Raw genomic sequence first — 288,358 nt, forward strand, 5'->3', positions numbered from 1 at the left:
GCGTTAAAAGGAGGCACACCATTATTTATAATGGGCCTCAATGTGCTTTGCAGGGTTAGCTTCAACATTTTTTATGCTAATCTTGCAAAGTGCCAAACTAACGTCAAAACTTTTGAGGCTAGCTCCCTAACTACCGCCATGGTGCGCTGTATATTAAATATAGTGCACATATGGTGGCATTAGGGGGGCGCTATAGGGTGCAAGAAAAGTGGTGCTGCAGTGGATGCAGCACCACTTTTCGTAAATCAGGCCCTTAAAGTGCAATAAATGTTCTGCAAAAGTGCTTATAATATGAAAAAAAAAATTCGGCACTTTAAATTTCTCCCACTCAAAATGACGGCTGTATTTTTCAATTATAAATATGGCACAGAGTCAAACAGCCATTAGGAGAAAGATGTCTGCTGTGTGTGAAGGAGACACTTTGAAATGGGAGGAATCTAAACCGAAAAGTTAACTTTATGTGTATATGGATTCATAAAACTCATCATTTAAATGTTCTCCCATTTCCAAGTGTCATACTTGCAAACAGAAGGCATCTCATTCCCAGTGGCCTGTAGTCACGGTGCCACATTCTAAACTGAAAAATACAGCCATTTGTTTAAATGGGAGGAATTTAAAGTGAAGAAACATGCTTCATAACAAAATTAAGACATAATTGGCTTAATTGAAAGTGGAGAAAGACATTAAGACTTAGGCCCGTATTTATACTCTTTTTAGCGCCGCATTTGCGCCGCTTTTTGACACAAAATGGCGCAAACCTACAAAATACAATGGCATTTTGCAAGTTTGCGCCATTTTTGCGTCAAAAAACGACGCAAATGCGGCGCAAAAAAAGTATAAATACGGGCCTTAATGTTTCATAGAACTATTTTTCTTCACTTTACACGTATCACATAAAAAATATACTATATTTTTCAGTTATAAATAAGGCACAGTGTCTAAGGGTCACTGGGTGCAAGAGACCTGATATTTCTAAATGTGACACTTTAAAATGGGAGACAATTAAAAAGAAGAGTTCACTTAATCATTAATGTAACTTTTCATTTTAATTTTTTCCCACCTAAAAACATTCAGAAACATCATTTTGTTCTCAAGCTCTAATATTGAGTTGACAAGGACTTTTAAGAGTTAAATACCTCAGTGCCTCAGTTCCTCACCTCTGTGCCCGAGCCTGAGTCATAATTCTGACTGAGCACTGCTCATTACCAGCCCCTGCTATCTGCAGCCTGATGATAATAATGTAAAATAAACACAGAAAGGTAGCACCACGTTTGTGCCATTTAGTTTGATGCAAAAGTGTCGCTAACTTAATGACATATTCAGATTTTGACGCTAGAGCAGTCTAGCATCAACATTTTTGACTTAGAGTCATTTTTTGGGATTGCCACCTCACCTTGCGTCGTTTAATGACAATGATATGCAAGGTAGGTGTTCCCTCCTAAAAAATGACACCAGGCCGCTAGTGGCAAATTTATAACCTGACAGAAAAATGACGCAGGCAAAGGACCGGGTCCAAAAAATTACACTAAGTCTGATTAGCGTCAAAATGTTAATGCCTTGTCAGACCAGGTGTTAAAATTAGACCCACACACTACTACATGCGGTAAACACACAGAAGGAGCATTGGAAAGCAACAAGACACCATGGAAGTGTTAATCCTACAGCTTGGCACCCATAGAAGGCAACAGCAATGATGCCAAATGGTACCAGCACCACTGCAGCAGCCACAGACACCACCACAGCAGCCACAAACACAGCGTAGAGGACGGGAGAGTATCTTTCACTCAGCATCCTGGCCCTCAGGGGGAAGAGGTGATCAGACTCTACCGTCTGAGGCGAGAGTCCTTTGTATGCCTGCTCTACCACATAGCGGCAGACATCACAGCAAGAGTGTGGAGTCACAAAGCAATTATACACCTGACCAAACTCCTGGCTGTCCTTCACTTGTTGGCATTAGGTTAATTCCAGACAACTGCCGCACAAGTGGGTGAGGTCTCACAACCATCCCTCTCTGTCTTCCTTTCAGAGGTTCTGGACATCATTGTCAGACTCACACCCCTCCACATCTGCTTCCCCAACACACAGGAACTGCAGCAGGAGACCAAGCAAGGTTTCTATCACATTGCTGGCCCTCCTGCAGCAACTGAAAACCTCTACAGGAACCGCTAACATACCCACTCCCTCAATGTGCAGGCAATCGTGGACCACCGTAGAATAATTACAAACACCCTTGCCAAATATCCCATAAGCGTCCATGATGCTTACATCTTCAGGCACTCCACTATAAACCAACAATTTCAGGATGGACAATATGGCAATGGCCTACTTATAGGTAAGGTACCATACAAATCATTACACACACAACACAACAAACTTGTAGAACAAATAATACAAACATAACATCAAACATACATGGATAGGGAAACCCAGATGTATAGACCACAACACATAAGCCACATGCCACACTAAACTACATTCAATGCACATCACCCTCACAAACGTCCATATCTACAAGTCCCTGGCACCACGTGACTGACACATCACTGGACGGACAGGTGGAGAAATGTCCAGTATGAATACAAAAACTTGACTCAAACAAATACATGTGTCCACAGGTTCACAACAAAACACAGAGCCTACCCGCATAATACACTTATCAATTAATCACTCTGCTACGTGATTTGCACTGGGCATTCAAACGTGAAACAACAGACATATTAACTATGCTGTAGAAGCCTCAAGCAGCACTGATATCTATTACCACCAAGTGGTCACATCAGCGTCTACTTATCACCTAAATATGATAGGTATACTCCTTGTGTACAACTTTCCCTTGTGAGGTGTGTAGTGTAGCACACGTTGAAATACAACATCACCATCAATGAAAGATCATGTGCAGGAATGGACGTCTCACAGCACACCAACAAACAGACCAGTAAATCCCACACCTCCATTCCATGATACAAGGGTACCAACAATGGGCTGTGCCAGATGTACGACTGACAATGTACAGGGAGAGACCAAAAATGCACATGAATGAGGATACATGGAACTTAGCAGGGATGGATGCCTGATGTAATGCAGTGCTGAAAAGCACAGCATGCCCTGTCCTGTCCCACAGCTGTCTGATAAGTCATACATACATCACAATACATCCCATATAACTGTCCCACACTGGGCATATGAACCTCATGCACATACGTATGCCAGCCAGCAATTGCCAACAACACGTGAAAGGGAGGTATTCCTAGGGCAAAGGGGTAGGATTCACATGCAACACACAGGGCCCTACACCTGTTACATGGCACACAACACACAAAATAGGAACATATGTCTACTATATCACTCTTCTGCAAGTCTAAAGTGAAGGCACTAAGGGCCACATGTCTGAAAAAATAGACAGCATCTAAAGCAGTGCTACTTCTCTTGGGCACCTTAGCGCCCCCCCCTACACCCTACGTGTGTGCTGTAGTCAATATATGGTGCGGCATGGCGCATAATAGGTGCAATAGAGTCAACATGATGTATGCCATGGATGGACTGTGTAGGATAAATGTCAAATGTATGGTGCAAATCCTGCACAGTACATGGGCCCACATGTAAAGCAATGGTGTAATGGTGTGTCCCATTCTTATTCTTGCTCTGTGCAGGCATCAAAAATACCAGATAAAATATATTAATTGGAACCTCTTTTATACCTCTGCACCATTTTAGCTTTATCCCAGTGGGGGAACATACCCAGTGCATACATGATGCTTTGCACAGGTATGGCCACCAGAGCGTCACTTTTTGTGAAGCTCTGGTGGCACTATGTCCTGCACAATATTCACCTTGAAAATACTGCCCCTTCACACGCAGCACTTTGCATGGAAGGTCCGTGCAATGGGTGTTGCTCTGAGCGTGCCACAGCAACACCCATTGCATTTTGATGCTGCCCCAGATTTTCGTGTTTTTGTAAACCTGAGGCAGCGCCAAAATCTAACACCACCCCAGGGGTGTCGTTAGCAGTGCGCAACAAGAAGAAATTCTTTTATTTCTCCTCGTTTTTTGCTCTTTCTATGCTTGCCGCATTCTGCAGCATGAATAGAAGGAGCAAATTGTCTTTGAAGATTGTTTTTTTGTAGGAAGGTGTCCCTTCCTGCATAAAAATAATCTCCCCATTAACGCAGCCATCCTTGCACCATGGCGCAAGGGTGGCTGCGTCGGTGCTCAGCTGCAAATTTAGCGCCGGCTCAGGGGACAAGACAGGGGTGGGCCGTATTCAATTAAATATGGCGCATCCCTGCATTGTGAAAATGACGGAGCGCAACACTGCCAATTTTAGCGCAGCGTCACGCTCCGTCATCTTCCCTTAAATACGGGCTAAGTGTTGCACAGCATGGGTAGTGGCACTTTCTAAACATGGCACTGTGATTATTTGCCTAGTTTTTTTAATTTTTATTTATTTATTCATTTATGTTAGCAACATACAACAAACGAACAAGGGTGCCCCTTCAGCCCCACAGCAGTGAAACGAATGCATTTACCGCCATGTTGAACCATAAGGTCTCCCCAGGCACTAATTGTACTATATGTCTCTGAAGGTCCTTTAGATTCTGGCATACAAGGTCCAGCAGTAATATCAAATGTCCAGGAACATACAGCCTGCAGCCGCACCAGCCTCAGCAAGCCGTTGAGCCCAAGGGGTGAACCCAAAGAAAAACATGCACCAGCAGAAGGGAAAAACAAAGATACAAAATAAAAGATAAAAGAGAAGGCCGGTAGGAAACAGTCAGCACCATCAGCAATCATCGCAATCCACAGCAATACACAGGAGCAAGGACACAACCCAATGTATCAGGATGCCAGTCCGCAAAAAAGGCACCTCAAACAGACGCAGACTCAAGATAGGATCGGAGGGGCGCCCAAATATTGCGTGGTCTGGAGCCTTCCGGCGTCAGTTCCCAATAAATTGTTAATTGTTCCTAGCAAAACACAGCATCGTGCAGCCAATCTGAAAGTCGAGGAGGGCGGTCTCGGCCCCAACAAATTGCCACCCTGCGCTTCGCCAACATTGGCAGCATACTGACTAAACGCCGCACCGTCAACTGCATCCCGCTCACCTTACCCAAAAACGCCATTACAGGAGACGGAGTCATCTCCAAGCCAGTCATCAAGGCAAGCACATGAAAAACCTCCCTCCAGAAGGCATATACTTCCGCACAGTGCCACGCCAAATGGAGAAAATCAGCCGCCGGGGCCCGGCATCTTACACAAGCATCCTCCGCTCGCAGCCCCATAGCACACAAGCTTCGAGGAGTATAATACAAGCAGTGCAGAAACTTGAAATGAATAAGGTGCAGCCTATAGTTGGGCGATAGCTCCTTCATATGCGCACAGCATGCCCTCCAATCATCATCGGAAATGTCCTCCCCCACATCTTCCGCCCACTTCGCCCTAGCAGCCAGCCCCAACCCTCCCCCCCCTGCTCCTGTACACAGCCATACAATTTAGTAATAAGCTGCTTCGGCGACTGTACACTCCACAACACCTCCAACGCGCGGCAGGTCGGCGGAATCTCAGGAAGACTAGGATACCGTGCATGTAACATAGTGCAGATCCGCAACACAAACAAGCGATGTAGCGCATTAGCAGGCCCATCCCCCAGGAGCTCCCCCAGGGGCATCAACCTTCCATCGACAAACCAGTCCTCCAAGGATACCAAATCAGAAGTCCGGAGGAAATTCCGCAGCTGCAAATCATGGAACATCGCCTCATCCCCCACAGCCGCCACGGACATAGACGGCGCGAAAGGCGCACCCACCCCAGATCTCTTCAGCAGGACCGACCAGGCCCTAACGGTACAAGCCACCGTATCCACGCCCTGAGGTCGAACCATCGCTAGGCTTCCCAGCACTCGCTCAAGGCCGTCCGGCCACACAGCATCACGGAGACAGAGGGCACCCGTATCTGGTTCCGCGCGCCACCGCAAAGGGCTCCGACACACATCCATTCATCCGTAGGCGAGCCACCGGCTTTGAGTATAACAATCGTATCCAGTTCACGAAGAGCACGCTCAGTCCCACTCTCTCAAGAAGCACGAACAGATATTGCCATAACAATGAATCAAACGCCTTTGTAGCGCCCAGAAACACCGCCACAGCCTCGTCATCAATGGCGACTGAACCAGCAATGGCAAAGAACGTGCGCAAATTATGCTGATCCGGCAGCACCCGCTTCGTTATAAGCGGCTGCAGCTGTGCCGCTATAATTTTTGCCAATATTTTGTTGTCTATGTTAATCATAGAGAGCGGGCAATACGAATCGCAACTATATGCATCCTTCCCAGGCTTAAGAATCGTAACAATGAGCGCCTCGCGCAAAGAAGCCGGAAGAAATCCATTATGTAGGGCCTCTGCATACACCTCTAGCAAATGGGGCGCCACAATGTCAGCATATTCTTTGTAAAATGCTGGGGTCAGCCCATCTAACCCAGGGGCCTTATCACCAGGTAGACTGCGAATCGCAGCCTTAACCTCTTCCTCAGTAAAAGGAGCATCAAAATATTCCCTGTGCGCTCTATCAAACCAAAGGAGACTAATCTCGGAAAAGTAGCCCTGGACCACCTCCTCAGATAATACAGTAGGAGCAGAGTACAGGTCTTGGAAAAATGTGGTAAATACCTTTAGGACTTCAACCGTACCCACTACCCGCTCCCCTCCTGAGTTATTCATTTCAGTCACATAACTGCTGGCCCACGGCCTGCGGAGTAAATTCGCCAGGGTGCGTCCAGCTCTATCACCCTCGCCATAGCGCTGAGCCCATGCAAATTTCCCTTAAATGTAACTCCCTTAGAGATGCCTCTTCATACAAGGATACTGCAGCCCGCAAGGCCGCCAATGTATCACCAGACCAGTCCTGCACCAACCGAGCCTCCAGTTCTGCTATCCGAGTCTCAATCTCAGCCAACTCACGTCGTAGCGCACGCAACACACCATGTTGCTTCGAAATACATAGCCCGCGAACGACCACCTTGAAGCCTTCCCACAGCGTGCCCGCCGACTGCACCGTACCAACATTTTGTTCAAAGTATAAAACAATATCACAACGGATCTCCTCATGAAACAGCTCATCCCGGAGTGCCCCTTGAGGCAACCTCCACATAAAGGCCTGCGCAGGCCCGCCAGGTATCTCCAGCTCCAATCGAACTGGTGAATGATCCGACAGCGTGCGAGCCAAATGATCAGCCGATCGGGTCCACAAAGCCACATCCCGCGAATCCAGCCAGCGGTCAAGACGTGACCAACTATTATGCACATAATTAACGCAGGTACCCTCTCTCTCAACATCGTGCTTCATCCGCTACAAGTCCACCAACGATGCGTCCTCCATAATCGCATATAGAACACGGGCGGCCGACGGATGCTGCACCCGAGCCACACTCTCTCTATCCAGGATGGGGTCAAGCGTCACATTAAAATCCCTCCACCCAAAGCACAGCCCCTCCCCACAACGACTCGGTCAGTCGCCAGACCTCACTGGAAAACTGTGAATCATCTGAATTAGGTCCATACACCGACACGAGACGACACGGCCTGTCCAGCAGCATTCCGCTAAGCAAAACATAACGCCCCTCAGGGTCAACAATGGTCCTACGAGTACGCCACTGCAGCCCCCTACGTATCAGAATCGCTACTCCTCTAGCATAGGGCGAGTAAACAGAGCCATGACATTCCCCAATCCACCCTGCCTTTAAATAATGCAGAGTAGCCTCCACTAGGTGCGTCTCTTGTAGCATGCATATATCTATATTCTGCTGCTTAACATATGCCGACATAAGTCGCACCTTTCGTCTGTCATTCAAGCCTCGCACATTCCAAGTAAGACAATGGATCAAATCCGCTCCCACCTGTGTCATCCTCCTAACACGTAGTGCAGTACTGCCACTTCTCCATCCCGGCCAACCTCACTCAACCACAAAACACAATAGAGAGAACGCAGAAAAACATAGAACAGCAAATCCAAAAAAACAAACAACCACCACCCACGCAGACCCCCCAACCGGGTCAAGTCAAAAGCCCTCCCCCCATGAAACACAGATACCCAAATAATTAGAGGAACAGGACTCACCCAAAGGGCGAGAAGCTAGCCACCCAACCCGTCCTCCTAGCCAGGACAGGGAAGGGCGGGCCTGGGGCCCAACTATAAGGAGCATCATCAGGACGAAAAGCACAAAAAATTCCACAACAGGATGCAAGCGGCACACTCAAATGTCCCGAAACCAGGTGATACCCATGCCAGTCAATCGTTGTCACTTAGGGACTCCTGCTCCTCAGCACGATCGTCCGGGGGCTCCGCCTCAGACTTCAGAGGAAAAGACTTGGCATACTTCGCCACTAGCTTCGGATCCGTAAAAAATTTAAGGGTCCCACCATGCTGCACTTTCAATTTCGCCGGGTAGATGAGAGAGAACCTAGCATCCATTTGGGCCAGAGAGCGCTTCACCGGCAAGAATGCCCTACGCGCAGCCTGCACGCCGGGGGTATAATCCGGAAAAAAACTCAATTCAGTATTCTTATAGATTACCGGCCGGCGCTCCCTAGCCAGTCGTAGAATCGCATCCCGATCAGGGTAATTCAGAAGCTGAATAATGATGGGGCGCGGAGGAGTCCCAGGGGGAGGCCGTGGCCCCAGCGATCGATGCGCTCTCTCCACCACCAACAGACGGGACAGCTGGCCGGGGAAAATGTCAGAAACCATTCCCTCCACAAAATCCTCCATTCTGCCCATATCTGTGGACTTCGGAAGACCAACCAGTCTAAGATTGTTACGACGCGATCGAGCCTCCAAATCTTCGTTTTTAGCCCAGATGACCTCCAGCACCCTCTCCATGCGCAGCAAATGTTCACGCTCGTCTCGTCGCGTATCCTCCAGCCGAGAAGTACGCATCTCTAACTGATCAAGACGGGAATCGTGATCGTCCACCCGGGCTCTGATTCGATCAAGCTGCTACGTCAAATGATCAAGCTTCTCATCTATTCCAGCCAGGCTTGTCTTCAAGTCCAAAAACATAGCCTTGACCGACCCATCCGAAGGCCCCTCTCCCATCACCAGCTCCTCAGACTGAGCAGAAGATGTGCCCCCCTTCCTCCGGCCCCCCTCAAAGGAGAGCTTCGCTTGTTTCTGCTCCGCCTTCCCCATCACGCAATTGGCAGTCCGTCACCAGGCACACGCCACCAATATCCGTAGGTAACTGGACAATACAGATCAGCAATACCGTCCACCTCCACAGACTCCACCAGGTTCCACACCAACACCCGCCTCCGACACCAGCAGCGTCGACCAACTTCCAATATGATCCGCTCCAGACCAAGCCACCTCGTCAAGTGCAGGAAGCCGGAGCCCTACTGCACCATCCTCCGGTCCCCGCTTCAATGGCCCGTGCAGTCAGTCCGCCTCTCCCACAGCGGGCAGCCTGTCCCGCTGCCGCCTCACGAATACAGGCCCTCGTCACAATCCTCCTCCTCCTGTTGCTCACCTGGCATCAACCGCTTCGTCCAGAGCACCCAGTAGGCTCCACTACACGCGAAGCCCAGTGGCAGCCGCAGCAGGGAGTCACCGCACCACCAGTGTCCCCAGCTTCCAGGCCCAGGGGTTCCAAGGGCCAAAGTGTCCCCCTGCAGGGCCATTGCACCCTGGCCCATGCAGGGGGCCCCAAGCTGGGCCCCCAATGGCACTTTAATTAAAAAACAAATACTTACCTATACTTACCCTACTTACCTGGGATAGTGTCCCCCATCCTCCGGTGTCCCTGTGGTGTGGGTCGGGGTGTTCCTGGGGCTTGAGGAGGGCACCTGTGGACCCATTCCATGGTGTTTAACCATGGAAATGGGTCCACAGGTCCCCAAACACTTTGCACCATTATTTAGCCCCTCCTCACACCCGTGCGTCATTTTCACAAGGGGGATAAATATGGGACTATGGAGTTAGCACCATTTTTTAGATGGGAACGCCTACCTGCCTACCTTGCATCTCATTGATGCAAGGTAGGTTCACGCATGTAAAAAATGGTGCAAACTCCAATATTTTGACGTTAGACAGGTCTAACGTCAAAATATAAATATGGAGTTCGTTTTGTACTGAATTTGCCATGGGCCTCTTTGTGGACGATCTCATCCTGAAACAGATGCAAACACGTGGACTCCCAAACATCTTTTAGGTGGAGGGAGCCCACTGCATCCCAGGTGCACCATGAAAGCCTGGAACACACCCTTGGCCTATCATAGCAAGACTCATAAACGTCCGTTATTGGGACGTGATTCACCAAGCAGCTCGCTATCCCTCTCCATTTCATATAGGTAAAGCTTGGGTTACCTTTGTCCACAATTTCTGTCTTTGGGCCCACAGGCTGCGACGCAGTGTCATCTAGGTGAAGAAGGCTCTGAGGGAACGGGATCACAATTATACAATGACTTTTCCGGCACAGCTTACATTAGTCACAGCATGCACAACTCACTTTTTAGCAAGCCCAGAAGTCATGATTGGCTGGACTGAATGTCAGCTGGCAGGAGGGTCAAAACTCTGCAACCGCTGGAAGAGGCACCGGGGTGGCGGCATGGCAAAGGAGTATAGTGAAACACTTGAAGTGGAGGTGCGGGCCAAAACATATAACGCCTAGCCTGGGGCATTCCTCCAGATCATCCAAACGGATCTTGAGACCCATGGGGAGACGAGATGGGTTTGTGGAATCATAAATGTGGCACTGGATATGCACCCAAACCGTCTTGTGGGTAGTCTCCTAAAATGGAAATTGTCAGCAAGATCGAAACAGAGGATATGAGACACCAACTTGGTAGAGACATTCCAGTCAGGAGCTGAGTGGAGGCCAGAAGGCGGTAGTGACACATACTAGTTAGCAGTATGTTTGTTTGGGCCAACAGGCGCTATGCACAGTTGGGGAGGTGGGCAGTTAGGAATCTGCAGCGCAGTGTAGCAGGAACGGTGGAGTGATGATTGCAGAGGGTTGATTGGATAGTTGATGTAGTTGATGTTCAAGCAAGATACATACAGCCAGTCGACATAGCTGAGGCACACAGGATAATAACTCTTACAGTCTGAACCCCAAACACCTTAGGGCCGGCAGTCCCCGTGTGTGGTCCTTTAACCAGACAGTGGGATGTAAAAAGTTTGGGTCATATTTAAGAAAAGTGGCGCTGCACACAGTACAGCTCCACTTTTCTTGCTTCCCTTAGTGCCCCTCCAACTCCACCATGTGTGTGCATATTTAAAATACAGCTCACCATGGCGGTAGTTAGGGGACTATCGTCAGATTTTTTTACACTAATCTGGTGCTTTGCAGGACTAGCATCAAACATTCTGACGCTAATCCTGCAAAGTACCAAGAGGCCCATTGTAACCAATGGAAGACTCCTTCTGAGCAGGCGTTAAAGTGCCAGAAAAAATGGCGCAAGGAAATCTCTTAGATTTCCTTGCATCATTTTTTTGGCCCCCCCTAATGGGGGAACGCCCCTTTGCATACATTATGCATTGAGCAGGCATAATGTAGCGCAAAGGGTTACAAAGTGGTTTTAATGCATGTATTGCGCCACTTTGAAAATATGGCACAGCATTTTGGGCTTTCTAACACCACATTAGCGTAACAAAATGATACTAATGTGGTGTTTGAATGGCGCTACGGGCTCTTAAATATGCCCCTTAGTACGTTAACCCTAAGGATAATATCCTGGAATGTCAATGGCCTACCTGACAATGTCAAACGTGAAGTGGTGCCCCAGTACATCATACCAGATTCCCCTGAGATGGTTCTCCTACAAGAGACTCACCTCCTAGGCCATATGTGTAATGCCCTTCACCAATGGGGAAATAATAAGGCTGCTAATGTGGGCCATACCACTTCCTCTAAAGGTGTAGTATTGTTTGTGAGAAGAACGCTGCCCCTAGTCATTTGGCAAATATGGCCTGATCCGCTCGGCCCCTATGTGGTGCTGTCTGGGACATGGGAGGGGGGCATCTTAAACATACCTTCAGTAGATATCACAACATGACTTCACGACTCCGTCCTAACAGCCCTGACCACTCTGCTACACAGTCTTCCAGATGGGGAAGTGATAATTTAAGGGGACCTCAATGCAACGCCGAGGGATAGCTGTTAGAAATTGGGTCTTTGGTTGGCGGTCAGGTTACCCCCGGTCCAAGCAAAGACCCTCACTCTAGTCATTGTAATGGAGAAACACACTTAGATAACCCGTGCTTACCCACTTGGTAGCTTTGCACAAGCAGTCAGGCTTATCTCAGAAGCAATGTGTAAAGTATTTGTACCAACACACACAGTAATACAGTGAAAACACTACAAAAGGGACACCAAACCAGTTTAGAAAAATAGGTAATATTTATCTAAATCAAACAAGACCAAAACGACAAAAAATCCAACATACACAAGTTAAAATATGAATATTCAAAAGAATAAGAGTCTTACTCCACAGAAAACAATGGAAACGATGATTTTGCACAAAGTACCTGGTTAGCATAAATAATAAAGCTGCATGGGCAAGCGTGCGTCGGAAAAGGCAACAATGCATTGATTCCTTTCTCACAAGGGAGGCCGTGTGTCGTTTCTTCTCCGGTCGGGTCGGCAATGTGTAATTTTTCTCCCTCGCAAGACAGCGATGCGTTGATTTCCGGATGGGGCACCGCAGACCCGTGTCGGGTTGACTTTGACGCCCAGGGACGATGCATGGAAAATCCTGTCACACGGTGTTAGAACACTGCACTGCATGGGGTGTGCGTCGTTATCAGCAGCCGCAAGCGGGTGTTGCGCGTCGTTTCTCCAGCTGCAATGCGACAATCTCCCAGCTGCGATGCAGGTGGCGCGTCAATTTTAGCCACCAAGCTGGCGGCACGTCATTTATCAGCAGGGTTGCAGATTGTGCGTCGTAAATTTCCCCGCACGACGGTCTGCGCGTGGATTTTCAGCTCTTGTCTGCCAACTTCACCTTTGAAGGGCCCAGGGACTGGGTAGGACACCACTTGGCAGGGCAGGAGTCTCAGCAGAGAGTCCAGGTGTTAGCAGAGGAAGTCGTTGATGCCCCTGAGACTTCAAAACAGGAGGCAAGCTCAACTCAAGCACTTGGAGATTCTTCACAAGCAGGAATGCACCACAAAGTCCAGTCTTTGTCCCCTTTCACAGGCAGAAGCAGCAACTGCAGGATAGCCCAGCTCTTCAGCTCTTCTCCTTGACAGAGGTTCCTCTTGGTTCCAGAAGTGATCTAATCTTCAGGGGTTTTGGGTCCAATACTTACACCCCTTTCTGCCTTGGAAGTAGGCCTACTTCAAAGGAAAGTCCCTGTTGTTCACAAGATCCTGCCTTGCCCAGGCCAGGCCCCAGACACACACCAGGGGGTTGGAGACTGCATTGTGAGAGGGCAGGCACAGCCCATTCAGGTGTACATGACCACTCCTCCCTCCACTCTAGCACAGATGGCTCATCAGGATATGCAGGCTACACCCCAGCTCCCTTTGTCTCACTGTCTAGAGGGGATTCACAAACATCCCAAGTATCAAACTGACCCAGACAGGCAATGCACAAACAGGCAGAGTCACAGAATACTTTAAGCAAGAAAATGCCTACTTTCTAAAAGTGGCATTTTCAAACTAAGAATCTAAAAACCAACTTTACTAAAAGATATAATTTTAAATTGTGAGTTCACAGACCCTAAAATCCACATTTCTATCTGCTCTCAAAGGGAATCTGCACTTTAAAGTTATTTAAAGGAAGCCCCCAGGTTAACCTATGAGAGAGATAGGCCTTGCAACAGTGAAGATTGAATTTAGCAGTATTTCACTGTTAGGACATGTAACACACAGCAGTACATGTCCCTTCGTTAACATACACTGCACCCTGTCCATGGGGCTACCTAGGGCCTACCTTAGAGGTGCCTTACAGGTATGAAAAGGGAAGGTTTAGGCCTGGCAAGTAGATACACTTGCCAAGTTGAATTGGCAGTTTAAAACTGCACATACAGACACTGCAGTGGCAGGTCTGAGCCATGTTTACAGGGCTATTTGTGTGGGTGGCATAACCAGTGCAACAGGCCAACTAGGAGCATTTGGTGTACAGGCCCTGGGCACCTCTAATGCACTTTACTAGAGACATACTAGTAAATCAAATATGCCAATCATTGATATGCCAATTTACACATACATTTTACATAGCAGCACTTGCACTTTAGCACTGGTTAGCAGTGGTAAAGTGCCCAGAGTATCAAAAACAGCAAAAACAGAATCCTGCACACAGCAGCAACCTGGGAAGCAGAGGCAAAAAGTTAGAGGAGACCACTACAAGGATGCCAAGTCTAACACGTGTCCCCCCCAGCTGAAAGTGGGGAGCAACTACCCAACCTCATGGGGGTTCTAATCACTAGGATGGAATAATCTGGACAGACCATCAGCATTGGCGTGTTCTGTGCCAGGGCAGTGTTCCACCGTAAAGTCCATCCCCTGTAGGGAAATGGACCACCTCAACAGTTTTGGATTCTCAACCCTCATCTGCATTAACTATCTGAGGGGCCTGTGGTCAATCTGAACCCGGAAGTGAGTCTGAAACAAGTAGGGTCTCAGCTTCTTCAGCATCCCAGACCACAGCAAAAGCTTCATGCACTATTGTACTCCACCTACGTTCCCTGGGAAGTAACCTCCTGCTAATGAAGGCTCCAGGTGGATCTAGGCCCACTTCATTTAGCTGTGATAACACTGCTCCTATACCATGCTCTGAAGCATCAGTTTGCACAACAAACTCCTTGGAGAAATCAGGTGCCTTCAGCACAGGTGCTGTGCACATGGCTGCCTTCAGGGCATCAAAAGCAGTCTGGCAAGACTCTGTCCATATCGCCTTCCTTGGTTGCTTCTTAGAAGTCAGCCAGAATGGTGTAAATATTTGGCTCTAGGGGTGCCACCTGGCCACTCCCTACCTGGTGTCCCAAATACTCCACTGCACCCTGTCCTATCTGGCACTTACTGGCCTTAATAGTGCGTCCTGCCTTTTGCAGGGCCTCCAACACTCTACAGAGGTGCTGCAAGTGTTCTTCCCAAGTGGGACTGAACACCGCAATGCCGTCAAGGTAGGCTGCACTGATATCATCCAGTCCAGCCAACACCTGGTTGACCAACCTCTGAAAGGTGGCATGGGCATTTTTCATCCCAAATGGCATCACTTTAAACTGGAAGTGCCCATCTGGGGCAGAAAATGCTGACCTCTCCTTGGCCCCCTCAGTTAAGGCAATCTTCCAATACCCAGACGTCAACTAAAAGGTGCTAAGGTATTTGGCAGCCCCCAACCGATCGATGAGCTCATCAGCTCGGGAGATGGTGTGTGTGTCAGTCTTAATGACCACATTGAGACCCTGGTAGTCCACACAGAACCGGCGTTCTGGTGTGGCACCAGGAGCAGCAGCCTTTGGGACCAAGACTACAGGGCTGGCCCAAGGACTACTAGAAAACTCAATTACTCCTAGAGTTAACATATTTGATACTTCATCTTTGATGCTAGCCCTGACCTTATCAGTCACCCTGTAAACTTTCTGTTTAATCGGAGGACTGTTCCCAGTGTCCACATCATGTGTACACAAGAGCAGGCGTTAAAAGGGGGCTTCAAATCTTTATAATTGGGCCCTATGTACTCTGCAGGAGTAACACCAATATTTTGGCGCTACTCCTGCATAGTACATCAATAGTGTCATGAAATATGACGCTATTGCCCCCTACCCTGTGCCATGGTGTGCCATATTTTAAATGCGGCGCACACATGGTGGTGGTAGGGGGTGCTAAGGGGCGCAGGGAAAATGGCGCTGCACTCGGTGCAGCGCCACTTTCCATAAATCTGCCCCTCTTTCTTTTGAATAGTCATATTTTAACGTGTGCATGCTGGATTTTTTGTCGTTTTGGTCTTGTTTGATTTAGATAAATATTACCTATCTTTCTAAACTGGTGTGGTGTCTATTTTGGAGTGTTTTCACTGTATTACTGTGTGTGTTGGTACAAATACTTTACACATTGCTTCTGATATAAGCCTGACTGCTTGTGTCAAGCTATCAAGTGGGCAATCAGGGGCTATCTAAGTGTGTTTCTCCATTACCCTGACTAGAGCGAGGGTTCTTGCTTGGACAGGGGGTAACCTGACTGTCAGCCTAAGACCCCATTTCTAACATTGGTAATCACCGGTGAGGATTTGGACTTGACATACAGTGATTAAGTGTACACTACTGTTTTCACTGCAGACCATTACATAAGCACATACTACTTGTTTTTACTTTTGCTCTTTTTGAACTTGTTTTTTTACATCTATATTTTTGGTGATCTTTTCATTGATTCTTGAACTTTTCATTGGGAACTCTGTTTTCTGCCGTGGAACTTTGCACTTTTTGATTTACCATCATGTCTCAATCTGGAGATGCACCAGCTGTAGCTGCTTTTGAATTAGGGAAACTGGAAAGTTACACAGTTGCTCAATTGAAACAGTTCTGTAAGAATCCTGCCTGTCTCATTTGGGCTCCAACAGGAAGGAGGAGCCGCAAAAGGCACTGAGGGCCTGGGTGACAGCCAAGAAGGATGAGGGGCACACAAAGGAGGATGAGAATGAGGAGGTGCCAAGTATACACAATGGTACAGTGGCTGGACCTCTAATGCCTAGGGGGGTGGGAGTTTCTCCAGGGCAGATAGCAGTGTGTCATCCAAGCATCTGAATCCTGAAAAGTTACAGGACAGATAGGCCGAGAGGGTTCGCCAGTTGAAGTTGGAGAAGCTTAGGATGAAAATGGAGACGGAGATGGGAGAGAGGAGACTGGCCATTGAAGAGAAAAAGTTACTGCTGGCTCATGATCTCAGCTTGAGGGAGCTGGATCAGAGGAGCCAGTCCAGTAGGGATGGTGGCAGCAGTACCTCAGTGCAGTCTGAGAGCAGGGTACACATTGCAAAGAATTTAGTGAATAACTATAAAAGGGAGGATGACGTATACTTGTGGTTCAAGGGGTATGAGTCTGCTCTCCATATGAATCTGGTCCCTGAGGCACATTGGGGGTGGATCTGTGGAAGCACTTTGAGGTAGAGGGGAGGGATACTCTGACATCCTTAGGGGATCCTCAGGGACTCACCTACACCATAGTGAAAGACACTCTACTCACAAGATATGATGTGACCCCTGAACAGTATAAGGACAAGTCTAGGTCCTACAAAAAGAAAGAGCCCCAAACTTGGTTGGAGTGTGTAGATTCATTTTGCAGGTCCCTGGATGGTTGGGTGAAGGGCAGTAAGGTAAGAACGTATGAGGGTATTTACAATTTGATTGCTTGGGAGCACTTGTACAGTTTTCCAGAGCTGCGCCAGCACCTGATTGACAGCAAGCTGACTGACCACAGGAAGCATGCACAGGAAGCGGACCATTGGGAGAGCACCAGGGTCCAAAAAAGGTATGGGAGAGACCCTGCCAAGGGCGGGTAGGGTCCCTCTCAGAAGAAGGGGGGGGTAAGGGTAAACAGGGGGAGTTATCTAAAGGGCCCCAACCTAGTTCCCAGGGTAAGGATTCCCAGCCCCCCAGTGAGAATAAACCATGGTTATCCAAAGGGAAACCTACAGAGGTGGGGCCCTGCAAGTGCTTTGCATGTGACAAGGTAAGTCATGTGAGGGGGGCCCCAAGTGTCCCAAGAGTACACCGGCACCCACTGGTGCTCAGTCCCAGGGTTTGGCCAGTGTAGCGTTTAGGGAGGTGTTGGTTCCAGGTGGGTGGGAGCCAGCTGAGATGACCCGTGTCTCACTAGGGGACAGTGAGATGGTCCAGAGAACCCTAGTGCCTGAGGACACTAAGAAGTACAGGCAGTGGGTGACCATTAATGGACATAGGGTGGAGGCTCTGAGAGACACCCAAGCCAGTGTGACTACAATGAGGAGTCATCTGGTGTCTGAAGAGCAGATAGATCCCCATGTACTTCACCAAGTAGTTGCAGTTGACAACTCAGAGCGCCTGTGCAGAGTGGCGCATGTTCCCTTTGAATGGGGGGCAGGTCTCCGGTTCCTTGAAAGTAGCTGTGAGTCCAACCATGCCTGTGGATTGTTTGCTTGACAATGCCCTGGAGGATTCCCCTTGGACGGAGGTGGAACACAGGTCATACTTGGAGATGTTGGGTCTGCCTGGGTGGGTATGCATATCTACCCGGTCAATGGCAGCCCGTGAGGGTGGTCAGCAGCCACTGGAACCTGAAACAGTGGCCCAGGTGTCCACCCGTAGGAGGAAGTACAAGGGGCATGGGAAACCAGTCCCAGAAGTTCCCACGGTCCGGGAGTAGGCTGAACCTGACGCCCTGGAGCCTACAGGGAAACAGGTGGCTGAGCTGGGGGAGGTCCCTGAGCTGTCACAGTGGCATTAAGGAAGGGGGTCCCACCAGGGAGGCATTTTGTGAGGCACAGAGAGTATACCCTACTCTGGAGGGTCTGCGACAGCAGGCTGCAGACCAGGCGGCTGGCAAGGAGACAGGTTCACACCTGATCTATTGGGAGGATGGCCTCCTATATAGTGAGCCTAAGGCTGCTGAGCCTGGGTCAGCCCATGTGCTGGTGGTACCCCAGAGTTTCAGAGCCTTCCTACTGGTCTGGCTCATGATGTGCCTTTAGCTGGACATTTGGGGCGGGACAAGACCTTTGAACAGCTTGTCACCCACTTTCACTGGCCCCTGATGCGCATGCACTCAAATGCCCATTGCAGGCCATGCCAACCTTGTCAGGTAAGTGGCAAGAGTTGGGGGAAATGCAAGGCTCCCCTCCAACCTTTTCCTGTGGTTAGTACCCCCTTTGACAGGGTTGGTATTGACATTGTGGGGCCTCTGGATCCCAAGACAGCCATGGGCAACAGGTTTATCCTGGCCTTGGTGGACCATGCCACTCGGCACCCAGAAGCCATTCATCTGAGTTCATTCACCTCCCCTGTGGTGGGACGTGCGTTGATGGGGGATTTTACCCACATGGGGTTCCCCAAGGAAGTGGTATCTGATAGGGGTACCAACTTCATATCTACTTATATGTCTCTGTGGCAGGAGTGTGGGGTAACGTATTAGTTCACCACTCTTTACCACCCCCAAAGCAATGGTCTGGTTGAAAGATTCAACTGCACCTTAAAAGGCATGATCATGGGCCTGTCAAAGCCCTTGAGGCATAAGTGGGACGTTCTCTTGCCATGCCTTCTGTTCGCCTACAGGGAGGTGCATCAAAAAGGGCTTGGATTTAGTCCTTTTGAGTGACTGAATGGCCACCCTGTCAGGGGACCCTTGAGTCTGGTGAAGGAGGGCTTAGAGAAAGCCCCCAGTAAACCTCCCCAGGGTGTATTTAGTTACATGCTGGCTATTAGAAACCAGACTGCCCGCTTCAGAGCTCTTGCACAAGAGAACCTAGAGGCAAACCAGGAAGACATGAAACGGTGGTATAACCAGAATGCCACTCTGGTCGAGTTTCAACCTGGACAAAAAGTGTGGGTGAGGGCACCAGTGGAGCCTAGGGCACTCCAGGATAAGTGGACTGGGCTATTTGAGGTCGCGGAACGCAAGAGCGAAGTCACCTACCTGGTGAGCTTGCGCACTCCCAGGAACCCCTTGAGGTTCCTGCATGTGAACCGCCTCAAGCCACACTTTGAGCAGACTGAATTGTCCATGCTCCTAGCAACAGATGACGGGGTGGAGGAAGAGAGTGAGCCTCTGCCTGGCCTCCTGTCTGCTGGAGAGAAGGATGGGTCTATGGAGAGAGTGAACCTCTTCCCCTCCCTGACCTTTTAACGCCTGCTCTTGAGCAGGCGTTAAAAGTGCCGTAAAAAATGGCGCATGGAAATCTCATAGGTTTCCTTACGCCATTTTTCCGGCACCCCTAGTGGGGTAACGCCCCCTTTGCATACAATATGTCTGATGCAGGCATAATATAGTGCAAAGGGTTATAGAGTGGCGCAATGCATGCATTGTGCCACCCTGTAAATAAGGCCCGGGGATTTTGGCCTTGTTGGGCCACATTAACATAACAAATAATGACGTTAATGTGGTGCAAGGTGGCGCTAGGGCATTATAAATATGCCCTTAAGAGTCTTACTCCATAGAAAACAATTGAAACAATGATTTTGCACAAAGTACCTGGTTAGCGTAAAAAATAAAGCCGCTCAGGCGAGCGTGCATCGGAAAAGGTAGTGATGCATCAATTCCTTCCTTGCAAGGCAGGCCGTGCATCGTTTCTTCTCCGGTCGGGTCGGCAATGTGTCATTTTTCTCTCCCGCAAGAGAGCGATGCATTGATTTCCGGACGGGGTCGCACAGTGTTAGAAAATCGAGCTGCATGGGGTTTGTGTCATTATCAGCAGCCGCAAGCAGGTGTTGCGTGTCGTTTCTCCAGCCGCGATGCATGGATTTCCCAGCCGCAATGCAGGTGGAGCGTCGATTTTAGCCGTGAAGCCGGCGGCACATCGTCTATCAGCCGCGTTGCGGATAGTGCGTTGTAAATTTCCCCGCACAGCGTTCTGTGTGGGGATTTTCACCACGTAGCTGGGCAGGAGTCTCAGTAGAGAGTCCAGGTATTATCAGAGGAAGTCTTTGATAGCCCTGAGACTTCAAAACAGGAGGCAAGCTCAACTCAAACCCTTGGAGATTCTTCACAAGAGGGAATGCACCACAATGCCCAGGCTTTGTCCCCTATCACAGGCAGAAGCAGTAACTGCAGGATACCCCAACATAGCACAGTCACAGGTAGTGGCAGCACTTCTCCTGAGCTCATTTCCTTGGCAGAGGTTCCTCTTGGTTCCAGAAGTGATCTAATTTTCAGGGAGTTTGGATCCAATACTTAAACCCCTTTCTGCCTTTGAAGTAGGCCTACTTCAAAGGAAAGTCTCTGTTGTTCACAAGATCCTGCCTTGCCCAGGCCAGGCCACGGACACATACCAGGGGGTTAGATACTGCATAGTGAGAAGGCAGGCACAGCCCATTCAGGTGTAAGTGAACACTCCTCCCTCCACTCTTACACAGTTGGCTCATCAGGATATGCAGGCTACACCCCAGCTCTCTTTGTCTCACTGTCTAGAGGAGAGTCACAAACAGCACAACTGTCAAACTGACCCAGACAGGCAATCCACAAACAGCCAGAGTCACAGAATGGTTTATGCAAGAAAATGCCTACTTTCTAAAAGTGGCATTTTCAAACCAACAATATAAAAAACAACTTTACTAAAAAATGTATTTTTAAATTGTGAGTTCAGAGACCACAAACTATATATTTCTATCTGCTCTCAAGGGGAATCTGCACTTTAAAGTTATTTAAAGGCAGCCCCCATGTTAACATATGAGAGGGATAGGCCTCACAACAGTGAAGACTGAATTTAGCAGTATTTCACTGTTAGGACATGTACTAACCAGCAGTACATGTCCCACCTTTAAGATACACTGCACCCTGACCATAGGGGTACTTAGGGCCTACTTTAGGGGTGCTTTACAGGTATGAAAAGGGAAGGTTTAGGCCTGGCAAGTGAGTACACTTGCCAAGTCGAATCGGCAGTTTAAAACTGCACACACACACACTGCAGTGGCAGGTCTGAGCCATGTCTACAGGGCTACTAGTGTGGGTGGCACAACCAGTGCTGCAGGCCCACTAGTAGCATCTGATTTATAGGCCCTAGGTGTCGTGACAGGCCACTCACCTGAAAAGCAGGATGTCTGCAGGGGCGATGGTATACCCCCTGACCTCCTGGAACACCTCTCGGCACTTCCTGGTGGACACAGAAACCCTGGCAGGTGTCCCAAAAGGAAAGGGGGAGTAGAAGAGAAAGAGACAAAACACTGCCACGTCTTGTCAGTCCAGCCAGGCACCCTGTATCTTCGGAGGCAGGTCGTTATTGACAGAGTGATAGTAGAGTTAGTGCACTCAACTTCCTTGAAACTGAATCTCTCTTTCTGATATGGGCACAGGAGCGGTAGAAGAACACCGGGATGCTCCAGCACTTTTCTTGGATAATAATAACTGTTGGCACAATTATTAACACTGCATTTCCAAAAACCCAAACTGAGTACCATAACAATAAGTACTGCGTCACTAGGGCTGGCTTCACAGAGATTCACTGTTGCACACTACAATTAGAACTGTGGCTCCACTTATCATGCACAAGAAAGACAAACAAGGGCATTAATTATATCACATATAACTTTCCTGCATGCATAGGGTTAAACTAAAAGGAACAAAAACAATTCAAGAAATACAAATGTCCACTCTGGGTTTAAACAGTTAGGGTGGCACATTTTGGTTTGGTTTCACTGTGTGTGTGAAAAACCCTTCAAAAGCAAATTCCTCAAACCTGAAACACAGGCATGAATGACACAATTTAAATCCAAGAGTTATGCTATTAGAGAAAGAAAAGTCACGTAAATGCTCTTTTAAAATTGCACTGTCACTTTTTGTAGTACTTGAGCTCAAGCAGATTTCCTGAAGCACATTTAGGCAAGTAACTACAATAATAATATAGAATGTTCAGAAATGCATTTGTCTCTTCAAGATAAGCACCCTGCCAAAATACGAGGTCTGAAATACACTAGCTGTTCTAGGAAAGCACAGCGCTCAAAAAACAAACTCCCTGGAGAATACTAGTCACTTATCTGCAGTCTTTTCCGGAGTGCTGGAGGAATGCCTGATGTCAGCTGTTACAGGAATGAAGAAAAGAATTGCCTCAAAAGTCCTGAATACGAGGATGACGGCAGGGGCTGGGCTGCCAAATCAGATGCTGAGATCAGGAAGCAAAACAAAGCCAAGCAGGGAGGCATGATTCACTCTGCTATTTATAGCCAATCAGGAAAGCAGTTGAGTTTCCACATATAGATGAGTCACCACACCCAATTAGAAGCACATATCTACACCACACCCAATTAGAAACACATGTCTACACCTGCTCACATTAGCAAACAAGCATTGGAAAAACAAGCATTGATAAAACCAATTGTGTAACACAGTACATTATGTTTACTTAGAAACATGAAGGTTTAACCACGAACAGAGATATGATTTAACCCTAATCCCTGGGGCGGCTGACAGATAACGCAGGAGGCTCCTTGGGGATTCCTGACACTAGGCACTTCTCTAGTGCACTTTACTAGGGTCTTACTAGTAAATCAAATATGCCAATCATGGATAAGCCAATTTACACATACATTTTACATAGGAGCACTTGGACTTTAGCACTGGTTAGAAGTGGTAAAGTGTGCAGAGTATCAAAAAAAGCAAAAATAGAGTCCAGCACATCAACAACCTGGGAAGCAGAGGTGCAAAGTTAGGAGAGACCATGCCAAGGATGCCAAGACAAACAATAGCATATACCTATATCCCCCAGGTTCCTGGACTCAGTCAGACGACCATTAGCAGACTTCCTCACTGCCCAAGGACTGGCATATGTATGGCGTACCCTTAATTCAGCAAGCCAGCACTTCATCCTTTTTCTTGGGGGTGCATCATAGTCTTTCCTGAATTGATCACCTTTTCATGCCGACTCACCAGCTGTTAAAAGTCAGTGAGGCCACTAACTTAACCAGAGGTATTTCTGACTATTCTCCCTGTGGCTGGTGTAGGGTGGGCCCAAGAGGACAAACACTACCCGCATCATATTGAGGCCTTGGTGCCTTAATCAGCCAAAAAGTTGAGAATGGATGTTAGATGCAAAAGACAATCATTTACAGGGAAACAGTACATCAGTTGAGACTCCACTCACGTTGTTGGTGGCATATGAGACAGTAGTCAAGGGGGTGGGTCTCACTATGATTACGCAAGGGAACCAACTAAAAAGTGACAAATTGAAGGCTCCTGAACGTGAGTTGTTGTCCCTTGAGGCTGGCAAACCTGATGAGGAGGGATCAGAGGGAGCCCACATCCTAGCCCTGAAGCAAAATCAGTTCTGAGACGTGGCCCAGGAAACTGCAAATATGCACCACAAGCCAACACAGCACTACACCAATATAATGGGGAACACAACAGGAAAAATATTGGCCTGGCTGGACATTTATGAGGCAGCAGATAGATGGGTACCTGGGATCCAGAAGGAGTCAGGGGAACTTGCTAGTAGTGGACAAACCATAGCCCAAATGTCTGGCCTCTACTGTGGGAAAATCGATCATGCAAGGTATTTCACCACAAAAAACGAAGCAAGCAAGCTCCTGGGAGACATGCCCCACCCAAGCCTCACTACAGAGGATAGGGAAGCTTTACAAGATGCACTTTCCCTGGAGGAAATTGTAAGAGGCATCAGGTATGTGAAGCCCCTGAAAGCATCAGGGCCCAACAGGATAACAATGGAACCATATAAGTTGACAGCCACTTAGTTTGAAGCAGATGTGTGAGAAGAGGCAGAAGGGGTGAGTACTCCCGTTAGACCAGTGCCAGGCTTCCATAGTGGCCATCCACAAAGAAGGAAAGCCCAGAGAGGAAAGTATCTGTACCCTGGGTCTAAAGTAAAAAAAAATATCAATGACCTAACCAAGCATCTAAGGAATAACCACACCGATTCTTGGCAAATCAGGTGAAACAATGGGAACTGATGAGACGTCCTACACAAACAAGCTGCCATTCCCCAGTAAGTGATAGGGCAAGCCTGACATCAAGTCCCTCAAAGGCAACATACTTGGCCATGGATACACAAATGTGCATGTGTATGTCTGCAGGGGACTGTGCATTGCAGTGCAGATGATCCATCATGAGGATGTGAGATCACCAACCAACGCCCCCTCAAAATCTTGAGAAGGCTACATTGATCCTTGACACAGTCAGGGGCCTGCTGATTGCACACAGTGAACTGAGCTGAGGTGACCACAGTCAACCGATGTTCATACATGCACAATGGCCCTATATGGCTATTCAAATTGCAAATTGATGACTAGGGTGCCATCACTGCATGAGAGCACCCCTGCCGTACAGATTGTATTCAATTTCATCAATCTGCCAATAACATATATGTTTGATTAATTGAACTTAGAAAATGTGTGTTGTTATCACAACATACCTAAATATATCCACACATGTCCCAGCTAGGTGGACCAGGCTTGTTACTGTCAATTTGCAGATGGACAAGTGTGTATTATTAAGATCATTTAATGTGTACGTGTCACATGATTACTTACAACTGATCATGACCAGTACAAATGTCCCCCCATTGTGAAACATGTGTTACACAGATATGAGTACACAGCTTTGGGACAATGGCCTACATATAAGATAGCTGTATTCGAGATTTGGTATGTGTCGAATCCCTAAACACACCACTGTATCATGCAGCACTTATCAGACATGATACATATATTTTCACACAAAAAACATGTCACATATATACCTACAATCACACGTCAGCACAACATCTCCAACATTTTGCACACATGGGGAACCATAAGTTACATGTGTTGCACTGCATCATTAACTCTGCTCCTTACAACACACCTGATTAAGCACATATGTGCACTCACATTAAAATGGCTGACAGGATCTTATGCCGGCCTTAGTCAACAGCAACCTTTGAGAAAGATTTGTTAAGGGTATGATATGTCAGAACATGTATTGCACACAAATTGTATGTGGCTAAGAGTCTTCATACACAGGCACATTTGCAAACTGTATCAGTCCTCACTTGCATCACACACACATACATATAGTAACCCATTCCTATGTTACCAGTATACAATAAAATGCGAATGCACCCATATGTAGCCATACCATACAAAATATATAGATGCATAGCCCCTGTAACAAGGAAAGTGAATGTGGGTACACTGTCAGCCTTTCCACCTAAATCCACGCATGGACGTTATGCGTCTAAAATTTTGATGCATATGTTACATCTCCACACAGCACAAATAACTAAAATGACACCTGCACCATTTGCGTCTGAACTGTCTTCCTGTCTGAGCCTTCCCTCAAAAAATCGACGCATGCCCGGAATGCATCAAAACATTTGACGCATACCATTGTCCTACAAACATCGCAAATTCCAAAAATGACGCCTGGCTTATGCGCGTCAATTGCACGTCGAGAGGCCTTGTCAGCCTTCATGGTAAAAATGCATGCTTGGCCATCATGCGTCAAAAAAAAGACGCATATCAGGAAACGGGACACATACACCCAGGAAGTGATATAACAGGACTTCCTTGCTGCATACATGGTAAAATTAATTTACTTTCATTTTTACTTTACAGTCTATTCTGTCTGTGGTTGAGAGAGGTTGTGTGGAGCTGGTGCTGGTTGAGGAATGGTGGTTAGTAAGAGTTTTGTGCTGTGTCCTGTTGCTGTTCAGTCCTTTTTGTTGCATTTGTGAGTTTTGTGTAGTGTATTGTCGGTGTTTGTCTTGGGGTAGTGTAGTTTATTGGGGTATTTGGGGTTAGGTGGGCTTCTTTTTTTAAAATTTTTGGGTCATTGGTTGCCGTGGAGGCAGACAGCAGGATGTCTGGCAATGAAGGGCCCAGCACATGAGTCCAGATTAACTGGGGGGTTCATTTGGTTAGAGTGCCACTACCTTCCCAACAAGTTGAGAATAGGTAGCCGTGTGATCAGAGGCTACCCTACAGTGGCCATTAATGCTTTCTGCAACTTTTCCTGATCTATTTGCCTTAACCGGGCAGGGGGTTATGTTTAGGGGTATATGTACAAAGATTAAAAAAAGAATAAAGAAATAAAAAAAAATGTAAAAAATACAAAACATATATATTTGTTTAGAACATAGGACTAGTTAGTGTGACTGTAGTTTAGTTCATGTTGTCCTACACGTCTATTTTCTAATATGGGGGACAATTTTTATTGAGTGGCATTATGTGTATAAGTTAAGTTTAGAATAGGATAGATAGTTGTGGGGTTAAGCTAAGTTAGTGTAGGTTAGCTTAGTGTAGGTTAATGAGTAGGTTAGGTTTTTGATAGCTTGTGTTTTTAGGTAACAAAAAAAACCTGGTATATTTAGGACAATTAGGTGTCCATGATGATTGACTGTCTGTGAGTTCCCATGTCTGCACTAGCCAAGTTGGGGAAATGCTTCAGGGTCTTCATTCAGTATTGATTTACATGTATGACTATGTGTATCCCCAATGTCCAAGGAGCTGTCTGATTGGTAGCACTATGACAACAGCTACTCAAGACAGTTTTCAGCGCTATGCCTGACATTGAGGGGCATATTTATACTCCGTTTGCGCCGAATGTGCGTCAAAATATTTGACGCACAATCAGCGCAAACGTTGCCCCATATTTAAACCCTGACGCCCGAGCCCGCGGACGATAAAAATCCACAGTGTGCGTCATTTTCTGGATGCGGCAACCCGCCCTGCGTTAATGATATGCATGGTAGGCGTTCCCATCCAAAAAACGACGCACACGGCCGTGCGTCATATTTATGCTTCCAGGCAAAAATGACTCTCGGCCGGGAGGCGGAGCAAAAAAATGACGCAAAGCCCGATGTGCGTCAAAATTTAACGCCTGGGTCAGGGCAGGCGTTAAAATGGGGCAAACACACCTGTATTTAATCAGAACACACAGAACAAACAACAGAGCAGCAGAGCAGCAGAGCAGCAACAGGGAGACATGGAGGTGATTTTTATCCAGAGTGCACGTAGACGCAGAGCCCTGCAGCAACAACAGCAGCTACAACAACAACAGCAGGGACCCCAAAGGCAGCGCAGAAGGCAGGAGAGGATATTCCGCCCAAGAACAACCCTGTATGGCCTCAGGGAACACGACATCATACAGAGGTACCGGTTGAACTGGCAGGCCATTCAGCAGCTGCTGAGAAACATTGAACAGCAGTTGGCCCCCACTTTAGTGACACCCCGCACCATCCCAACAGAAACAAAGCTGCTTGCCGTACTTCACCTGCTGGCAAGTGGCTCGTTTCAAACAACTGGTGCCCTGGTTGGCGGAATATCACAACCATCATTCTCCGCATTTCTGCCAAAAGTACTGGATGCCATCATTCGACTGACACCCCTCCACATCTGCTTCCCTAACACACTGCAGAAGCAGCAGGAAACTAAACAGGGATTCTACGCCATCAGTGGCTTCCCACATGTCCTTGGTGCAATCGACTGCACACACGTACGCCTTGTGCCACCTGCTGCAACAGAACACCTCTACCGCAACAGGAAGCACACACATTCCATCAACGTGCAGGCCATAGTGGATCACCAGGGATTAATCACCAACATCGTGGCTAAATATCCTGGGAGTGTCCATGACTCCTTCATCTTCCGTCACAGCACCATCAACCAACACCTCCAGGATGGACGGTATGGCAATGGAATACTTGTTGGTAAGTACAGAAACCTACTTATATACACACTGCACAGCAACCCTCTAGGACACACAACACATACACCACAACAGCAACATGTGAACAGGAAGACACAGAGGTCCTCACATCACTAGCCATGTTTCTTAACTCAGCATTGAACCTGTCACACATTGGAATTTACTGTACAGCTTAATGTGAAGACATTAATGAGTGTGGTTGCATAAATGTCACCTTGCAAATTGTAAGTGTCACAATAACCTGTACATTAATACATTGCATAAGTCAAAAGGTATGGGATGTCCAGGGTACTTTCATATTAACGTGTTAACAACACTTTCAATTTTAACTCTGCATGGAACTATCATGTCACCCCCAGTGAAGACACACGGACACCTGTATCACAAGTCACAATGCTAGGGAGGACACACTCTATTGCAATTCCCAAAACATAGTGCTGACAAACGGTTAGCTGACAAACACTTGCTCAGCCAAGGAAAAAACACAAAGCAAAAGTTATAGCCTACAAGTATAGGTTGTCACATTAGTACACAAAAGAGTCATAGACAACACAAGACTACTACTGCCATTAAAGGTCTTTACAAGAGTGCCTGCCACATCTACATGATCCCATTCTGTGTTTTTCTTTCAGCTGATCAGGGGTATGGCATCCAGCCGTGGCTAATGACACCATTTGGGAACCCGACTACTGCTGCAGAGCGGGCATACAATGACGCCCATAAGAGGACACGCAGCATTATCGAGCGGACCTTTGGGATCCTAAAGTCAAGGTTCCGCTGCCTTGACATCACTGACGGTAGCCTACTATATTCCCCAGAGATGGTCTGTAGGATCATACTCACTTGTGCCATATTGCACAACATTTGTGTAAAAAGGAACATTCCCCTCCTGGAACCAGACCCATACATGCCTGAAGACGACGAAGAGGAGGATGCTGGCCTGCAACAGGAGGGGGAACAACCAAACACGGCTGCTGGAGTGCGTAGGTGCCAACAGATTGTAAATAATTTCTTTTCATAATTTTTTCTATCACCACTTAATGCACAATTGTAAATAAACACAGATAACAAACACCACATCATGGTTTGGCCTATTCATTTCTGCCCACCTTTAGTATGAAATTGCTGAAGAAGAATGTCGTCTCATTGAGCAATAATGACATAACACTCATCACACAAAAAATATACACAACAAATGTAATGGCCACCATACAATGGTCAAATACACACACCATGTAAATGACAGACATCCTGTACAGTTCACCTTTGAAGGGCAATAGCTGAGGACCACACATATGACTCACATACATGTAGGAAACATGGATCATCGCAGCAGATGGCACACAACTAAAACACCATCACTCAACTAGGGGAAAACAGGCCTCATACATCAGCCAGTTCACATGCTAATGCTTCAGGAACAGGAAAGTAGTACTAGACTCTTGCCAACAGTAATTCCAACTACTTACTATCATTGCAATGACTATCTGTCACTAGAGTTATACATAAGCAGAACATACACAGCACAAGTGCTACACCTATGACAAGCATCCAGCACATCACATCCCATCTACATGTCAGCCCTTTTCTAAAAACTATACACACACTTGCAGCTGCTCACACCCCACCTGTCTGAAGAGGTCCCTGGAATGCCAATTTGTGTACACTCAGATTCCCTCATCAACACACACACACTCACAAGAGTCATCCAGTGTGCCACACCCTTTACTATGCCGACCATTTTCATACTACCATCTCACTGCATGGAACCCAGCTCATATAATACACTGCCTTGGAGTTTATAAGGCCTGGTATCACCTGTAGATTGATTCTTCTGTGAAAGGTACTGTAGGCTATTTATCAGCTAATCCCATCTGACAGGACTAGTGAGACAGAGATGGAGGCCACACCTGTGATCCCCTCCATGCACACCACCCAAATGTACATGCTCTGTCCCTGCAGATGCCTCCTACTGCATACATGTTTGAATGTGAGCCATTACATCATTAAGCTTTGACACTAATGTTGCCGTGTAACACTTTATCAGGGTTCATGTGTCACCTTCAAAGCAACACAGGACATACACAGTGTGACATCTCAACTGTCGAATGCACCCTCTGACCAGTCCTAGTCAGAACACGTGATCATGTAATTACTGAAAGAGCGTGCACCTGATTGACCCAGCATCCTGTCAGCCTGACTGGCACCTGTCCGTGGGTCACTCTACAGATACCTGGGGTCCACCTATGGACCACACATGCTGTCCAATACCTTTTGTACCTCAGACAATCATTTGTCATTAGCCTCATCAATGTATACTCAAATACATAGTAGTGCATCATCTGACTGTCATTTGCATCAGATTTGTGACAGTACCCATGAATAGGCAAATCTTGGCCCTTCCGTTGTCTGACCTTCATTATTGCCTAAACTTTAAAGTGTGACAGTGGACCAGGACCATAGTGTATGATGGTGTAAATGGCCTCCATCAAAGCCAGCAACCTCAGATAATGTCCATGAAAAGTCAACACATATGAGGACCCTGACTGTTCAAAACGCTGAGTAACATTTTTTTTCAAATGCTAAAGATGAGTTGTGTGTTGAATACCAGCCATTTACGTCTGCACAGAGGCTATGATGTTTCATGATACATTACCATCCACAGAGGCCAACAGGAGTACAAATGTGGCAATGACACATGCCTGATCCAGACACCTGAGACATTCTCTCACTCAGCACAAAAATGTAGCTCATTTGAAAGTCTCATTACACGTGTTCAGTGACAGGGTGGGACCATCCATGTGTAGGTGACCATGTCCTCAATGGCTTCTCTCCATTTTTGCTACAAACAATGCCCAATTGGAACAAGATTAGCTGCCACTAATTCATGAGGAGACCTGGAAGTTACAGTGACAACATACACCCAGACAGTTGATAGTGGATCTACATTGGACCACACATATAAACATGTGCCATCCAATCAACCAAATATTTGCAAGCAGCCGATCACAGTAGTGTCCCAGTTGGAACCTAGCAGGAAGAATGAAACATGCCACAAAACCAGGTAATGCATAAAGGGCCACATACATCAACAACCTATTTGTCATCAGCACATGAGGAACGCTGAGATTTAGCAAATAATTTCAATGCAAAATGGTATGTCAGATTGCTCCAAATAATCAATAGGGCAAACGTCAAATGGGCAAATGGGATTATTGAATGGCAAACAGTGAATCATACCCTATGGCGTTCCATGAGCCTGCTGCTGCAGGTTTAGCATTACTGAATAAATGAAACCCTTGGATAAATTAGCAAATCTGGAAGGGCAAACCCTAGGGTGCTGGGGGCCTAAGTCCACCTCTACCGCCCCCCAAATATACATGAAATATGCACATGTGAAGTACACACATGCATAAGGCGCATGTGTGGCCTACATGTCAAAAGTAAAACACATATAAGATACACAAATTCATAATTAGGACATGGTTACCCCCATAAAAAGTGTAAGTGACAATTGCACTACCTGTTTGGACTATAGATAATTGGATTACCGTGATAAATGTGGACACATTGTTGCTAAGGAATACATCCTGGTATCCCATTCATCATTTGAAATTAGCCATCAGCAATTACCCAAAATATGTGTACAATTATGGGTAATAACCATTTTGAGCAATCATTACTATTACACTGTGAATGCCTTCTATACATCCTATAAGGGACATGTGTCATAGCTAACCCCAAATGTGCATCACTTAGCACCGTTTGGTCATGACAAAATTCCTTTCACAATTTGACAAAATAAAGACATATTTGTCAAAATGCGTCATATTTCCACGCATACAGCTTGGGCGTCATAAATTTTGACGCACAGGAGTGCACATAATGCAGAGTCAAAAAATATCCTTTTAAAATTTATATATTAATAAGCAGCATTACATGGCCACCATATTTTCTATGATGCGTCATATTTCCACGCATACAGCTTGGGCGTCATAATTTTTTGACGTACAGGAGTGCACATAATGCAGAGTCAAAAAATATCCTTTTAAAATGAATATATTAATAAGCAGCATTACATGGCCACCATATTTTCTATGATGCGTCATATTTCCACGAATACAGCTTGGGCGTCATAATTTTTTGACGTACAGGAGTGCACATAATGCAGAGTCAAAAAATATCCTTTTAAAATTAATATATTAATAAGCAGCATTACATGGCCAAAATTAATTTTCATATCTGGTCATCATATTTGCCAGCGGCTTAAATTTCAACTCTAGAACTGTAAAATAAGCCTCACACAAATATAAGGGAACAATGTCCCAAAAAAATTTGACTCTGCATTATGTGCACTGTTATGCGTCAAAAAATATGACGCACAATCTGTATGCGTGAAAATATGACGCATAACGGAAAAATAAAAACGGCGGCCATTTTATGCAGGATGTGATGTAATAGGATATCCTGTTTACAGATTCTGTACTGTGGGTGTACTTTCACTTTGCAGTCTCAGATTATTCTAGACTGTGTGGCTGTGTGGAAAGTGTTGTCCTGTGTTTTAGTGCTTTTGTGTCCAGTGTACCTTCTCTATTGTGCTTTTGTGATCATTGTCTTGTTGTTTAATACTGTCCGAGTCTTTTTTGTATACTTTTGTCAAGTCCAGTGTTTCTTTTATTGTCTGTGGGAGTCTGTTCTGGGTAGTGTAAATTTGGGGTTAGTTGGGCTCTTATTCTTAAGTTTCCTTTTTTTTTTCACTACTCTACCTTTCCCCATTTCCCCCTTTTCCTTTTTGTCCAACTTTTTCACCTTTGTAAGTGCAGAGATGTCAGGTAGGCCACGGCTTGCCAGGATGGGTGAGGAGGAATTGGGGGGATTTATATGGCTTGTTTGCCATTTCCTCCCACTCATGCTGGAGGCTGGGGGCCGTGTGATACAGGGGTATCAAAGGGAGGCACATAAAGTCCGGTGGGGGAAGGTGCGCCATCACTTGGTCCGTGTCTACGGTAGCCTGAGGAATGACCATCAACTCAAGCACCGCTGGGCTGATCTGATATCCAGGGAGCAGGATCTGCTGGACCACCTGGGAATCAGGATTGGTGGCCATGTTGGTGAGTACAAATCAATTACATGTGAATAATTGAAAGCTGTGTGGGGACATGTGATGATTGTTACCCAATCTGCTAGATAAGTAGCTGACTGTGTGTAATGCTAGGGAAACCTACTGGGTAATTGTTGCACAATGTGTAGGAAGACAAATGCTAGCAGTCAGATAGCTCATGTTTCGTACACATACCGGATGCCTGTAGCTGTATGTAATGTAGTGTTGCCTTTGTGTCAGACAAGCGACACATTAATGCCTCTATTTGAACTCTACAGGTCATAATAGCCAGTGAAAAATGGATGTTGAAACATCATACCTACATATGTAGACACCATAGCTAGACAGAAATTTGTAAACCCAATATGATGCTATAAATGAGTGGTGCCTTCACGTCAATTGAAGTTAGCTATGTTGTCCACACATATGTCACATGTGTGTCTGGTTGGTGGGTGTTGAAAATGACCACATAGGCTGTTTGAGTTTGAGGGGTCATGCAGTCCTCAAGTAACCAGCTTTTGGATGTCTCTCTGCGATGCACATGATGAGATGAATGCACCCCGATATTGTTGGGGCATACTAATGGAGGTGTATCTTTGACACCACATGACTGTCCTGGCCACTGCATGTGTGTAGTAGGGTGTGTAACTGTAGGAGGAGACTTATCCAATGTAAATGTTGATTAAGAATTCTTCCATGCAGTATGAGCATGTGTGAAAGTGTTTCATTACGCATGTCATATTCTCACATTGTCTTTGTAAGTGCAATTGTTTGTCAGTGCACGGAGTCTGAGTATATTCTTCCTTCCATGCTTTACAGGTGGACCTGCACCGTACACCGTGGGAGAGGTGGCTCATTTTGAGGACCCCGACACCTACAGTGAGTGTGGCACGAGTACTATTTTTATTGTTTGCTAGTGATGCATGATGGACTACTGTGTGTTCAACAGAATTCAAGGTTTGATGCGCTGCCCATTCATTGGTATTGTTGCATTAGTGGGATTTCAAATATCACTTCAGTTTCAATAGACCAATGCTTATCCATCTCTCAGATTTAGGGGCTGTAGGTCATTCCAGTCGGTCCCGCTATGGGGAATGGGATGAGTCATGTGGAATACACTGGTTAATGTAAGAGTTGCTCTGGGACTTGGCTTGGACTGAGTCTGCATTTCAGACTGACATTCTCCCAGATAGCTTCTGCAAAAGGCTTGTCTTAAATATGCAGCTTCCCTAGTTGAGGATGGACTGAGTACACTGTAGGTTGGATCTTCCGGGGGCATGTACTTCCACAAGTTGAACTAGGAGTGTGTGGGACTAGAGTGCAATGGCCTAGGTGTTCATTCTACTAATTATCATGGGTGTTCTTGCTCCTCTGTGTGTGTGTTAAAATATGCCTCACTGGTAGTATGTGATGTTGGCCTAAGTCAGTGCATTTTGACATGTGTGGACCTTGGATAGGACAAGGTTTGGCTGACTCCAATTTGTTGCTAGCCCTTAATTGGTGTTGTGTGTGGAGGCAAATACTTGTTGAGCTTTCTATACACTCCTGGGTGTGCATTGAATCTGGGATTGTTGGTTGTTCTTCCCACCCCACCCTCAAAGACTGCCATGTGATTGGGAATAGGGTACCTAGGACTGTAGCAACCAGTATGTTACACATACTTGTGACCTTTTGCAACTTTGTTTAGAACCTAGTGTACACATTCGGTTATGGCACATGAGTTCAGTATTTGCAAAAAACATTTACAAAGGGCATTGATTGAGGGTTGTGATAGTTATCACATAGAGTGACATATGTAGTGAAGTCAGTATGCGGAAGAGGTTCAGCCATAATGTCAGCTGCATTACCCATTATTTGGATGAGAAGTTTAGGCTGATGTCACCCATCATGTTGAGACATGGATATGCTAGGTGTGAGATGCCCTTTTGTATGCAGGCTTCACATGTACTTCCTCTGAGACTTTCAATGAACTATGTTGTGAAAATCGCTGTAACAAATACAGTACAAGTAATGTGCAATTGACCCATTGTGCTATTCCACCCAATGCATTTCCTATGGTAAATAGTTGCCATATCTCTTCACAGCTGCAAACATGAGTGCCGCACAGAGACATCAGTTCGAAAGGCGTGCAATGAGATACCGGCACATCCTGCAGGTGCAGTCGGGGTTCAGGAGGATGGCCCGAAAATACCAAGCCGATCGTGCCTCCGGGGCATGGTGGGCCTCACCACAGGGGGGCCCTACATTGCCCACAACAGCCACCACCACCACATCCACCAGATCTCCCCAAGTGGCCCCAGCAACGGCGGGGACAGTTCACCCTGCCACGTCAGCACGACCTGGACCCAGCAATTTCCAAGCTGCGGGACAGTCCAGTGGGCAAACAACTACTGCCACACCGTGCACCTCGGCCAGCACACAGACTGCAGCAGCCCCTCCTATTGACCCAGCGGCATTCCTGGCATTAAACTGGAAAATGGACAAATTTATTTCAAAGGTGGACAAGCTAAGCCAGGATGTGGCATATATTAAGAAAAGGGTTCGGTCCATCAGGTGGACCCTACGGAGGGCCAACCTCTAAGACTTTATTGCATTTTTTACATTTACCCCTCCCCTCTCTCCTCCTTCCTTTTTGTACTGATAGTTGGGTTTTGGGGATTAGTGTTAGGTTAGTGTAGGTTGTTAGCTTAGTTAGTGTTAGGGAGGAGGGCGGGGGGTCCTTATTCTTTCTATTTTTCATTTTTGTGTGGGTGGGTGGGGGTCAATGTTGGGATTCCTGTTTGTTTATAAAAAAAATAAAAATATTCTAAAAATTAAAAAAAGAAATTACAAAAAAATATATGATTGTTTAGGATAGTATAGTATGTGTGTAGGTTAGTATGTGTTGTCCTGCATGTGTCCTGTCTCATAATGGTGGGTGGGGGGTTGATGTTTAGATCGATTTGTTATATGTGTAGAGTAGGTTTAGCTTAGGTTAGTTAGGGACAGTTGTGGGTTAGGAGTAGTCAGGTTAGATTAGTGTAGGTATGACTTTTCCCTTAGTTGCCTCTGGTGTGAATACATAGGAATAAACATATAGTTAACCCTTTGCATCATGCGTTAACTGCTACTTGATCATGGCCTTGACATCAGTGTAGGTGAATGTTTTTCTATGACATTTGTGTCCTATGCTACACACCACAGAACATGGAGCTTTAACATGGCAGCTACCCGTGTGCTAACTTGGTAAGTATCCACCATTTGGTAGACCCACCATTGGTAGTTTACATCAATCACCAAGGATTTGTGTTGATGAGTAGGTATTCTACATCACAAAGTGTGCTTCCAGACTTGGTATTGTGGGTAATTTATTAGGTCGGACTGCAGTGTGATGTTCAGGGAGATCTTTGTAGATGAGGTGTTGTTAACACTCTTGTCTTGTTGCCTTCATTGCTGACATAGATCATGTGTGTAAAAATTCTGCATGACTTCCCTTCATGGAAGTATACTCAGAAAGGGTGATTGATGCAGTGTTTAGTTGTGTTTGCTTAGATTATGCTGCATAATTTCATGTTTTAGTATTGCATGGTGCCTACATTTATCAGCCACCATTATTTGACTTGAATTGCTATAGATGGAGCATTATTCTGTCCAACACAGCATGACTGTGTGTGGTTTGTCCCTTCATCAGTTATTCTCCTCAGGATGGTCAGGCTATGATGCAATCCTGGCCACTGCACAGATGTATCAGACTACATGATGTCAGGACAGTTGTATTGACAAGCTACATGGTTGTCACACAGGCACTTTAGAGTTATCTACTGCACAGTTTATGTGTCAAATAACACAGAGACATATTAGGTGTGCAAGTGCTATTTATTGATAGGTGCTGTAGTGCAAAATGTCCATTGTCCATGTTTGCTGAGTCCGTTCTGGTGCATTCTTACATGGTGATCCTACAGAAGGGGTGTGGATGATGCTCCTGACATGCTGGGGTGATGTAACAGACAGTGCAGAGGGACAGGATTTGCCAAATAGTAGGAGAGAGACATTCACTGGCAATGGTGACAAGTCATACAGTGGTTAGCAGAACAGTCATTGAGTGTAGTTGTAGTGAGACTGGCATTTGACAAAACGTAGGACCTTGGTCAAAGTAGGCCATGGTGCAGGGACTAGTGCTTCCGGGTACTCTTCCGTGAGAATGTGATCTGTTCCATGTCTTCTTCTTCTGATGTGTGTGTTGCCTGGTTTGTCCTTGTTGTTGTTGGTTGTGAAGGGGCAACACACACCTCAGTGTTAGAAGACGTGGAGTCAGACATCCCGGGGGCTGCTCCCTGTGAAGTTCTTAAGGACAGTACTGCTTCAAGGAGGGCCTGCTGGTTTTTGAGAATAGCAGCCACATCACGATGGTAGGCAGCCAGGTCAGCCCTGAGGGAGTCATGATTGCATTCGTGCATGCAGTGGAAAGTTTGGGGTGCGAGGTGTTGTGGCAACTCTCTTACTGCAGTGGTGAATTCCTTTATGGTTTCTTGTAGTCCTTGCAGTATGGATATTAGGGCTTGCATAGCTGCTGCCTGATCTGCAGATGACAACATGCACGAGCGCACCCCCTCAAGGCTGGCTGCCATATTTTGCATCCCCACCGCACCTCCTTGGCCAGCTCCCGCTGTACACCAACTACAGTTCTTTCAAAGCTGGTGCCAGTGTCGTCAGAGTCCTCAGCTGTATTGGAGCTAGCAGGTCTTAGAATTGGGGTGGTGGGTGCTTCTTCTGTGATGGCTGCTTGTTCTGTGCTCCTCCTTGTGACTAAAGGTGGGGTCTGGAGGGTTTCAAGGACATTTTGGATGGTCTCCTGGGAAATTTTTATGGGCTCGTCATCCATGTCATCAGGGAAATCAGGGACAGGCATTTGGGCAGGAGATCCATGTTCCTCTGCAATGAAACAGGGTACAATTAGTGTGTCTGTGTTGTGACAGTTTTGACGTAACATGCAAGCCTTTTGATGACTTTACTTTGTGATCTTGTTTGGTATTGGTATCTGCTGTCCTTCATATGGGCATTATTATAGGCCTATGGCCCACCTGTGTGTCACATGTATGATATAGAGTTAACAGACTTGTCTGCCTAATCGCCTCTAGGTGTTGCTGTGTACCAATTAGGGAATAGCCATCTTTTTGTCCTACTCGACCCTTCGTGTATATCTATTCTTATGGTGAGACCTTTCACTGGCTGTGGGTGTTGTGATTGTCCGGGCAGCACACTTGCCTCTCAGGACCTGCCCCAAAATCTGTTTGTTCACATTGACCTAATTGTAATTGTTATGTGGCATATCCTATGTATGGCAATGTTACGATGTGATATGGATGTAGACATTGTTGATGTTTCCAGCTGATGTTGGGTAATGTGTGTTTAATTGGATTGCCCTGCTTATCGTATCAATGTCCTATTTGGTCCTCTGACTGTGCTGGTGTGTGTCAGTGACCAGTTGCATGTGTCCCCTCCTCAATGTTGTTGTCTGAGCAGTATGACATTAGTGATGTTGCCTTGTTAGCCAGGCACGTGAGGGACCCTGACGTATGCAGCATGTGTGTGTCCTTAGTGCTGTGTGGCTCCTATTGCTATTTACTTTGGCTGATGTATGTGTCAACTATGGGCATTGACATTTGAGTGTACTGATGCCTTTGTCTTATTTCTGGAGATTGTTGCAGATGTCATCCTCACCCCCTAATTTGGGTATGGATGTTCCATGGGGAGGTTACTGCCATCGGCTACTATAGCTGCACAGAGATCAGAGGTGTTAGTGTCAACTGTTGTTGCAGTTACATTGCAGTTGTTGTTTTGGCTACTGGATTACTGATAGGGACCTAGTTGATGTAGGATCTATTTTGACTGACGAGTGCCAGGATGTAAGTTTGACGTAGTGGCCTTCCCACCTGTCGCGGCTTTCCCTTAGCTCCATTGTTGTCATGACAGAATGCCCCCATGGGACAGTTGTTGGTGCTGTGTTATGTCGTGCCCCAGCTTCTGTCTGTGCTGGGCATGCCCCCCTGCGGTGCCCCTTTACCCATGCCACTCCATATATATGCTGACTTACATGCATTGTGTAGTAGGTATTCCCCCCCGGTTGCTGTTAACATTATTGCATTTTAATTCCCCCTGCGACTTACCCTGCATGTGCATTGTCTCGTGGTAGTCTGCGCTGTCCTGTCCTTGAATCCCTGTGACGATCTCCTCAGGGATGACGGCTGCGACCATCTCCTCCATGTGGTCCATGGCCTCTTGGTGTGCTGGACTCCCACCTCCAGTCTGCAGTGCTGCCTTCCTGTTCCTGGCCATTTTTTCCTTTGTCCTACGTTTGCAGTCATGCCAGCGTTTCTTACACTCTGTGACTGTCCTGCGTACTTCAGCCACACTGTTGATCTTGTCAACAATTTGTTGCCATATGGCCTCTCTCCTGCTGATTGGCAACTTAGAGGTGATGAACAGTTGGTGCTGGTGTTCCGTCACCTCTTTAACCAGGATTTCCTGCTCCTCTGCACTGAAGCGACACTTTCTTTTTTTTCTATATGTCTTGGTTCCTGTATGGATCATCCTGGCTGGTTCCTGGTCTGCTGTCATCTTCCTGGGGTCTGTTGTGGCATCTGGGATCCATTTTGGCTCTCCTCTGCTGAAAGGGCAGTGTTCGCGGGTAAATTTGACGCTATTGCGTAAAAAAAAACGGCGCTTTCCGGGTTGCGCTGTCGTAAATCGACCCACAGTCATTTACGTCGCGTTAACGTTGTTTTCCTTTACGAACTGACGCTGCTGTGTGCGTAAAAAAAAAATGACTCCCACCTGTTGGTTGCGCCGCCGTGCGTCAAAGTATAAATTTGACGCCCGCATGGCGCATCGAAATGGCGTTAGCCGGCGGTAATTTTTTTGACGCAAAACTGCGCCGGCGCAGCTTTGCGTCAAAAAGTATAAATATGGCCCTAAGTGTATGGATACAATATATTTGACATGTAATGATGCTACATCAATTGTCATTGCTAAGATCTGTCACAATCTTTTTAGAAAGGTTTGGCACATTATACTCCACATTATTTGGGGAATGGGAACTGGCAAACTGACAGCTGCCTGACACAGTTTTGAATATGCTCTTCAGTTCCTCACATATTTATTGTATTGGTACATCTCTCAGGGAAATTTCCTGACACTTGAAATCTGAACCATTCATGCCATATGTCAACTTGCATGGCAATATGTTCAATACATGTTTGTGAGGCTCAGTAATAGTAAAAGTCCACAATACCACAATACCATTGGCCACCTTTATCATGTTTGAGTCCTAGTGTGTGCCTTTGAGTCGGACAGTAAGCCACTCATGTCATTTGGTTTTGTTCTCATTGACATTGCTCCACACAATGCAGACATTTATATGAGCTGATTAAACACTGAAAACTGTGCATGATACGTGTGATTATGGTGATTTATTTACATGTGCAAGTTTATTTTCCAGTGCAGTAGAATGTCCAGTCCACACTGACTCCATTAGAAATCCTGAGCCATTTGATGTACATTCAGAGTCCAAGGGTGGGGGACATGTCATGAAACATGGGTAGGAGACGTGCATTAGTGAGGATGTGTCCAAATTGACAATAGGTAGGAATTGAGACAATGGCAGTCCATAGCAGATAAGTCAACAGTGGTTGAGTGAAGAGGGCACATTGCCAGCTGTCACAACACTGGCATGATCTTATGCACAGAACTAAGGAGGTACTGTCCATGTGGCACAGACTGGTGCTACTGGGTGGTTTTACATGTGAATGTTGTTCCTTCCACATCTTCATCCTCTGATGTGTGTGGTGCCTCCTGTGCCATGGGTGGCTCTGTTGTTGAAGTTGAGGAGGGCCACACACACATCAGGGGATAGATATGTGGAATCAAAGGTCCCGGCAGCTGCCATTTGTGGGAACACATAAGGCATCACTGCTGCAAGGAGGAACTGCTGATTTCTCAACACCGCAGCTACATCACAGCGGTATGCAGCCATGTTTTCCCTGAGGGAGGCCACTTCCCGCTCTATGGACACCAGGGCATTTTGTATCACCCCCAGCCCATTATCTATCATGCTGCAGCCACTTTTGGAGGGCAGTTGTTCAAGCCTATGCCTCATGACAGCAGCTATGTCAGCCAGGGACTGCTGGAGTCCACGTAGCAGGGAGTGGGTGCCTCTGATGGCAGCTGAGTTGTCCTTATTGGTCTGAGGCACCTCTGCACTCCCTCTAGGCTGCCTGCCATGGTTTCCATCCCCACCCGCACCTGCTTGGGCAGCTCCCGCTGGACTCCTACCACTATCCTCTGAAAGGTGATGTCTGGGTCCTCTGAGTCCAGGACTGGTTGGTGGTGTTTGTTGGTAGTAGTGTGGTTCATGTGGAGACCCCGCAATGCTGTGTGTCCTCCCTGCGACAGGAGGTGGTGTCTGGAAAGAACCTAGGACATCCTGGAGAGTCTCTTCATTGATGGTCAGCAGCTGGTCATCCTTGTCATCTGTAAAATCCAGGACAGGCAGCTCGGTAGGAGGTAAGGCATCATCCTCTGCAATGGGATAGTGAAATGTCAATCTTTGAATGTAGTGGCTGTTGACATGGGTCATCATTTACTTGCTACTCCAGGTTGTAGTTGTTTATTATGTGGTGCAGTGTGCATCACACATGGGGCAAACTTTTAAGGTATTTTGTGCATTGATCCCCCACAACCGTATTCCTTGCAAGCCCCTTGCCTCAGCCACTGACGCCATGGCAGCATGTCATTTATATTCGTATTCACCATGGTGGGCATTCCCACAGTAGTGTAATGAGTGTTGTCACTATTTTGGTGCTTTACTGCATTGGCACCATGAATGATGGCACAGGCACAAGTGCAGCAAAGCACAGGGAGGTCCATTGCTTACAATGATTGTGTAACTTAGTCATCTGCCTTTAGCAGGCCCCATAAATGTGGTAATTGGATGGCACAGTGCAAGCTTTATGGATTGTCAGCCCCATTAGTTCGTCCTTCCCTACATTAGGGACATTTCCTTGCATACAGCATATTTGCCTCAGGCATATGTTGGTGTAAGGATGTACAAGGTGGATCAATGCATACATTTTGAGAGTTTGTTAATGTGGTACAAGGGGAATGGGTAGCTTGGATCCACATTGCCAACTATTTGTATGATAGTACTGTTGCATTTCAGGCTAGTGACATTGTGCCTTTAGTGCAACATTGATACCACTTGTCCCTGTTCTTATGCATGAAGGTGTCCCTTAATGCACAATACCAACCATTCCCACAACACAGGCAACCTTGTTACATGGTGAAATTGAAGCTACTTGTACAACAGCACAAATGATCACAGACATGCCCCATATATTGTATATGTTCACTTTTGTGCACATTCCCAAATTGTGCATTGAGGTGCGTGAGAGTTCTTGTTGGGCTACCCTGTGCAAGTAGCGTAGGACATGTTGCACACTGAGGGCCTGATTTATACTTTTTTAATGCCGCATTTGTGTCATTTCTTTATGCAAAAACAGGAAAAAACTTACAAAATTACATTATATTTTGTAAGTTTGCGCCACTTTTGCATCAAAAAATGATGCAAATGCAGCACTAAAAAAGTATAAATCAGGCCCTCAGTCCTTGATTTTTAATAAAGTGGCACAGCTTGGTGCAGTGGCAAAAATAGCTGCACCATGCTGCACCACTTTTGAAATGCAGGGATGCACCGTTTTTCAAGGAAAACGGTGCACCCCTGCACAGATTTAAGCTTTCTGCACCAATGCAGGCATCCTTTCACTGTTGTGCAAGGATGCCTGCGTTTAAGGGATAGATTGTTTATATGCAGGAAGGTGTCTCTTCCTGCACATAAACAATCTATTATGGAGATTTGGCATGTCTATGATGCAGGATGGAGCACACATAAGAAGGGCAATGACACAAGGAGGAAGGAAAGCATTTTGCCTTGTTGCGCAATCCTAACGCTACCCCTGGGGTGGTATTGAATTTAGTCACAACCTCAAGTTAACATGTAGTCTTGGATCTGGGACAACATCAATATGCAATTGGTGTTGTTGTGACACAGCCACACTAATTGCATGCCACTTCCAGGCAAAGTGTTGCGTGTGTAGGGGCCACATTTACAAGATGGTGTTAAGCCACAGCAAGTGGCTTAACACCATGTTGTGTATATGTCAGAGTGCATAGTGCCACCAGAGCGTCACTAAAAGTGAGGCTCCGGTGGCGATGGGACCTTTTGATTCCGGCCCTATGTGTCCCGATGTGACCCTTTTGCATGCATTCAGTGTTTCCTATGTGCCACCTCGTTCTGCCATTTGTAATATTCCAGGTAGCACCCCCTCAACTTACCATGCATTTGTGGTTGTTCTTGTTAGTCTGCGCTGTCCTGGCCTGTGATTACAGTGACCAGCTTCTCCGGATGACCTCTGCCACCACCTCCTCCAGCTCATCCAGGACCTCCTGGGGTGAAGGACTTCCACCTCCAGTCTGCAGTGCTGACTTTCGGTTCCTGGCCAGTTTCTCCTTAGTTCTGTGCTTGCAATTGTGCCAGCGCTTCTTACAATCAGTGACAGTCCTTTTCACCTCTGCCATGCTGTTGACTTTATCTACTGTTGCCTGCCATAAAACCTCTCTCCTACCTATTGGCAATTTGGAGGTGACGAAGAGCTGTTGTTGGTGCTCTGGTACCTCTCTGATCAAGATGTCATTCTCCTCATCACTAAAGCAACACTTCCACTTTCTCTTCTCCTTCGCCTGGGACTTTTGCTGGTCCCTCCTGGCTGGTATTGGGCTGATTGGGATCTCTCTGGGGTCTCTCCTGGCCTGCATTCTCTATCTTGTCTCCTTATTTTTTTCCTTGCTTACACATTTTTTTTTTTTACGCTAATGCTGTTAAATATGGCGCTAACACGTTTAGGCTCAAAAAACGTGATGCAAAATGTTCTGACGCCAATTTTACAGCATTAGCATCATTTTTCTTTCTGGCATGTTGCAGTGGTTAGCATAATTTTTTTACGCTAACATTTCCGTAGCGTCATGGTGCGTCGTTTTTTAAATAAGGTGGATGGATGGTGCTAATGAATGGCGTTAGCCCATTTTTCTTAAATCAGGGCCAGATTCCCTTTAACTTTCAAAGGAAAATGTGACCCTGTGCTTATTTAAAAATGAACTCAAGGATGCATGGTATTCTGAAGGTGTCTACTGACTACTGGTAACTCTTGATCGACTTGTTGGAGGCCCCTGGTATACATGGTGCTATACTGCTCTCTCTTGCTCACACAACACAGTACAGGGCAGAAACTTTACTTGTTGCACTGTGTTATGTGAATTGTACGTAAATCTTGGCCCCAGTGTGAATGTACACATGTGCACCATTGGTGTGCCGCACACTGTCCACTTAAACCCACTAGCTGATGTTCTGTGCATGTGTAAGGGTATGGAGAATGGACACACAAGTCTGCCCTACTCCTCCATGACTCTTTTAAGGGGAGGGAGGATAAGCTTCGACCAGAGTGCTGGTCTGGTTCTTTCCAGACTGCACCCATGCTCTAGAGGAGCTTCTGCACTCCACTTAGGAGGGTCAACACACAAGATGCCCATTTGAATGTTATGTTATTATGTTGTTAAGGTGTTGTTTTGTGTTGCGTTATGTTATGTTACATTACGCTTTTTAGAAGTCCCCATAGACGCTGCTGATTATGAAGGCTGCCAAATGCCAAGGCTGCTTAGTTTTGGATGCACCTCATGCTGCTGTCTTTCTGAAGCCTGCACTTAATGTCTCTGTATCTCATTCCTAAGGGTTCTTTGTCATCCCTGCCACTGTTTTAATATATTTCTCTTCCTCCTTCTTTCTCCCTTTGAAGACTCTCTCCCTTGCTTTGGCCTAAAGCCTGATGATGAAAGATTTTGCCATGGTGCCTGAGTTGTAAGAAGGATTGTTTTGAGCCTTTCTGTACAAAACAATACCCTGAGGCATGTTCCTCTTTCTATGTGTGCAGCAGAATGCAGCACACAGAAAGAGGAAAGATCGGGGAGCAATAAGCATATTTCTCCTCGTTGTGCCTGACCTGGTGAGTCGTAGCAGTTTTGGCGCATTTTCAGGTCTACCACTTATGCTAAATCTGGGAGTGCATCACAATCCATGGGACTTGCGTGGGAACACCCATGCATCACCCATGGAATGCCTCCCTGGGGCAGAGTAACACAACACAGCAATTTGCACTGCATTGTGTTACTCTGGGTTTATTAAGACACTCAGGCCCATGCAAAGTGGCCTTGCATGTCTTGATAAATTGCATTTAGTAGCTGCGATGTGCTTGCACCCCCTTGCTTGATGCAAAAGCAATACAACTACTACATAAATAGGGCCCTATGGATGCTTTGATAGACCAGTGATAGGGCCCCTGGAAGGCAAATGGCAGCTTGCATTTTTGCACATGGACTAGTTCGTCTGTAATTTAGCTTCAATTGTGAAAATGGTTTAACCCCAGGTGGTGGCAAGGGGGCAAAGCCGTCCACACAGTTTGCAGGTGGCATTTTAAAGGTAACAGCCAACCCCTAGATGGCACACATGTTGGGATCCAGCTCACTAAAAAAACCACCCCCTGAGGCACTATTTAATCCTCGTCAGTCCAGAATTCAGGAGACTTTTATCCAAGTACAGTTTTGTGTATAGAAAGTGTCTGATTTCAGTGTAGCAGGAGAGTAACCACTGCGTAAGTGAGGTGAGTAAACCTGGAACTCTTTGGGAGGTTGTTTATTCAATGGAAATCTGTAAATAGGGTGACCAAATGATGCATCGGCCACTTCAACTTTCAAATAATTTGGTAAAAAGGTAAACTTTTTCACGGATTTTCTGGATTGTAGCTCACCAAGCAAACTCATCAAGGGTTGTATGTTAAGGCTAACCTTCCTCAGAGATGTTGATAGTCACTTCATTCAAAAAATTATAAAAGGGACCACATTGTAAATTCTGAAGAACCGTTTTCAAATAAAGTGGCTAAACGCTATTGCCTTTACAGACAGTTGTGAAGGGGCACTAATAAAATAGTCAGAAATTCCTATGGTGTCGAAGAAAAGGCTTATCCATCCCAGGGATATTGGGACGGGAATGGAGGTTATCGCCCAATTCACATTTCCTTTTTTTCCACCTTTGTCTCCCATTTCTTTCATACTTTGTTCCATGTCTTTTCTTTTTTCTGTTTTCTTTTATTTTTAATCACTCTTCACTTCCATCTTTTTTTCCGGTTTCAATCATTGATTCCTTTTTGCCTCTTTCTTTTTTACGTCTTTCCTTTCATCTTTCATTCTCTCTTTCATAATTTACTTCCGTTATAAGTGCTTGTTTCCACTTGCAATCTTTCTTTATGTCCATATAAAAACAATGTCCATATTTTTCTTCTTTACTTCATTTCTCCTTAGCAGTTACTTCACGTACCTATTGCAGCAGTTGCGTAGCGAGGATGCCGAGGGCCTTAGTGTAAGCAAAACAAAGCATCCTCTGCTTTGGTAGTAAAAGAACACAGCTGAAGTTGCGGTGGAGTGGCCTAATATCTAAGGCCCTTGGTGCTGCGGAACCTACTGCACTATTGATAGATACGCCACTGGCTAAAATTAGAAGGTGTAAGGTGGGTGGCAGCAGAGGAATGACGCATCGCGCTGGGTCGGGATCCTGCGTTAATGCGCTGCCAGGAATGTTCCATTCACCCTCCATTGCAGGGGCGCAGGTCATTTCATGCCCTGGTGTCAAGATCCATTGCTCTGACTCATCTCTTCGATAAATATCCACCTCTCGAAAAGCAAACTCTAAACTTTCGAAAGGTTGGTGTGTAACTGCATGAGCAGGAGGGCTGGCAAAGAAAAGGGCAGAAACCAAGCCTCCAAAACAAGCATTATAAAATTTTATTTAAATACTCTGGGGCAGATTAATCAACGAGTTGTGCCGCCCTTGCGCCATGCAATGGGGTGCAAAGGCGACACAACTACTAAGTCAGATTTATCAAGCCACGCAAGACCACCTTGTGTGCCCCAGGGCCAGCTTTAGCGCTGGTGGTGCCCTGTGCGACAGTCTGTTTTTTGGCACCCCACCCCATGAGAACATCCTCGAATTCACTCACTACCACCAGGCAAATGTAATTGTAATTGTAATCGCATTTATATAGCACTTACTACCCCTGACGAGGCATCAAACGCTTTTCGGTGAGTAGAACGCTACTCCGGAACCCAAGAGGAATCAGTGGTGGATTAGTATAGGGTAATAGGAGTACAGTTTTAGTATTATTATGAGTTAATTTGAGCAGAGGATATGTGAGTTTGTAAGCTGGCTTGACTAGAGTAATGGAGGGGTAGAGGAGGGAAGAATCCAGAAGTGGGAGTTTATAGTAATAGGAGGAGGCTTGGGATGAGTAAAGGAGAGATGGAGGAGGGAAGAGTCTGTGGAAAGGGTTAGGGAGATCAAAGTAGCAGGAGGGGTTTTGGATGAGTCAAAGGTGAGATAAACGAGGGAGAATTTAGTAGTATTGTTTGGGGGATCCTGGTAGTAAACTGAGGTTTGGGGTGAGCTAGATGCGCTAGAGGAGGGAAAAGCTTAGGCAGGGTTATTTTGGAGATGAAAGTAGTGGAACGGGTTTTGGATGAGTGAGCGTGGAGATGGAGGATAAATTGATAGAGACATAAGAGTGTAAATGTATATTATTTTTATTTATTTATTATTTTATATATATATATATATATATATATATATATATATATATATATATATATATATATATATACATTTTTATTTTTTATTTATCCATTATTATTTTTAATTTAATTATTTATAATGCAAATTTTATCAATATATTTTATTTTATTTTTATTTAATTTTTCTCTAGTACAGTAGGACTAGAGTAATAAATAGATATGTAAATACATAGTAAGGGAATATATGTGCAAGGAATATAATAATGGGTATAATAATATGAGAAGAAAAGTAGTATTGTATAAACAGACTTTCAAGATTTGTAATATTTGAAGTTAATTAATAAGTGTACTTTTCTAACATTTATCTTTCCTCAATTTTTGAATAGGGAAATGCTTATGATAATAAAACATATGATCATTGCGATATAAAAACGAAAGCAGGGATTCATAAGTATCTAATATAACAACTTATCTAGGAGCTATGCAATGACCTATGAACATGTTAAGCATAGAATAATATACACATATATATGTATATACACACACATATACATACACACATACACACACACATATACATATATATAAAACCGTGAATAAATATACATTTGTTAAAACAGGCTTAAAGAGTACGTGTATAATTTATTATTATGAAATAGTAACAATACATATTTCTTAAAGAACTATACATATCTAGAATATACACATAATCAGATTATAAATATTTATCAACACAGCCATCTGTAGTCCATTGCTGTTTGAATATGGTGGTTATGAAGGAAAGAGCCAAATCTTGAGTAGTCTTCTGAAGGCAAGATAATTATCAGTGGATCTTATATTTGGGTGTAATGAATTCCATAGTTTGGCTGCTTGAACGGAGAAGGATGTACCACCTATAGTCTTTTTCTTGTATGGTGGTGTTCTAAGGCAGGGTGCCAATCTTGAATGGAGATTTCTTTGTTGAATGTATTTGGTTATTTTGTTTCTGATAAAAAGCGGTTCTGTTCAATGTATAGCTTTGTGGGTGATAAAAAGCAGCTTGAAGGTGGATCTTCTGGCAACGGGAAACCAGTGTAGTGCTCTTAAGGCAGGGGAGATGTGGGCTTGTGGCTTTACATGTAATAGTAGCCTGGCAGCTGAGTTCTGAATCCCTTGTAGTTTTTTCATAATAGATAGAGATGATACATGGTAGAGGCCATTGGCAAAATCCAGTTTGGATAGTACAAGAGAGACAGTACCATGCACCTTGTGTGGAAATCTGAGGTGGGGAAGATGCATCGCAGAGTCTTCAAGGTGATGAAGCTTGATCATGCTAATTTGTCCACTTAGGCATTCATTGTTAACTTGGAGTCCATGGTATTTCCAAGGTTTTTAACTTCCTTGGATACTTGAGGAGGTGGTCCGAGATAGTCAGGCCAGGTGCACAGTGGGTCATCATTTTTTCAGTCGCCTCATGTGAGTTTTTACGTTTTGGAAGCATTTAGTTTGAGATGGCACCAAGTCAACCACTGATCAACGGCTCTGAGGCAACTGAAGATTTGTGAGTTTTCAATGTCTTTGGGGCATTCCAATTTAAGTAATGTTTGTGTGCCATCTGCATAGTTGTAGCATGTGAGTTGAAAATCATTGATCAATTCTGGTAATGACATCATGTAGATGTTGAAAAGCATAGGCAAGATGATTGATCCTTGGGAGACCCTTGCTTTTGTGAGGTAGGGGTTGGACGACAAGGGGTGAGAATAGATAGTATTAGTTCTGTTTTGAATGTAGGTTGTAATCCCTTCTATGCCGGCTTCGTGGAGTCTTTGAATTAGGGTGTCATGGTCAACAGTATCAAAGGCAGCCGAGAGAGCCAAGAGAAGTAGTGTAATAACTCCAATGTGGTTGACTGTTTTTAAGATCATTCCAGATTGCTATGAGTGCTGATTCAGTGCCTCTTCCTGGGCTGAATCCAGTTTGGTAGTCTGAAAGTATGGAATTGTCATCAATGCATTGTGACATCTGGGCGAATGCTGCTCTTTCTATCAGTTTGCCCAGGAAAGGTCCATTTGTGATTGGTCTGTTGTTGTTGGGGTCCTGTGGGTCTAAGTTTGTTTTCTTTAATAACGGACGTATGTATGCCTTTTTCAGGTCTTCAGGAAAAGTTCCTGTAGTTAAAGAGTTATTGATGATTCATCTTACAGGTGTGGCAGCAGAAGTAGGTAAAAGAATGTTCTTGCAGATGTGTGGTGGACAAGGGTCAGAAGGGCAACCGGAAGGCCTGCTTGCTTTGACCAAATCCATAAATTCACCTTGGGATATTTGTTTGAAGGAGTGCAGAGGCTGAGTTGGTTTATTCTTGGAGGGGATTTTAGGAAAGGGATTGGTGCTGATGGTTTTCTTCTGTTTTAAATGGGAGTCCAATTTGTCTGCCTTGCTTGTGTAATGAGTTGCTACAGTTTGTTTGTGAAATCTTGAGTAGTGGGATGACTTCCTTCCATGCATTTAGGTTTTCGAAATTCATTAAGAATGTTATAAAATTATTTGGTTGCAGATTTAGCATTTTGAATTCTGTCTGAGTAGTACCTTTTTTTAGCTTTTTGGATTGATGATTTGTATATTCTGTAAAGTTTGTGTAGCTGAAGTTTGTCTTGAATGTAGTTTGTTTTGAGCCAAGTCTGTTGCAACCTTCTGATTTGTTGTTTTATCTTTTTAAGTTCTGTGTTCCTTCAAGGTGTTGGTTTTCTTTTGTCCTGTTTAGTTTTTCTGAATTGTATTAGGATATCAAAAGCTTCCTGTAGCCACTCAAAATTTTGGAACAGAATTAATTGTATCTAGATCTCTGATGGCTGTTAGTTGTGTTTCTAAGTCTAAGAGTTTGCTCCATGGCCGATAGATGCATGTATGTAAGTTGCCTAGGGGGTGTATTGATTTGTGGTGTTTTATGTCAGAAAGTTATCGAATGGTGGTCTGACCATGCGATTGGTGTGATGCTATTAATGGTAACTAGTTCAGGCTTTGAAAAAATTACATTTAGGATGTGTCCAGCGATGTGTGTGGGATTGTGTACAATCTGATGTAGGTTCAATATGACTAGGCCAGTGGTGATAGCTTTTTGGATGGGGCATATATTGGGTTGGTCAAACCAAATGTTTAGGTCCCCAAGAATGCATAGGTTTGAGTATAACGTTATAAGGTTTTAGACTGTATCTAGAAAAGTATCTGGGAATGTTGAGTTGTTAGTTGGAGGTCTATAAAGGAGGAGAAAGATACAAGAGGAAGTTGGAGTAGGGTTGCATTTGGTGAGGAGGGCCTCACAACCTTCTATGGAAATGTTGTCTGTTTTACTGAGATTTATTGCTTGTTTGAATTCAATAACCAGTCCACCTCCTCTCTTGCCTATTGTTTTTGTGTGATGGTTTGATAGCCCAGAGGAAAGGCTTCATGCAACACTGGGGCCATGTCATCTCCCAATCATGATTCCGTTGCGAATAGTAAGTCAGGTTGTGTGTCCGTGAGCAGGTCGTAGATGTGGTGTTTTTTTAGAGTGATCGAGCATTTATGAGCAGGCAGTTTAGAAAATGTGTGTTTGTGGCAGCGTTGTTTTGGAGGAGGGTGATCTATATTTTGAGCTTGCAGCAGGTGCGTTGGTAGCTGTGATAACTGTGTGAGGGTCACATTAGTCCTGTTTTCAATATAGTGGGGGTCATTCCAACCCTGGCGGTCGGTGTAAAAGCGGCGGCCAACCCGCAAACAGGCAGGCGGCCAAAAAAATGGAATTCCGACCCTGGCGGGAACAGCCAACACAGCCCGCCACTTTACCACTCTGACCGCCACGGCGGTACAGACAAGCAGCGCGGCGGTCACCGCCAACAGACAGGCGGCAGACAATGTACCGCCCACCCTATCACAACTCACCAATCCGCCACCTTTTCCGGGGCGGGAGCCCCGCCGATAAAAACACGACGGAAACAGACTTCGAACGGGAACACGCTCACCTCCATACACCCCACGAGGAATCTGGACAGCATGGAACCCGAACTACACATCCTACCAGCTATTGTCTACCTGCTCCTCTACCAGGAGCACGAACGCCGGCGCAGAAGACAACAGTGAGTACTGCACCTACGACACAGGGGAGGGGGGAGGCAAAAAATTACGGGGACACACATACGCCACACACCCACCCCCACCCTCACCCACTACAACACACACATCAATGCAGAGCAACAAGTCAGAGTGACACCCCCCAGCTTCCCCGGAAGAATGCAAAGACAAAATAAAATGATCATTAAAAATGAAGTATATTATAGCATAATTGAAGTTAAGTGAAATATGAAAATATAAATAAAATATATTACATCATGAACAATATATACATAGGTCAAAAGTCCGGCCCATATTGGCTATCATCCATTGTTCGTGGGCCAATGGGCCTAAACACATGGGCAAAGCCCACACACGAGACCCGATTCCATTGGAGAGAACACTGCAGGGGCATCAGATAGTAAAACTACAGGCACCTCAGGGGGAAGGGAAGGGGGGCACCTCAGCCAGTTGAGTCCACGACGCCAGATCCACGAGGGGCCTCCATGGCCACTGTACCATCCTGGGGAGTGCAAAGCCACAGTCTCACAAGTCTATACAGTGGGTGGGTTGCCAACTGTACCATCCTGGGGAGTGCAAAGCCACAGTCCATCAAGTGGATTACAGACTCCACTGGTTCTGGAGGAGGCATGGTGCCCAGAGTGCTTCGTGAAGCCCTGGCCGACACAGATCCGGCCCTGCCAATGGGCCAGCGGTGCTTGAGATGAAGGGCCCAGCGGAGCGGTGCTTGACAGGAAGGGCACAGCGGAGCGGTGCTTGTCACGGCGGGGCCTAGTTCAGCGGTGCTTGACAGGAAGGGCCCAGCGGAGCGGTGCTTGAGATGAAGGGCCCAGCGGAGCGGTGCTTGACAGGAAGGGCACAGCGGAGCGGTGCTTGTCACGGCGGGCCCAGTTCAGCGGTGCTTGACAGGAAGGGCCCAGCGGAGCGGTGCTTGACAGGAAGGGCCCAGCGGAGCGGTGCTTGACAGGAAGGGCCCAGCGGAGCGGTGCTTGAGATGAAGGGCCCAGCGGAGCGGTGCTTGACAGGAAGGGCCCAGCGGAGCGGTGCTTGAGATGAAGGGCCCAGCGGAGCGGTGCTTGACAGGAAGGGCCCAGCGGAGCGGTGCTTGACAGGAAGGGCCCAGCGGAGCGGTGCTTGACAGGAAGGGCCCAGCGGAGCGGTGCTTGACAGGAAGGGCACAGCGGAGCGGTGCTTGACAGGAAGGGCCCAGCGGAGCGATGCTTGACAGGAAGGGCACAGCGGAGCGGTGCTTGACAGGAAGGGTCCAGCGGAGCGGTGCTTGACAGGAAGGGCCCAGCAGAGCGGTGCTTGAGATGAAGGGCCCAGCGGAGCGGTGCTTGACAGGAAGGGCCCAGCGGAGCGGTGCTTGAGATGAAGGGCCCAGCGGAGCGGTGCTTGACAGGAAGGGCCCAGCGGAGCGGTGCTTGACAGGAAGGGCACAGCGGAGCGGTGCTTGTCACGGCGGGGCCCTGTTCAGCGGTGCTTGTCACGGCGGGGCCCTGTTCAGCGGTGCTTGTCACGGCGGGGCCCTGTTCAGCGGTGCTTGTCACGGCAGGGCCCAGTTCGGCGGTGCTTGCCACGGCGGGTGCCCTGTTCAGCGGTGCTTGACATGTGTTCCCAGGGAACCAGATCGGGCCAATATTTTCCGCTCAGTCGCCATCCGACCTTTCGCTTGCGGGGCCCTCCTGTGCTGGAGTCCTGGGCCCGTGGGTGTCCTCCTTCACACCCGAAATGGGGCTGGTGGGGCCCTCCTGGGCAGCTCGCCTGCTGCCGGAAATGTCCGCCCTGCTGCCCTTGCCCTCCTTCGCCAATTCTCTGGGGCCCTTGCCTCCCTTTGTGGATGTGCCAGGTGACGGTGCCAGGGTATTGCCTTTGGGGGCTGCTGTCTCTGGCCTCTCGCACCGGCCCTTCCCTTTTTTAGTTTTTTTCCCAGGGGGTGGGCTGGCTGTCCCCTTGCTGCTGGCCGATGTTGCTGCCCTAGAAGCTGGTGGACTCCAATAGCCCTGGACTATGGTCCTTGTAGGTGCAGGGCTTGTGGTGGCTGAGGTGCTGTTTGGACTCTTACGAGATGAAGGGGGTGGGTCAGGTGATGCAAAGAGGTTAATTTTGGAGAGGAAAAACTTTTTAGGAGCAGTGGGAAGGGTAGGTGCAGTGGGTATGGGAGTGGAGGAAGAGGATGTGGTTGTAGGAGAGTCAAGTGTGCTGTCTTTGGGTGCAGGTGCTTGTGACGGAGGCTGTCGTGAGGTGGATGGCTGTTGGGTGGGTGGCTGCCTGCGTTTGTGTGGTTTGGAAGAGGGGGTGACAGACACATTGGGAGAGGACACAGGTGACGTGTAAATGGCAGTGGGGGTGGTGACTGCACGTGTGCGGAGTGTTCTGGTGGGTGTGCTGGTGATGGACGTACTGGCTGATGGTGGTGTGCATGCAGGTGTGAGTGGAGACGTCACAGGGAGGGAGGAGGGAGACGAGGAGGAGGGGGACACAGAGGAGGCAGTGGCTGTTGGCATGTCTGCATGTGGATGTTGCATGTGTGAATGCTTGTGTGATCTGTGGTGCTTATGTCTGGATGAGCTGCCCTTGGGTGTTGATGTGTGTGCAGGCTGGTCTGTAGGTGTGGCTAGGATAGGCAGAGGAACAGGGGAGTGGGACTGGGATGAGGAAATTGGAGGGGGGAGGCAGGAGACAGGGACAATGGCTGCCGTCAGTGCTGAGGCCAGAGCGTTGAACGATCGCTGATGGGCAGCCTGACCCGAATGAATGCCCTCCAGGTATGCATTGCTCCGGTGCACCTCCCTTTCTACACCCTGGATGGCATTCAAAAGGGTAGACTACCCAACAATGAGCGTCTGGAGGAGGTCAATGAACTCCTCACTGAGGGCAGCAGGGGTAACTGGGGCAGGGCCTGAGGTGCCTGGGGCGAAGGAGATGCCCGCCTTTCTGGCCGAGCGGGCACGGGGCGAACGCTGAGGGGCTGCTTGGAGGGCGGAGCTGGTGCGCGGGGTGGCGGCTGTACCTGTTGTAGCGGTGGGCACGGATGTTGCCGCCACCACAAGGGAGCTCCCTTCCGAGGACGGGTCTGTGTCGCTGAAGTCTCCACGGGTCCCCGTTGTGGAGCTCCCCTCGCCCTCCGTCTCACTGGTGAACTCAGAGTCGGTTGCATGGCCCTCCGGGGCCATGTGAGATGCAGCTCCCTCGTGCTCCGATGCCACTTCTCCTCCGCCTGATGATGCTAATGCACACATGAACAGGAAGACCACAAAAAAGGGGGGGGAGAAAAAATGACATGTTGAGTGCATGCATTGGCGACACCGTTGGCGGAGAGGACAGACACAGAAGCCCCCTGCACTACGCCGCGCACTTGGTGTACACTACTCAATTATTGTGACTTGGCCTACAAGCCTATGGACGACAACTGCACACATAGGTGACCCAGGGCCATGGATAGCTGTACTTAGCACCCTACAGAGGTGGGGGGCGGGGGCACAGGGCCATGCCTTATGGAGGGGACCAGCCTACAGAAGTCGCCCTGGCCTAGAGATATCCAGAGCCCTCCTCCCCCACTCAGACACCTCCACTGTGCGCTAACATAGCAGAATGTGCTGGTACTCACCCCCTTGTGTCTGCTGTGATGTCCTCACGCGCCCATCCAAATCGGGGTAGGCCACCGCCAGGATCCGGGACATCAGGGGGGTCAATTGACGGGAGCCACCCCTCCTACGTTGGGAGGCCATCCCCAGCAGAGCCTCCGCGGTCTTCCTGCTCCTGCGGCGGATGTCCTCCCACCTCTTGCGGCAGTGGGTGCCCCGTCTGTTGTGGACCCCCAGGGTCTGGACGTCCTTGGCGATGGCACGCCAAATGTCGATCTTCTGATGGGCGCTGACCTATGTGACATGGACAGGGTGGGAAAAAAAATATCATCATTTTCTGCATGGTCGATGTGAGTGGCCCCCCCTCCCCAACCTTGCCATATGGCACATGCTCTCATCTGTCGTCCGATGCATGCCTCATTCGCTCCCCTCCCCACCATCTTTCATCCACCCCACTCAACACAGGCATTGCCCACAAAGCATGGTCCCAGTGTACTTACCTGTTGGTCTGGAGGACCGTAGAGTAGCGCATACTGGGGGAGGACCCCATCAACAAGTTTCTCCAATTCCTCAGATGTGAAGGCAGGGGCCCTTTCCCCAGTCGCAGCAGCCATTGTATCTTCCAGACCGAGGTCACAGCAGCACTTGCAGTATAGGTCCTCTCCTGTGGATGATCAGGTCTCGAGTGATTAAGCAGATAGAAGATGGCGGTCACGCCCGTGGCGGTGCGTACCGCGACCGCTGGCGCACATCGTCATTGGCTCCTGAGACCCATAGGGTTCAATGTTAACCAATGCTGCTTTGCGCCGCGGTCTTCGACCGCCTACCGCCACGGTGTGCCATGCCAGCGCATTGACCTCATATCCCATTGTCACACTTCACAGGTCAGGCAGCCGCCATTTCAAGGGCCCACATGGCTTAATTTGTACTGCGTCACACAAGCCTAGGCCTTGCATTGCCACTCATACAAGCCATTCAATGCATAGCGAATCGTGTTCTGTGCAAGCTGTGGTTACGTACCTGTGGGTTGCTTGACTCTGTGCTCCATGTTGTCCTTCCTAGGCACCGTCCGCTGGGACTTGCGAGGAGATGGAGGAATGTTCCCGTGTACAGACCGGTGGTGGACCTGTCGACAATGGAAGAAAGACATGTCATACTGACATACAGACTTGACCGAGCCACTATACAGGAAATGTGTGCCCAGCTGGAGCCAGACCTGATGTCCCCCATTCGCCAACCCACAGGGATTCCCCCTCTGGTGCAGGTTCTGTCAGTACTCCATTTTTTGGCAAGTGGATCATTCCAAACAACAGTGGCCATATCATCAGGGATGTCTCAGCCTATGTTTTCTAAGGTTTTGTCCAGAGTGTTGTCTGCCCTGATGAAATACATGCAGAGCTACATTGTTTTCCCTGAGGTGGGCGATTTGGCTACAGTGAAGGGTGATTTCTATGCCCTTGGCCATATCCCCAACGTCATTGGTGCCATTGATGGGACCCATGTGGCTTTGGTTCCCCCCAGTGAAAGTGAGAAGGTGTACAGGAACAGAAAAAGTTATCATTCGATGAATGTCCAGGTGGTCTGTTTGGCTGACCAGTACATCTCCCATGTAAATGCCAAGTTCCCTGGGTGAGTGCATGACGCGTACATCATGCGAAATAGCAGCGTCCCTTACGTGATGGAACAGCTACAGAGACACCGTGTGTGGCTAATTGGTGACTCTGGTTACCCCAACCTGTCGTGGCTACTGACCCCAGTGAGGAATCCCAGGACAAGGGCAGAGGAACGGTACAATGAGGCCCATGGGCATACTAGGAGGGTGATCGAGCGGACCTTCGGCCTCCTGAAGGCCAGGTTTAGGTGCCTGCATATGACAGGTGGATCCCTAATGTACTCACCAAAGAAGGTGTGCCAGATCATCGTGGCCTGCTGTATGCTTCACAACCTGGCTTTGCGACGCCAGGTGCCTTTCCTGCAGGAGGATGGTCCAGATGGTGGTGTTGTAGCAGCTGTGGAGCCTGTGGAGAGTGAAGAGGAGGAAGACGATGGGGACGACACAGACAACAGGGACACAGTGATACAACAGTATTTTCAGTAGCACACAGGTACGAATCAACCCCGCCATTTTACATTTACTTAAAGTCTCCTTCCTCTCTACTGTCTGTGTTTCCCCCCAGTTCCTGTTAACTGAGTTTGACTTTCCCTTCCGTTTTCAGAGCTGTGGGCCCCACTGCGTGACCTCTGCTTTGTTTGCCCATGGACTACAGCTGTGTGACAGTGGTATGTTGTCATCACAATGTAACTGAACATTTTGGCAACGTTATGTCGCAGACTCCAGATTTTTTAAGTGCAATAAGTGATTTTATTAAAGTGCTAAATTTAGGGACATGATTGTAAAACGGTGATGGGTGATGGTGGAGTAATGTCCATGGCAGAGTCCAGTTTTCAGTCTCACAGGTGCATTGTCCATATGCCTGTGGAAGGATGGAGCAGGGGCAGTTTAAGTTTGGACAGGGTGACAATGTGGGACAGTGGGATGACATCAGGGGGTATTGTTTGCTGGAGGGGTCTTGGCATCCTACTCTGTCTTCTTGTGAGATCTCAGGTACCGCTTGCGGGGTGGTTCTTCTTCTGCAGGAGGTGGGGTTCTGGTGGCCTGTCGTTGTGTGGGGGCCTCCTGTCCACTAGTGCCGGCGGAGGTGGTAGGCTGTTCCTGGTCCATGCTAGTGACAGGGGCCCTTTGTAGTGCCACATGGTCCCTCAATGTGGTGACTATCTGGTTAAGGGCCACGACGATGGTCCCCATTGCGGAACTAATGTTTCTCAGTTCCTCTCTGAACCCCATGTACTGTTCCTCCTGCAGTACCTGGATCTCCTGGAACCTGGCCAGTACCGTAGCCATCGTCTCCTGGGAGTGGTGGTATGCTCCCATGATGGAGGAGAGGGCCTCTTGGAGAGTCGGTTCCCTGGGCCTGTCCCCCCCCCGTCGCACAGCAGCCCTCCCAGTTCCCCTGTTTCCCTGGGCCTCTGTCCCCTGGACCATGTGCCCACTACCACTGCCCCCAGGTCCCTGTTGTTGTTGGGGTGGTGGGTCAACCTGGGTGCCCTGTAGTGGTGGACACACCGCTGATTGACGTGTCCTGGAGACAGAGGCATGGGCCCGCTGGGTGGGAGCTGTGCTGGTGTTCCCAGAGGGGGTTAGGTCTGCTGTAGCCTGTGGCTGTCTGTGGGGAACCGACTGTCCTGAGGTCCCCGATGGGCCAGGCTGGTCATCTGAGTCCAGGGAGACAGAGCTGCTGGGGGCCTCTTCTGGGGGTGGGATGGACATCTCTGGACCCTCCTGGGCGGTGTGGTGGCGTTCGGGTCCTGCAGGGGTATAAGAGTATGGTTATTGCTTCTGTGTGTGCCATTTCGTGTAATGGGTGGGTGGCCGTGTACCCCAGTGCTGGCATTCCCTTGTGGGGGCTTTTGTGACGGTGGCTTGTGGGGGAGATGGGTATGTGCAGTGGGCATGCTTTGGTGATGGGTGTCCATGCTTTGGGGAGGCATGCAGGGCTAGGTTTTGGGATGGGTAGGTTGTGATGGTGAGCGATTTGCAAGGAGTTGGTGTGATGGGGGTGGGGGTGAGGGTGGGGGTATGATTTGGCATGCAGGTGGGGTGGGGGGAATGAAGTAGTGAAGATTTGACTTACCAGAGTCCATTCCTCCGCCTACTCCTGCGAGGCCCTCAGTATGCAGGATGTGCAAGACTTCCTCCTCCCATGCTGTGAATTCTGGGGGAGTAGGTGGGGGTCCGCCGCCAGTCCGCTGTACCGCGATGTTGTGCCTTGATACCATGGAACGCACCTTCCCCCGTAGGTCGTTCCACCGCTTCCTGATGTCGTCCCGATTTCGTGGATGCTGTCCCACAGCATTGACCCTGTCCACTATTCTGCTCCATAGTTCCATCTTCCTGGCAATGGTGGTGTGCTGCACCTGTGCCCCGAAGAGCTGGGGCTCTACCTGAACTATTTCCTCCACCATGACCCTGAGTTCAGCGTCAGAGAACCTGGGGTGTCTTTGGGGTGCCATGGGGTGGTGTGGATGGGGTGAGGGGTGGTGTATGTGTTGTAGAGTGTGGTGAGTGTGGTGGTGTATGGTGTTTTGTGCGTGGAAATTGTGTGGGTGATGTTGTGATTTGCCTCTGTGTGATGGTCTACTCTATGCTGTGCTGTCTCTCTCTGTCCTTCAGTCGCAATTGTGGTCGTAAGGGTTTGTGGGTGATGTGGGTGTGTGTTTTATATTTAATTGGGTGTGTGGGAGTGGTGTGTGTATGTGTCTCAGGTGTGTGTATTTTGAATTGTCCAATGTGGTAGTGTTTTGTAAAGGTGTGTGTATTTTGACCGCGGCGGTGTGTACCGCCAATGGAATACCGCGGTTGAAAGACCCCTGCAGGGATTTGTGGGTCGGAATGGCATGGGCGTATTTCTGTTGGCGTGACGGTGGAGGTTTGGTCATCGCCAGTTTTTCGCTGGCCGTTGCTGTGGCGGACTTTTGTTGATGTCGGGTTTTTGGCGGTTTGCCAGTTGCGGGTCAGAATGATCGTGGCGGTTTACCGCGACCGCTGCGGTGTTATGGCGGTCTTCTGACCGGCGGTAAGCACCTTTTACCGCCAAGGTCAGAATGACCACCAGTGTGTCTCTCTTCCAGCAGGGTTAGGAGGCATTTTGTTGGATCTGTGTGTGTTGGTGGTGGACTTGGTGGCTGAGAGAGACATGAAGATTGTATTTTTTGTGTAGAGTAGCCTTATTATGTAATAGACAAGGGGATGCGAAGTTGTTAAGAATGGCATGTTGTTTATTTTGTTTGCATCTGTTTACTGTGGTAGGAGTATGGGTTAAGGGTGGTGGAGGACCATGTGGATCATAAGGGAAGGCTCTAAATTGTGAAATGGATGAGAGGCGGGTGAATGAATGTTGATGTATTGGGGTGCTTGTTGTAGATGTTTGTGAAGAGTGAGAATGTAGGAGTAAAGATTGGTCAGGATTTGTATTTTGTGTAGTCATGAAGGTGCGAGTGGGTGTGAAGGAAAGTATTATGAAAGTGTATTATTTTGATGTGCTGATGGGTGTGGTTTGTTTTGTTTTTGTGCACTAGTAAGAGAAAATATTGAAGTAGTGGTTTTCTGTGAAGGATTTGTATGTGAGTTAGTGCTGGTGAGTGGTATTAGAATATTACAGGGGTGTTGTGTTTTGGAGAAGAGTGTATGAGGTGTATAAGAAGGGGTAGATGTGGCTCAGGAGTGTTTGTTAGTTTTATTCACTGAAAGAGGTAATATGTGTGGTGAAGTGGAGTGTAAGGATTGTTTAGTTGTGTGTAATCGGTGAAGAGAGGGGGAGGGTGTTTGTAGATGGTGTGCTGGAAGGCTGGGTTTAGGTATTGTCATGATAAAAGGGGGTCTGGCAGGAGCAAATAGAGGATAGTGCTGTTGGTTTGTATGAACAGGGAGTGTGTATCTGGATGGCGGCTGAAAGTAATTTATAATGTGGCTGATGGCAGGTTGTGTTAGTGGGAATGGACAGAGTAGTGTTTGCTGTGAGAATGAAGGTGCGTTACATTTGTAGGTGTGGTGGATATGTGTATAGGTGTGGTATGTGGGGTTTGTGTTGGTTGATGACCAATCTGTATTAGGTGAGTCTGTGATGCAAGAGTTAGATGTCTTTGCTGATAATGTGTTTTCATGTTGATGGATGTGTAGGGAATAAGGTCCTTTCTGGTAAATGGAAAATTGGGCAGCATTTCTGGCCCTGGGCTCGACCCGAACAGGCCCAAACAGGCAAATGTCCATGTCCTCTCTGCCCTTGGCTGAGATGCCCTGAGCCCTAGGCTTAAATAACCCTATCGGCCAATAGAAACCTAGTCCTAACCCTAACCAATCAGATTTGTAACCCTAAACCCCACAACCAATGGGAGACCGAGCCCTATTCACCAATCGTACCCCTAGTCCTGACAACCAATCACAACACTAACCCTAAAATCATGAACCAATAGGAATCCCAACCCTAGTACCAATCACAACCCGAACCTTAAAAACATGAACCAATAGGAATCTCAACCCTAGTACCAATCACAACCCAATCCCTAATCCTTAAGACAATAGAAATACTAATCCCAACAACCAAACAACATATGCAACAACCAATAGAAACTTATATAAGGGCCACGTTAACTGAAACCCAAGCCCCTGTGGGAAGGGTGGAGTGAGCTGCTGCTCTATTGGATACAGGCAGGCTGAATACACACTTTCAAGCTGGCAGTCTGGGGCTCCTTACCTAGGCCTTCTAAAATTCCTTGATCACTGGGCTGTGTTAGGGTGCAGGGAAAAAGCTGGGCTCACAAAACATGTTTGCCGCGTTCTTTATCACTATATTGTATATCTCAATGTAATTTCCTGGGGATGGTTTTGAAGGGTGCAACTCAACACTGTCCTCTGGTGAGTAAGTCTCTTCATCCTCCCATTGTTGTTCGCCATATTACCCTTCCTCAGAAGCCTGGTATAAGTCTGCTTGTTCCTGGTCTTCATCAAAGACCACCTCTTCCTCTTCTTCCTGGAGTTCAGGTGTTAGAAAGGCCTGTATTTCTTTGACCTCCATCTCTGAAGAGTGTCTTTTGTCGGAGATTTATGGAGAATCCTGAATTCCTTGAGGCTTTTGTCAAAGTCTTGGCCTCAAGCCTCTTTCCTTTTTTTCTTTATCTCCACCTCCCACTCCTCAGGACTTGTAGTCCTAGAGTTTGACGTTGAACCCTCCTTCGAAAACGATTCAGTCTTCAGAGCTTTGGTGATTGGCTTTTTTTTTTTTTTTTTGCGTCTTTGACACAGAAAAATCTTTTACCCCTTTGTCCTTTGACGTTCTGGTCTATTTCAGAGTCTTGCTCCCTGCGGAGCCCCCTTTGAGGTTTCTTTGTGGCTCTTTTTTGAGGGTCCTGCCCATGGATCTTGAGTGTTTCAACCCGAGGCCCTTTTTTGAGATCGCGAGTCAGCTTTTTTTTTTTGTCTCTTACACCTCCGACTTCCAGCCTTTCTTGTGTATCTGCTCCTCCGGATCGATGACGTCTTGATCGCTTTCCGATATTTCGCCCTCTGCTCCCTCTGCGACAGGCCCAGATCTTTCAGGGACTCACTTGCCTTCCGTCCCTGCAACGCATGGTGGGCTATCCTCTGTTCCACTCTTACTTTTAGTGTGTTTGGCGCCGAAACACCACAGGCAACGCAGTCCTGGCTCCTGTAGTCTAGCGACAAACAGATTTTACACACCAGGTGCTTATCTTTCTGCACGTAACAGTGGTGGCAGTTCTTGTAAAACTTGAACGGCGTGTTCTCCATTACGCCGACTTGTAGGTCCCCAGGACAGGGACTATTCGCCGTGACAAAAAACCTGCACATTTCTGGTACCTTCTCCTATCCTGCTCTCCATCAACGATTTTACTTCGGTAGATGCTTTTCGGAACTAAACCTTTACAAAAACGTCCACTTTTCTTAAAAAAACTTTTCCTTGCTTTGGAGCCCTCTTCGATAACAAGACCCAACGGTGGAAAAAAAGAATCTGAAGATGGCAATCAAAAGTGAGAACATTCGGAGGAAGTTGGACTCCTACCAAAGGGGTCACCAAATGGTGTTCTGTCCATGACCACCACCAAACAAAAAATCAAACAGTGGAGAATTCCTCAACCAACCACTAGATGGCGGAATAATGCACAGCATGTGAATCCAGAAAAGATTTACACTGTAAAACCTGTGCACTGCAACTCTTGCTCTGGCCAAGGCTTGACTCTTCCTCCAGGAGATCTTCAGGTGTCAAGAAGCCCTGGCCTCCAGCACTCTGCTACTTGAAGATGAACCCCTGTACAGCACCTCCTGCGAAGTGGGATTCCTGTTCTGTTGTGCTGCTGAGGCCTCCTTACGACTCCCTGTGTCCATCTTCTGTGGGTCACTCGTGGGGGCTCCAACGACTTCTGCTGACCTTCCTGCGTGCTGAGGGCCAGCCATGGCTCCCAGTCCAGCGTAGAGTCTCCTGGGCCTTGCTGGTCTTCAAAACCCTGCAAACAAATCTTCAGCTCCTGCTTGCATTTGCAGTGCTTGTTGGTGAGCTGTCTGGTCACTGACCCTCCTGCAATCTGGCGACAGCCCGTAGGTGACCCCCAAGATCTTCTGAAGCTCCTGGACCTGACTTGCAGGAACTTAACCTCTAGGAGGGTGGGCATTGCTGCCTCCACCATCTGGGAAACTCTGAGGGTGCTGGACTCTGACCCCTTCCATGTCAGATTCTCCACGTCTGGAATCTGTCCCTGGGTTCCACCAATCTGGGCAACGGGTCAGGACAGGAGCTGGACAAACCTAGGCTTCCACTGATGTCAGTGAGTCCCTTCTCCCCTCTGCATCCGGGTCCCGTGGTGTAGGCACTCCTGTGTACTGGGTATCTTTGGGTAGGGACACTCTCCAACCATCCTCTCGTCTGTTGGTTTCCCAGGGGTCCAACCACTACTTCCTATGTTATTTTATGGGACAACTGAGTAGGTAACCACTCTACACCTGGTCGCTGGGGACACATACAGTACTTATCTCTGGTGGTTTCGTCTACCCCCGGCCTGTAGCTAACTACCACACTTACCTTGGTTAGGTTCACTATTTCACATTCCAGTTACTTTGTATATGGCTAGCCCTCCCCCAATAGGGCCCTGTATATTGTATGCTACTTCTGCTCTTTATGCAGTGTATATATTGTGTGTAGGTATCTCCAAAGGGAGAAATACCAAAGCTAGTCGAGTAGTTAGTGCTGTCACAAATAATCCTTTACTTTGCAACACTTGTGTGGTTCTTTCTTGTGTGTGAGTTACTTTCTGACTACTGTAATATTGCAAGTCCTCCTGGATAAGCTTCAGCTGCTCGCCTCAGCTACCACTAGAGAGCTTTTGCTGTCTGGACACCTATTCACTATCACTAAGGGTTGCCTGGATTCAGTATAGGGTGCCACACCATAGGTGTACACCATAAACTGAGCCAGCCTCCTACATGCATCACCAATGAATTTAACTACCTAAATTACACAATACCTCTCTATACTTTGGAACTTGCTATTCTGATAGAATTACAAATAGTATATGCTGTAGGTGTGCTTTGAGGATGAGGGGTTGTTCACAATCCCAGTTTTGCTGATCAAATAAAATTATTTCTGGCAATTTAAGTAGCCCCACATTTCAAACTTTGGTGTCCATACATCCAACTGATGCCAGATTAGTTTGTAACTAGCAATTCATACAACCAAATAATTACATTCAATAACTTCTTGACACAACGACCAGGACGACAATTTGGTCCATTCATTTATTTTCATGTGTTGCACAGGAGTTGGAAATGTGCCCCTTATCTCTCCATAGCTCTCCTTTCACATACATTCATTTGTTTTAAAGGACTTGTAAAGCCTAGCTTTACTAATCCACTCAGCTATCCACATAACATATAGTTCTGTACTTTGCAGCAGCATAGTAACCCTCTTTGCTACTTTATGGCAAGTCAAAGCTGTCCCTGGACAAAAAGCCGATCTCTCTTCTTAGCAGGGACATTAATCCCAAGAGATATCTTGACATTTTAATTATTTCCTGAAGGCTGGATGCACAAGGAACTTTCCAGCAGGTGCTTTTAAATCACAAGTTTCGTAAGTCATTGCTAAACACAGCGCCCCCCCTGAGGTCAGAGCCCTTCAATCCAGTTCAGCACCCGGTGCGGCCGCACTGCTCACAACGCTCTAAAGCCAGCCCTGTGTTACGCTGAGCGGCTTGATAAATCTGAAGTAACGCACCTCAGTGCAAATCTCTACATTGGATTACTCAGCACTGGCACTAAATTAAGCTGCCTCCGCCAATGCATGCATCCTTGCACTATAGTGCAAAGGTGTCTGTGCTGAGGGGAGGGATTGTTTATGTGCAGGAAGGTTTTCCTTCCTGCACATAAACAATCTACAATGGTGATTTGGTACTTCTACGTGTGCTGCATTATGCAACAGACATAGAAGTACCAAAGCATCATTTTTGAAAATCTGCCCCCAAGTGTGATGCATTCTGCAGCACACTGAGAAAGAGGAAAATACCTGTGAGAATGGTTTTTGTGCAAGAAATAGCCCCTTCCTGCACAAAAACAATCCTGCCTACAATGCAGGAAGCCCTTGCACCATGGTGCAAGGGTGCCTGCACTGCCGCTAGGCAGATAAAAAAAAGAGTGCCAGCACAAGGATTGCGCCATATTATGTTAAATACAGAACATTCCTGTCCTTTCTCTTTCATGCAGCGCAACGTTGTACGGTGGCTTGCTGCACTGCTCTTCGTGAAACCTTGATAAATGAAGCCCTTTATTTACAGCTCATTCCACTTCATAGCCGCTTTAGCAGACTTTTTGGAAAGGTGAGATCCCAGCATCAGGCACAATGATACTGAGCCTCGTTCACAAAACGTTTTCTGTGAGTGGTGGTGTCTGACTGTTGCTGGTGTGATGTACTCCTCAATTTCTAAACATTACATACACTTGGGGGTTCACTTTGAGTCAGCTCAGAAGCACACAAGTTTGTTACATAGACCAGGATATCTGTTGCTTTTGAACACTTTTGGTATGACGACCTACAGAGAGGACACTGGTACTGTCCAGATAAGATATTCCCACTGCGAAGACCAGAGCAACCAAAAGGTACAGGTGCAGGGGTGGACTGAGCACCGTTGTCAATTCAGGTAGATGGAGAACATATGTAGGGGATCACCCAAAAATACCTTCAGTTTACGCACAAGCAGGATTTTATTAAAAGACCCGGAGGCTCCTATTGTGCTTTACTTTTCTTGCATTTATTTGAACAGCAGCCAAAATAACTACAACTCCCAGCATGCTTAGGTACAGTCACTACCAAATGATGTCATAAAGAGAGGAATAATAAACAACCAACCATGTAAAGCCAACACAATAAAGGTCTTGACTGGGAGCAACAAGTCCTCTTTTCTTACTGCTCGCAATCAAGATAAGTACCATTACACATATCTTTTCTTTTACCTTAATTTATTAGTTTTATCTATTCGATTTTGTGAGTGTATTGATGTTGTTTTTCTTATATCTGTTATAAAATAATTTCACCTGGGGGATTTGATAACTGCTCTGTCCAACGTCTTTTCTCTGCCTGCTGTTTGTTACTCAGAGTAATGCTGAGGTGAAATTTTCCTAACGATATTGCGCGAGTCATCTTTTCATTATGGGCCTGCTTGTAAATGCGCACGACACATGCAGGTCTCTTCCTGCCTAAAGAATCTGATTACAATGGTCTGTTCCCTTCACCCGCCTTCACCCAACTAGGACCTGCCTTTGTCCTTCAGGTTATGCCTTCTGGCCCACTCATTGCCTTAGTGCACTCCCCTTGGCCTCGGCTGCAGCAGTGACGGCTTTATAGGCCTGTCTGTTGTTGTTCTTCTCCTAATGTTTTTGGGGGATATTAAATTTACATATACATTTCCACATTCGCCCTTCTTTAGATAATTCAATTATATATATTTGGTTGCCCTCATTACTTGTATTTACAATGTTTTTATTTATGTCCCAAAAGAATGGAAAACTATTCTGATGATGAGGAGTGTTAGCACGTCAGAACCTTGATAAGTAAACTTACAAGGAGACACGCCTAGGCCGATGAACCTTTTGACCACGTTTGGAGACTTCCCAGTACGAGATATCTTTCTGACATCACAAAATCAATATGACTATAACTCAATCAATATTCACAATACCTAATCATTAAGCTAATCAATAACATCTAACAAGAATCGATAAAGTGGACACACCATGACCTTTCAGTCATGAATAACCACACAAATCTAGTTAAGTGTTAGGATATTTATTCCCTATTGATTACAATCTAATATTGTCTCCGTTAATCTCATTAGCAATCAATATCATTAGCAACTCATCAGATGCATAATTTGAACGCAGTTAATCAACGCATAGGGCATATTCATTAAGCATTATCACATCATTAATAAGAAGCAGCTTAGCAAATTCTCGGAGTACAAGATTCAACAAAGCAAGAACTCAGTCATTTGTCTATTTGCGTCAGATTTTAATGAACACCTTAACTAACCTTGAATTAGCATCGGCATGTTGGGCTTCATGCAAAACAATTTAGCAAACACAAATTTGGAAAACATCTAACTACGGCCTCTATCAAAAGAGCAGTTGGTACTTAGAAAGAAAAGGCAAACAGACAATTACAATTTTCATCAGATAGTTACCCCTCCAAATGAATCAGCAAACAGCATCAGTCTTCATCCTCAGGACATCAGTCGATTCACCATCAGCAAGGACAGGACACAGCAAAGTCTCAGTATGGCATAACTAAAGAATAAAGCTCTTCCCCCCTATGGAGGAGAAGCAAGCGTCAGCAAGGACTTAGAGGATTGTTTAAAGTATCAGGAAGAATAAACAGCAAAGGCTCAAAAGAGCAATGGCAAAGTATGGCTTAAGGCAGAATGTCAGAATAATGGCCAATAATGGTTGATTTCTCTTCGGGTCATGCGGTTATATAAAAACTGTCGAATTCGCCCTTAATTCCCCATTGGATAATATTTGGTGCATCTCTATCTCTGTCCAATAATTCTTCACACATCTCACTAGAATTTTCCACAAAACACAGTTCTCATGCCGTTGATTGGCCCATGTTATTGACGTCTTCATCAGGTGGAATGTCAGGTAAGAAAAGTTACACTTTACGCTCCAGTCAGTAATCCTATTGTTTTCTCCTAGTCCAGGCAGCCTTGCACCTGTTACGAGTTACACTGTTGCATTCAGCAAGAATGTCTCCTTGAGCAAGTCCCATGGGAAAGAATTTACTACGGCTACACACACATATCTAGCTTCTGGAAATGTACAGCTTCGTGTCCTTCAGGAAAACAGCACATTGCACGTTAGGAAAACACAGTTTAAAATTAGACCAGGCAGCTAGGTCCAGATCCTCGCTAACTAAGGCCTAGTAATTTAGTTAACAAACCCCTAATATATGACCCTAATTATAATATGCTAATACAAATTCAAACATTAGTACATAATTAGTTAATCATTAATAAGTTTCATTAGTCTTCGTATACATTGGTGGCCACTGCCCGTGGGCACATTTCAAACATGTGCATTATTTTCTACGTTTACACATTTTCTATGCAGCTTCATTAGAGAATATATTGCAAGCTTTTCATGTTAATATTCATTTTAAAAGACACACTCCAACAGGAGACACAGTTGTTTAAGGGCAATTTAAATTCCTTCACAAAGGATTCAGTACAACAGGCTATTTCAGCCTCTATGACAAACATATCTAAACTTCTTGAAGCCTCCATGCAGAAACTATTGGCCAATGATACTAAATAAGTTACTTTAAAAGGGCAAAAACGTGTGGCTGTTGATGCAAATGTTTCTAATGACTCTCCTTCATTTTAACCTTTATCTGGTAATAGTATTACATCAAAAACACTTAGGGCTTTATTTACAAAGTGGCGTTAAGCCACAAAAAGTGGCTTAACACCACCTTGTAAATACATGGCAGTGCACGGGGCCACCGGAGCGTCACAAAAAGTGATGCTCCAGTGGCGCTAGGGCTTGTAAATATGCCCCTTAAATAAATTCCCTATCAATGTGACAGAGTTACGAGACACAGATGATGATATGGGTGACTTAGATAAAGACATGGGTAAGGATGATCCAGCCATAATGATTTGGTCCAGGCCTGTGGAGAAGAAGCGTAAATCTTCTCTTAACAAATTGGGAGCTTCATCAAAAAATATTAACAATAATGGCTCTGATATTCTACTAGGTTTTGCAGGTCAACCGCTGTTTGATCCTACGTTTATCTGTCACCAAAATTCCACAGAATGGTCACCTTGCGATCATGTGTATCAATATGTTTCTAACAAACTTCGTCAACCTCTCCACAAAATTTCTCGCAACAGACTTTGTTCAGAGTGTCCTCGTCATTCTTTGCCCAACAACATCACTGAAACACCGTCTACAGATCCTAATATGTTATTATTTTTTACAAAGTTTGGGAAGGACCTTAAGATGGGAATTGATAGAGCCTGGACCAATTGCCAGGATAGATTACTAGACCTCACTGGCCCTCTTATCAGAATTTTGGATCTAACAGAAATTGGATTGGGGGCACCAAAGTAGATCCAGTAATATTGTCCAATTGGGCTCAGAGGGCGATTTGTCGTTTGAGCAATGCCAATATTGCCGTGGCACAAGAAAGATGCAAAAGTTTACTTTTAAAAATTGACCCAAAATTGAGTAACTTGGCGACCAAGGAAGTGGGTCAGGAGGCAAATGACTTACTTTTTGGCAACTCTTTCATCAAAGAACTTAGTAAATATGTGGCCACCTTTGCTTCGATAGACAAAGCCCAATTTCCTTACAAAAGAATTTTCATAATCAGGTTTTGGGCAGGGCTGGCAAAGGCAGGAGCTTCTTTGCCGGCCACTACATCTCAAGAGCTGCATTTAATCAAACCAGAGGCTCCTTTGCATGGCAACAAGAATTCAAGCCACAATTTTATCCCCAGAGAAACAGAGGTTTCAAGCAACGTGGTACCAGGAACAGAGGATTCCAGAACTCAGATGTTGTGTTTTCTGGCCATCCTCTGGTAGGAAGACGCACAAGCCTGTTTCTTCCTGCTTGGCGAATGATAACTTCAGATCTGTGGGTTCTACAAACAGTAGAAGTTTATTGTATAGAACTTTACACTACACAGACCCAACACATGATACCAAAATATTCTTCCTTTTCAAAAGAGCAAGAGGATCTCCTGTCTCAAGAGTTCCAATCTCTTCTTTGCAAAAAAGCCATAGAGATTTCTTCCCCTCATCCATCAGGGTTTGTAATTACAATTTTCTTGGTTCAAAAGAAAAACAAAACAATTCATCCAGTAATAAGCCTAAAGTTGTTCCACAATTATGTAGTTTATCATCATTTCAAAATGGAGACTATTCTCCATCTCAGAAACTCTTTGTTGGAGAAAGACTGAATGGTGCACCTGGGTCTTCAGGATGCATATCTCTCAATTCCGAATCATCATTCTTTCAGATAATTCAATCAATTTAAATGGAAAGACACATTTTATAAATTCTCATGCCTTTTTTTTGGACTGTCTTCAGCTCCTTGGTGTTTCACCAAAGTTTTGAAGCCATTCATAAGTCACATGAGAACACAAGATGTCAGATTACTAGTTTATCTAGACAACTCAAATTTTGTTGCATCAAGGCAAAGTCTTACTCACAACACATTTGATGAAATTTGTTTCTCTGCTACAAAGCTTAGGTTTTCTCATCAAGAAAGTCAAGACAGCTTTAAATCCATCTTGACAGATGGAGTTTCTAGGTTTCGTGATAGATTTGGACAATTCAAACCTTCAGCTTCCAAAGGAGAAGGTTTCTCATATCAAAAGAGAGATAACCCAAGTCCTGAATAATTCCAATCTCACTCTCAAACTTTTAGCTCGAATAATAGGCCTCCTGTCCTCCTCAATTCAAGCCATTTTCCAGGCCCCTTACACTGTAGAGCTCTACCGAGACTAAAAATCGGACCTCTTTGAAAGGGTTTCAGGGATGGGGTCTCATTCCTCTAGACCAAGACTCTCGTACAGACCTTCAATGGTGGTTAGATCATCTGGGTTCTTGGAACGGAAGAGCAATTTTCTCTACAACACCAGATCTTGTTTTAGAATCCGATGCAAGTCGGACTGGTTGGGGCGCAAGGTGTGGTCAGTTCTCGACTGGCGGCGCATGGTCACAAGAGGAGTCATCACTGCACATCAATTGTTTAGAGATGCTTGCAGGTTCCTTTGCGATCCAAATCTTTCTCAAAGTCAGGATAAGTTGCTCAGTCCTTCTTCGCATGGACAGTCTATCAGCTGTCCGCTATATAAACCACCTGGGAGATACAAATTCCAAACCTTTAACTAAGTTAGCCAAAAGATTGTGGGAGTTCTGTCTCCAGAGACAGATCTCACTCCAAGCAGAATATATTCCTGGAAATATGAACACAATAGCAGACTGGTGTTCCAAACATCTTTGGGATTCAAACGACTGGCATCTTCATCTATCAGTGTTCAAAAAACTTTTTTCCAAATTCAGTCCCTTCTCAGTAGATCTATTCGCTTTCCGTTTGAATACCCAATTTCCTTCTTACTACAGCTGGAGACTAAATCCTGAAGCCAGTCTGGAAAGTATGGGACAGCTGCAGCATAGACAGGGGTGCAGATCCTTTTTCAGCAGATGTGACATTGATTGTAAACTTCTTAGCCTCTTTAGCTTCTCAAGGGAAAGCTTACAGAACGGTCAATACAAATAGGTCAGCAATATCAGCCAAACACATTAGAGTGGATGGAAAACCCTTGGGTGAACATCCTTTAATATGTCCTCTTTTAAAGGGAGTAAGATTTTTTAATCCTCCTTTACCAAAATAGGATGTCAATATAATTTTACAATATTTCCTTTCTCAACCTGATAATTCTGTCTTATCCTTAAAGCTTCTGTCTGCAAAACTGACTGTACTTCTATGTTTAGTTTCTCTAATACGTCTTTCAGATCTCATAGCTTTAGATGTTTCTTCTGTGCAATATACTGCTTTGGTATCTTTTTTGAAGTTCATAGAAGAACTAAAACAAACTTGGACACAAATTTAAGAGGGCCTAGCGCCATATATTGCCACATTAGCGTCATTTTTTTACGGTGATGTGACGATTTTATGGCAAAAACGCTGCGCCATATTTACAAAGTGGAGCAATGCATGCTTTGCACTACTTTGTAAACCCTTGCACCACATTATGCCTCCACCAGGCATAATGTATGCAAGGAGGGCGTTCCCCCCGTTAGGGAGGCCGACAAAATGGTACAATGAAATCTAAAAGATTTATTTGCACCATTTTAGCAGCATTTTTAACGCCTGAACAGAGCAGGCGTTAAAAGGAGGCACACCATTGTTTTCAATGGGCCTCAATGTGCTTAGCAGGATAATCCTGCAAAAGGCCAAACTAGCATCAAAAATGTTGACGCTAGTTTCTTAACTACTGCCATGGTGCACCGTATGTTAAATACAGCGCACACATGGTGATATTAGGGGGGCGCTAAGGGGTGCAAGAAACGTGGGGCAGCATTGAATGCAGCATCACTTTTCTTAAATTCGGCCCTTAATGTCCGTGGTTTATCCTTTTTTTCCTGATCAACCAAAATTATTTGTTTGAAGTTGCTTAAGAGAATGTATATCCAAAACTAAAGATCTGAAAAACTAATCAGATTCCCAACTTTTCGTTTCCTTCAAAACTCCCCACAATCCTGTTCTTCTCCCACATTAGGCAGTTGGGTTAAATGCAGTGCTTAATTTGTGCTTGTTGTTTCCGCTGCTGAGCACCAGCACTTATTTTTGAGGGCCGGGGCTTAGTCTTCTGCCTCAAGCATTTGCTGCGAGCAAAAGACACATTTGGGAAAGGCAGAGGAAGAGAAAAACAAAAAAGCGTCACAATGAAAGAAGGCAAAAAACTGCTAGAGTGAGCTGAAGGGGCAGGGTGTGGCTTTAAATGTATTGAAGACGCCCGAGATGGCTTCAGGATTACGCTGCCTCAGTATTCCGTGTTCCCACATTTAGTTGCAGCAGCCGTGTGTTTAGAAGGAGGACTATGGGCACCGGCAATTTTTTATTTACAAATTAAGCACTGGTTAAATGGGTCATGAGATTGGCGGGCATTAACATTTTTATTTTTGGAGCTCACTCTACCAGGTGTGCTATGGCATCTAGAGCCTTTAGGGATGGTGCGTGTCTGGATGACATTCTCAAGTCTGCTGAGTGGACGAATGTTTCTACTTTTAGAATGTTCTATTGCAAACCAGTCTCTCATAATTGTTGCTATGCTTTGAACTAGCATAATAGGAGCCTCTGGGTTTTGTAATAAAATGGATATTTTCTTAACTTTAGTGTAAAAAAGTCTTAATTTTATTAAAGGCAATGTACTGGTAGTGGATAGATTTGGCAATACGTGAAATGCAGCCAAAATTGTCTACGTTTGCAACCACTCTTAGGGGCATATTTTCAAGCCCGTTGCACCACGGGTGCATCACTTTTTATGATGCTTTGGTGGTGCAGAGGGCAGAGCCATATTTACGGGGCCACGCAAAGCCGCTTTGCATGGCCTCGTAGATATGGTGTAAGGCAATGCAGCGCAAGTCCCTGCGTTGCCTTACACTGCATCAGGGAAGCGCTCCTTGGACGTTGCAGTGGGTGTTCCCACACAACATCCATGGGTTTTGACACATTCCCAGATTTATGAGGATCTGCAAACCTGGGAATGCATCAAAACTGTATGCCTCTCCGGGACAGGGGCAACAAGGAGAAATATTTGTATTTCGCCTCGTTTCTTCTTTCCATGTGTGCTGCATTTTGCAGCACACATAGAAAGATGAAACACCTTTTGGGATTGTTTTTGTGCAGGCAGGTGTACCTTTCTGCACAAAAACAATCCTGCCAACAACGCAGAGATCATTGTACCATGGTGCAAGGGTGCCTGCAACGGTGCTTGGCAGCAAATTGTGTGCCAGCGCAGGGGGGAAGGACAGAAATGCACTGTATCTTGAAAATACAATGCATTTCTGCCCTTTCAAATTGGTGTAGGGCAGCACAGCAAAAAGACTTGTGGTGCTGCCCTACACCAATTCCTTGAAAATATGCCCCTAAGTTTGGGTCGCTTGGCAGACAGATGTGGATGGAGGTGGAATGGTAGTGCTTGCCCAGGTCAATCACACCATATATTGTTGTTCATGGTACTTCTATGAACTTGTTCCCAGACTTCCAAAGAGTTCATGCAATGCAGGGCTGCAAGCAAAGTTGCTGTGCTGCACTGCATGAACTGGAGAGAGCAGAATTGTACCATATCTACAAAGAAGTGGCTAATTTCTGTTCTCTCCCTGCAGTTTCAGCAGCCATGTGCCAAGGGTGTCTGTGATCAGCACAGAGGGCCTCATTTACTCGGCCTTTGCGCCACTGTTGCATCATTTTTTTGATACAGCGGTGGCACTAGCAGTGCTCTACACTGCTCCAGATTTACAAACTGATGCTTTGGGCCCAATGCTTCAGTTTGTAAACCCTTGCTTCACATTATACCGGCGCCAGGGATGCAGGGTAGGCGTTCCCATGGGAGAAGCCACGCAGAACTGACTCCGTGGAATTTACAACATTTCACTGTGTAATTCTGTGCCTTCACTGTGTCAGAATTTTACCGCCTGCTCAGGCGTAAAATTGACATAGGGCTATTCTCTATGAGGGCCTCCTCGCATTGCTGGAGTAGCGTCATTTTTTAACGCTAGTCCAGCAATGCGCGAGTTTAGCGCCAACAGATGAGCCAGAATTTTTTTACACATCGCTAAAAACATGCGCCATCGAGCTTTGTATTGTGTATACAGCGCATCCATGGCATTGTTAGGGGATCATAGTGCAGTGCAAGAACTCTGATGCATTGGGCCAATGCGTCAGATTCTTGTAAATGAGGCCCAGAGTTTTCCTGCACAACAACTATGCTTTAAGGCACTTTCCTCATTGTATGTGTGTTGCAAAATGCTGCACACATGCAAAGAGGTAAAAAAGGTACAAACAAGGAGAAATAAAAATATTTCTCCATGTTATGTTAGCCTCAGAGGTGCGCAAAATTCTGCTTAATATCCTTGTCTACAATTCTTTGAATAAAAGAATTTGCTTCAAAATCAGTTGGCGGATGCACGGAAATGCTCCTGCACCACTCATGTTTCTTCTGTTTGTTTAAAGTGTGTGGTGATTAGGCTTTGCTGGGGACAAAGTTATTGATCACACCCCTGCTGATCATGTTTTGTTGTTGATGATTATGGTTAAAAACTGGGGTGAGAGAGTTTTGTTTGTAATGGTTCTGGTTAGAACCCAGGTGAGGAGGTTCTGTTGGTTATGGTTGTGGTTAGAATCTGTGGTGAGTAGGTTTTGTTGGTGACAATTGTGTTTGGAATTCATGGTGGGCACGTTTTGTTAGTGATGGTTCTCGTTAGAGCTCATGGTGAGTAGGATTTGACAAGGGCAGTTGTGATTAGAGCCTGTAATAGGCAGGTTATATTGGTGAGGATTAATGTTAGAACCATGTTGAAAAGGTTTTGTTGGTGATGGTTGCAGTTAGACATGGTGATCAGGTTTTATTGGTGATGGATTTGGTCAAAGCCTGTGGTGAGCAGATTTTGATGTAGACATGGTTTACTCAGAATCCATGGCGAGCAAATGTATTAAAGGCAGTTGTGGTTAGAACCCATAGTGAGCAAGTTTTGTTGGTGACAGTTTGCAGCTTGTGCTGAGCAGGTTTTGTTGGTGATGTTTGTAGTTAGAACGCACAGTGAGCAGGTTTTGTTGGTGATGGCTGTGGCTACTGTAGGAAGCTGGCCTGATGTGTGCGGTGCATCTATGGTGTTATCACCTTATACCAAGTCCAGGTATCCCCTATTAGTGAGGTGTAGTCAGTGTCTAGGAAGCCAGTGCTCTCTAGAGGTAGCTGTGGATGAGCAGTCAAGACTAAACTAGGAGACATGCACACCTTATGCAATACCACTGTAGTCACAGAGCACTCACACACATGGGAGAACTACAGTGTTATAAAAATAAAGGTACTTTATTATAGTAACACAAATACCAAAATACTGTATAAGCAATAACCCAACCTGAGGTAAGTAAACACACTATTATGTACACATTGGGAGTCAGTGATTAGCATAAAAGGCAACAGAAAACAGTAAAAACAATGGCAAGTACTGAAGGCTCTAAGGGGGGACCAAACCATATACTAAGGAAGTGGAATCGGTAGAGGGGAGCTGGAGGAACTAGGAACCCCAAAAGGTAAGTATCAGAGTGCATACAAGCAACCAGGAGAAAAGAGGTAAGTACCTGGTCCTCCCCAGACCCACCAAAAGGACTTCAGAAGAGAATTTTGCAAGACCCAGACAAAACTGCAAAAAAACAAAGGGAGATCCTGGTAGAGGAAGACCTGTAAAGGAAGGGGATCAAGTCCAGTTTGCATTGGAGTGTCCGGTTGTAGCAGGAAACACTACCCACCCGCCTGTGGATGCAAGACCAGGACGGTGGACGAAGACGGTCAGCAGTGCAGCACCGGAGTAGCAGAAGAGTTCCTGAAGTGATGCAGTCGATGTCCCATGTCGGAAGGAGAGTTGCAGTTGGTCAGTTGTGTGGAAAAACCACCAACAAGCCTTGGCAACGGCAAGAGTTGTGGATGAAGAAATGCAAGGCTACCAGGGACCAGCAAGGTCCAGGGGGACTTAAACCATGGGGATGGGGTCCAAGGTGACCTTCAGTAGTGAGGAGAGTCACAGGAAGAGAAGGCAGCCCCCACAGGTGACCCACAGGCAGCAATCTCAGGAATCGCAGTGAAGCCCAAGCAGCACACCTAGAAAGGAGTCTCACGTCACTGGAGAAGCACGCAGAGGGCTGTGCGTTGCAGGGAAGAGTGCTGGGCTCTGGGGCTGCATGGAGCCTGAAGATACCTTGGAGGAGATGCCAACAAGCCTTGGTAGCTGCAAGAGATGTGGTGCATGGAGGTACTGACCTGCATGGAAAGGCAAGAGCATACTGTCTACCAAGTTGGACAGCTGGTAGAGAGGACCAAGGGGACCACTCCGGATCATGACTTGTGATGCAGGATCCATGCAGCTCTGGAGGAGAGGAGATCCACGCAGCTGGTCGTCATTGCAGTTGGTGCCTGCGGATGCTGGGGAGTGACCCCTTCACTTCAAGGGAGATTCCTTCCTGCATCTTGTGCAGACTGAAGACTCGTCACCCTCAAGAGAATGCACAGCCGGAGAAATGTTGCAGTTGCTGGAAGGAGCCAGAGAAACAATGGTGCAGAGCAGAGTAGTCGCTGTAGTTGCAGATTGTCAGTTCCTGGAGGGCCCAGTTCCAGTGGCCAGAAGGTGAAGTAAACGATGCAGATGAGTCCTGCTGGAATCGTGCATGTCGAATCTGAGGACCCACCTAAGAGGGAGATTCTAAATAGCCCAGGAAAGGGGATTGGTCTCCTAGCAGGGTGACCACCAATCAGGAGGGGGCTGTGATGTCATCTGCCTGTCCTGACCACTCAGTTGCTCCAAGAGGCCTCGGCCTACCTTGGATTCAAGATGGCAGAATCAGGTGGCCACCTGGAGGAGCTCTGGGCCCCCACCCCTGGGGTGGTAACAGACAAGTGAGTGGTTACTCCCCTTTCCATTGTCCAGTTTCACACCTAAGCAGGGACTGGGGGTCCCTGGAATGGTGCAGACCAGCTTATGCAAGGAGGGCACCAAATGTGCCCTTCAAAGCTTACCAGTGGCTTGGTGAGGATACTCTTCCCAAGCCATGTAACACCTATTTCCAAAGGAAAAGGGTGTTGCCTCCCTCTCCCAAAGGAAATCCTTTGTTCTGCCTTCCTGGGCTTGAGCTGGTCAAGCAGCAGGGGGGCAGAAACCTGTCTGTATGATAGCAGCGGCACAGGCTGCCCGGGAAAACTCTGCAAACTGGTAGAAGCAAAGCTGGGGGTCCTCTAAGGAGCCCACAGAGTGCATGGAATCATACAACCAATACTGGCAACAGTATTGGGGTATGATTCTGACATGTTTGATACCAAACATGCCCAGGTTCAGAGTTACCATTATGTAGCTGGACACAGGTAGTGTGACGTGTGTCCAGTACACAGGTAAAATGGCTTCCCTGCACTCACGGAGTCCAAGAAAATGGAGCTGGAGTTTGTAGGGGGACCTCTGCTCATGCAGGGGTGCCCTCACACACACACAGGTACTTGCACCCTGCCCTCTGGGCTAGGAGGGCCTGCCGTAGGTGTGACTTACAGTGACATGTAGTGAAAGGGGTGAATGCACCGTTGCATGCAGGCTGCAATGGCAGGCGTGCAGATACATTTTGTATGGGCTTCCATGGGTGGCATAATACATGCTGCAGCCCATGGAGAACCCCTGGTGTCCCAATGCCCTGTGTACCTAGGTACCATATACTAGGGACTTACATGGGGGCACCACTATCCCGATCGTGGGGTGTACTAAGTCAGGAACAACAAAATTTAGAGGGAGAGAGCACAGTCACTGGGGTTCTGGTTAGCAGGATCCCAGTGAACACAGACAAAACACACTAACATCAGGCAAAAAGTGGCAGTAACCATGCCAAAAAAGGGTATTTAACAGTCGAGGTGAGAGCTTGTGGTGAGTAGGTTTTGTTGGTGATGGTTGTGGTTAGAACTCGGTGAGCAGATTTCAATGAAGATATGTTTTTTTAAGAACCTATGGTGAGCAGGTTTTGTTGGTGACAGTTATATTTAGAATCTATGGTGAGCAGGTTTTGTTGGTGAATGTTGTGCTAAGAACCCATGGTGAGCAGGTTTTGTTGGTGATAGTTGTATTTAGAATCTATGGTGAGCAGGTTTTGCTGGTGATGGTTGTGTTTAGAACACATTGTGAGCAGGTGTTTATGATGGTTGTGTTTAGACCCCATGGTGAGCAGGTTTTGTTGGTGACAGCTGTATTTAGAATCTATGGTGAGCAGGTTTTGTTGGTGACAGCTGTATTTAGAATCTATGGTGAGCAGGTTTTGCTGGTGATGGTTGTGGTTAGAACACATTGTGAGCAGGTTTTCATGATGGTTGTGGTTAGAACCCATGGTGAGCGGGCTTTGACAGTGATCGGGTAGCTGCTCTGGACTGTTGAAGAGCAGGCCCTGCTAGGAAAAAGGGTGGGTTTTAGGGCTTGCACGCGAATAACAGAATTTAAGTACCCATGGTCAGTCTGGCAGCAGAGCCCACTCAGAGGACAGCTATTTCTCACTTGAGTAACAGAATTTGATCATTAGACAAACACAGGCCAATGTGAAGCAAAAAACGATTTAGTGCGTGTGATCGTCAAACAGGGAAAGGACGACCCTGTACCATGATGTGTGCCAGCCCCTTTCAGTGAGCAATGAGAACAGCATCTTCCACGAAGAGGGCGGAGTCATGTCCACCACTCACCATGTTATGTACCTGAGCATTTAAACCCGCCATACCTTGTGAAGAAGACTGATTCACTGGTGGGGAGGCGGTGGGCACTGGAGGTGGGGTGTACAATCATGGCATTCAAGATGTCAGTCAGATCTCATTGCCGGGTGGCGTTCCATGGGGTGTTTACTGAGCCATGGTCAGGGGCTTCAAATAACCTACCGCAGCCGCCTGTAGCGGAGGGCTGGCGACATCTAGGTGCCCAGCACGGGCAAAAGGGGCCAATACAGATGAACACGGGTCCAGTCACGAAGTGTGTTGTCCTTGGCCAGCACTGTAATTGACGACCACGCACGCACACACACGCACGCACACACGCGCTCGCTCAAAAGGGACGTCCACAGGCTGCCAGAATGAAGATGCAAAATACAGCACATACCTTCCCTCGTCTGCGCCCAGTCAGTAGTGGTGACCGAAGGAATAGGGATTAATTATAAAGCATAGATCACAAATAGTACTTTAAAAAAAGTTGGTATTTTTTTAACCAACTCAACGGCACATCGACTGTGGATCTCAAAGGTATGAAAACCAACGCCAGTCCTATCAGCTTTTGAACATGTTACCTCGAAGCCACACCTCCTCTCTATAAAGACACTTACATCCCGGAACTAGCTTGGACCCAAGAAAAGGATGAGAACGTATTAAAAACTGAAAGGTAATTACCTATAGATGAAATGCTGATTAGGTTCATCACCCTAGTTTACATTCCCATTTATTTTTCTTTATTCCTTATTAAAATTACATAGGCAATCATAACACACAGATGTCGTGTTACTTCAGCCTCTGGGTTGACAGACAAGCGTCTAAAACAGTAAGAGATGTCCTTAAAAATATGTAGACCCAAGGTTTCAGTCAGGATGTGAATTGTCCAAATGTCTGTTTTCTATCTTAATGTACCACAGAAAATGTTTAAGCGTCATTGTGTTTAGGCATAGCAAATAGTAACCATTTTGGCCCATATTTATGGATGGTTAGCGTCGCTTTAGCGCCATTTATTTTGGCGCTAAAACGGAGCTAACCTAACTCCATGTTTATATTTTGACGCTAGACCCGGTTAGCATCAAAATATTGGAGTTAGCGGAATGAGATGCAAGGTAGGCGATCCCGTCCTAAATACGACTCTAACCCCCTAGCACCATAATTATTTCCAGGTGCAGAAACTACACGCAAGGAGGGCGTAGACCTAAATAATGGTGTCAAACCTGCTTAGCGCCATTATTTAATGCCTCGGTCAGACCAGGTGTTAGGGTGCAGGTAGGCCCATTTCCATGGTGGAACACCATGGAAAGGGCAGAGAGATTCCCACCCCAAGCCCCAGGAACACCACCACACACACCAAAGGGACACTACAGGAGGGGGACCCCATCCCAGGTGAGTTGAGGGAAGTAATGTATATTTTTTACTAAGTACCTTTGGGGCCCCTTACATGGGGCCCCCTGTCTGGCACAGGGTATGTTGGCCTTGCCCAGGGACACTAGTCCCCTGTGGTGGACATTGGGGTGGTGATAATGACTCCTGTCTACACTTAGACAGGAGTATTTTTTGGCTGCTTGGACGTCATAAAAATGACGCTAGGCTGGTTAGCGGCATATTTTTTGCCGCTAAGCAGCCTAACCTCATTTCAGACCCACTAGCAATATTTTCCCTAACACCATACCTGACCGGCTAGCGTCTTTTTTTTTAACACTAGCCATTCCTTAGCTCCATCTTGCATCATTTAATAAATAGGGCGCTAAGATGGCTCTAAGGAATGGCGTTAGCCGGCGTTAAGGAAAATTATGCAAAAATGCGTTATTGCAGTTTTGCGTCATTTTTCATAAATAGGCCCCTTTGGGTATAAACTGTTGAGGGCAAATTTATGATCCCAGTGTGATGCCTGTAAGCCACTTTTTGTGACGCTCTGGCGGCGCAGACTGAATTATATCTATGAGACCATGCAAAGCCACTTTCATATAGATATGGAGTCTGCGCTCAGGAGGCGTTCCATGGGCGTTGCAGTGGGTGCAATGGATTTTGAAAACTTCCCCAGGTTTACAAAACCATGTAAACCTGGGGATGTGACAAAACCTTACACCTCCTGAGGTGAGACAAAACAAGGAGAAATAAATGTATTTCTCTTAGTTTTTTGTCTTTCCATTTGTGCTGCATTCTGCCTCTCAGGATTGTTTTAGTGCAGGAAGGTGCCCCTTCCGATACAAAAACAATCCTGCCGACAGCACAGGAGGGGTGCCATGGTGGCTCTAGGCTGCCGAAACTGTGCCAGTGCAGAGGGAGAGGACAGGAATTCACAGTATTTCATAAATACACTGCATTCCTGCCCTTTCACTTTGGTGTAGGGCAGCGCAGCAAGGTGACTTGCTGCGCTGCCCGACGCCAAATCCCCGTAAATGAGGGCCTTTCATTTTTAGGGCCATGCGTGCAAGCGCTCTGGCCTGTTGTAATTTGTCTGTGGGCTTTTAACCATGCCCACTCTTGCTTTTATTCTTTGTTGTGGTAGTCTTAAATGCTTCATTTTTATTGGTGCATTTTGTGAAATGTTCCTCCTTTTTGTGCTGAGTTCACTCCCAGGCGATTTCACTAAGTGACCATTTTGGTAGCCATCATGCTTCCTCCTGTTACAGCATGTGATGGCCCCTCCTCCGGTTTCGGTTTGCCTTTCATCCCAGCTGTGATCCTTTCTAGACATTCATGGAGGGAGCTAATAACTTCCGTGCTCACACTCGTGGCAGCCTTGGCACTTTGAATTGACCTGCTTCTGTCAACTGTTTTACTTTCCATTTTCAATTTTTGTGGCAAGAAAAGTCCAGTTAGGAATTTGCAATGCTAATAGCTCTAACTCGAGCAAACGCGAGACCCATTGCATTACAAATGCTTATTTCAACCAATGCATGCCTTGCGTCACTCTGTAACCCTTTGCACTACATTATGCCTGTGCCATAATGTATGTGAAGGGGGCGTTCCCCTGTTAGGGGAGCTAGAAAAATGGCGTAAGGAAATCTATGAGATTTTCTTTCGCCATTTTTTACGTCACTTTTAACGCGTGCTGAAAAGTAGCCGTTAAAAGGGGGCTTCCATTCTTTAGAATGGGGCCCTATGTACTCTGCAGGAGTAGCGCCAATATTTTGGCACTACTTCTGCAGAGTACATAAATAGTGTCATTAGAAATTAAGATATTGCCCCTACCCTGCGCCATGGTGCGCCGTATTTTAAATACGGCGCACACATGGTGGTGGTAGGGGGTGCTAAGGGGCGCAGGGAAAGTGGTGCTGCTCTCAGTGCAGCGTCACTTTCCATAAATCTGCCCCTTTCTTTTTGCTTCACAAATTGCTGCCGTCTCTCACACACACACACACAACACACACACATGTACACTTGGAGAAAATTCTGATAAAGCCAATGACAGACTTGTCTTTGTAAAAAAAATTCCATCCTACTGCATAGCTGCACCGCATTCTGATACTCATGAGTACAATTGTTTACTTAACATTTTCAACAAGCTATTTGTTCACACTGTATTTTGTGTCGATTCCCTAACCCTAAGCATTATTGTACCACAAGCATAACATTATATTCACCAAGGTCACACGCAAAGGATGTGAGTGGTCATGCCTCAGACATGCCTCTCACGGAAAAGCTTACAGATCCCTTCAATGTTTCTCTTTTGTAATCTGCACGAAATATGCTTGTATTAAAGAAAACTATCCTGGATGCTCATTCACAGGTCACATAACGTTACTTCTTCCGACGGCATCAAGAGTAAATGTTTCATGACATCACTTTGAGTGACGTCTTCAGGGTTTATGGTCACATGATGTCACTTCCAGTGATACCACTGTTTGGGAAAGAGGCGGGTATGTCACTTCCACTACCTTTGGCGATTTGGCAAATCAACATCTAGCAGGACAGTAGGGTAATACAGGCTTCTATCCGTACACTCATGCTTTACACAAAAAACGTCTTTTTGTAAAATAAAAAAATACACTTGATAACATGGATACGGCATAAGCCCAGGGGTGGCTCCTCCGTAATAGTGGAGGCGCGTCAAACCCCAACTCGGAGTCAGGCAGAGACAAAAAAATGATAATAAAACAATTTTATTATCATTTTATTTGTCGCTGTCTCTCTGACAGCCATGGACTCTAGGACAGGGCGGGACCAGGCCATAAGGAGGAGGAGTGATAGGCACTGTAAAGTGCGCATGTCGGTTTGGCTGGCTGTCTTAGGCCGGCCAATCCGCTGTGCGCACTTACCTTTCTCCAAACCAGCTGTATTGCAAAGCTGAGTGGAGAAATGGCAGAGGCTCCCTGTGCCTGAGCGAGCGTCAGACCAGCCCAATCAGGCTAATCCCGGCACTGCTCTCATGCTTGGTACAGCATGAGAGCAGTGTCTAGATTGGGTTGGTGGTCTGTGCATTTGTGGTGAGTGCCGGGAGGAGTGGGAGTAACTGGCAGTGGAACCGGGAGCAGCAGCGGCAGGTACTTTAAAAAAAAAGTATTTTTACACCCCCCCCCCACATACTTTTGATTGGTGGCGGCTGCCATTACATAAGCCCATGCATCAGCATTTTCCCTTTTCTTTTTTGGTAATCGTATGTGCTTGCAGAAAACCATTGGGAATGCTGTATATTATATATTTAGGGTCTGATTTAGAGTTTGGTGGAGGGGTTACTCGGTCACAAACGTGACAGATATCCCGTCCGCCATATTACAAGTTCCATAGGCTATAATGGAATTGTAATACAGCAGACGGGATATCCGTCACGTTTGTGACGGAGTAACACCCTCCACCAAGCACTAAATCAGGCCCTTAATCAAATACCATGAATAATAAATCACAACTTTTTTTGCAAGAGCACAGCACTATCTGCTTTTCTTTTTCCATGACATGGGTTGCAAAGAATGAATTTCACAGTGGTTCTCTATTTCAGATCTACCCTTACTAAGTCACAATATAGAATTTCACAAACCATAATATACTGTCTACGATCCAGCCTCAATCAGTGCAAACTTCTGGGTTTAATAATTCAGGAGGAAATTTCAATGCATCACTTTCCTGGGTTTGTCACTTACATCAAATCACACATGCACTTCTATAGTTTTATCTATAGGGCTGTAGATAGAATTTATAGTTTACTAAACATATTGGGTCTTACTAAGAAATGCATGTCTGGCACTAATTTCACTTTATGTCATCCCACTTTTATTGATCCTAATGGAAAAAACTCTCAGTGAAAAAGGCATTAATTTCGGCTGCATGCATCCTCAAAAAGCTATTTTTAGGTCTTTCTACAGTCAGTTTTATCTGTCTAGGTTGGTCTATGTCATGAATACCTTAAACCCACAATAAGAATAAGCATACAGATATTGAGAGTAGGCACTGGGTGAGCCTCCTTCAGCCATTTGCTCTCATGAGTTTTTCATGGTTTACCACTGAATGGATGAGAGGTCCATCAAGCCTACGGCATTTTGTGGAAGATCACGTTCCTCTGTTACTCTTCCATTTAGGTTTTAGTGGCGGGCTTCTAGAATTAAGGCCTGATGTAGAGTTCGTGGACAGGTTACTCTGTCACAAATGTGACAAACATCCTGTCTGCTATATTATAAGTGCATTATACCCAATGGGACTTGTAATATGGTGGACACATATTTGCCATAGAGTAACCTGTCAGCGGAACTCTAAATCAGGCCCTTAGTATTGCACAACTTGTTTCCATCAGTTTCTTCCTCGTCCTCCCACCTTGTTTGTTTCTTTTATCACTTTCTCTCCCTCTTTCACCAGTGCTTGAACGAGCTGTCCTTTATGCTATGTTAGTTCATAGAAGGTTACATTGCCCCATCGCTTTGCTTTTGGAGCTGCACTCCAAGAACTATCCCTACAATCCCTGGGCCTCATTTACAATGTTTTGGCGCAGGGCAGTGCCGCAAGGACTCTTGCTGCGCTGCCCTGCATAAAAAAAAGGGGCAGGAACGTGCAGTATCTATTTATACAATGCATTCTTTTGCTTTCCCCTGCGTTGGTGCACAATGGGCTGCCATGCGCAAAGGCAGGCACCCTTGCACCTTGGTGCGAGGGTGTCAGCGTTGTAGTGGTGATTGTTTTTGTGCAGGAAGGGACATCTTCCTGCACAAGAACAATCATGAGAGGTTTTTTCCTCTTTCTATGTGTGCTGAAGAATGCAGCACACATAGAAAAAGGAAAGAACAAGGAGAAATAAAGGTATTTCTCATCATTGCGCCTCCCTTACGCTTCCCCTGGGGAGGCGTAGGTCTTTGACGCATTCCCAGGTTTATGAAATCTTGTAAATCTGTTAATCTGCCAAATGCCATGATGTTACGTGGGAACACTCACCATAACGCCCATGGCATACCTCCCTATTGCAGGGTGAGGCAACACAGCAACTTGGACTGCGTTGCCTCACTCCACATCTACAAGGCCATGAAAAGCCATGCGGGGTGGCTTTATGCAGCCTTGTAGATATGGCCCATAGTGTGCGCCACAGGAGCGTCACAAAAGTGACGCTCGAGTGGCGCACGGCGGCTTCTAAATAAGCCCCCTTGTCTCTATTTTCCTGCTCCACACTTTCCTGATTTTGGTTCATCCTTGCCTCCCTTCACATTGCCACCTTACCTCATTGCTCTTTGGCATCGCAAAACATTTTCTAGAAAAGAGTTAACGAGTAGTGCTGGATATTGAATAAAGACCCAAATTTAAGAAAAGTGGTTCTGCATTATATGTAGCACCACTTTTCTTGCACTGCTTAGCGCCCCCCCTAACGCCACCATGTGTGCACCGTATTTAACATAAGGCGCACCATGGCACAGGTTAGGGACAATAGCATCATAATTTATGACGCTATTGTTCATTACAAGATTAGCGCCAAAACATTTGGTGCTAATCCTGCAAAGTACATAGGGGGCCATTAAGAATAATGGTGTGCCCCCTTTTAATGCCTGGTCTGTGCAGGTGTTAAAAATAGCTGCTAAAACTGATGCAGTGGAATCTCATAGATTCCACTGCGCCATTTTTGCGGTCCCCCTAACGGGAAAACGCCCTCCTTGCATACATTATGCCTGGCGCAAGACATATTGTGGCGGGAGGTATTACAAAGTGGCGTAATTCATGCATTGTGCCACTTTGTAAATCTGGTGCACCGAATTTGGCCTCGTTGAGCCACATTAACATCATAAAAAATTATGCTAATGTTGTGCAAGGAGGCGCCAGGCCTTCTTAAATCTGGGCCAAAATGTGTTTCTTGTACATACAGGTGACCAGTACTATGTTTAAATATTAGGGAGATTTCTTCAGAACCAGAGTGCTTTCATTGCAGTGATAATGACTATCTCCTGCATAACCCAGCATTGACCTATTTATATAGGACAAAAAAAACCTTGTGAAAAAGTGAAGCAAGTTTATAGTACTTGTGTTGAAACCAAGCCCTCTCTATGATCTGTCCTGCTGAAAAAAATTGCAATTGAGGGTTTTGCTACTCTCTAGGTCTAGGGACCTCTAGTAACAACTTACAGTCCTGCAGCCTGCTACAGAAAGGACCTGTGCCTCGCTGGAGGGACCGCTAGTTACAACCCAAGTTCTGCCAACCTGCTGCAGAAAGAACTTGTATCTGACTTGAGGGGCCTCTAACTGCTATGGTCCTGCAGTCTGCTACAGAAAGGGCCAGTGTCTGACTCAAGGAATAACCTCTAGTAACATCCTATGGTACTGCAGACTGCACCAGGAACGTGCCAATTGCAGCTTATCAAAACATTTGGCTGAGGGTATTCTTGTGTGTTTTCTATGCATTTAAATCTCATGTCTTGAGCAGGTGCAGAGCTATGCGTGAAAGATGAAGCATTGCCAGATTCTATAGGTTTGACAAGCATTTCAAGCTACAAACTACACCTATTTGTTTTAGTGGTGCTTGTTAAAAAGAAGCAAGACCTCAGCTTTGCCTCTACTTTTTTAATCAATCAGTCATTAGATATATAAAGTGTGGCTTATCATCCCGGGAGGGGGTATCCATGCGTTGATGGTTGTCCCTACAATCTTGTAGCTACTCCTAAAAGAGCCATGTTTTGAGCTTTCTCCTGAAGTCGATGAGGGTGTGCGTGGTCCACAGATGAGGTCATTCCAGATCTTGGCTGCGTGGTAGGAGAAGGCACGTCCTCCGCTGCAGCTGCATCTAACTCTTGGGACATGGGTGAGGGTTATTGATTGGAGCTCCCTAGTGGGCCGGTGAAAGGAGAGTCTGTGGTTGATGAAATTGGGTCTGATGTTGTGGAGGTCTTTGTATGCAATGGTGAGGACCTTGAATGTGTACCTTTTGTGCACAGGCAGCCAGTGGAGACCTCTGAGGTTGGGGGTGATTTGAGGCCACCTGGGGAGATCCAGGATGAGTCTAGCAGCTGTGTTCTAGATGGTCTGGAGGCGGTGGAGGAGTTGGGCAGGGAGTCCGACGAAGAGGGTGTTTCTGTAGTGTAGTCTGCTGGTGATGATGGCTTGGGTCACTGTCCTTCTGGTTTCAATGGGGATTCATTTGTACATCTTCTATAGCATGCAGAGGTTATGGAGCAGGAGGAGGTCACTGCGTATTTCTGTCATTTGAGGGTGACGTTGTCGATGATGATGCTGAGATTGCATGCGTGGTCAGGGGGTTGTCCGAGCGTGGTGGGCCACCAAGAGTTGAATGTTCTCTGAAGAAAATGCCTCAGCAATCTTGAAGGCAAAAATAGTGCACCACTTCTAAGTTAATTTTCCATTAGTTAAATAAAGTGTATTGACTCATAGTTTTTGGATGCTGTGATATAATGAGATCAAAATGCTGGACATGCCTGGGGGAGTTCTGTGTTCCATGCATTGATAAAGTAAGATTATTTACACATTCCTGCAGAGTAGTTTATTTTTTGGAGTAATACACTAAGGGGCATATTTATGAAAGGGTTGCGTCCGATTTGCACCAAGCACCATGGTACATGCATGACGCAAACCTCTAAGTCAGATTTTTTAAGCCACTTTGCGTGGTTATGAGGGGCTTCAAAATTCTGGAGTAAGGCAACTCAGCGCAAATCGCTAAGTTGCCTTACTCTGCCCTCGGTAGGTGTTCCATGAGCATTGTGGTGGGTGTTCCCAAGCAACTCCCATGGATATTGATGCATTTCCAGATTTACAAGGATTTGTAAATCTGGGAATGTGCCAAAACGTTATGCCCCCTAGGATAGGCGTAACAAGGAGAAATATCCTTATTTCTCTACATTTTCCTCTTTCTATGTGTGCTGCATTCTGCATTCAAGCCCCTCTGAGGATTTGTTTTTGTGCAGGAAGGTGTCCCTTCCTGCACAAATATAATCCTGCATGCAATGCAGGTACCCTTGCACCATGGTGCAAGGGTGCCTGCATTAGCGTTAGGCAGCCCATTGTGCACCAGCACAGGGGGGAAAGTCAGGTATGCAGCATATGCCTTAAATACAGCGTATTCCTGACCTTTCTCGATGATGCCATGCAGCACAGCAAGGTGACTTGCTGCACTGCACTGTGCCACTTTCTAATAAATATGACCCTAAGATCAAAGCATAGGAACATACACCTCCTCCGCACCCCCACAGCCTCACAGAAAAGTAATCAGCACATAAGTAATCAGTCCTATATAAAACAATCAATACTGTTGATGGATTTAGTTTTAATCACAGAATCAATTGGTTAAAGTTCACATTTGCATAAATGTACTTCTTTGATTTTTGGTCTTTTGACACTAATATCACAAGGCAATTGATTGATGCTATTGTCGCTGAGAAACATCCTAGTTGGCTACTACCAATCTGGTGAAATTTCCCCCTGGCTGCTCTATAGAAAAAGAAACTGACCATTCACAAATGAAGAAGGTCATCTGCCTTCTTTTTAAACAAACTGTGAAATAAGAAAGGTTGATTGTTCTAAAAGGGCATCAGGTTCTTACACTGCAGGCTGCACATCATAGGAAGATATGTAAGTGCATGCCTCGGTGTACCTAACGTCTGTGTGAAATGCAGAGTTAGCCTTCACTCTCCACACAAGTGCAGGGAGTGAGTGAGCTAAAATGGGTTTGTGGATACCACAGTGTGAAAGAGATCCCTGATTGAAAGCAGAAAAGGCCCTGTCCCTGAGTAGTGCAGATTACAACAGTGAGTCACAATGGTTATATGCAGTTAGAAAGAAGTCCTGCGATCTCTGGTTGGCGGAAGAGACTCTCTTGTATTCGTTCACCACACCATCATCCTTTGAACCATGGGAAGTCAACGAGAGGAACCTGCACCAGAGCTGGACGTCTGCAACAGAGGAGACATACAAGACACCAGTGAGGTAAGTAGCAAAGGGTAGTGGAGGGCAGGTAATACAGCAGAACTGTACTTCCCTATAGGTTCCTGTGGATCCCAGGAAACCGAACCCACTCAGTGCCATTTTAAGGATTGTAAGGGCCCTGGGCAAGACATACTTTAGGGCGGGCCACGTTCAGAAAAACTTTAAACTTTTGTTACCAAATTCTTGCTAATTCAAGCCTACATGAAGCCAACAATGATAAATTGTATATTAAACTTTGTTTAAATATGTCTTGTCTGGGACCCCAAAATCCTTAAGATGACACTAGAGAGAGAGAGAGAGACAAAGTCCGAAGTAAAGATAGACAGAAAAGTTTAGATAACAAAATAGAATAGACAGACGTCAAGTAGAGAAAACGTTCACTTATCCAGGAGCCCCTTGAAGGTGGATGCCCTGGGCAATTGCCCACTTTGCCTAACCCTCAAAACATATAGAAATGAGAAATGCCAGTCTTAACAACCCATTGTTCTAACAAGGCGGCTTCGGTCAGCGCTTAAACTGGAAGACAGACAGACCTTGCAAAATACCAGCCCATAAGTGCAGACAGAACATTGCCTCTCTGTGCCTGTCTGAATTTATTGAGAAGTGCGGAAAATATTTTATTCATGATTCCTAAATGTGAAACTCTGAGCTGATCGTTGTGCTGATTTTTAGTGCAGGTTTAACATAAGCTTTGTCAAAACCAGTTTTCACTTCTCCACACAGGGAGAACTAACTGGGACAAGAAGGACAAATCAAAAAGTATATCTTCATTTTTTTCTGCTATTCAACACTTACAAATGTAGATTTACCTCTAAATGTAGACTTACACGTCTCTGCCTCCTCAGATCAGGGGGTGGAGCCTCCTATAATAATATTTATGAGTATTAAGTTACTACTAGTAACTTTGCACACATAGGTGGAGATCCTCACCATTTTGGTGAAGATCTCATTACGGAGAGGTATAGGGATAATTATTAAAGTATAATACACTTTAATATAGGGTTAATTATTAAAGTATGATTCACTTAAAAAAAAAGATACAAAATATTTTAATGCAAATTAATTTTTCATATGTATTTTTAACCTAGAACTAATAAATAAAATGTTACAGTACATTAACTCATCAAATAAAATGGGCATTAAATAATTGATTAATTTAAACGATAAGTAATACAATTTAAACAATACTTGTAAAAACACCCTCACTGATATATTTATTAAATTTTAATATTTAATGCTGTCAAAAATTATTACTTATTTAAATCATTTTTTATTTTTTAATTAGGGTTTACACTTTAATTTCATTTTTTAATTAAGTATTATTAATTTTGTAATAAAGTAATTAATCAATACATATATGTAATTTGTATCACACACACATACATATGTAATTAATGCTGAAATAATGTAACTTGTTTAAAATTAATTTATATGGGCTGTGATTTTATTTTTCTGCTGGCTTCGTTTTTTGGTGGGAATGTATTGCAGTTACCTATGTGTGGCCATTTGTGGACCTTGACTTACTGCAAGGCTGGCCCCCAGGGCACATGAGCTCGTTGTTAGAGCTTCAGGGCTCTAGGAAGTTTAAACATAGAGGGGCATATTTACATGAAAGTGGAGCATCGGTCCAGATGCACCACTTTTCTTGTGCCCCCCAAACGACACCATGGTTGCACCATATTTACAATACGGCGCACCGTGGCAGTCGTTACCACAACAGTGTCAAAATATTTGGTGCTGTTGTGGCGCTTTGCTGCTATAGTGCAAACAATTTTGGAACTAGTACAGCAAAGCACAGGGAGAGCCATAGACCAATGGGTAGGCCTTGGGTAGGTGTTAAAAATGACGAAAAAAAATGATGCAGTGAAATCTTGTAAATTTTACTGGGCCATTTTAACAGGCCTCCCTGCAGATGAACACCCCCCTTGCATACATTCTGCCTGGCGCTGGCATAATGTGGCGCAAGGGGTAACAAAGTGGCAACATGCATGCATTGAGCCACTCTGTAAATATGGCGCGGGGAAATGGCCTCCTTAACTCCATCTTATGGTAAATAAACGATGCTAGGATGGCGCGAGGTGGCGGTAGGGCTTGTAAATATGCCCCATAGTTCGGAAATAGCAATGGTCTTAATCTTTTGTGAGTTTTTCACTTCTAAACCCATCTTTAAATTTCCCTAAGCCCCTTCACTCAGTAGTAAATATTCCCCATTTTCAAGCCACTCCTCCTTTTCCATTTCACAAGTATTATTAAAACACACACCTACCTCCTTGGTAGAGATCCCTGCATAGAAAAGATAAGAGAGGCTGAGGCGATGGTCTCCAGCTTCAGGTTACTGATACGGCATTTTGTAGTATGTGACTAGTACGCCTCTAGTACTACTTTACAAATTACAAAACACAGTTTGAGATTAGGGTGTCATTATGAACAGAGTAGGAGGTATTTATAGGTCTGGTCTAAAACATCTTTAGTTGTTTAGCTGTCTGCCACTATTTGATAACAAAAATAATACATTTATACATACATAAAAATAATAATACATAAAGGAGATCTGGGTCAAGATCCTTTAGCCATTGCTCAACTGGAGTGTCATTAAAATGTTGTTTCTGCCCCCAAAGACCATAGTCGGAAAAAAGACCAGCCCGGTTCTGCCATTAGCTGTGCTTGTAGAGCCAGTCTCATTTTAGATCTTTTCCACTGGACAGCCGTCCAGTGACTGCAGTACCAGTCATATTGTGCGATGGCATTTTTGACATTTTTCCCCTTTATTTTGGAATCCCCTTTGGTAAGGGGAGAGGTAAAAGAGTCCTTGTCCACCATCACCACCGCAAACGCACAGCCCTAGGATCTGTTGTGTTCAGTGCACTGTTGAGGCCAAAGACAACAGCACTTCTACCGCACAGAGAAAGTTGCTGCAGGGCAGGTGTAGTGCTCAGCACTAGTGTTGTCTTTGAGAAGTACTCAAGCACAAAGCATCACGGTTTGATCACTAAATATAATAAAGAAATTGAACCAAATCACTTTGAGATTATGGAGGTGAGTGAGCTCTGCAGCTCCCTGAGCCTAACACTGGAACACATTGTATCACCAGGTTAGTAGGGAGTGTACTGCTATATTTATTATAGTACGCATGGTCCCATAGAGATACAGGAGATGTATTTTCTTTTTCCTATTGGCTGCAAGGAAAACCAGCCAGGAATCCAACATGGCATTGAATCCATCCCAGTAATGTTAGGTGAAGTGATACTTGTGAGGCTTTACAGTGCCTGATGGGCTATATAGGTGAAATCTGAAACAATTTCAATATGGCGGCTGAATTTCCTGGTGCAGCCTTCCGAAGGATGCGTTCTGTATAACCAACACAAAGCACCCAGTTTGGCACCAATATGGGAAGTGTGTCCTTTTGGCTCCCTGGCTACAAGAATGCATGTAAGACAATTCCTCTTTTTGTATGGTCATCGTCAAGTTTTTTGACTGATTCTGCCGGTTTTTCAACTATAAAAGTGCACTGAGAGCTTGGTGCCAGTGCCCTGACCCAAAATTGTAAGTCAAATTGGTTATACCTAATCATAAATAACTAACTTACCTGTAAGTCCCTAGTATATGGCACCCTGGTACTCGGGGCCCGTACGTTAGAGGGGTATCCAAGGGCTTGCAGCACTGATTGTGCCACCCTGGAGGTCTACCCAAGTAAAACAGGCCCCCCCAGTCCGCTACTGCAGACTGGTAGGCCAGTCGTGCACTGCAGGCCGACTTTGCCATTGACAACCACTTCTCCTGGACATGTGTGTAAGTCACCTCTCTGGCAGGCCCACCGAGCCCTAAAGGCAGGGTGAAACATATGACACCGGCAGGACATGTAATTTACATGTCCTGGCAGTAAAACACGGAAAACTAAAGTTTTTACTGTAGAAAGACTTGGTTGCCCAATTGGCGAGTACAGGGTTACAATCTGACTCCACAACTGTGCTTACTCCTGAATGGTGTGACCAAAGTGGGCATTACAAGGTATCAAACAACTCATTACATTAAGAATGACTTGTATCTCAAGTCGAAATTAATGTAACTTGTTGCAGTGTGCAGCTTTAGCAAATCCTTTCGAGGCACACATAGAGCCTGCACCACGAGACAGCTGGAGGGACGTTCCAATAACTCTCCTCAAGGAGCATAGAAGGATTGCAGGCCAGGGAGATGTCACCTTCCTCCAGCAGGAAGCCACCTAGGTGTTAGCCCCAAAAGGCAGGCTTCAACGGTGAAGCCCCCTTTGAACAGCAGATGTGGGACATCAGGGGAGGGCTGCCCCATTGTTGAGGTAGACAGGCTGGCACACAGAGCAGAGAGGGGAAACCAGTTGTCAAACTGGTTTCCCAGGGGCATGTAGCCCTGTGGTAGCCACACCCCGGGGGTGGGCTACTGAGGTCTGTACACCAGGAAAAAGGTCTTGCCATCTTCAGAGTGGGCAGAATGATGCTTCCTGGGATAGCCAGATGCCACACTCCAAAGGAAGTGGTCACTAGGTGGGAGGAAACCTGGTAGCCTATTGGCTACTAGCTGCATCCTTCCATGAAGGCATTTTCCGAGCACAAGAGGGGCACCCAGAACTCAGATCTTGACTGACTCAGAAGAAGGACTGAAGACAAACTGCCCTGTGGCACTGAGGAACCAGCAAAGAGAGCCTGCACACATGTTGCTTCCAGTGTGAGAGAAGCGCCAAAATTGGTTTGTCCAGGCTAACCCAGCATTACTTTTGAATCTAGGTGCATACATGTGCCCGCAGTTCTCGGGCACTTTAACACCATGGGGATTTGGTGCGGTCTGAAGTGCGCATTTCGGACCGGCTGTTGCAAGACAGGCAGCCAATTGGACATGGGCGCTTGACTCTGAACTGGCAGCTTCACAAGCTGGTGGCTGGTTGGTTTTGCGTTGTCGGTATGAAGTCAACCACCTTTTGTACGATCCGTTCCTTCCCTTCCTTTTGACCCAGGAGGAAAGCCAGACCAGCCCTGAGCATGTGCAGCACACACCAGCCCCTGCTGGCACATCCAGCCTGACCAAGCTGCAAGAGGTAAGCACAAATAAACAGCTTAGTTTACAGGATGTCCGCTTCTTGGCGCTAAGTCATTAGCTTCCCTACCTCTAAATGCCCAGGACTCTTTTCTTACATCTTTGCACCACACCCTGAGACCTCCCTGCTTAGTCTGCGCTCGTTGGCTGTTAGCGGCTGTGCCCCGTGTCTCAGAACTTAAAGAAAGGGAACTGTGAGGTAAGATGCCCAGTGGGTCAAAGAGCTCACTGTAGAGATGTGTGATTATTCTGCAAGCCATGGGTTAAAAAAGAGAGTGCGCGAATGTGCCTGCTGCACAGATCTGTCTGTGGTCTGCCAGTCCCTGTTAGTTGGATCAATGGGTTTGTGAGCTGATGTGTGTTCTACAAACAGTTGTGTGAAACCTGCAGGTTACAGACTGAAATCACAGTAAGATCTATAGGGTTGAATACACTTGCGGCAGAGACCCGTGTGTGTGCAGCTTGCATGTCACAGGATAGGATCCCAGAAAAAAGTTCATGTGACTCATGCACTACTGTGGAGCTTTTTAGCAACCTGATGGTCGCAGGTTTAAATCCAACGAGGACAGCTCAATGTATTAACTCCCTCGCAGCAGAGATCAGTGTGCGAGATGCTGATTTACAAGTTTCATTGAAGAAGCGGCAACTAACTCAAGCCGTGCACGTGTGTTACAATGCGTCCATTTATCCGAGCAAGGGGGAGTTGCAGGCTGGGGAGTTTGTTGGGGATGTCTCTGCCGGCAGCTGTTATTCTTGCTGCGCGACACGTTCAATACGTAAGGAGTCCCTGTCCTCTCTCCCGTGACCATCACGCAAGCTGGTCCAGGGGGTGCCTTATGAACAAATCAGTGGAAGGCAGTGTTCTGCGGCCTCTGTTTTCACTGGGACTAACTGCAGCAGTTGAAAAACTAGGCCTTTCAGTTTTCCCAGTGAGCCCACCAATGCTCTGTATGGCAAGTTTCCTCCCCTCTTACTAACTGCTGCACAAAGCGCTATGCCGGGGGTGACACTGCTGTGACCTGCAATGATTAACACAGCAGCGTCACCCCTGATGTTGGCTGCCTTACAACACGATAACGAGTGGCTGACTGGAGCGGATGTGTGTGACTGTGTAAGCACGTGTACGAGAGTATGGGCCATATTTGAACCCTGTTTGCGCTGAATTAGCATAATTTTTTAACTTTAATTCAGCGCAAACCTAACTCCATATTTATACTTTGTCGCTAGACCCGTCTAGCGCCATTGTAATTGAGTTAACGTCATTTTCTGGACGTGAAAACCTACCTCGCGCCAATGAGATGCAAGGTAGGTGTTCCAGTCCAGAAAATGACGATATGGCCTTAGCGCCATATTTATCCCCCCATGCTAAATTCATGCACGGGGGAAGGGGGCCTTTAAAAAATGGCACTAAGCTTGCTTAGCGCCATTATTTAACGCCTGGGTATGGGCACTCGTTAGGGGATCTGTGGGCATGTTTCCATGGTCAGAGACCATGGAAGGAGCCCACAGGTGCCTTTCCCTGGCCCCAGGGACACCCCCACCCACACCAGAGAGATACCACAGGATGAGGGACACACCCCAGGTAAGTCCCGGTAAGTATTTTCTTTTTTCTTATTTTTCCCGCTCAGAGGCCCTGGCTTGGGGCCCCTTGCATTTGCATTACGCAGGCCCCAATGGCCATGCCCAGGAGACAAATGTCCCCTGGGCATGGCCAATGGGGTGGTGGGCATGGCTCCAGTCTTTATGAAGAGGGGAGCCATGTCCATGGAAGTTGGCGCCAGGAAATGGCGTTACACTGCTCAGAGGCATTTTTCTGCCTCTAAACAGTGTGGCACCATAATTCGGCGCACAATCTCCGGTTTCCCCTATGCCTCCCCCACCCAGTTAGCATCCCAGCTCTAGACTTTTATATGCAACGCAGTTTTGCATGTAAAAGTATAAATATGGCCACATGTTGCCTGCTGTTGTTTTAAAATTATTTTTCAAAAATATGAATTCAGGAACATTCCTGTGTCCCCACCCTTATGACAATGCTATTAGTGAGTTGGTGTACACTGTATTTGTGGCCTGGTTTCCCACCTTAAACAACATTATAGTCTGTCAAATCAAACATGAGATGTCTTTCTACAGAGCAAATCCTCTACTTGTGAATTTTAAGGGCCACTCGTGATAAAAAAGAAAAGTGAGGCTTGGTAGAATAAATAAAATATTTTCTTAGGATCACACAGTTTGGTCAAGTAGGGAAGTTGGATTTGGTCAGAGGATTTTTACTTTTACATTATGCAGTTCAGATCTTGGGGCCCTGAAAGTTGGAAACAACTTTAACACCCACCACTTTCAAAAGTCACCATCTTCCACCGGTGCAAGCAGAATGCAACTACTAACTGTGATTTTTGAATCCACGCAAGGCTACCTTGTGTGGTCGAGTGGCTTGATAAAGCTGGAGAAATGCAATGCAGCGCAAATCACTATGTTGTGTTACTCTGCCTCTGGGAGGTGTTCCATGTGTGGTGTGAGGGTGTTCCCATGCAACCCCCATGGATTTTGATACATTCCCAGATTTACCATAAGTGGTAGACCTGGGAATGTTGCAAAACTGCTACACCGCCCCAGGTGAGGTGTAACAAGGAGAAATATATTTATTTCTCTTTGTTTTTTTCTCTCCCCGTATGTGCTGCATTTTGCAGCACACATAGAGAGGAAAACGTCTCAGGACTGTTTTTGTGTAGACAGGTGCACAAAACAATATCCCGCCCACAATGCAGGCACCAATTCACCATGGAGCAAGGGTGCCTGCATTGGCGATAGGCAGCATATTATGCGCCACCATTGTGAAATGAAAGGAATGCAACGTATGTTGTTCAGTACGGCCCATTCCAGTCCTTTCCCTATCACGGAGCACAGCGCAGCAAGGTGGTAAGTTCCTAAATATTCCCCCATATATTTACTGCGCCTCTGCAGGTCACACCACAAGGAAACCTTGCATTTCACTGTCCATACTACAGCTGCTCTGTGCATGCTAGATGCTTGCTTTGCCGCTGGACATACTGTGACTTTCCTGTGTGTAAGGTTGTATTGCAGCTCAGCTGCCTTATGCCACACATGCCCTGTTTGTTGCTGTATAAGGCAAAGTTGCACTGCAATTGTCCACTCTATAACTGCTGTCTGCATGATGGAAGCTTGTCCTACTGCTGCACATGCTGCACCTGTGCTGTGTGTGAGTGAGGGACTCTTGTGCTGCTGCACATCCTGCACCTGTGCTGTGTGTGAGTGAGGGACTCGTGTGCCTCTGCACATCCTGCACCTGTTCTGTGTGTGAGTGAGGGACTCTTGTGCTGCTGCACATCCTGCACCTGTGCTGTGTGTGAATGAGGGACTCTTGTGCTGCTGCACATCCTGCACCTGTGCTGTGTGTGAGTGAGGGACTCGTGTGCCTCTGCACATCCTGCACCTGTGCTGTGTGTGAGTGAGGGACTCTTGTGCTGCTGCACATCCTGCGCCTGTGCTGTGTGTGAGTGAGGGACTCATGTGCCTCTGCACATCCTGCACCTGTTCTGTGTGTGAGTGAGGGACTCTTGTGCTGCTGCACATCTTGTGCTGTGTGTGAGTGAGGGACTCGTGAGCCTCTGCACATCCTGCACCTGTTCTGTGTGTGAGTGAGGGACTCTTGTGCTGCTGCACATCCTGCGCCTGTGCTGTGTGAAAGTGGGGAAAGATTGCACTGCTGCAGCACATAATCCTTTATACAGCCTATACAGTACTTATTACATATTACACATTACTTAAATATGTATATGATAGGCATTAATTGATCCAATAGGATGTTACAGTTGCTAGGCTATTTAGAATGTGCCATTTTCTAAGTATTGATACATTTTTGTGTATTTCAGATACTGGGACAGCCTGTTTTGTTTATTGGTAAACTTGTTTTCTTTCATTACTGTATTTTGCCCTTTCATTATGCTATTATCAAATTTGTATTGTACATTTATGATGTCATATGTTTGACATATTTCTTTGTAATGTATGTTTATACTGTAGCATGCAGTGTTATATAATATAACACAATTTTTGATTTTTGAAGAAAGAAAAGATATACCCCATGTGTCTCTGAGGCACCGATGTTGCCTGTTGCTTGCTTGCTTTGTGCATTTGAGGATGTGTACAAGCATTTGTCTACCTCAGCTGGACTTTTTATTTATTCACGATTCTCTACTCTAATAATCTAGCATATGTTTGTTGACCTGGTTGTAAATAAGCTGAAGTGATATAAAATATCTATTCTGTTAGTGCAACATAAATAGAAAACTGAGTCGTTTGTTCGTGCAAGGCTTCGTGCCACCATGAGGTATGGTTGTGTGCAAACTATACAAGGCCCTGCTGATAGCACTGCATGTGAATTCAGAGATAGTGAAGCCATTTACCACAAGTTGAACCTGGAATCTATTCCTCGAAACCTGCAGGGAGAGAAAGAGGTGTATTTCAGCCAAATGTTCACAAAATAGTGTTTTCTCTCAGGATAACACAGTCAATTTTACAATTCATCAAGTAGAAAAGCAGCAACTTTCCAGGCCCACTGACTACGACTACGTGCGTAAATGGGAAATATAGAAATGTAGGTACTCACTCTCTCAGAGTGCCTGTTTGCTAGTCAGAAATTCTGGTATTTTCCCATTAAAAGTATTCAACCCATGTTGAGAAGTGCTGGTACTCTCAATTTCAAATTAAAGTGCAGGCACTCTATGAGGCCATGCAAAGCCACTTTGCATGGCTTTGAAAGGCCTCACAGATATGGAGTAAGGCAAGGCAGCGCAAATCGCTGCGTTGCCTTACTCTGCGCAAGGCAGGCGTTCCATGGGCGTTACAGTGGGTGTTCCCCTGCAACACCCATAGATGTTGGTGCATCCTCAGATTTACAAGAGCTTCTAAACATGGGGATGTGGTAAAACCTCACGCCTCCTCAGGGAAGGCATCATGAGTAGAAATAGCACTACTTCTCATTTTTTCCTCTTTCCCAGGATTGCTTTTGTGCAGGAAGGTGCACAAAAACAATCCTGTCTACAACACAGACACCCTTTCGCCATGATGCAAGGGGGGCTGTGTTGTCACTATTGCCTAAAAACTGTGCAAATAAATAATAATCTTTATTGTTTAGTTAATAAAAACCATAACAATCATCTCATAAAATTCTATAAAATTCCGTAAATTCCTTGGCCATGAAACTATGCGAGGATCTAAAATCAGTTTCTTAATTCTAAGATGCAAAAAAGTGCGTGATTAAGTATGCATCCTGGATGGCAGGTTTACGTCTTTGGTGTGTGCAGTCAAGAATTTGATAAATTTGCATATTGATTGTGCATCATTAGGATCAAACATTGACATCACCGCTGACCGTCAGGAACGAGTCCAATTTCTCATAAAAAGCGGTTTTAATAGTTGTCTGCTGGCTTCTTTTAAGGCTGGACAAATACAAATCAGGTGAACCTGAAACTGTGCATTCTACCCTTTCCCTTTGACAAAGGGCAGCACAACAAGGTGACTTGCTGCTCTGCCCTGCGTTGAAAGCCCATAAATTTGGGCCTAAAGTTACAGCACCCTCTATATTTAGATCTTCACACAACCATGTCTTCTGCTGGATTATTATATCACATTGATCCACTGCTTTCTCTGGGAGGCCCTTCTTCCATGTATTGTTATACCCATATATATATATATTCCATGGCAAGAGAGAGAGGTTGGATGAGGTGGTTGCTAGATAATCTACCTTACTAAGTTTCCTGTCACTCCAACCAACAGCCTCATAATTTTCTAGGCATGCAAATTGATTTAGTGAAACTAAGAAATTTGTAGTAACCACAGTCCTAATGTTACTATGTTGCTACGCTAAATACGGCACACACATGGTGGCGTTGGGGGGGGCGCTAATGGGCGCAACAAAAATGACACCTCATATAATGCAGTTCCACTTTTCTTAAATTTGGGCCAAAGTCCTTAGGCCAAACTGCAGTTGAATTACAGGTTTTTCATTTTCTTAAGTGACAATCTAGTTTTTGGAGGGACTGTGGGGCTTATGTACAAGCCATAAGCACTGCCATGCATCACTTTTTGTGACGCACCGGTGGCGCATTGTGCAGGCCCATATCTACAACCCCACTCAAAGCAATTTTCTGTGGCTTTCATGGCCTTGGAGATGTGTGTAAGCCAACTCTTGGCAAGTCGCTGCATAGCCTTACACTGCCTCAGGGATGCATTCCATGGACGTTGCTGTGGGTTTTCCCACACAACACCTATGGATTTTGATGCATTCCCAGATTTACAAGGCACTGTAAACCTGGGAATGCATCAAAATCTTATGTCTCCTCAAGGTAGCCACAATAAGGAGAAATCTCTTTATTTCTCCTAGTTTTTTTCCTCTTTCTTAGTGTGCTGCATTCTGCAGCACACATACAAAGAGGAAAACGCCTCCATGGATTCTTTTTGTGCAGGATGGTGTCCCTTCGTGCACAGAAACAATCCTGTCTGCAATGCAGGCATCCTTGCACCATGGTGCAATGGTGCCTGCATTGGCGCTAGGCAGCCCATTGTGCTCCAGGGCAGGGGGAAAAGGCAGAAATACGCCGTATCTTGTAGATACTGCACATTTCTGCTGTTTCCCCGTGGTGCAGGGCAGCACAGCAAGGTAATTTGCTGTGCTGCCCTGCACCACGGGCTAAGGCCTGGTGTTTCAGATTTTTTTAACATCCATTGGTCACCTGCCTACATGGCATTTTGTAAGCCCTGATGTCCCAAATGTAGATGGTTTGTCTGTGTGCCACCTGAGTAGCTGTAAGTATTTAAGTATATGTTGAAGTGAAAGAGGGCTATCATTGGGCCTTGGGAACTTCTAACTTTTGCAAGAATACAGGTGAGAAACAAGGAGACAGTGAGACGATTTGTTACAGGTGAGGGAGGACTGAATCTATTTTAGGACCACACCCTGAGTTCCCTTGTCATATACACCTTTAAGTTGAAGTTGATGGTTCACATTATCAAATGCTGCTGAAAAATCAAGAACAAGGAGTGCAGCAGCTCTGTGTGAGTTTACTGTGCCACAAAGGTTATCCCAAATTGCACTTTTTCTAGGTGATATTTCTCAATGATATCTGAGATATGATTGAAAGTTGCCTTTTCAAGTAGATGGTCTGTTTGATGTAGGTCTGGAATTGTCTGGGTTCTTGTTGCCCACATCTATTTCTTTACGACTGGCATGATGTAGGATATTTTTAGTTCACTCAGCGTTTCCTGATGATATTGATTCATTTACAATGGCTCTCCCTAGTAAGGCAGCAGAGGTTGCTGCTACGACCTGCTTCAATATATTTGGTGAGGAAGGGTAGCAGATGAGTAGGCAATCTTCATACTCATACAAAAAACAAGAGCATGTTTCTTTTAAGGATAGAAGGTTGATTGAGCATAGTTTTGATATTGTGTTAATAATTCAAACTGTTTGAGAGCTGGCAGTCTTTATTAAAAATAAGGTCTCAAACCCTGTAGCTTTGTTTGAGGTTTTTTGCAATATAGGTCAAGATTTATTTTTATATAAACACTTTTTCTTGATTTCAGGCACTGCAGTCTTTATGCAGGAACAAATGAATAGACATCCACAAGCATTCAAACATTTAGTCACTGGAATTCGCATGAATAATGCGCACAGAGTTGGTTAGAAACGTTATGTTACATCAAGAACCAATGTCCCAACAAGGACCTTTTATCTTCTGATATTTAACAGGTCATGCTCTTGATTGGTATATCAACTTCTCAGTATAGGTGCAATGGTCCACCCCCTCAAAACAGTTGTCAAAAGAATGTGACTATATGGATGGTCAGTAGTGTGCAGTGTTCCATGTGACCAGAGGACACCCCATGCCCAAATAGAGAGCTTGCTCAATAGGATCTCTACAATCCTCCCATAATTCGCAGAAGACCTAATGGCAACAGTAGATCAACTCAGTTTCACAGGACCGTAGTGAGGATATTTTTCACCTCAGAATTCTTGCGAATGATTAGCCTGGTCTCAGTTGCTATTTGTTCTCTGAAATTCTTTATTAATTTTTAATATTTCTTCCGTTGAGTTGGGGCCCCCTGAAATATGTTGGGAGTACTGAGATTGCTTCACCTTTGTAATTGCTTCCTTGTAGATTCTGTGTTGTTTCTGTATCAGTTTTCTTGCCTGTGGGTTATATGTTTTGCTTCAATGCCTTTCAAGAATTTTGATTTTAGTTTTTATACGCATTTGTCTGAATTGACCCATTCCACATTTTGTTGTGGTTGCCTGTCAGGCTTTTAGCGGGGCAACTTTGTCAAAAAACCTCAGTGAATGAGTGGTGGTATTGTTTGGCAGTCATTAGTGGATTCACTGTTCATGTTCATGAGAATTCCTTTGAGAAAGAGTCCATTTTGAAACTTTAACAATATTTGATAAGGAAGATGACATGGGACATTGAGGGTAAAAGTAGCACAATTTGGAAGGTCTAAATTGATACAGATTATATGATGATTACTCCAGGTGATGGGCAGTGTTCCTTTGACTGTGATGATGTCCACTGAGGTGAATATGACATTGAGGATATGGCCCACATTATATTTGGCTCAAGAAAAGCCTAATTGTAATTGAACTCTTAAAGGTTATTCAGTAGGCGTGTGGTATAATGGTAATGTGATAGCCAGGTATTGAGATCTTCTAGGATCAATAGCTTAGGGCGGTCAATTGTGATATCTGATACCAAGTTGTCCATGTTTATCACTTTGTGTGTGTGTCTTGAAGGAAGATTGGAAGGAATGAAGTAGTGAAATTTGGGATGGTGATCAGAGAACAATTCAGACCTCACACCCCAGTGTTGATTATTTAGTCACACGTAGTTGAATTTTGTACATTACAGCCAGACCTCCCTCTCACTTCTGATTTGGAAGATTTATGAGGAGTGGAAGTTATCCACTGGGAAAGGTTTTGAGGAGGATGGTTGGGGAATCATATGCCTACTCATATCAGAGGTCATGTGCAGGCCTTAGTTTGGACATTAAATTTAGAGGTTACTGACTTACTCATAACAGCCATGTATTTGGGCAGACCATCATTTGACCGAACTATCTATTCCAGTTGTGAAATACTTCAGCTCACTGAATAAACAAATGTTAGAAAATGGAAGCAAGTTAACATCAAAGAGATGGAATCTCTGTTTATTCAGACAAATCTGATACTAGGAGAGTCAGTGTCTCAGGCTGAAAGTGATTGTACAACTTGGCTAACAGCAGCAGTAGAGAGGTTTGCACCACTGCAACAGCAACGTATAACCAAACTAGCAAAGCCTGCTTTATGTTTTAATAAAGAACTTCAGAAAAAGAAACTTCAACCGCACCAGCTTAACTGCCAGTGGCGCAATAATGACCAGAAAGAAAACAAAGCTAAATAAAAAGAGGGGCAGATTGAACATAAGGCAAAGCTACAGCAAGTGAAATTCAACTATTATAGCAATAGGATATGGAACAACTAATAAACAGAAAGAAACCTTAAAAATCTTAGACAATCTTATTCATCTAAAAAGTTAGCCCCCAAAGTGAAAGCCTCTCAAGACTTATGTGACAAACTAAATTATTTTTTTATTGATAGACTCAAGACCATTAAGAACAGCATTACATCTCTTACCTCTATCAATTGTCCATATATTAAGATGTAAACTAATGGTACTGTTCTTATTTGCTTTTCTGATAATGAGGAGATTCGACCAAAAGAACTATTAAACATGGTCAAATTAGGATCACCTAAGTATCCTTTCCCACCTGCTGTTCTTGTGCAATGCGTGCTAAACTGCTTATGTTAGTTAATAAATATCTTCAGCAGGGACTCATACCTAAGGGGCAAGAAAAAGTGATTACCCTGCTGAAAAAACAAGGGGATGATTCAATGGGCTTGAAAAACTACCATCCTATCTCACTACTTCTTTTTCCATCTAAATTCCTGGATGCACAAGTTGGTCTAGCATTGAGCAGACATTTACAGACAACTGCCTTCCTTCATCCAGTGCAAGCAGGTGTGAGGCCTTCTCATCGTACAGAGCCTGTGACAGCAGTAATGGATGCAGTAAGACGGGGAGAGGATTGTGGAAGGAATGTTGCCCTGGTTCTTTTAGGCTTTTCCACAGCCTTCAATACAGTTGATCAATACAGTCAGGAGTTTTATTGTATCTGAGACAGGGGTGCAGGGCACATCCTTTGAGTGGATTAAGTCATTTTTAGAAAGTCAGTGAAACTCGGAAATTCCACCTCAAAAGAGATTGAACTTGAATGCAGAGTTCCTCAAGGCTTATCCTTGTCCCTCATCTGTTTAATCTGTACATGATCCCACTAGTAGAGGCACTGACAATCCTGGGTTGCAGCATGTATAATTACGCAGGTGACTCACAACTACTATTTGACACAGATAATACCCCTGCAGCATATGAACAATTCCAAAACACTATGAGATGTATTGCTAGCTGGGTACCTGGTAATCAGCTGAAGTTATATACTGATAAGACTGGAAGAGTCTTCCTGAAAAATAGGGCCACTATTTGGAGCAATACATTTTGTGCTTATTGACCCTGGACCCACATCTACTCCAGCTTCCTCTGCCAAGCACCTTAGGGTGGTGATAGATGCCAATCTCACGCTAAATTCCCACATAGGGTCTTTAGTGTCAAAATGCTCTTTTCTATTTAGAACTATGAGGAAAATTAGATCCTTGCTTCCCTTCCCTTTAAAGCAAGAAAATTAATTGTAACTTCTGTTATCATCTGAAGACTCGGCTAGGCTTATTCTGAGTGTTTGTGGATCTCCCTCGCACTACTTTGCACAAACTACAAATTATCCAGAATGAAGCAGCAAAGCTGTTCTTTCTTCCTCCTTAGTACTCACATTCCATACCTAGATTTCATAAACATTGTTCAGGAGGTCGAATATTTTCAGTAGTCACCCCTTCTACTTGGAATGCTCTACCAGACAAAATACGTTTGGAGCAGGACCTTGGGACTTTGTGCAGTTTGCAGAAAACATGATTAATTAAACAGCCTTGTGGTATTAAGTACATTCTAGTTAGGCTCTGAACTGCACCAGCATTATAAGCACTAAGAAACTTTTGATGAACGTGTGCTTTACAAGTTTTGATAACATAACATAAAAATATAACATCTCCCATCCAAGTTTCTATGATAAACATAAGGTCCAGCCTGGGCTAAATTAATAGCCCGCACATGTGGATTCAATTTTTTCTCAAAGATCAAGCGTCAATTAGGATGCTTAAAACTAGTTTGGAGGTTTTGTTCTGTAAAATATTACTTCATCTGGAATGGTAAAAATCCTTGGACTGCCCTAACAAGAATACCTCCAAAATGCATGAATGGCCATGAAAAATAACTTTAATGTGAATATGACATTATGTAACTGCTACTTTGATTTGCTGGTGAATTGGGGATTGTAATGCCCAGGTGTCTGACAATGGTGACTGGTCTGGGGGATTTTGAACGCTAAGGGCCAGAAAAACAGAATTGAATAGCTATGTAAAATAAGAGCTGGTGAATGATATCTCTAACTCAGTTAGAAACTTTGGGGCATATTTATGGGCCCCATGTGTGGCGGGAGCATCACTTTTTTTTTTCCACACACCGGCTTCGCAGACTACATAATCATATCTAGGAGGCCACACAAACCCACTTTGTGTGGCTTTGCATGGCCTCATAGATATGGTGTTAAGGCAAGGCTGTACAAGTCACTGTGTTGCGTTACCCTGCGCCTGGGAGGAATTCCATGGGCACTGCGGTGGCATTTCCCATGCAACATCCATGGATTTTGATGCTGCCCCAGATTTACAAAATCACGTAAACCTGGAGAAGCGCCAAAACCTTACGCCTCCCAAGGTGAGGTGTAACAAGGAGAAATATTTTTATGTCTTCTTGTTTATCCTCTTTCCATGTGTGCTGCATTCTGCAGCACACATAGAAAGAGGAAAACACATCTCTGGATTGTTTTTGTGCAGGAAGGTACAATTGTTTTTGTGCACTATGGTGCAAGGGTGCCTGGGTTGTTGCTACGCTGCTGAAACAGCACTAGCACAGGGGGCACAGACAGGAATGCACAGCATTTCTGCCCTTTCACTTTGGGGTAGGGCAGCGCAGCAAGATGACTTGCTGCACTGCCCTTTGCTAAATCCCCATTAAAATGCCCCTTTGTAACAAGAACTGGTGACTGGTATTGTAAAATGATCCAGAAAAGTTCATTTGTGGTGTCTGGATAATGTAGTTGCCAGAGATGGAGATTTTCCCAGCAACTTCCTTTCATGTATACCATTCAAAGCTGGAAACAAATCTAGAACTTCTTTTAATTTCTGCTCTGTCAGTGTCCTGGACGCTCATCCAGCAGCTCCACCAAATAGCTAATTATTCACTCGAAAAGGTTCACAGAAATTGCTTACAAGAGACTGGTCCTTGGGATACGATCATGGAATTTCTCAGATTGCTCCCATTGACGGACCTTCTGCGACGTTTCTGTATAGGAAAAAGGATAGTAGAGCATTTGAGAATTAAGGAAACCTTCCCTTGGACGCCCCCAAATCTTCCAGTCTCGCTTGTAGAGCCCGCCGTGTCATGCGGCCATCAATTTCTCTAATTCTCCCTTCTGTGCCTCCTCTATGTGGCTCCTGCTTCCCTTCACTTCCCCATCTTTGGTGCGCTCTTGCACTTGACAGCTGTGTTTCCTATGCACTCAGTGGAATGCTTACTTACCATTATGCACCAGTCACACTCGTCTCCTAGTGCAGTGGAAATGCCTGTCATTGCAGAAGTACTCACTTACCTGTGTCATTTCTTACTGCTCTGTATGCAGCTTCAAGTCCTGGTGACTGTTCTCACTGCTCTCCAAAGACACTCATCTCCCAGTGGCAGTCTGATACTCTGCACATTTCTGTGAATTTGACATCTAGGGCCAGATATAGCAAAGGTTTTGTTCCATTCTGTGTCTATGGGAAAAAGTGTTCGTACATATGGCCCCTAGTTCGTACATATTTCCCTCCCAAAAGCAGTGCCTAATCTTCTGCTCACAGACTCATCTCTCAGTGTCAGACTGCTCTGTAACAGAATCACACACTTTTATCAACCTCAGAAGGATGAAAGGCTGAGTGGACCCGTCAGGATTTGAACCTCGGACCATGCGGTCAAATCAGTGCTTAATTTGAGCCGGTGGTTTATGGTGCTCGGCACCAGCATTGGATTGTCAACACTGCCACTTATGACAGTATGGCACATGGTGGCACTGTCTAGTTTGAAAATGAGGACAACAACAGTTGTTTATTTATTCAATATACAATAAATACCTGCTGCCTACGCAATTCTTACAGCTCTGGGGGCCTGGAATAGTCAGAATTGTCAATTGTCACACTTGTAGGACACTGCACTAGGGAGGCGTTCCATGGGCGGTGCGTGGGTGTTCTCAAGCAACTCCCATGGATTTTGACGCATCCCCAGATTTTCAAGAACTTGTAAACATGTGGATGCACCAAAATAACAAATAGAAATATCTCTATTTCTCCTCGTTTCTCTCTCTTTATATGTGTGCTGCATTCTTTAACACACATAGATAGAGGAATATACCTCCCAGGATTGTCTTTGGGCAGGAAGGTGTCCCTTCCTGCACAAAAACAATTGTGTATGCAATGCAGGCCTGCGTTGGCGCTAGGCAGCCCACTGTGCGCCAGCGCAGAGGGAAAGGGCCTGAATGCGTCACATGCCTTGAATACAGCACACTCCTGCCCTTTCCTATCATGCAGTGCAGCGCAGCAAGGTTACTTGCACTGCATGACCTTCTGATAGATATGCCCCTGCTGAGAGGCTGACATATTACTTCAGACTCTTACAGGGCTGGGCGGTGATGGGGCATCAGCCAAAAGCAGATAGATGTCTGATCCTCATCCCTTGGTCACCCCCACAAATGTTTAGGATTGGAAATCGCAGCTTCCTGATATGGTTACCAATTAAACAAATCTCAGAAGTGCTGCACTATTGGCTGATATTGCATCGGAATGTCAGCCATATTTATTCCAATCTGCAATGGTCCTGGCCATGAAAAATCAAAAATGTCCCCCGCATGCTTGGAGAAACCTTCAGACACGGTAAGAACACTGATTTTTATTTTCCAAAAAACAACTCTATACTTTTAGAATTTCTTTGGAAAACAGAACAAAATGCATACCGGACAGACATGTCGCCATGGCATGGTGGACTGGTAGACATTGTGTGTTTTTCCAACACTGCTCCTGCTGTTGTTACGACAGCAGTTTCACTAAACAAGAGTCATCAACCAGCAGCAAACTCTAGATCTGGTGAGCTTGGCCGGTGGAGGAGCTTCTTGGTACTGTAATTGGCAGCAATGGCAGGGGCAGTGGGTGGCACAAGCTTCGGTGGCCTCCTAACAAGGGCTCTGGCACTTATTTTCTTTTTCAAACTAAGCACTGGGCCAAACACAAATTCGTTCAGTGAAGGCATTACACCATTGAGGTACTAGACTCAGCTATTGACACACGTTCACCTGTGAGTCGCAGCGTAGATTGCTTGCAAACAAACACTCCTTTAATGAAGGTATTTCAGTTGTTCTGCAAACACAAACACACACACACATACTCTCTGCCACACACTCACTAAATTTAAAAAAATCGCAATACCGGTTACTCTGGAAATACACATTCAACCGCAGTAGTAATGTCCGCTGCTTGGCTCTTAAGCGTACCTCCTGGTGGCAGGCTCCACTGCTCTGCACACAAACATTGACATCACAGTGCAGGTAGAAGTCACTCGGCTGTTGCTTGAACTTAAACATTTTGAAAGTAAATTTTCCTTGATCTGAATCTCCGTTCTGAACAACTTTGGTAGAAAGGGGTCCTGGGACAGAGGTGCTATGAAAAAAGAGATACCATGGTGAGTGCCTTCGTTTACATTTTGTTCTGTATCATCAAACCGGTGAAACTGTTGGCCAGCTACACCCACAACCTGAGTTAAAATCTACCATGTCCAAATTCACCAAGTCCCTCAGAAGAAGAGGGTTAAACTGCTATACAACAGCATTTAAAACTTTCCTCTTCCCCTACTTTCTCTCAGTCTTGGTAGAATGTTTTGGGATGCCTGGGTACAACTTAACGCATGCTCTCCGAACCCCTCTTCAATGTTTGCGAGGTGCCACAAGCACCTGTTTAGTAGCACACAACATAAAAATACTCCACAGAGGCTGCCTTTTTATTAATGAAGATAGGAAGCTTTCTTTTATTTCAAAACGTATAAACAACTTTTAAAGTAGCAGCGGAGTGCCCTGGAAAGCATGGGCCTGGGGCATAATGCAATATCCTTCTGAAGGCCATGCTTTGTCCAACAGCAAACTCCCGAACCATATCTTCAGACTAGTCTGTTCCTCTCCTCCAAACTTGGTCAAACTAACATCCTTCCCTCTTCAAGTAACCTTCTTTAGCACAAATGCTAGTATGCCCATGTCCTAACAGACTTTGAATCTGTTTTTAACTTTCTTCAAGTGTTCACAAGAACACTACAGATACCATTTGTGGTATTACAATTGCACCTTGTAACCTTTGAGATGTAGAGTTATTCTTGGTGAGAAAATGTTTCGGCTACAATCATGCATCAGCACTCCACAGTATATTACCAATATTCAGCCATCTGCGTGATCATCAACACACAAGCGGCACAACCATAATTCATATACGAATTATCCAGGATATTGTCATACTGATTAGTTTGCCTGCAAAATAGTGTCCTGCATCGTCGAACAACAGCTTCACAAGTCTTGGTCACTTTATTAACCAACTTATATCTGCTTCCATATAGCTTTCACTACATAAACCAAACTGTTCGAATCCTCTGGGTCTCCAGATGTTATCCCAATTTTGTTCTTCTTGGTCATCTTCTACCTTCCTCAGGAGATATCCTTTGAAGGGGACCCCAAATGTTCCTAGGGGAAGATGTACTTGGTAAGAATGTGGCTCATGTCTATATTGCTTTTACTGTATAACAGTAGAAACTGGGCCTCATTTCCAATGAATGGCTTCCCTTCGCTGGGCAAGTAATAAATCAATCACTGTATATCTCCTGGTGGAAGTGTGGCATTCCCCCATTTAACCCGGTAGTGCTAGGAGCAGGAAGGGGGGTCAAACGAAAGTACTTCATGTCGGATAGGATGTCAAATATTTGGTCCCATTGTCTGCTAGTCTAGGCAGGCTTGGTGGTGGAAACAAATGCACTCTGGATCCACCTCTGGGCCAAAATACATACATTTCATCAGAATGCAGTACAGCCTATGCAAACACTTATAAGGAAGGAGCCTATGTTTGCTGTTGGGGGAAACATCCTTAGTTTGTGAGCAGCAATAAGGCCATTATTTATCAGTTTAATGGAGTTCCTATATCTATGTTCCAGTGTTGTATGGAACCAACCCCTAGACCAACCATGAGTTAGATATAGTCCCATTAAAAGATATCACCTTCCGAGGTGAGGAACTCACAATGGCCTGTGAGAGCGCCCTGAGCTCCACGGGTTCACAGCTAAGCCTGGATAACAGCTTTGCATAGTATGGCGGAACCGAAAGTAAAGAAAATATCTAGCAAAAATACACACCCTAGTTCCTTAAACAGCAAAGTGTCGTAAAGGTACAACTGAAGTAAAGAACCCCTATTTTTATCAATTCCAGTCTCATCTGACTTAACAACACCTTATATTTCGACATTACCAGCAATCTAGCATTATTTGTCAGAAGTGTCTCTGCTGTGTATAGTTGACCAGAGCCGGTGCTTGATGCCAACTGCTACCATGCCCACACAATGCATCATATTTATATGACCAATCGGTATAGTCAGCAGAAGTACAATTTCTGACTCAATTACTACATCAGGCAGTAGGGGTAACAAAATTGCACAAAATATACCTGTGCTTCCCAGACGCACTGATCCATAGCTGGTATCAATAACACTCCTTTACTATACAGGAGTGTCATTACATCCCGACTTAATCTGGGTTGTTTACCAGCCAACAGCAGATTATCAGCAAAGTGCACAGTGTTTTGAAAGTTCAATGCAATGGGGATATTTAGAAATAGGTACAGAATTCTTAGGAGGACAATCATTTTAACAGGTGTCATCCTGCCAGCTATTGATAAAGGTTTGGCAATCCATCTCTCAACTGATTTCTCTAATTTAGACATCAGCGGGCCATAATTGTCCTGCAAGATAACTTCTAATTCTTCATGTAAATTTACCCTTTGATATTTAACTGACACTACTTACCATTTTAGGGGGTATTTTAGATTCTGCTTGGTGGTACACCACATCAGAGCAAATGCCTCTGGCTTGCTCCATTTGATAAACTCTATCAATAGGAGAAAGGCTGCGTGCATTGTATCTCCAATATAATAAAATGTAATCTGCGTAAAGAGAAAGTATATACCATCATTTACCCATTCTTACACCTCTATCTGAAAGATGTTCTTGTATCTCACAAGGCTTGGGTTCAAGTACAATAGCGAATAGCAGAGAGGATAATGGACAACCCCGTCTGGTGCCCCTAGAAATGTCAATGAACGGTACCAAGCACCATATGTGTATGTGAACTCGAGACATGGATCCCCCATGGAGATTCACTTCATGTTTCCTCGACCACTCCTATTCCCTGTAGTGTCGCAAAGATGAAGGGCCCTTACAGTAAATCAAACTCTTTCTCCGTGTCCAGAAACCCCACCACTCCAGGTATGTCAGGATTCATATAATGTATAAGAACATAGAGGGTTCCTAAATTATTTTCTGCGGACCTTCTAGATATATGTATGGCCCGAAAAGGAGTATCATACCTGCCACGTATTACACAAGTCTCATGGCTTTGATCTTGGCCAGTATTTTTATGTGATACTTATAAGTGACAGTAGTCTGCATGTCCAGCATAAGAAGAGCTGTTTGCAGACTTAAGAAGTGCAGTTACAGTGCCCTAGAGTAGCAATGTCAGGAGACGCCCAAATTCTTGCACCCCCTCAAACATACTCCAGACACGAGGAGCTAGAATACCCCTTATAGAACGATCCGCCAGGTCATTCTTTTCTCTTTTATCTCAGCTAGCCTTATGGGTTGTATTAGTGATTCCCTCTCATGCTATTCAATGGGATAACCCAACAAGTCGAAGGATGTGGTTTTACTGTGGTACATGCAACAAAATGACCCCACAAATAAAACACAGAGGGCCAGATTTATACTTTTTCGCGCAAAACTGCGTTAGCACAGTTTTGCGTGAATAAGTATAATGCCGGCTAGCGCCATTCATGGACGCCAGCCGGGTGCCATATTTATGGAATAGCACTAGCCGACACTAATGCCCTGTTGGCGTCCTTGGAAAGGACGCTAACAGGGCAGGGGAGGCATAGGGGAAACCGGGGCTTGTGCGCCGAATTATGGCGCTACACAGTTTAGAGGCAGAAAAATGCCTCTAAGCAGTGTAGTGCCATTTTCTGGCACACAACCCCCATGGACATGGCTCCTGTCTTAGTAAAGACAGGAGCCATGCTTACCACCCCAATGGCCCTGACTTGGGGTCAGCGCTGTGCAGGGGGCCCCAAGTCGGGGCCCCGGAGCAGGGAAGAATAAAAAATAAAAAATACTTACCGATACTTACCTGAGATGGGTCCCCATCCTGTGGGGTCCCTCTGGTGTGGGTGGGGGTGGGTAGGGTTGCCCCTGGGGCCAGGGAAGGGAACCTGTGGGTACTTCCCATAGTCTCCGACCATGGAAATACCTATTGATCCCCTTAAGCCTGCCTATACCCAGGCATTAAATAATAATTTAAGGCCCCAGTGCTGGATTTTAGCACAGGGGATAAATATGACGTAAAGGCCATATCGTCCTTTTCTGGACGTGAACGCCTACCTTGCATCTCATTGACTCATGGTAGGTTTTCACGTCCCGAAAATGATGTTAACTTCATAACTTTGGCGCTAGACACCTCTACCGCAAAGTATAAATATGGAGTTAAGTTTGCGCTGAATTAGCGTAAAAAAAATGACACTAATTCAGCAAAAAACGAGTATAAATATGGGCCTTAGGGCCAGATTTATACTTTTTCACGCAAACTGCATTAGCGCAGTTTTGCATGAAAAAGCATAGCGCCATTCAAAGACGCCGGCCGGGCGCCATATTTATGGAATGACGCTAGCCGGCGCTAATACCCAGGGAGGGGGAGGCGTAAGGGAAACCGGGGCTTGTGCAGCGAATTATGGTGCTACACTGTTTAGAGGCAGAAAAATGCCTCTAAGCAGTGTAGTGCCATTTTCTGGCGCACAACCCCCATGGACATGGCTCCTGTCTTGATAAAGACAGGAGCCATGCCTACCACCCCAATGGCCCTGACTTGGGGCTAGTGCCGTGCAGAGGGCCCCAAGTCAGGGACCCAGAGCGGGGAAGAATAAAAAAATATATATACTTACCGGGACTTATCTGAGATGGGTCCCCCATCCTGTGGGGTCCCTTTGGTGTGGGTGGGGGTGGGTGGGTTGTCCCTGGGGCCAGGGAAGGGCACCTGTGGGTACTTTCCATGGTCTCCGACCATGGAGCTATGCCTACGGGTCCCCTTACGCCTTCCCATACCCAGGCGTTAAATAATGGCGCTAAGCAAGCTTAGCGCCATTATTTAAGGCCCCCACCCCCACCGTGGTGGATTTTAGCATGGGGGATAAATATGACGCAAAGGCCATATCGTCCTCTTCTGGACGGGAATGCCTACCTTGCATCTCATTGATGCAAGGTAGGTTTACAGGTCCAGAAAACGACGTTAACTCCATAACTTTGGCGCTAGACGTCTCTAGCGCCAAAGTATAAATATGGAGTTAAGTTTGCGCTGAATTAGTGTTAAAAAAATGATGCTAATTCAGCACAAACCGAGTATAAATATGGGCCTGAGGGCCAGATTTATACTTTTTCCCGCAAAACTGCGCGAAAAAGTATAGCGCCATTCCAAGACACCGGCCGGGCGCCATATTTATGGAATGGCGCTAGCCAGCGCTAATGCCCAGGGCAGGGGAGACATAGGGGAAACCGGGGGCTTGTGCGCCGAATTATGGCGCTACACTGTTTAGACTCAGATAAATGCCTCTAAGCAGTGTAGCGCCATTTTCTGGCACACAACCCCCATGGACATGGCTCCTGTCTTAGTAAAGACAGGAGCCATGCCTACCACCCCAATGGCTCTGGGGCCCAGGAAGGGCACCTGTGGGCACTTTCCATGGTCTCTGACCATGGAAATATGCCTACAGGTCACCTTACACCTGCCCACACCCAGGTGTTAAATCATGGCAATAAGCAAGCTTAGCGCCATTATTTAAGGCCCCCGTCCCTCCGTGCTGGATTTTAGCAAAGGGGATAAATATCACACAAGGCCATATCGTTCTTTTCTGGACAGGAACACCCACCTAGCATCTCATTGACACCGGATAGGTTTTCAAGTCCAATAAACAACGGTAACTCCATAACTTTGGTGCTAGGTGTGTCTAGTGACAAAGTATAAATATGGAGTTAGGTTTGCGCTGAATTAGCGTAAAAAAAATGACGCTAATTCAGCGCAAACCGAGTATTAGTATGACCCTTAGGCCCATATTTATACTTTTTTTGCGCCATTTTTGTGCCATTTTTTAATTCAAAAACGGTGCAAACTTGCAAAATACAATTGTATTTTGTACGTTTGCGCTGCTTTTGCGCCAATAAGTGGCGCAAATGCGGCGCTAAAAATGTATAAATATGGGCCTTAGTGTGCAGACTGACTTGTGAACATTCTGTCTTCTGGACATACCAGCACAATCAATTCTAGGCATTCAGTAATTGTTGCTGTGGAAGCTTTAACCCGGAAAGTGAATGACTACATGGGCAGAGAAATTAGCTTAAGATACCTACAAGAAGACTGTTACATATACAGGGTCCACATATGCCAGGGTTTATCTGTTCCTATGTGCACTATGGGTAATCATACACACTTTAGTACATTTCTCTTTAGTGCAAATCCCCCAAAAAATCAAAATCCGTTGAGATGGTCACAGAGAGACACCCCACATCTTCTGTCCCTCCCAGTCGCCCCTTCTCACTTACCCACTCTGGAGAAGGGGGACTCTTTTCGCATCATTCGCAGAAGGAGATGCAGTGGCGTAGCAGTTCTCCAGCAGCAGCACAATGCCATCTTCATTGGGGCTGACCAGCTGCACCTTCACGTACACCTTCTTGCCCAATGGCAAAGCCCCAGACTCTGGGATTGTGTAATTCGAGTCCAGGAACACAGACATTTCTGCCCTTGGTCTAGTGCCAACTGATTCAACGATGCTGGTGAGAAACAGAGTGGCTTTGGTGAGTTCATTAACTAAAAACATATCGCCAAATAATGCAGTGTTATTGTCACTAGCAACAGTTATTCTAGTGTTCTTTTGTTGGATGATGTCTGATTCTTTTTTAAGAACTATTGTGAGGTCACTCACTGGATGGCCCCTTTAAATAGGTACAGGACAGATGCAAGGTTTTCTGTTGCCCTAAGAATATAATATTTTGCCATTGTACCATCCATGGTAACAGGGCTGCAGTTCCATCTTGAATGATTATCTAGGACACCTTGCTGATGAGCCCTAGGCAGCCACCTAGATTTGACACCACTGAACTGGGTCTGCAATACTTACAGCAAGCAGCGGATTTTAACCTGATAACACTTTGGCAGAAAAGAGACCCAGTCCTCAGACTCGAGTCTGCTAGGTCTAGGTTTTCCTCCCAACCAGAGCAATGGCTACATGATGGCCAAGAAATCAAACTGACCTGCTCTGTGACTAGCCGAACACCAGATGGCAACTAGTCACTGGTTATCGCTGCTGTATCATATCACACATTACTGTATTTCAAAGTGGCGTCCGTTTTGACAAAGGCTGAGGTCTTTCATTACCCTCCGTATTCGTCTCTAAGCAGAACAAGGCATGCAGATGTTTATTACTGCTGTGGAGCAGTTAATTAATAAGCAGAGTTTTGGAGTGGATTGAGTTTGGTTGCGACGAGATCAGACACATGCTTTGTGGATTAAGAACAAAAAATAGAGGATTATGGCGAAGTACCATAGTGATATTAGGAGGCTTGGGCAAAGAGAAGCCTTTTTTCAGTTTCAGATTAAATAAATTGCCAGTTTTAGAATAATTTGGAGTGGCAGAGAGGTAGAGGTATGGAGGTGTATGTCAGGTTGCGAGGAACGAGTCACTTCTCCAGGACATATGCACATTAGTCAACACTAAAATGAATAATAAATAATAAAATTAATTGTATATAAAGGTGATGCTTATACATATAAGGAAATGGTAGTAGTTTTAATGAACACTGTTATGTAAATGTATATTATAAAGGCAACACATCTATCAATTTAGGATTAAACTCTCTGCAACTGATCTTGATTTATTTACAGAACTGTTAATTTGAGGAAAGGAAATAGTAATGTGGGGGAGATGAAACATATGGAACATATTCAAATAAGGTATTTCTTTGTCATATAATAATTTATAACCCCATTAATGTGCTGTTATATTCAACTCTAAAATGAACCAGAACTGTGTGAAATACACAGGAGCGTTGACAGCATATTGACCCTCTATTTTATAGTTTTATGAGTAACTCATTTACCATTGTTACATCATAGGGCTTTATTAATTATTTTTTGTGAAACCAATTATTTTGTCTTTTTTCATGCAAATCGTTTTGCTGTAAAATTACATAAATACAACAAGAAAGAAAGGGCATTACAAGTCAGGTCGTTTACTATGATACATTAAAAATATCCTCTTTAACTTCTCCTTAAAGGCCATATTTCAAAATAACGCGAGCATTATGCATTCAAACAAAGACACTCGTACGTACTCACAAGTGAGACAACCATAAGAAAGACTCCACAACCACAAATAGAGACTCCCACCCTTGAAAACTAAAAGAGTTGCCTTCAGATTGTGCCAGACAAGCCCATAATTTACATTCACCCCTCCTATTAAACAACAGATATTGGTAATTAAAAGGATAGCCCAATGTTTGACACAGTCATGTAAACATGTTTGAAGTTTGTCTTTCTAACTTTTATGCACATGTTCTTGGCTACTACAAGGCCCAACGTAGCTCTAATATTTCTGAATACAAACATGAAAGGTTTTCTGTTTCACTTAGGTACACATAGACTGTGTGCATTCTCTCTGGGCCAGGCAGTGACCATCCCTAGTGATAGCCCATTGTGACCCTCAGTACTTACCTCAATGTGTCCAAGGCGAAGGTGCAAGAGATGGGGATGTCCACATTGGGATTAGGGCTGGTAGCCACTAGGTGAACTGTGCCATTCATAGTGACAATGCCGTTCACTGACTGCGATAAAGAAGAAAGAGGGGAGAACACATAGGAGACAAAATAGTTGATGTAAGTATAAAAGAAAGAGGGGAGGAGAACATCAAAGGTGAGGAAAGGTGAGAAATAGAGAAAAAAAGGGAGACAAGAGGAAGATTACGAAGTAAAAGATATCAAGAGACAAAGAAGAAATATGAATCAGAGTGGAAAGGACCAGGGACCTTACAGGAGAAGTTTGGGGAGTTCAAAAGATGAGGAGAAGAAAAGGGGAAGAAAGACATGAAATATAGAAGAGAGAAGGTGCCACGAAAAAGGAAATGAGGAGAAAATATTAGAAAATAAAGAAGAAATGTGGAATTAGACAGAGGGGTCAACCATTCACCAAGAGCAGAGGATACGGAACGAAGGAGGGAGGACATAAAAAGGAAGTTAAGGAAAGAAGGAGGAGAGACAACATACCAGGGAAGAGAAAGCAGGAAACGCGGTTTGGAGGAGGAAGGAGGACAAGGCATGGAGAGAGAGGCAAGGAGGAGAACAGAAAAATAGGAGGAAGGCAGGGAAGGAGAAAAATGTAAGAAAATAGACGCAAGACAAATGGTAGAGAAGTGAGGAAAGATTTCAGAGGAGAGAAAGAATCAACATGAAGTAGAAAGGAGGGTGGTGCACAAAGGGGCACACGAGGAAATAGAAAGAAAGCGAAATAAAGGGCGGGAAAGAGAACAATGAAAGAACACGGAGGTAGACAAGGCGGCAGACATGAGGGAACAGACACCAGATGAGGGGAAGAAACAGTACGGAGCAGGGACGAGCACTGCGCGCACGGGGAGGCGTGAAGAGGTAATGGAAGAGTGAGGAAGGAGGCAGGAACAGTGAGGGAAAGAGAGACAAGAGAAACCAGAAATAGAGGGGGGAAGAGGGAATGCACCGGGGAGAAAGAATGCTTTACAACAGTGGTTCCCAACTTTTTGACTTCTGTGGACCCCCACTTTATCGTTACTGGAACCTGGGGACCCCCACTGAATCATTATTGGAATCCGGGGACCCCCCCCCACTAAGTCATTACTGAAATCTGGGGACCTAATCTGTTAATATTGTTTAATTTTCTAAGCAGTCGCGGACCTCCTGAGAAGGCTTCGCGGGCCCCCAGGGGTCCCCGGACCACAGGTTGGGAACCACTGCATTACAAAATCAGAAGAGAAGAGGCAATAAAATATAGATGTACATGCGATGGGTCTTCAGTGGATGAAACACAGGAGAGAGTCAGAAGAGAGATTCAAAGTGAGAGACAGAGGAAGTGACTGGGAGGGAGGGTAAGAGGAGGAACGGGAGAAAGGCAAGGTGGAACACAAATGAGGAGACAGGTGAAGCAGAGAAGAGGAAAACAGCTGAGAGAAGGACGATAAGAGAGAGGGAGATAGAGAGTGGAAATAACCAAGGAAAACAAACAGTATCCAGAGAAGGAAAGAGGGGGTGAAAGAGAATGGAAAACTAAAGGGGTAATGTGAGCAAAGGAGAATACATTCAAGAAAAAGGCGGAAGGCGAGTGGCAGCGTGCACATAAAAAAATAAGGGAGACAGAATAGAGGAGAAAGAGAGGTGGTGGGAGGAAGAAGGAAAGAGAGAGAAACAGGTAAAGAAAGATAGAGCGTGCGAGAGAGACATCACTCTTATATCACAGAAGATACAACTTTCCCATTCAAGGACTAGAAGGTACAGCATCATACAAGCAGAAGACCTGATTTGCAATTGCCACAGACCAGTCAACACAAAAAGCTACATTTGTAAAGATAGAATAGCAGCTTTTAGAAGCAACTCAAAATCTACTAGTTAAGAGATACTTTTTTGAACATTCAGATGCTACCTCAACTCTCCAGCCTCCCAGTCCCACTTTATGCATTTCAATTTTCCAAATAACACAGTGCCTAATAGCACTTATTGCCATGTGGCACTAAGAATACTTTACGCACAACGCCATATTTATGACCCGGTTTGCGTCACTCTCGCACCATGCAACATGGTGCAAGAGCAACACAAACCTTAAGTCAGATTTTTGAAGCCACGCAAAGCCACTTAAAAAATTAACACAGCGCAAATTTCTGTGTTGCCTTAATCCGCGCTAGGGAGGCGCTCCATGGGTGGTGCGTAGGTGTTCTCAAGCAACTCCTATGGATTTTGACACATCCCAAGATTTACAAGAACTTGTAAACCTGTGGATGCACCAAAATAACAAATAGAAATATCTCTATTTCTTCTCGTTTCTTTCTCTTTTTATGTGTGCTGACTTCTACAGCACATATAGAGAGAGGAGTATACCTCCCACGATTGTTTTTGCACAGGAAGGTATCCCTTCCTGCGCAAAAACAATTCTGCATGCAACACATACCTGCGTTGGCGCTAGGCAGCCCACTGTGCGCCAGCCCAGAGTAAAAGGACCTGAATGCGTCATATGCCTTGAATACACCACACTCCTGTCCTTTCCTGTCATGCAGTGCAGCGCAGCAAGGTTACTTGCACTGCATGACCTTCTGATAGATATGTCCCCTGCTGTCTGAGAGGCTGACATATTACTTCAGACTCTTACAGGGCTGGGCGGTGATGGGGCATCAGCCAAAAGCGGGTAGATGTCTGAGCGACATCCCTTGTTCGACCCCACAAATGCTTAGGATTGGAAATCACAGCTTCCTGATATGGTTACCAATGGAACAAATCTCAGAAGTGCTGCACTATTGGCTGATAGGGCGCCAGAATGTCAGGCATATTTTTTCCAATCTGAAATGGTTCTGGTCTTGAGAAATCCAAAATGTCCCCCGCATGCTTGGAGAAACCTTCAAGCACAGTACGAATACTGATTTAAATTTTCCCAAAAAACACTTTATACTTTTTGGATATCTTTGGAAAATAGAACAAAATGCATACCAGAGAGACATGTCGCCATGGCATGTGGACTGGTAGACATTGTGTGGTTTTTCCAAAACTACTCCTGCTGTGGTGACGACAGCAGTTTCACTAAACAAGAGCCATCACCCAGCAGCAAACTCTAGATCTGGTGAGTGAGCAAAGCTTGGGTGGGAGAGGATCTTCTACTGCCCCAGCCTCTTAGGCACCCATCTGCCCAAGTCAACCCGTTCTGTGATGTGAGGTGATTTCCCTTTTTACTGTTCCACCAGAAAACATGGATTAAAGAGATTACTCTCCTCTAGCCAGGCCCAAATATGACTTACCCAATTGTACAAGGGATTAGTGGACAGTGGTGCACTACTGTATGCCCAATCTTGATTAAGATTTAGAATAATTCACATGGGATGCTGGCAGTGACTATGTACTTTTAACCAGGCCAGTTGAGACAGGTTGGATGGGAAAGACAGAGGCAGTCAGGCGAGAAGTGTAAAGGTCAGAAAGGAGAAGCATGGAGTAAGTGGCGACAAGTCCTTACGCTGAGGTGAAGGCCGCACGCTCCACGCAGAAGGGCGGCACTGGATAGTGAGACTCTGCCTTCTGCAGATCCAATACACTGGCTATCCAGACTGCTCTGAAGAGAAAATCCCTGGTAGCCCTGACTCGACATCTCAGAGGCATCGAGGGACACCACAATACCATCCATGCTGCATGTCACTGAAGGCATGGGGGCCGCTGAAATACCTGCAGGGGGAGAGAAGCAGGAAATTGTGGGCATATACAATCAAGAAACAGACTGTTCCACCAATGAAAGAGAAACAGTGTTAATCAAAAAGAGAGATATAGATCACCCAACTCAAGGAGATGCCGACCACTGTAGAGAGCATCACCTGCCACAACATCCATGGAGATATATAACCACCCAATGCAACAAAGAAAATCCAGTCACCTTGGAGAGTGAGGCAGGCCACCACATGAACGTTGTGAGCAGGTCCACCCTGGCAACCTGAGCATGTCCACCATCTAAGCAATTTTATAGCTCTGGCTACCTCCACCCCCTGCCTTGAGCATTCCTATCTCTCGGGCAACATCCACTCCCCTCATCTGAGCAGATCCACACGTCGTCCCTGGTCCCTGTAGCCTGGGCATGCTCTGCTACCTGATGAGAGATCGAGAAACCTGGGAATTCATGAATAGGGTATTTCAGATATATTCTATGGCCAAGGTTTTAACAGCATGGTCTTGAGATGCCCCGACACAGGGTTTTCACTACACTGAAAGCTGGGTTTGAAGATCCCTGACCACGTATGTATCATAACTCCTCTCTACAGAGTTTCCACACACTGAACTCATTGGAACAGCACACCTGCACATTCATAATCAATGACTGTACCTGGTGAAAGACAGCCAGCGACGAGAAGCACCCCGAGGAGCAGCGCCATCTCTGCAACGTCAACACTTCATATACCTGAGGAAGAGAGGAAGGACAGAGGTGATTGGGGCAAATAAACCCTCTTAGTATCTGATATCTTCTCGGAGATCTCTTAAGGCTCTGATAAAGCCTTAGTGACCTCAGGTTCTGCTCATGTCCCTGTGGATTCCTCAGTCTGTAGCAATTCCCAGTCACTTCTTACATATTAGTGAACACAGCTTTATCTAGATGTGAACAGAATAAAGATCCATATTGGGCAGTAATACAGTATAGAGATAACGTTTTCTCTGAGTAGGCTTAGGGGAAATTACTTTTCCATGCACAATGCACATACATCTCACGAATATTTTGTGTTTTGAGTATATGATATTCAGGCAATCATCCTATGTAAAAAGTATGTGTGTAGCTTGGAATATCGAGTAGGCAATACTGTAATACCTTAATACCTTAGCCAAAATTCTGAAGACACAAATATCGAAAAGCAAGCGCAAATAGTGAAGAATAGCTTTACTAGTCTTAACTCCGCATCTACGTACCTTCAAGATATACAGCTATACATGTATAGCTTTAAGGTACATAGTTGTGGAGTTAGGTATAAAAATCTATACCAAGTTACCTATCAATTTATTGACATCGAATTCTTAGGTATGACATTAAAATACCAAAATGTTCCCTACTCGATATTCCAGCTCAATGTTTGGCCATACAGATGCAAAGGTCTGAATGTGAATCCTGCTCGTACAGTGTATGCAGGTGCAACACACTGGCTCTTTCACATTCCAGTGAAACCTTTTCTGCCCCTCTACACAAAAAAGCAAAACCCCAGAAACGACTGGAAATGTGGAAAAGCCAATAACCGGAAATTGCGAAGATTTTGGTTATGTAATATAGCCTTAGAACCCGCCGTAGCGGGCTCTACCGGCTATTAAAGGCCCGCTCCCAAGTTAAATGCCCGAGCCGAAGGCGAGGGCATTTAACAAGGGAAAGGGCCTTTAATAGCCGGTAGAGCCCGCTACGGCGGGTTCTAAGGCTATTAGAACATTCTGCCACTCAGGGCAGAATGTTCTCTTAAAAAAAACAAATTGCTCACGGAGCCCGAGGGGATTAGAATCCCCTCGGGCTCCGTGAGGCTTTGTTCACAGCTGCTGCTGTGAACAAAGCCCATTGGAATGTTGGCGCTGCGGGCTTTTAGCGGCCAGTGAAAGCCCCTAGCACTCCATTGTTTTCAATGGAGCTGCCAACTTCCAATGTTCTAATAAAATGTTCTTACATCTGGCCTAAACATCTTTTAATCTGTCAATAACAGAGTATCTCTATATGATGCAGGTGTACCTAATGACTTGGAAAAGCCTTCTGCTGAGCAAACCATAGACTAGTTCTGTGCTGGGAAGCTTCATGACCACTGGGAACACTAAAGGCAAAAGGTCCTGATTTACAGGCCCGAGGTAATGGCACATGCTCCGGTATTTAGACTAAATTCTAACTGTGGCGTAATTTCCAAAAGCTGAAGTTTCTTCTCAATACTATTCGGTGGAAGAAATTCAGCCGGTGGATTTTACTCTGTTTTTAGCATTTCCTGTAGAAGTTTGGAGATTTTCAGTTACCACTGAACTCTAAATCAGGTCCTGATTATTCCTCCTAAACTCAGTAGATATACCCCTACCAAAGACCTGGTCAGATTACAGTACTACAGTATGTGCTGGTAGTATTCAGCATCCCTGGCTCACCACCATTCCTCTATCCTCGGTTAGGGGAATGGCAGGGAGTTGTATAAAAGAAGTGATGCTGAACACTAACAGCATGGGCATTAGTATAGTAAGTAGGACCCTTCTTTCACACACCAAGTAAGATGGCCTTTTTGAACAGCTATAAAGGCGAAGCAGAAAGTGTTCTTCAACATGGCCAGGTCACACCGATTCTTCGCTCGTGAGTAGATGTCAAGTGCATACTGCTTGCAGGAAGTGCACATAATAGCCGGTACTTTTAGTAGGACGCAGAAGGTGGGGTGGGTCTCTAGAAGATGTGTGGATGTGGAACTGTAAGAAACCTCTCCATGATGCACCGCCTATGTATCTAAGAGCACAGACTAAAACATGACAAGTAGAATCCTCTGTTTCACAAATTCATAACCAGAGTCTTGCTTGACAAACTAGAACCAATTCCAGCAGGTAGCAGGAGGCTCCGATATCAGTTAATATAGCTCTAGTATCATCTGCGACAAGTGATATAACACTTGAAAAGGCAAATCTAAAAGTAAACGAAGATAACTTGGTTATCCAGTGGAATAAAATAGTGCCTTATACCCCTGGGCACCAATGAGAACAAGTAGATCCACCAGGTTATTGTCTCCGTGTCACAAAAGAAGCTTTCAGTGATACTGTGTTGTAGCTCTGGCATGCGGGCTGATACAGTATTTTTTTTATTTAGCCGACGAAGGGCAGAAATAGAGTTCTGCTTGTGGCCCTTGTTCAATGTGCTTTTTTGCCAGGGCTCAGTCCACTTAGGTCACTAGTCCTAGACAAGTGAGTGCCCTGTAGACAACCTGAAAAGTTATCTCTGGTGCTTCCTTGACCTTAACAGCATGAGCAGGCCAACCTTCGGGAGGACAGGTAGAGCCCCTGGATAGAGAAACATTGGAATAAACAGGATGATATCAGCTGCGGATGAAGACCCAGATGGGGTTAGGCAATCGAGAGCCAACAAGCATCCTATCGGATCAGTGAACCAAGTCAGATACTCTATGTTGAATCACAGAGCCCTCCCAACATCCCACTTACAGGAATATTTTAGCCCTCCATCAAAGGTTAGGAAAAAATCAGAAAAGCGATGAAGTGACAGATACAAAAGTGGAGGTTTTGAGAAAGAAAGAAGAGCGAGTTCTGACTGTCACCTTGATTTTATGAAGCAGAATTTATGACTCTACTGAAAAAAAAGAGATTGAAACTCACTGACACAGCAAGGTGAAATGTTAGAGAACAAACATGTCATGATCCACGTTCCCAGGTCAAAAGCATTGAATCCCAGCAGGGCAGAAAGTGTTGTAGTTGAACAGAGAGGCGCTTCATTTCATACGAAAGGGCTATGCACAAGTTTCAGAGTCATTCATCCATTTAAATCCGAAACTGGGGGTGAGTCTGAATTGAGATGATGGAGGCAAGAGACAAGGAAGGTCTGGAGAATGTTATATAGTGACCTCCTTATTCAAGAAGGGATATTCTGTGTAGAAATTCCTCAAGGTGTCAGTCACTACAGGAACTAACTTGTGAACTGCCTTGTTTCCTAGAATTGCTGAAGAAGGGACTCGTTTAGAGATGGACTCTAACGAGGCCATCACGGGCAATCAGGGGCAGGGGGAATGTTGAGTTTCTGCCAGTTCCATTGTCGGAAACACCTTCCCAGAGACCCTGGCACTGGACAACAGACGCACGCCTATGTTGTGTTGGAAGGCTCATCTGCATAGGGCTGGGCTTCCGATCTTGTTTTTCCTAGTTTGTTCCTAGTATCAGGGACATTGTTTATTTCATTTTTCACAAACAAACCCCCTTTTTATCTTTAAAAACAGAAAAAAACATCAGCTAGTCAGTCATGTTGCCATGGCATATGGTGGGCGGGCAGGAGTAGTTTTGCCTTTTCATATGGGGAAGGGAATGCAAGTGCTCATGCAAGGTAACTAGGAATGGTTAGGAAAAGGAAAGTCAACGCCAAGAGATTAAAATATGTGGTGAGGAGCCAGAGTTCTTTATTCTTAATCTCTGCGTTCAACAAAATTCCCATGTGGAAGTCCACTGTAGTAAAAATGAAAGCTGTAAATGTATGCTCCCTCTAAGTGCTCCTCCGCATCGAGAACAGAATTAAAAAATATCTTAAATGTACCGCAGTCTCATGTGCCCAGCCTATTGCGAGGCATTGACAAAGACACTGCCCATATAATGGACAACTGACAACTCAATCCAGGCAAAAAAAAAGAAAACTCATTTGGCACAACCAACCATACACATGAGATACGACACAAATCTCCCATAGAGTGATGAAAACAAACTCTCTCCTAACCTCATACAACCGAACACCAGCAGACACAATAAGCAAGAGAAGGTTCCCATATGGAGAATGCATTTTGCTTCCATAATAATGGTATTTAACACTATACAAATGTGAACAATATGGCATATCATGCACCCTGGCACCACTTTCTGCACTTCAGACAAGTGATTTGTAGAGTGATGTATGCCCTGACCAGAGGCCATAAAACACCAGAGGGGTACGAGAGGTTGTAATCAGCCCAACTTTCTGCAATCACCAATGGGAAAAGATCTCCACAGCTTGGAAGATTTCTTTAGCATCAGGACACTGCTATAAAACCCTCTGTGATAAAGACCCAAGACCATGAACAATGGATCAAGTCCCTTACTCCTTCCTCATGCCCTACCTCTTCTGCCCCTTACAATGGTAAGGGGGTGTGCCCACCTTTGGAGATGGGGATCTGTTTGATAGCGGGCAGGGGACGTGCTACCTTTCTAGTACTGAGAGATGGCTGAGGGCTTTTTTTTTACTATGTGGGGCCAAGCACCGAGAGACCCGAAGATTGGACGAGGGTGTAGGCCAGAATACCGTCACATGTGTGGTTGAGGCACGCCTCTGTATATTAAACTATAACACTCGGCTTATACTGCGAGTAGGAGGGTATTTGTAAAAAGGTCTAGGACAGTGTGCAATTAGTCTGTCAGGCCCTGAAAATAATAACTACTTCTAAAAAGACTAGGTAGGCAAGACCTTGCGGGATCAGTCTATTTTCCCACCTCATAAAAGAAATCCATGTGACCAATCTAGACAAAGAGGCTTCTGAGAAGCAACTCTGTTTACGTGGCATGATTTTTCGATGTCTTGTTTGGGGAGATCTACACCCTTCCAAAGTACTTGAATATTTTGTACACCATCAAAAACATATCATAAAGCTTTGAAATAAGCAATGTAGTCGAGTTCTAAAAAATCCAGAACCATGTCTGAGATGGCACAACTAGATCGTACCCACCACGAACAGATTACACAGGCTCTCAGAATAAGATAAGAATATGAGGGATCATTTTTAATCTCAAGTGAGCCACCAACACTGACATGGTAATGATCAAGATAAAAAGGACATTTTCAATATAAAGAACATTTTATATGGGTCGTTTTTCCGCCCCAGTCCACCTGCAAAATAACTTAGCAGTGAAGTAGTCAAATTAGAGTGTAAAAATAATCACACTGAAGATTTTTGGGCAGAGCCGGCCATGTTTTGGTAAGACAGGATTTGAGTTACCACTGTTTTGAACTTGACCAGAGCTGAACGGGTAAAAGTAAGGGACAGTACAGAGATCATCCCTTTTCTTTTGTCCAAAAGAGTGTTTGATACTTCAGCACTGCACAACTGAGGACAGAAGAGAGTGCCAGAATCCTTAACCTCCCAGGATAAAGGCCCCTGGGTCTATGGGGAGCTGTGCTCACTTGTTCAGACAGAGAGAAGTGTGAACGGAGGATCACTGGGGCTGCAGAGCAAGGAGCCTCTCTTTGAGACCTCTGGTGCTTTTTGTGTCTGCTGCCATCTGTTCTGGTCTAGCATGAAGGTTCTCCATACCCCTTGGAAGGTCAAACCCTGTCAGTCTGGAATAAGCTAAATGGGGGTGCATGTAGTATGGATGCAGGCTCATTTGGTATGACTGAGAGCGACTTAGCAATAACAAGTCCTATATTGAACTCCCACCACGCCTGTGAGTTTCACCCGGTTACAATGGAAGTAGAGTTGTCTCCAGGAGTGAGACACATATTGATAGACCCCTCCATCTAGTAGGTACGTTTTCTTTCTGCATCTTCGAGTTAAGCAGAGGGGCACTTGATAGGTGCCTAGTTTAGAAAAGCAACGGAGGGAATCAACCTTATAAGTAAAGGTGATGGAGGAACCAGAAAACGTGCATAACAGCGTAAAGAGATCCCATACCAAGCCACAAAGTTAATCTCTTTGTTGACGAGATCGAGTCAAACCACAGACTTTATTCTAATGGTAATTGACAATATTGTATTTACCCTTCAATCATTTAGAATTCAAGTACCCCACTCCTTGTGGCAATTTTTCATTAAGTTCATTTATTCGATGCCATTATTATTCAGATGGATTTTTTTGACCCACCACCATGTAGTATTCATGTCAGAGATTATTCGTAGACAACAATTATAGAACTTTAAAAAATCATAGAATTTTGATACATGGAGAACTATAAGCTAGAAGTCACAACTTTCAACTTACACAGTTCTAACCCTTTTTTAGAATACGACTTGAGCAAATGTGGCCATGGCACCTTTCTTGAAAATGCTATTTCAAATATATTAATGCCACAGAAATTATGAATGTATTTATTTTGTGCACCAGTGAGTCCTTATTAGATGTTTGGGAACATTATGTCATGGGGTCTTGTTCAGGAACATTAGCCACTGTTTTACTCTTTTTGTTTACATGAAAAGGAATGTGGCCACTTTTCATTCTCTACTGTCTTCCTAAAGACTTTGCTTAGTATGCTTTACAAAGTTCCATCCACAAAAACGATGCATCAGCCCAGAATTCGTTATATGGCCACGAAAAAAACATGGAACAATACAGCAGCTGAACTGAGCAAAGGAAAGCACCTGCCGGCGGTGCACGAAGTCGGCATCAACCCCAAAGTGAAATAAGGGCCATTCTGATGGGAATCAAAGGCATTACAGTGTCCATGTGCCTCGCTGAAGAAGAACGGGGCCAAGGAGGGGCAGGCGAGCAGTCTCACTGTTAGAAAGTCATAGTGCAGGGCCAAAGGCAGGGTCAGGAACTGCTCTCAGGAGCCCGACCCACAGGCTTGTCCAAGCTGTGAGCAGTTGCCATCATCCACTATGTGGGGCATATAAATATTCCCTTGATTAACAACATGTTCCGTCATGTAGGCGCTATACAAAAGTACCTGCACCTGTGCTTCCCACGGGCGAAATGTAAAGGGGCATGCCAACCAAAAGTACCCAAAACACCCACACTGGAACAAGATAAAGCAGTTAAAAAGTGCTTCATGAAACGTTACTTTAAGGATATTAAGAAAGAAACTTGCTTGGTTAAGGATTATCTGAAGCAGGGCCTCACATTCGGAGAAATATTTTAGAACTGGGCAAGCAAGAATAGAAGAAATAGAAAAGAAACGGTTGCTGGACCAGGAACAGGTCAGGATGCAAATCTTCTTCTTGGAGGACAAGCATTTCATCCTCCAGAAGAAACAAGAAGAAATTGAAAAGAGGTCTAGGAGGAATAGTGTGCACCAACAAAGAGTGGAAGTAATTGATGTTAAGAAATCTGTGAGAGTTTTGTTTAGTGCCATACTGAAGTTTACAAGTCCACCAGGTACATACAGTGGCCTCATAAACACAAGGAAGAGAGTGCAAGCTGAACTCCTGGCTCCACCATTGAGGACAAGGAAGTTATAATGAATTATCTGCAAGTCTGCTGCAATATACAATAGATGAAATCTGCAGATCTTCCAAGAACCTACCCAGGTCACTTTGCAGAAGAGAAAGATCTTCATACCAGTTGCTGAATTACTGCAAGACAAAGGGGCCACCCATTTCAAATTGTATTCAAATGGAAGGACAGGAGTGGGCTATGAAATATTAAGAATAAGCCTGTGAGCTACCATGGGGGCATATTTACAAACAATTGGCGTAGGGCAGTACTGCACGTTATTTTGCTGCGCTGCCCTATGCCAATTTGAAAGGGCAGGATTGCACGATATTTATGAAATATGGTGCATTCCTGTCCTTTCAACCGGTGCACAATTTGGTGCCTAGCGCCAATGCAGGCACCCTTGCACAGTGATGCAAGGGTGTCTGCATTGTTGACAGGTTTGTTTTTGTGCAGAAAGGGGCACCTTCCTGCACAAAAACAATCCATGGAGGCGTTTTCCTCTTTCCATGTGCGCTGAAGAATGCAGCACACATGGAGAAAGGAAAAAATGGGGAGAAATGAAAACATTTCTCCTGGTTACGCCTCACCTGGGGAGGCGTACGGTGTTGACGCATTCATAGGTTTACAGAGCCTTATAAATCTGGGAACGTGCCAAAACACATGGGTGTTGTGTGGGAAAACCCACAACAACATATATGGAATCCCCCCTGAAGCAAAGTAAGGCAACACAGAGACTTGTACTGCATTGCCTTACACCATATCTAGAAGCCATGCAAAGCCACGCAAAGTGGCTTTGCGTGGCCTCGTCAATATGGGTCTACACCCTGCGCAGCTGGAGCGCCATAAAAAGTGACACTCTGGCGGCATATGGGGTTTGTAAATATGCCCCCATGTCTTAAGTGTAGAACATAAGTAAAAGCGGAAGAAGCCCTAGAAACATTTTAGATGTGGAACTGAACTGTCTGACATGGTAGAAGGTCTGCAGATGGAGGAGCAATAAAGGTTCAGATGAGGAGGAGGTTCAGAAAGGGAGGCAGTCAGACACCTCAGGACGGTCAAGAGGCTCAGACTTCTCTGAAGACAAAATCTCCTTCTGAGTCGAGAGAGAACTAATGCTTGCAAAGGCATACTGTTTCAACCAACAGGATTCAGAAGAACGTCCTTGTTCTTGATTGCTGCGACCGAAAGGTAAAAGAGAAAAATGGTCAGCCGAGTGGCAAGAGTGATGTGAGGTTGAGTACATGAAGAAGGTAGGCCTCTTTGCTATTTAAGAAGGTAATAGGAGAGGGAAGTTTCTGTGAGAGGAAGTTGGGATTCTAGAGGAGCGAAACACAGTTAAAATTCACGACAGTGCTAGGCTTGAAGGCTTGCTTACTGTTTCTTTCATGGGCTGGAAGGTGGAGGCATTGTCTCTTGTTTTAGGAGGAAAAGGGATATCAGAGGGGTTTGTTTACATTGAAGTCCAGATAACATAGGGGTTGAGGGACAGAGAAGGCTAGGTCCACTAAAGCAGTGCAGTACAGAATCTAGATATGTTAGAGATCACTACTTATAGTAACAGAGTCTTAAATGTCTCCCCCAAATGCTTGGGAATATACCACAAGCTAGTACAGATTAAATAAAATGTGTGCTTTATTCAGAAACACTCCTTCCTTTGGCAGATCAGCAGCATTTCTGCTACAAAGTTGGCACATATCAGTTCTAACCATCTTCCTCTTGGAAGTTTATATGGGTAGGAATTTTGCTTGCAAGAAATGTAGATTGGTGGCTGTAAAAGCTAAATACTGTGATGCGCTTCACAACAGCTTTGATCTAAGTCCCCAATCGAGGCCAGAACAATTTTCTCTGTGCAGCAATATATATGATTACTAAATGGGCCACGGGAATTTGGATCCTAGAGCAGGGGACCTGAATCTGGTGATGTGTCCACAGAGGGACAAAACTCCGATGAGGTACAAGGGGTACTGATGTGGAGCTTGTTGAAGCATGCCCTCTAAAGCTGGAATATTTCCATTATTCAGCAGTCCATAAAAGTTATGAAAAACTAGACTACATCCTAAGGGAAGAGAAGTGAGGTTCCTTCCTAGTACTAAAGAAGTAGATCAGGAGGCCCTGGCCCTCTTTGTCTTGCAGGTGAAGGTGCAGCATGTAAAAGATGGTAATACCCACTTGTAATGTTGTATCAAAAAGTCTAATAAATTCTGTTGAAAACTAGAAGTAACTCAATAATAAAATTGATTTTTGGTGACTATTGCTCTTTTCATGTCATGCATATTTATTTATATTGTACTAATTAAATCTTAACCATTTGTGCACCATGTAAAGATGGTAATACCCACTTGCAATGTTGTATCAAAAAGTCTAAAAAAATATGTTGAAAACTGAAAGTAACTAAATGTTTATAGCAATTTTGGGTGAATATTCCTCTTTTTATGTCATGCATATTTATTTCGTATTATTATAATTAACTCGTAACCATTTGTGCAGCATGTAAAGATGGCAATACTCACTTGTAATAATATTGTATCAATAAATTTAATATAATCTGTTGAAACTAAGAGTAACTAAATTTTGTATATTCATTTTTTGTGAATATTGCTCTTTTTATGTCATGCATATTTATTCATATTAGTATAATTAAATCAATGATTTGTGTAGCATGTAAAGATGGCAATACTCACTTGTAACGTTGTATCAAAAAGTCTAATAAAATCTGTTGAAAACTAAAAGTAACTAAATGTTTATATTAACTTCTCGTGAATATTGCTCTTTTCAGGTCATGCATATTTATTTATTTAATATTATTCTAATTAAATCATAAACATTTGTGAGGGTTAGGATTAAGGTTAGATTTAAGGATTCTCATTTTAATTTAGTTTCATGGAGATCAAGTTAACGAATTTTAATATGATTATGCGTGTAGTTTATACGACGGAGAGGAATACTTTTTTATTTTGATTGGATTAGTATTAACATAGTTATGGTTTAGAGTTCATAAGATTAGGGATGACTATGTGATTTAATTTACTTTAAGTTAAATATTGGTTAGTGTGAATATTTTATGTGTATTAAGGTTTGCATTTTTTAATTCATAAATGTAAATGTCATTCAATTATTATTAGCTTAGTTAAGTTTTAATTATTTAAAGTCTGATCTACTTTATATTAACGTAGTTATTAAAATCAGTTAACAATAATTAAACAACATATATTATATATCTGTTAGCACTAAGGTAGAAGATATAGGGTTGAACTAAAGAATATTGTACTTTTAGGGGCTAAAGATGAGAGTTCAAAAGAATGGCAGTTGCAGTGCTTAATTTGAGCCAGTGGTTTCCGGTGTGGGGCACTGGCACTTATTTTTGAGGGCCGGCATTTATTTTGCTGCCTCAAGCATTTGCCTTAAGCAAAAGACATATGGGAAAGACGGAGGAAGAGAAAAACGAAAAAGCGTCACAAACGGAGAAAACCGAAAGCTGCAGGAGTGAGCTGAAGGGGCAGGAAGTGACTGTAAATGGATTAAAGAGGCCAGAGATGGCTTCAGGATTACATTTACTCAGTATTCCGTGCTTGCACATTTAATTGCAGCAGCCGCATGTTTCAGAGGGGGGCTTTAGGCACCGGCACGTTTTTTTTTTTTTTTTTTTTTTTTTTTTTTTACAAATTAAGCACTGGGCAGTTGGAAATGATGTGGTCGAAGTAATGTCTAGATATGAATTGAAATAAGTTGGCAAGCAGAGATAATGGTGGCTCCTTCACAAAACGTATTTGCTTTCGTTAGGCCTGCAAACAAGGGTACGCTGGTGCAGATGATCTTCTGCCACCCTTATAAAAGGGCTTTCAAGTGTACATATTGAGAGGGATCAACCAAGGTTGCAGCAACTCAGGGGGTCAGGCCAGAGTGGCATAAATGGAGTTCAGATTGTTCACATGGGTAAAGCTCCTGCCACATTCTAAAGATTAGGAACTAGCGTTGTCCCTGGGCATTTCCTTACGACAGCAATTGTAGAGCATCCCTTCAGATGGAGAACATGCAGTGAAGAGGGAAGGAAGGATAAACAAGTGTATGAGGGAAATGGCAGGACGGTGGCAGAGCCTGGTAATGAGGGGTGTTGCTGCAAGGCTCTTGATCTACCCTGTAGCACACATGGCAGGTACCCCGGCCAGGTCCTCTGCAAAGCCGAACATGCAGATGTGTGGAAGAATGGCGGAAGTGTATGTTGGTAGGTCAGTAGGCAGGTACAGCTCTACATCGTTGTACAGAAAAACCGCTCGGCTGTTTCCGTGCTCCTTGCACGTATGAACGCCACGTGCTCCGTGGGCTGTGGCCAGCGTGGTGTTCTCTCTGAGAGCTGTATCTAGCCTGCCTTCTGGTGTCTGTGTAACTATAGAGACACGCCGTGCCAGACCTGTGCACAGAGAGGTGCTGCTTCCAGGAATATGTACCAGGGCCTGAGGTGGAAAGTTCGAACCTTTGCGGTAAAGCGAGATTACACGTGTGGACTTAACAAAATGCGCAACTACACAAATACCACAATAGCTGTCAAGGTTCTTAGGTCCATGCGTGACTAGTAAGTCAAGTCCTGTTTTTTTTTGTTTAGAAATCTGGGACTTGTAGTCCTCGTTCTATACTGGGTAGTAAAACTACAGGCCCCGAATTCTAAGAACAATCTAAAATTGCCCTAACTAGTCATACATGGGTCTGGAAAATGTAGCAGCAATGTATAACACATTTAGGGGTTACACCCTTTCATGAGAGCAAACCAGTGTGCTGAAACACAAGTAAGGAGCGATGGTCATGAAGCATTTTGTTTTTTTTACTAACAAGGTTTGACTCCTGTAATTCAGAGCCAGTCATTATTCATCTGCCATTTAAAGTAGAGTCTACACATTAATTTTAAACTCCGAATGGCAATAAGATGTACATTCTCTATGATTTAAACTATTAAAAGTAAGTATTATTTGGGATGTTAGGCTGGAGAGTCCTGATGGACCCCAGAGTAGCCCTAGTACATGTTTCTCTTGACCTGGATGGCAATGGATACCAAGATGCACTGCTCTGGACAGGGCTAGAAGTTGCTGAGAGAGACATAGCCACTCATTTAGAGGTCTGGAAGAGAGGCTTCGACCACTGCATGAGTCTGGAGGTTTCCATTTATGAGGCAAGGCGCTGCCCACAGAAGCATGGTAAAATATGAGCAGACTGGTGCCAATACTTGGGCATCCACTGGTCTGCAACCCTGAACCTTGGGCAATGAACTGAGAACTTATAATGGTCATACGCATGGATGAGGGGAACAGGGGGCGTGAGCAGTGCACGTGTCCATTGTAACAGAGGCCCTGTCCAGTGGTGACTATCAGATGATGTTGTTAGAATGTTGGACTTCATGCACTTCACTGCTGTGATCATTGCTAGTGCTGGAACAAAAACAATAAAATGTGTTATAAAAAAGTAACAATTTATGGCGTTTTCGCCTGTATGAATATTATGTTTGTGACAGGAGCCATGTACGATCAGCAGGGCTGCTGAAATTATGTGATTCTGCAGCTGAGGAGTTTGTGCATAATTGTGGATTTACATACTTAAACTACCATATACTGCATACATTGAAAATTCCGAACAAAAAAAGTGTTTCTAGCTCAAATGTATCAAAAGTTACTTACAAAAGAGGCTCTGCGTGGGATGCCTCGCCTTGGCAGACCTTTCACAGATGCTAACAGGTCACTGTTCGGTTGCTGACTCCTGCATTCAGGTGATATACTGCTACTGAGTTGAACATTTGCCCAGACAGTGTTAAAATGACAAAATAGTAATGAGTAAAATAATTACTGCCACAGAACAAGCCACATTATATAGCATATTTTGTCTTTTCCTTGTGACATAATTTAATCAACCCATTCTCCATTGTCACATAATCTCAGATGCTGGAACCATCAGCGGGACCCTCTGATGCAACTAGCAGCCTTGGGATAATTTAATGCCGGGGTTACACTGTTAGTAAGAGCCCAGTTTTGCGTGTAAGGACACGGCGCTGTGACTGCTGTAGTAATTGACAATATGGACATGTTTGGGATAGAGAAGAGGTTGCCTTTGTAGAAGATAAGCAAGGTAGGCGGGGGTGGCTTTCAAAAGGCGTTCCCTCCTAGGGTGACCAGACGTCCCGGACTTCCCCGGACAGTCCCGGTTTTTAGAGAACTGTCCTGGTGTCCCGACGCTTCTCTTAATTTTAAAGAAATGTCCCGGTGTTTGGAACAAAGGTCAGATCACATAGGGAAGAATAAGTTAACAACACCTACAAAGTATGAAATAATTAAAGTAAGTTATCTGTTACTGTCAGGCAACAGAGTCCCTTGTCTGCTCCCAGCAGAGAGACGGAGTGGGGAGCAGAGAGAGGTGGGTGGGGGCGGGTTGGGGATGCAGGGTGGGAGGTCAAGCCATAGCTAATTTTATATATGTAGTCTTTTAAATGTGTAAGTGTGTGTGTTTGTGTGTGTGTGTGTATATATATATATATATTAACACACACCTGTATAGGCACACATTCACAAAGCTACGCAAAAAAAGGGACAGGCCAGATATAAAAGTGAGAGTAAAGTCTTTAGTCCTTCTTTTATGCCTGACCTGTCACGGTTTTTGCTCCTCAAGATCTGGTCACCCTATCTCTCCAAAGCACCCAAGACAAACCAGTGGCGTTGCTAAGTCCTGCTGCAGCTACCCACAAAGGCCTCCCATCCAGGGTGCTCTTTCATGCCTGCATGCAGTGCTTCCTGCTTAGGGGTGAGGTGTTTTCTTGGTTCACCATGGCAGCCAGTGGTTCCTGGGCACTAGGATAGGTGGGCGCGGTCGTTTACCCCCAGTGCTGTGAAAGTGCAGGCATTGCCAAGTGCTGAGTGGCTGCACTTCTTTCACTTGCAAGAAAGAGTGCCTGCACTTCTTTGAAGGGGGGTAATACTTTGAGTAAGAGAGTGCCAGCCCTTCTCAGAAGCAAAGGGTACCGTGGCATTGTGAGTACCGGCACCTCTAGAGGTCCGCTTCAGGTACTGTGTACCACTGATGCTTCAGGGCACTTCAAATGAAAACAGAAGTTGTCCTCTTTCGTCACCTGGCCGCTCCGGGGATGAGGCTGAGCTGCTATTGCCACCATTCTCATAGAAAAACCACCGGCTATGTGTTCATATTCTGAGATTTCCGATAGATCCAGCAGCTAGTACTTCGATATAGCTTTCTGAAGGAGCCTCTAATTCTTTTTCAAGATTTAAGTTATGTCTTTTCCGGATGTAACTCATTATTTAGGAATGTACTAGGACGCCGTATAATATTTTTGAGGTTATTTATTCATGTATATATTTTAAACGTTTATTTTCCAAAACGGGAAAATATGCTTTTGTTGAATTGTCTAGTTTGGTACTGGCCTTGACATAAAAGCAGAGGCCATTCCTGTAACATTCGGGCCAGGTGGAGGACTTCAGGCATATGCACGAAAGTGCTAGATCTTAGAAGCTGAGATGCTGCACGACACAGTAAATGAATACACCACGGCCGAGAGGTCCAGTCAGTGCTACAGCTGTACAAACTCTGGGGGTGAGCCAGGAGCGTGATGCAGACCCCAGCAGACCGGAGGGGCCCCAACCCTTCAAGCCAAGACCACTGAATGTGAGATATGGGACCCTCGGTGTGCCTCTTCACATTTTGTAGTGCGCCCCTCCATTTTGTGTTACAGACACAGGGTAGGCAATGGTTGTCCGAGATGAGGAGAGGTGTCTTTTTAGAGTTGTGATAAACACAGCTGACAGCATAGTATAGTCTGAAAAACAGCCTGAAAGCCACCAAGGACGGGGAAGCCGAAACAGGTTATTTGATTTTGACGGTGTTAAAACAAAGAAACGGTGCATTGTACTCACTCAGCGCAGGAAGGACGCTGCGGAAATCTGCTCACTCTCTCTCCTGTGTGCCTGCCTGCCTCTGGTCCTCCGCTCTGCCTTTCGTGGTATGTTGCCTGGGTATAACACACGACGTGCGTGCACACCCTGGAGCAGCAAGGCTCGGATCTAGTATTTCTGGTCTGCCCTGGGATTGTAAATTGTAAGAACTCACAGAGAGTGCCTAGGGACAGAAGTCTATAGGTCAAGCTTGTCCAAGCTCTCTTCACCAGATCACGCGCCACAAGAAGCTCAGGGGGCGGGCCTGTGATGTACCTTCAGGCCCAGGGGTGGGCCCGAAATCACAGCTGGCACGGGTCTCTCTCCCTCTCCCTGACAGTCAACCCCTCCATGGTGTTTAAGTCTTTTAAAACCAGATTACGTGTAGGAAGGAGGCCTGGATAGGGCTTCTGTTTAGATGTATCCTTTCATCTTCCATTGCAATGCATGAGGAACTATTTTACACCTTCCACCTACACTCAATCATGACACATCCAATACTTTCTTTAATGCATTCTAATCACAAATCAAGAGCTTTAAAAGTAATTTTAGTTTCATCTTTATTTTTAATGCTTTTCTCAGTGCTCAGATATGTGCCTGATGTTATGAAGGCTGTCTCTGTTCTTCCAAATGGAGATGTCTTGACCTCATGATGGCCACCCTGAAGTCTTAGGCCCATATTTATACTTTTTGACGCAAAACTGCGCTAACGCAGTTTTGCGTCAAAAAAATTAGCGCCGGCTAAAGCCATTCTGAAGCGCCATGCGGGCGCCGTATTTATTGAATGACGTTAGCCGCCGGCGCCGTCTGGTGTGCGTTAAAAAAAACGACGTACACCAGGCAGCGCCGGCGTAGGGGAAAATGGAGCTTGGGCGTCAAGAAATGGGGGAAGTCAGGTTGAGGCAATTTTTGCGCCTCAACCCGATTTGCGCCATTTTTTTTTCACTCCCAACCCCCATAGAAATGACTCCTGTCTTAGCAAAGACAGGAGTCATGCCCCCTTGCCCACTGGCCATGCCCAGGGGACTTCTGTCCCCTGGGCATGGTCATTGGGCATAGTGGCATGTAGGGGAGCACAAATCAGGCCCCGATTTTTTAGACGTGAACGCCTACCTTGCATCTCATTAACGCAAAGTAGGTGTCCACGCTAAAAAATGACGCTAACTCCATGGACTTTGGCGCTAGACGCGTCTAACGCCAAAGTATAAATATGGAGTTAGTTTTGCGTCGAAATTGCGTTAAAAAAAACGACGCAATTCCGGCGCAAACGGAGTATAAACATGCCCCTATATGTTGCCTGACTTCAGGTGGTCATTTACTTTTCAGTGTACTCAGCTGTTGCCACCCTAGGCCTCTTCTGATTTTCAATATGCCCAGTGACTCCATTTTAAACTGCAGCTGAGCCGCTGCTACTTTTCAGTGCACCTGGCACTTCTTTTAATTGTGCTCCTGAACAGCTGCTTGATGCCCTCAATGCAAAGTGACTGCACCATCAACTTGATCTTGTAAGACTTTAGGCTTTCAGCATGCCCACTGACTCATTTTCTTCCTACTTTTTAGCAAGCCTAGCAGCTCCTTTTTATCCTGCCTTGGACCCCTGCTACATTCCAGCACACGCAGCTACTCTTTCCATTGTGCCTCAAGGGTGATGGTCTGTAATGCAAGATGGCTGCACCAAAAGCTTGTTTTTTTGCGAGATCACTGTTGTACATTTAGCTTTTTAGTGCACAAAGGTTTTGGCATCATGCTGCCGCCAGGCTGCAGGATGTCTGGCTTGTAACAAAGAGCGAGCCGGATCCATTGGGTTTTCCAGTGCTTGTTTTAAATCCATCTACACCTAATCACTTTAGATGGGCTAGCACTGACAGTTAAAACGATCAGGCATGAAGCGAGGAGGCCTATTCGGGACATAATCCAGTGACAGCTATTTAGTGTATTTTTTTTTTAATAAATATTTTTATTAACATTTGCCATTTACAGGTTGCATTCTTTACTATAGGTATGTACAGTTTCAGACATTATTTGTGCTTCTTCATCATTATTCTTTTTTTCCTTTTCAGCATGCGTCATTGTTAGCTTCATTTATGTTCGATGTCTTATTCTGCATTCAGTTTAGTGAGGTGTAGTCATTGATTGGTCCTTACTATTATCCTGTCGGCTTATCTAAACTTAAACATGAACCTAAACTTTCTGGTGCCATTTTCCCAAATGTCTTTTTATGTGGGTGCAGTTTAGAGCATTGTCTTATATCATCCTGCTCTTGATTAGTTCTTACCCTTTCTATTGACAAGTTGAGTCATTTACTATTCAATGGTCTTCTTCTTGCTATGTCTTATTTCATTTGCCAGTTGCTAATCTGAGTCTTCTGTGTCCTTGTTTTCTTCCATTACTTCGCTTCTCCAATTTGACAATATCTCTTCCCAGGCCTGGGCTATTGGTTTTTGACGCAACCCTCTTGCATCCTTGCTCTTCAGGGCCTGTAATTCAGCCCTCGCCCATCTTTCTACATCCCGCCTCCACTCCCTTATTACTGGGGCCTTAGTTGATTTCCAGCCTGCTGCTATTAGCCGCCTATATAGTGCTAGCGCAGTATCTATGTACCGCTCCTGCACTTTCCCGATTTTGAGGTCTTGTTTCAGGCCTACCAAGCATATCGCCGGGGTCTCTGGCATTGGGCATCCCACTAGCTTCTCTAGGTCATTTGTCACCAGTCCCCATCCAGTTTGGATCTCTGGGCACTGCCATACCATATGGTCTAGATCGGCACTCACCACACCACATCTGGGGCATTCCGCCGGGGTGCCCCCATATATACGGGTTAAGCGCTGTGGGGTGAGATATGTCCTATGAGTGTAGTTATACTGGTTATATCTTAAACGGGTATTTCTCAATACTTTCTTTGGGTACGCCAGTATTTTCCTCCACTCCCAGTCTGTGAGGTCTTTTCCGAGTGTTCTTTCCCATTTATCTCTCAGTGGTCTCAATTGGTCTAATGTGCCTTCAATTTGTGTTTTGTATAGCTTGGTGATTTGGTGGGCTTCTGTCCCTATTGTCAGTAGTTGGTGTAACATGCAGTGCGTGGCGGGTTCTGCGTTAACCGTTTCCCAGTGTTCTTGTATAATATGGGTTAGTCTTTGGTGCACTAGGAACTGACCTCTGGGGACCCCTTTTTTTTCTACTAACTCGGTGAATGAACTCAGTACCCCCTCCTCAAATAGGTCTCCTATCGTCCCTATTCCAGCTCTTGTCCAGGGCCCTAGATCTGTGTCCATCCATTTCCCATCAATTGTCTCTGCCTTCAACACATGTAGTGGTAATGCCGGGGAGTAGGGTTTACCTATTCCTATCCTCTTTGAACATCTCTTCCAACACCTCAAAGCTACTTTTGTCAACATGCTTTTTCCTTGGAACTTCAGCTTTCGTCCTATCATTTCCGATATGATCTCTTCCATGCTTAACACTCTGCTCCCCGTGTGTCTTTCTAGCTTGCCCTCCCCTGCATTCCATCTGGCTGACCACTGTAATTGACAAGCTAAATAATATAACTCAAAGTCGGGAACTCCCAGTCCTCCCTCAGTAGTTGGTCTACATAATGTAGATAGTGCTGTCCGACTTCGGCCTCCGTCCCAGACTAGCTCTCTGAGTAGTGAGTTTAGTTCGTTAAACCATTGCATTGGGATGAATATCGGTAAGTTAGTAAAATAGTAAAGGAGGCGAGGTAACATGATCATTTTGGTTAGTGCTGTTCTGGCCATTATGGAGAGTTTCAGGGTTCTCCAGAACCCTACGGATGCTCTTAGAGAGCCGAGCACCCTGGCAAGGTTACCCTCCCGTAGATCCATCTGGTCATGATACACCTGGATGCCTAGGTACCTAAATGTGTCAGGAGCCCATACCACTGTCTCCGGGAATGTCGCTGGCTGGGTACAGCCCTTTGTGATCGGGAAAACGTATGTTTTGCTTCTATTAAGTTTTAGCCCCGATAGCTCAGCAAATCTATACAGGGCCTGTAAGGCCCATTGAAGTCCAGTGTCCCCGTCATTAAGGTAGATTAGGATGTCGTCGGCATAGAGTGAGATATTGTATTCACTCCCTCCCCATCTCACCCCTCTGTCTTTACCCTCCCTCCGGAAGTAGGTGGCTAGCGGTTCAATGGCCAGGGCAAACAGTAGCGGCGATAATGGACATCCCTGCCTGGTTCCCCTATGGATGGCGTAGGGGGTTGAGATAACTTTCCCTGTCTTGACTTTCGCTTGTGGGGCTGTGTAGAGAAGGTCTACCCATTTTACCCATTTGTCTCCCATACCCATCTTTAGCATTACTACTCTAAGGTAATCCCAGCGGATCAAGTCAAAGGCTTTCTCAAAGTCTATAGCCAAGAACATCCCTTTGGGTGGCTTCGCTTCTGCTGGCATCTGTAAGATGGCAAAGAGTCGTCGGAGGTTGAGTGATGTATTGCGATTCGGTACAAACCCGTTTTGGTCCACATGTACCAGAGCTGGTATATGTTGCAGCAGCCGGTTAGCTAGGATTTTGCTGAGGATTTTAAAATCGTTGTTTAACATTGAAAGTGGTCTAAAGTTGGTGACTGAGGCCTCGTTAGACTTTATTTTGGGCAGTGGAATCACCACTGCTTCCCTGAGTGTGTCTGGGAGAAGGCCTCTGTGTAGTGCCTCTGCATAAAGGTCTACCAGCTGTGGGGCCAATAGCTTGGGGTATTTCTTGTAAAAATCCATTGGCAACCCATCAGTTCCTGGTGTTTTGCCTGGGGCCAGCTGTGTGATAGCCTCCAGTACCTCTTCCTTCGTAATTGGGCCCCCTAGTGTTTCACCTTCTCCCCTGTCTAAGGTCGGGAGCGGGAGTGATCGTAAGAATTCCGTTAGTTTGTCTTTCTCTAGTTCGTCTGGTTCCCTATATAGGTGAGTTTAATACTCTTTAAAGGCCTCGTTAATGGGTCCAGGTTGGAATCTGTGGTTTCCTCTCATGTTGCGTACACTCACTATAGGTGTTCCCTCTCCTCCCGCTTTCACCAGCCATGCTAGCATCTTCCCCGATCTGCCCTCTTCTGCTTGTACTGTGGCCAAGTGTTTCTGGAAACAGTGGCATCTTAGCTGTTCCTCAGTGCAGGAGTAGGATTTCATCACCTGTTCGTACTCTTCCCTTTCTTGTGCACTCTTGTGCACTTTCTTTTCCCACCTATGTATCACGTCTTCAAGCTTGATTACTTCTTGTTCTAGTGCGCGCTTAAACCCGACTGTCTGCCCTATACTGTAGCCCCTCACCTCCACCTTTAGTGCCTCCCATTCTAGATACCTAGAAGACGTTGATCCTTTGTTTATGTTAATTTGGTCTGCTAGGTGGGATCTAAGATTTTCTCTAAATGTCTGATCTTCTAATGCTGTTGGTGGAAGTCTCCAGATCGGAATGGGGGGCCTATCCTCATCTAATCTCCATCTCACCAAAAGCGGGTTGTGGTCTGATATTGTTCATCCCAGGTATTCCGTATGAAAGATACCTCTTGCTATCCCAGTAGTACACACCACCCTGTCGATTCTAGTGTGTAATTGGTGTAGTGCAGAGTAAAAGGAGTAATCCTTTTCGTTTGGGTGTTGTTCTCGCCAGATATCTACAATTCCCCAAGCTTCTATCCACTCTCTTACTTTCTTCGTTGTTTTATGTGTCGCTGCCCCCTGTAGTGGAGGTAAAGAGCGATCTAAGTCTACATTCATGACACTATTAAAGTCTCCTCCTATTAATAAGTCCCCATTTTGTTGGCAGGTGATGCGGCTCGAGAGACGCTGCAGGAAGGGTGCTTGATCTTGGTTGGGGGCATAGATGCTTCCCAGCATTATTGGGATCCCATGTAGTCGTCCCTCCACCACCACAAATCTGCCCTCCCGATCTACCTCTATTGATCTCGCTTCAAATGGCACACCAGCACGGATCCAAATCAGCGCCCCCCTGGAGTAAGACGAGTACCCGGTGGCAAACACCTGTCCTCGCCATCTGCGTTTTAACTTTTCTACCTCGTTCGTTGTCAAGTGGGTTTCTTGAAGCATTGCTACATGTATGCCTCTTCTTTTCAAGTAGGCCAATACTTTGTGTCGTTTTACCGGTGACCCCATTCCCCGTACGTTCCATGTCAGGATGCTATAGTCTGTCATCTGGGTATGTCTGTGAGGGATGCTGGTCCCACCCCCTCCCATTAATCTCTTCTCTCTGTTGTGTGTTCTGTCGACCCACATGTGTATGATATTTTCGGTTTATGCACCTATTGGTTCCAAACTTACGCAACCCCAACTCCCCCGCCCCAGGGCCCCTCCCTAACTGTAGGGTGCCCAGAAAAAATGTGCCAACGAGCAACTTAATACAACAAGTCTGTCTAGTTCTCGCCATTCTACTGAATAGGCGAGAAGTCTGTTGGGGGGGCTGGTACAGAGGCCGTTGGGGCCTTACTTCTGGTCAGTGTGCCCCATCTTGGTGCGCGGCTGCACCACAATCACCCTAATTCGTCCGCCGTCTGCGGTGTCAGTGTCGGCTGGTTCTCTGAGCCGCAGGTGCTCTCCGCGGATGATGCTGCTGTGTCGTCCAATTCATTGTCAATTTTCCTCTTTGGTGAAGTTTCTTTGTTCATTGAGGCTGCTGCTCTTAGGGCCTCTCTTTTACTCAGGTCTTTCTGAGTCTGTGATGGACCAGCTCGTGAGCGGGGTCTGCGTCTCGTCTTCTTGTTCCTGCCTCTGGCCGGGTAGGTGGGATCACGCCCTGGGCCCTCAGTTTGCTTTCCGCCGCTTCCTCGGGTCTCCAGCCATTCCCAGGCTTCCTCTGGACTAGGGAAGAACTTGGTGCTACCGTCGATCATCACCTTCAGTTTGGCCGGGAAGATGAGTGAGTACTGTATTCCCTCTTCTCTAAGTGCTCTCTTTACTGCCATAAAGGAGGCTCTCCTATTTTGAACCTCAAGAGTAAAGTCTGGGAAGAGGGTCACTTCTCCGTTGCCTACTCTGTGGGGGCCCATCTCCCTAGCCCTCTGGAGCAGGATGTCCCTGTCTCTATAATGTAGCAGACGTGCTATCACCACCCTTGGCGGTCGACCTGGTGCCGGCTGTCTCGCCGGAACTCGGTGCGCTCTCTCTAGTCAGGCAGTCTGGAGCTACTGTCTCCTTCATCCACTTCTCCAGGTATTCCACCATGTTTGTGCCCTCTGTTCCTTCTGGCAGACCCACCACTCGTACATTGTTCCTTCGGCTTCGTCCCTCTGCATCTTCTGCTCTTTGTTCCAGCCTTGTTATTCTCTCCGTCAAGTGCAGTACAGTGGATTCCAAGTCCTTTTGTCTCGGGGTTATGTCTGTCAGGATCTTCTCTGTGTCTTTAACTCTGTCTGCTAGCTTTTGATGATCTGCTCGGAGGAGACCCACTTCCACAGCGACCTGACTGATGTTGTGTTGCAGTGTGGTTTTTGTGTCTTCTATTGCTCCTAGGATTTTGTCCAATTTTTCCTGCATCGTGGATTGTGTTGGTTCATGCTTGTCTCCACCTCTACTTCCATCAAGTGCCTGACGATCCATTTTTTTCCCTCCTCAGCGGCTTTTTGATGTCATCAGCGCTGTTATATCAGGTTCCAGCCTTGGATATCACTTGTATCTCGGGCCTCTGTGTGCTTCTACTGCCATCTGTTTTAACCCCCCGGTGGTTCTGTTGGGAGCCGTACCACTCGCCTGAGTTGTTTATGCGTATGTGGTGCTGCTCCTCAGTGCTCGGGCTGCGTCACAGGTCCGTTTCGCCCTTTGCCAGGCTCTCCCTGATTCCTGCTCTCTCGGTTCTTTTGCTTGTAGGGTAATCCCTGCGCCCCGTATCCCAGCGATTTACTGCGCCTCAGGGGAGAGCCGACAGGGTCCCCCACGCCCAGGGACAGGCCCGCTCCCTCTGCTCCACTTGTTACGACCTCGATAGGCAGGCGTCACTCCCTCCGTTCTGCCAAGCGAGGGTAGTCGTCCCCCGTTCTGCTCGTTCACTCGGGGGCAGGGGTCACTAGCATTCCATTCTCCTTATATGTCCTCTATTCATTCGTTCGAGCCCTGCCGTCCGGCGTCTACGTTTACTCGAGCTCCCGGTGGGCCCCAGGTGCGGCGGAGTTTCTGGCTCCTGGTCCCCCCAAGTCAAGCGGCTCTTCTTCACTCTACACCGCTATCTCTAGCGGCAGATCAGCACTTCTCAGGAGCCGACAGCGTCTCCCGTGCTCAGGGGCAGGCCCGCTCCCTCCGCTCCCTCCGCTCCGCTTGTTACTGCCTCAATAGGCGGGCTTCACTCCCTCCGTTCGGCCAAGCGAGGGTGGTCATCCTCCGTTCTGCTCGTTCACCCGGAGACAGGGGTCGCTAGCGTTCCACTCGCCTTATATGTCCGCGTCTCCTCTGTTCAGTCGTTCGAGCCCTGCCATTCGGCGTCTACGTTTACCCGAGCTCCCGGTAGGCCCCAGGTGCAGCGGGGTTTCTGGCTCCAGGTCCTCCCAAGTCAAGCAGCTCTTCCTCACGCGATACCGCTATCTCTAGCGGCAGATCAGCACTTCTCAGGAGCCGGCATCGTCCCCCCCGCTCAGGGGCAGACCCGCTCCCTCCGCTCCGCTCGTTGGAATAGGCGGGCGTCGCTCCCTCCGTTCAGTCAAGCGAGGGTGGTCGTCCTCCGTTCTGCTCGTTCACTCGGGGGCAGGGGTCGCTAGCGTTCCACTCGCCTTATATGTCCGCGCCTCCTCTGTTTAGTCGTTCGGGCCCTGTCGTCCGGCTTCTACGTTTACTCGAGCTCCCGGTAGGCCCCAGGTGCGGTGGGGTTTCTGGCTCCAAGTCCCCCCAAATCAAGCGGCTCTTCCTCACATGGCACCGCTATCTCTAGCGGCAGATCAGAACTTCTCAGGAGCCGGGAGTGTCCCCCACGCTCAGGGGCAGGCCCGCTCTCTCCGCTCCGTTTGTTACAGCCTCAATAGACGGGCGTCACTCCCCCCGTTCGATCAAGCGAGGGTAGCTGTCCTCCGCTCTGTTCGTTCACCCGGGGGCAGGGGTCGCCAGCGTTCTACTCGCCTTATACTGTATGTCCGCGCCTCCTCTGTTCAGTCGTTCAAGTCCTGCCATTCGGCGTCTACGTTTACTCGAGCTCCCGGTAAGCCCCAGGTGCGGCAGGGTTTCTGGCTCCTGGCCCCTGGGCCCCCCAAGTCAAGCGGCTCTTCCTCACACGACACCGCTATCTCTAGCGGTAGATCAGCACTTCTCAGGCGCCAGCTTCACTCTGGCGGGGCTCCGTTTTTGCGGATAATTGCAAGGCCCCGTCGGAGCATCAGAGCACACGGACTACGCGTCCGACATCTTGGCTTCCCTAGCCACGCCCCCCGTTCCACAGCTATTTAGTGTAAAAGGTCATTTATTAGGACAGGATTGCAACAAGCAACATAACCTTAACTTTATCTTGAAAACCTCAACTTTAATAACGCCATCCCTTTAACATCTCCTCGCTCATCCTTCCACTCCAAACCCTCATTTCGTTTCCATTCCCCTACACACTCCCCTTTTCCTTTCATGCCCCATTTGGTTCGTGCATACCCCCCACTCACAGCCTTCACCTGCTTGTTTATTCCCTGGAAGGGTGGCCAAGCCTGCATCTGACTCGCCACCCTCCCCCAACTACTGTCTACCCTTCCATGCAACCTGCCCTAACTGACAGTCTACCCACTTACCCCTTCTTTCGCTTAAATCAAAATTTTACTCCTCTCTCATCTCTCGACCTTTGCCGGGTGGGTGGGAGGCCAAACCAACCGAGTGAAGGGTTACGCGGAAAGAGGCCGGTCCCTCCCCCACACCCTCTTTTATCCCCACCCTTAAAGCCCACCCCCATTTACCTCTAAACCAATCCCGTCCTGCGCCGTCACTTCCCCTCCCGAAAGAGCCCACGGAGAGACTAGAGCGGGTCTCTTCCTCTCCACGAGCCCCTCCATCGGGACATAATCCAGTGACAGCCATTTAGCGTAAAAGGTAATTTATTAGGACAGGATTGCAACAAGCAACATAACCTTAAATTTATCTTGAAAACAACAACTTTAATTACGCCCTCCCTTTAACATCTCCCCGCTCATCCTTCCACTTCAAACCCTCATTTCGTTTCCATTCCCCTACACACTCCCCTTTTCCTTTCAAGCCCCATTTGGTTCGTGCATACCCCCCACTCACAGCCTTCACCTGCTTGTTTATTCCCTGGAACGGTGGCCAAGCTCGCATCTGACTCATCACCCTCCCCCATCTACTGCCAACCAGCACAAACCCATTTGGCGTTTTGCTGCCCCACCCCAGCATACACGCTACTGCAATCTGACCACCTCACTCCTGATCCCTGACCCACTTGTTTTCTCCCCACAAATCCCCCACCAACAATCTCAAGTCCATCGAATAATATGCGTTCCCTAACGTGGACAAATGTACACCATCATCCCTAAAGAGCGCCTTGTCTTGCTCTGTGATGTCCTCCTGTTTCAGGATTTTTATCCCCTGCGCCCAGCAAAAACTCTCATAGCTCTGTTAAGTTTCCTGCGAGCCCGCTCCATGGCTCCATATTTGACTGCCCCTCTCCATACCCTACGAGGTACAAATTCCGTCCACACCAAGCAGGTGCCATGCAACTTATGCTTGATGAGTTCCAAGTCTCTCTGCATGTGTTGCAGTAGCGTGAGTCCCGCTAGTTTAACAAGGTCATTCTCACCCAGGTGAATGATTAGCAAATCCGGGCACCCCCAGTTCATTAAGTTAGATGTGATGAAAGGAAGCAGGTTACCCCACCGCATGCCACTCTTCCCCCACCACAGCACCTCGTGCCGTTTACTGGGAAGTCCCAATGCCCGGCCATAGATTTGTTTCTCCGCAAACTTCACCGCCTAGTGGATAAAGGAATGGCCTACAAGCCACGTGACCATTTTGCCACGCGATGGGCCGGACGCCTCTCCTGTAATGGAAAAAGAACTGTAAAACATGTTTACCCTATCAGGCACCCGCCCCCCACCCCCCCTTGTTAATAAACTGCTGTTGCTCCCTCGCCCTTCAGGGCCTCACGTAACGTTCACAGCACCTTGACTTCCAGCGTCCTATCGCCCTGATCTTTGCCCAGTACCAACCAAATGCGCCGTGGCAGCCCCTATTCTGAACAAATGTGTGCCAAAATCCATGGCCCGATGGCCCGTCCGTCCCAGAGCCATCCTCAACACGCGTAAGAAATGAAAACTGGTAAGCTTGGACCCGGAACTATGTACAAACACCCCAGCCTCTCTAGAGGAAAAACTTAACGTTTGGAAATTTGTCCATTCCAGAACTGGACAGGCCAGAGCATTTCTGATCGGTCTTCGAGCGTCTAAGCCAAATCCCCAACCGTTCACCATGTAAACAAACCTCCTTATACCGCACCCCTACCGCTACGAAATGCGCCAAAAAACATCCACACCATACATAACCGAAACAATGCCAGCTCATATTCATCTCCACAACACACTGGCAGCACATGTAACAACTCCAATAACAACTCAAAACTAATAGGTTCTCTGGCCGCTCTACCCTCCGCTGACCTAACCCTGCCCCATCCTTTTAACATCTTGCCCAACAGATGATTTCTAGCCGGGTCGTGATCAAAAAACAGTTTCCTGTAAAATGAAACCCCAGCTAATTTTCCACCAATAGTCGCAGATGACAAACCTTTCTGGATCGTGAACAGCACGAAACGCAACGCCCGATGCTCTATCTGTTTACCCTTCTGCAGCCAAAAATGCCCTGCAAACCGCTCAAATGATTGAAAATCCAACCAAGCCAGCCGGTAACTTCGCCAAGTGGATTCCGCTAAAGACATCTCCACCAGCCCTGTGATCATCATGTCCCCAACTCCCAAATGTCTGCCGGGACCACTGTCTTGTTCCGTTCTGCTCCAGGCGCCAGGTTGCAGCAAGCATTTATTGCGAAAAATACCCAGACAGGGCTATAGCACTTTTTAAATATATGGACATCATTCGGAAGGCGCAAATGCATTTTGGGGGTTTCGCTTGGTTGAGTTACGATGAGGAGTTCAGGGCCAGAGTAAGTGGCAATCCCGACAAGCCATGGGGAGATGTAGACCCGGAATTATGGATGCAGTGGATGGCGTCGTCGCAATCCATGGCATCTACACATACTGCCAGTGGCCTGCCTATGGTTTATAAGCCTTTTCAGGCTCGTCCCGCCCAAGGAGCGGCGGGCGTGGGGCAGAGAGCCGCGACTAACAATACGGGAGCTTGCTGAAACTTCAACAAAGGTTTCTGTTCCAGACAGCCTTGCAAATTCAAACACGATTGCTCCAAATGCGGGGGCCGTCACCCGGTTACACAATGTTTTTCGCTATCCAGTCCAGCAGAACAACGGAGAGCATCCAAGGTCAGAGGTGCCCAAAATGCTCCTGCTCCAAAGGGGTCCTACGCCAGTTAAGATAGACTTTATCATACCCTGGCTACACAGATACCCCGATAGGGCCACAGTGATTAAGTTAGCACAGGGTTTCAAGGAGGGTTTTCGGGTCAACTACCAAGGTCCGCGTAGGAGGCGATGGGCAGACAACTTGCGGTCTGCAAAAGAATTGCCACAGGTAGTTAGGAGTAAGCTGGATAAGGAAGTGTCATTGGGGAGAATTGCAGGGCCTTTTTACAATTGGCTGAGTCCAACTCTGATGATCTCCCCGTTAGGAGTAGTGCCGAAGAAGGCCCCGGGTGAGTTTCGGTTTATACACCACCTGTCATGGCCGGAGGGCGCATCTGTCAATGATTTAATTGCGGCAGAGGACACCAGGGTAGTATACGCATCTGTGGGCGATGCGATAAAACTTGTCAGGGGATGTGGTAACAGGGCAGAATTGGCAAAGTGTGACATACAATCAGCCTTCAGGCTACTGCCTATACACTCAGGAGATTTTGACGTGTTGGGGATGCAATTCGAGGGGGCCATTTATGTGTACAGGGTCCTTACTATGGGTTGCGTGATATCTTGCGCTCTATTTGAGGCATTTAGCACCTTCATGCAGTGGGTCTTCGTCAAGGTGAGTGGGCATTGTGCGGTGACCCATTACTTGGACGATTTCCTTTTTGTAGGCACAGGTGACTCCGGGGCTTGCGGGAAGGCTTTGTTGGCCTTTCAAGATATGGCGCGCCAAATGGGGGTGCCTCTGGCTCCGGAAAAGACTGTAGGACCTTAGGCGATACTCACTTTTTTGGGCATCAAGCTAGACTCCATTACCTTGACAGCCAGGCTACCAGCACAAAAAGTCAAAGAAATGCTGGAATTCTTTGGTACCGTGAAGGAGGCACGTAAGATTGATTTGCGAACTGCACAGAAGCTGCTAGGTTACCTCAACTTTGCCTGCAGAGTAGTCAGAGGCGGGAGGACTTTTTGTAGGAGGCTAGGCCTGGCTATGTCTGGGGTAGTACTGCTGCATCACAGAATATGAGTTTCAATGGGTTTGAGGGAAGATGTGAGGGTGTGGGAAACATTCTTGAAACATTTCAATGAGGTATCCATGTTTTTCCGTGAGGATGAGACAGTGTGGCAAGTGCAGATATTTTCGGATGCGGCAGGAACAAAAGGATTTGGAGTTTTTTGCGACAGCAGGTGGTGCGCTGAATCGTGGCCAGCACAATGGTTACAGCAAGGGAGGAGTATTGCCTTTTTGGAATTTTTTCCCCTTTTGGTGGCAATGGCAGTTTGGGGGCAGGAGTTAGCGAATAGAACAGTTTTATTTAGAGTAGACAACATGACCGTGGTAGAACTCGTCAACAGACAGAGGGCTAGGGACCATAGGGTTTTGCGTTTGTTGCGCCAGTTTATGCTGCAGTGTCTATCATTGAATGTAATTTTTAAAGCGGCTCACATACCAGGAGTATACAATGAGATCGCGGATTCCCTGTCTCGTTCACAGTGGCAGCAATATCATAAGAAAACACAATACACAGATATACTAAAAATAAAGGTACTTTATTTTTATGACAATATGCCAAAAGTATCTCAGTGAGTACCCTGAATATGAGGATAGCAAATATACACAAGATATATGTACACAATACCAAAATTATGCAGTAATAGCAATAGAAAGCAATGCAAGCAATGTACAGTCACAATAGATTGCAATGAGAGCACATAGGTATAGGGGCAACACAAACCATATACTCCAAAAGTGGAATGCGAATCACGAATGGACCCCAAACCTATGTGACCTTGTAGAGGGTCGCTGGGACTGTAAGAAAACAGTGAGGGTTAGAAAAATAGCCAACCCCAAGACTCTGAACAGTGGGTGCAAAGTGCACCTTAGTTCCCCAGAGAGCACAGAAGTCGTGATAGGGGAATTCTGCAAGGAAGACCAACACCAGCAATGCAACAACGATGGATTTCCAGACGAGAGAACCTGTGGAACAAGGGGACCAAGTCCAAGAGTCACACTCAAGTTGTGAGTGGGCAGATGCCCAAGAAATGCCAGCTGAGGGTGCAAAGAAGCTGCCACAGGATGGTAGAAACTGTGGATTCTGCAAGAACGAAGAGGACTAGGAACTTCCCCTTTTGAGGATGGATGTCCCACGTCGTGAAGAAGCTTGCAGAGGTGTTTCTGTGCAGAAAGACCGCAAACAAGCCTTGCTAGCTGCAAGGGTCGCGGTTAGGGTTTTTGGATGCTGCTGTGGCCCAGGAGGGACCAGGATGTCGCCAATTGCGTGAGGAGACAGAGGGGGCGCCCAGCAGGACAAGGAGCCCACTCAGGCGCAAGCAGCACCCGCAGAAGTGCCGGAACAGGCACTACGAAGAAGAGTGAACTGGAGCTCACCCGAAGTCACGAAAGAAGGTCCCACGACGCCGGAGGACAACTCAGGAGGTCGTGCACTGCAGGTTAGAGTGTCGGGGACCCAGGCTTGACTGTGCACAAAGGAAATCCTGGAAGAGGGCACAGGAGCAGGAGCAGCTGCAAATCACGCGGTACCCAGCAATGCAGTCTGGCGTGGGGAGGCAAGGACTTACCTCCACAAAACTTGGACTGAAGAGTCACTGGACTGTGGGAGTCACTTGGACAGAGTTGCTGAGTTCCAGGGACCACGCTCGTCGTGCTGAGAGGGGACCCAGAGGACCGGTGATGCAGTCTTTTGGTGCCTGCGGTTGCATGAGGAAGATTCCGTCGACCCACGGAAGATTTCTTCGGAGCTTCTAGTGCAGAGAGGAGGCAGACTACACCCACAGCATGAACCACCAGGAAAGCAGTCGAGAAGGTGGCTGGATCAGCGATACAAGGTTGCAGTAGTCGTCTTTGCTACTTTGTTGCGGTTTTGCAGCCGTTCAGAGCAGTCAGCGGTCGATTCCTTGGCAGAAGGTGAAGAGGGAGATGCAGAGGAACTCGGATGAGCTCTTGCATTCGTTATCTAAAGAATTCCCCAAAGCAGAGACCCTAAATAGCCAGAAAAGGAGGTTTGGCTATTTAGGAAGGAGGATAGGCTAGCAACACAGGTAAGAGCCTATCAGGAGTCTCTGACGTCACCTGCTGGTCACTCCCCTTTCCTTTGTCCAGTTTCGCGCCCGAGCAGGGCTGGGGGATCCCTGAACCGGTGTAGACTGGCTTATGCAGAGATGGGCACCATCTGTGCCCATCAAAGCATTTCCAGAGGCTGGGGGAGGCTACTCCTCCCCAGCCCTCACACCTTTTTCCAAAGGGAGAGGGTGTAACACCCTCTCTCTGAGGAAGTCCTTTGTTCTGCCTTCCTGGGCCAAGCCTGGCTATACCCCAGGAGGGCAGAAACCTGTCTGAGGGGTTGGCAGCAGCAGCAGCTGCAGTGAAACCCCGGGAAAGGCAGTTTGGCAGTACCCGGGTCTGTGCTAGAGACTCGGGGGATCATGGAATTGTCTCCCCAATGCCAAAATGGCATTGGGGTGACAATTCCATGATCTTAGACATGTTACATGGCCATGTTCGGAGTTACCATTGTGACGCTATACATATGTAGTGACATATGTATAGTGCACGCGTGTAATGGTGTCCCCGCACTCACAAAGTCCGGGGATTTTGCCCTGAACAATGTGGGGGCACCTTGGCTAGTGCCAGGGTGCCCACACACTAAGTAACTTAGCACCCAACCTTTACCAGGTAAAGGTTAGACATATAGGTGACTTATAAGTTACTTAAGTGCAGTGGTAAATGGCTGTGAAATAACGTGGACGTTATTTCACTCAGGCTGCAATGGCAGGCCTGTGTAAGAATTGTCAGAGCTCCCTATGGGTGGCAAAAGAAATGCTGCAGCCCATAGGGATCTCCTGGAACCCCAATACCCTGGGTACCTCAGTACCATATACTAGGGAATTATAAGGGTGTTCCAGTATGCCAATGTAAATTGGTGAAATTGGTCACTAGCCTGTTAGTGACAATTTGGAAAGAAATGAGAGAGCATAACCACTGAGGTTCTGGTTAGCAGAGCCTCAGTGAGACAGTTAGTCATCACACAGGGAACACATACAGGGCACACTTATGAGCACTGGGGCCCTGGCTGGCAGGGGCCCAGTGACACATGCAACTAAAACAACATATATACAGTGAAATATGGGGGTAACATGCCAGGCAAGATGGTACTTTCCTACAATCTCCTCCGGCCTTGCCGCCAAAAGTGGGGCCGTGGCCGGAGGGGGCGGGCAACTCCACTAGCTGGAGCGCCCTGGGGTGCTGTAACAAAGGGGGTGAGCCTTTGAGGCTCACCACCAGGTGTTACAGTTCCTGCAGGGGGAGGTGTGAAGCACCTCCACCCAGTACAGGCTTTACTAGCCACAGAGTGACAAAGGCACTCTCCCCATGTGGCCAGCAACATGTCTGGAGTGTGGCAGGCTGCTAAAACCAGTCAGCCTACACAGGTAGTTGGTTAAGGTTTCAGGGGGCACCTTCTAAGGTGCCCTCTGGGGTGTATGTTACAATAAAATGTACACTGGCATCAGTGTGCATTTATTGTGCTGAGAAGTTTGATACCAAACTTCACAGTTTTCAGTGTAGCCATTATGGTGCTGTGGAGTTCGTGCATGACAGACTCCCAGACCATATACTCTTATGGCTACCCTGCACTTACAATCTCTAAGGTTTTGCTTAGACACTGTAGGGGCATTGTGCTCATGCACTCATGCCCTCACCTATGGTATAGTGCACCCTGCCTTAGGGCTGTAAGGCCTGCTAGAGGGGTGACTTATCTATACTTCATAGGCAGTGTGAGGTTGGCATGGCACCCTGAGGGGCGTACCATGTCGACTTAGCCTTTTTATCCCCACTAGCACACACAAGCTGGCAAGCAGTGTATCTGTGCTGAGTGAGGGGTCCCAAGGGTGGCATAAGACATGCTGCAGCCCTTAGAGACCTTCCCTGGCATCAGGGCCCTTGGTACCAGGGGTACCAGTTACAAGGGACTTACCTGGATGCCAGGGTGTGCCAATTGTGGAAACAAAGGTACAGGTTAAGGAAAGAACACTGGTGCTGGGGCCTGGTTAGCAGGCCTAGGCACACTTTCAATCAAAACTTAGCATCAGCAAAGGCAAAAAGTCAGGGGGTAACCATGCCAAGGAGGCATTTCCTTACAATTTGCACTTGAAAAAAAAATTTGGGTAAAAATTTGGTGATTAAGCAGCAGATGATGGATTATGTGGCAAATGCTTCAAATCCATATTTATGCGAAAAAAATATGAGGCCGCAAAACTCCAAAGGTCCGGCCTATGTCTTGATAGGAATGTCAAGGAATCACTCCCATTGCAAGTTTATCAAGCTGAATAAAAAGGTTCCTGTAATGAGAATGAAACCACCCAGTCATTAATCTCAACAAATTTTGTTGCCCAATAACACGTTCTCGGGTCAGGTCGTGCAAACTCCCCCAAACATTCCATGTGTCTTTGTCCAGCAAGATTTGTGTTGTACCACAGTTACAAGCAACAGGCAAAACAATGTATCACGTTTTGAGAAAACTGTTTACTGTGTTATATGGTGTATTCCGAAGAAGGGACAGGAATTTGGAAATCACTATTTTTTAGTATAGAGCTGCTCTATCCTTTAGTGGGAGAACTGGATGTCCAGGACATCCTCTTGAAATCCAGCCAGAGCTTTATATACATTTTTCCAACTGAATCCTTCGCTATGTAAATGCCCACGATTGTAAACCCTCATTGGGCACCTTAGAAGGAAAGGAGCACTCTCCATTTACTCCGTGGCTGATTAGGGGTATTTGAGTTATGCCCATTGATAATAAATGCAGATTACCTATCAAAAATTCTGAAAATGTATGAAATATTGTCAATTGTTACTGTGGGGTGAGCCACATACAGGAGGATATCATCTGCATACAGAGATATTCTCTAACACAAGCCTTCCTCCAATGGCAGTGTAGAGTGGCACCCACTCATCCTCATTCATCCACACTCTAGCCATGTGAGCGGTACATACAAGCCGCACCTGTGACAGGAACTGTGGGCTAAATGTACAACCTGATTACATTTAGTAGTTACATTTCTGGTGGTTACATAATGTTCCGGCAGATTCCTCACCTTTAGAAAATCCCCAGGCAGAAAAGTGGTCTGGAAAACAAATTCAGACCAATAGCGCTCCAGTGACAGTATTGTTAATTCATCTTTAAATAATGTATGGAGTTGATGCAGGAGAAACAAAAGCCCAGGTCTCACAACCTCTTTCACCCCAAACGGGGAAGGTGCCTTGGGGAGATGACCTTAGTCTTCCGCCCTCTACTTGGATGCCGGGCTTGAACATTCGGAGATGAGAGGTTAAGCAGGGTCAAGAGGGATGGGGCAAGAGCATAGGGACCATGTCCAGGTGGGAAAAGGAAGGAGATAAACAAAGGGGTAGACCATAGGGAAGAAGCGTGGGGAGGCCCAGGCGATGCGGTGAGGCGTGGCTCAGGCTGAATGGTTCAAGTGAGGCCAAAGAAGCCCAAGACCCGCACATGTGCTATGTCAAGTACCAGAGCAGGACTGTGCACAGAGATACTCAAAACAATGGAGCAGAAGATAATAACTGAAATTGCTTCTTGCAAGTGCTGCATAAAGGAATCCTCTGCCAGGAAGAGCTGTATGTCCTAAAAGTTCAGTGCCTCTTTCAAAGGGTAGTAACTAACCAGGATTGTGGATACCAGCAATTTCTGAACAGCACTCAGGAGCCTAGTTTGATGAGATGTATACCAGAAGGAGATTGTGAACACGTTTTTACTGTGCTATCAAAAGTGTGTGGTTTCAATATAAAATATAATTGGTCATTTGCCAGTTGACATACTGGCAACACGGCCAGTGCTTTGATTGGTGAGGTGTCATTTTGCAGCAGTTCTAGTAATGGCACAGAAGCAACCTCGGATGCTGGTGCAACAACTTATCCAACCCTCTCCAAGGGGCTACTCGACATGTATTCTTGCATTACATCTGCCAGAACACAATATTTAGGTTACGGGCTGGAACCGCTGGTTATACTAAATATTTATTACTTTGTAAGGACTTAAAATAGTGTTTGAAAAGTAACCTTTTTTTTTTAGGTAGAACGTTCCATCCATGAGCTAAAATAGTGAAGCAATCTACGAACACAGTTAAACACCAATATTTCAGCTACACTCAACTACACTGGAAATGTATAGGAATGTTCATAAAGTACTGCGTTAAGAGGCACTATTCTCATCACAGCAAGCAATGCCCCGAAACACAACAGGTCCACGCCAGATGTCTCGTAAAAAAGAAAAAAAAAAAATCAAAACGCAGAGTTAAGCAACATTACTGTGCTCTGAAGAAGAAGGGTAAGGCCATTCCGATTTTTTTTAAGGGATTTTTTTTTTTTAATAAAAAAATATTTTTCTTACAATAAATATTTGAAAACAAAGTCTTCGAGTTTAGAAACAGTTCAGCTTAGAAGGGTGGGGATTCTATTCCAAGGTCCATGCGTCACGAAGGACCAGGTGCTGGTTTGCCTGGACGGTACTTCATGCTGACTGGTGGCTGGCGTCTGAGCAGCAGGTCTCCCTTGTCCACCTCACGCGGCTCATCGTACACAGTAGAGATGAAGATGCTCTTGGCAGTTCGTTGTTTATTCACCACCCCGAACGTCTGCAGCTTCTCCCCACGATACCTGGTGAGAGGGTATGGAAGCAGACAATGAATGGAAGAAATTGCAAGTGTTGTGCAATGGGTCAACCAACAGCCAAGGTTTTGCAGGTGCTCAATAACGAAGATGTGATTATCCTAACCCTCCTTCCCGCCTAACTGTTGCTACATTTGCGATTTTGTTTAGAACTGAGACTAATGCCCGATGAGCTCTGTGACTGAAGGTAGTCACTTCCTATGGTGAAATGTTTCTGTTCTGGGCAGTGGCAGAGGGAAGGTGTAATTATTTAGTGTCTGATCAAGCTGAGCATTTTATAAAGGACCCTCACTTTGCTTGGACTGGGAGACAGAAGAGGGGTTAGAGATCTAGCAATCTTACATTAATGTTGAATTACAACCACAACAGGAGACATGTTTAAGATATGCATGCTGCATCAAAGTTCTTCCTACAAAGACATAAAACAAACTTTCTAGGAACCTGGGAGACCGTTAGACATTCCTACACTTACAGATGAGATCCCTGGTCTACATAGTTTCTCTTCAAAATTCCATGTTCCCCTGCACGTGTCCATGCAAGAAAGGTATGATGAACAAAGACTTACAACTACTGGTTATAAAGTACTTATTAATATACAGCTTACAAACGACCCTCAGCGGAGTGGGAGGGAGGAACAAGAGGGGCAGGCCACAAGGGGTTGCAGTCACCGAAACACCAATACAAAACACAAAAAGCAATCCAGGTCAAAATGAATGGGAACACCTAGGATATCATCCAAGTGAGGGTTCACCTAGGAAGTCAATTCACCACTATGACGTTTCCTGGCGAATGAGGAGCCCTGACGATGAAGCATGGCACCTGGGCTGGTGTGTGGGGGATCTCTTTACAATTTTTGTATTGTCTGTCATACAACTTATGTTGACATTAATGGTGAATCCAGAGTTGGACAATATTATAGGCGTCCCCGTACTTTAAAAAATGTAGTCATCAATCAATCTGTAAAAGACAAATACCAGTCAATTTCACTACATAACAGAACAGATATGTTCACTGTAATTTGAGATTGTGTTCGTTTCCATCTAAAAGTTAATAATTCTGATGGCATTTCCATTTTCTAGGGGACCGTGTAATAAGCCTTACAGTCACACTGAACACTACTTGGATATCTAGTTTTTAAGTCGGGCGTAATCATATGACTTCCTGTAAGTATACTATACTTCTGAGGGTTTCCAGCTATTTCATTTGTTAGTTTCAGTGTCATTTAAAAATCCTTGCGTGTTACTGGTCAGGCATACCTCTTTGCCCTGCCTTTTAAGGGTTGAGCCTGCGCTGCCATGTGCTTGCGCATGCATATCGCTTGCGAGATGCTGTAGTAGTTAGAAAAGGTCTCGGACCCCCGTCCATGTCACGTCAGTTTATTTCTTTGGTTCATGGGCTGCGTTTTAAAATCTACTTGCTTTCATAAGTGGAAGGCATGCATAGGTCATGCCTTTTCCGGTGGTTAGCCCCCCTCGACCGCTGCGAGCAAGTACTGAAAACATACGAGGCTTGCTGTTTTCGGTCTGGTTTGTGAACTACTTTCTCTTTTTTCGCAGCGCGATCTCGCTGGGCAGAAGTCAAGCGCTTTGCATGACATCAACCCTGTTACACAGTTAATTGCACTATTGCCAGTTACGTAGATAATTGCACTTTTGCTGATAGGTTTCACTACGAGTGAACTGTAGCAGCACGATCGCGCTCTTTTTTTCCCCATTTAATGAGGCAAGAAAAGTCCGGTTGGGAGTTTACAACTGCTATTCTCTTTGGGAGCAGGGACTAACTCCTTTATAATTACACCACGGTTCTTTATCTCTTTGTTTCAGGGACTACTTTTTTTCCTATCTTGCTGGTGTTACAGTGTGGATGGTTCAGGCTGAGCTGCTTTAATTTTATTGCAGCATTCATTCCTCCCACCTCCTCCTCTTTTGTTTAAAATATGACTGCACCATTCCTGCCTGTCTTTCCCGTGACCCACGGCGGCCACGCTTCATGTTTAAGCATGGCGGGAGCATGCCTTTCTTTTGTTTTTGCACAGCGATCTATAGAACTGGTAAACATTTTATCATCAAAGCACGCGCTTCTAGACTTTGTTTCCTGCTAAATCAAATATCAGACGCGTTCTGGTGGTGCCTGTTCATCCATCAAACCCCTTCCGCTTGCTTAACCTCTTGCAGCTCATTTCAAACTGCCTTTGTTGTAATTGTTTCCTGCTCGTTCTGTGCCAGTCGCTGTACCCAGCTGCTCATGTCCTCCGTGACTGTTCAGCTTTGGCCACGGCACTAGTCCCAGCTCACTTACTCTCCTTGTGCGGTCCCCATTCACCCACCCACCACCACCTCTCATTATGTCTTGCTTTACTAGTTTTGAGTATTTACATTGAGCACTTCGTAGAAGTGCCTACGCCTTTAAATCCTGGTTTGCATGTAGCTCCCCTGCTTTCACTCCTCCCTCTTCCTCTCTCCCAGGCAGGATGTGCCCAGATCCCCGGAAGCAGCAGCTCCTCACCATCATCCCTGCGTCCGTCCGATGAACATGGAAGGACTACTATGACCAAGAGCACCCTATTAACTAAGAATTTGCGACTGGTTTCTGTCGTTTCTCCTGCTTGGTTTGCTAACCATCAAATGTCCAAAAAAAACAAAAAAAAACATTGTGTTCCTGGCACTCCTCCCTCTTAAAATAACGTACGTGTGTTTTTGTGGGGTTGAGGAATCATTCGGATGTTGCATTTGGCTTGTTTGACATGCCATTGTTGGTTTGGAAATGGCTTCACCAAAGTGCACAGGTCAAGCAGCCCCTGTCTGCGTCCAGGGTAAATGTGGAAGCTGCTTTGTTTACATTTGGGAGTGAGACACGTTTTCTGTTTAGACAGATTTACAGGTGGTGGTCTTTCACTGATGAGACCAGTGGATTGTGCTCTATTTCAAACATATGTCCTTTTTAATAGTCCTTTCGCTTAAGTGTGGTAAGGGGTGGATGACTGTTTAAATCAACAAGACTTTCGGTGTTTCCAATTTGTTCTGTCTTTCAATATTCACCAATTCCAGCTTTGGAACCACTGCTGGCCAGACCGCTGGATCCAGACGCCAACAGCACAGCATTTTGGAAAGAGTGTGATATTTTACAGTATACAGACATGTGTTAAACTTCAGGGACCTAGCAGGTGTGGCCCTTCAGCAGCAGTATTCACGATTGAGCCCCTGCCCCTAATGCTCTCGTTGTGCTCCCAAATACTGAGTCACGGTTAACTCTCAGCCCATCCTGGCTGTGCCTCGATTCACTCCTGCCTGTGCCCCTTGCAGACACTGCCTGTGTCCCTCTCCAGCACTCTCGGTGTCCTTTCACGCTCTGTACAGGGTGCCCGCTCACACACATCCAGGTGGGCTGCTTTGTCTCAAGTTTTCACCCTGAGCGACTCCATGTTGCAACCAGAGGCGGTTGCTTTGCCTGCCAGATAGCTCAGATGAGATTTGCTTTATCCTGTAGACACATGGTGAGTGCTAATACTCGAATAAGAAGCATTAGGTGACATTTTGCATTTTAATCTGTTCCCTGTCACCCAGGTTCCAGAGTTTGGCTTCTCTGGGTATCTTGCTGCACTGAGGCCAGCTGTGTGGACCACCCTCTGTAGCTCTGTCTGTCATAGGCATCCCTGACCCCTTCTACACCTATTGTAAAAACTGAACTGTCCCCATCACACGGACTAAGCAGTCTGGCCTGTCTTGGTCTCTCCTACCATATATCACTTACAATGTTATTTATGCTTTATTGCGTAATTACTTAAAATCATTGCAACCGTACAAGCGGAGACCTTAAGAACACCATAAAACAATTAATACATTCCTGCTTGGTTTGTGATTTTTAGTCCAGTTGAGCCCTGGGGCTGCCGGTGTTCATTTTCTATGCCAGTTGGGGGCTTGTTATCGTATCTTGATTTTTTATGGCATGTTTTAAGGAATGTTTTGTTTTTAAAATAAATTTAGCAATACAGGCCATGTGTTGTGGAGTCAATCCTTTCAGACTAAACAGGATAGCCTGCCGGCATGTTGTGATACCATTGGTGTTAAAAATGTTTTTCAGATACAGCTTTCTCCAGGGTAATAGAGCGGGGAAAATACAAAGGATGTGTAAGAAATCTTCCCGGTGATGTGCGCAAAGTCTGCATTGTCTATTCTTTGTGGATCTGAGCCATTTTGGTTCAGTTTCCAATGCACGTAGCAGTCCGAGTCTGGTGTGTAGCACCTTTATTTTTGTGACATTTTTTATATTTTTGCCATATAAGGTTGAGCTGTTGGAGCCTTATATGTGTTAATTGTCATCCAAGCGTGAGATCGAATTCTGAACTTATCTTTGTCCTTGCTCCAGGAAAGCATCTTGATTTGTTTGTTTAGAAGTTGCTTGAAATTTTATGGGGTAAAAACTTTTGCCATAACTCCTCTGCCTGCAGGTGCTTTATGGCGAGAGTCATTCTCTTTAGCCAGGGGTTTGGGAGTTCGACCTAGTTTCTGTTGATTTCCTCCCAAATCAGTGCCTTTAAGGTGTTTGGTTGGGCTAGTTTTGGCATCGATGAGTATTTGAGTAATGCCCGGTCTTGAACTAATGTTTGATCATGTAATCCAAATTCCAACCTAATCTGCGCTGGTGAGGAGCTGTGTGGGAGGCGGAAGAGACGGCGAAACACCTTGCTTTGTGCAATGTTCATGAAGTCGTTCAATTTGTTTGGATATATTTACGAACAGTGTTAAGGCTGGCAGGAATTTTGCTTTTATCACTGTGAGTAGTGGACACCAGATTGGGGTTTGTAGTTTTGAGGCCAGGGCAAGGACTGATGCAAGCAATGATGCCAACCTCGCTTTCAAGGTGTTACGGTGCAGGTGATGCGACCAGCGATCCTGTAGCCAGACACCAAGTTATTTATAGCTTCCGCTTCTTTACACAGATTGGTTACCACAGAACCATTTAGTTTTCTTGATTATCCGTTTGCAAAAAATTATTATCTTGGTTTTCTCTGTGTTTACCACCAACTCACTAGTCGTTTAATATTGATTGAAGGTGTTTAACACTTTTTGGAGTCCTGTACCTGACAGATTCAGTAAGACGATGTTGTCTGCATATATTAATGCAGTTAGGGGATAGTTACTCAGTTTGGGAGGATGGGAGCCAATGATGTTTAGCTGTGTGCACAGATCTGCCAGCTAGAGGTTGAAAAGCATTGGAGCCAGGACCCAGCCCTGCTTAACACCTCTGTCTATCTGGATTCTGGCCGACACTCTTCCGTTGTTTCAAACTTTCACCCCTGACCAATTTTCTGAGTACAGAAACTGTATTTCTTTTAGCAGCTCTGGCAGGATATTAAGGTTTGCTAGTTTTCCCCACAGCTTGTTCCGGTCCACTGAATCGAAGGCTTTGGACAAGTCCACAAAGCAGGTGTAAAGAGCCATTTTTTTGTTTGTATATTTTTCAGCGAGCATGGCTAGCATTATCAGGTTGTCTGAAGTGCTTGCCAATGGCCAGAAGCCGGTTTGATTCAGAGGTTTTAAATTGAATTTGCTCGCCCATCCTTTGAGATCCTCAAGCAGGAGGCCCGCAAATATTTTTGCATCGACATCAAGCAGTGATATTAGTTGGTAGCTGTCTGGGTTCCCGTAGGGGCTCTTCTTAAAGATTGGGTGGAAAATTGCCCCTTTCCAGGAATCCGGAATGTTGTTTTCCGTGCTGATGGCATTATAAATACTGCAGAGCAGGCCGGTACAAAAGGCAGGGTCTTGTTTTAGTATTCCTGCTGGGAGACCGTTTGGCCCAGGAGCCCCACTCTGTCTGCAGCGCCGTAATTGTTCCTCGACGTTTTGTATTTTGACTGATAACGGCTTTGTCTTGCTGCTTGTGGTGGGAGATGGCTCCACCATGTTAGGGCTGCCATAGTGGTTGGAGATGTGTTCTATCCACTTTCTCTCCGGGACCGCGTCACTTTGGTTCCCGGTTGTCCTGCGCTCCAGCTGATTAACTATAGACCAAAGTGACCGTCTGTTCTTTTCCTTGGTGGCTTCCACGATTCTGATTCATTCCTGATCCACGTGAGCTTGCTTTGCTTCCCATATTGCAGTCTTGTATTCCTTTCTTAGTTCCTGAAAGGTACTCTGGTAGCTATTGCCTGGTGGTTGGTTCTTTAGGCTGCTGGCAATTTTGTTAAGCTGTTGTCTTTGTTGCCTTAATGTCTGTGTAAACCAGCCATTTCTGCTCAGTAGATGGCCGGCCTTGAATGGTTGAATGGCTGGTTTCTTAATGATGTTAATGTGGCCTCACATTTTGAAATTATGTCCACCTGTTCCATTTGATCCAACGTTAAGTTGGCCTTCCATACTTCATATTTCTCCATGCACATGTTAGACCATCTTATGCGATGGAGGTGGCTTCCTGGATCTTGTTCGCCAATTCTTGGTAGTGGAGCAGCGAGAGCGTTCTTGTTTGCTATTTTCATTGTTTGTGGGTGGTGGTCACTTTTGCATCTCACCTCTATGCTGAAATCCTGGAAGTACTTGAAGATGTCTGTTGAGACAAAGGTGTAGTCTAGGGTGGCAGCCGACTTCTTGGCGATGTGGCTTGGGTTCATTGGGACGTCTTTTGGGAATCTGCCATTTAGGACCCTTAGTCCTAGTGCCTCTAGTAGTCTGACCAGAGGGTGATCACATTTGTCCTTGTAGGGTGATTCTTGTGGTGGAATGCCCAAAAGCTGGTCCAGGGCACCTTCCCTGGAGCTTCTTTTGCCATTATTGGCCATGTTGAGGTTAAAATCACCTGTGATGATCCAGGGGGCATGTCCAAATGCTGTTTTAGGGCTAACAACATTTTCTGTTGTGTCTAGCAAGTGCTGGTTACGCGTCATGTTAGGGTTGATGTAAATATTTATTATTATTATGGGCATCGGTGTTTGTTCCAACATCCAGTTTTCGATAATAATGGCTAGCATATGAGCTGACTTCAGGTCTATGATCTTGGCATTGATGGATTTGCATGTGGTTATGTGGATTGAGAGGCCGCCTTTTGGGTGCCCTTTGGGTTTAGGTCTAGCTGCCGGGCTTAGGAATTCTTCAAATTCAGCTAGCAGATTTTCTGATACTTTCCAGGATTCCTGCAGGCAGATGATGTCAAAGTCGTTCAGATAGAATTCCAAGTTTGGGTCTTGCCTGATTTCACCGGCCCATGCAATGTTCCATGAAATTATATTTGGGACCCACAACTTGCTTTTGGGCAGCGTTGGTCCAATTGGAAAAGTTTTGGCAGGGCAACTTCCAGATTTATCATTGTGCTGCAGGGTTCAGTCAGGATCAATAAGGGGATTTGTACCAGCTGTGTCCCTCGTTTTGCTGTCCACCTTCCTGACAATGCCTTATTCGTGAGATGCCCTGGGTGATGGATATAGAGATCTCTCGGTGAATGTAGGGGATGCCCCTTTAGCGTGTTGCAGAACAGATTGCTGCTTCGCTGCTCGGGAGATAGTTGTCCTGAGGTTGTCCCTTTTATTGGTCTCTTCTTGCAGGATTAGAAAGGAGGGGTATTTTGCTTTGGGAGTTTCCTTTAACTCAATGCCCCAGTCTTCAAATGTCTCTGATTTGGACAGTACTAACTGTGCTATCTCTGTGCTGTTAAAGCAGACTTCGGTACTTTCACTGGTGTCACCTTTTTTTGGTGTTATTAAGGCCACGTATTGCAAATCTTTACTACTTATTGTTTCCAGTCCTTGGATTGCACTGCAGATTCTAAGAAGATTGCCACGATTAAGGATGTCCCAAGAGCCCTGTGATTTGTAGGAAGGGCAAAAAGTAAGGGTGTTAACACCCCCAATTTTTGGGGGTATCAGCTTAATTGTTGATTTCACACCGATTGTGGTGTGCAGGGCTGTTGTAACTGCAGCGTCTATGGTTGCTTTTTCTTCTGCTTCGGCTATCATTTGATTCAGTATATTTGTGTGTTGCTGGTGGTGTGGAGGGTTTGGGTAGGACTTTGTTGATTTTGCCATCCAGTGTGTGGACCCCTCGCAACTGGGATCCCTGATCCGTTTGCTTGTGCCCGCTGGGTCCTTTCCAGGGAAGGATCCCTTTGTTTGCGCCTGTATTGGTCTGAGTACAGCCGGCTATTGCTGTATTCTTGTTCCCATGTTCTTTTCTGGTATGTCGGGCCGGGGGTGGATCTATAATTAATTCCAGAACAGTCCACTTTCTCCATTGATGGAAGCGGTGTAGTTGCTTCTAGGGTTATAGACTGTGTCACAGTTATGGGTCCTGTGTGGTTGGGTTCCTGTCTGTTTGAGTCTCCTATTGTGCTTTTCGGGACCAGAGCCTCCATGATCTTGTGTCCTTTGTACTGTTTTCCTTCTTCTTGCAGCATTATAGGATTGTTCCTAGGCCATGGGGGCGGCCGCTGGACTGTTGTGGTTGGTGACTTTGAGTCGCCTAGTTGGGCAGCTGTGTGTTGCTTTTGGTTTGCCCTGGGGTTTCCTCCTGGTGAGCTGCGATCGCCGTGACTGGAGCGGTGTATTTACGTTCCGACTCCATCACCGTTTTATTGTGCATTTTCCTGAGGCGTTTGTTTTTCCTGGAAAGAACAGGGATAAAGAGGCCATTTGTGGCTGTGTGTTCCTGGTTTGAGTCTTCGACTGAAGATCCTAAAGCCTGTTCTGGACTTGCTGGGCTTGCTGCGCCCTGGTTGGGATGGATGGATGTTCTTTTTTGTGGGTTGTTTGCACCTTGCGGGCTCTGAAGGAGCTGCTTGACATTTCCCCCCTGGAGCAATTCCTGCTTTAGATCTGTCACTAATGTTGACATGACTGATGACAGTTCTTGAAGTTTATCTAAAATTGGGCTACAGTGACACTGGTAGGTCTGATTTACCTTGCCATTGTCAGCCTCCATGTGGGACTGTGCTCTTCGAATGAGCGCATTTAACTTGTCCAGCTTACGGTCTACTGCCATTGTGGTGGTTGCCCAATTTTGCTGAATTTCGATTTGAATATTTAATTCATCAGTATTGAAAATCATTGCATTGGTTATGGAAGTCAGGGTGCTGTTTAGGGCTTCCCAACCGGTCCGCAGGGCGTCGTTTGTGTCCGTGTGGTTGTGGGTTTGTGCTGTTTCAAGTGCCTGTTCCCCTATAGTGCTGGAATGTTTAACGCTTTTTTCTGTGTGCACGAGGAGGGTGTCCTCTCCCCCTTCCTCTGTACGCTGCTCCTCTTCTTTGTTGAAGACCTCCTCTAATTCTTCCTGTGTAAGTGTGGCCTCCCAGCAGGGGGAGGTTAAATGTTTGGCTGAGGCTGGACCTGGTGATACTGGTACCGGTTTCTCCTGGTTACCGTCTGTGCTATTTTCATTGGGAGTGTGGTTTCTGGGTGTCCCAGCCCCTCCCCTTTATCACTATGATAGGAGACACAGGGGGTTCCCACTTTTGAGGTTTGATGGTATGCTTGAGTGAATTGTCCTGGTTAACATGGGAGGGTTGAGTGTTTAACGCGGTTGGGCTGGACAAGACCGGCATGGATCCTTGTGCTGTTTTACTCGGGTGAGCGGTTTCCCAGGAGGTGCCCAGTGTAATGGCACTATCACTGAAGGATCTTCCATTTGGCTGTGGTCTTGGGAATATTTCTCTTGAGAGGGGTTTGAGGCAGATGTTATTCCCCAGTAGTGTGAAATACTTGTCAATTCCTTGGCCCCTAGTGCTTCGGCACCCCCCCTGGTCCCTGCTTATGCTCCCTGGGGGTACACAACTTAGATTCCTCGAACTCACTGGCGCGCTGGGGGACGTCCTCTACTGCTGTTAGATGTCTCCTACCACGCTTCATCTTTCCCGCGCCCTTCTTGTTGGGAGCTGCTTTCTCTTTTCTCATTAGGTTTTGTATTCTGTAGTGGGAACTCAGGAGGAGGGAGCTGCGTGTTCTCATAGTCCTTTGCTATTTCTCACCCACTCTAAGTGTCTGTTGGTTGTGGCTGATAATTTTGCTGCTAATTGGGTATCTGATGATGTGGCGGTGCACATACCTTGATTCCTGGGTTGCACCCCCCTCTGGGCTGCTGATGGAGTCGTCTGAGCCTCGGGATTAGGATCCTGTTGAGCCCTGCTGGTTGCCCTACTGCGCTCCTGCTGTAGCCCTCGTTGGGACCTAGGATCCTGGTTGGTGGGGAGGGGGGCCCACTGGCTGGCCCGCTGGCTGGCTGCTGCTGCTAATGCTGGTGGAGCTGTCTGAGCCCTTCTGGATCCTGCTGAGCCCAGCCCAGCTGATGCCGATGCTGTGATCTTTTCGTAGCCCAGGTTGGCCCTGGTCCGTCCTGGTGGGGTTTTGGAGAGGACGGTTGGCTCCTGCTATGACCCGTGGCCTGGTCCTGGTCCCGGCTTTTCCGTGTAGCCTAGATGTCCTGGGGCTGAGGGCCCCCTCCCCCCGGAGAGTGCAGCTGGCGAGCGGGTCTCCAGCCTCCCCACAAGCCATACCCAGACCTAGTTGGTCCACTTCTGTGGAGGGCCGGGGCTCTCTCTTAGCACGCAGCCACCTGTGGCTGCCGCACTCGCACTGTGCCTCACCTGCTCAGACTCACCCTCGCACTCCTTTCCTCCTGCCCCTGCCGTGCTCTACTCCAAAGGATGGGAGGCTAGGGGCTGTGAGGGTTGTGGGGGTTGTCTTGGAGGCTATGTGGTCCTGTTCGGGGCTGTTTAGTTGGAGCAGACCATGGTGTCCAGGAGGGAACCGATCTGCTTCCTTGCTGCGCTCACTCACGTGTGACGTGCGATGCAGTTACGGTTCCGCTTCCGACCTCACCACATGTACATTCCGATTCACTTACAATGTTGCATCTGTGCCGATTTTTGGGACGTGCAGCCTTACCGATTTGGACACAGGTTTTTTTTTATTTCTGGACAGATCTGAACTAAAAACACCACATCATTCTGGCTCCATAGCCCTAATGTACTACTAAGTTTAAAATGCCAATGACTACAGAGACAATCTAGAACTCCCCTTAGCCCCTTACAACAATAGAAACCCAGTGGCACGAGAATAAAAATCCCCAGAATGTAGAGGTCCTGTAGTGGAGGTGTGAGCACATGGTACTCCCAAATTTCACTCCCTAGGCCCATGTGCTGGCCCCCTCTCTAGACTCGTCAATCCACTTCTCTGGCCCTCACGCGCCGCCCATCGTTTTCTGATGTGACTGTCTTCGCTCTAATTCTTTCCTCTCTGCACAAGGTTGCCTATTTACAGGAACTTTCTGAAGTGAATCAAGAATGCCCCTCCCTGCTAAAACTCTGGGGAGTCCCAGATAACATGCTGTAACTGTGACATTGTCCCCCATTTGATGCCATACTTTTTCATCAGAGCACGCTGTTTACTACATAGTCTGTTCCTAACCCTGTGGAAAATATGTCCCATAAGAGCCAAAAAAACGTATGCACTCATGCAGCTGTACAGACAGCTGTAATCTAAATTCTATAGCCTAATTTGTAATGAGGTAGTTTGTGACTACAACTTCCAAAATGCACTCAGCTGTTAAAGGAAGACTTGCATGGAACATGTGATATGGTGTCATTTGGTTACTATAAACAGTGTCTATCGATCTTACTTTTTATTATTAATTATAGTTAAAATGTCCTATTCTTTTCAGGTAGCATGTACACATTCCAGTGTTGAGAACTCCATCTCCATATGAAATCGTCACCAGGGTTAGGTTTTTGCAACTCTCTAATCAACTTTTGGGGACTTGGCTTGGTTACTTTTTGATGTGCACACCTGCTCAAGTGTCTGCTTGTCATGTATACCACTTTCAATCAGTCGTGACTGTTTAGTCAATAAAACTTTGCATTCTGGGACTTGTAGTTTATATTTTACCAGTGTAGGTATTTGCTTTGAGCGGCACAGCATGTAATGAGCGTGTTCCCTGGACAGGAGGGCACTGACTGGGCCAGGATCACAACGCAGGCCCCTGCCAGACAGGGGGAGGGGGGGACATATCATTCAGAGGGGACCCTTTGCACCCAAGCCAATGCAAATCTGTGAGATATGGGAGATTCAGGTTCAGCTCTTCACATTCTGCAAGGAAACCCCATCATTTTATGTTATGTAACTGTCTGGACCTGTGCAATTTGGTGTTAAGAGACTCTTCAGCGAACAAGGTCACGACACTTTTCAAAACCGAATCAAGCATTATCAATCAATGAACTGTTCTTTATGTTTATTTTACAGCAGAACTGCTTCTGGGCATCTGCAAAGAAACACAAACAATGGACAGAATGCGGAACCAATCAAACATTCACCCCCAGTCACAGATCTGGGTTTAATTCATCAATTATTTTGCTCACCATGCCACCCGATGCAGTCCTCTTTCTGCTGGGTCAGCGTTACATTGGGGTTGCTTAACCTTAAGCAGGAGGTTGCCCTTGACGTATGTATCTTCAAGAGTAACCTGTGTTGGCTACTCATCTCGTCATTACCTGCACTGCATATTCAGCTGTATGCATGTTCAGGCTGCAACATTACCTCACAATATCTCCTAGTGCACCAGACAGCAGAACTGCCTCGCCAAATTCCTAGTGGAACAGACAGCAGCACTGTCTCACCATGTGTCTTAAACTACCAGGCAGCAGGACTTTCTCACCATGTGACTTAGTCCATCAGGGATGTCTCACCATGTGTCCCAGGTCGCCAGACAGCAGCACTGCCTCACTTTGTCTCCTTAAGGCTGCAGCCTTGCGCCATATAGGAATGAATTGCATTTTCATTGTTCATTAAATAGCTGAAAAGCCTGACCTTGTTCTAGCTTGCCTCTGCATAAAATAGGCAACGGCTGCAGTATTCCTTTTTTGTACCCTGAGTTCAGTCATCACTTCTACCCTCCCTTTTTCCCCCGGGCCTCTCCTGTTTCCTGTACTTTGTGGTCTGTCTGTCTTTTACATTTCTTTTGCTTTGTTTCCAACTCGTCCACTAGTATTTCTGTCTTTGATACTACGCTTTCCCGTGCCAGCTGCTCCCATACCTTCTCTTCCTCACTTAATGTTTCACTATAACTCTGCACCATTGCCCTGGACAGACCCTTGCTTTCCTAAAGCACAGCTTTTTCCCTTCAGTATTACAGCTCTGCCATCCTCAAATTCTTCAATATTAAAATTGATGCAGGGTCATTTTCTATCGTGCTTCTTACCAGACTCACAGTTTGCAACCACTGTAAGTAATAGATATTACTATTGCTTGATGAAGACAGTTCTCATATCAGCCATAACTGCAATGCCTCTAGTATCAAAATAACACCATCTCTAAAAAGTCTCCCCAGTGCTACAAATTTATCAGTCAAATATCAGCTTTACATACATTTTGTGAATGAAGCCACAATAGTCTACAACACAGCATCTGTCTCAAGTTCATTCACCAGTTCCTAAATAAACTACCTATCCCTCTCAATCTTCATTTCTATCTATTCTATGCAGCTCTCACCCATACATATTCACCATGCCACATAAACAAATACATTCTGTACCACACAATTCAACACAACACAGTTCAACAAGTAACAATTAAAATGCAAACCATAAATTTACACTCCAGACTACATACATCCCCTATACTCCAAAATAAAAACACAAATAAAAGACATTGTAAATGGCAATGTCAATAGCCCTATCTCTTGTAAATGCAAGACCTATTGCATTGCAAATGCTTGCTTCTAAAGCTAGCCCAATCTAGGGAATGTCATTAAGCATGCATTGCTCATTGACTACTGGTATGAGATTCTACAATCTGCCCAAGCCTTAATGACTTATCTTGACAAAGAGATCCACCATGTATCGAATTAAGAGCCTCTACAGCCACCAGTACATTAACTGTGGCTAGTGCACAAGGGATAGGCAATCCAGCCGACCACCAGTAAGATAGGTCTAACAAAATAAGATTGCTTCAAACTGGAGCCGGAGAAGATTTAATGAACCTAAAGTGTTCCATGTCAGTTGACCACGCTAACTTCACTGTATTTCAGCAGGAGATATGCAATCAGCACTGCTTTTACATTAATATCTTCATCTGCTACAATATCTTTGTCTGTAGGGGTCAAGCGCCATAAAAAAAATCCCTAGCCTGGTATTTTAGTTCACTATGGACACTCGCCTAATGAGAAGCTCACTAAGAAAGGAAGAACACATTTTTAACTCAAAATCCTGCTGACAGTTTTTTTCTATAATTCTCTCAAATTTACCATAATCAATGCTATATTATCCATCTGCAGAGATTAATCTGTTCTCGACCAGAATTCTCCCTATGGTAAGTAAACTATATGCATCTGATCGAACTTGGCTCTTTACGCATGCTGACCATCATGACCAATATAAAATATTTCTTCTCGCACCATTCGATCAAGAAAGAGATTCAAGTAACCAGAGAAGCACTAACTTTAGTTTGGACTGAAATGTCATCTCCAAATTTGCAAAAGCCAAAACCACAGCAAATCAACAGCACTAATGGACTGTCCATTGGCTCAGTCAACCGTATAGATTATTTAATTGGTCCTTAGCTGCCCTCTCCAATCTGAGGAAATAGATAATTCAGAATATAAAATGAGCAGATAACTGGCTCCTTAACTTACCTTGCTGGTTAATACTTGAGTGGTCTCATGAGAAGTGCAGGATGCTGGGATACATGGCAGGTAACAATGGATTCAAGTATATTGCTACCTTTGTTGATCTGTGCTATGGTTATGCAGGCTTTTTTTTATTTTTTTATTATATAGTTCACACATGGAACACTGACTGAAATAACATGAGAATCAGAGACTGATGGCTAAACAATGCAACCCATCTACACACTAGCCCTTCCACTCCTCCCCGGGCCACCCCAGCTGGTTGGTTTCAAACTTACCCAAGTCCACGTTTGCACCTGGGGTTCTGACCCTCGTTGTCTAGAGCTTCTGGGATCCCAACACCTCTGCTGCCCAGGCCGAGTCCCTCGGACCATCCCTGCTGCTCCATAACTTTCCGGCCAATGCCCTAAGAGGAGAGAACAGCACAATTCACAGCTACTGCAAGAACAGTAAGGACGTGTGACAATAGTTTAGGTCTAACATTAAATAAGAAGTGAAAATTGGAGCTCAGGATTAAAGAATAAAGAATGGATGAATCAGCCCTGTCAGACCCTGGGAGTGAGTATACTGTCCAAGAGAAGCTCTCAGATACTACAACCAACCTACTTGCTATGATGTTCTAAACAAAACGATACACTAAACATTACTTTAGTCACACTTCTATGGCACTCAGCTTGAACTAAATCACGTTTCATAACACCGGGAAAGGTTGTCAAACTATGGATACTAGGAAAAGTAAAGACGGCTGGCTCAAATTACACAACACTGCATCACAGAGGCGTACTCAGTACTAGGAATATTGTGATAAAGTTATTTCCCTGAAGTCTTACATGTCATCATCAACATCCTAATTTTTCCCTCAACGAAGCAAAACATGGGGAAAGGAAATCGAGACCCCTTGGACTCAATTTCTCCTTTGAATGTACAAGGCTGAATACTCTCAAATGTAAATAGAGAGAGATAAGAAAAGTTGGTGATACAAAGAGTTCTGTAAGCAAATGCAAGTTGGAGGTGGAGAACTGAGTTTGGAGTATATATTTAAGAGACAGCATCTTAAATGTATCTGCACTGCACTCTTAATGGCGGCATGACTGGCGTTGGTCTCTTATGGACACTTCTAAAGGCTAACAAAAAAAGAAAGCCGAGTACACAAATAAATGCATCATGTTTGCATCCAAGGAAAACAATCATACTATCCCATCAAAACAGTTTGTGGAGTGATGGGTAAGAAGGGTGCTGAAAGTTAAACATCGGTCATTCAGGGTGCGTGTAGACCGATTTGAAGCACGTCCTCTATTTTAAGGGCCTGACACACTGTGTCCACCTAAATCAAGAACAACTAATATATCTTTAATTCACCTCAAAGGGGTTTCTTACCATTAAGAGCTACACACGTGGTAAAGGCAAGTCCAGTAACAGTAACAAAGTTATCATGAAATCCAGTGCAGAAATAGCTTATGGGCCATCTCATATTGTACTGGGGGCAGGAACGTAGAGCAAACTTGGCGGGCATTAAACGGCTGCATGTTTCTTCGAGCCCAAAGCATCCCCTTCTCTGCAGATCAAGTTGTTGTTCAACTTATGAAAATGAAATGCAGGTCACCCTTCCCAGATCTACTCTTGGCAAGAATCAAGTACCACAAAAGCTGTTAATAACCGTTTTGACAACAAGGAGGCAGATGCGAGGAAACCGGAATCTGGCGAAAAAATTGCATTAAAAGAGGTAAGCAATAGCTCACTTGCATACATTAACACCATTCTGAATGTTTCCCAAAGAAGCAGAAATGTGGAAAGTGAATATTACTTGTCAGGCTAATCTTGCATGAAATACCATTAGAATAAGCACTCAAGTGCTCCAAGAAAACATGTCTCGGCAGTTACAGAATATTTGGGCTCAAAAGGAAGCATGATCACTCTCACCACGCAAGTCTCAGGATTTCAAGTGGGTAATAAAGCAGGGTTGCGTTTAGGCTTTCCTCAAGCCATTCTTTTGAAGTCCACACTATCATCCTTGACGATTTGGATAAGCAATTAGAATCTGGAAAGGTAACTATAAGACGGAGAAAAGCCAAACTTAGTGAGACTTGTGGCTTTCTATATTCCAGCTTTATAGGGCAGGAGAGTGAAATCAGGACTGAAATTCTGCTGCTTTGTGGAAGTAGCCATGTCTTCTCATCATGTAAATGAAAAATTAACTCAGTAACGGGACAAGAGCATAGGGTGGTGAAGACCATGGATTAATTTCATGAGCTCTAAGCGATCATTTTTCATCTCAGCTACAGCCGTGTCATCTTCCCACAGCATGAGATTGTAGTAAGCTGGCCTGGTGGACACCTATGGTGTTTGCACCTTATACCAGGTCCAGACAACCCCTATTAGTTTGTGAAACAGTGTCTAGGAAGCCAGGGCTCTCTAGTGGTACCTGTGGTAAGCAGCCAAGACTTAACTAGGAGGAGTGTAAAGCACTTGCAATACCACAGTAGTCACACAGTAACTTATCTCACATGAAAGGAACCAAACAGGGTTGCAAAAATAAAGGTACCTTATTACAGTAACACTGAACTAGATTACTTATAGGCAGTCCCCCACCTGGAGGCAAGTACACACTATATATACACACACAAGGTAAGTGTTAGGAAATAGCATAGAAAAACAACAAGCATTGGCAAGAAATAGCAGAAAATAGTTAGGGCCCTATAGTGGGGCCAAAACATATACTAAAATAGTGGAATGCGAAGTGAGGTCTCACACCAAAGGATGTAGTTAGTAGGGCACTGGGAGAACTTGGGTGACCCTCAGCGACCAGGAGAGCAGAGGTAAGTCAGCTGGTCTTTCCAAAGACTAACAAGGGGACTTGGAAAATGAAGTTTGCAAGAACCGGACCAGTCCAGTGGAACCCAATGGTGGATTCCGGGTGAAGAGAACCTGCAAAAGAAGGGGACAGAGTCCAGTCCATATAGGAGTGTCCAGGTGGGGCAGAACCCACTGCCCACCCTTCTGTGGGTGAAGATCTGAGTTGACGGTGGAAGATGAAGATCAGCTGTGGAGCCCAGGAGCTGCAGAGAGGTCCCTGAAGTCATGCAGCAGATGTCCCATGCCAGTCGCTGGGTTGCTAATCAGGAGGAACACCAAAAAGCCTTTGCAATTGCAAATCTGTGCAGAAGGGGATTTACAGAGCTGAAGAGGTCCAGCAAGGTCCAGGGGACTCAATTCTTGGAGGGGAATCCGAGCTGACCCTCAGCAGTTGGGAGAGCCAGCAGACGTAACCCCTACAGGCAACCCCACTGGCAATAGGCACAATAAGTTGCAGTGAGGCCCAGTCAACACACTTGGAGAAGAGGCCCACATCGCTGAAGAAGCAGATGAGACTGCCCTTGCAAGGATGAAGGGCTGGAGGCCTGAAGATCCTTCAAAGCAGAAGTCAACAACCCTTGGTTGCTGCAAGATTTGCAGTGCACAGTGATTCTGTCCTGCAAGGAGAGGCAAGGTTCACCATCTCCCAAGCTGGAGAGAAGGCAGAGAGGACCAAGAGGACCACTCAGAACCACTACCTGTGTTGGCGGATCCACGCAGTTCCTGAGGAGAGCAGATCCCAGCAGCCAGACGTCATTGTCTTTGGTTCCTGCGGATGCAGGGGAGTGACTCCTTCACTCCAAGGGAGATTCCTTCTTGCTCCATTGGTGCAGCTGAAGTCTTGCCAACCCCAGAGTATGCACAGCCGTGGAAATGTTGCAATTGCTGGAAGGAGCCAGAGAAACAATGCTGCAAGGTGAGGTTGTCTCAGGAGTTGCAGGCTTGTTTGGTTCCTGTGAAGTCAGACAGCGGGTCCGGTGGCCAGGAGCAGAAGAGGTTGATGCAGATGACTTCTGGTGGAGTCTTGCATGCCAAATCTGGGGACCTGGGACCCACCTGCAAGAGAGTCCCTAAATAGCCTAAACAGGGGGCTTGGTCAAGCTGCAGGGTGACCACCTATCAAAGGGGGTCACGGGCGTCAATCACCTGTCCTGACCAACCAGATGCTCTAAGGGGCCTCTGCCCATCTTGTTTTCAAGATGGCAGAATCAAGTGGCCACCTGGAGGGGGTCTGGGCACCACCCATGGGGTGGTGATGGAGAGGGGAGAAACCGCTCTCCTTTCTTTTGTGTGGTTTTGTGGCAATGTGCCCTTCAAAGCAAGCCAGTGGCGGGGAGAGGCTCCCCTCCCCAGCCTTGTAACACCTATTTCCAAGGGTGAGGGTGTTGCTTCCCCTCTCCCACAGGAAGTCCTTGGTTCTGCCTTTCCCTGCTTGAGCTGGTCAAGCAGCAGGAGGGCAGAAACCTGCCTGAGGGGCTGCAACAGCGTGGGCTGCCCACAAACCCTGGAAGACTGGTAGAAGCAATACTGGGGGGGGGGGGTCCTCCAAGGAGCCCCCAGAGTGAATGTAATCATGCCACCAATACTAGCATTAATATTGGGGTATGAGTCCGACATGATAGATATCAAACATGCCTAAGTTCGGCGTTACCAGTATGTAGCTGGACCACAGGTGGACCTGTAGCCAGTACACTCGTAAAATGGCTTCCCTGTACTTACGAAGTCTAGTACATTGGAACTGGAGTTTGTAGGGGCACCTCTGCTCATGCAGGGGTGCCCTCCCACACAGGAACCACAGAAAAGGGCTTACCACAGGTGTGACTTTCACTGCTGGTCTCTGCACCAGTTCACTGTAAGGGTGCACGCACCTTTTCACGTAGGCTTGCAATGGCAGGCCTGCAGATACAGTTTGCATGGGCTCCCATGGGTTGCATAATACATGCTGCAGCCCATGGGGTACCAATGCCCTGGGGACCTAAGTACCATACACAAAGGACTTACAGGGGTGCACCAGTATGCCAATTGTGGAGAGTAAAGGGTACCAAGGCAACCAAATTTAAAGGAGAGAGAATCATCACTGGGGTCCTGGTTAACAGGATGCCAGTGAAAATAGCCTAACCCCACTGATAACAGGCAAAAAGTGGGGGTAACCATGCCAAAAAGGGTGACTTTCCTACAGAGATGTTCATGGATATTTTGGCTCCCTTCGAGGAACTGGATGTGTCAAGATTCTAAACAACTGCTGCTTTATCATGGACTGACAGAAAAGCCTTTTTTTTAAGTTTCTTTGATGATGTGCCGGCTAGAAAAGCAATGAAGGACACAGGGTCTTTACGGAAGGCAGATTATCAAATAAATGAGGACAACCGCTCTTTCCCAAGAAACAGGGGCCCCAGCTCTTTCCACAGCATGCAGGACTCCAATGAACTGAAAGCCGCAATCTCGTTCTCAACAGGGAGGGCACTAGCTTTTCCCCCAGCAACCTAGGAACCAATTAAGTACAGCAGCCCTTTCCACAGGGAGCCAGCAAAACAATGAACAGCAGCTCCACATTGGCAGCCACGGTGCCACTGAACTGATGGGAATCAAGACTTTCCCCAGCAGCTAGTGGACCACTGAAATGGCGAAAACTTCTCCTTTCCCCAAGAGCTAGTGATTCAGAAACTATTCAAACACTTTTCCCAGCAGAGAACCAAGGGCCATATGTACCAACACATTTTCCCATAGACAGAGAATGGGTAAAACCATTTGATACATCTGGCCCCATATGAGCAAAATACATCAACTCCTTCTTCAGTAGTGAGGGCACCACTGAACTGACGACAATAGGTTTCCTCAAAGGTTAGGGAGCCAGTGTACTGAAGACTGCCTCACTTTCCCCAGAAGCTTGTGCACCATAAACGGAGGACAATGACTTTCTCCAGCAGCTAGAGAGCCAATATGGGTAGTGACTCTTTGTTCATAAGAGACCGAGCACTCAACAGCATCTTTAAGAGACTTGATTAGACAGAGATGCTTGAAAATCAAGCAAGTTCTCTCCCACAAGCTCTCTTATCCTAGTCATACCACCACCTCCCCATGCTCTGTCTAAATGACAATATGGCTAAGCTCTCATCAACCTAGAATTCAACAACTCCCACTGACCCAGGCATTGTAGGCACAGCAAATCTCATGAGGATCGGAATTTAGTAGTGATCCTAGTGTCATATGCAGCACTAACTTTCTCCCAAGACTACTGGATCTCATTGACAGAGACAATCACTTAGAGAAACATTGGCTCAGGGCATTTAACATCTTTGGAATCAACTCCCCCAGCTAACCAGGTTTTAAAGAAAAAGCAGAAAGATTCTGCAATGAAGAAAAAAGTCCCATCAAGTAATGCTTCTCAGCTTTCCACATTCTGAGAGCTTTACCTTTGCTGTCTCATTCACGGCTAACTTTTCTCCCCACCTCAATAAATAAGGTGAGGCAGAAAGAGTTTTTATAAAACTGAAACATTGTAAGGAAATGCCTCCTTGGCATGGTTGCCCCCTGACTTTTTGCCTTTGCTGATGCTATGTTTACAATTGAAAGTGTGCTGAGGCCTGCTAACCAGGCCCCAGCACCAGTGTTCTTTCCCTAACCTGTACTTTTGTATCCACAATTGGCAGACCCGGGCATCCAGATAAGTCCCTTGTAACTGGTACTTCTAGTACCAAGGGCCCTGATGCCAAGGAAGGTCTCTAAGGGCTGCAGCATGTCTTATGCCACCCTGGAGACCTCTCACTCAGCACAGACACACTGCTTGCCAGCTTGTGTGTGCTAGTGAGGACAAAACGAGTAAGTCGACATGGCACTCCCCTCAGGGTGCCATGCCAGCCTCTCACTGCCTATGCAGTATAGGTAAGACACCCCTCTAGCAGGCCTTACAGCCCTAAGGCAGGGTGCACTATACCATAGGTGAGGGTACCAGTGCATGAGCATGGTACCCCTACAGTGTCTAAACAAAACCTTAGACATTGTAAGTGCAGGGTAGCCATAAGAGTATATGGTCTGGGAGTCTGTCAAACACGAACTCCACAGCACCATAATGGCTACACTGAAAACTGGGAAGTTTGGTATCAAACTTCTCAGCACAATAAATGCACACTGATGCCAGTGTACATTTTATTGCAAAATACACCCCAGAGGGCACCTTAGAGGTGCCCCCTGAAACTTAACCGACTGTCTGTGTAGGCTGACTAGTTCCAGCAGCCTGCCACACTAGAGACATGTTGCTGGCCCCATGGGGAGAGTGCCTTTGTCACTCTGAGGCCAGTAACAAAGCCTGCACTGGGTGGAGATGCTAACACCTCCCCCAGGCAGGAGCTGTAACACCTGGCGGTGAGCCTCAAAGGCTCACCCCTTTGTCATAGCCCAGCAGGGCACTCCAGCTTAGTGGAGTTGCCCGCCCCCTCCGGCCACGGCCCCCACTTTTGGCGGCAAGGCTGGAGGGAACAAAGAAAGCAACAAGGAGGAGTCACTGGCCAGTCAGGACAGCCCCTAAGGTGTCCTGAGCTGAGGTGACTCTGACTTTTAGAAATCCTCCATCTTGCAGATGGAGGATTCCCCCAATAGGGATAGGAATGTGACCCCCTCCCCTTGGGAGGAGGCACAAAGAGGGTGTACCCACCCTCAGGGCTAGTAGCCATTGGCTACTAACCCCCCAGACCTAAACACGCCCTTAAATCTAGTATTTAAGGGCTACCCTGAACCCTAGAAAATTAGATTCCTGCAACTACAAGAAGAAGGACTGCCTAGCTGAAAACCCCTGCAGAGGAAGACCAGAAGACAACAACTGCCTTGGCTCCAGAAACTCACCGGCCTGTCTCCTGCCTTCCAATGAACTCTGCTCCAGCGACGCCTTCCAAGGGACCAGCGACCTCTGACTCCTCTGAGGACTGCCCTGCTTCGAAAAAGACAAGAAACTCCCGAGGACAGCGGACCTGCTCCAAAAAGACTGCAACTTTGTTTCAAGGAGCAGCTTTAAAGACCCTGCAATCTCCCCGCAAGAAGCGTGAGACTTGCAACACTGCACCCGGCGACCCCGACTCGGCTGGTGGAGAACCAACACCTCAGGGAGGACCCCCGGACTACTCTACGACTGTGAGTACCAAAACCTGTCCCCCCTGAGCCCCCACAGCGCCGCCTGCAGAGGGAATCCCGAGGCTTCCCCTGACCGCGACTCTCTGAAACCTAAGTCCCGACGCCTGGAAAAGACCCTGCACCCGCAGCCCCCAGGACCTGAAGGACCGAACTTTCACTGCAGAAGTGACCCCCAGGAGTCCCTCTCCCTTGCCCAAGTGGAGGTTTCCCCGAGGAAGCCCCCCTTGCCTGCCTGCAGCGCTGAAGAGATCCCTTGATCTCTCATAGACTAACATTGCGAACCCGACGCTTGTTCTATCACTGCACCCGGCCGCCCCCGCACCGCTGAGGGTGAAATTTCTGTGTGGGCTTGTGTCCCCCCCGGTGCCCTACAAAACCCCCCTGGTCTGCCCTCCGAGGACGCGGGTACTTACCTGCAAGCAGACCGGAACCGGGGCACCCCCTCCTCTCCATTCTAGCCTATGCGTTTTGGGCACCACTTTGAACTCTGCACCTGACCGGCCCTGAGCTGCTGGTGTGGTAACTTTGGGGTTGCTCTGAACCCCCAACGGTGGGCTACCTTGGACCAAGAACTGAACCCTGTAAGTGTCTTACTTACCTGGTAAAACTAACAAAAACTTACCTCCCCCAGGAACTGTGAAAATTGCACTAAGTGTCCACTTTTAAAGTAGCTAATTGTGAATAACTTGAAAAGTATACATGCAATTGAAATGATTCAAAGTTCCTAATGTACTTACCTGCAATACCTTTCAAACAAGATATTACATGTTAAATTTGAACCTGTGGTTCTTAAAATAAACTAAGAAAATATATTTTTCTATAACAAAACCTATTGGCTGGATTTGTCTCTGAGTGTGTGTACCTCATTTATTGTCTATGTGTATGTACAACAAATGCTTAACACTACTCCTTGGATAAGCCTACTGCTCGACCACACTACCACAAAATAGAGCATTAGTATTATCTCTTTTTACCACTATTTTACCTCTAAGGGGAACCCTTGGACTCTGTGCATGCTATTCCTTACTTTGAAATAGCACATACAGAGCCAACTTCCTACAAACATCCAGTGTCCAATCCCTGCAAACAGACATGAAAGAAGCAGCTTGCACTGGAGCTAGGCAGGACTTGGTCCAAGTGTGTACTAAAATCTCACTAGCTGATGCCTTCTTTGCATGGTGCAAGAGCCACGTGGGATATCAAGTGTATTTCATTCAAAGGCCAGAATTTACCCCCAATCCTTCCCTTCTTTCTGCTGCTCACCTGAGACAAAGCATGACCTTCCAAGCTTGTAGACTAGCAAAATATGGCAACCAAAGTGAGTTTTTTTGGTTACCTTGGTGTATCGTTCAAATGTTCCAACTGGCTTTCCAAGACCAGTATCTTCCTCTAATCCGTCTCGGCGACGTTGCTCCTGGCGCATCCGAACAGAGTCCCGGGCATCTTTGTCACCGGCTCCATCTTCATAATAGACACTCATATCCACATCCCAGTCATCGGCTGTCTGCTCATCGAAGTCTGTACAGAGAATAACAATACCTTAAGGCAGCGCACAAACAATTGGAAAATACATGTTCCACCACTGACACAAGCACTCACTTCAATGCCAGTGTTCAGATAGCAAACTGTTTTTCACCCTCTTTGGTGTGAGATGCTGTTCCCAGCTCAGTAAAATAAAACTTCTACCTCCCTAGTGTGTGTTCCCTTCCTAATGTTTGGCTCTCTTTTCTGCCTAGTTAAAAGTCCCTTGTTTTGCAGTGCCTACTCCGCTACAAGTTTAAGCGTTGGGATCTTCGTAACTCCTCATTGTTTGTGTTCCTGGTCTTCTTGCATGCTAGGAGCTTACACATCCAGTACTGGCAGACCCTGCTCGACTCAAAGATGGAAGCACTACCGACCTTAGTGGCTGAATTCCTGGCCGTACTGGAGTTGGTAAGACTCATCTCCTCAGAGACTGTAAGTGCATTCCACCAGTGTTTTACACCCCCTAATGGGCAGAATCTCACCTCCTTCTTCTGCTCGCCAGTATTGGGCGTCTGTGTAGAAGACCAGCCCAGAGCCTCCTTTTTCCCATTTCAGTTCTATCTTCTCCTCGAAGAGCCGCTCCTCAGTGCGCTCTTGGTTGGTGACATCTTCATGCAAGGCCTCATGACGCTCCCATTCCTCGCAAGTATCATTGTCCTTGTGGAAAGCAAGAATGAAACATTTATGAATAGAACAAATGCCCCCCGGCACATTAAAAGAAAGCAAGGCTCATCACATTTAGCTACCCCGGAAACCCAATCCTCTAAATTCCTTGGACTCTCTAAGACAAGTATTTCCAAGAGAGGCAGATTCACGTGAAAGGAAACTCTTAGCACATGGGCATCCAGAGGTGATCCGCATTGTGATGGTTAGCTTGGACAGGACAACTCAAGCTGGAAGAAGAAACCAGCATTGGCTAAGCCAAAAGGTTTCATCTATGTGAGACCTATTGACTTAGTCTATTTTTTTTTTAGACAAGTTGCACAGCAGCATGGACTACTGTGCAACATGGCTGAAAGAAGAAAAAAAAGCAATATGATGCAGCCAGCGTGGGCCGCGTCATAGCATTTTTTTTTAGAAATCATGTCGCACTGCAGCCAGTGCTGCTGTGCAAGGTCTATAAAAACATTAAACAAAGCCAAATACCACTTGCATAATTGAGTGCTATTTAGCTGTTTAATGCTTTTTTTTGGCGAATGCGAGGGTTGAAAGGAAGAGGGGGGCCTGCGGGTGCGGGAGACTCGGCAGCAACACAACAGACATAAGGAGGAAGGTGTGGGGGGCAAGCAAAAGAGGGGAGGCAAGAGCATGGTCTGTGGTAGGAAGGAGGGACTAGAAACACATACACTCTTATAGAATGCATGCAATATCTATATATTTATAATAAAGTACCTGCTGGATTGTGCAGCCAATGAAAGGTCACAGCCGCAGGCAAGAAGCTGTACTTTGTCCATGCCCCACAGCAGGGATAAACTTGTAGCCCCAGGAGGCGAGCAGGAAACGCTGACCAGCAAGAAGCAAGGAAACGAGATGGACGTCGAAGCCAATCAATGGTAAGTAACGGTAAGTAATAGATGGGCTCCAAATTAACTTTTTTTGATTAACAAATCATGTCACAGACATCACATGCTGTCTCAGACAAAACCTAAAAACGATGTCATAAAATTGACAGCGCATGCTCGGCAGCCCATTCTCGTTCCTTAACCACCCAATCCACATAAATACCTGGACTTTCTTTACTGTCCAAAAGATGGCGAGACCAGCTTCTAACTTTTCTTCCTACAGGATGAATTCAGAGCTACACCAGTGGTGTAACTGTCAATTACATACAATGCCCCGTTCTTCTGAGGTGCATGGGATGAGTCACGGCTGGGAGGAGCTGAAGTTTCAATCCCTCATCCCCTACCACCCACCCAAGTCTTTTACGAAGGGAAACCGCAGTAGATGGACAAAGCGGTCACAATTACTGCATACAAGATTGTAATGTATGTTACCATAAAGTAATGTGCATTCAGCTGCCTCATGGGGTGCTTGTAAAGGTGGATGGGATGGGGTATGAATATATTTCTGTGTCTCTCACTCTTAAAATGCTAACCAGAAAAATATATTACTGTTGTAATAGTGCATTTGCAGTATGGTCGTGTTTCAGACAGAGCTGTTGCCTACGCAGATAACTGTTGTGTGTCAATGCATCCATTTTTTAAAGAGAAAAAAAAGCATTTAATGGTTTCTACTGCCAATTAATGAGATCACAATTAACCAAGATTAACTAATAATGCATAGAGGGTGGCAAAATAAAAATTTGTAACGTGTGTGTGTGTATATATATATATATAAATACACATATAAATATATACATATATACACGCACATATACACACACAGCAGATAATATTCTGGAGTGAGCAGAAACTAAAGGACATAACAAACGTCAACACTAAATAGAAAGTATTCCAGAGACCTGGGCACTGAGCATGCATTGTACCAAATTACAGGGACCTCTCTGAAAGGTCTCTGATAAACTTGCTGAGTCCTCCGGAGCAGTGTAAAAACAACTCCACCTTTTACTTAACCTCCGTAGGGGGGGTTAGAGCAGGTGCAACAGCCACCTCCACTGCGGCGAACATAGGACCACCAAAGTTGTAATGTGGGCCACAAATCTAACAAATATCCTGTACAACCTTCAGTATCCAAATCTGTATTACAGAGATGCAACAGTTTATAATCCACTACAGGTACTCGGCACCCTTCTGGAAATCTACAGGAAAATGCTCTTTACCACCTTGGATAAAACTACACACACGCACAAAAAACGCAGAGGAGGTCAGTTGCTCCTACATAGATGGCAGAATTTGTGTGAGTTAGCTGCTAAGAACTGCTTGTAGCATCAGATGCAGTGCTTGGGGCTCGCAGACACAACATACACACTAGACAGAGGAAAGCTCTGTCCAAACAAGAGCAAAAATGCAAGAAAAACAAAACCCATCCAGGAAGGCAGTCAAAGTTCAATTGGTACCACTCAAAAAGTGGAGAACAGTTAAGAAGCCAATTCCTGTGGCCTGACCAACAGATGGAAAAAACGGGAAAATTAAAGTAGTCGCTGGTGATGCACGAGTAAGAAGTGGAGCTCGCATATATGAAATAATACTTGCTAGTGCAGTGCCCAAAATTATATTAGCAGCTATTGCAATCTTGTCTGCTAGTGCAGGCAATTCCAAAACTACTTGAAACTCCCAGTCAACGGGACAAAAGTGTAACATAGGAAATCCCAGCTAGACCAGAGAAAAGCCCATCATACTGTCACAATACACCATCGTGACACGGCTCTATCACATCAGAAAGTAAACAAGGCAGGGCTCGAGACAACTGCACCAGCAGTAAACAAGAGACTGGCCAGTGTAAGAGAAGCAAAGAAGGTCCAGAAAGCAAAATGCCCTAGGTCAGAGTAATGCAAAGGTTTTTTGTACTGACAATAATACATTCAACTCCTAGCCATAGGAAAAAGTGATAGCATCCAAGCTTGCAGTAGAGATTCACAGCAAACCAAGAAATCTTAAAAAAATAAAAAATAAGACAAATATCCCAAGCAGAGATCATTTTGTGCATTTAGATGAAATAAGGTTGGAACCTTATGCATCAACCTAGAGGAGGTCCAACATTTTCTAAGGTTTAGGAGCCTACCAGATACCCTTCTCTCATACCAGTCACAAAAGGAAACTGTAAAAGGCATTACCAGGAATCCCATCAGACTTTTCAGTTTGCAGCTTTGACCTGAACTGCCTAGTGGCTCACACTTAAGTCTCTCAGTTTTCTTTTTTTACTGATTTTTACAGTAAATATTGTCAGAAAATTATGGTTTTCCAGTTAGTATTTATTTTTTAAAACAGAAAACTGGTCCTTTTCTGTGTGTTATCATGCTGCCATTCAAGAAGTATTTGCCAATACCTGTGTAGATTGACAGTGTGGAGACCTAACGGAAAAAAAATGTGACTACTTTATATGTGCACTTGTTTGTACTGTAATGGTGATATTTTCACATGAGTGTACTGTTAAATTACATTTGGTTACTTACAGTGCTAATTCTCAAAAGGCATCAAAGTAGGAGTACATATTAATCTGTTAAATAAATGTGAAAATATACTAGCGATCATTTGTTCGTGAAATACAAAATAAATATGTAAAAATACTAACAACATGGACAAAAAAAAAAATATATATGGATAAATGCAGATCCTTGATTCACTTTGACGGGCCAATTTCAGCAGTAGGGATTGACGCAAGCTGGCCATTTATTATCCTAAGATGCAGTGCTAACCAAAGAGACTAGAATCCAACAACCTTAAATTTATACATTATAGAATCCTCGCCCAAAGACCGTCTCTGAACCTTACATCATCTGAGTGAGACTCCTCTCCTGCATCGCTCTTCTCGCCCTCTAGGTTGGCTGGTTTTCCATCATCTAAAGCTGAACCAGGCCCCGGATCACCATCCATGGTTCCCAGTGCGCAAGGTATCTCCTCCCCTGAGGCAGTGTACACTCCTTCTTCCTGCTCCATAGTCTCAGAGTCCTGGTAGTCAAAGGGAACTCTGCCGTATCGACGGCTGGAGCCAGTCCGAGGGAACTGAAGCTGCAGTTTGGTGATGAGGCGCGGGGGGAGTCGGCAGGCCTTGATGAACTCTAGGAAAGTCTTGGTAGGGGTACCAACATTACCCTGTGGCATCAGTGCTGGTGGGTTCAGCTCCGGCAGTCTCCTCAGGTCCAGCTGGGTGAACACTTCGCTCTCAGCTTCTTTGCAGTGCAGCTGCTTTTTCGTCTTGTATGGAAACTTGCTGGAATCTAGGAACAGAGAACAAAAGATAAGCATATTTTTATAAAAACAAGTAAGTCTATTAAAAAAAAATTACACCCAGTTTTACATCTTGCTGAGTGCTTTAGCTCTAGGACAATGCAGGACACTAGGGTAGCTCCACATACAGTGTGTTTTTTCCAGTGGCAAAGATATCCCAATGGCTGACCAGAGTGAAGACCCTTATTATAGGATGAACAGAGGTATTCTGGTAAAGGATGTTCGGTAAGCTAACACAGCAAGGGTTCTGTGCCATTCAAGATGACAGAGTCATGACTTCTGGGTCACTTCGAAACACTGGAAGGATGGATACAGGACACGAATGGAAGGAGTGAAAAACCAAAGCAAAAATCTGTACTTTCCCTCAGGCGCCATAATGACAGAAAAGTCCAACATTGCATCATACGTTAGGGAATAGAAAAGGTTGCAAATGTGATCTTTTTTTAAAAAAAATGGGGACGTACAACCAGCAGTTTTGCACGTCTGTGCTTCAAAATATTGCACATGCTACTGAAATCAGTGCCACCAATTGCAAGAAACAACTTTCAATGACATGACAGGCACCCGTAGGAAAAAAGTTATGGAAAGCTGGGTATGTAACCCCTTTCTGAATCCCTTTGTTGCCCTTAGAAAAAAAGAGAGGAAAGCAAGCACGTTTCATACTTATGTTTCCCCGGATTCAGAGAATAAGCAGCAAAGGACTGGAACAAGGAGGGCAGTCCTTTCAAAATATTGTTTGTGATGGATAACACTCGTCTGATAGGATTACACCACTAGCACTTGAACATTAAGAAGCAAAGAAAAGAATTGGATGTTGCTGGTGCCAGGTTCGAAGGAACTGAAAGACAAGAGAGGCAGGGACCACACAATTCAAACAGAAAAATCTGGAGATGAAGGTGGCAGCGAGTCTTTTCCAACTGTTCTGGCGCGGCTGGAAGTATGCAGTGAAATTGAATAGGAAACCAAGATTCTTCATCCTGGCTTAGACCTTGAGGAAGAAGGCTTCGTTCTAGCTCAGGAGCAAAAAGTCGAGAAGGCTGGAGTCTCCAACTGCATGTCAGATCTGGTGCTGTTCTTAAACACATGGACTCTTAACCAGCTTATGCACTCTACTTTTATTCGAGGAAACACAGCAGAGGACTCAATATGTTCCTGTGATTCCAGTCCGGTTAAGTGCACTGCAAAAACAATTCGCAACGCAGGCTTGCACCGTTCAATAAGCTGAAAACCTGCGAGATCTCCTCTATTTGGGATGAAGGGCTGTGCAGCAATCCGCAGTACTCGCTTGAAACACTGCAGTGCAAGGCTTTACTTAAGGAATTCTAGGGCAAATGAAGGAGCTTCATTTAGTTCTCTACGAGTAATGACTTAAAAAAAAAGAAAGGTGTTGGATGTTTGTGTACTTTCACTTGCCTAGCTTTCTTAAAAAAGTCATGGTTCTAGCTGAAGAGCAGTTTAGCACTCGGACTCTAGAGTTCAAACAGATATCATCTTGTATTTATAGCACACAATCTCACTCTATCTAGACTATATTCTACAAATGTCATATCGGTGTAGTGTTTCCCCAGGCGTATGCAAAGAAAAGACAGGCAGAAATAGCCATACCAGCCGAGAACCGTGTGACAACAGAAGTACTTCCAGCGTATTATGCACAGAAACAGAGCGACAAGAACGTAACTGCCAGCATCAGACAAAGAGCACAGTGCGAAAGGTCCACCATTACCTGCAGAAACAGTGTGAGGGAGCCAGTAATAGCTCTAGCCAGCATGCAGAACAGTGCAACAACTGCAGTACTACCAGCACAGAGCAGCAAGATTAATGTAATACAAAGCAAAAGAAAAAACAAAATCTTCCCTATGGATTTAGAGACAACAACAGGGAACTTAACAGCTGTACTTCCAGAAATAGTGAAATATCAAGGACTTTCAATAAACTAAAAAGATGTCTGGGCTCTCAAATGTAGTGGGCTACAAGTGGTCACCGACTACTGTGAATGCAAACCACAGAGAAGCTGGGTCATTTCAAAATAAGCACACTGCGTGCTCACGCCCCGACGCTCAGTAAAATATGCAGTAACATTTTTTCACTTTACCAAAAACGTAAGGTAAGGACACGTCTCACTAAAGTCTTTTACAATAATAATTATGCAGCCCTAATCCTGTGTTGGTCTGGCTATGTTTGCTGCGATCATGCTTCTAATACTCAAACCCCTCATTTTAGGATTATATTCTTTATAGTTTTTACGAGGTTCTTATTTGAAGATTAAGACAACTGGTATGGGAAAGAACCAACAGAACGATCGCTTAGACTAGATATTAGAAACATAGCAAAGACTAAAAAATGACTTAACTTTTTACATTTCGTTTTAGCCAAGTTACTTATAGTGTGCAAACTGCATGATTATTCATGTGACGGCAGGCCTGTGTTAGTTGCTTGGTTATGCCACTGCATGCACATGGCTTGAGAATAAGTGAATTCAGGGTTATAAATCAATTTAAAGTGAAGCAAAACGTTTATTGTGTAGGCAGGGCTCGCGTGGCAAAGTGATTTTCTAAGCTGCCTATATTACACCCTAGGGAACATCCTGTCAACATCCAAACCATCGGACAGACTGAAAGAATAGTTTGCAAGAACATAAATTGTATAGGCATATCCTGCTCTAGCTCGATTACATACATAAAATAACACCATAAGGCGGCTACATTATATTATGGAAAATACACAGAGGCACACAATATGTTGCGTCATAAAATTCAACGTACCCATGGATGAATGTGCCCTAAATATAAAAAATATCATCTCGTAAGTCTGGTAAAAAGACCATTAGAAGAAGGTGAGGTGACTTTTGTGTGGAAATGAATGTGTTTGAAAAACTATGCCAAAAGTGCAGCTATAGTGTGGATCCTTCAATGCACATAGTTTGGGATTCTGAGGTAAGCAAGAGACAAAATGGTAAATGATGTTTTAGTACCACTTTGAAATGGATACTGGCACAAAACGGATTGATAGAACTGCTGGATTCAATCTGAACCACTTGCTGAATACTACCAGTAAGTAGTCAGCTTGGCACTGCCAGTAGAGACCGAGGCCCCAATTATGTGCCCATCTGCGGCAAACGGAACAGCAAACTGAACTGTTAGACCACTTCCTGCTTAAAAGTAACAAAGTTACCTTAAACACTATAAGACCTCACTTGGTCTCCTCGGGAAGGTGAAGCGCCGTTTCTTGTGGCAAAGTCACAAACACCAGGTAAATGACTCACTCAGGTAGCACAAAAGTGATGGGTGAAAATGCGACAGTCATTTGAGCTACTGGTAATTTTTCTTGGAAAAATTATTTGCCTTTCAGCTCGTCTGTCATTACGGACGGTCACGTAGCTCACTGTGCCACAGCAACTCAAGATGCATCTAATCGAGGAGACCAAACATGTCTTCAGTTGCTTATGCTTCTTGTTCAGGGGGCATACGGCCTAGCAAGGCGGGTAGAACTACCGCCTGAGAAAGAAAAATACTGATTGGCCTTCCAGAGCAATGTTTCCATCTACCAAGATTTATCTTTAAAAAAAAAAAAGATCAACATGCAAACTACTCTATAAAGACACCAGACCCGAGACTTTAATGTAACCATTTTGAAAACAGCTGCGGCGACCAGTAACTACAGAAGGACTAGAAACATGTAGGACTAATTACTGTTCAATAAAGATGTCCGCACGCTGTCTTCTGTACAAGACAGGTGCTATTAAAATGTTGGGGCAAAGACCCACATAATTACAATCCTTGATGGGACAGATTATCTATACATATGTGAGAAAAAACGCTGCGCTTTACGTAAAAGTGTGCAGACATGATCAAAACATATATAAACGCATTCAAGAGAAGTTTAACTTAGTGATATAGGGAGCTCAAAGGAGATGTGTATGACTGTGTGCTCAAACGGCCACTGAGTGACTTATGTAGTGATTGATGGCTGCCACATGGCCCACAAATTTAATTCCCCACCATCATGGTTCAGGCTGTGCCCAGCACACTCTCAGGCGCCCCTGGAGTCTTAGGAACCCAAACTGCAAATAGAACAGATTCAAAAGGTTTATTTGACACTTTGCATGAGACATGGATTCCGCAACAGTTCCCGTAGTAGCGATAACCAAGTTTCAGCTCAAGCTTTTCCCCTGTAAACTTGCTTACACTCCACCACTGCATATGTTCCTCATAGTGGCACTTCGGTTAATACAGGTGGACTATTAAACCAACCTAAAACCAGAAAGACAAGACTCTAGACGTTAGCGAAGTCCCATCTCTCTTATTGGATAGAGGACTGTGCCCCCCTCAGAGACAATCCTACCCTAATCTCCCTCCTCTGATTTTGTCTCTTTTGATTGTGTTTCAGATGGTTGAGGGGCACATGGGAATCTTTTTTGGTAACAAAAGGCCCAAAACCTCATTGGCTATCACCATCTTCTCAACTTTCCTTCATCTTTGTGTGTTGTTAGGTTCTAAGGTCAACATGAGATTATAGCATGTACTCATTTTCTTCTGTAAACTGTTTATGGCGATGTGTACACCTACCATGGAAAAATGCCAGGACTAACCAGTTCATGTTTGAGTTTCAGCCTACAGGAGGAAGTCATGTTCTTAAAGGCCCTGCTGCGCAGAGCGTGGTAAGATATTCTTTATGAGGGAGACTAGTCTATTCGATCTATCTTCTCCACATTCTGTTTCAAGCTTATAGATCACACCTCCTTACGTGGGTGAAGAGGCCCTGGACAGCCAATAATGCTAGCCTGCCATATGGTCATAAAGTGATGATTTTGCTAACTACGTCACAAGAAGGCTAAAATGATTGCCATCCTTTCAGTATCTCCGCTAAATATAGGGTCTGATGTTTTTTTGCAACTATATAAACATGATTGGTAATGCTGTAGTGCTCTTGCGTTTGAAATATTGATGTTGCATTGAGCTTAGTACTGCCCCACTGCACTCCTGAAAGGGGATCGGTATTATTTGATACTACACAAGGTCTCTGCTTGTTCACCGTCATCTCATTTTCCTTTTACACACTGAACCATTGCTCCTTTTTGCTTCATTCTCAATCAGCTTTGTTGTTCACCTTTAAAGAAAAAAAGAAAAAAAAAGAAAAAAAAAAAGAGAAGAGTTCCTTGGTGTTCTTCACATGACTTAAGGTTCTGCACACACACAGCTTTAGATTGTTAGATAGTTGTTAGAAGCAACTGTTAGAAATGAATTACTACAACAGCTATTTTACATAGCTGCGATAATTATACTGCAATAAAATCACCCTTTAATTAGGCACCTGAAGTGTTTGCAAAAAACATATATTAAAGTACAATTTGAACCAGCTTTGTAACTGGAAGGAAAGTAACTAGATGTCAGAGAGAAGTAAACAATGTGCAAGGCTTTGTGCAGTCATTCACAGTGAAGGCAGCCAATTGGTAAAGTGGGCTGACCCACTTCCCAATGATGTATGCTGTGGTGGACGAAAGCAAAATGCGAATGACAATTAAACAGACCAATGCATGAAGCCCCCTGACAAAAGCCGTTTTACCTGTACAGTTATCATGTAAAAACAGTAACCTGGTGATACAGCTAAAGACGTCTCAAAGGTTAGACATAAAAAAAAGAAAGAAAAGGAGGACTCCAGCAGTCCCGCTATTATTACGCACATGGCAGCGATATTTCAAACATGGCAGCTATTTTTCAAACAGCAATATTTCAAGGTTGCATCATAGACCTCAGTGTAGGATTTCTCATCTTTAGATACTGAAGGGATAAAGAAAAGTAGCTCTTTCAAACAAGAATCTTTCCAGTAGGATAGTATTGCACATTACATATTTAACAAGTAAGCAACTAAACAGGATGCACTCTAAAATCCAAAATATCAGACCTCGAAAAGATGGAAAAAGGGTAGGACGTACATGTTTAGTACCCACCTGAATACACCTTGCTTATACGACACCACACTGTGAACCTGAACTGACATCCATAGTGACACAAAATGTTTTCATGCTAAGTGTACATCAGTCGCCCTACTCTGACATCTATTTAAATGTGAGGGGTATTTAACACTACAGACAAATACATTCTCCAATTCAGAAGTTACGCTCATTAACATTACTTAATGAACTATTCACCATGTTCTGCTTTACATGAGCAACGTCCTTAGTAAGCCTCGATCTCCTCAGAGAGTTACACGACGATGCTGTGACCCTTCCAGAGACAGTTCTGCAGCTATTCATTTACTACACACCACCTGACAGGAGAGGATCAGTCTCAGCACAACATGACGTGCCTAGCGCTAACTCATAATGATACACATGAAAAAAAACAAGACAGACACTTCGGAATGTTAATTCTCTTAAATATGTATTTTCAGCAGCTCAGGTGCCCTACACAGGTCTTAGTTGTGAAGATGATAATGCTAGCAAGAAACGAGAACAGAGCCGAAACAAGAGGGTTCAAAACCATCATATGAAAACCTGTCCAACACAAAGAAGGTGCAGATCCTCTCTGCGTATACACACTAATTTGTCCCAGAGACAGCTGTCCACGGACGAGCTGAATGTCCTGAATAGAGGATTGGGTTTTGTTCCAACTCCATCTGAAGATCCCTTTCGTCTCCATTGTGAGTTAGCCCAATTTTTTAGGAAGGTCCGGCTCCATTTTTTCTTTCTAGATCGACCAGAACCCCCTGTTATTCAGGACACGGGCCTGAAAAAACCTTCCACCTTCATGCCCCCTACCAGTTCCCTCCCGTGTGAAGTATTAGCTTTTGAAAAAGCTGTCTTGCAGGATCTTGAACAGATCACCCCAAGTCGTCCTTACATCAATCTTCCCACCTCTGAACGTGAAGCCCTTAAAACTTTATCACAAGACTCTACTATAGTTATAAAACCAGCAGATAAAGGCGGAGCTATAGTCATTATGGATTCTTCTGATTATAGACAGGAATGTCTCCGCCTCCTGAGTGACAGGACCTACTACACGCCACTGAATCATGACCCGACGAACTCCTTACAACTTTCGATTAAGAGCTTACTTTTTGAGGCCAAAGGGAATGCCTGGATCACCCCTAGAGAGGCTCAATTTCTGGAAACCACACATCCTCGTGTGCCCTATTTTTATTGCCTCCCTAAAATCCATAAAGGTGTTCGCCCACCTCCGGGCCGCCCGATAGTTTCAGGCATTGGTTCTGTCCTGGAACCATTATCAACTTTTTGTGATTCATTCCTGCAACCACTAGTTAAGGATTCCAGTACATATCTTAAAGATACCAAAGATGTCTTGAATCTTATAGACACCATCAATTCGACCATCCATGTTGAGGTACTGATCACTCTGGATGTAGAATCTTTATATACGAATATTCCACAGACCGCCACTCTAGAAGCGGTAGAGTCTGCCCTTCATCTTCATCCCTGGACTTCTCCGACTCCGATCAACTTTGTAATGCATTGTGCTTCTTTGGCTATGACACAAAACTATTTTCAATTCGAAGATACCCTGTACCATCAAATCAGAGGGACTTCAATGGGTAGTACCTTTGCCCCTAGCCTAGCATGTTTATATATGTACCAGTTTGAAAAGAATTTCATTTTACCAACTACAAATCCCTTTTTCAATAACATTAAACTCTGGCGTCGCTACACTGATGACATTCTCATCATCTGGCAAGGCACTGTTCTCAACGTGGACTTATTTACTAGCTGGATCAATACACTTGATCCCTTTTTAAAATTTACAGCACACATTTCCACCACAAAAGTGCCATTTTTGGATCTTTTGATCCACAATGTAAATGGTAGACTATTCACTGATACCTATCATAAGATCACTGATCGGAATAGTCTGCTTAGATATGATAGTCATCATCCAAAGGCATTACGCGACAATCTTCCTTTCGGCCAATTTTTGAGACTACGGAGGAATTGTTCATCGGCCCAGACTTTTGAAGTCCAGGCGAGTGAACTAAAAAACAAACTCCAACAACGGTGTTACCCAACAAAGATTATCAATACATCTTACAAAAGAGCCAGAAACAACCATAGAGAGGCCCTTTTAGAGTCTCCTGTGCGTGAGCAACAAACTCGACTCACGTGTGTATCGACTTATACTCCCCTCTCCAACACTGTCAAACGACTCATCAACAAACGATGGCAGATCCTACAGAGTGGAGGGTCACAGATAGCAAAACCACTTTTTGCCTTCAAGAGATCATCTAACATAAGGGACTTGATCATTCATACACGACCTCAGAGACAGGAGATCACCGTAGACCAATCTACACTATGGAACCTTCCTCCTGTCTCAGGACATTATCCATGTGGTTCATGCAATGTTTGTTCCTTGACCAAACGAACAACTGACCTACAGTTAAAACACTTTGGACATTGGCGTTTGATTAGACACACCAACTGTAATACAAAACACTGTATTTATTTAATCACATGCCCATGTGATTTACAATACGTAGGGATGACAACCAGACCAGTCAAGCTAAGAATCAATGAACACCGTAGCAACATCAGGTGCGCTCGAATCACGACCAAATTAAGTTCACATTTTTTACAGAAACAACATAGCCCAGATGATTTGAGATGGATCGTTCTACAAGTTCCAAGACATAATGAGAACGACTCCAAATATCTGTTCAGGACTGAACAGCGCTGGATTTATCGACTCCAGACAGCGAGGGAGGGTCTTAACGATGAAATACCATGGTGGACCTTATCCCCTTAAGCCGTTTAGATACATTGACATTTGATACAATCACTGGACCTGCCCCTTAACAGACCACACATAGGGTCACTAAACTTGTTTGCTTATTAATTCCTTTTAGCACGCAGACATTTTTCTGTCTCCATTGATGTTTTGATACATACATCTTTATTCATTTTTGCCATCATAGCTTAGACGAGAGTAGTTCCTCTATCTACTGCTAGGAACATTCTTCACTTCAAGGTGGCCACCGCCATCCTGTTACTTCCAGTGGGTCTCTTCCACGGACATTATTACCCCTGATATTAGACTATCTATCAGTGGGTCATTGGCCTTGTTTCATTCATCAACGTTTCCTTAGTTCTCTGCTGTTATTCTAAACTCGGACCTTATGATCCTTTCTGCTTTTTGATTGGAAACACTCGATTCCAAGATGGCCGCCGCCATTTCCTTCAGATGTTTTAGTCCTTCCTCGCTGTCGTTCGACCAGATACGACGTGAGTTAATTGAGGCTAATTGCCTCCAGGGACGCTATTTAAACGCCTCCGAGTGGACGGCGCCTGTCTTTTCAGGGACACGTCCTCGGGGTAGACGAGAAGCTGACCAACACGGTGACTGAAGTAAGTGGTCACTTTGGACCCTTTTTTAGCGTGTACATCGAGCCTGCTGTTATGACTTTTCCCCCAACCTTTTCATTGTTTACCAGGCTGGGAAGCTCCTGGCAGGGATATACTTTTATAATCATGTTGGCTAAATGGCTTGTTTGATTATGTGAATATGTGCTTAGCAGCACCCACTATTAGCTATGGAGCACGAACAGACACCCCCTTGCTTGTTAATCTACATGTTCTTTGTTTTTGTCGTTTTTTGACTTACTGCTCTATATACAGTTACTAACAAGTACTCTGTCGACTTTGTCAGATTGAATAGTTTTCCATGTGACATACTATGTGTACCAATAAGATACTTGACAACTGAGTAGACCCTATGTCATGATAACAATAGAATGCTTTGATTTTGATGTTGCACACGACTCCGCAACTGTTCTAGTCACTGTCTATTTATGTATAATAATGTTTTTTTACAATTTTTATCCAGTGAACTCACATGGTTTATGAGGCTCACGTGTCCCTATGAAGCCTTGTCCTCACATGGGATGGTAAGCCTTTCATGACATGTGTCTCTGTCTTCACATACACCTGATGTCTATCACCACTTTTCACCATTATGACACCAGTGAATGTCTATGTAGTGCATTTTGTTTTTTACTTGCACTTTATCTTCATGCAGGGCGACTTCCTAAAAGACTGACTGTGACGAATGGTCCGATGACTGTAAGTGACCTTTCAGCATTTACGGCCTCTATATGTCTGTTTTTATTTAATATCAGATAGATGAAGGAGAAGTTACAATTTAATGGTCCTGAAGAAGCGCCAGTGGATCAATTCTTGACCGAATAGGCGCGAAACATGTTGACCTATGGTAATGAGAGATAACTCTTCCCTCACTTCCGTTCTTTAGGAGTAAAAGTGACATTATTCCCTGGATACTCCTATCTGTTTTTAATATTGGCCCGACCCTTTTTTTCAAGGATTAAATTAAATCACTAGGTGTTCAGAGCTAATTTTAGATTTTCTTTCTCTCTCTGTCAGTACGATCTGCGGATTGAATTTGAGCCGCAGAGTCCTCCCCCGGTAGAAGAGCCACCACCTCTGGTGGGGGCCCGTCAGATATTGCAGTGCCGTCTGACGAGGAGTTAAACCCGATGATGATGCCTAGCATCCGACTGTGATGCTTGAGGGTACTCCTACAACGCTGGCTTCACAGTCTCTCTCTCTTTTTTTCCCCCTTCTTTTTCTCTTTCGCCCTCTTCTAATTTCCTTCAGGAACAGTGTGCACATTTGTTTTACATATACACACTAATGGACAACTTCTTGGAAACAAAAAGGGGACCAGAGGGTATACAAATGAATGACTGCTAGACCTCACATCCAGCCGAGCTGAATCAGTGTTAAAAGGCAGGAAATAATGGTAACTGGAACAACAAAATTGCTTATAAATTCCCCCTGTAAATGGCCTTTAGAGAGTACTATCACACCCTTTATGCAGCACAAGAGGGCGTGAACATAGATCATATCATGTACCCCTAATGGGAGATTTCCCTCACTCAGCTCGAGCCACTCCAGGATGCGGAACTGGAGCAGCCTATACAGGCGGAGGAGATACGTGCTGCTATAGCACAGATATCCCGGATCAGACGTTTCCCCCATAAAATACTACCCCGCTTATGGCGCACTCCTCTCACCTCGTTTGCTGATAGTGTACGAGGAAGCAAAGGACAGGGCATGCTTCTGGAGTCCCTCAGAGAGGCCTTAGTTTTGTTATTGCCTAAGCCAGGGAGTTATCCTCTCGAAGTGCGATCAGACTGACCTCTGTTGTTGTTAAATTTAGCTTATAAAATATTGGGGAAGGTATTGGTAAATAGATTAGCACCAAGCACCAGAACACTTGTCTATCCAGACCAGAATTAATTTATACAAGGATGAAAAACATTCTTGAATATCTGCTGATGGCTGGGTAAGAATCCAGGCTGTTTGGGTGATCTGCTGGGCAGTATGGCTTGCTATAGAGAAAGCGGTCGACACCCTGAGCTGGCCTTACATATTTCAGGTTCTGGAGCAGCTGGGTGTGGGGCCATCTTTTTTGCAGATGGTGTTGATGCTATATAATAGACCAAATGTGAGGGTTATGGCTAGTCGCACCATACTGGAAAGAACTGAAATACACAGAGTCACTAGACAAGAATGCCCGCTGTCACCGCTCATTTCTGCACTCGCGATGGAGCGCACATCACTAATACCACTGACAAAGATGCTCAACACATTTGGAGTCTTGTCTGGCCTCTGGAGTAATTGGCCTAAATCGCGCTTGTTTCCGCTACAATGGATACCGGAACAAAAGAGCGAATATATGAAGCCCACAAGACTTGTGTGGTGCTTTATTATATTTAGATATTTAAGAGAGAATATTTATCATTCTGACGGCGACCTGAATGAAGGGAAATTTGACAGAGCGGCAGTCTCAGCACGCCGCTCCCTCCTCTTCAGGATGTTGTTACCACTGTTGCCTATAGGATGATAGGCAATAGCTAGAATGTTGCTATCGCCCCGGCTGCTGTATTTATTCGTGGCCCCACCACTGATACTTAATAGATGGATCTTTGATAACCTCCGTGGACTTATCAGATTTAAGTTGGGGGACAGGCAGGAAACAGATCAGTACCACATAACGGTAGGTGGTATAGAGGCACCCAACTATGAGCTGTATCATGCAGCAGCACAATTGCAGTGGCCAATGAATTGGCTGAGAGAAATACAGTTAAACGCATCCAAAGTGGCCAAGATATACTTACATGGCTGTTGCGTAACAAACATTTCAACACACCGGGGCCAAAAAATATGGTAGTTGCACGTAGATGCTGGCATAAATACTTATGAGGGGATGGAAAACGCCCACCCTATCCACCACAACTACCTATTTGGTCACTACCAACAATTAAAAACTTCATGGGGCGGAGTGAGGTGCACTCATGGAAGGAGGGTTGCATACTTGTATGGCAAGAGGCAACTGGAGTCCTTTTAAGAAAAGAGAGCGGTATACTAGTGAGGCGCTTCCTAGAATATAGTGCCACACACCACGTTATCTCCACTCTCTGGGGCCGGAGACACACGGAACTGGACACATTACTACAAATTATGTTAACACATGGAGACTTGAAGAAAGCGGTTACAATATTATGCACTGCCCTACACGCCACAATGCACGGTGGAGCTTCCAGCCACAGCTAAGTGGGCACCTGACCTCAGAATGCTATTGACAAAAACAGTGGGTGGGTGCCAAAACTCAAGTGAAGGAAGGGTCCAGAAACCCACGATTCCCTATACAAAATGTAATTATTTACACCTGATATATCTGACACCAAATCGTATACACTCTACATTTCCGAGGATCCAATCGACTTGCACCAGGTGCTGTCAGCCCAATGCCGGTTGTTAACGTAGGGTGTGGAGCTACCAGCCGCTTCAGTGCAGGTGGAGTGAAGTCACAGGTGCATAATTAGATATGGGGGACTGTGTAGTAACCACCACCGCCAAAAACTGCCGACTGGGTGCGAGACCCAGGACTAAGGGAGACAAATATGTCCGTACATTCATTGACTTGCCCTTGGACTGTTTTAGATAACAATGTCATGGAAGGCCAGCACACTACCAAATACAAAAGGCTGGGTACAGGATCTTGTCAAATGGGTCACAGGGGAAATCTAATGTTATCACCAGGGCTTGTCTCCTCAGTGGGAAGAGGCCCATGACCTCTGTCTGGGACACATATCACGATGTTGGGAGCCAAGAATGATGAGAAACCACCCTGAGAATGATCTTGATGCTAACCCTACCAATCTAGAACATACTAATCCAGATCATGATAATGTAATTGTTTAATATGCGCAAAGCTTAGTGTCCTACAAAGCACATGCCCAAATTGTGTGTTTATTGCATATACACTGTCTTGGTCACATACGCTCCCGATGGGTTACTGATAGAAGGGCAATTCCACCACAGACTGAGGGGAAGGTTTGACTTGAATATTTGAGATTTGATTCAGATGCTGATAAGGCTGCTAGGACATTTACCCCTGCACGTAGTTGCTTATCTCTGTATTATGAGAAAAAACGAATAAAGAAATGTGAAAATAATTCACCGTAAAGGACAGATGGTGAATTTTCCTGAGATGGATAAAATGATGAGTACGTTCTGAAGTCAGTCAGTACACACATCACATGTATGAACCCCATTTTACTTAAGCTAAAATACGTTAGGTGCTAGAACGCTTACAAAAGAAAGCAGATGCACTCTTCAGAGTGAGAATCACCCTAGAACTGTTCAGCTCATAAAATAAAACACCCACGGAATGCTCACTGAAAGAAGCATGGCAAGAATAACCCCCTTTGTGGAATGGAATCAAAATAATTAATTGCTCACATGCTTAGAAGAAGCTGGAAATGTTGGGAGGTGGGATGGGAGACAGCAGGTAAACACACAATCAAAGTGCTGACATTTTTATTTCTCCAAACAAATCGAACAGTGGCAGGACAAAATAATGTCCCCTTGCTTCTGGGTCGAGACAATCATATCAAGAGGGAGAAAATTCCACACAGCTAAAGAAAGAATCAAGCAAGTGACAACGAAGCCAACCAAATGGTAAGCAAGGAACAGGATCTAAGCCCACTGCAAGATAACAATATGTCTCACACATGTGTGGTATAGTTGGCAAGACCTAACGCACTGGACCCTAAGAGTTAGTCTTGCATGGATCTGTAAAGCACCAGTGCGCTAGGGGTCTTCGGTGGAGGTTCTCTAGTATCCCATGCCTGTCAGGAATGCCTGTTACTTACCAGTAATCTTCATTACCTTACTCCATTTAGTACTCGTCACAGTCAACACAAAATGACGTGACCTGCTTATTGTATAATAACTGGGACGAGGGATGTGGGGTTAATCCGTTATTTCTTAAACGGAGGGGACACGGAGGTCTACTGTCATAACAGTCTTAACTGAGCATTTGAATCAGAGTGGAGGATAGAGGTGGTACTACTATATCGAGCCTCATTAGATCTCAAATTACAAGGAACCAGACGGCCCACCTTCAACTGTACAATTTAAGATAACGAACTTTCCAAATTAATCAAGTGGTATATATCTAAACAGATCCTTCGTTGCAGAACCGATATTGTTCCCTCCGTAGCTATATGAGAAACGTCCCGGCGTTTCGAATGGGCAGCCACACATTTACCTGCACAGGAAGGTGGGGCTTGCACTCTGCGGATCGCACAACGAGGTCCCGGTATGACACTGCCCCCTGGCCCCGTCCAGGGCCTTCCGCTGTACATCCTAAGAAAGGCTGTGGCTTGACCAGCTCGCACAGATACAAGGCAGCAGCGACCCCCTCCGGTTCCCCCATGCGGCCGGTGCCGGTAGTGGAAGCACTGAAACCCTCCAGCCTCCATGAATTGGCTGAAGTGAGAGCGGAGATGCGCGGCGCGGAGTACCGGGGGAATGCAGCAGACTACTAGAAGTTCCCCATCCGACCTGGGCGCCGCCATCTTAGTGGTACAAAACAGCCGGGTAAGCTACTCTCGCGAGATCAGGTTTGGCTGATCATTATAAAAGGAATAGAAGAAAGACTTTGAACTAGAGGTTGTTTGTTATTATACGTCGGATCGGTTCATTTTTCCCAGGACTTAATTTAAATTTAAATTAACCACTTCGCTGCCAGGCCTTTTCCCCCTCCTGTGCCAGGCCTTTTTTTGCCTATTTGGGGCAGTTCGCGCTTAGGCCCTCATAACTTTTTGTCCACATAAGCTAACCAAGCCAAATTTGCGTCCTTTTTTTCCAACATCCTAGCGATTCTAAAGGTACCCAGACTTTGTGGGTTCCCCTGAAGGAGGCCAAGAAATTGGCCAAAATACAGTGAAAATTTTGTTTTTTTCAAAAAAATTGGAAAAAGGGGCTGCAGAAGAAGGATTGTGGTTTTTCCCCTGAAAATGGCATCAACAAAGGGTTTGCGGTGCTAAACTCAGCAGCTTCCCAGCTTTCAGGAACAGGCAGACTTGAATCCGAAAACCCAATTTTTCAACACAATTTTGGCATTTTACTGGGGCATACCCCATTTGTGCAATTTTTTGTGCTTTCAGCCTCCTTCCAGTCAGTGACCGGAATGGTCATGAAACCAATGCTGGATCCCAGAAACCTAAACATTTCTGAAAAGTAGACAAAATTCTGAATTCAGCAAGGGGTCATTTGTGTAGATCCTACAAGGGTTTCCTACAGAAAATAACAGCTGAAAAAGAAAAATATTGAAATTGAGGTGAAAAAAACATCAATTTTTCTCTACTTTTTACTCTGTAACTTTTCCCTGCAATGTCAGATTATCGAAAGCAATATACCGTTACGTCTGCTGGACTCCTCTGGTTGCGGGGATATATAGGGTTTGTAGGTTCATCAAGAACCCGAGGAACCCAGAGCCAATAAATGAGCTGCACCCTGCAGTGCGTTTTCATTCTATACCGGGTATACAGTAATTCATTTGCTGAAATATAAGGAGTAAAAAATAGCTATCAAGAAAACCTTTGCATTTCCAAAAAGGGCACAAGATAAGGTGTTGAGGAGCAGTGGTTATTTGCACATCTCTGAATTCCGGGGTGACCATAGTAGCACGTGAATTACATGGAATTTCTCAAATAGATGTCTTTTTTACACACACCCCTATATTTGGAAGGAATAAATGTAGAGAAAGACAAGGGGCAATAACACTTGTTTTGCTATTCTATGTTCCCCCAAGTCTCCCGATAAAAATGATACCTCACTTGTTTGGGTAGGCCTAGCGCCCGCGACAGGATATGCCCCAAAACACAACGTGGACACATCACAGAAAACAGAGCTGTTTTTAGCAAAGTGACTACCTGTAGATTTTGGCCTCTAGCTCAGCCGGCACCTAGGGAAACCTACAAAACCTGTGCATTTCTGAAAACTAGAGACCTAGGGGAATCCAAGGAGGGGTGACTTGTGTGGCTCGGACCAGGTTCTGTTACCCAGAATCCTTTGCAAACCTCAAAATTTGGCTAAAAAAACACATGTTCCTCACATTTCTGTGGCAGAAAGTTCTGGAATCTGAGAGGAGCGACAAATTTCCTTCCACCCAGCATTCCCCCACGTCTCCCGATAAAAATGATACCTCACTTGTGTGGGTAGGCCTAGCGCCCGCGACAGGATATGCCCCAAAACACAACCTGGACACATCACAGAAAACAGAGCTGTTTTTAGCATAGTGACTACCTGTAGATTTTGGCCTCCAGCTCAGCCGCCACCTAGGGAAACCTACCAAACCTGTGCATTTCTGAAAACTAGAGACCTAGGGGAATCCAAGAAGGGGTGACTTGTGTGGCTCGGACCAGGTTCGGTTACCCAGAATCCTTTGCAAACCTCAAAATTTGGCTAAAAAAACACATGTTCCTCACATTTCTGTGGCAGAAAGTTCTGGAATCTGAGAGGAGCCACAAATTTCCTTCCACCCAGCGTTCCCCCACGTCTCCCGATAAAAATGATACCTCACTTGTGTGGGTAGGCCTAGCTCCCGCGACAGGATATGCCCCAAAACACAACGTGGACATATCACAGAAAACAGAGCTGTTTTTAGCAAAGTGACTACCTGTAGATTTTGGCCTCTAGCTCAGCCGCCACCTAGGGAAACCTACCAAACCTGTGCATTTCTGAAAACTAGAGACCTAGGGGGATCCAAGGAGGGGTGACTTGCGGGGCTCGGACCAGGTTCTGTTACCCAGAATCCTTTGCAAACCTCAAAATTTGGCTAAAAAAACACATGTTCCTCACATTTCTGTGGCAGAAAGTTCTGGAATCTGAGAGGAGCTACAAATTTCCTTCCCCTCAGCGTTCCCCCAAGTCTCCCGATAAAAATGATACCTCACTTGCGTGGGTAGGCCTAGCGCCTGCGACAGGAAACACCCCAAAGCGCAACGTGGACACATCCACAATTTTGGGAGAAAACAGTGCCTACCTGCGGATTTTGGCCTGTAGCTCACCCGGCGCCTAGGGAAACCTACCAAACCAGTGCATTTCTGAAAACTAGAGACCTAGGGGAATCCAAGGAGGGGTGACTTGCGGGGCTCGGACCAGGTTCTGTTACCCAGAATCCTTTGCAAACCTCAAAATTTGGCTAAAAAAACACATGTTCCTCACATTTCTGTGGCAGAAAGTTCTGGAATCTGATAGGAGCCACAAATTTCCTTCCACCCAGCGTTCCCCCAAGTCTCCCGATAAAAATGATACCTCACTTGTGTGGGTGGCCCAGGTGCCTGCAACATAATAAGGCCCAAAACCTGAAGGGATAGAAGGGATAGCACAGCAAGTTTATAAGGGCATATTCTTTTATACATCTTTAGACGGACTCTGCTTTGGGGACCCACATAAGTGAGGTGTCATTTTACTTGGGAGACTGAGGGGAAAACTGGGGAGTAGGAATTTTGTGCTGGAGCGGTGATCCTACTAAGAAAAATCAGGAAAATATGCTTTTTTATGCAAATTGTGAGGTTTACAGAGGAGTCTGGGTAAGAAAATGTTGGGGGAGCCACACAAGCCACACCTCCCTAGACTCCTTGGGGTGCCTAGTTTAAAAAAGTTTCTGGGTTTTGTAGGTTTCCCTACATGACGGCCGCACCCAGGACCAAAAACATAGGTGGGCCCCCCCCCCCAAACACAGGTATTTTTGGAATATATCACTTTGATGTGTGCACATACGTCCGTGATGTGCCAAACACTAAAATTGTGAAAAGAAACACACTTAGGTTATGTGAAGAAGACCCCTCACCCACCAACCAAGTTGGTGGCATGCTTCATCATCGGGGTCCCACCTGAGGCACCTAGCGTGTCTCAAGTGTGCTGCGACGCCTGATTACAGCGGAGCAGGTTTTGTCATTTGTACCACACATACTGGTTGGATTTGGCACGAGGGTGAGTGATGGTTCAGTAGATCAAATTTTATTAACAAGAGATTTCACAAAAGTGAAATGCACTGGTAATAACTGAAAGGCCAAAAAACTGAACCAATGACTCACAGCTCGTGAGCTGTAAAGCCACGACAAGGCACCAACCGCTTTACAGTCCATTCACACACCTTTCATACATGACATGCACTAGACCATTCACGCCGCCAGCCACGGGCCCAGCACATTACAAGACTCGCATCCACAGACAGCGCCAGTCAAGGGCCCATCACTTTCATACGCCCACATGCCTGATACAGCAATCACACCAGCTGATGAGTGTGTGGACTGGCGTTTGGCCGGCACTGCCAGCCAAGCGCCACCCCACCCACACCACCAGCCAAGCGCCACACCACACACACCGCCAGCCCAGCGCCACCCCACACACACCGCCAGCCAAGCGCCACCCCACACACACCGCCAGCCAAGCGCCACCCCACACACACCGCCAGCCAAGCGCCACCCCACACACACCGCCAGCCAAGCGCCACCACACCCACGCCGCCAGCCAAGCGCCACTCTACACATGCCATCCCCTTTTTTTTGTTTTTAAACAACAAAGAAACCACTAATCATAAATTAGTACAAAACTACAAACACAAAAGCTCTAACTGAATACATGACTAATGCCAACCGTGAAACCGAACATATAAAAATATAAAACACCAGTTTACGCTCACGGAATTTCCCAATAATTCTTCTGTGTGTGGTAGCTCCTGAAACAGCCACCCACACACAGCCCAGGCTTTGAAGGACAATCAGGGCAGTACATCCTAGTCTCCTTCCTGATACCTCTTCGAGCACAGACTCTACATCTCTTAGCAGGAAAGTTTTTTTGGGCCGTGGGAGGAATGTGCTCAGCAAAGTGACGATCTTTCAATCTAGCCACATCCTCCACCACTGCTTCTCTAGGAACTCTTGCCTGTTCCAGCACAACAAGGCTAGCTATGATAGACTCCTGAAATTTCACAAATGTCATCCTTGACTCTGGAGAACTATCCTTAAACACAACAAAAGCATTAAAAGTTGCCAAGTGGAACAAGTGAAGCGCTAATTTCTTATACCACACATAAGACTTACGAGCAGCAGTGTAAGGTTCTAACCTCTGATCTACTCTATCAACACCACCCATGTGCTTATTATAGTCTAAGATGCACACAGGTTTGCGCACTTCGGCAACCTGACCCCAAACAGCCACAGGTGAAGTACTCTCATCATGGATGGTGCTTAGCATGTATACATCCCTCTTGTCTACAAATTTCAGAGCTAGCAGCTCATCATTCCGCAAGGCACTGCACTGTCCCTTCTCAAGTTTTTTACAGACAAGCTCTTTTGGATAGCCTTTCCGATTAGAGCGGATTGTGCCACAAGCAACAGTGTCCACTCTGAACAACTCCTTGAACAACCGAACTCCAGTGTAGAAGTTATCTACATATAAATGGTGACCTTTGTTAAACAGTCGTCTACCAAGTTCCCACACAATTTTCTCACTAACTCCAAAAGTGGGAGGACAACCAGGGGGGTCAATATTGGAATCCCTACCAGTGTAGACCCGGAAATTATAAACATATCCTGTACTACTTTCTGACAGCATATACAATTTAATTCCATACCGTGCCCTCTTGCTAGGAATGTACTGCCTAAAAACCAAACGACCCTTGAACAGGACCAAAGACTCATCTACAGATATTTCTTTCCCTGGAACATAGATCTCTGAAAACCGATCTACCAAATGATCAAGGACAGGTCTAATCTTAAAAAGACGGTCAGAATCAGGATGATCTCGTGGCAAGGCTAAAGCATTATCTACAAAATGCAACATCCGAAGAAGAAGCTCATACCGGTTACGACTCATGATGGCAGGAAATATAGCAGTTGCCATCAAGGGACTAGTAGACCAATATGAAGACAGCGACGGCTTCCTTATCAGCCCCATCAAAAAAGTTAAACCCAAGAACTTTTTCAACTCTTCCAGATTTGTGGGAATCCACCGGCTAGCTCTAGAGTGTGGCCTAAGTCTGGCAGCGTTGTCCCTCAAAAACTGCTCTGCATACAAATTAGTCTGCTCAACAATCTCTTCCAAAAATATATCGTCCATAAACAACTCAAAAAAGTTGACGGGCAAAAAGTTTTCCGTATTAACTCGACACCCTGGAAAACCAGTAAACGCAGGCAACTGTGGCTGCTCCATGTTTGGTGCAACCCATGCGTCAGGTCTTCCAATGGGAAGCCTTTCAGCCGCTGGCTCCTGCACCATTGGCACATCACTGTCCTCCTCTAAAACAGGCCCTTCATCAGCACTGAGAGTGGCTTCATCATCAGATGATTCATCTCTGACAGAAAATTCACTTCCAGAATCCTGCACTTCCTCCTCTGCCTCAGATGCAGAGTCAGTCTCATATTCATGGTCAGAAGATGACTCAAAAAGCACACTAACAACCTGCTGAGCGGTCATCCTACGGCTGGCCATGATCCTTCCTACTAAAATTAACTGGACAAATACACCACCAACAACCAGCACTGTGTAAGATAAGTAACAAAGTATAGGTTTATCACTAAGAATTATAAACTCAAAAACTATACTGCTCACTTGCCTGAAAAAGCTTGACTCACCAGCAACTACTCTGCACAGCCACAGCAATCACCAACGATATCCCACTAAAAAGAGAAAAAAAAAAGCAAATTAGACATAAGACAACACAATAATCATTGTGCATAACTCTAAGGACAATTTCACACACAATCCTGCATTCAGTACACCACCTACAAACATGTCATTCATGCATTGCAACAATACTCACTTGGAGTAAATTTATTTACTTACCTAAAACATGCAACTACGCAAACCGCAGGACAACTACTGCCAAAACTGCAACAAGCCACAGCAAAGTCAGCAAAAGCTTTGAACTAAAACAAAAAGGAGAAAAACTGTTATTATCATAAAAGTAAATACTTCGCCAGTTGACAAACACTCCGCCACTAACCATTTTTTCATTTTCCTGTGTCTAGTCTTCTCTGCTTGGGGGAAGATGGGCCTAAAAAAAAATAGGCCAATCTACCCCCAAGGGGAGGGGGCAGAAATCGCCCAGATTACATTGCACCCTTTGGGGGGGGGCGACCCTTGCCCAAGGTGCCACACCCCCACACAAAGCACACACACACATACATAGTATCCCTGGCGCTATGGGGATTCTGCCCCCCTTGGGGACAGAAAGGCCTAAAAAATAGGCATATCTGCCCCCTAGGGGGGCAGAACTGCCCAAAAATACATGTGGGCCCCTGGGGGCGACCCTTGCCCAAGGGGCCACCCCCAACACAAAAAATAAAAATCAACAATAAAATCCCTGGTGTCTAGTGGCTTTCTGCCCTCCTTGGGGGCAGATCGGCCTAAAAATAGGGCCAATCTGCCCCCAAGGGGGGCAGAAACGACAATAAATACATTGCGCCCCTGGGGGGAGCGACCCTTGCCCAAGGGGCCACCCCCCAACACAAAGCACACATACATACATACTATTTCTGGCGCTATTGGGATTCTGCCCCCCTTGGGGGCAGAAAGGACTAAAAAAAATAGGCCTCTCTGCCCCCAAGGGGGGCAGAACTGCCCAAAAATACATGAGGGCCCCTGGGGGCGACCCTTGCCCAAGGGGCCACCCCCAACACAAAAAATACACATCAACAATAAAATCCCTGGTGTCTAGTGGCTTTCTGCCCCCCTTGGGGGCAGATCGGCCCAAAAATAGGGCCAATCTGCCCCGAAACGACGTAAAATACATTTGCCCCCAAAGGGGAGCGACCCTTGCCCAAGGGGCCGCCCCCCAACACAAAAAATACAAATCAACAATAAAATCCCTGGTGTCTAGTGGCTTTCTGCCCCCCTTGGGGGCAGATCGGCCTAAAAATAGGGCCAATCTGCCCCCAGGGGGGGCAGAAACGACGTAAAATACATGTGCCCCCAAAGGGGAGCGACCCTTGCCCAAGGGGCCGCCCCCCAACACAAAAAATACACAGCAACAATAAAATCCCTGGTGTCTAGTGGCTTTCTGCCCCCCTTGGGGGCAGATCGGCCTAAAAATAGGGCCAATCTGCCCCCAGGGGGGGCAGAAACGACGTTAAATGCATGTGCCCCCAAAGGGGAGCGACCCTTGCCCAAGGGGTCGCTCCCCTACACTAATATTCACACACACACATACAGAAATCCCTGGTGTCTAGTGGGCATTCCTGCTGCCCGATCGCATCGCGATCGGGCAGCAGGAATGCTCAAAGAGACATCGAGGGAAAGGAAAACCCTTTCCTTTCCCTCGATGCCTCTCTGAGAGCACCCCCACCCCGCAGGAAGGTGAAATACTCACCTTCTCCCTTGACGCGCTGGAAGCAAATGGCTTCCAGCGCGTCATTCCCCCTTTCCATGAAATCAGCGCGCGATCGCGCGCTGACGTCATGGGGGGGGTCGGGGGGGGGGGGTGGGCGTGAAAGGGGAAGGGATTCCCCTTTCAGCCCTGGCCTGGGGGTGTTGGGGGGCGGCCCTCGGGGGAAGCGCTACCGCTTCCCCCGACTGCCAGTCCCTGGACGTAATGGTTACGTCCATGGCGCCACACGGGCGCTGCCATGGACGTAACCATTACGTCCGTGGCGGGGAAGGGGTTAAAGTTTACGTCTCTTTGTGACGGTGCTACCAGTATTATGCATTTCGGTATTGCGGCTATGTTGGATTACATTTGTTTTGCGTACACATTGATAAGATACTGTACTTAACTGACCTGTGGTGGCACGAGTCACTAAAGCATTGTCATGTTGAAAATATTGGGTGCCTGAAGTAAGTACACTGGCTCTTCTTGTTCTTTCTGTTAAAAGTTTATTTCCATTTATAATGTACAGACAGAGATACATGCGCTCTCCATCCCCAAACCAGCACAACTCCGACCTTTCATATGAAAACATTCCAATCCCCTGTCACAGCCTGCCCCGACATTCCACTGCCCCTGATGTCATAGCATTCTTCTTTTACATTCAAACTAATACATCACTACACATCCCCCTCCCTTAAAAAACAAATCACAAAAAAATAAACAATAAGAAAAAAATAATAATATGTATATAAATAAATATATATATTTTTATTTAATCACACAATTTTTTTTCTAATACCTTAGGTTTTCTCAGAACCCTGCCAAAACAACTTTTCTTCACTTCACCGCAAGCTACATTTTCATTCTGTTCACGCTCATTCACATTACATTCAAATTCTCCCATATTAATACGAGTCTGAGCACCTTCCTGACAGCCCCTAGCTTCCAATTCCCCAATAACTCTAGAATCTTTGTTACCATCAATATCACACTCCAGCCACCAATATTTGTTATTATTACCTTCCAGCAAATCATACTGCACAAATTGTTGTTTGCAAGGCTTAGCAATAGCAACATGACTCATGTGACATACACTGCCATCATCCAAAATGACAGTATTTCTCATCACTTTCTTAATTCTTATAGGCTCGCCAAACTTGCTCTCACCTTTAGCCACTTTCCTTACGGATTTCACTCTCACCCAATCTCCCACATTCAAATGTACTTTCTTAGTGCCATATTTATTATTAAAATACTTCTTGTTCTTTTCTTGTGAACCCTTTATGCACTTTCTTACATGTTCCTTGCTCCAAAGTACTTGTCTGCTTCTTTGCATCCAACCAGGGTTAATCTTCGAAAATGGAATTCTACCTCGCATTATATCAAACGGACTTTGACCTATTGTCTCATGAGGTGTCACTCTATAAGCCCATAACATTTTCCTTAACTCAGAATCTATATTACTTTTGTTTCCATGCTTTGCAATTTGAATGATGCCCTTGAAAATCCTATTTATACGTTCCACTACAGCATTCCCCCTGGGATGATACAAAGCTGTAAACCTTTGTTCAATACCAGTCATTTTAGCAAAAGTTTTCATTTCCTCAGATTTAAATTGAACACCATTGTCCGTCAATAACATTCTGGGAAATCCTTCCCTCAAAAATATTTCCTCCAAAAAATTAATCACTGCCTTGGTATCAATTTTTTGTAACACAGAAAATTCATTCCACCTTGAAAACAAATCAACTAAAACCACAATAAACTTTGAAGTCCCATCATGCCATGTAATAGGACCCATAATGTCTAAAGCAACTTCTTCCCGTGGTATATTAGGACAACTTGAAGAAGAAATCGGCGGGTTAAGTGTCTTTTGAGCTTTGTCACTATTCTCACACTCCATGCAGTCACGTACATATCTCTCAATTTCTACATCAATTTTTGGCCACCAATGAAGTACTTTAATTCCTCTTTTGGTGCGAGATAATTCTGAATGACCTTCATGTCCAATAGCGATAAGTTTATTTCTAATACCACAGGGAGGAATAATCTTCCCACCTCTACACACAAAATCACATTCAATACTCAATTCATCTCTCACTTCCCAAAATGCTCTTAACATATCACTGCTTTTGACTTTCTTGTCATTATACCAGCCGAACATCACTTTGTTTTTAACTTCTTTCAACACTTCATCTTTCTCATACTCCATGATCCATTCTTTTTTTTACAATGAGCTTAAAGTATTCTCATCAAACACACCAGCTACACACCAGTCATTCCATGGATGTTGATCCAGCTCTCTTAAAGGTAAGGACATTCTACTTAAAAAATCTGCAGTAACATTTTTTACCCCAGGAACATACTGCACTTCATATAAGAAATCTTGTAGTCTCATAGATAGTCTAGCTATTCTCGCAGATGCTCTACATAAACCTTCCGTAGTTAACAATTTAGTAAGGGGCTTATGGTCAGTCCGTATGATGCATTTTTGCCCCCAAACAAATTTCGAAAGTGTTCTAATGCCCATACACATGCCAAAGTTTCTCTCTCTATCACAGAGTATTTTTCCTCTGTGGGAGACAAAGAACGGGATGCAAATGCAACCACATATTCTTTACCCACATTGTCACTCTGTGTTAATACACTACCAAGGCCTTTACCACTCGCATCCGTAGTGATAATAGAACAAGCTTTTGGATCGTACCCATGCAACATTGGAGCACTCACAATTGCATTCTTAATTTCCTGAAAAGCCTTCTGACAACTTACATTCCATTCAAATTTCACTTTGTTTTTTAGTAACAGTCTCATTTGGTAGGTTTTATCTGAAAATTTTTCTACAAATTTCGAATAAAACTCGGCTAGACCTAAAAAGGATCTCAAATCATCTTTAGATGTGGGGCATGGGGCATTCTTAATAGCTTCCATCAACTTTTTTTTAGGTCTTATGCCTTCATGATCAATCTCATGTCCTAAATATGTTACTTTTCTCTGTGCAAATCTACATTTACTGCTCTCTGCGGTCAAACCTTTTTCTTGTAAGACGTTCAAAACATTCCTCAATTCCTTATCATGATGTTTCTTGCTACTTCCCATAACTAAAATATCATCCTGAAAGAATGTAACATTAGGCAAATGTCCAAATAACTGCGCCATCAACCTTTGAAAGACGGCAGCCGCCGACGCCAAACCAAATGGCATACGTTTGAAACGAAAACAACCCCATGGTGTACACAACGTTGTAAGATGTCTGCTATGATAATCCGACCTAACCTGTTGGTAAGCAGACGACAAGTCCAAAGTGGAAAACCATTTAGCATCTCTCGTGGCAGACAACATCTCATCAATACGAGGCAAAGGAAACTGATCTACTATGGTATTATTGTTCAAACCTCTCAAATCCACACACAAACGCACTTTGCCATTTGCCATTAGCTTTACGTGCAACAACCAAAGGTGAAACCCACTCAGAAGCTTCAACTGGTTCTATAATCTGTGAATTTTGTAACCTGTCCAACTCTTTTTTTACCTCATCCCTGACAATAAACGGAATATTCCGTACCTTATGAATTTTTGGTTTGGCATCCTTTTTGAGTCTAATCTGATGTGTGAAGCCTTTCAGTTGACCTACTTGCCCATTGAACACTCCTGGAAACTCTTGTGTGACCCATTTTTTTGTGTCTTCTTCATCACACATTACTAAGACTTGCTCTACACTGTTAGGATCTAGCACAATATGCAGTTTCTATTGGTCTTTCCAGCCTAATACTGACGGACCATCTTTAGCCACATATAATTGACATACTGCTTGTCTTTGCTTAAATTTGAATACCAGCAATCTAAAACCAATAATATCTATACTATCACCAGTGTAACTTTCAGGAGAAATGTCAGAGGTTTCTAAATGTTCCCCTAAACTATGTACAAAATGCTTTTGCCATGTGCTTTCTGAAACAATAGTGTATGGGAAACCAGAGTCTGCTGCCACTTGCAGCATAACTCCCCCAAATGATACCCAACACAAGGGTTTGTTTGACGTTTGTCCTGAAATGTTCAAAACCACAGTTTTGTGACCCCTCAGTTTATAATTCACGTCTTCATCACTGTCATCAGAACAGTCTTCCACCACTTCCTTAATGCAGGCCACTTTACTGTTCACCTTCTTCATTTGTTTCTTCCTGCACACCCTAGCAAAATGGCCTACAATTCCACATTCCAAACATTTAGCATTTTTAGCTGGACACCCATCAAATTTTGCAGAATGATAGGAACTCCCGCAACGGAAACACTCATTTCTGGATCGATCAGGCATGTTAGATTTTTGATTCTTTGCAAAAGTTAGATTTTTCTCTTTTTTAAAGTCATTATCCCGCTTATCCATGGACCATTTGTTGTGCTTCCGATCACTAACTTTGGCAATGACTTCTTCAGAGTTCTTATCCTGTGCCAAAGTAATTTTCGCACATCTTTCGGATAATTCTGCTTTCTTCACTAAAACAATAATATCCTTTAGACTGGATTCGCCTTCAATCCACAACCTCTCTTGAATAGATTTGTTTTTAGTATACATTACAATCTGGTCCCGTACCAGTTCATCATGTAGACCAGCAAACCTACATGAGCTAGCTAAATGTTTTAAAGCAGAAACGTAGCTCTCTATGTCCTCGTGTTTCTCTTGTTTCCTGTGGAAAAATGTGTGACGAGTAACCGCAATGCAAACAGCAGGAGAAAAATGATAATTTAAATCCAAAATAGCACTTTGAAACACATCTTCATCGCCTCTATCGTGTTTTTGTAGTTGACTGTAAATACGAAGACCTTCAGGACCTAAACAGTGCATTAAGATCCTTTTTTTTCTTTCAGCAGAGATTAAACCGTTGCAATCTTCTAAATTTGCGATGTAATTCAAAAAATATTCCTTCCCCTCCTTCCATTGTACAGCTGGTACACCAGGAGACGCTAAAAATTCCTTGGGTGTACTCAACTGCAAAGAAAGCGACGTCCCTGTACCAGAAGAATCTCCACTCGAAGACATAGGGGGTTATTACAACTTTGGAGGAGGTGTTAGTCCGTCCCAAAAGTGACGGATATACCACCAGCCGTATTACGAGTTCCATAGGATATAATGGACTCGTAATACGGCTGGTGGTATATCCGTCACTTTACCGTCACTTTTGGGACGGATTAACACCTCCTCCAAAGCTGTAATAACCCCCATAGTGTACTAAAAATTACAGCTGTAAAATATAACTCTTTAGCTTACTTCTTCAGCAAGACATGTATCTCTGTTATAATAATTTCTGTTAATTTTCCTTTGTGCCGGATAAACTTCAGCAAGGGGCCGACGCGATGAAAAATCTAACGTTTGAGCAGCACACACATGCCTCAAACAAAGTAAACAAACGGCAACTGTATTAGAGAAAGAGAAAAAAAAAAAAACTTCCCTCACTTGCTTAAAATAAGTTGCCTTTAACAAAGCAGGTCTTAAAATAGCTGCCCTCCAATCCTCAGTCTGATGTCTGTTGCATTGTCTTCCAATAATTGCAGTTTTCTCAGTCCAATGCTTGCTGCTTTACGATCCTGCTTGTCGCCATGTGAAGTAAGTACACTGGCTCTTCTTGTTCTTTCCGTTAAAAGTTTATTTCCAGTTATAATGTACAGACAGAGATACATGCGCTCGCCATCCCCAAACCGGCACAACTCCGACCTTTCATATGAAAACATTCCAATCCCCTGTCACAGCCTGCCCCGACATTCCACTGCCCCTGATGTCATAGCATTCTTCTTTTACATTCAAACTAATACATCACTACAGTGCCTACACCATGCACCTCACGCTCCACCTCTAATGAAAACAACAAGGAGAATTTGAGATACTTTGTGGTCGCCTTAAATGCGGAAATTGGGAGTATTTTGAGCTTTCAAACATCAATAAATGATGGCTTGCTGCAGATATTTTCCTGGTTAAAAGTTCTGTTTAAAACATTTGAACATCCCACTGCTATCTTCTTTGATTTTTTTCATGGGATAGGTGTAGTAATGGACTCCACAACACGAGGTAAGTAGGTTCTTAAGTGTCTTTATTTGCAGCCCTAGACACAGTGTAAAGTCAACACTCAGTCCACAGCAACTGCCTAAACTGTCTCACAAAGAATACTTATACCCCATAGTTCTATGCCCGCATTGTGCTTCTTGACACATTCTATGTCAGGACGGAGGCGAGTATCATGCATAACTTTCTTTAAGTTTATTAATACAACAGATTCAAAGAACAAAGAAAAAATAAAGACTATAGTCTCATGAGACCCATGATATCAGAGTCCAAACACAGTCCAATCACAGCACAATCCACTATATAAATAGGTATGACTTCCCTTCCTGTTCCTCTTTCTTCACTGCTTGTCAGTTAAGTGCAACACCCGTTTTTTGTGACATTCTCTTAACTGTAGAATAGCGTTTTTTCATACAATTGTATATTGTTTAGTTATTCTATTTTCTCTTACTGTACTGTACTGTACTGTAATAGTATTTATATAGCGCTTACTACCCCTGACGAGGCGTCGAAGCGCTTTTCGGTAAGTAGCATGCTACTCTGGAACCCAACAAGAATTAGTGATGGATTAGTATTGGGAAATATGAGTACAGTTTTAGTATTATTATTGACCGGAGTAATGGAGGGGTGGAGGAGGAAAGAAATCCAGAAGTGTTAATTGGGAGTATATCCCTCATTTACTCAACCAAAAGGCTTGGGATGAGTAAAGGGGGATGGAGGAGGGAAGTGTGGGGAAGGGTTATGGAGAGCACAGTAGCCGGGTGAGATAAATGAGGGAGAATTTAGTAGGGTTGTGTGGGAGGTCATGGTAGTAGAGTGAGGTTTGGTGAGTTAGATGTGGAAGCGGAGGGAAGAGGTTAGGCAGAGTTATTTAGGAGATGAAAGTAGTAGAAAGGATTTGGGATGAGTCAGAGTGGGAATGGTGGATAATTTGATAGAGACATGACATTTGATGATGGGTAGATAAGTGTGATAAGATGAGAGCAGGGATTCATAGATATCCAGTATAACAACCCACCCAGGAGCCATGCAATGACCCACGAACATGCCAAGCACAGAAACAACATATACACATACATACATGAATACACATATATGTACATACACTACATTATTAGAACCATGGGTAAATATATAAGGTGTAAGTACCTAGGGTACCCACTACAAACCAGGCCAGCCTCCTACAATAGTACTTCCGTTCGGTTCACAAAAGGCTACCAAGAACACAGTTTTAGACAGAGGTTTAGTGATCTTAGTTTAGAGTTTATGGGGTGCTTAAATATCAACTCCTGGCAAAAGATTTCAAAATTACAGTACATGGTGTGGGGTAGCAAATTTAGACATGCATACAGTTTACAGGACGGATGTGTAGAAGTGTGCAGATTATATTGTCAGTTCTCACATTTACAAGAGGCTCAGGAGACTGGAAAGCCTGATCAAATACCTCATACTAAATTATCAGTATTCCCCTTAGAATTTTTATGTGGCTACCCATTCAAATTGCCGGCTTCAGCTTCTGGTAAGACTTGTGTAGACCAGAGTGACCTCAATCAGTTTAGTGCCAACATTTGCCCTAGTCATTCATTCATATATATTGCAGTTTTCTAGCATGCAGACAAGACTTAAATTGGGGGGCGTGGGTCAAATAGCTTTACACAGAACCTAATTACAAGTGAGAACCAACACATCAAAACGTTGGACTGTTTTTTTAATAAGGCCATTTCCATGGCTCTATATAGACTTATCACAGGTGACTGCGATACAGAAGTAACTGATATTTTGATCCTCTTTAGAAGGTTTTGAAGAAATTCTTTTGGCACACACTCAGGCAAGGGTCGTCAAAGTGTTCTTTTCATTTGGAAGGCTGTAGCTCAGTAAGGAGGATACAATATGTTCAGTTTACACAAGGCTAACATAGGCACATAATGCACTGGGAGAAAGATTTAGTCACACTGGCGCAGTAGGCCTTTGCCCGAGTGCTTATTTTCGTACTTTCCTCACAGGTCTTGCGAGGGCACCACTCGACAACCTGCCAGGTGCGTCAGCAGCCTCTGAAACGGCTTCATGTGAGCGCTTCAGCTGACTGCTACGTGAATTTCCGGGAAGCCCTGTCAGGATATTCTTGGAATTCCTTTCAGGCGCATCACTATCCATCCCTCGCTCATAACACCGTTTTTAGTGTATTTTTAGTACAATAGCATCACATTGTGGTGTTTTATATATTTTGACTGACTAGATTTATTTTAAGAGCACCAGCGAGGGGGCTACCCATACATATTTAAATTGGGTGAAAATTGATATTGTATACAAACTTTAAAAAAATATATCTTTCTCAATTACAAAAAATATAATATATATTTATTGTTTAAAAATTACTGTTAACACTTTTTTGTGCTCTCACCCTCATAATATGGACCATAATATTGGCAACGAAAATACCTCCTTTCAGGATGCAGAACAGGAGTGGGTTCCTCAATGTCTTCCCCCAGAGGTGAATCAAGTGTTTTCATCACCATTTCTAATGCACTGGCGTCTCTTTGGGAACAAGTTGATAAGCTTGCTAAAAGCTTTACAGGGGTTTTAGCAAACCCGTTCAACCTAAACGGGTTAATAGTGGTATTAATTCAAGGGGTAGCAAGACCGCTAACCATGACGAGGGGCAACTAGAATGTTTCGATAAACATTCAGAGACCTTCCATTAGAGTGCGCGCACGCTTAAACATTTACCCAACCGGGAGTAAGATTGACCCGGAGAAATGAGCAACTTTGTCGCTAAAAATCCAGAACCTTTCTTTGGGGTCCCCCATGGAGGGGAGGATGTATGGGATGCCAAATTTTCTTTGGACGAGGACCAAGAGATGAGTAGACCTTAGCGTCCTAACTCTGTTTCCCCTTATTCTCCAGATGAAGACATGGGTCAATCTGACATGTTTAACCCTTCAGATATTTATCACCCCAGATCCTCTGAATGGGTTCCTGAACCTAAAGAGGCTGACTACGTGACCAATATAATTTGCCAACCCTTAGAAAAAGATGTCAGGGCAAAACTTAGGGCAGAATGTTCCACACCTTCCCTTCCAGGCAAAGTGGCAACTACACCTGACATTAAGCATAAGCTATGTGCCTTTTTTTAAGCAAATATATTAAAGACCCCAAGATGGGAATTGATAGATCCTGGAGGAGTTGCCAGAATAAACTTCTATATGTTGGCCCTCTGACACAGATCATCCAGTTAGCTGAACAGGCAAAACAGACTGGAATTCCTTTATCTGTTGACTTTATCGCCAGCTGGGCACAAAGGGTCATATGTCTCTGTGTGAATGTGAACTGCGCTTTGCCTGTAGAATGCAGGAGATCCCTTCTCATTAAAATAGATCCCAAACTTGGGGAACTGGCGACTTCAGAGGAGGGGGCTATAGCCCAGGGCAACTTTTTGGGGGGATATTTTTGTTAAGTAACTAGGGAAGTTTGTAGCAACCTTCTATGCCCTAGACAAGGCCCAAACTTCTAAAAAAAAAGATTTTCCCTGCTAAGGTTTTTGATGGGGCCGGAAGAGGAAGGGGCCGATCCTCTTACCATTTTTGCCATCAAGGCTTCCCTAGAGGATACCCCAAAAGGAACAACGGCTGGAATGACAGTCATGAGGGAACTTTCTTTCCCTCCAGAAGTTCCGGCAGAGACAGAACCAACCGCATCAGAGGAGGAGCCAACGCACCAGGAGGAAATTTTGGTAAGCATTATCCCTTCTTCTCTTCAAAATCCTGCGGGAAGGCTTTGAAGATTTGCTTCCAACTGGGAAACAACAACAAAGGATCCATGGATCCTTCAATCAGATCGGGTTTTTCACATAGAGAGTTATGGAACTCCAATCCAAAAAACCTGCCCCAGACCTTTAGTATTCACAGGAGATGAAGCTTACAGATTTTGAAGTGGTGGATCTTCTACCGAAAAGAGCCATTTGCAGGTCAGTACTTCACCCAAACAGTTTTTTGAGCAGTATATTTCTAGTAGAGAAAAAAGACAAAGGCTTTCGCCCTGTCATAAACTTGAAAAATTCAATATGTGGATAGTTTATCATCACTTCAGGATGGAAGGCATACATCTATTGAGAGACATCCTTCTCCCAAAAGATTGGATGATCAGGTTGGATCTCAAGGATGCATATCTTTTAGTTCCCATTTGTCCTCCTCACAGGAATTTTTTTTTCAGGTTGCATGGAAAGGGCAAATATACAAATTCAAAGCTCTCCCTTTCGGTCTATCCTCAGCTCCTTGGTGTTTCACCAAACTCCTCCGTCCAGTAGTAGAATTCCTTCATATCAGGGGAATAACACGCCTCGAAAAATCATAAAAATGTTACTAGACCTGCAGGTCGAGTAGCTTAAATAATCTACTCGACCTAACTGTAATATACTTGACCCGGAAACGTGTCTCAAATCGTGTGATCCTAGGCAAATATTATATTTTACAGTTGTCTTTTTCTTCATTCTCACATATGAGTGCACCTTCAAATATGTGAGTTCAGCATTTCTGCAGTAAAAAATCCTCTTTTGTTTGATTCAATACACTAAACGTTTACACCATGCATAATAAATCTAGCCCACATATAGGGTACACATGATCCATACATGACGTGCCTCTTAGTTTACTAACAGCTTTGCCATCAGGACAGGAATGTTTCTCAGTTTATGGTTAAACACTCACTTTTAATAAATATATTACTAAAGCATGATGTGGTAGCGCACTGTTATTTACAGACAGTAAATTTCCAAGAAACGTCAAAAAACCTTCCCACTAACTTGCAGCTTTACTGATAAAACTAAATAGTGTATTAACAATAATCTGTGAAAATTGTATTTTAGAAAACATTTTTCATTTGCACATCACCAAGTAAAGTGTTTTGATTTTTTTCATCCTATTAAGATATTTGTTTCATCACACAGAAGTGCAAAAAATGGTCTTCCACAGCTACTGAAATATTATTTGAAATGTTTGTAAAGTTCACTTAGTTATATAAATGTTGTGTGTTTGGAAAAACCTGATGGCAAAAGCCTCTAATTTCACATAGGTCAGACAGTTCACCTTACAAAATCCTTGAACTCTGCAGCAACAAGGAAAAGTATTTGCATTGCAAGAAGACATACTGACTTTTGACCTCTGTGTCTGAACACAGAGCAGATTTGACAAGAATAAGATTTAAAGGCATCTTAATTGCTAATTCAGTTTCTGACTGAACAGAACACCTGTTCTTTGTCCACTCGCCAGAAGAGGTGAGTAGGATCTAAAAATAGCTGGACCTCATAAAATAAAACTCACTATAGCGAGTGGCAGAGTAGATTTTTCGAGCCCTTAATAAGGATGATTATTTATCTGGATAACATTCTCCTGGAGGATCAATCCTTAGTTCAGCTCATATACAATCTGAACACGACTATTGCGCTCCTTCAAAATCTTGGCTTTGTCATCAATAAATCAAAGTCGGAATTAATTCCAACGCAAAAGATTGTCTTTCTGGGATTCCTCATAAACTCAGTCATGGCATCACTCAGCCTTCCATTATCAAAACTTTCCAAGATTCTGAAAGAATTCAAGAAGGTTCTCAGAAGGTAAAAGATAACTCTATACCAATTGGCCAGGATAGTGGGACTTCTATCCTCATCAATTCAGGCCATCTTCCTAGGTCCACTTCATTGCTGTGCATTGCAAAGACTAAAAGCGTCTTATCTCCGGAAAGGGTTAACTTACTCAGAAATAAGCTCCTTATCTCCAGAAACCTAAATGGGACTCCAGTGGTGGATAGACCACAAGGAACCTTAGAATGGCACAGCAATATTCGGCACATCACCAGACATGATAATAGAATCAGATGCCAGTCGTCTGGGATGGGGGGGGGCAGATGCAGGGATATATCCATGGGAGGCAGATGGTCTGAGGAAGTACTCTCTCTCCATATCAATTGCCTGGAACTCCTGGCAGGATCTTTTGCAATCAAATCTCTCACCAGGGACAAAGTATGTTGCTCCATTCTCCTGAGGATCGACAACATATCAGCAGTCAGTACATCAATCGCCTAGGGGGCACTCAATCATAAGCCCTCTCAGAATTAGCAAAGGATTTCTGGCATTATTGCCTTCAGAAACAGATCTCTTCAACAGCAGAATATCTTCCAGGAATCAAGAACATTGTAGCAGACTGGAACTCCAGGAACTTTACGGACAACACAGACTGGAAACTGGATCAGAACATTTTTCCAGCTGTAATGAAAAAATGGCGTCCTTGCAATCTAGATCTCTTTGCTTTTCTACTGAATCACCAACTGATAAGATATGTCAGCTGGAGACCAGACCCGGAAGCGATTGCAGTAGACACTTTTTTCCAAGATTGGTCAAAAGATCTTTCCTATGCATTCCCTCAATTTATCATGATTCCCAGAGTAGCAGTTCAGGTCAGACGTCAAATAGTATCTTTGGTGCTAGTGACACCAATATGGAAATTTCAAGCATGGTTCCCAGCATCGATGGAGTTGTCTTGAGATCACCCAATAAAACTACCATAATTCCCTTCAATAGTTCTAGATCATCAGGGCTCTCCTCACCCTTTAGTACTTCAAGGCCATCTTTCCCTCATGGCCTGGAGGATTTCCGGGGACGTTGGAAAAACAAACATCTATCAAAAAAACTACTAACTAAATACAACAAGCCTGTGCTACAAGTATGACCAAGGCATATAGATCGGCTTGGACCGGATGGAATAGTTGGTGTATGGAGAAACATCTCGAACCCTTGGGGGCAGAACTTACTTACATCCTGAATTTCCTGGCAGAACTTGCTCAATCAGGTCTAGCTTTTCGAACAATCAGTTCTTTTAGATCAACTATTTCTGTTGGACATATCTCCATTGATAAAAAACCAGTAGGTGAACACCCGTGGGTATGTAAGTTAATGAAAGGCATTCGCCTTTCTAAACCTGTAGAGCCTAGATACTCTGTACTTTGGAACGTTAACGTAGTTTTAACTTTTCTGAATGGCAGGATAATCATTTCTTATCTAGAAAACAACTATCAGCTAAACTAGCTATTCTTTTATGCCTCATATCCTGCAAAAGAGTTTCTGACACTAGAGCCCTAGATTTGTCAGCTAGAGTTTTCACTCCAGAAGGTGTTACTTTCACAGTCTCCAGGAGGACTAAAACTAATATCAGGTTAATATCTTATCCTGCTTTCCCAGACCACCCTAAATGATGTGTAGTCAGATGTATTAAGGCATACGAAGACATGACAGTGGATACCAGACCTGCAGGTGAGAATCAATTTCTCATTGCATTACAAAAACGTTTAGAGCAGTTTCATCTCCTTCTATTGCTAGATGGGTTTGATGACAGAGGCAGGTATTTACATTAATAGATTTGGCGCACATTCCGCAAGAGGAGCAATGGCATCTAAAGCCACTCAGGTAAATGGTAGACTAGAGGACATCATGAATTCAGCGGATATGTCATCGGAATCCACTTAAAACAAATTCTATTGTAAACCAATATTAGAAGCCGCAACTCTGGTTGTCAGTAAGCTTTAAACATGCATAATCCTCGCCTCCGGTCCTGACGTTGAATGAAAAATGTCCTAGCTAACAAGAAGGAAAGGTTCAATTCTATCAAGGACGCAGAGGCATGGATTATCACACCCAGGCAATTTCTTTATTAAGAGCCTCTCCCTTCCATGGAGAAATATACCTTTCCAGGTTCCAGTAAGTAATTAAATTATATAGGTGCCATTTATTCATAAACTTAAATGTTCATTTACGTGCATATATTCTAATGTGTTATTAAGAAGAAATAACTCACTATCTTTCAACGTTATGGATTTTACTGTAATATAACCTTTTTAATTAAAGAACTGGATAACGTGGTTTATACTTTTCCATCTACACAGGCAATAACCAAGGACTGGATTAGAAATAATACCAACATTAACTTCCTCCAGTGAAGAAGATGAACAGGAAGGGATGTCATATCTATTTATATGGTGGATTGTGCTATGATTGGAATATGTTTGGCCTCTGATGCCATGGGTTTCATGGAACATGTAGTCTTTATTTTTTCTTTGTTTTTTGAATCTGCTGTATTAATAAACTGAAGAAAGTTATGCATAATCCTCGTCTCCGTGTCCTTAATGCAATTGAAACTTTCCTTCTTGTTAGCTAGGACATTTTTCATTATCCAGTGCCAGCAAACAGAACGTAAATACATCACCATGTTCTATTAATATTACACATACACATTATAACAATAGGCAAGCTCAAAAACAACAGATTTGTACCTCCACATCGATGAAAGGTTAAAACACTTGATACAACAATTCATAGATATCTCCTTCAGCATTCAGCTACACGGTAAAGCCGTATTTACTAACCTGTTAGAAGAAGTCATCATGGATCCGGTTACAGTGGCCAGTGTTATGGGTGTCATAGATTTTAATGTGCCAGAAATACAATCTGATGGTCACACCTAGATATGAGTTGACATGAGCCAACCAAATCTTGCAATCAAGAAAGAAAGGCATTGGGTGCCCACATTTAATATATGAGTCATCTCTTCAATGGTGCAGTTATTCTCCAAACCTGACTTGAATAATGGTGGAAGAGTTATCACACTACATCACGACCTTGCCATTCAGATGGGTCTCGGAGTCTCAGTGAAAAGCACAAAGGTATATCAAGAAGGAATAAGCAAAGTAATTCTAGGCATACCCTACTGCCTGAACAACTGTGATAATGATAACAACTAAAGGGGTATCCATGCATTTCTTAAAACCTTGGTAAACAAATATGGTAAAATAAACAATGGATCCTATTCAGAAATTCTGAAACAAATCCACAATTTATGAGAAGCTGAGATAGTCCTCTCAAAAAACCATCATTTAATGGAAACAACACACATACAGTCCAGAAAAATGAAATGAGGTAATCAGACATCTTACAATACGTTCCATTAAAATGTACATAGTTCTCCATAAATCGAAAGTGAGATTGTCAGTGCACATGAGTTGTAAGAAAGTGTCTCCAAAAAAATACTAACAACTCAAAATTCAACAGCAATGGCATATTGGTATTTGGAAAAACACAATTCCTCATGAATATGTGCAGTGCGGGCTGCCTCCAACTTCACATTTATTCCAGACAAATGCAGCTTCTATCAGCCTTTATTGAAATTTTATGAACACATTTTCACTTCTTATGGCATGATGTTATACCCGGGCACAAATAAGGCTATAACTTTGCACGGGTAATATCCAACATATCGTCTCTTCAATTCTTTTTGGGCATGACTGGTACATCAGACAAAAACAGTATTGATATTCTGCTTGTTTCACCACTTCTAAGCCTTTTTTTAAGACATTCAAAGAGCATGGCTGATGTCAGTGACATGATGTACTTCCATCCATCTCTGTGCAATGAAATTGTCATTGACTTCAACCAAGTCAGCCTTGGTGCCATCCTGCCTCAACATGAGTGTAGTCCTGAAGCTTTTGTTAACGTCATTACAGATGGCAGTCTCTGTCCGTTCAGCCTAAAGCTTACATAGTCTCAAGTTGGAAAAGAGTCCGTTGTAGTGTTCTGTGTTTGTTGACACTTACAGATATTTCTGTATGGCAAATCTTTTAACATTGCAATAAACTATCAAGCCATTTTCACCCTCTTTGACTACTCCAAATGGAGAGATGCTGCCAGGATTGACAGATGCTTCACTTGCAGGACTATAGTGGCAGACTTCTGTACAAATCTGCTAAAGAACACAATTCACAGACTGTTTTCAACCTCCTCCTTTAAAGCCTTCCATTGTTGAAGAATATTTGATACATAATCACACAAACAGGATTGCTGTTCCGGTCAATAGTTAATACTTCATTGGTATTTTATTTATAGATAGGATCAGAGGTTAGGCAGAAGAAGCACCCCTTATAGAATGCACAGGCCCTCACTCACTGAGTAGGCCTGCTTCATTATCAGGCCGTTCTCCTTGCTGGGCGAGCGCTGCAAAGCCCAGCGGGCCCCAACAAGGAGGCTCTTTGTCCAAGATCCTTTGCTTACTCATAACTGACGGTAGAAAAGCAGTCTAGTAATGCCCTGCACCTAGCTTTGGAGAGAATTATAAGATAAAGTGGTAGATTAAGAATGAGTGAGATTAAAAATAGTTATGGGTTATCAATATATTACTCTTTATTTGTGCTGAGAACTCATGCCAAGATTAAAAGTAAACAGGGAACCTAGTAGGATATCAAATGAATCCCAGGTTCATAAAAAGGTCTACCAGTTGCTTGCCTAAATCTGCTCACAACGAGTCAGTGGTAATTCATCAGGGCTAAATACAGGTACCCTAAAAATGTTAATGTGAAGTAGGTAAATTAGTAAAGGGGTCTCAAGTTGACCATTTTGTCTGTCTGACTCGTGGAAATAATATAAACATTAAACAACATAAAACATTTTTGTAAACATTTAGGGCCCAATTACGAGTCTGTCGGTCCATGGACCGCCAGACGCTCAGTGGCGCTCGGACAGCTGCCGAAAGGGGCAGTCCGACTGCCCTATTATGCCTGTGGCGAAGCCGCCACGGTCCGCCGCCGGCACCTCCAGGTTGCCGACAGCCTGGTGGTGCCGGCGGTCTCAATCCACCAGCGCTGCAAGCAGCGCTGCCCTCCCGATTACGAGTCCCCTTTCCGAACCCGACACTCCGCAACTTTGCCGCCAGCTCGATTACAAGCCAGTGTCAATGTTGTGGTGCCTTTCCCTCTGTGGCGGCCGGACCAGAATTAAACTCGTAATAGGTACAGCGGAGGGAAGGCCGCATATGCGGTCATCCCAATGCAGGACTTTGGGGGGTGGCTTTCGCCGCACACCAAGGTCAAAATGAGGGCCTCTAACATATCAGCAGATGTGTGGAAATATAATGCCCCAGTCATTTAGATAGCGTGAACACTACACACGACAACAAAGATGTGGTCACAAAATGGTGGTTGTTAAACCTGGCGTCCTGGGAGAGGCTTCCCCTGGCTTTTTTGCTTTAAGACCTCCTGTTTTGCTGACCTTGTTTTTTCTGGCTTTAGGAATCTGAGCACTTTACCCCTGCTACCCAGGGCTAAAGTGCATATGCTCTCTGCTTAAAACATGTTAACATTGACTTATCTACAATTGGCATATTTCATTTACTTATGAGGCCCTAGTAACCTGCAGTACCTGTGCTCAGGACCTGTAAATTAAATGCTACTAGTAGGCATGCAGCACTGATTGTGCCACCCACTTAACTGCCTTTCAACACATCTCAGACCTGTCATTGCAGAGCCTGTGTGTGCAGTTTTAACCTTCTTGCCAGGCCCAAAAGATCCTTTTTGATACACATATGTCACCCCTAGGGTAGGCCCTGGACAGCCCAAGGGCATGATGGAGTTTTAAAAAAAAAGTAGGACATGTACCTTTAAGTTTTACATGTCCTAGTAGTGAACAACTCTTGCTTCAGCTTTAAACTACTACAAGGCCTATCTCTTCCGCAGGATAACATTGGGATTACCTTATTACATTTTATAAGTGTAATTTCCAATTGGGAAGCGTTGAGATTCCCCGAGTTTGGTGTCTCTGGAATCACAATTTAAAATCACAATTTATGGTGAAGTTGGATTTTAAATTGCAATTCTTAAAATTGCACTTTCGAAAGTTTATATTTTCTTATTTTAGCCATTTGGTCTCTTCTGCATGTCTCTTTGTACATGTCTGAGGTGGTGGCAGCTGGCTTTGTGTATTTCCTCTACACAGCCACACATAATGGGAGCTTAGATGTGACTGATGGGTTTTCCCCATTCTGATGGGCTATCCCGGACAGGATGCAAAGGAGGAGATGGAACACCTGAATAGCATGTGTCCTGTCCCCACACAAAGGGCTACGTACTCCCCCTGTAGTGAGTCTGGAGCCAGGAAAGGAAGGTGTGCATTTCAAAGTCATCTCTTTGAAGTCTTCCAGGAGGCACCCCTATTAAAAAGAAAAGAGTGCCCTTGGGACCTGGCCAACCCTGGGGCTTATTTAAAATAAAGCGTGGGAGCCTGTACTTGTTTTTGAATTTTTGTTTTACTACAGATTCATGGCCTTGTCGTGAATTTGCGGAAACGATTTAAAAAAATGCTTCTTAGCCCTGGGTGAGTTCCTTTGGGTCCCCAGGAACAGAGATAAGGTCATGGTGTTCATACCCTGATGCCTTTTGAATTTGTTATTCTTTTATTATGGGACTCAGCTTCAGCTGACTCACAACTTGGCTGATAACACTTCTTTGTTGAATTTCCTTAACCCCTTTGCTGCCAGGCTTTTTCCCCCCTCAGGTGCCAGGCCTTTTTTTGGCTATTTGGGACAGTTTGCACGTAGGCCCTCATAACCTTTAAGCTACTCATGCCAAATTTGCATCCTTTTTTTCCAGCATCCTTGGGATTCTAGAGGTACCCAGAGTTTGTGGGTTCACCTGGAGGAGACCAAGAAATTAGCCAAAATACAGCTACATTTTCATTTATTTCTTTTTTTAAATGGGAAAAAATGTCTGCAGAAGAATTCTTGTGTTTTTTTCTGCTGAAAATGGCATCAACAAAGGGTTTGTGGTGCTAAAATCACCATCTTCCCAGCTTTCAGGAACAGGCAGATTTAAATCAGAAAAACACATTTTTCAACACAATTTTGGCATTTTAGTGAGACATACCCCATTTTTACTTATTTTTGTGCTTTGAGCCTCCTTCCAGTAAGTGCCAGAAATGGGTGTGAAACCAATGCTGGATCACAGACAGCTAAACATTTCTGAAATGTAGACAAGATTCTGAATCCAGCAAGGGGTCATTTGTGTAGATCCTTCAAGGTTTTTCTACAGAAAGTAACAGTTAAAAAAACAAAATTGGAAAATGATGTTAAAAAAAGAGCCATTTCTGTCCACGTGTTCTTCTATAAATTTTTCCAGCTATGGCAGATTTTTGAAAGCAATATACTGTTAGGTCTGCTGAATTCCTGTGGTTGTGGGGATATATAGGGCTTGTAGGTTCATCAAGAACCCTAGGTAACCAGAGCCAATAAATGAGCTGCACCTTGCAATGGGTTTTCATTGTATACCGTGTATACAGCAATTCATTTGGTGAAATATAAAGAGTGAAAAATAGGTATCAAGGAAACCTTTGTATTTCCAAAATGGGCACAAGGTAAGATGTTGAGAAGCAGTGGTTATTTGCACATCTCTGCATTCCGGAGTTCCCATACTAGCATGTGAATTACAGGGCATTTCTCAAATAGACATCTTTTTTACACACTGTCTTACATTTGGAAGGAACAAATGTAGAGAAAGACAAGGGGCAATAACACTTGTTCTTATATTCTGTGTTTCCCCAAGACTCCCAATAAAAATGATACCTCACTTGCGTGGGTACGCTTAATGCCCACGACAGGAAACGCAAAATGGACACATCAGATTTTTACATTGAAATCTGATGTGTTTTTTGGAAAGTTCCTAGCTGTGGATTTTGGCCTCTAGCTAAGCCGGCACCTAGGGAAACCTACCAAACCTGTGCATTTTTAAAAACTTGACACCTAGGGAAATCCAGGATGGGGTGACTTGTGGGGCTCTCACCAGGTTCTGGTACCCAGAATCCTTAGCAAACCTCAAAATTAGGCAAAAAAACACCTTTTCCTCACATTTCGAAGATAGAAAGTTCTGGAATCTGAGAGGAGCCACGTATTTACTTCCACCCAGCACTCCCCCAAGTCCCTCAATAAAAATGGAACCTCACTTGTGTGGGTAGGCCTAGTGCCCGTGACAGGAAGTGCCCCAAAACACAACATTGACACATCACATTTCCCCCAAAATAACTGACTTGTTTTTTGCAAAGTGCCTAGCTGTGGATTTTGGCCTCTAAGGCATCAGGCACCTAGGAAAACCTAGACATTTCTGAAACCTAGACACATAGGGGAACCCAGGATGGGGTAACTTGTGGCGCTCTCACCAGGTTCTTTTACCCAGAATCCTTAGCAAACCTCAAAATTTGGCAAAACAACACTTTTTCCTCTCATTTCGGTGCTGCAACGTTCTGAAATCTGAGGGGAGCCACAAACTTCCTTTCACCCAAACTAGACACCCGAGAGAGTCCAGAGAGGTGTGACTTGCGTGGATCCCCCAGTGTTTTCTTACCCAGTATCTTCAGCAAACCTCAGATTTATCTAAAAAAATCACATTTTCCCCACATTTCTGTGTGGGATCACCACAAATTTTCTACCACCGAACGTTCCCCTCAGCCTCCCTATAAAAATGATACCTCACTTGTGTAGGTGGACCAAGTGCCTGTGACAGGGAAGAGCCAAAAACATGTCAGAATTGAGGGGGAACCAAAGCTGGTCCAAAAGGGCAGTTTGGAAAAAAACGTTTTTATGCCGACAAGTGGGACAGAATGTTTATCGGCATAGATGCGACAGCGCTGGGTGATAGGAATTTTGTGGATTCCTGCAAATTCCGGAAGGTTCCATCACAAAAATGTGGGGAAAATGTGTGATTTCAAGCAAAGTTAGAGGTTTGCAGGGCATTGTGGGTAAAAAAATGGTGCAGGTGCATGTGAAGCACTCCACCCTGGACTCAACCAGATGTTTAGTTTTCAGATGTGTCTAGGTCTCGTAGATTTTTCTACATGGCAGTGTCCCAAAGTCCAAAAAGTGCAGTCCTCACCTTTCCAAATGGGACGATTTTGAGAGTTAGTCAAGCTCTCATGGCCCAAAAGTAAAACCAAAACCCAAAATAATCAAATGTCCTATTGCTTGCCATTGGGATAAGATCTTTTAGTGTGCAGGAGGAGAGCTGAAAGACTGTTACCCCCTTCAATTGGGGTGGGGGCATAACCATGCGCATACCGGTTGGTAGCCACCACCCCACTATTTTATTTTATTTTATTTTTCAATTCCCTGGCATCTAGTAGGCTTTCTGCCCCGGGGAATGAATTGGGGGTAATTGCACCATCTGCCCACCGGTGGGCAGAACAACTTTGTCGCATTGATTGGGAGTGGGGGTATGGCCATACGCCCACCATCTGTTTTTGATAAAAATTCTTCCTTGGTGTCTGGTGGGTTTTCTGAGCCATACAAAAATAGGCCGATCTACCCCCAAGGGGGGCAGAAATGGCCTAAAATAAATGTGTCCCCCAGGGGAGCAAGCCTTGCCTAAGGGGTTGCTCCCCTTGCGTGAAATTGGCGCAAAAAAAATCCCTGGTGTCTAGTGGCTTCTGCCCCGCCTGGAGGCAGATCCGCCTAATTAATATAGGTCGATCTGCCCCCAAGGGGGGCAGAAAAGGCCTAATAAAAGAATTGCCCCCTGGGGAGCAACCCTTGCCTAATGGGTCGCTCCTCTTATCATTGTAAACAGAAAAAATAAATAAATCCCTGGTGTCTAGTGACTTCTGCCCCCCCGGGGGCAAATCGGCCTAATTAATATAGGTCGATCTGCCCCCGAGGGGGCAGAAAAGGCCTAATAAAAATTGCCCTATGGCGAGCGTACCTTGCCTAAGGGGTTGCTCCCCTTATGAATGAAAAAATAAATCCCTGGTGTGTAGTGGCATTCCTGCAGCATGATCGCTATGCGATCGTGCTGCAGGAATGCTCAGAGAGGCATGAAAAGGAAAGGAAAAGCCTCTCCTTACCTTTTCATGCCTCCCTGACCTCCCCTGCCCCCGTACCAAAGAGAAACTAATCTGTTTCTCCTTGGTCACGCTGGAAGCTGAGCTTCCTGCGTGACAGGAGGTTACCTCTGATGAGGTCAGTGTACTGACTTCATCAGATGTCACTGGGGGATCAGCGGGGGTGGAAGGGGAATCGATTCCCCTTCCATTCCTACCTTGGGGGGGGGGGGTGAGCGGGTGGGAGGCCCAGGGAGGGGAGCGCTAAGGGCCTGGTGCAGGACATAACTGTTACGTCCTGGGCACCTGAGCGGTGCTGCCCAGGACGTAACCGTTACGTCCCAGGCACCCAACTGATTCAATTTCTCAAACAATGTCTGAACTGACCAAATAACAAAAAGGGCTTTTTCTGTACTAAGAGTTACCTTTCTGCCAAATTTGGTGTAATTCAGTCAATTGGTTTTTGAGCTATCGCTGTTCAATTTTTCCTATGGGAATTAACATTGAAAACGCTCTAAATTTCAACCCCCCTTTATCTCGTCCCCTGCTTGACAAATCACACCAAAACATTCCAGACAGCAGCTAACATGGGTGTCACATTTTTGAGGAAAATTTTGTGAAGATTCAAGCGGCCCCAAAGATATATGCAAGCAAAAATACAGATTTTTATACAGTAAAATGGCATATTGTCTTGGTGAAACTGATTTGGTGCAAAAATGATTCCTACTTACTTTAGGTCATCAGATAGTGTGGTAGAGAACTTACCTGCTCACCTTCATCCAGAGAATGAATGTAGTTACTCAAGTGATGGTATTTAACAGTGCCAAAAAGGAAGAAGGGAGGATATGTTGGTGGCGTGTCGACGTAGCATGTAAGGATGACACTTTGATGTAAGTGTCCTAACGGTAATTTAGAGTGCACCTGTGTGGAATGTTTTGGCTGCCATGTTAGATGAGTGGAGAAGAAAAAAGCCCCCATTACAGAAATCTCTCTAATAATAGTGTAGTGCATAACTGGTAACAAACTCAGCAGATGTTTTTTGTATCCTATGACATGTATATGGGGAGGAAAAATCCCAGTACATATGGATGAATTCCTTAATACATAATTTAGGAATGCAAATTTTTTTTAAATTTTTTATCATACTGTCAACATTTTCGTATTGTCGAACTGTGATGGGCACATATTAGAATGACTGAATCAAATTAGATCATGGAAATATGATCTGTCTTTACGGACCATGACTATTGGAATCCTGAGGTCCTATTTTGGTTCTAGGAGGCCCCTCCTAGTAGGTTCAGGAAGAGGGTTATGAGGAGCAATACCCTGCTGATTTATTTTGCATGCGTCTACACATTCAAGATTGCCTTAATCACGTGATTTTTAAGCAGTTATACTGGGCTGATTACATTTTGTAGATTGTAACTGTTAGTGTTGGCAAAAAATGTAGTAACAATCAAGCAGCCAGTTTGATACTTGTATTGTGAAGAGTGGTCATACTGTGAGAGACTCAGGCCCTGATTTATACTTTTTGATGCTAAACTGCACTAACGCAGTTTAGCATCAAAAAGTAGACCGCGGGCTAGTGCCATTTCAAGACGCTGGCCGGGCGTCTTACATATGGAATGGTGGAATCTGGCGCAAAGGGTGGGCTAACGTCATGGCGAACGACATTAGCCGGGTTGGGGTGGCGGTATGGGAGAAGGGGGTTTTGCACCAAAAAATGACGTTAGGCTGGTTAGAGTAATAAAAGATGACTCTAACCAACCTAGCGTAATTTCTTGACACTAAACCTACTATACCACATGACTCCTGTCTTAGAAAAGACTGGAGTCATGCCCACCACCCCAATGACCAGCACACCCAGTGCCATGTATGGGGGCCCATTCAGGACCCCCAATGGCACTTTAAAGAAAATCTAAAATACTGACCTCTACTTACCTGTACTTACTTGGGATGGGGTCCCCCATCCTCCGCTGTCCCTCTGGTGTGGGTGGTGGTGTCCTTGGGGTCTGAGGAGGGCACCTGTAGACTTATTCCATGGTTTTCCACCATGGAAATAGGGCCACAAGTCCCCTAATGCCTGCCCTGACCCAGGCGTTAAATAATTGTGCTAAGCAAGCATTATTTAGGCCCACCTCCCTCTTGTGCACAATTTTTGCACGGGAGGATAAATAATGCGCATGGGCCTTACAGTCATTTTTTGCCCAGGAGCCCCTACCTTGCATATCATAGGCGCAAGGTAGTTTTCCACAGGCAAAAAATGACTTTAACTCCAATATTTTGATGCTAGATAGATATAGCGTCAAAATATAAATATGGAGTTAAGTTTGCACTGAAATAGCGTCAAAAAATGAAGCCCAGAAGCGCCCAGAAGCGTACATGCAAACATTTAGGCACTGCTCAGAGGGAGATTTAGAGAAAAAATCGGGGGAATGCAATTTACCCATTAAGTTGTGTTGGGTTGGAAGGAAAAACAGGAACATTCTAAAATATTACAGTGTGTGCTCTAAATATCTGGAATCCTCTGCCTAAATCAGAAGTGATAATTTTTGTATAATCCAGTCATCTTTATTTTGAGATATCAGCACAGCGCAATCAAGTGTTTCTTCCTATGCTCCTTTCGTCACTGTCCTTCAAAATGACACACTTCTTGATACCTCCTCTACGCAGTGACCAGAGATCCCTTCACTGAAGGGACTACCAGGGATGGAGTTCGGTCTGCCTCGCTCCCTGATGTGAAAGTTGGACTGCTACCCTCCTCAGTTTCTTAATCAGAGCAAGGGTAGACATCCGATTTTCCAGTCATGGGATTGTCTTTTAAGCTGAGGTCATTGGGTTAATTGTAACCGCAGGAAATGTTTCATTATCATCTATTACCATCAACATGTGGCACCAAACTGCCATGTGACCACAATCTTCTTTGCCTCAACACTTCCAAGGAAGCTGGAAAGCACCTTGACTGCTTCATTATTGGGCGCACATATTCTTCCGCTCCCTTGCTTACATCGCCTCCTGTTCTGTGGCATGATAAGAGTGCCTTGATAGTCTGCAAGGTTACAGTAAACATATTTATACAAAAGGGTATACACCTGACACTGCAAAATCCATTCCTCAGTGCAAGGAGGATATGTAGATGAGGAACATTTTGCAGCTGGTGGATGCCTTTGCATTTGATAGCTGAGAAATAAATAATCCTTTGAATGTAAAGCAGTGCTGGGGAAACTGGGAGCATGAATTCTCAATTCTACCCCGGTACTCTCTGCATAAGGCAACAGGGAAGCCCCCCTTCACCCACTTTTTTGCACTGTTGAAGAACAACCGGGGGCAGTTGACAGCCCAATTGCAAAGATAGTTTTTTTTTTTATGTTCACAGTTCTCCGCCCCGACTGCACAGTTTGTGCACTTGTAAACTTACTATTAAAATGCAGTTTTGTGAATACTGAAAAAGTGTAAGCCTACGCAAACATGTAAGCTTACCTTTGTGAATCGGGCCCTCACTGTGTACTTTGCTACTGGCACCATTAAAAGGCAGGGGTGGGTGTATGGCTCTTATTTGATTTTCCTTTGAAGTGCTTGCTAAAATGACCATCAATAACTCTTTTGAAAATGTTATGTCCCTCTCTGAATACTTGTAGGTGAAATAAAGCCCAGTTGGAACGCTTGTATTTGCCCACCAGATACAGACAGTCCCCCCCACATGAAACCAGGATGCACTAACCCAGCATTTTCATTTCACTGGGTGGCACGAATTTTCATTTTTTGTGGCATTCCTAAAGCTCATCTGTATATAAAAGATGTACATCTTTGCATACTCTGAAATAAGGTAATGTATGTCTGTCTATGTGTGTAATCACACTAATAACCATTTATAGCGCACCCAATTCATACTGAATTTTTGACACTTAGGGCCTGATTACGTCTTCGGAGGAGGGGATTACTCCGTCCCAAATGTGACGGATATCCCACCTGCCGAATTACGAGTTCCATAGGATATAATGGACTCGTAATTCAGCGAGCGGGATATCCATCACATTTGGGATGGAGTAATCCCCTCCACTGAAGTAGTAATCAGGCCCTTGGTACTTTACGTTTGTTACTGCCCAGAAGAACCCACTTTTATCAAGACTACAAAAAGTAAAGAGTAATGTAAACCTGAAGCCTTTTAAAGTTATGCCTTGCATTTTTCATGAAACTGTTTAAAGTTAGCTTGGAAAATATATAAATCAGTGGCCCTCGCTGTACATGCTGTTTAGCAGCCACATTAACCTACTGATCTATTAAATCATGATTCAAGCCTATGAGCAGAGAGCCCCCCAGCGCCTTGAGACCCTCACGGGCCGTAGTGCGCTCTACAAATACACTGATTGATTGATTGATTGATTGAGAGTGCACATAGAACATTCTAGCAAGCGCACTAACCTCCAGTTACATTTCACCACTGGTATATCCCGAAACATGCTGAATACGCATAGATCTCTTCAACTGATACCTTAATCCCCTAAACTGTTTTAAAATACAGTACTTGTATGACGAATGAAAACAGGAAAAGCTGGTTACCATTTTTAGGCAGAGTTGCTTTAATTTAATTCAGAGGCTGACTGTGATGGATTCTACTCTTGATGCCTCTTCCCTTGCAGCTGCCCCCAGTAACCCAACTCCTTTTTTTGATTCCCAGTTATGAGGCTGGGTGAAAGCCACTGTAAGTAATGTAATATATGTATGTATGTATATATATATATATATCAAAACAAATCCCTTTCAGGGTTAGAGTGACACATAAATTATGCAAAAAAGAAGAGATAACTCTGGGTAGTTCCCAAGTTTAGGTGGAGAGCAGCTCTAGTAAGGAGCACCCTGCAACACCAGCGACACTCTAGATTTGCTCACCTCAAATGTCTGTTTATCTAGCAAAGTTTTTAAGCATTGGATCAACACAGTGCTATCCACGCCAAGCTAGATAGTGACAAAGTCTTTTGCCATTTGTACAGCAAAGTCTTTAAGCATAGGATTGACATAGTGTCATCCTTGCCGAGCTGTAAAATGACAAAAGCCATTTACCACTCCAGGCACAGTATTACAGCTTTGGACTGGTAAAGTACCATCCAAGCCTACCTGGAATGAGCAAAAGCAACCCCTGGCACATGTTTCGCTCTCATTAGAGGTCATCATAGAGGTTTAGCTTTGTCCAGACACAAGGGAGCACCCAGTATAAGTCAAAACCAATCCCTTTCATGGTTAGAGTGACATATAAATTATGCAAAAAGAAGAGAGAACTCTGGGTAGTTCCCAAGTTTAGGTGGAGAGCTGCTCTAGTAAGGAGCACCCTGCAACACCAGCAACACTAGATTTGCTCACCTCAAATGTCTGTTTATCTAGCAAAGTTTTTAGGCATTGGATCAGCACAGTGCTATCCACGCCGAGCTAGATAGTGACAAAGGGGGTCATTACAACATTGGGGGTAAAATCTGCTTACCGCCGTGCAGAAGACCGCCAACTCACCGCCGCGGCCGCGGAATTCCGCCACGGTCATTATGACCCAAAGCCCAGATTCCGCCAAAATCTAGACACCCACACAAGTCCGTCACACCAAAGGTCAGTGATAAACTGGCGATAACAAAACCTCCACCGTCACGCCAACAGGAATACGCCCACACTATCACGAGCCACGAATCCATGCGGCGGTCTTTCAACCGCGGTATTCCATTGGCGGTACACACCGCCACGCTCAAAATACACACACATTTACAAAACACTACCACATTGGACAATTCCCAATACACACACCTGATACACATACACACACCACTCCCACACACTCAATACAATATAAAACACCCACCCACATCACCCACAAACCCCCACGGCCACAATTGCGACTGAAGGCCAGAGAGAGACACCACCATCTACAAACTAGCATCCACAGGCACTCAACACCATCACTCACATAACATCCACACACCTCACACAACACACCTCTAAATATCACCCCACACATCACAACACACACCACCCACACATCAACCACACCACTCCATGGCACCGCAAAGACACCCCAGGTTCTCTGAGGAGGAGCTCAGGGTCATGGTGGAGGAAATCATCTGGGTAGAGCCACAGCTATTCGGATCACAGGTGCAGCACACCTCCATAGCTCGGAAGATGGAGCTATGGCGAAGAATCGTGGACAGGGTCAACGCAGTGGGACAGCACCCAAGAACTAGGGATGACATCAGGAAGAGGTGGAACGGCCTACGGGGGAAGGTGCGTTCCGTGGTCTCAAGACACCACATCGCGGTTCAGAGGACTGGCGGCGGACCCCCACCTCCTCCCCCACAACTAACAACATGGGAGGAGCAAGTCTTGGCTATACTGCATCCTGAGGGCCTCGCAGGAGTAGCTGGAGGAATGGACTCTGGTAAGTCAAATCTTTACTACTTCATCCCCCACCCAACCTGCATGCCATCACATACCCCCACCCTCGCCCTCACCCCATCACTCCAACTCCTCACATATGTCCCAATATCACAAACCACACATCCCAAACCCAAGCCCTGCATGCAACAACAAAGCATGGGCACCCATCACCAAAGCATGGCCACTGCACATACCCATACACCCCCCTAACCCATCATCACACAAGGTCCTACACAGGAATGCAAGCACTGGGGTACACGGTCACCCACCCATTGCACACCATGGCACACACAGATGCAATAATCATGCTTTTACACCCCTGCAGGACCCCTACCCAACGTCACCGGACAGGAGGGTCCAGGTATGTCCACTCCACCCACAGAAGAGGCCCACAGTGATGACAGCAGCTCTGTCCAACTGGATCTAGATGACCAGCCCGGCCCATCTGGGACCTCGGGACAGTCGGTTCCCCTCACAGTGGCACAAGCCACTACAGAGCTTCCCCCCTTTGGAAACACCAGCACAGCACCCACCCAGCGGGCCCATACCTCTGTCCCCAGGACACGTCAAGCAGCAGTGTGTCCACCACTACAGGGAACCCAGGCTAACCCACCACCCCAACAACAACAGGGACCTGGGGGCAGTGGGCACACGGTTCAGGGGACAGAGGACAAGGAACACAGGGGAATTGGGACGGCTGCTGTGCGACAGGGGGAGGACAGGCCCCGGGGAATCCACCCTCCACAAGGCCCTCTCCAACATCATGGGAGCCTACCACCATTCCCAGGAGACGATGGCAACAGTACTGGCCAAGTTTCAGGAGACCCAGCAGGAGGAACAGTATTTGGGGTTCAGGGAGGAACTCAAATCCATCAATTCCACCCTGGGCACCATTGTAGGGGTGCTGAAGGAACTCGTCAACACCAGGAGGGACACTGTGGCACAACAAGGGGCCCCTGACACTAGCCTGGACGATGAACTGCCCACCACCTCTGCCGGTTCTAGTGGAAAGAGACACCGCCACAGGACCACCACACCAGCACCCCACCCCCTGCAGAGGGAGAACCACCCCGCAAACGGTCCCTGAGATCCAGGACAAAGACAGAGAACGATGCCAAGACCACCCTGATTGTCAACTTTTGTCCCACCTTGTCACCCTTTCCATCCTTAAACTGCCCCAGCTCCACTTCCTATGCCCCTTTAAACAATGCACCTGTGAGACTAATAGACTCTGCCATGGACATTCCTCCACCATCACCCCTCACCATTTTATAACCCCCTCCAATATTCGGCACTTAAATAAACACCCTTAAAGCACAAAACAATCAGGAGTCTGTCGGTGATTTTGAAATAGTGTATTAGCAATTGCAGTGGCAAAATGCTTTTTCAAATATAATGTCAACATACCTATGTCACACAGCTCTAGTCCATGAGGAAACAAAGCAGATGTCACACAGTGGGACCCACATCTGTGAAATCGTAAGGGAAAGTGACAACTCAGTGACCATACACTGGGTGAAAATGACAGACAGTAGAGAGGTAGTAGATTTAAATCAGATGTAGCAGGCAGTGTTGTCTTCTTACCTGTGTCTCACTGTAAGTATTGCAGGATCACTGTGTTCCTGTTGTCTATGTCCTCTTCTTCTGCTTCCTCGTCTTCACTGTCCACAGGGTCCACAGCTGCCACAACACCTCCCTCTGGACCATCCTCCTGCAGAAAAGGCACCTGTCGTCGCGAAGCTAAGTTGTGAAGCATACAGCAGGCCACGATGATCTGGCATACCTTCTTTGGCGAGTAGAATAGGGAACCACCTGTCATATGGAGGCACCGGAACCTGGCCTTCAGGAGGCCGAAGGTCCGCTCTATAATCCTCCTAGTTCGCCCATGGGCCTCATTGTAGCATTCCTCTGCCCTTGTCCTGGGATTCCTCACTGGGGTCAGTAGCCATGACAGGTTGGGGTAACCAGAGTCACCTGCAAATGGCGAGGGACAACTGTTAGACACACACTAACCATTAGGGACATCCACAGACCCAGACAACTATTCCCACTGTATTGGGTCCATGTGCTCACCTAATAGCCACAGCCGGTGCCCCTGGAGTTGCCCCATCACATAAGGGATGCTGCTATTCCGTAGGATGTAAGCGTCATGCACTGAGCCAGGGAATTTTGCATTAACATGGGAGATGTACTGTTCTGCCAAACACACCATCTGCACATTCACGGAATGGTAACTCTTCTGGTTTCTGTACACCTGTTCACTCCTGCAGGGGGGGGACCAAGGCCACATGTGTCCCATCAATGGCACCTATGATGTTGGGGATATGTCCCAGGGCATAGAAATCACCTTTCACTGTAGGCAAATCCTCCACCTGAGGGAAAACGATGTAGCTCCGCATGTATTCCAGCAGGACCGACAACACTCTGCACAACATGTTGGAAAACATAGGCTGGGACATCTCTGATGCTATGGCCACTGTAGTTTGAAAAGACCCATTTGCTAGGAAATGGAGTACTGACAGCACCTGCACTTGATGGGGTATTCCTGTGGGATGGCGGATAGCTGACATCAGGTCTGGCTCCAACTCGGCACACAGTTCCTGGATTGTGGCACGATCAAGCCTGTAGGTGATGATCACATGTTTCTCTTCCATTGTCGACAGGTCCACCAGCGGTCTGTACACCGGAGGATGCCGCCATCTCCTCACATGCCCCAGCGGACGGTGCCTATGGAGGAGAACAGCAAGCAGAGAGACAACCAACTCTGAGGTACGTAAACACAGCTTACTCTGAAAATATTAGCAAACCTAAATTGGCCTGTATGAGTGTTTAGGCAAGACCTAGATATGTGTGACGCAGTCCAAAATAATGCCATGTGGGCCCATTAAATGGCGGCTGCCTGACCTGTAAAGTGGGACAGGAGGATATGAGGTAACTGCGCTGGCGTTGTACACCGTCGCGGTAGGTGGTCGAAGAAGGCGGCGCAATCCTGCGTTGGTTAACATTGGACCCTATGGGTCCCAGGAGCCAATGACGATGTACGCCGGCGGTGACGGTACGCACCGCCGCAGACGTGACCGCCATTTTCTATCTGTTCAATCACTTGATACCTGATCTTCGACAGGAGAGGACCTACACTGCAAGTGCTGGTGTGACCTCAGTCTGGAAAAGATAATTGCTCATGTGTCTGGGGAAAGGGCCCCTGTCTTCAGCAGGGAGGAGTTGGAGAAACTTGTGGATGGGGTCCTCCCCTAGTACACGCTACTCTACGGTCCTCCAGACAAACAGGTAAGTACACTGTGAGCATGCTGTATGGGCAATGCCTGTGTGGAGTGGGGTGGATGAAAGATAGGGGGGGTGAGAATGAGGCGTGCATGAAACCACGGTGAGTGCATGTGCGTCATGGCAAGGGTAGGGATGCGGGCCAATGACTGTGACAGTGCAGATGGTAATTACTTCTCTTTTTCCCCTGTACAATTCCTGTAGGTTAGCGCCCACCAGAAGAAGGACATTTGGCGCACCATCGCCAAGGAAGTCCGGACCCTGGGGGTCCACCACAGACGGAGCACCCACTCGCCGTAAAAGATGGGAGGACATTCGCCGCTGGAGCAAGAAGTCGGCGGAGGCCCAGCTGGGGATGGCCTCCCAACGTGGGAGGGGTGCCCGTCGCACCATGACCCCCCTGATGTTCAGGATCCTGGCGGTGGCGTACCCGGAGTTGGATGGGCGCTTGAGGGCATCGCAGCAGCAACAAGGGGGTGAGTACACTCTCATGCTGCTAATTCAGCACGCATTGTAGGTGTCTGGGTGGGGGAGGTGGGCTGTGGGTTCCCCTAGGCCAGGGCGAGTTTAGTAGGCAAGGACCCTTCTTAAGGCAGGCCCTGTGGCACCCCACCTGCGTACAGTGCCAACTATACCTAGTCAGGCTCCTGTGACATCCATGTGTGCAGAAATAGGGCATAACCTTATAAGCCATGTCCCTGGGATTGAATAGTGGACTCCAAGTGTGTGGCGTAGTGCAGGGGGCTTCTGTGTCTGTCGTGTCAGCCAAAGGGGTCCTGTAGGTGTAGGGCATTGTAGGTGTCTGGGTGGGGGAGGTGGGCTGTGGGTTCCCCTAGGCCAGGGCGAGTTTAGTAGGCAAGGACCCTTCTTAAGGCAGGCCCTGTGGCACCCCACCCCACCTGTGTACAGTGCCAACTACACCTAGTCAGGCTCCTGTGACATCCATGTGTGCAGAAATAGGACATAACCTTGTAACCCATGTCCCTGGGATTGAATAGTAGACTCCAAGTGCGTGGCGTAGTGCAGGGGGCTTCTGTGTCTGTTGTGTCCGCCAACGGTAGCGGTATTGCATGCACTCAACCTGTCTTTCTTCTGTCTCCCCCGCCCCTTTTTGTGGTCTCCCTGTTCTTGTGTGCATTAGCATCATCAGGCAGAGGAGCAGTGGAACCGGAGCAGGAGGGAGCTGCATCCCACATGGCCCTGGAGGGCAACACTACGGAGTCTGATTTCACCAGTGGGACGGAGCTCCACGGCGGGGACAGGAGCTGACACCAGCGATACGGACTCCTCCTCTGATGGGAGCTCCCTTGCGGTGGCGGGCCCATCTGTGCCCCCCGCATCTACAGGTACAGCCGCCACCCCCTCTACCAGCACCGCCCTCCCAGCAGCCCCTCAGCGTTTGCCCCGTGCCCGCTCACCCAGGAGGGTGGGCATCACCTTCGCCCCAGGTACCTCAGCCCCTGTCCCAGTCACCCCTGCTGCCCTTAGTGAGGAGGCCATTGACCTCCTCAGGTCCCTCACTGTTGGGCAGTCTACCATTTTGAATGCCATCCAGGGTGTAGAGAGGCAGTTGCAACAACCCAATGCATACCTGGAGGACATTCACTCTGGTAAGGCAGCCCTTCAGCAAGCTTTTCAGACTCTGGCCTGAGCACTGATGGCAGCCATTGTCCCTGTCTCTAGCCTCCCCCTCCAACTTCCTCCACCCAGACCCACACGCCTGTACCTCTGCCTATCCCAAGCACACCATCAGACCAGCATGTACACACCTCAACACACAAGGGAAGCTCTGGCAAACATAAGCACCACACATCCCACAGGCACTCACGCAAGCATCAGACACATGCAGACACACCAACATCCACTGCCTCCACTGTGTCCCCCTCCTCCTCGTCTCCCTCCTCCCTCCCTGTCTCTTCTCCACTCACACCTGCATGCACTACATCCTCAGCCACTACGTCCATCACCAGCACACCCCGCTCACTTGCAGTCACCACCCCCACTACCATTCACACGTCCCCTATGTCCTTTCCCAGTGTGTCTGTGAGCCCACCTCCCAAGGTACACAAACGCAGCCACACACCCACCCAACAGCCATCCACCTCACGACAGCCTGCAGCCCATGCACCTTCACACAAAGTCAGCAAACGTACACCTCCTACAACCACTACCTCTTCCTCCACTCCCAAACCCCCTCCAGCTACCCGTCCCAGTGTTCCTAAGAAACTTTTCCTGGCCAACCTTGACCTCTTTCCCTCACCTCCCCCACCCCTTCAGTCTCCTAGGGCCCGACTCTCCAGGTCCCAACCTAGCACCTCAGCCACAACATCGGCGGGACCAGTGGTGCCAGTAGTCAGGGAAGCCAGTGTGGCAAGGAGCCACAGCACGGACAGTCCCCCACATGTCAAGCATAAATAGTTGGCCAGTGCCCGGCGGGTTAGGGGAAAGAAATCAGCCACCAAAGCCGCTCCCAGGGGTACAGTTGGGAGTGTGGAGACAGCTGCAACACCATCCAAGGTGGGGAAGGGGCACAGTAAAACCGGCAAGTCTGGGAAGATCAGCATGGCGGACAAGACCACCAGCAGCCCCGCTGCCCAGGACAAGACCGCCAGCAGCAGCCCTGCTGCCCAGGACAAGACCGCCAGCAGCAGCCCCGCTGCCCAGGACAAGACAGCCAGCAGCCCCGCTGCCCAGGACAAGACCGCCAGCAGCAGCCCCGCTGCCCAGGACAAGACCGCCAGCAGCAGCCCCGCTGCCCAGGACAAGACCACAAGCAGCAGCCCCCACAAGACCACCAGCAGCAGCACCGCTGCCCAGGACAAGACCGCCAGCAGCCCCGCTGCCCAGGACAAGACCACCAGCAGCAGCACCGCTGCCCAGGACAAGACCGCCAGCAGCCCCGCTGCCCAGGACAAAACCGCCAGCAGCAGTGCCGCTGCCCAGGACAAGACCGCCAGCACCACCGCAGGACAGTGAGCGCCAATGATTACAACGCTACTGAGGCCGCCACGGGCAGGATGAAGCACTCTGGGCACAAAGCCCCCGCCAGAACCAGTGGAGAGTTACATCCACTACCTCTGTCCTTGGCAGGATGAAGCACTCTGGGCATAAGGCCCCCTCCAGAACCAGTGGAGACTGTTATCCACTTGAGAGACTGTGGCTTTGCACTCCCCAGCATTGAACAGTGGGCAACCCACTCACTGTAGAGACTTGAGAGACTGTGGCTTTGCACTCTCCAGGATTGAACAGTGGGCAACCCACCTACTGTAGAGACTTGAGAGACTGTGGCTTTGCACTCCCCAGGACTGAACAGTGGGCAAACCACCCACTATAGAGACTTGAGAGACTGTGGCTTTGCACTCCCCAGGATTGAACAGTGGGCATGGAGCCCCCTCGTGGATCTGGCGTCATGCACTCATCCGGCTGAGATGTTTATCTCGCAAAGTTTTTAAGCATCGGATCAGCACAGTGCTATCCACGCCGAGCTAGATAGTGACAAAGTCTTTTGCCATTTGTACAGCAAAGTCTTTAAGCATAGGTTTGACACAGTGCCAACCTTGCTGAGCTGTAAAATGACAAAAGCCATTTATCACTCCAGGCACAGTATTACAGCTTAAAGACTTTGCTGTACAAATGGCAAAAGACTTTGTCACTATCTAGCTCGGCGTGGATAGCACTGTGCTTATCCAATGCTTAAAAACTTTGCTAGACAAACAGACATTTGAGGTGAGCAAATCTAGAGTGTCGCTGGTGTTGCAGGGTGCTCCTTACTAGAGCTGCTCTCCACCTAAACTTGGGAACTACCCAGAGTTCTCTCTTCTTTTTTGCATATATATATATATATATATATATATATATATATATATATATATATATATGCTAGTGGGGGTCGCAACTAGGTAGTTATAGTTAGGACCTAGTTTCCATAGACAGTGCGTTTTTTGTTTTGCCTATACTTAGGTGCCACTTGACAAATCTTCACAATTTTTCCAAACCTTATACTTTGGTCAGTTCACCTGCTGTCTTGAAAGTTTGGGGTGATCCCTCAAGTGGGAGGCCGAGAAAAATTGGGTCCCAAAACGCATTTTCCCCATTTATTTTTACATAGGACCTTTAGACACACCTACAGCCCAAACCGCTGAACAATATTACAACACATTTGTCAGAAATCTAGATCCTGTCACACAGTTCACACTTTTTGTGGTATGGTGCAATCTGTTCAGTAGTTTCGGAGTAATTTGAGGCCTAAAAATATAGATGTTTAGTGACGCGGATCCTCTGTGGATCCGGACCCACGGATCCAGTTCTGGATCCACGAATCCAGGGGGAAAAGCGAGGCCCTGATTGGCTGGTCGCACCCTGACAGAAAAGTTGCGGCCACCATTTTCCTTTGTTGCATCGGCTCGGGGTGGGAAACTAATAGTGGAAAAACACTTTAGGGGTCCTTACCCCGCAGGACATATAGCGGAATCCCTTATGGACCCGACATGGGCAAAAAATGGCCAATTTTGTTTTCTGCCCAATCAGCGGATCCGCGAATCCACAAATCCACAGGTGGATCCGCGGATCCAGAAAAAAATGAAGGGAAAAAAACACCAACTGCATCCATGCTCATGCTGCGCATGGCTGAAAGCAGTGCACAGCATGGGTTTGGGTGCATGCAGGAGGGTTGGCCAATGGGCCTGGCGATAGGCCAGGCTCTGTGGCCAACCCCTGCTGGGCACAGTTGAAGGCCATGCTCAGTTTGGGGTGGGGCTGTTATAGGAGTTGGCCGCAGGGCAGGCCCTGCAGCCAACCCCTGCTGCACACAGCTGAAGGCCATGCACTACATGGGGTTGGTTGGTTATAGGGGTTGTACGCAGAGCTTGGCCACAAGCCAGGATCTGCAGCCAACCACCGCAGTTCACAGCTAAAGGCTCTGCACTGTGCTGGGTTGGGTGGTTATAGGGGTTGGCCGCAGGTCTGGCCCTGTGGCCAACCACTGCTGCACACGGCTAATGGCCATGCGCGGTTGTAGTTGGATTAACATATAGTAAGGAAAATTGATTTACGTTAAAAAAGACAGATAAAGTCACTGAAAAAAAAGAAAGGTTACTGGGACATTATAGTTAGGCTCCATTTTTAAACTTACAAAACCATAGAAATTCACCTGTTATATTTAGAGTTATGTCAAGCAACTATAACTCATGCCCTAAGGTAACTATAACTCACACCCTCAACACGCACTCCTAATTACTCCACAAATGACAGCAGTGATGACATCTTTGATAACATAATTGGTAATGTCACTATAATACCTGCAGTAAAATTATTGATCACATAACTGTGCATGGTTGGTGCGCAAGTTATAGTTACTTGAAATAGCTCTACCTATAACAGGTGAATTTCTATGGTTTTGTACTTTCTATGGTTTTGTTATTATTCCTCATTCTGTACATGGCTAAATAAAATAGATGGCTTCTTTCCCATGTGGGCTAAGTACATAAAATATTGGTCAATTTTCATACATTCATTGATTGCCTTGCATAAAACATTTAAAAACCTCCCCCTATGTCCTGATAAACAAAAGTTCCATATGTACCCTGCCCCTGTGGATGAACTATCTTGAAGTGCGATTTTATTATGTTTTATGAAGATGGTACCTGAAATAACACAAACACAACAAAATTATAATTAAAACTAGACCTCTACAATCTTATGTGCAATACAACAAGAAAAAAAGAAAAACGAAGAAAGAAAAAGAGAAATATTCTAAAGTGAAATTAATAGTATGAGAATATTTACAATAATATTGGAGAGACAAAAATATATAAATATCAGAAAGAAAGGAAAAGATAAGGGGAAATCAACATCTCTCTAACTGAACACGATTAGACCGAATTGTATCACTATAAATGTACCATTAGTTCCTCACTGGAAATCAAACCTTGGGGGCTCAAATTATGAAAATGTGTTATATATTTAGATTCTAAGATACATAATCCGTGTTCTCTGTCCCCACCCCTGACGTGAAGCCCCACATCATCAATTACCACAAATCTCAACAATTTAGCATTGCTATTGTGGACCTCAGCAAAATGTTTAGCAACCAGATACTGTTTGTTGTTATTTTTTAACAGCCCTCATATGCTCCAATACTCTTTTCTTGGCTTGATGAATGGTACTGCCCACATATAATTTATCACATGGGTATACCAAACAATATACACAATATTCTTGTTGCATGTGTATGTTTTCTTAATGTAGTGATATTTTTGTCTAGTGGAGACCCACAACTTAGTACAATTGTTACTTTGCCTACAAGCCTTGCATTTCATACAGCAGTAAAAGCTGCCTGTGCCTTAAACTGTATTGCTATTAGTGTTTTGAGAAGACACTAAGGGCCAGATGTAGGTAGGTAACATTTTGCGAATCGGAAATAGCGACTCCATGCGAATCGCTATTTCCGACTCGCAAAATCAAATTCAGGAAATATTTGCAATACCAATTTGCGAGTCGCATAGGTGTCGCACCGCAATTTGTGACCTTCGCTTTTAGCGAGGTCGCAATTTGCGAGAAGGGTGTCGCAAATTGCGACTGACTCGCAAATTGCCTGCAGGTGCAGCACAACAGTTTGGAAACCCACTTCCTGGCTCTTGGTGATGACATCAGAACCAGGATGTCATCAAATACACCTGGGAGGAGGGAGGACCACACCAATTTCAAACTGCTGTGCCACACCCAGGAGAGAGGAGCTGCAGCAACAATGGAGGAGACAGGCAGTGCTAGCAGGAGGAGGAAAGTGAAGTTTTCCAACAAAGAGTTGGAGGTGCTGACTGAAAAATGCTGCCTGCACCACGATGAACTTTTTGGGAAGGCAGCAATGAGTGTCCCAGACACTCAAAAGAAAAGGATATGGCAGCAGATCCAAGACAAGATCAATGCCATAGGGGTGAGCCACCGCACCCTTGAGGAAATTCGGAACGACCTGCGCTCCAGGACGAAGGAGAGTGTTGCGGTGCGCATGAGGGAGAAAGCATGGTTGAGCAGACCATGGAGCCAGAGGCCGTCATTGGCATGGGAGAACTGGACAGTTCAGCACCAGGGACATCCAAAAGTGAGTACCATGAGATATGCTTTGACACCCACAAATGCAGTATACATACTATCTCAGTACACAGCAGCAGGCACCACCAGACTAGCTCCATTCCAGTCTAGCAACCTCTAGAATAGTGCATTATGGGCAATGTATTACAGTAGTCAGAATATAGGCAAATGTTTATTATGAGGCATAAAACAGATGTGAGAGACTGACAGTGTATCCCCTATATCCCACAGGTCTCCCACAAGACACCCCCAGCAGCGACATCAGGCAGGGAGGAGAACATGGGCCAGAGACACTGCAGGAGGCTGCTGGTGAAATTGCAGGGCCCAGCAGGACACCACCAGGGTCCATAGAGGAACAAACGCAGGACATGGGGGCAGCTGAAACAACACCAGGGCCCAGCCCCACAGAGAGGAGCACAGAGCCAGCAGCTGGACGAATGCGCAGACGCCGGCGCAGAGTTCAGTCGGTGCCCCAGGAGGAGGTAGGGGAAGCAGTCTTTGAGGGCTTTGGGGTATCCCTCATCCATGGTCAGTGCCTGCAAAACAGACAATTAAGGACCATCACCAGAACCCTCAATAGAATGCAGAGCAGCATGAAACATGGGCTGGTGAATGTGAACAGTCAGTTCAACAGAATGAATGAACATTTGGGGAATTTAACACAGGCCATCCGACATCTGGTGACTGAACTAGTGGCAGACCGAGGACATGCAAGGCGCAGGGAGCGCCACACAGTGGCACGTTTTGACCGCCTGGCTGCATCTATTGGGCGTCTTGCCACAAATACTACAGGCCTCTCAAGACGGACAGTCAGCCTACAGGTGGAACTTGGGCACTTCGCTAACGATGTGGCGCGAGGACTTGGCTGCATCAGCCATGTGGTGGACCTTATGGAGAGTAGGCAGGCTGCAAGGGGCACAGGGGAGACCCCTCAGGACAGCGAGGAGGGGTCAACCATCAGTAGCGTGTCTGCCAGCGCGTCCCGTGTGCTACGGAGTGGTAGTGCATGGCAGGGGTCAGGGGACCCACCAGGGATGAGCCATGGTGGCCGCTCTAGGAGGAGGGTGTGAGCCACCAGACAGCACTGTACATGAGGCACATGAATTATAATGTGTCTTCATTGCAATTGGACAATTACAGAGTGTGACATACAGCACTATTCTTTTTCATATAGTTTAGTAATAAAAAGGTTTTGTTTGTTTCACTACACAACTGGGCTATGTGTATCTGACATTAGTGAGTGTGGTGACAGTTGCCACGTACCTGCCAAAGTATTGGCTTGCAATGTGGTCCCGTCTCTCTGCCTTCATTTGCGATGCTTCTATCCCCAGGCTGACGGTGTGGTAACTCTTGCTCCTCATCCTCCATGTCTGTGTCTTCAGGGGTGAGATGTAGCCCTCGTCTGGTGGCAATGTTGTGTAGGATTGCACAGGCGGCGACAATCTTGCATGCTGTTTCTGGGGCATACTGGAGTGCACCTCCACTTTTGTGGAGGCACCTGAATCTTGCCTTTAACAAGCCAAAGGTCCTCTCAATGACAGTTCTGGTCCACTGATGTCTACTGTTATATCGCCTCTCGTTCTCATTGCCAGGTGTTAGGTACGGGGTAAGTATCCATGGTCTCAGGGCATATGCACTGTCACCTGTTTGACAAAAATAAGAAATTTTAGCAGGGCATGAATGGTTTCCACAGTGACCTATATGTAAGGCTTCAGGGTGTAGTCAGCAATACCTAATAGATATCTGTCTCCAAACTCTACAGGTTCTAGGCGTTGGTGTCTCCCACTGTGCCTGAATATGTATGAGTCATTAATGTGTACTCCCTGGAAATTTAGCTACAATGTCAGTAATGACATTATGTGCATCACATACCACCTGGATGTTGAGAGAGTGAGTACATTTCCTATTGCGGAACACATATTCCAGATTTGCAGGAGGGCAGATTTGTATATGTGTCCCGTCCACACACCCTATAACATGTGGGAAGTTGGCAATTCTGTAGAAGTCCAACTTGGTGCTGTTAATTTCTGCCTCATTCCTGGGTAGGTATATATATCTCAACATGTGTGTGAGTATGGCATCTAGGAATGATCTGAAGAATCATGAGAGTGAACTTTGGGATACCCCACCTACCACAGCAATCACCCCCTGATAGCTACCCGAGGCCAAGAGGTGCAGTGAGCATAGCACTTGCACATTTGTAGGGATGGCGCTGCTGCGCATTGTCTGTCGTTCAAGCTGAGGATTAAGTAGTTCAATTAATTCTAAAATTGTTGCACTGCTCAGTCTATATTTGTCATAAATCTCCTCCTCAGTTTGTTGAAATAGAGTCTGCCCGGTTCGGTATATCCTCTCCTGTCTCTGCCTCCTCCTCCTCCTCTGCTGGGTGGCCTGGACTCTCCTCCTCGTACAGTTCAGGCCTGGACTCTCCTCCTATCACGTACAGTTCAGCCATTTTGAGTCACCCAGATGCCTTCTGGGTCTCCTTTTATACTTTGGTTCTGGTTACCACCTGCTCTGAATCAGTGGTAATCTGGATGTGCAAAATGGGCTTTTTGCGACTAGTCGCAAATTTTGCGACTGGCTTTTGCATATGGTTTGCGACTCGCAATTTGCGACTTCCTGTTTGCGGGTCACAAAATCAGGTCGCAAATTGTGCGAGTCGGTAATGGCTCGCATCGCTATTTGCATTTCGGAAATGGGATTTTTGCATCCCATTTCGGATATTGTACTACAAATTCTTCTGGCACTCAATAGTTCCCCATAGGGGATGCTGTGGACCAGGCTTTTTGGATGTGCCGTTGTAGCATGCAACAAACTATTACCCGCCGTAGATTTACGATGCAATCTGGTATTCATTTTCGCATTCTCTATATAAACCTCGACATCCAGGAATTCGATCCTAAGTGTATTAATCATACCTGTGAAGTGTAGATTTAATTGATTGCAATTCAGATCTGTAATAAAAGTCTCTGCCGAAGCTACATCCCCCTACTACTTACATGCTGTGTATCTAACACCACAGAGTTACATCGGCTGGGTTTACTCCCTGAGCCGAGTTGCCCCCGTTGCAGTTTCTCCCCAGCTGACTTCTATTACGGGACCTGGGTCTGTCCTCAAATCCAAAACTACTGTTCAGTTATTACACACAAACTCACTGATGGACTGGGGTGGGAGGTTCCCTTGTCCCCCCATAGTGATCTGGCTGGGGGTTCAGGAAGGTGTGGCGGGCACAAGAGCCGAAAAATTGTTTCTGGGAACAGCCCTGCTAATTGTCAAATGTGATATCGCAACACAATGGAAGAGCCCAGTTGCCCCGCGAGTGGCGCAGTGGCGCTGAGGGGTTGACTGGTGTTCCCAACAAGAAAAAACAGTTGATGAGGCTAGAGGTTGCCCTAAGAAACATGATCAGGTGTGGGGCAAATGGTTGGGGGAAGTTACAGGGAACTGAATCATGGAGGTGGGAGATTCTGGCATGGCTACACCACAGGCGGGCGTTACGTAATATGCTTCTTGATTACTTGTTCACTGTAACTATTGTTAGCTTCTATGTTGAATACAACCTACGTGTCCTCCTGTTTTGTTCAGATGTAAAACTCAATAAAATTGGTTATAAAAAAAAAAAGAATACAATCCAGAACTGACATTGTATTGTATTGTACTATGTTGGGCACTGACGTACTTATTATTGGGGCAGAATGCTACACAGTGTGGGAATGTTGTTGGGAGTGTGTTGTCATTGCTCTGAGACTATACTGGAAGTTATTCAATGTCATGCAAGATGACCACGGGTGCAGATATTGTTTTTTTGGTATGCAGAGTTCAGTGATATGATAGATGAAGAAGTGTGAGGGATACACACTCATTATTTTTAAGCTGAGCTCTGCAGGTCCCTTTAATTTGTTGGACGTTTTTCCTTAATGTTTTCAGTCTGGTTTCTTGGGCAGGCTGTGGCAGGAGGCCATTACACCCTGAGATCGTATGGATCCAGGGGACGTAACAGGTGTTAAGAAAGAGTGAGGTGGAATCAGAGATCTGCTTGGATAGACTTCTTTAAATTACAAAGGTCCCTTATTTTTTCACCTTTATGAGATGTCTAGTAAGACGATTTGGTAGTGGTGTCCACCTCAGTCCAGGTCATTGTCTCCAGCCATGACCTTTTCACCTACAAATCATTGTAGGTGTGTTAACCTAATTAGTTCAATGAAGCAATGCAAGACTACAAATCTTAGAAAGCATTAGGGGATTATACGAGGGTTCAGGACTAGAAACAGTGTTCAAAATGATCTAGGAGGCACTGGTCACCTATTTGGTAAGAAGGACTGTGTTATAATCATCCTTTTTGTAATAATTGAATGTCGGTGCTCAGAGAATGTGATTATTTGGGTCTGGCAGAGTGGACTATTTTAGAGTCCTCCAGTGACCAGCTATTTGTGGCAGATCTCTTTGTTCTTTGGCCACGATCTTGGTTATTATTGGGTGTTTAGTAAAATGTGGTTGGATATCCTGTATCTGTGCCTTCCAGTTCCCAGCAAAGTTCCACAGGTCCTTTCATACATTATGGGGGTCATTCTGACTTCCGCCGGCAGCGGTAACCGCGATGCCGGCGGGAGCCGCCAGAATACCGCTGCGCAGTCAGAACACCGCCGCGGTTATTCTGTGTTTCCCGCTGGGCGGGCGGGCGACCGCCAGAAGGCCGCCCGCCCGCCCAGCGGGAAACCCCTTTCCACGAGGATGCCGGCTCCGAATGGAGCCGGCGGAGTGGAAAGGGTGCGATGGGTGCAGTTGCACCCGTCGCGAATTTCAGTGTCTGCTATGCAGACACTGAAATTCTCAGTGGGGCCCTGTTACGGGGGCCCCACGACACCCCATACCGCCATCCTGTTCCTGGCGGCCAAAGCCGCCAGGAACAGGATGGCGGTATGGGGGTCGGAATCCCCATGGCGGCGCAGCAAGCTGCGCCACCATGGAGGATTCCCCAGGGCAGCGGAAAACCGGCGGTACACTGCCGGTTTTCCGTTTCTGACCGCGGCTGTACCGCCGCGGTCAGAATGCCCTTGGGAGCACCGCCAGCCTGTTGGCAGTGCTCCCGCGGTCCCCGGCCCTGGCGGTCCATGACCGCCAGGGTCGGAATGACCGCCTATATCCCTGTTGATGAATGGGGGCTACGGTAGTACATTTGTATATAAAATCATATGGTGACAGATTGTATTAGATTTAAACTGATAAGACTGTCAGGAAGGTTAGACTTATTGTGCTCTATCGTGTGGTTAGAGATAGGAACTAGAGTAGACAGTATTCTCTATATCTGTTACGCATGGGGCTATAGTTAGAAACATCCATCTTTGGCAGGATTCGGGTCTTGAAGTGTTGAGTAGCAGCTGGTGCTTCTGACAATTAGAGAGATATCTTATGGTTAGGATTGCATAATTATCATATTCCATCGATATGTTAAGGTCATTCTCAGGCTGTGTTGCGTAGAGGTTTCTAGTTTAGGTAGGGTGCCTTGTTTATCTTCTTTGTGTGTGATGGTTGGGATTATTCCATAGGTCTAAACCATATTTGAGGAATTTAGTGCCGAGCTGTACCCCAGGTTTATGGTGAAGTAGTTATCTAGGGGAAAAAACATGTTTTCCCCTCTCCTCAGAACTTTAAATGTTCCTGGATGCTTTGCATATTTGCTGCCAATGAGTTCCATACCTTGGCAGCTTGTACAAGAAAGCAGAGCCTCCAATGGATTTCTTGTTGTAGGGTGGTATGACAATTCATGGTGCTAGCCTGGAGTGTATTATCTTATTTTGTTAGTATTGCTCAAATTTATTTTGTAGGTATACTGGCTTTCTTCCATGGGAGGCTCTATGAACGTGATTGAATAAATCCATTCCTTAACATAACACATGGACTGAGTGTGATTACTATGTGGGAAGAACTAACTCAGTTTAGACAGGTTGTGTCACTATTGTGACTGCCACAATTTCAGATTACTATTGATTTGGATCATTTCTATCGGATTTCCATAATTCTGGAGTGGTAAGCACCTACACAATCACATCAGATTTAGTATTTCATTTTGTTTTCTTTTTTATTTTAATTAGCTTCAATATTGATTGTTTAATGTACAAGTGTAAACCCTGCACTTATGTATGTATATCATTATTGTACCTTATGGAGCAATATATGGGATGGATGGGTGGATAGATAGATAGATAAATAGATAGATAGATAGATAGATAGATAGATAGATAGATAGATAGATAGATAGATAGATAGATAGATAGATAGATAGATAGATATCTTCAAAAATTATAGTTTACTGAGCTACACAGCCATCTATCATTTGTGCCTCCTCCATGCACTGTTTATGACCTTACATACTATATCACTCATGATATGGTAAATGACACCATTGATGACATCACTGATGATATGTCAAATGATATCATCGAAGACATCACTGATGATATCACTGATACCACCATAGTCATATACAGCATAGAGCTACTGAGTGTACATGTTCAGGTCCATAGCATTGAAATAGTGTAAGTCTTTCAGGCATGTTAAATTGTAAATGTCGAAGGTTATATGGTTTATCATTTACAAATCACTGAAGTTTGATCACGGGCGGCTCCTCTTCTATGGCAGAGGAGCGTCGCCCCCCCCCCGCTAGCAGCAGAAGCTGCAAAACATTTTCCAAGAAAACAATGATAAACTATGTTTATTATAATTTTCTTGTAAAAGGGGCAGGGGCAGGGCCACGGGCAATGACAGGGAGGGAGGGGGAGTGCTGTGCTGTGCTGTGCACTCCCCTTCAGTGCGCATGTATGTTTGTCCCGTCATCTCAGGCCGGCCTACACACATGCACACTGGGCTCTTTCCAACCCGGCACTGGGTTGCTCGGTTGGAGACATCAGGCTGAGACTTCCACTCTGCCTTGGAGCACCCTGGCTCCGTCCAATCCTAACACCAGCAGGTTGAAAGCAGCATTAGGATTGGAAGCAGGGCAGGCTGGGAGCCTGTGCCTGCAGTGGAGGATAGGAGCAGAGCGAATGGAGCGGCGCGAAAGGTACGTTTAAAAAGAAAATTGCTGTGGTCCCCCGTCACGCTCCGAGCTGCCCCACCCCTTTTCCCACCCGCGAGCTGCCACTGAGTTTGAGTCCAAATATTAATCCATGTCAAACGTGGAAAAGGCAGTGCATACCTAATGTGGATTGCTGAGGGATGTTTGAAATTAAGGCTTAAAGCCAAAATCTATTTTAAAAAATGTGTTAAAAAGGCCTAAGTTTCTGTTGATAATAGAGTATCCAACAGTAGATATCTCTGTGTGTGTCCATGTTAAATAGTTGTAATACAGTGCCATAGACAAATTCAATGCAGCGAGTACATTTATAAGGTGTTGGTGTTTATTTCCAGAACATCTCTAAAGATTTTGAAGCTTTGCAGATGGTTGAAAGTAGAATGAAGGGGTGTCCCAATTAGAAGTGATTCATCTCACGTTGATGTAAGCACGGCTCTAAAGTTGTATGATATTGTTCCCATATTAGGAATGTGTGGAATGTATTTTACTAAACTATGGAGGGTTGCCCACAAGGCCTAGAGAAGTTGTCTTTTAGTAGCTGTCAACCTCTGAACTTAAAATGTGGGGTCATGTGAAGTCTTTAAGAAGGTAATCCCATTAAGGTGTCCACAGGTGTAGCTCATTGAATTACTTTTAGTCAATAAACCCTATAGGGTGGTGTCACAATTATTGTATGGCGTCATCCGTAATGCTATCAATGATGTAATTTGAGATGTCATCAGTGATGTAATCAATTATGTAATTTAACATGTTATGAGTGCCGGTGGGGCATCATGCATGGATCTGGGTAGGCTTAGTTAGGTATGGTGATAAAATATTATTTTATGTTTAAAAAAAACCTAGAAATTCACTGAAAAAACTAAAGTTAAAGTGACAGTACAGTTAGTTCAATTTGTCAGTTAAAACGTTACATTTTAAACTCTAAAAACATTGGAATTCACTACTTTTAGTTAACTCAAGGGACTATAACTCATACCATCTTAACTCACTGCTTATGGCTGCATATATTACACCACTCATGAGATATTCTATCACATCATTAATATTATCACTGATTACATCTGAAATGTCATCATTGATGGCAACACTGTATGGCGGGGGCTGGTTATAGTTCCTTGAGTTAACTATAAATGGTGAATTTCAGTGTTTTTTAGAGTTAAATAAGTAACGTTTTAGCTGGCATTTTGACCTAACTACCACGTTTTTCCAGTGAGAATTATAGAGCAAACTCTTTAGGATCTCTGGGACCGACTTCTTTTAGTTAATGTATGGGGTTACCTTTTTTGAGGCATTAAGCTCCTCCTGCAATCGTCCTGTTTGATAATTAGGGGACATTTTTGATAGTAACATAACATTGTTGCCTGTTTTCCTCTACTTTTAACTTTTTACGTTTTTCTAGAAAGACTTCTTGTGTGCTATTGATTTCAAATTTGATATGTGTATAATTCTATAAGCTCAATCAGTACACTGTAAACGATAACTACATGTATATTTGTTCTCAGATTATAAGTCTTCATTGGGAACCATTTGTATTTAAGGTCTGTAAAAAGATGAAAGAGAATAAAACATTTTCCGTTTTAATGTATGTGCTCAGCTATACTGTGTTGGACTCTATTTTGTCTTGCCAGCCCCATGGGACATGGGCTGGGCTAAAGCCAGACCTTCACCCTAAGCCAGGCTGAAGCCTTTCTTGGATCACCACCCTACATATGTAATAGGACCCTAGGCAGACAGCCTTTAAGTAAAGAGAGAACTTTCTAGGCCGGCAGCTGCCTCTTGAAGGATACTAGGCTCCTGCGGAATAAGTCTGATGTCAGCTCCCTGGCAGCACAGTTCAAGTCTAAATGATATACCAGGACTCATCCCACAACATAAACCAGGTGGCTCCCTGACTAAAGGCCCAACCTGCCCGTGGCCTTGACAAGAAAGGTGTGGGGCATTCAGCACATTATTCCACCGGCCAGATCCTCTAAGGGCCCTTAAGGACTTTGATTATTTGACTATTGAAGCTTAAGAAGGCTGCTTAAGAGTGCCAGAAACAACCAATGACAATGCCAACCATTTTGGAATGTGTGTAGCGTATAAGACTTGGTACAGACTGTGCAGAAGTTCACGATTCAAAAGACATGCAAATACAACACACACACACAGACACCCCCACCCAACCACCACCACCGAGTGTGGCGCATGGAGAAGCAGTGGGGACTTCCCTACCACAGGGCAGATACACCAGGGTGGTCGCAGTGCATGCTTCCTGCAGCAGACCAGCGGCGGCACGCCCTCTAAGCGGGTGAAAGTTGCATGGGACACATGTTGCTGCTACAAGTTAGAGTTATAAGAACAGGAGAGGGGACATGTATGCAAGCATTGCAGGGGGCTCTGAGCCCCACTCCTGCGCCAGCGTAAAAGGCCAGGGGCGTTTAGCACAAGCGAGGAGCCTTAGTGCATAGCAGGAGTGGGTGGGAGTGTTGGAAAGGTATTAGGAAATGACATATGAACAGGCCAGGTAGTCCTCAGCACCAATGAATGCCGCTCTAGAAAGAAACTAGTTAGATTGAGGATGTAGGAAAAAAACTATTCATCAGCATTGACTCCATTTAAACAGGTCGCCAGAGCCTTGGGTGTCCTCAGACTCAACTACTGGCTCACAGACTGGCAGAGACCATAACCCGGTAAGAAGTGAGCATCACACGTCACCGGACCTTCCCCGATAGCAGAAGGCTGCATGTGCACAGTGGTTAATTTGTAAAAAAATAAATAAGTGCCAGGGCACTTCATTGGACTCCTCTCCAGCTGCCACCACCAATGACCCTGCCACTGCTGTCAAATGCTAGTACCGCCATTACCTATTTGCCAGAATTCTTATTTAATAAAAAAAAATTACGCGCTGAGAAATTCATTTGAAAAATTGTCACACAGCGCCACCATGTGTTGCGATCTCATAATAGGAGCGCTGTTCAGAAATGTGTGTGGGTTCTGGGCACTTGTAAACACCAGAACAAAGTTAGCACGGCAGATGCAGCACCTAAAGACATATATATGTGTGGGGGCCCCAGCACCAATGAGCAATTGGTAAACCTTCTCCATCCGATTCTATCCCACAGCCCAGATTCCTTGCCATTACAATAAATGAACAACTGAGAAGAGTTCCCCCAGCCAATGAGTGCCCTCAACCTGACTCACTACTGATGGAATAAAGAGGTCAGCTCCTTTTCCCACCGCGAATTGAATGTTTCCAACCGCTTTTATGGATTTCAAAACCTAAATGCCACGACCTGATCGCCCTAATTATGGGATTAAAAAACACCTGTTAAGGATTGATGGTCAGCAGTTTTACACGTTTGGTGATAAACTCTCATAAATGCATATATAACAAAGTGTGTGTGGGGGGGAGGGAGGTTGGAAAAGGTAAAATCAATTTGCCTAAAATTTTTAAGAACTTTTCTCAGTGCGTGGAAGATCTTAATCATTTTTTCTTCACAAAACGAGCAGAGAAACACAGTGCACATGGTGTCAGAAGCGCTGTCTCACATAGGTATGGCGTTCCGATGCCATCTATGCTGCCAGATGACAGCGGGTGCCACACCATGGGTGGCAGATTCTTGGCTACTCTGCTATCATGTGAATCGCGCTCCCTAATCCCTCCTCTGAATTAAATGGGCAGGCAGGAAATCCGCCAGTTTTTGGTAGATGTCTACTTGCCACCAGCGTTTTAATGAGTTCCTAAATCTTGTGCTGGGGCTACTGGCACACCTTATGAATGGGCTTCTAAAGGTTCCACTGTTGGTATGAGCACTAATGGTGACTAAGGTAATTGCCTTGAACTGGTGCTACTATTGCTAGTAACTTAGTTACCAATGTGTACATTAGTGGTATCGACAGCCATGGTGACAGAGTTACAAAGGCTTGCATTGGATATATTGATAGTGAAAATGACTCAGTTACTAAGGCATACATTAGTGATATTGAAAGTGATGGTGAATGAGTTACCAAGAATTGCACAGATGATATTGAACCCTGATGGTAATTTAGTGGCTTATTTGGAGTTCGGCAGTCAGGGTGCTCCACCATACAGAGGGCAGAGTAACATATTGGCCAGACTCTCATTTTGCCTGCTCTATTTAGAACCTCCACTGGGTCCACCAGTAGAACCTTTGGACCAGGTGTCCCCAACCAGCGGATCGTGAGCTCCCAGTAGCTCCCAGACACCTTCAAATTAGCTCACAGCCTGAAGGTAATTTCTAAATAATCACAGAGTCACATTTTTCCTTTTAAAGGTAAGGGAAGGCTGTGCTTATTTAAAATCATTAACACCAGGCTGCAGCTAGCAGGGCCTTATAAGGAGCAGTGCCAGAATCAGATTTATGACCCATGCTGAGGCACAGAAGTGAATAGCTGAAGTACTAAGGTATTTAACTCATGAATAAAAGTCCTTGTCAACTCAGTATTAGAGGTGAGAACAAAATAATGTTTCTCAATGCTTTTAAATCAGAGAAAATTAAAATGAAAAGTTAATTTATGATTAAGTGAACTTTTCAATTGAATTTACTTATTTTTTTCAAAGTGGTGCATTTACAAACAGCAGGCATCTTGCTCACAGAGGCCAGTAGAACACAGTGCCATATTTAAAACTGAAAAATAGAGCCATTTTTAAATGGGAAAAATGTAAAGTGCAGAAAAATGTGCCACATTATGAACATTTTTGTACTTTAAATTCATCCAATTAAAAAAAATGGTTGTATGTTTGTGTTATACAAGTAACTATGGCACATATGGCGAAAGGTATGTCCTGTGCCACTAGTCCATTGGACACAGGCTTTGTTACCCATACACATATATTTCATTCTTATGCACACATGTTCATGCATCCCCAAAGACCATGCTCTCACTGACACAAATGGCAGCCCTGGCATAGTGCCTCTAGTCAAAGTATTATCTCCAATACATAGAACCCGGCTCTATGGACATTAGGCTTATAGTCAAGGAAGTGTGTGGGTGTCTAGTAATCATTTGCAAGTTGTTTAGCCTCTGTAGCTCACAATGATTTTCACTGATCAGGAGTACCTCTCGCTACAGAAAATGTTGGAGACCCCTGCTTTAGACCCATGGCCCTATGGACATCAGACCATTATTCTAAGTACCTCAGGCCATTCTCCCTATTTAGGGCAGACATTTTGACATATGTTTTTCCTGTTTTGGGCTGCCAGGGAAAGCCTGGCGATCTCAAGTGGGAAAATAAATCAGTGACCCCCCCCGCCCAGATTCTGGTAGAAGAATCTCAGGGAGTTGGGGACATTTATTTTATGTTTTTCAAAGGCAAAATCCTACTTTGGGAGTTTTTTTTTTTTAAACAAAACCTTTGCCATGCAGTCACACTGAAGATGGCACCTGCACAGCAAAGCTTCAGTGTCTTCAGAGAAGCTGTTGGGGCAGTGGCTCCTCTGAAGGCCCAGAAATGTCCACCAGGCAGATGGAGATCTCTAAACACAATGCAGTCGTCACAGCAGTGGAGAACATCCCCTGCTATCCAGATTGAACAGAGTCTGACACGCTCTAGATAAGCCCTTCAGTAACCAGGGCTTCCACTGGTGATATTGAAATGCTATGTCAATTAGGTAGGCATGTGTTAAAGAACTGGTGCTGACAATGACTGAGCTCCTGTGGTTTTCAGTTGTGATGCTAATGCAGATGGGAACTGAGATACTAAGGGTTGATCTGTAGCACAACCACTGCTATTGATGGAGTTATAAGACTTGCATGAGTGGTGCTAGCATGAATGGTGACCAAGCTAGTGAGTTTTGCTGTACAGGGACTGAGCATTGATGGTTAACCCTGCAGTAAAGTGCTGGAACAAATGGTACGCCCATTACTATAGCATGCATAGATGTAGCCACGCTGACTGATTGACATTTTAAAAACTTACACTGGTCATTATGACACTGATGCAGAGTGAGTTACTCAAGCTTTCACAATGATAGTGCATCTAATGGTGACTGAATTACTAATGTATTGAGACAAGGAACTGCCGGCAATAATATCCTAAGCATGTATGCTGGTAATTCTTAAAGAGAATCAGGTCATTTACGACCAGGAAAAAGCTACGTACATCTAGCCCTCAGTTACTAAGACTTGAACTGTGGTATTTGCAGAGATAGCAACTGAGTTACTAAGGCAGTCACTGCAAGATGGCGCTCACAGGGAGTAAACATCTTGGTCTTGCCCTGGTGGACTGACACTGATTGCAACTGAGCTACTGAGGCCTATGCTGTGGTACTTAGAAATGATAGATTATTAAGACTCTGGGGCCAGTTGTATGACACAATATTGCAGTTGCAAATGTTGAAAATCACTCTTTGTGACTGCAAAATGGCCTTGCACAAAGTGCCATCCCAAGTTTTTGAGTCGGTATCCAGTTACCGACTAACAAAATAGGGATTACGACTCGCAGTTAGGAAGGGGTGTCCCGAGGGCGTCCCTTCCTAATTGCGACTTGCAGGGGGATGTATGATTGTTTTGTGATCATGAATGCAGTCGCAAAATAATCGCAGTTAACACCACTTTCAAATTGGTGACCCCTTTCCCTTTGTGAATGGTAGCAACAACAAAGATTTCAGAGCAGGCAGTGGTCCCAGGTACCACTGCCTGCTCTGAAAAAATGAAAAGAAAACTTTTCACTTTTTATTTTTGAAATGCATCCGGTTTTCTTTTAAGGAAAAAGGGCTGAATTAAAAAAAAACTGCTTTATTGAAAAAGCAATCACAGACATGGTAGTCTGGTGACCCCAGCAGACCACATCCCCTTGAGCGCGGGCATTCCCAAATGAGTCGCAAATTGCAACCTACCTCATGAATATTAATGAGGCACGTCCCTTGCAACCCATTTCGAATTCACAAACAGTGTGGTTTGCAAATTGCGAGTCGAAAAACAAAAGGTCGTACATCTGGCCCTAATAACTGTGGTACTAGGCCACTGGTGGTGACTGGATTACTAGGGCCTGCCCTTGTAGTACTGACCATGGTTTATACGCCCGGTACCGGCATGTTCGGTGCTCAAGGCCTTCTCTCTTTGTTTCATAACTCATGGAAAATCCACTCGGAGGCTGAAAGCAGTGCCCAGCCTCACCACCCACCACGGCTAGCATAAATCTGGCTCCCCCAAAACCTTAATCTTTCTCCCAAGTAGGAAGTATGGGGGAGAAAACCAACATGTGTCTTGGTATATGTGTGGTTTAAATGAATTATTGAGCAAGGCCTGGCTGGCTGCAATGAAAACACATCTACAACTGAAATGTTTGTGGTGCCACCGGTGCTTACCCTGAAACCAAGTAAAATATCCACGAACATCGTATAAACATATATTATTGATTAATTAATGTCTACAGGCCACGCTAAAGGTCCTGTCTGTTCAACCTGCATAACTGCATTGGCCATGGGGCTGGCCGGTCCCACAAATGATTCTAACGTGTCTGGTTGTATGTATAGCCTCTCTTATGGGGCTCATAAGGAGTGTCTGAGAGTGGGGGAGGAGGCAGACAGGATCCTGACCCCTTTGGTTACCCCAGACAGGAACCTGGAATTTCGTGCCCACAGCTGCGTGACTGGCATATGATATTGGTGACCCAGTTTTAATTTCGGTGTTTAGAGCCAATGTGAACTAAGAACGGCATTCCCCGGGGAGAAGCCGGCTGTTTGCTCACGGTGTGAGGTCTTTGGGTAATACGGGGCCAGGCTGTAAAACAGGCATAAAAGTGCCCGTTAGGGGATCAGGTAACTCTCTCCTCCATATGTATGGCTGGTGCATGCTGGGAGTCCACATTTCAAACTGGTGGACTATTCCTTGACACACTATCAAAATATCGAGTTTTTAATATCAACCTATACTTACATCTACACCACAATACCGACTCCCAGCATTTTATCTAATCCAGCTAAGCAGATATGGAGCTAAGAACAGTAAATAAATAGCTCTCTATGTATACTTACCTTGATGATACGTTGCTTGTCACAGTAACGTAGCACGGATACCGTGGACCCTGGTGCAAGCTGGGAAAGTGTCCCCTTTCACTGCTGTTGGGTTCCTAAACTCCAGCTATTATCAGGGTTCCTTGGACTCCTCTGGGCCCCAGTGGCACTGCACCTGCTGCACCAATGGTAGCTACGTCCCACGATTGTCAATACTGAGGAGTTGATTCATGTGTAGGTCGATATTGTTGACCTCCACATTGTGACATACAAAACATTCCCCACCAAGGTTCCCTCCCGTTGTCATTTGTTGACCCTGGCTACCATTTTAGGGTCTGTGGGCCACCTCTTCTTGAGAGGGCAAAAGGGTGGCCAGGACAGATTCACTTTATTAACTTAGTCTTGACAAGGACAATGCTTAGAGCACATGTATGTGGTTCAACAAGTACAACGGGCTACAAATGAGAGGTAGCCCACCAAACCCACCCGGCCATGCCCCTTGAGACACTGAAAGATATGCCCCAGCATCTGCGGTAAGGAAACCCTCCTTGGTAGCGGGGTCCAGGTGACAGCCTAGGAGTCTCTCCGGAGATGTGATTGTCATGGGAATGAAGTATTCTGACTATTGCTATGGAACTGAAAGGTGGCAGGGGATTCCTGAGGCCCACCTGGATGGGGGAGCTGCCTGTCTGCTACACACTAAGCCTTGGGGTGTACCGCTTTTGTGAAGCTGGGAAGGGATCTGTTTGCATTGTATTCTTCCATTGTGCTTCTGACCCGATGGTCTACGTATATGAGCTAATTTAGATGCCATTTTCAAAGTGATTTCTTATGTGCCTGCAATTATTGATAAATTCAGAAAGGAATGTCGTAGAATGCTGATTTGTTTAATATAGTAATGCCTTGTTACAAATGAAATCCTCTGTTCTATTTGGCTTCAGATCTTTAACCGGAGAAGTAAAAGAGTAAAGGGCCTGTTGGTATTGGATCTCTGTGTTTCAGGCATGGGGTTGCCCCCCAAATCTGGCCTTGTTTAGAAGCTGACATAATACGTCACTGACAGTGCCCCAGCCCAAACTGAAAGGTCTTTCAGAAGCTCACCTGGCTCATGGCTAATTATGCCCAAGCATCAGCCACGCTGGCCGCTCTGAGGTGCACACTTCCATATCCACGCATCTGGTGCGAGGATGCGCAGAGCCCCATTAAAAATGATGCTTTACTGGCTGGGTGCTCTCCACCTCAAGCAGTAAGACATTTTTAAGGGCTTCATTTTAATATAAGGACCTCAGCTCGTCATTAGTGATGACGGTGCAGGTGAGTTGCCTCCGATAGCATAAGTGTCATCGGCCCTGCCTTCTACAGCCAGGGAGCCCCAGGCCTTGCACACTTACAGAAACAGACATGGTGAAGACTCTCCTGATTAACACATCCCCAGCCAGCAGCCAATCCAGGGTCCATGCTAATCAGCCCTAGCCTTGCACTCGCCACACATTCTAGTCCGGGCCTGGGAGATGCTGCTGTCTGAGGAAGGAGAAGGTCCTTGTGGTGACAAAACACGTGGTGTTGCTAGGATTTCCTAATTTCTGTGTGGATTCTTCCTGCCTTGTTCAAGGTTATTTTCAGCTTCCAAAATGAGTGAGAATGGCCAGTGTGGTATGGACATATTTATTCATAGGAAATTGCATTATTTAGCCTCTAGTAGCACTAGCAAGACGCAAACTTAGATCATATAACCTCTGAAGCAAATGTGGCCTCTGATGTCACATGAAATTACACTAAATGACTTATGATTTTTTCGCGCTATAGAAATATCACATACATACACATACTCACACAAAAATATGCCCACTTGTAATATTGTCCCCGAAGGCAATGCACATAAGACCATTGCGTCCACCAGAATGTCCAGATAGAATATTGTGCCATAAGGGAATTCCCCATAAAATAGTCAAAATTATTTTATTTCTATTGTTCATTTTGCTACCTACATCATTAGTGAGCATTTCGACAGCAAATACTACACATAGGTTCCAAAAACTCTACCAAAGGTGGTCAGAAGAAGCACTAGGGTGAGAATATGTGTTAGTGAGGGGCACCAGGACCAAAGCCACGTTTCCGTAACTCGACACCCAACAAACATAGGCTGGGGATAGTTGTTTTTTTCTTTTGGTTCTGCCTTCCTGTCTTTTCCAGGTGGGTGTCTTGTAGTACTGTTACTCATCAGGACAATAGGACATGTACTAATAAGATGTGAGATAGCAACAACACACTGTGCATCTCACGTCGGTGGTGCATGTGCAAGGATTATGAATATTCTTCTCTTAATTTCAGCCTACTTTTGCCAATTTCTCACTCCCCGTGTGCCCCCTTGAATATTGAAGATAGAATACCGTGGTATAGAAATATTGAGAACAAAATGTAATAATCAAAATATAGAAAGGTAAGTGTAGGTTATCTATACCTCACTCCAAGTAATATATACCTTGACAATGTATCCATCTTTAAGGTAAGCAGATGTGGAGTTAGGAATAATAAGTCTATACGTCCTCCAGTGATGTGCACGTACCTTACGGTATTTTGGTCTTCGATAGTTTGTCCAGGGTATTCCTATCCAGGATATTCAGTGCTGCAATTATCACTCTTCCCACACTCTCCCAAGTACAGGCACCTGAAAAGGAGACAGCGCAGAGCAAGGCTAGCTCCTGTCGAGTAGATGGATATGGTAAGGCGCCAGAAGGAAAACGGATGTGAATCATGAGGTCCCAATCAAGAAGGTTCTTGGGATGAAGGGAGTGGGACTCAGTGGTGTCAGAAAGCCACACGAGGGCTCATTCTGAAAAGCTGTTTTTTGGGGAGGTAGTACTGCTCCAGGTATATAGTAAAAAACGTCACCAGTTTTTACATTTTTTGTGTGGCAAAACCGAAGTGCGCTGTAATTTCCATATTCCTAGGACGCCGGATTTAGTCGTAAATTGCTGTTTGACAACTTGCAAAATGGTTGCCTAGGGAAGCGGAGAGTGATGAAAGTTATACATTTTTAAAGGAATCTAAAATTGATAATGAACAAATTACTCGGTGACAGAGGAGGGAGGTGGTGTTGGTGCACAGAAGGCTCAGAAGGGTGTAAAGCCAAGTGCAGCGTGGAGGATGTAGGAAGGGGGCTATTGCAATATTCCAGAATGTTGACGAATACTGCATTTACAAGGGTTTTGGCAGAGTGGAAGTGCAATTTGAGGGGATACTGGTCAGCAAGTGGTTGTGAGTAGAGCGGGTTATTGAGATGATGATGGGGGAAAGTTTTATATCGGGTTCAAAGTGGACCCTCAGATCTAAGTGCAGGTAGAAGGGGAAATTGATTGTAAGGGCAAAAAGTTATGTTTTCTAGAGCACTAATGCTGCTTTGCGCAGGCATTAAAAGTGGCGAAAGAAATGAAGCAAGGAAATTCTTGTGCCATTTTTTTTGCGCAACCCCCCCCCCCCCCCCCCCACGGGGGAACGGCCCCTTTGCATACATTATGCCTGGCGCAGGCATAACGCAGTGCATAGGTTTACAAAGTGGCGCAATTCAAGCATTGCACCACTTTGCAAATATGGCACGGGGATTTTGGCAAAGTTGGGCCACATTAGCATTTTTAAAAATGACGCTAATGTGGCTCAAGGAGGAGCTAGGGGCTCTTAAATATACCCCAAAATGTTTCTTGCTCAAGAGGATGAAAAGTTACCTAGTAAAGCATTGCATCTGTTGCGGGTCTGTGACAGGCCCCTTGCCAATGTTAACTGGTAACCTTTTAGTTGGTGATTGCTTTAAGTGTTAAACTGGCCATAATGAGATACAGCGTTTGTTCAGACTATTGATGTGTGTTAAAATGATAAAACATGAATAATGAAACAACACTGCCACCTAATGTGCAATTTCTAGCTGGATGATTTTGTGAATACTGCTGCATAATTTGGTCTTCCAGAGCTGCATCATTCCAGTGACTGTGGCATAAAACAGAGGATATCATCCAGTAACAGATGGGGAGTATGCAATTCATAATTTACGTTTTGAGAATAACTTTGAAGGAGAATAAGGGTATTATTATATCCATTAAGATTGCCTAAAGGGTGGTAAGCGAGGCCGAAGGAAATATGTACATCAGCTCTGACTAACTTATTTGTAAAGTATGCGTAACCTGTGGCAAGAGGAAAGCTTCAAAGAAGGCATGGATGGCATTGTTGACATTCTTGGGGTGGGAGAATATCCTTTTGAAATTTAACAGGGCTGTTCAAGTTTCCCAAGGGAAACGGGCAAATCATCCTTGGGAATGTTAACAGAAATAGATGAAACAGGGTGAATACGTCAAGTTCTCAGGTTCTCATAAAAGGCCCCAAAACATTTTAAAATGTAATATTTTTATTATATAAAAATAACTTAAGACACCTATTAACGCAAACATGAACTTCTTCCAAACAAACACATTTCACAGAAAAAGTTTGTACAGGATAAAAAATGACACATACAAACATACACAAATGGGCGAAAGGCTTCAGTCTGACATAGGACTTTCAGAAGCACTGGCATGGAGGGAAATAGGCCTTCAGGCCAGTCCATCTGAGGGCATAGTCAATTTAACATTCCCTTAGAAATGTGAGCGCTCAACTCAACGCTTATCTTGCATGGTCGCTATGTTTACAAGAACTGCACGCAAATTACGCATCATACTAATTCTTCAAGTCACTTCTACTCCAATTCTGAGCAAAGTCCTCATGAACAAGTGCTTGATCAATGGTACTAGCCCTTTGCAGCTTCAGTTCCACAAATAAAACTTTACACCCTCCTTTGTCCACTACCCCAATATATCCCAACCATCCACTCCTTTTTCTAGCTGGATTGTTTTTTTAGGGCTCTTACCCGCTGTTTGTAGGGGTTTGGGCCTCATCTCTGAAAGTCTGGAAACCTTTCATTCTTATCAACATAAGTAAGCATTGGTACTGGCAAAATGAAGGGATTGTGACTCAATCCTAGTTCATATGCATTAGTACTAATCTTTGGAAAAAGTATGCTGCTATCTAATCACATCAGTGGGAAATGGGAAAACTGCACGACAGTCATGTCTATGTTGCCAGAGTTAGGCTTTTGTTCATTTGGTGCAAGCAACATGTGCTCTGGTAGCTTGAGGTGCTCGCAGCAGCACACTGGAGCCCAGTCTGAAGCAAGAAGTGCTTGGAGTGGAATCTTGAAGTTCAGGTACAGTAAGAGTTGGCAGTGCAGCCTTGGTCCCCTGTCTTATGTGGGGTTCCAAGCTTGAAGGAACATTGAGCATGGTTAAGTGCTTCCAGTGGCTCAGGCTCCACCTGGACAAACTGCTGCATTGAAGCCCTGCTGCTCAGTTTATGGCAGGGTGAAGTGCTTGCTGTAGAACGTCGGAGGCTAGCTTTGAGCAGGGGGAATGCTGGCAGTTCAGCTTTGGGAATCAGTCTTAGGTGGGGCGAGTGCTTGAAGCGGAGGTCTTGTAGCTCAGTTTAAGCAGTGAAGCACCGAAGACATGTCTCAGCTTGCAGTGTTGGCTCAGGTGCGCCTGTATATAGTTACCCCCGCAGATCACTGCATGTACAACATTTCCATCACAAGTTCCACAATGTCAGCATCACCGATGATGGGTCTGAAAAACAGGTCTGAGATGAGGGCAGGTGGAATGGCGCGCAGGGTGGAGGCTGACAGCAAGATACGAGCAAAGCGGCTCTGGTCACTGGGATGCTGGGGCAGCAGAACCTCCTGGAGGGCTCTATGGGCTTCCAGCTGCAGGCTCTCGATATAGACGGATGTTTGGAGGCAGGGGACATCTGCAACACACAACAAGACAAAGAATGATGAGCCTGTGAGCCACCACAACTTCACATACATATTCACGGTTTGTTGTACACAGCACCAAAACGTGATAAGAGCACAACTATGGTTCTCACACATGATCAACAAATACTCACATGGGCCACATGGCAAACATACACTATCTCACACAAGTACTCCCAAGAAGGAGATGCTACCCATCTTTTAATGCACCTCGGGCCTAGTCACAGGTAAGAAGCTCTATTTAAATGCAACTATAGTACAACATAATATACTTACACAATGGAAAAACAATGGTGCTATTCAGTACATAAAGGGCAACAAATAACAGTGCTATAAAACATGATTCTAGATACATACTCTGCTTATAGAAAACATACAGTAACTACAGAAAAAAAGAGAATAGGAAAACCTAAAACCGAAGCATAGGATGGATACTGAGTGTCAGACTCATGGTGTGCTCAAGTACAGCTTCAAATAACATAGAATTGCAAAATGAGCTGAGTCGGAGAAATGCACTCATGCTCATGTAGTCAGAGAGAGGCACCCATCAAAGAAAGGCACCCATATTCAAGTAGTAACCCGAACTTGTAAAGTCAGTGAAAGGCTCCCATGCTCATACAGTCAGAGACAGGCACCCATGCTCATCCAGTCAGAGACAGGCACCCATACAACTGTAGTCAGAGACAGGCACCCATGCAACTGTAGTCAGAGACAGGGACTCATGCTACTGTACTCAGAGACAAGCACCCATGTTATGTAGTCAGAGACAGGCATCATGCTCATCCAGTCAGAGGCAGGCAGCCATGCTACTGTAGTCAGAGACAGCCACCAATGCTACTCTAGTCAGAGACAGGCACCCATGCAACTGTAGTCAGAGACAGGCACTCATGCTACTGTACTCAGAGACAAGCACCCATCTTATGTAGTCATAGACAGGCACCCATGCTACTTTACTCAGACAGGCATCATGCTCATCCAGTCAGAGGCAGGCACCCATGCTACTGTAGTCAGAGACAGCCACCAATGCTACTCTAGTCAGAGACAGGCACCCATGCAACTGTACTCAGAGACAGACACCCATGCTCATCCAGTCAGAGACAGGCACCCGTGCTACTGTACTCGTAGACAGGCACCCATGCAAATGTAGTCAGAGACAGGCACCCTTGCAACTGTACTCAGAGACAGGCACTCATGCTACTGTACTCAAAAACAGGCACACATGCTCATCCAGTCAGAGACAGGTACACGTGCTACTGTACTCGGAGACAGGCACCCATGAAACTGTGCTCAGAGACAGGCACCCAAGCTACTGCACTCAGAGACAGGCACCCATGCAACTGTAGTCAGAGAAAGGTGTCCATACAACTATAATCAGAGATAGGCACCCATGCAACTGTAGTCAGAGACAGGCGCCCATGCAACTGTAGTCAGAGAAAGGCACCCATGCTCCTGTATTCAGAGAAAAGCACCCATGCAACTGTAGTCAGAGACAGGCACCCATGCTCATGCAGTGAGAGACAAGCATCCAAGCTCCTGTAGTCAGAGAGGCACCGATGCTCATACAGGGAGAGACAGGCATCTAAGCTCATGTGGTCAGAGACAGGCACCCGTGATCATGCAGTGAGAGGCAGGCATCCAGCTCCTGCAGTCAGAGAAGCACCCATGCTCAGGAAGTGAGAGACAGGCACCTATGTTCTTGTAGTCAGAGACAGGCACCCATGCTCATGCAATCGGGGAGAGGCACCCATGCTACTGTACTCAGAGAGAGGCACCCATGCTCTTGTAGTCAGAGAAAGGCACTCATGGTACTCTAGACAGAGACAGGCATCCATGCTACCGTAGTCAGAGAAAGGCACTCATGCAACTGTAGTCAGAGACAGGCACCCATGCTACTGTACTCAGAGACAGGCGCCCATGCTCATCCAGTCAGAGACAGGCACCCATACAACTGTAGTCAGAGACACGCACCCATGCAACTGTAGTCAGAGACAGGGACTCATGCTACTGTACTCAGAGACAGGCACTCATGCTACTGTACTGAGAGACAGGCACCCTTGCTACTGTAGTCAGAGACAGGCACCCATGCAAACTGTAGTCAGAGACAGGCACCCATGCAGCTGTAGTCAGAGACAGGCACTCATACTACTGTACTCAGAGACAGGCACCCATGCAAACTTTAGTCAGAGACAGGCACTCATGCTACTGTACTCAGAGACAGGTGCCCATGCTCATCCAGTCAGAGACAGGCACCCATACAACTGTAGTCAGAGACAGGCACCCATGCAACTGTACTCAGAGACAGGCACTCATGCTACTGTACTGAGAGACAGCCACCAATGCTACCGTAGTCAGAGAAAGGCACTCATGCAACTGTAGTCTGAGACAGGCACCCATGCAAACTGTAGTCAGAGACAGGCACTCATGCTACTGTACTCAGAGACAGGTGCCCATGCTCATCCAGTCAGAGACAGGCACCCATGCAACTGTAGTCAGAAACAGGCACCCATGCAACTGTACTCAGAGACAGGCACTCATGCTACTGTACTGTGAGACAGGCACCCATGCTACTGTAGTCAGAGACAGGCACCCATGCAAACTGTAGTCAGAGACAGGCACCCATGCAGCTGTAGTCAGAGACAGCCACTCATGCTACTGTTCTCAGAGACAGCCACCTATGCTCATCCAGTCAGAGACAGGCACCCATGCTGCTATAGTCAGAGAAAGGCACCCATGCAAATGTAGTCAGAGACAGGCACCCATGCTCATACAATCAGAGACAGGCACCTATGCTACTGTAGTCAGAGACAGGCACCCATGCTACTGTATTCAGAGAGAGGCACCCATGCTCTTATAGTCAGAGAAAGGCACCCATGCTCATGCAGTCAGAGAAAGGCACCCATGCTCATGCAGTCAGAGACAGGCACCTATGCTCCTGTAGTCAGAGAGAGGCATCCATGCAACTGAAGTCAGAGACGGGCACCCATGCTACTGTAGTCAGAGAAAGGCACACATGCTACTGTAATCAGAAAAAGGCACTCATGCAGCTGTAGTCAGAGACAGGCACCCATGCTACTGTAGTCAGAGAGAGGTGTCATGCTACTCTAGTCAGAGACAAGCACCCATGCTACTCTAGTCAGAGACAAGCACCCATGTTACTGTAGTCAGAGACAGGCACCCATGCTCTTGTAGTCAGAAAGAGGCACTCATGCAACTGTAGTCAGAGACAGGCACCCATGCTACTGTAGCCAGAGAGAGGCATCATGCTACTGTAGTCAGAGACAAGCACCCATGCTACTGTAGTCAGAGACAGGCACTCATGCAGCTGTAGTCAGAGAGAGGCACTCATGAAATTGTAGTCAGAGACACGCACCCATGCTACTGTAGTCAGAGAGAGGCGTCATGCTACTGTAGTCAGAGACAGGCACCCATGCTACTGTAGTCAGAGACAGGCACCCATGCTCTTGTAGTCAGAGAGAGGCACTCATGCAACTGTAGTCAGAGACAGGCACCCATGCTACCATAGTCAGAGAGAGGCGTCATGCGACTGTAGTCAGAAACAAGCACCAATGCTACTGTAGTCAGAGACAGGCACCCATGCTCTTGTAGTCAGAGAGAGGCACTCATGCAACTGTAGTCAGAGACAGGCACCCATGCTACCATAGTCAGAGAGAGGCGTCATGCTACTGTAGTCAGAGAGAGGCGTCATGCTACTGTAGTCAGAGACAGGCACCCATGCTACCATAGTCAGAGAGAGGCGTCATGCTACTGTAGTCAGAGACAAGCACCCATGCTACTGTAGTCAGAGACAGGCACCCATGCTACTGTACTCAGACAGAGGCACTCATGCAACTGAAGTCAGAGACAGCTACAAATGCCACTGTAGTCAGAGAAAGGCACCCATGCGGCTGTAGTCAGAGACAGGCACCCATGCACATCCAGTCAGAGACAGGCACCCATACTACTGTAGTCAGAGACATGCACCCATGCTACTGTAGTCAGAGACAGGCACCCATGCAAATGAAGTCAGAGACAAGCACCCATGCTGCTGTAGTCAGAGAAAGGTGTCATGCTACTGTAGTCAGAGACAAGCACCCATGCAACTGTAGTCAGAGACAAGCACCCATGCTGCTGTAGTCAGAGAAAGGCGTCATGCTACTGTAGTCAGAGACAGGCACCCGTGCTACTGTAGTCAGAGACAGGCACCCATGCTCTTGTAGTCAGAGAGAGGCACTCATGCATCTGTAGTCAGAGACAGGCACCCATGCTACCATAGTCAGAGAGAGGAGTCATGCGACTGTAGTCAGAGACAAGCACCCATGCTACTGTAGTCAGAGACAGGCACCCATGCTCTTGTAGTCAGAGAGAGGCACTCATGCAACTGTAGTCAGAGACAGGCACCCATGCTACCATAGTCAGAGAGAGGCGTCATGCTACTGTAGTCAGAGACAAGCACCCATGCTACTGTAGTCAGAGACATGCACCCGTGCTCTTGTAGTCAGAGAGAGGCACTCATGCAATTGAAATCAGAGACAGCTACAAATGCCACTGTAGTCAGAGAAAGGCACCCATGCTGCTGTAGTCAGAGACATGCACCCATGCTACTGTAGTCAGAGACATGCACCCATGCTACTGTAGTCAGAGACAAGCACCCATGCTACTTTAGTCAGAGACAAGCACCCATGCTACTGTAGTCAGAGACAGGCACCCATACTACTGTAGTCAGAGACAGGCACCCATGCTACTGTAGTCAGAGATAGGCACCCATGCTCCTCCAGTCAGAGACAGGCACCCGTGCTCATCCAGTCAGAGACAGGCACCCATGCAACTGTAGTCAGAGACAAGCACCCATGCTGCTGTAGTCAGAGAGAGGCGTCATGCTACTGTAGTCAGAGACAGGCACCCATGCTACTGTAGTCAGAGACAGGCACCCATGCTCTTGTAGTCAGAGAGAGGCGTCATGCTACTGTAGTCAGACACAAGCACCCATGCTACTGTAGTCAGAGACAGGCACCCATGCTACTGTACTCAGACAGAGGCACTCATGCAACTGAAGTCAGAGACAGCTACAAATGCCATTGTAGTCAGAGAAAGGCACCCATGCTGCTGTAGTCAGAGACAGGCACCCATGCACATCCAGTCAGAGACAGGCACCCATACTACTGTAGTCAGAGACATGCACCCATACTACTGTAGTCAGAGACAGGCACCCATGCAAATGAAGTCAGAGACAAGCACCCATGCTGCTGTAGTCAGAGAAAGGCGTCCTGCTACTGTAGTCAGAGACAAGCACCCATGCAACTGTAGTCAGAGACAAGCACCCATGCTGCTGTAGTCAGAGAGAGGCGTCATGCTACTGTAGTCAGAGACAGGCACCCATGCTACTGTAGTCAGAGACAGGCACCCATGCTACCATAGTCAGAGAGAGGAGTCATGCTACTGTAGTCAGAGACAGGCACCCATGCTCTTGTAGTCAGAGAGAGGCACTCATGCAACAGTAGTCAGAGACAGGCACCCATGCTACCATAGTCAGAGAGAGGCGTCATGCTACTGTAGTCAGAGACAAGCACCCTCTCTTACCTACAGGTGACATGAAGGGGAGGGGCTCTGTGTCTCTCTTACCTACAGGTGACATGAAGTGGAGGAACCCTGCGTCTCTCTTACCTACAGGTGACATGAAGTGGAGGGGCTCTGCGTCTCTCTTACAGGTGACATGAAGTGGAGGAGCTCTGTGTCTCTCTTACCTACAGGTGACATGAAGTGGAGGAACCCTGCGTCTCTCTTACCTACAGGTGACATGAAGTGGAGGGGCTCTGTGTCTCTCTTACCTACAGGTGACATGAAGTGAGGGGGCTCTGCGTCTCTCTTACCTACAGGTGACAAGAAGTGGAGGAACCCTGCGTCTCTCTTACCTACAGGTGACATGAAGTGGAGGGGCTCTGTGTCTCTCTTACCTACAGGTGACATGAAGTGGAGGAACCCTGCGTCTCTCTTACCTACAGGTGACATGAAATGGAGGGGCTCTGCGTCTCTCTTACAGGTGACATGAAGTGGAGGGGCTCTGTGTCTCTCTTACCTACAGGTGACATGAAGTGGAGGAACCCTGCTTCTCTCTTACCTACAGGTGACATGAAGTGGAGGGGCTCTGCGTCTCTCTTACAGGTGACATGAAGTGGAGGGGCTCTGTGTCTCTCTTACCTACAGGTGACATGAAGTGGAGGAGCTCTGTGTCTCTCTTACCTACAGGTGACATGAAGTGGAGGAACCCTGCGTCTCTCTTACCTACAGGTGACATGAAGTGGAGGGGCTCTGCGTCTCTCTTACAGGTGACATGAAGTGGAGGGGCTCTGTGTCTCTCTTACCTACAGGTGACATGAAGTGGAGGAGCTCTGCGTCTCTCTTACAGGTGACATGAAGTGGAGGGGCTCTGTGTCTCTCTTACCTACAGGTGACATGAAGTGGAGGAACCCTGCGTCTCTCTTACCTACAGGTGACATGAAGTGGAGGGGCTCTGCGTCTCTCTTACAGGTGACATGAAGTGGAGGGGCTCTGTGTCTCTCTTACCTACAGGTGACATGAAGTGGAGGAGCTCTGTGTCTCTCTTACCTACAGGTGACATGAAGTGGAGGAACCCTGCGTCTCTCTTACCTACAGGTGACATGAAGTGGAGGGGCTCTGCGTCTCTCTTACAGGTGACATGAAGTGGAGGGGCTCTGTGTCTCTCTTACCTACAGGTGACATGAAGTGGGAGGACTGAAGGCACTTTTATCTATAGTAGACATAAAGTGGGGGGGATTAGCGGTGCCCTTATCCTACAGGAGACATGAAGTTGAAGAACTCAGAGGCGCCCTTACGTAGAAGAGACATGAACTGGAACGACACAGGTGCCCTTACCTATAGAAGCCTTGAAGTGGAAGGACTGAAGGCTCTTTTAGCTATAGGAAACATGAGGTGTAGGGATTCAAGGGGTGCTCTTACCTATAGGAGACAAGAAGTGGAGGGATTCAATGGGTGCTGTTAGCGACAGGAGACGAGAAGTGAAAGGACTCTAAAGCCCGTATCCTGTAAGAGACATCAAGTGCAATGACTCTGAAGCCCTTATCCTACAGGTGTCATGAACTGGAAGACTCAGGAGTCAACAAGAGGAAGGATTTAGAAGCCCTTGTCCTACAGGTGGCATGAAGTGGAAGGACTTGAGCATCCTTACCCTCAGAAGACATGAAGTGGAAGGATGCAGGGTCCTTCTTAGCTATAGAAGGCTTTAAGTAGAAAGACTGAAGACAATTTTACCTCTGTAGAGGGATTCTGGGCAGCTCTTTTCCTACAGGAACCGTGAAGTGGCAGATTTCTGGGTGCTCTTACCTGGGTTGAATAGCACTGCTCCCTTGAGGTAAGCGTACTCCTTTGGGCTGAGGTCCAGACTCCAGATCTTGCTGAGGCAACTCTGCAGCCGCTGCACCCCGGCCATTGTAGGTTGTGACCTCTCTGGCTCAGGGCTCGGACCCCGTCCGTCCAGCAGGATCCTCTTCAGCATACTGGGGGCCCGTGTCTCGATCACCTCAAAGCCCACCTTCTCCTGAGCCAGACCCAAGAGGAACAGGGGTGCCCAGCAGACCTCCAGAAGCATCAGCTGGTCTTCGCGGGGCAGCAGGCCAAATGAGGGTAAGTTGCGCACAAAGCTGACTGTCTTAACTAGTACACCAGAGGCCGCCTGGCACGTGCGCATGGGATCACGAAGCCGCACCGTTTTGCGACCTTCGCATTGGCAAACATGCTGTGCCTGTGGTTGATAGCTGCTGCTGGTGTGACCCTTCTGGCTCAGGATGGCATACAGGATGACATTGGGCTTCTCAGCGCCTGCAGGGCCACAGTGGCAGGTCCTGCACTCCACTTCCATAGTGTCTTTCCCTCAGGGAGGAACCTCAGGAAAGTGTACTTTCGAAAGCTTCCTTGATTGCAATCAGGAATGTTCAGAACCAAGCAGAGGTCAGTGTTATTGTGGTCTTGGTAGAAGAGTATTGGTTTGTTTGTGATAGCAGGGGTTTGGTGGAAGGGTGCTGGGGAGCCTCTGATATTAGGGGTATTTGTGTACAGCTGTTTTTGAAAATATATTGGGCTCTTGGAAGAAGGTTGGTGATGAGACTAAAATGTCTAGGCTCTTGGTGGATGGGGTCGGTTTACCCGTGATCTTGGGGCCTTGGCTGGGTTTCTGGAGAAGCAGCTATCTCAGTGGTCCTGGCAGCCTTGTGTTGTTTCGCCAGTGACATCCGGGATCTTGGAAGCCTTGGCAGACTGATGTTGCTTTCCCAGCCGCCGGAGAAGCGCTGAAATGACGCTCTGGGTAGAGATTGCGCGCTCTCTGTGCGGTGCCCGTCCTTGTGATGTGCTCTCGGTGTGCTGGCGGATGCTCTGTGCTCTATTTATAAGGGCTGGCCATGGAGGGGGAGTCCTTGACCCAGTCACACGCCCGGCTCTTCATTGAAAAACAGGGCAGCCCGGGAACAGCGCCAGGGGAGGCTGGCGCACCGTTGCGTGGCACAGCCTGCTTTTTGTCAATGGGAGTGCGGGCGTAGCTGGGAGGGCCTTGTGGCGGAAGGAGGGTGCCAGAGCTTATCAGACTCATTATCCAAACGTTATCAGCAAAGCCATTAACACCGGCGGTGCCTGGGTACCAAGGCCTAGTGAGTGAGCAAGGCGGGAGGAGGGGAGCCACGGGGCTTGAACACAAGGTGGGGGGTGCGGCACGAAGTAAGCATAGACACAGGTGCTTGGACACCAAGGCCGAGGTACGGGGGAGGAGGATGGGGGGCGGTCGTATACGACCAAAGCAGGGACACGGGGGCGTATGCGACCAAAGCATAGACACAGGTACTTGGATACCAAGGCTGAGGAATTGAGGGGGAGGGGGTCGTTGGACGTCGTATGCGACGAAAGCAGAGACACGGACGCTTGGACATCAAGGCCTACTAACCCAGCAGAGGGCGGGGGTGAATGGAGGATCACAGGTGCTTGGATACCAAGGCCTAGTAACTGAGAAGAGGGATGGGGGCCCGTAAATGTATGTGTATCTAGGCCTAGTAACCGAGATAAGGGATGGGGGCGAGGGGGGCAGAGGTGCTTGGTACTAAGGCCTAGTAACAGAGGTGGGGGTGCAGGTGCCTGTCTCCCAAGGCCTAGTAACTGAGCTATGGGGTAAGGTTCGGAGCAGAGGCGCAGGTGCTGGCACACTGAGATCGAATACCAGCGGTGGTGGGCGGGACGCGGGTGCCTGGGTACCATGGTCCTGTGACAGAAGCAATGAGAGCAATGGCGTGTGGCACAGATGCACGGGTGATATGATCTAGAGAGTGAGCAGGGAGAGGAGGAGACCACGGCATGCCCCTTGGTACCATGCTCTAGTGAGTACGGAAAGAACGCAGTGTAGGGGGCAAGAAAGGGTCAAGGACGAATGTTCCTGGGCATCAAGGTCTAGTCCCCATGCAAGGAGGGCTATGCATGGGGGAACAGGTGCCTGGATGCCCCGCACCAACCTGTGATCAATGGTGGCAGTGGAGGGTGCACGGGAGGCTGGGTGCTTCTGGTCATCAGTTTAGGGGACACGTGGGCCAGAGTACCTCGCCCAGTGAGTGATCAATGCAGACAGGTAAGGGGAGCACGTCCCTGAGCACCACGGCCTCCTTTCTAGATACACTCGTGTTTTTTCATATGTGACCACACTAGAAAGTTGAGACAGCACATGGCACGCTGACCACGTGCAAACGCTCGTAGCTACTATTGGTGCAGCAGGTGCAGTGGCACCATGGCTTGGAGCACTGAGGGGGTCATTGAACCCTGATAATTGCTGTATATTAGTAGGCCTTCGCTGAATGTCCCGCCCCCTTAAGGGGTGGGGATCGCCTGCACCTCACAGGCTGCGGGGCCCTCCGCTCCCACCCTTTAACACGCATTGACCAGGAAAGACACAGAGCGCAGGCGCACACAGCGCAGCATTGCCTCGCCACCAGTTGCCCAGGGACAGAAACAGAGCTGTGTATGAGGCTGACCTTGGGAGCGAAGCTGGAAGTCTCTTATCTGCTCGTGTTAGTTTAACCTTGTTGACAGCAGGCTGCCGTTTCAGATAAGAAGCATTCACTGTGGTGAGATCACCATGGGAAGGGTGAGGCAGTGTACCCGACAATCCCGATCCCTAAGGGGTGAGGTACGAGCAGGCTACCCCAGTGTACCGGGGGCAAATGAGGACCCCCCTGGGGTCGGCAAAGCATACGACGCCCCATACGCAGGCGGAATCACCCGGACGAGGGGGTCCACCACACCTGGTTGGGGGGGGGGAGGGGGCATTAGGCTGCGGACAGGCTGAGATCCCTCGGGGTTGCGACACGACCAGGTCGCCCCATCGGGGCCCACGGGACAGAGGTGATAGATAGGGCGGGGGAGTCGCAGCAAGCTTCCATGTCCGCAAACAGGTGACATTATTTGGTGAGGAGGAAGCGCAGCCCGCCTCCCCGCCAGTGCGATAAGTGAGAACACCTGGGCAGGGGAAAGCAAAAAGTGGCGAGAATGGGAACCAGTGATCCGTTTGAGATGCCTTGGTGTGAATTAGGTCGCAGAAAGCCTGTGTCCTCGAGCCTGCGAAAACACCTGGGACGGAGGAACCCCAACGAGCCCAGGTGTCTATGAGGAAATCAAAATGTGCCCTAATACCTACTGGACAGATTCAGATACCCCGAGATGGGCCAAGCCCGCCAGCTTCCCTAGTGCTCATGGCCTCGTTCTGGGGTTAGGAAGCCTTCAAGCCCAACACTGTCCATGTGACCCCAGGGTCTGAAGATGTGCTGGGTACTCCAAGAGTTCAGATCATAGGGGGGCGGGTGGGGGCATCTCGGTTTGCAATGAATAGCTACAATCGTCGAGCATGGTGGGGTAGCCAAATGTACCTCAGACCATGTGGGACAGGTAAGATTGTAATTGTATTTATATAACGCTTACTACCCCTGATGAGGCGTTGAAGCACTTTTCAGCGAGTCGCACTATACCCTGGAACCCAAAATGGATTAGTTGTGGATTAGTATCACCCTAAGTGGACAGCTTTGGGCACCCCAGTTCCCACTTGGGAGGAATTGATGCTCACCAATTCCCAAAGGGAACCAACAGTTAAAAAAAGGGTTGGACATCGCTAGGTTGGGATGAAACCCATGGAACTTAAATTCCTAAAAGGTAGGTAAAATCAGCCAAATAGCAAGGGAAGCAAGGCAAACTCTAAGTTCCTATGATAGCCAAGTTCACCTTCTGTGAGAACACAGTGCAGGCATGATCATCATGGCTGGATATAAGGTGTGCACTGCTCAATTCCTGTGTGGCAGTTACAATCACCCTGACTGTGCTTCGACCCCATCCATGGGATACGAACTGGGGAGACCAGAGACACCCACCCTCACAATATGGGGAGGGCTGGGCCAATGGAAGGTGAGCTACTGGGCTGTATCCCGTCTCCTGCACTTTCAATTTGCCTTTGCTCTCACTCACACTCTTCTGCAGTCTTTTTGCTGCTACCAGGACTCACAAATGCATTAAAACAATTGCTGGGAGGCTTTAAGAGCCATTTACAGCCTCAACATTAACCCATCTGATCCCCTGAAACCCAAGTACTGTCATCACCCCACAGTTTCATTTCCACCTGCATAGTCCCATCATCAGTTCTATAGTCCTCCCAACACTCATGAAATTGCATCTTCACCATAAGAGGTTCACCAACATTCAAAAATTGAACCATCACTGCTACTGTCCGAGAGCTGCAGTTACAGCCCCACTGTCACTGCTTCAGTTCTGTGGTCACCACTAAAGTCCAGTTGTCACCATTACAATTCCACTGTTTCCCCTAGAGTCCCACAACTACTGCCACAATCCTGCTTTTACTATTAATGGTTTACCATCACCAGTACAGGTTCACCACAACAGTCCCACCACCACATAAACAGTTCTACTGTGACCAGAGTTCCATAAACACCCTGAAAGCTGACATATTTCTACTCTCATGCAACAGTCCCACCGTCTCAGCTCACATTTATACCCATACTACTGTGAAGGGCCAGCTTTAGCACTAATGGCGCCCAGTGCGATAATCATTTTTGCCCCGCCCACCTCCTTCCCAGACCTCCTCCTCTGATTCCCTCACTACCACCGGGTAAAAGTGCCCCTCATCTCTTCATAGAACCTCTCTCACATATATTTCATTTGTTTTAAATCACTGGTAAAGGCTGGCTTTACTAATAAGAATGTATATCTACCAAAACAAACCTTTTTTTAGCAACATTAGGAACAGATACTGAAAAACTGGGGAAAAAAACATAACGTCCTAACCTATTTAATGCTGGTTCGATGCATCTCTTTGATGACAGTATGTAACAGTCACTGCTATACATTAGGGTTGTATCTTATGAACTGCAGTAACAAAAGGATCTCTGTGACAAAAGCAGCAATCCGCTCAGCTATCCATAGATAATACAGATCTGTGACCTGCGGCTTTGCAGCAGGCAAATTAACCCTCTGCACTACTATATGGCGAATCAAAACTGCCACTAGACAAAACTCTGATCTCTCTCTCTAGAAGGAACATTAATCGCAAGAGTTATCTTGACATTTTTATTGCTGTCTGAAAGCTGGACAGGAGGCACTCTGCAGCAGGTGTTTTTAAATGGTAAATTATTGCTAAACACAGCGCCCTCCTGAGGTCAGTACCCCCTCCCTAGGTCAGTGCCCAGTGTGACCGCACCAGTCGCACCGCCCTAAAGCCGGCCCTGCTACTGTAACCTCCGCCTCACTGCTACAAGTTCGCCGACACACCTATAAACTTCTCATTACCCTTTAACATAGCTTGCTGCAGAGTGAGCTTTCCTCACATAGAGTTCAAGTACGGCGTAGGTTGTTAGAAGTCGTACTCACTTCATTCCATGTTTTATAGCACTGCTTTATTTTTTAATAGTTTGAATAAGCTAATACATGAATGTGCCTTGACGTGATCTTACAAAGAGAACAGGTACAGCTTGGGTAGTAGCACTGCACACATCACTTATGCAGAGAAAAGGTACAACATGTGTAGCAGTAACATACCCATCACTTCCAAAAGACTGCGGGCATAGCATGGGCAGCAGCAGTAGGAATGCAGGCTTCTCTCACTCACAAAGCTGGTGTAACTGACAGAAGGGGTGGAAGGCTCCACTCAGTGAATTGCTACAAGTCTGGGTAAGATGGTGAATTTGGACTTACGTTACCACATCATTCCATTGTGTTGATTATGATGCAAACCGCTGAAGGGCCATGTGTCACCCGAGGGGTGAGAGATCGGACACACATCGAGCTTTGAGCCATGAGGTATGAAAGGAGGTCCTTTATTGGGTGAAGGTGGCGTGAATCTCATTTAGAGCAGAACAAGGGAAATTATAATTACCATTATCCAATGTAGCAGTACTCAGTTTAATTATGTTAGACAGATGACCAGCCAAATTGGCGCTGCATGGGAATCAGACTCATGAGTGGAAGTTCGTTGCAAGTGCTTAATTTAGTGAAAGCTGACAAGCAGAAAATGCATAGATTGAGAACTTTCTGGGAAGAACTAGTAGACATGCTGCGTTTGTGGAAAGTACTGAAAAAAAGAGGGGGGAGTATCCTATAACCCTTACCTGCTTAGGATACCAACTTAACAATACTCACACAAAATTAGCAGGAAAGGGACAAATTCAATAATTATTGCACCGAACCAATAGTAACTCTTGGTTCAGAAGGGTAAAGCTATTTCCCTTATTTATTTCATTTAATAATACGCAACAGCATCAGAGTCAAAGGAAAAATGCTTATCTATACACTAAGGTGACCCTATATACACATATATATACACATTTACATCAATACCAGGCTTATGAAACAGACAATACATACAATGTCTAAAACCATGTGCCCTACTCCAACATATTATAGGATAGTCACAAAAAAACAGTAAACGTAGTGATCAACAATCACATGGTGGCCAAGGGTCTTGCACCCAGCTGTATGCTACCTAAAATTTTTTTTTAGAAAGGTAGTAAGTAGTGCTATACAAATTTTTGGGAATCAATTAATTTTTTGCCCAGACTCCTTGGACCCATTAGAAATATGTCGACGCGTTTCGGCCTAACAACTCAAGGCCTCATCAGGACTGTCGGAGAACGCTGGCACCACTCTTTCCATCTGTGAAGCAAATATCCAAACTAGGTTACTCAGTTCCCGAGTGTTCCTGTATTATGCCGGTCAGCACAAGTGAGCGATCTCTATGTCATCGGACGATGCTGTAACACTGCTCAAACTCTATCGTGAGTCGCGGAAAGGTTACTACCTTTCTAAAAAAAAAATTTAGGTAGCATACAGCTGGGTGCAAGACCCTTGGCCACCATGTGATTGTTGATCACTACGTTTACTGTTTTTTTGTGACTATCCTATAATATGTTGGAATAGGGCACATGGTTTTAGACATTGTATGTATTGTCTGTTTCATAAGCCTGGTATTCATGTAAATGTGTATATATAAGTGTATATAGGTTCACCTTAGTGTATAGATAAGCATTTTTCCTTTGACTCTGATGCTGTTGCGTATTATTAAATGAAATAAATAAGGGAAATAGCTTTACCCTTCTGAACCAAGAGTTACTATTGGTTCGCTGCAATAATTATTGAATTTGTCCCTTTCCTGCTAATTTTGTGTGAGTGGTGTTTGTGGAAAGTATCACAGCACAGCTGTGTAACTCATTTAAGAATAGAGACAATAGGGAATATTAGCAGTAGAAGTTAGAAGAAATGTACTTTCCTATTAATCAGTTTGCTACATAATTCACAATTATGGGTCTGTTTGCTACGGAATTCACCATTATGGGTCTTTCAAGAAGGCCATACATTTAGCTACTAAGTCCACTTCTGTCTTCTGGATTGGCCAGGGATGATGAAGAGCAGTATTTTGTTGGTTCAGGACCAGAATGAACACCAAGTCTGCGCCTTGCTCACTTTAGGGATGTTGTCCACTTTAAGGATGTTAGCTTGAGTAGTCTAAGGAGATCTACAAGGAGCCAAGAGGCAACTAGGAGCCTGACTCACACCTTTACAGTTTGATACTCGAGTGGCCAAACTGAAGTGCATATTGGATTAGAGGTTGTATCCGTACTCGATTTGCCCCAAAGGTGTGGTGAATGCCCAGAAGTGAAAAGGGACTACAAAGTGCTCTTGCTCTCTAAAACCACCACCTGGCCCTCACACAAGGAGGCCAGTGGGCTGCAAAGTTATGTGATGGAAATTCAGGGACCTGATGAGTGGTATTAATCCTAATGACTACCCTCAGATGAGGCTATAGAGGACAGGTCTCTGTTTCTATGTTCATTGACAAACCATGGCCACCCATGGTAACCTTGTTTTTTAATCCACATGTGAATGGAGTCCAGAACCCCCACTCCCACGTCATGTTCAGATGGAATGATGTATGTAATGGGCCTCTACAACTGGAAAACTGTAAACTCACATCAAAATTAACACTGCAGCTTTTTACAACACACCCAAAATGAAGAGAAATACACCTGCAGTGCCAGGGCCATCTGATGTACCTCAAAGTCATCAGCTAGTATCTGTAGAAGTGGGTCTTCAGTACTGTTCTATACAACGCTGGACCTCGCAGTAATGTATGGAAAATGAAAGTTGAAGCCGCGGTACTCCTTGGATTTCCTCTTGAAATGTAGATTTAACCAGTAAGATTGATCGAAGATTTAGGATGCTCTATTTCAGATTTGCCCTGTGCCAGTCTAATCATACTTCAGTGGGTGACTAGGTTGGTGCCTATCTCCTGCCTGCCCCTTTCAATGTGAAAAAGTCCAAAAATCTGCCACAAGGAGATATCAGGGGTATCAGGGAGAGTTTTAGGTGAGGGTGGAAAAGAGGGAAGGAAAGAGGAACTTGAAAAGGACAGGGAGACTTTTGGATTTATGAACCCAATAAACATGACTAGATATGGCCCAGGCTGTAAGCCCATGCTACTCCAATCACCATTGACGTCACTCGGCATGCTGGTGCCACTCTGCTTCCTTGCACGCCACTAGGAACAAGGATGCTAGTGAAATAAAACTTATATGATAGGTAAATATTGCAGGATGCAAAAAGTATTGGCAAACATATTTTTGGGAAGAGAAATTGTAATAGATCAAGTTTCCAAACTTGCAAAAAATAAGGCGATTAACTCATAAAAATGGTAATATTTCATTTATCCTATTGGTCCATCCTAATTTTAGAAACCATTAAGTATGATATTACATTACCATTATTTGGTGGCATCAAACAGTTCCTGACAAATACCTTAATCTAACATGTGCATTGATTACAGTATGTACACATTCGATCTGTTTGTAAAAAAGGCGCTGGAAGTAGAAGTGCAGAGGGGATGCTGGAGTTCAAGAGGTAAATGAGCAATAGCGATAGCTTTAAAATATGTATTAATTTTGTCACAGTTGCTGTGTATTCAAAAACAGAGGTCAAATGTCAGGCAGTCTCTAATGACAAACTGCTGCTTATTTTTTTAACATGAAGATTAATGTTTAATTTTATTTCTCTGACTGAAAATTCAAAGGATTTTGTAAAGTGAAGTATGTGACAATCTTTCTGGGGTACACGAAGTGTGAAAGAAAATGTTGAAGGATGTTAATTTTTTCGAACACACACAAAATATAAATACTTGTAAATGAGGTGGTCAAATATTTCAAAATATATCATTTAGAAAAGCACAAATGAAGCACATTTTATGTTATACTAAAGGGTGATGGAAGCAAAGATTTTAATAGGATCAAAACAAACCAAGACTCTTAATTTGGTGATATACAAATGATAAACTTTTGCTGCAACCCGATTCCAACACATTATTGTTTGTACACTGCATAGTTTTATCAGTAAAACTGTATGTTTGTACAAATGTAGTGGCCATTTCAATGGAAATTGTGCTTCTGTAAATGACTCGGCTCTACCACACCATGCTTTAATAATATATTTGTGTCACTGTGCTCTCAAACGCACCATCAGACACATATAACCTACTTACTACTCCCCTGCTGAATGGGCTGAATGGGCATGGCTGTTTGGTTACACTTGCTCTTTGTATGTTTCTTGGATTTTTCATAACCCTATGGCGTCAGTGATTTAACACTGATGGCAGCACCCCCACTCTGAAAATTGTGCCTCCATTTTGGGTTTGTAGCCTTCCATGTGGTTGAACATAGTATTTTTGACATCCAGCTCAGTGTGGCAAGACTCCTTTGCTCTGCCTTAGACTTCCTGTGTTAGACCTATTCAACCTGCCCTGTATGGTTCATGTCAGGACGGGGACTAGGGGTTTGATCCAGAAGAGATTAAGTAGGGAGGGATCATGATAAACCAGAGAAAACCAATACTCCCTTCTTGGCTATTTATTATCTTTTTCGTCGCTACAAAAACAGACAATATATCCTATGTGTATTTATATCATTTGTTTATCTCATCATGTTATTTTGTGTAGTTTTTTGTTATACACAGAAAAAACATCAGACCAATAAATATGTACATGGCGGTAACAAAGACCAAGACACAATGGGAAAAAAACAACATGAATTGAAACAATACATTCATGATTCAAAAATTGCCTATACATAAAGGATGTGTACACATATTAAGTAGAATAATTAGACATATAAAAAAAATCTTTACAGTAGTAGGGTTATCTAGGGAAATTTAACAAATAACTACCCTTATATCATCACTTAAGGCTTGATAAGGGTTCATTCATTTCCCCAACGTCTTGGCTCCGAGGAGGGTAGCGAATGAAAACGAGTCCAAGGGCCAGATGTATCAAAGGGTTTTACCCATTCTGTGTCTATGAGAAAATGAGTTGGTACATATGGCCCCAAATTCCTGGGTAGTTAATTAGGGTAAAAAAGGAAAGATGTCTCCCCCTCTCTCTGGCTAGAAATCGCCAAAGCGTTTCGACCTCTAAATAAGTGGGGACGTTTGTTAAGAGGTCATCCTCAGGGCTGGGTTCAGTCTTATCATCTGGACTAACTAGACAAAGAAGCACATATCAAATTAATGCATTACAAGGGGACATTTTGAAGGTGAAGAGAAGTCACCCGTTTTCTTGAAGGTGGGAAACTACAGAACACCCTTGTGTCATATGATTTAGAAAGAAAAAGGCGGTGTGCCAGTTATACAGTCAGGACAAGCCAGACACATATCCAAAAACAGGAAGTCATTTCGTGTAGGCCTTAGGTACAAACAGCCGATGTTCGTGACATACTGGATATTTAAAAAAACATGCTTTTATTATAAATAGGATAGTGAGGCATGCAGGCGTGGCTAGTTTTAAAGAGTGCTTAGTGCCAAAGAGAACATGTTACACTGTGTAGAAGGGAGGGCAAAATTTGTATGTTTGTGCTTACCACAGGTCTTTCTTTAAATTTCTTCAGGATAAAAGACCTTCAAAACAGAAGAGGTGAACAAAGAAACAGTGCATGTTTATTCATTGTGTAAACGCGGGACACCCATGTTTCTTACTTCGTATGTATGTACTTGGGGGAAACACTTCGTACTACAGTGCTGATTCTAGACGTCTGATAGTCTTCCTCATGTCTGCGGGGCGCAGTAGATACACCTTACTCACAGGTTTAGCGTTGCCGCACTTGGCTTACTTTACGTGCATATACCATGTGGACTACAGTGTTAT

General features: G+C 45.6%; 3 protein-coding genes and 1 long non-coding RNA gene across 11 annotated transcripts; 1 reads left to right on the forward strand and 3 right to left on the reverse strand.

Moving 5' to 3' along the window:
- Positions 1 to 89,568: 89,568 nt before the first annotated feature.
- Positions 89,569 to 138,599, reverse strand: LOC138284854 (uromodulin-like). Of its 8 annotated transcripts, none has more exons than XM_069224062.1 (11): positions 138,424 to 138,597; positions 136,186 to 136,288; positions 123,031 to 123,105; positions 122,176 to 122,381; positions 118,654 to 118,763; positions 116,487 to 116,714; positions 110,099 to 110,264; positions 107,793 to 107,865; positions 99,736 to 99,768; positions 92,514 to 92,530; positions 89,569 to 90,213 (listed from the first exon to the last, which is right to left on the reverse strand). In XM_069224062.1, exons 3-9 carry the CDS (start codon positions 123,077 to 123,079, stop codon positions 99,755 to 99,757), a joined length of 846 nt encoding a protein of 281 aa, XP_069080163.1. In that variant the 5' UTR covers positions 123,080 to 123,105; positions 136,186 to 136,288; positions 138,424 to 138,597; the 3' UTR covers positions 89,569 to 90,213; positions 92,514 to 92,530; positions 99,736 to 99,754. The 8 variants fall into 8 exon arrangements, with proteins under 8 accessions (XP_069080163.1, XP_069080159.1, XP_069080158.1 ...); XM_069224063.1 differs by having other exon boundaries at positions 90,154 to 90,213; positions 92,510 to 92,530; XM_069224058.1 differs by lacking the exon at positions 107,793 to 107,865 and having other exon boundaries at positions 136,186 to 136,285; positions 138,424 to 138,599.
- Positions 138,600 to 158,261: 19,662 nt separating this feature from the next.
- GPATCH3 (G-patch domain containing 3) lies at positions 158,262 to 202,455 on the reverse strand. The gene is made up of 6 exons (XM_069224066.1): positions 202,132 to 202,455; positions 187,094 to 187,539; positions 183,185 to 183,359; positions 182,515 to 182,696; positions 173,480 to 173,607; positions 158,262 to 158,589 (listed from the first exon to the last, which is right to left on the reverse strand). Exons 1-6 carry the CDS (start codon positions 202,439 to 202,441, stop codon positions 158,406 to 158,408), a joined length of 1,425 nt encoding a protein of 474 aa, XP_069080167.1. The 5' UTR covers positions 202,442 to 202,455; the 3' UTR covers positions 158,262 to 158,405.
- On the forward strand, positions 202,343 to 224,444 carry LOC138284856 (uncharacterized). Its single transcript, XR_011201466.1, has 2 exons — positions 202,343 to 202,463; positions 224,225 to 224,444. It is a non-coding gene; the product is annotated as an uncharacterized lncRNA (long non-coding RNA).
- A 43,738-nt stretch (positions 224,445 to 268,182) lies between these two features.
- On the reverse strand, positions 268,183 to 278,002 carry NR0B2 (nuclear receptor subfamily 0 group B member 2). Its single transcript, XM_069224067.1, has 2 exons — positions 276,973 to 278,002; positions 268,183 to 269,606 (listed from the first exon to the last, which is right to left on the reverse strand). Exons 1-2 carry the CDS (start codon positions 277,505 to 277,507, stop codon positions 269,365 to 269,367), a joined length of 777 nt encoding a protein of 258 aa, XP_069080168.1. The 5' UTR covers positions 277,508 to 278,002; the 3' UTR covers positions 268,183 to 269,364.
- Positions 278,003 to 288,358: the final 10,356 nt, after the last annotated feature.

This window comes from Pleurodeles waltl, chromosome 3_1, assembly GCF_031143425.1.
Source record: "Pleurodeles waltl isolate 20211129_DDA chromosome 3_1, aPleWal1.hap1.20221129, whole genome shotgun sequence".
Lineage (NCBI taxonomy): Eukaryota > Metazoa > Chordata > Amphibia > Caudata > Salamandridae > Pleurodeles > Pleurodeles waltl.

Coding starts and splice junctions, on each gene's coding strand:
- LOC138284854 (XM_069224059.1), bottom strand. CDS start 123,079: ATGGCGCTGCTCCTCGGGGTGCTTCTCGTCGCTGGCTGTCTTTCACCA. Junction 118,764..122,175: donor CGTGCGGCCTTCACCTCAGC/GTAAGGACTTGT, acceptor TCTTTATCGCAG/TCAGTGAACGGCATTGTCAC. Junction 110,265..116,486: donor GTCCCCCTTCTCCAGAGTGG/GTAAGTGAGAAG, acceptor CTTTTTTCATAG/CACCTCTGTCCCAGGACCCC.
- GPATCH3 (XM_069224066.1), bottom strand. CDS start 202,441: ATGGCGGCGCCCAGGTCGGATGGGGAACTTCTAGTAGTCTGCTGCATT. Junction 187,540..202,131: donor AGCCCCACCTTCCTGTGCAG/GTAAATGTGTGG, acceptor CTCTGTTCCTAG/ATTCCAGCAAGTTTCCATAC. Junction 182,697..183,184: donor CTGGCGAGCAGAAGAAGGAG/GTGAGATTCTGC, acceptor TTCTCTGTACAG/ACTTCGATGAGCAGACAGCC.
- NR0B2 (XM_069224067.1), bottom strand. CDS start 277,507: ATGGAAGTGGAGTGCAGGACCTGCCACTGTGGCCCTGCAGGCGCTGAG. Junction 269,607..276,972: donor AGCAGTGCTATTCAACCCAG/GTAAGAGCACCC, acceptor TGTGTGTTGCAG/ATGTCCCCTGCCTCCAAACA.